General features: G+C 37.8%; 1 protein-coding gene across 1 annotated transcript; it reads left to right on the top strand.

The window, feature by feature from the left end:
- Positions 1-54,822: 54,822 nt before the first annotated feature.
- Positions 54,823-275,914, top strand: MYT1L (myelin transcription factor 1 like). The gene is made up of 21 exons (XM_059842822.1): positions 54,823-54,926; positions 146,700-146,754; positions 146,937-146,970; positions 147,273-147,335; positions 172,149-172,519; positions 194,049-195,020; positions 199,572-199,706; positions 202,227-202,317; positions 204,525-204,632; positions 207,820-208,031; positions 213,941-214,188; positions 216,473-216,709; positions 218,394-218,515; positions 219,439-219,507; positions 242,261-242,323; positions 247,017-247,100; positions 248,402-248,623; positions 265,017-265,108; positions 268,096-268,199; positions 272,647-272,790; positions 273,112-275,914. The coding sequence occupies exons 2-21, from the start codon at positions 146,700-146,702 to the stop codon at positions 273,250-273,252; spliced, it is 3,567 nt and encodes a 1,188-aa protein (XP_059698805.1). The 5' UTR covers positions 54,823-54,926; the 3' UTR covers positions 273,253-275,914.
- Positions 275,915-288,358: the final 12,444 nt, after the last annotated feature.

Genomic DNA, 288,358 nt, shown 5'->3' with positions numbered 1-288,358 from the left:
TTGAAAATAAACTATTAAAAGGAAGAGGAGGCAAGGGATACATGCTTAATCTGGTATAATTTAGTGTTTGTTCCAGATTCTTACATGGCTTTGAAAAAAGGCTATGGTTGTAGGTAGCCCATTTTCTTGATAAAACATTCAAAGCAGTTTAGTAATTAATGCAGAGGATGTGTTACTACTATGGAAAAAACATAATCACCTGGGTCATATAGTGACCATAGAGCAAAATGCACTTGACATTAGTCAAATGCATTTAAGTGAACAGCTGAAGGAAGTCTTTAGGTAATCATTCCAGAGTATGTTCTCTGGCTCGTGTATATACACACATTTATACTGTGATTTATGGTAAAGAGGATGGTGGACTAATGTGTAGAACAGGGAGCCTGAATGGTTTTGTTCATGTTCTTGGATCAGACCTGGATATCAGCATTATGTCCCACAGCCTCAGTTACTGGAGCTCTGTAATATCATGCCTCAGGACTTGGGGCAATTAGCCAGCCCTTTGTATGGACAGCTCTCTCAGGCACATGGAGTGATTCTTGGGGTTTTCCAGTGCAGGGCCAGAACCTGGACTTTGAGAATCCTTGTTTGTTGGCCACCCTTCCAACTCGGGATATTCTATGATTTGAGCTGTGTTTGTGTTTTTTTTTGTAATTCGTTAACACAAATGTTTTCTGAAAACCTCAGACTTCCATGGTTGGGCGCAGTTAAACGCAAGATGCTGAACAGGACAGAGCATTGTTTTATAGCAAAACACAACTTTTTCTTTCTGAGAGGCCAGGCCATTGTGTCTTGCTCACAATCTCAAGATCAAGCTCACAGCCAAGTAAGTGATCAGTGAGGAATTTTCCCAATGTCATTAAGAGAGTCTTTTGTGGCAGAGACTTGGAGGATTTCTCTGGAATATGAGAATTGTTGCATTTGCTGAATCATCTTGGTGTGTTCTAGCTGCTCATTTTCTTGCCATTTCTGAAGGCTTTTCTTATTTGTGGCAAAATGGTAACCCTTGCATTTTCCTTTGCCACAAAGCAGATCAAAAGGTGATTATACCATTTCTGTCTGAGGCCACTGAGGCCACAGTGATAAGCTTGAGCATAGACTACATGATACAATAGTTGTTTAGGGTTATAATGTTATTGAAACCTTTTGGCAGTTTGGCTGCTAATAGTGAAAATTCTTTTGCTTGACCCAGTATTTTTGTTTTGGTTCATTGGGAGTACTGGAAATACCAGTAATTAGCTTTATTTCACAAAAACATTGAACTTCACATTCATGCAATCAATAAAGGCAGAAATGCCCCTGTAAATTGTGAAGAAGTTGCTTCTGATGAACACAAAATTTGTTACTTATATTTCACAGTATTGTTATAAACAGGATTGTCATAAAAAGAAGAAATAATGTTGAATTTACCAAAGATTATCAGTATTGATAAAAAACAAGAATTGGCTGAGTGTAAACATTTACATACATTTTTTACTCTGGCAGCAGACCATTGGAGCCATCGCCTCGTGCTAGGAGTTCACAGTGATGAGCCAAGTTCTAAGGGAACTGGGAGGCAGGAAATTCCTGGTGTGTTTGTTGAGTGCACCGAGGGAAAAGTATTTGACCTTTTGATATGGATGATAGGGCAGACAGTGGCCTCTAGAGGAAGTTTTTGGGTACAGACTTGCTGGTCCTGAGAGGCCAGAGACTCCTGTGCTATTTCATACCTTCTTACAAGTGATCTGGTTAGATTTGTCAGAGCAGCTGAGGATGATGAGAATGTTTAGAGACTGGCAGACAGACAGGAGAGGACATGACTGCACGGGAGCAGTGGTTGTTTGGGAAGAGCAGTGATCCTGTACTACTTGGTAGCCTGCAAAGAGAGCAGTAACTAATCATGACTTGGGGGCTGGGGTGGTCCAAAGCAGCAATGAACTAACCCACACGGTGTCAGATAACAAATATGCCACTAAATTAAGTTAATTTTCAAGACATGCACTCAAAGTTTAACCTGACAGCTGATGTCTTCACAAGCATCCACATGTGTAGCATATCTGCTGGGTATGGAAATTGGATTTGTCAAGTAGGTAAAAGCAGAAAAAAATCTTTACATATTGTTTAAAAAATAAATTCACTTGTATTTAATGTGGTTTTCTTTGTTAATTTGGAATTCAGTCTTTAAAGTGTGTTAATTTCTGCTTTTCTGTTTACCTTTATTTGACATTTGAAACATTTAAAGATGTAGGTATCAATGAAAAAAATCTAATGTCATGGTATAGCATTTTAGCATGTCCTTAATCTGAAAAATATTAATATTCCCATTGAACAGAGAGAGGATGATGTTAATGATCTTCAAGCTGAGTATTTTGGTCTTTGAAAGATTTAAGACTCACTGTCCTTACCTTAATAGTTTTAGACTGGCTGTCCAATAAATTCCATCATGTGCTTCAAGTAAGAAATCTTAAAAAAAGTGGAAGAACTATTTTGTTAGGATTTTTTTTTGGTAGTCACGGTAATTTTATGGGATACTTGTAATATAGTGATTATGAAATTTTCAAGCAGAAGTTTAATTTTCAAGCTGTTGGTACCCATTTAATGCAAAAAAGTTTATCCCTGTCTTAATTATCCCTCTATGATTTAGTATGTGATTTCTTTTCTCCTACATCTCTGTTCTGTTAATCCAGGGCAATGCTATTTGCTTCTGTTTCTCCAAGGGCTGTGTGATGCATTCTGAGGTGATAGAGAGGGCTTGTTTATGAGTTACACATGCACTTTGCTCTACGTGCTTGTGACCCAACATTACTTTAACAATAAAGCTGACTGGCTATGAAAAAAAAGAGCAAGATTGGAACTGATGCAGCTAAATTGCATGCAAATATCACTTCAAACTGAAAACATTTACAATTCATATGTTGAGAATTAGTGAAGCCCTGTATTCTGGCTCTAGTGTTTGCAGCAATTGCAGACCCAGCGGGGTGAACAGTCTGCATGATCTGTCTCTGCTGCCTTCTGTCCCCTGCTGCTTTCCTTGTTTTAACAATGTCTGACCTTCCTGCACTATTGTCATTTCACCCTTTTCAAAATGTAAGTGTACCAGAACCTTATCAATAGTAGGAAGAATTAGAGAGAAGGCTGTGTGGTTATATCTAACATGGATGCTGCAGGGAACCCTTATGAAGTTTAAACAGTACAGTATTGCTTACTCCATGGGACAGACGTCTCCAACTGGGATTAATGTCCTAATTTTGCAACATAACTAGGCTTCTCTTACCAAAATCGAAAGAGTGCCAGAGTGTCAATTTCCTATGTGTTCCCCCACTCACCTTTAATTTACCCTGTAAGCACGCACATCCCTGCCCATATGCCTTCTCACATGTGATCTATTTGTATTCAGTGTAATCCCATTACTATGGTTCCCATGCATCTGGCAGTCTTTAATGTATTTATCTGCATGACACTCTTTCCAGACAGACATGTATTTTTATCCTATATTGCAGAGAGGAACCTATGTGCCTTTTTCCAAAGTTGTACAGGAAGACTGTGACAGAGTTGGCATAGGTATTGGACCTGGCACTTGCTTATCCCTCTTTCTTTTAGCAGCAATGTTGTAATCTGGCAGAAGGCTTGAGTACCTTTAGTTGCTCTGTTAGGAATTCTGAATCCCTGTATCTGTTTGCAGCAGCCATTTTACTGGCACTTGCAACAATGTCACACACTCAATAGGAAAATTTCTGTGAGCTTTTGTGAAATGTTAAACAGTTTTGTGGTTTCATTCCAAATGATCTGAAAGAAAAAAAGTAAAACTAAAATAAGTGTCAGTGAAAGAATGAGTTTTTCAGGTGGAGATATGATTGTGCCTTTGAGAAAACGTCATGATAAAGGATTCGATGACATTGGGTAAACCAGGCAAGAGGGTAGGAGTGCAAGGGAGATTTAAACAAGATAAGTAAGATAATGAGGACAGCTGGGATATCTATGCATAGCAAACAATTTGCTTGGCAAATTTGTTCTTATTCCTTCTTCGTGAGTTGTGTATGAACAGATTTTTCTTGTTTTTTTAGTTGTTCAAAACTGTTTGACAAATGTATCTTTTGAACAGATTTAACATACGCATTGCTGGTGGACTTTCTTTGTACCACGTTCTCATTACTGTTGTCAGATGGCTGGTGGCCACAGGCACATAGTGTTGGTTCTGTTCCTTCACTAGTCAGGGTACTGAGCTGCTGCTGTGTGACCTGGGTGACCACTCTCAGCTGCTTATTCCTTGCAGTGTGCATTTCAAGAACAATCCATGGATAAAATTATTTTTAAGAATCTCTGTGATAAGATTTAGGAATACTGAACACTGTCGTTAAGGTCAAGGTCAGTTTACATGGCAGAAAAAAAAAGGGCTATTTTTCCACACAGAGTATATTTGCAGTGAATAACTTAGCTAACTGTAGACCCTGTAAATCCACTTTGGCAGATGGTTAAGTCTATGTCGTGACCCTCTTTTCTGCCCCAGGGATTGTTTCCTGAGTATGGCCTCATCTGGGTTGGCATTTTAATCTGAAAATATTTGCAAGGATGTTACAAAGCTTTCTTGATGAATTTAAAAATTTTCAGTGAATAAGAAATTAAATTATTACTGGAAAATTAACAAACACCTCACTTGTTTTAATTTTTCATAGGTCTCCCCACCTGCTTAGCAATGAGTACTACAGTAGTAAGCACTATTTATGTAGAGAACCTTACAGGTTTATGGAGAACCTATTAGTTTTATGTGATTATCTGTCTGTCACAGCAAACATTGTTTCTGTTATTTAAGAAATACAAATAATGTGGTAGAAGCTCTACTGAAGTACTGCAAGCTTTGGCGATTCTAGCTTGTATTTTTTTTTTTTTGCTAAAAGAATGTATTTTGCAAAGAAGGCCAGCATACAGTGTTTAATCTTTTTTGCCCTTAGCTCACAGATGCTACTGTAGGAGTATTGCAGAGGCTGACGTAGTTTTTAGCAGTTATGTTGGTGTAACTTTGTCTCTGTATAAAAGACACAGTGAGGAAGATCTGTTAGGCAACAAATAAGGAGAAAAATTAAATACTGTGTAGACTTCAACAGCTTTCATGTTACCAAGGTCTTTGGTTCCAGAAAGGGAAAATTTGTTTAAGACCGTTATGTTACTCAGCTGGCTTTTACTGTGATGGAGGCAGAGACTCTGTGAGGTCTCAGCAGCTGTGTCAAGTGGTGCAGAGTGAGAGCAAGGCTGCAAAGTGCAGTCAGTGTTGAGTATCTCTCTTTGGCCTGTAAAGGACAATCAACATCTTCAGTAATGTTTGTTGTGTTGGTGGGAGGCTGCAGGGGTGGCCTCTGTGGAAGGTGTTCAGGGTCTGCTGTGCCAGTTTCAGGTGGCTTCACGATGTACCCACTGCAGGACACAGCTGAGCCCATCAGCCAAGATAGTGCATCTCTGTGATAACATAAGAAAGGAAAAAAGCACTGCATAGGCAGAGAGGAGTGAGGGGAAAAAAGTGTGAGAAATCTTGCAAACACCAAGGGCAGAGAAAGGGGAGGAGGGAGAGGAAGCACTTATAGGCACCAGGGTTTAAGATACTCTCTGCAGCCCATGGAGGAGATGATGGTGAAGCAGGTATTCTCCTGCAGCCAGTGGAGAGGACTGTGGTGCAGCAGATATCCATACTGCAGCCTGTGGAGGATCACATGCCAGAGCTGGTGGATACTTCCAGAGGGATCTGTGGTCTGTGGAGAGCGCATGGAGGAGAAGGTTTGTGGTGAAGGCCTGCTGTCTATGGAAGGACCCACACTAGAAGAGGGGAGAGGTGGGAGGAAGAGTGGCAGAGAGGAGCTGTTATGGACTGATCCCACCCCTGCTTCCTGATTCCCTTGGGGCAGGTAAGACAGGAGGTGGAGTAGGAGGTGAAGAAGTGAAGTTGAGCCTGGAAAGAATGTGCAGGTGAAGGAAAGGTATTTTAGTTTTTGTCTTTGTTTCTCACCATTCAACTCTATCTTTAATTCCTAATAAATGAAATTAATTTTCCCCATATTAAGTCTGTTTTGCCCTTAATGGCAATTGTTAAGTGATCTCAGTGTGTTCTTGCCTCAACCCATGGGCCTTTTCATCTTGTTTCTCCATTGTTTTGAGGAGAGGGAGTGCAAGAACCATTGGGTGGTTGTCATCAACCTACAATCATGTTACGAAAGGTTGCAGTTTTGCAACCTTCTATGTATCAGAAAGAGTGGATCAGTTATTTGTGATGAAGAGCAGTGTTAACAGTACATAAACACTAACAAACTAAAAGAACTGGTATTGTAGGATGGTTATAATGTTGTTGCAGACATTTGGAAATAAAGGTTGAGTTTTCAGAGTTTGCATTCTGAAATGTCCCACTATAAGTTCTGTGCTTGAACTTACATGATAATGTTGCCCTTTGAGAGAATGAGAGGAAGAAACAGGCTTTACTAGAGGAACTTTGTAACAGCAAAAGAAAAGGAAACATAGCCCATAAAACAGGATTAAACTTGCAAATTAGTTCTGTTTGTGGGTTAGTTTTGTCCCTATTCAATTTGACATTATTGAAATGTAGTTCTTAGAGGTTCAGCGAGGTTAAGAATTAACAAATTTGGATAACTGAAGTAAATTAGAGATTTAACCTGCTTTATTGTGCAGATCTGTTTACAGAACAACTGATGAAATAAACATTCACAAACATCTTAGACTTTTCTGAGTTAGGTTTGATTGATAGATAGACAGACAGATAGGCTTTGCTTGGAGAAGTTGTGGAGCTTGTGGATGCTCCATTCCTGGAAGTGTTCAAGGCCAGGTTGGAGGGAGCCCTAAGCAACCTGATCTAGTGAGTGGCATCCTTGCCCTTGGCAGGGGGGCTGGAACTAGATGATCTTTAAGGTCCCTCCCAATCATTCTGTGACAGTCACACAGACACATATGTATATAAAAATACTTTGAAAAGTTTGTCTTGTGCAGTTTCTTGCATAATTTTGCTGACCAAGAGGCTGAACTGTTTTATTCACAGGGAAAACTTCTGTTTGATTCCATGATAATAAGAATAATGTCATGCTACAGGTACTGCTTAAAGAATATATGTGATTGGCACATGTTTATATGTTTTCTGTAGTTTTTTATGACCACAGGGGTTTTTATGTGCATTTTATAAAGATGTGTATTTCATAGACAACTTTTTAAAATTTTCTGGTTTTTTTTATTTAAAGGCAGATATCTTGGTTAAAAAAAAAATCACATTTTATAAGTTGAAGCCAAACTTTTTTCTGTATAACACTGGGAGTTATCATTTGACAGTTATTTCATGTATTCTGTGAAAAGCATGGATGATGTTAGTGTAGTGTCTAGTGAAGGGTTCCAAATCACAAATCCACTACCTTGATTGGTGCTAATTGGCCCCTCTCTTGTTGGAGGGATCAGTAGAAAGGCCAAGGACTGACTAAGCATGAAGAACGAACTAGCCTCTTGCTCCTGGGGCAGAATCCTCCAGAACACACATGAGGCAGCCATGCTCAACAGAATGTGGACTAATGATTGAGTTGAAAATGCTGCCAATCTTTTACTTTTTGGAAGAAGTACAGTTATTTATGAAAAAAAAAGGTTATAAAAGATAACTGAAAACCTACTGTGATTATTAGATTAACCAAATAATATTTTAATCTTTAAAATATATTAGGAAATAGCCTCAGGATCTAGTTGCCAAGAAAGAACAGGAGAATGGAATAAAACTGTAGGATTAATCTGAGAGAGTAAAACATGTAGCATAAATAGCCACATGGATGAAGGACTTGTTTTTTAAAAGAGGAGGACTTTTGTACATGATGACTGCCTATGCAGTTGTACACACATACCAAAAACAACATGTGAAAACAAGTCAAAGTGTATTTTCTACATCTAAACTTTTTTTCCCTATTAGTTTTGCCTTTCTTTCTGTAAAAGGAATATATATATATATTTTTATATATATCAGGTTGTGTTGTGGCATCAGTGTATGATGCAATATAGCAGGGGTTACACCCAATATGATAAATACTGAGAGGATAACAGAAATCAGCTAGCAATATATGTGGGAATGTCATTGCTGTGATTTCTCATACTGAACCTATCCTCTAAGATGTCTGTGAGACCTTCCCGTGTTTATTATGTTTCAGTGTTTTTGAGCTCTAAAATGTCAACAATTTGGATTTAGTCTTTCAGTGATGTTCTGTTCAATGGCCATACTTACTGGCTTTGAGTGGTCTTCACTGCTGTTTTAGAAGATCCTTGTAAAATCAGCTAACTGCATACATTGCAAAGTGGGAGAAAATACATTTGTTCAGACAACAGCTGCCTTTAAAGAGTGTTCAACTGAATATTTGTGGGCTGCAGCTTTGTGGGCACCTTTCCTGTGCATTTGATGGACTGCATAACAACCCCCTTCATAAGGTCTGTGCTGGCTTCCATTCCTGTAGTTGACTTAGTCTCATTAGAAATGTTTATTTCTTGTGTTTGATTAATAAATCTCCTTCCAGAGCACTGACTGTGTGAGTGGTAGCAGTAAAATGCTCTTACAAATCAGAGGGAAAGTCTGCCTAGATCCTTGAAACTTAGATCTCTCTCTCAGTTGCCCATTCACTCTTCTTCACCCAAGAGAAAGTCAGGAAGGATAAAAGGGTTTTGTGGTGTTACTCAGAAGTTAATGAACTGAACTAGCAAAGCCATTCTAAATTCACAGCCCTGTCTCACTCAAAGTGCCCTGCCTTTTGGTATCTCACATTGAATATCAGAGAAACTGCTAACTTGATTGCATCAGTTCTCAGGGAACAGATCATCTGCCAGACATTGTCTCAGAGCACTTGGTTTCTCACATGTTTGAAACTTTGTTCCATGGGCCCCCTTAGTGACATGCTGAACTGGAAGAAGAAAAATTGGTTGTTCTGGTTCTGACATCCCTCACTGGACCCTGCAGAGACCCGTGCTTGCACAGCAGCTGGTACTTGTCAGTGCCTTTGCTTTGCTGAATACTCTGCAATATAGACAGACACATGCAGCAGGGGAAGAGCTGTTTAAGCTAAAGGCTAGTGCTAGCACAAGAGGTGATTGGGAGTGATAAGAGGATTTCAGACTAGGAGATCTGTAGGTCTCTGGACCAGCTTCCCAGAAGGAGTTTTATGGGATACTTGTGGGTTAATTTGTATCTATAACCTGTCTTCACAATAGGAAGGGCCTCTGATCCCTATCTATCATTAAAAGTAGCCATATAATAGGAATGTTGTCTCCCTTGGCCAGGTTTCTGCATTGAGCTATAAGACAATATATATCTTCTGGTTACTTCTATCTGATTAAAAGCTTCATTATTAATTCAGCTGCCTTCTTGAACACTGTCTAGGTTTTCAGACTGCTGTGGCAAGACTGCTGTCTTGTTCCAGGAGACAAGACTGTGTCACCGCATCCTGTGTCACCTTCATTGGCTAATTCACCTGATCTCTCCCAAATCCAGCTCTTCCTCTGTTCCTTCCCAGACTGCCTCTGCTTGTGTTTTCTATTCTCTGACCTTCTCCCTCCATTTTTTTTCCTGACAGGTTACTCGAGTTGTTTTTACTCTGGGGAATTGTCCCTCTCCTTTTATAATGGCAAATAGGGACAGGTCACAGGTGCTGTCTTTTTTGCACATAATTATTTCCTCTGCTTCTGTTACACATCTAATCTCTATGCTAAACCATCCCATTTATCACTGCAGCAAATGATGAACTTTAAAAGTTGTTCATTTAACTTCATCACTGGAGCCATCTGATCTCTCAAGTGAGTGCTCTATTGCTTTTCTTTTCAGCTTTTTTTTCCTTCGTTCTTGCTACTATATTTTAAAAAATCTCTTACCTTTTTTGAGCCTTATAGCATTATTAAATGTGCTTGTCTCTAAAGGATTTCCCTTTTTTTACCTTGTTGGAAGGAGCCTGCATGATGTGCATGTGCACAAGAATTATGTACTGTAAGAATGATGTTAGAGAGCTATTATCTTTTATTCTTTATCTTTCTTCTGTGTGGAGATGAAAGAAACAGAAGTTGGTATATGCAGACATATATCTACACTTGATTAAATGAATTTTGAGGAAAACTAATAATCTCATTCATATTTGGACCCACATAAATACTGATCACAGTTTAAGAAAAAAGTCTAAAAATGGGAATTGCATAAGCAGCCTAATTTTCATTCTTCAAGTGAGGAAGTAGTCTGATTAGGGACATGGTTACAGGAAGAAATAAAAGCTGTTTTTTGTGTATATCAGGGGATCTGGAAAGAGTGTGAAGATTATGTAGTAGTTAAGCAGCAAGGAAGATGTAGTTTGGAGGTTTGAAGAAGTGCACAAATGCAGTCGCTGTCAGCATCTCTTCATAAGTCCTGATGGAGTGCTTTACTTGACACTTACATTGAGTCAGTTCCTGAGTGAGCAGCCTTAGGCCCATTACAGAGCTGTGCACTGTGTAACCACACTGGCTTCACTTCACTTGTTCTTGATTTCTGCTATTGCTTAGAACAAACAAGAAACCTGTTGTCACACAGATGTGCACAGAGAAATGGCAAGGAATATATTTGAAATGTGTATATAAAAAGCTTTTTCACTTGTCTACTTAATTGTGTGTTTGGTATATGAGTGATACCACTGTGAGTTGCCTCCTGACTCAGTGTCCTTACAAACTGCACTTCAAGCAGGTGCTATCCTGAAAGGCAGACCCCAAAGTCTGCACACTCTCAGGCCTGTATGCAGAGATTTCTGTTTGCCATTTCCTATTTGCCCTACCAGAAGACAATTGCTCCCTGAAGGACACTGGAACAACATCTGGCCTGTTTAGTTTAATAGGTTTTGTTCACATCTGCAGTGGTCTATTCTGAAGTGACCATAAATGTAGTAATGAGGGAGAAAGGCCTGTGGCATAGACAGCACTCATGTGTTCTGTTATCCCAATGCCAACATTCAGATCACATAACATTGTTTTGAAAACAATATTGGAGTTCTTAGTATACCATGCACAATTATTTTTGTGGGTTATTTATTTTGCAGTGTATCTAACTCCTCATAAAAGCCAAATGTCATTCATGTAAAATGGTCATCAGTCACCTTTCCATGTTGCTTGGATCAGCAATCCTGCTGACTTCTGAACTGAAAAAGAAATGTGATAAGGACAGAGTGGTAGAGTGCTGGTCCTCAGATAAAAACAGAGTAATCGATTAATGCCTAAATGAGAAATAGAGATAGGATGATAAAAACCAAGTTTAGGGAAGGAATGATTTACCAGAGAGTAATTAAAACAGGGGAAAAAAAGAGCTGGTGTGTTGCAGTAATTAACACCTTTTACTGCCCATTGCTTCATCTAACAAATTCCTTCTGTCCCTCGTATTAGGCCTTTATTTTCTATAACACCTGCCTTCTTGCCACCTGCATTTGAAAGAAAAGAAGTTATAGTTTTCCATTTAATGCAATATAGAAAAAAAGGCTCTCTGGACTTACAAGCTCATGTGTTTGCTTGGGCACTGTTAGGTCTGCTGGTGCATACCCCTGAAGTCAGCCTGGAGAATAATAAATTTAGTTACATTCTTAACTCCTTTCATTCAAATGAAAGGGGAATTAACATGGCTAGAACTGATATAAGATGCATTACAGTTATGGGACTGAAAGCAATAACAATTTTTTTTCTTGGAAATTAATTTCCTAAACAGACCTGTAAAGTTACATAAACAAATCTTTACTAAAATATATCCACAAAGATTCCTTTTCACACTGCAATATATTTAACCCACCTAATGTACAGGAAAGATACCGGGTGTGCTAAACAAAAATAAAATACACAAAAGAAATGCAAAATGTTGGTTTGAAAGATTTGTTATGGTATTTAAAGGTGTGAGATTAACTAGAATCAGAATGTTGCTTATATGCATTTGATATGCATTTGACTGAGTGCAACTCAGTCTTTGTCTTTAATCTTCCAGGATTTAGGTTCATAACTCCTTTGTACAGCTTTAAAAAGATGCCCTGTGTGCCACTCTGCAATTTTAGTTCGGCGAGCTGCTCCCTTTGCTTCAGTGTAATCTCTCTGAAGAACAGCACCTTTTATCTGGAACAACAGAGTCTGCAAACTGGCTGTGAGACAGAGGCTGGAAATCACACCATCGTGTGAGCAGGGTTCATGTGTTAATATGCTGATCCACTGTGTCAGACACCAGCTTAGAACTGAATCTTGCCAAAAAGCACAGGTGAAGTATGCTTGGTGAGCTGAGTGCTGCCCTGGGTGAATAGAAATTCAGAGCTCAAAACCAGTTAATGCCAGCTGGGAGGAATAAGCAGGAGCAAATTTAGGTTGTAGGAAGGAAACACAGGAGCAAAGAATCATTACTTTTGCTTTTAAAGAGTGCTGTGAGAACGTCACGTAGGCAAGGAATTACGTAAGAGACTTTGCTTTCATCTACCCACACAAAATTTTGCCTGTGGGTGCACATGAGGATTTAAATCTCTGTGCAGTGTTCAGAACTCTTTACCTCTCAAAATTAAATGCAATGGAAGTTTTGAGCCAGGTCTTTGTACTGCCATAATTTCCTGATCTGAGAAACAGGACACAGACTCAAGTCAGAAACTTGTCTTTTTACTCTTTAGTCCCTAGTTTCATTTAAAACCAATATTTAAATGTGCTTGTGAAAGAGCAAGAGTAGTAGAGGGACAAAGAGCTTGGAGTGCCTACCTGAATCCTTTGGAATTTCAGATCATTCAGACACATAATGAGTAATTTGTTAGTTGCTAACTAGATTTCATCTGTATTTTGATTGTGTCGAGGCTACTTTACAGATTGATTTACACACAGCTTACATCAGTAGGAGGCTGATCTGTGTAAGGTCCAGGTACCTTTATATATACATATATACTACAATTTCCTTGTGCAGGCTGTTCCAATGGTTGATAATCCTTTCAGGGAACAAAATTTTCCTGATACTCAGTCAAACCCCCCTCTTGGCACATTTCCTCTCGTCCAGTTGCATGTTACCTGGGAGAAGAGGCTGCCCCCACACAACTGAATTTGAAGTCATTATAGAGAGCAATAAAGTCTCTCTTAGGCCTCCTTTTCTCCAGACTAAACAACCCCTGCTCCCTCAGCCACTGCTCACAGGACTTGTGTTCCAGATGCTTCACCAGCACCGTGGCCCTTGTCTGGACTCGCTCCTCAGTGACTTTCTTGCAGTGAGGGGCCAAAGCTGTGTGTGCCTTGTGGTGTCCCTCTAAGAAAATCCAGGCATATATGTCAACACATCATAGCAATGGTAACAGTAAGACTTGGATTTTCACCTTCTACCTTAGCTGCCCAAACTTGCTCTTTAAGGCTGCATCCTTGGCCATATCATCTCCTGTGAGGCCAGCAAGCTAGAGGAATAAAAATACATGACCAGCTTGATCCTGAAAAAGAGACACTTGCTTGGATTTCTGCATGTTGCCCTGACAGGTGCAAAGGCACACCAAAAACCTCTGCATGTTCTGGGGCCAGACAGTGCCTGAGAAGAGTGAAGAGAACAACCTTCCACTGCAGTGCCTGCATCTGTACCATCTCCTGCCACTGCCATTTGATTGCCAGGCCTGTCTCCAAGAGCTTTATTCTGGAGTAAGGATCTGCTGCAAATCACTACACCAACCTGTGCAGTTTGGTACTAAACACTTGGTATGTTGTTATCTAGGCATGGCTGTGGGTGGCACTGGGTGGACAGAGCTGCCTGACTATCTCATTCCTCTCTTCTGAAGCCAGGTCTTCCAAAGAGCTCCTCCCATTGCATACCTGGAGTAGCACTGAGCCTGGGGGCTTTTGTTAATTTTTTGATTATACATTGTGAGAAAACTATGTGTTTGTATTAATGTGTATGTAAGTATATTTTCTTCAGAATGCTGTACCTTTTTTAGGTCTGGGAAACCCACACAAATAGCAGATTTTATAGGGAACTTTACCACTTATTTTCTTTCCCCTTAAAGGCACTCCAGCCCTGGCTTTGAAAGTTTATGTAGGCTGGGAGACAAAAACTGTGGCTAGATTAGGAATCACTGAGGGTCACATAACTGGAAAGATACTTCCCAAAGGCTTAGATCCCATACTTGAATGAGTTCAGTATATAGATATTGAATGTTCAGGCAGATAAATGAATTAAAGCTTTTTTTTACTGCCTATAACATGCCACTTTTTTCTATGGTCATTTCTCAGTTGTTAACTATATTGCATGTACCTTGATTGAATTATAAAATGGTAATATGAGTTTTGCAGTTTAATGCCATTAATTTATATTTTTGAATATTCATTTATGGAAAAATTGCTACTAATCTTGCAGTAGGATTGCTTAACTTTGAACAATTCTGAAACCTCTAATGAGGTTAAACTTAAAGAACTTAGAATTCTGGTAAGGGTAACCTTTCAGGAAGTTTCACAATGACTGAAACTGCAGGGATGGAGTATAAACCTGGAGAAGTTGTTTTAAGGGAGGTGCTGGAATAATAATATTCCTGATGAGTTTTTGATGGTGGTCTGGTGATAGCTTTATAATAGATATTTTAAAGTAATATGTAATTTTGTTTTAATAGAGCATTTTTATGTCTATAGGTATTGGTATATTGTAACTGCTTATCACAGCCACAGTGTACATGCCAGGAACAATCCCATTTTTTTTTAAGTACTGTAAAGTATTGCAGAACTGAACAATAAAGTCATGTAACTCTGACCTGTGTTTCCTATTCAGAAGCATGCAATGATGTATGGAATGCCTGTCATAGAGGAGCTCGTTATTGTGTATGTGCACAATGCACACATCTCTCAACTTGGAAGAAATAAACCCTGCATATTAGTAATCCAAACACTTTTTTCAAACCCCTGGACCTGTTCATAATTCACAGATTGCAACTGTTTCATGTTCTTGTGAAATAAACAATGCACCCTCTTAAGGGCACAGACAATAAAGAGCTTCTGCCAACTCATGATTTTACATAGGTTTAAGCTAACTCAAAGAACTGAATATAAAATGTAGTATTTGTATAGGTTTGTGACAATGGAGGAATTATTGAAAGTGGATAGATTATAGACTCTTTTATCTGTTTGGGGTTTTTTCAAATTGCTGTCCAGTATTGGAATAAATGGGATTGGGGTGATTCAGAGTGGGTTATCAATATAAGTTGCAATTATTATCAACTTAATATAGAATTCCACGGCTTTTAGAGATCAAAATAGAAGAGTTTTTTTGTGCTAAAGAATAACTTAACAGTAAAGACTTTGTTCAGTGAGTTATTTCTTACTACATTGGCCAACTGATTGTTTGCCTTCAAAAATTTTGTTGTTTGATGTTAGCAAAATTTCTTGGCCAGTAGCGCTTATTCAAGTAAGATATACCATTTATTCATTGGAATATCTGACTGCCTGCTGGCATTTTTTTCCTGTGTTTTGTGCTCTGAGCTGTTTATAAAATCAAACAAAGAAAGATGAAATACATCCTGTATTAGGGGAGTCCCTTGTACATGCATAATTTGCATGGCATGGATCTCTTAACAGATGCAGCAGAGTATAGGTGTCCTAATTGCAATCACTCAAGTTTATTAATTCAATATATATTTTGCAGGTTGACTTGTATACATGGTAAGAAACATGTACTTGTACACTCCATTCATTACAAGTTGTGGTAGACACGCCTGAAAGGAGAATAAACACATAAGCAAAAATCAGGTTTTGAAATAGCAATGAAAAAGAATATTCTTTTACTATTTTATCAGTATTATTGCTTAATAAAATGTATGATGTTACAATATTGAGAAAGTCCTTGCAAAGTGAATGGTCACATCAGCTTCTGAATTGTCTGCTGAAGCACAGTGCTGCCAAAATAATCCATTTTCCTAGACTCAAGTATAAGTTCAATTTCACTCAGAACCAAGGCATACCATGCAAAATGTGCTAAACCAGGATGCAAAGTTAAAAGGACATTGTGTTGCTCAGCTGTGAGCTGAGTTCAAAAATGCACAACAAGAAATTATTTCAGTTTGAAGAGACTTCTGTGAAAAAATGTGGAACCTGCAGTGTCAGTCACTGGTTTCTTTGTCAAGCAACAGTAATCTCAGTGTGTCATGCCAGGGGAAGAGAAAAGGATGTGTATCATATCCAGGCAAAATATGGAGCACAGGTTGTTGAGTTTTTCAGTGCTTTTGTAACACTCATGAAATGCCTGAGTTCACAAGAAAACACTATTGCAGTCATATATTCTGTCTCTATGGGATACCACAGTGATCTTGTGTGATTCAGGCTGAGGAAGGATGTTCCTGCATATAATTCCATGGACTATAGACAGAAGAAGCCAAATGAAATCAGTACCATGACCCACAATTGTGCAAACTGCCAGGTACTACTGCTCTTATCTTCTGTGCTGAAGAATCCAACTGCCATTTTCAGTGCTCCATTTTGATGAATTGGTAGAAGTGCCTCTAAAGGCCCATTTTCCCTGTATTGAGGCAAATATATAATTTACTGAGAACACAAGGTGAACAATATCCTCTCACTCCCAGAAAATTCAAAAGCTTTCATGGGCTGTACCTACTAGAATGTGTAAGTTTTCATTATACCCATTCATGACTGATAATGAATTGAAGTGCTTCTTAGATTGTATCTGGAAGGATTTGATCACAAGAACATAAACTGAGATTATGTGCCCCAGGAGTGGGTTAAGTATTACACTAAGTGTAGCTAGCGATGCCAAAACGTACAGCTGTTTGTGAAGAGTGGTATATAATCAGAAAAGCAAATCTGTTCCATCAGCTAAGTTTTCATGTAAAGATATTTAGTAGAAGCTTTAGAACTGGGATTAGCTGTTCACCTCAATTAATAGATTAACCCTATGTATGTCTGTATATTTGTGAGTAAACAGCATTTGGGCATTTTTTCTTTCTCCTCTTCCCTCTGGTTTTCTGTCTTCCCACCACTTTCCTATCTGGCTTACTTTTGAATTGGAAGCCTTTTGCTTCTGTCTTCTTTAAAGACCTCCCTCCTCTCTCCCAAGTAGGTGTATAATTTAGAAGTTGCTCCTTCTCTGCACCTGATCTCATAGGACCCGCAGTAACACCAGAAAAAGGGAATGGTGGAAACAGTTTTGGCATTGTATTTTAGTAAATGTATTGTGCCAGGGAAGGAGGAGAAAATCCATTCCAACATGCCTGTTTGGAGGTGAGAAGTGGGAGGAGGATGAAGAAGAGGGAATTTTTTGTGCTCTGACTTGAGAAGATTGTTGTGAACACACTACAGGGACAGAAAAAAAAAAGGGAAGGAAAAACATCTGTAATCCTAGATTTTACTCTTTTAAGCCTTACAAAGTTGCAGAGGAAGTGTGGATCCTTTTTTAAATTCCAGGAGGAGCTCTGGTACTATGATCCTTTTCCTTAACTTACCTAATTTGGAGCAGGAGTGTCAAACTTATTCTTCTAGAAGAGCTAGGGGTTCCACCCATGCGACTTCACTACTTGCCTTATGTGTGTTTAGGTGTTATGCAGTACAAAAAGTAAAATAAAAGGTTGAGCCTGGGAAAAAATATTGCATGTTCTAGCTGCACCACAGTGCTGTTGCTGTGTTGCATTTAAATTTGAAGTACAGGTAATTGACTTTGTGGATTGACAGTGTGGTGTTGTATAAGGACTGGGTTTAAAGGTGTAGATAACAAAATGTTGATTACAGTTTCAGCTTTCTAACATCCTTGGGCCAAATTCTGCCCTAATTTAACCATCTCTTAACCCTTCTAATTCTCCTGGTATTGCCCAGATTGAAAATGAGAGCAGAGTGTCTGTTCCAGTTACACTTCCTGCCCTACTTAGCAAATATCAACCATGTATTTAGTGATACTGTGTGTCTTACACGCATACACATATCAACAATTTCAGTGAATGCTGACATTCTAACAGGAATGACATGAACCATTTGGTTAGCTTGCGCATAAACACATCTGCTTTGTTTACATCTTTTTTTTTTTTTTGGTGTATTGACTGAATGAGTAAGGAAATTGTTAAGGGAAAGCCAGACAGGGAGACCCAAGCTGAATTTAAAAGAATCCAGTTGGATAGACTGAGCTTTTGTTGGCTATTCATGATTTATTTATTTATTATGAAGGAAAGTTAGTCTATACCTCTTATATGACTTGTAGGCAACTGAGTTCAGTTCTGTCTGTGGACTGTACTGGAACATTGATGATCCAGTAAGAAAGACTGAATTGCCTAAATCCCCTATGTCTACCACTCAGACTGATTCTCTGTAGCACAAAGTTAATTCTAAAGAGCAAATGTGATATCTGCATGGATCCTCTGTTTCCATAGTCTTGTGAGCATCTATGTGTCTCAGCAGTTCACTAGCTGCTTCATCCTGTATTACAGGGGGCTGTTCTGCTCTCCCTCCCTGTCTGCCAGCTCAGGAGGCCAGTTGTTCTGAGGACCACCTGTTTTATTGAAAAATGAGGTAAAGAAGGTGTTAAGTACCTCGGCCTTTTCCTCATCTTTGGTGACTATATTCCGTCCTGTATTCAATAAAGAGTGGAGATTTTCCTTCCCCTTGTTTTGCTGTTAATGTATTTATAAAAATATTTTTATTATCTTGTACGGAAGTGGTCAGATTAAGTGCTAATTGACCTTTTGCCTCTCTAATTTTCTTTCTTCATGACCCAGCAACATCCTTAAACACTTCCTGAATGACCTGCCCCTTTTTCCAAGGATGATATACCCTCCTTTTTTGCCTGCAAAAGGCAGTTCTTGCTCTGCACTTGGCCTATATGGATTACTTCTGAACTGGGTTTCTCCAATAATTTTTTGGTACTGACCTGGCATGGCATGTATTGCTGGCTACAGAATAAAACAATATTCTATGTGAGTTAGCCTAACAGTTAATTGTGTTTACCTCCTTTAAAATAGAACCTTGGTTTAGTGTGTGAAATAAGGTAAATTCTGTTTGTGCATTTATTTCCTGGGTTTAAATATTGTCCAAACAATATTTATTGTGTTTGGACCAGCATTTTTGCCTCAATTCTGCAACATACTGAAAGTGAAACTTATTCAAGCTGCTTAATTATAATATCATACCAGATATCGTTACTTTTCATAATCATAACAGTGTTTAGTAATGAATTAAGGCCTTAGTTCAGGAAAAAAATCAGTAGCTGAGTAGCTCTCCGAAGTGCTTAGCAGGAGAAAGTATGTCCAAATGGGTAGAAAAAAATGCAGTTCAGTGCAGAGTAGTATTGAAACACCAATGCTCATTCATATAGAATGATAAATTAGCCTTTTAGTATGTAGATTGCTAAAAAATGAATGGAGCAATAGGAATAGTAACTGCTTAAAAAAAAGAAACAACAACCCAAACTCTTTCCAGATTAAAGTGTCAAAGGCAAGAAGATGCTGGAGAAAAGGAAAGGTGTGTGGACACATAGACACACACTTGGACTCTATAGAGAGAAAAGGAATTTTGTCTTTTTTATAAGAAAGAGTCTGTTCCTGTGCTCTTTTCTAAACTCAAGTAATCTTTTATTAGTTAAGTCCATATCACACTTTCCAATCTGTGTAAAAAGAAGTCTTCAATACACAAATGCCAGAGTGCACAATTTATCTTTCATCTCACCTGTGAAATGCCAGCCACCATATACTAATTGAATTAAATGTCCTCAGAGGAGATCAACCAAAATGTTGGCAAGCTTACAGCTAGACTGGAAGCTCCAGACAGAGACAAAACTGGGGTAGATCTATATTGCAATCACCATACAAATCATGATGAGATACTGTAGTGAAACATAGAGATGCTTTATCTTTAAACCATAGCTAGGCTAGTTCAGATGTAGAAAAGGAGTTGGGTGTGGGCTGCATGCCATGTTCTTCTTCAGTATTGTGAACATACTTTGGATGACAGGAAACATCACAGCCTCAAAAATTATTTTTATTTATTTATTACTGCTTCCTTAGGAAAAAAACCTTGTGCAAGAAATCATAAGAAATTGCCAGTACAATACAGTTAATTAGAAAGAACTCAGGTCCTGAGAATCACATGGCAATCACTAACAGATATTAATAAAGGGGAGGGGGTTGGTGTGCATACAAATTCATCACACTTTGCCTTTTTAGCTAAGCTGCATTGTCATTACGTAAGGAAATACAGAGGATATATTAAATATCTTAGATAAATTTTTCAATTAAAGGCAAAAAGTGAAGCATTCAGTGATGTTCCTCCTTTTGCATGTGCACATATGCATCCTGCAGATGTTTAGAAAAGAGCTTGGCTTTTGTTTCCCTGGCAGCATTAGCTCAAATGTATCAGTATCAGTTAAAACGAATCTGTTATGTTGAAGCTTAGAGTCTCTAAGGAAACTGAACCCTTGGGTTATGCTATTTCTTCCCCAAGCAGGATCCCTACGTCCTTAGAGTTATCTGTGCTGCAGATGTCTCTTCTCTTTGGTACTTGTGTTAACGAGCCACTCTGGACTTCATTTCCCCATTATTCAGTCTCTGTTTTGAAGTGGGGGTCTGCCAGAACAGCAGCTCGTCCAGACTATTTGCTAAGTCTTCCTTCATTTGACTTCTGCTTCTTTCACCTCCATCAGAATGGAGGCACCCTGTGGAATCCTCTTTCATGGTTTTTCTTTCTCAGATTTGAATTTTAAAGTGTCTCTTTTTAACTGTGTTATACTGCTTCTTCCTTGTACTTATTGCAATATTTTCCTCTAAGAAATGGGAATAAGAGGGTTCAGTTGAACATCAAAACTTTCTATGACCACTGCAGCTTCAGTTAATAGTCACCTGTCTCTTTGCTTTTGTCCCCTAGCCTTTTCTGCATCACATTAACATGCATCACTGTACTTTGAAAGTCTTTCATAAAACACACTCTTCTTCTCTGTCATCTCAGGTTTATTAGTGAGCTGATTCTTTCCTGAAAGCTCTCTGTAAGTCGTGACTGTATGGAAGCATATAGGAAGCATATAGGCATTTTCTTCTGTGCTTCTCCTGAATTTTGAAAGCACTACCCTAATATTATCTTAGTTTTCTCTATTATTCCCCTCCAAATCCTTCTTTAAACATCTCTTTTGTTGTGGTGCCTGCAGAATCTTCCATTTCATCCTTCTGAGCTAGACAGATGCTGTTCACTTTTTATTTTCTTTGCTAGAGTGCTTCAAAATCAGTCCTAAGTTATTTCTGGAGAGCTTCTGATTCTTGTTTGGAAACTTGACATGTTTTATAATTAAGTGTTTTATGCACTGAGGTGAAAATCGGCCCCACACAGAGAGCAGGCTAAATGTGCATCATTTAGATGCCAGAAATGCATTAAACGAGAGTGAATGACCAATGCTACAACAAATGTTAAATTCTCACATTTTAAATGCATGTAGGTCTAACAGGCTGCTTTGGCTACTGACCCAAGGGATTTTGACTATGGACAGCTCATTTCAGTACTGTAGATGGATTTTAGAAAATTCTAAAAATCCAAAGTAAAGTAACTAAAAATTTTAGTTACCTTAAAAGTATCAGCTTCTTTGAATACAGAGGTAGTCATACTTAGAAGATTCACATTTTTTTAAAGAATCTCCCCATATAATGGATTTGCATCTGATTAATGTGCAGAGACCAAAGTTTCATTCCACGCTGAAGCAGTAGAAACATTGCTGGATGCAGTGAACAAGACCTGGATCACATTCCTGGAGTTTCATACACCCCTGCTGTTGTAAGTCGTAGAAACATAGAGGGGTTAGGGTTGAAAGGGACCTTAAAGATCATCTAGTTCCACCCTCCCTTTCGTGAGCAGAGGCACCTTGCAGTAGACCAGGTTCCTCAGTGTCCCATCCAGCCCAGCCTTGAACACTTCCAGGGATGGAGCATCCACACCTTCTCTGGGCAACCTGTTCCAGTGCCTCAACACCCTCTAAGCAGATAATTTCTTCTATATATCTATCCTGAATTTTCCCCCTTTCAGTTTGTACCTGTTGCTCCTGTTGCTCCTTGTCCTATCACTGCAGTTCCTGGTGAAGAGTCCCTCTCTGGTTTCCCTGTAGGCCTCTTCAGGTACTGGAAGGTTCCTGTGGGGTGTCCACTCAACCTTCTCTTTTCCAGGCTGAGCAGCCCCAACTTTCTCCATCTGTCCTCACAGAGGAGGTACTCCAGTTCTGTTACCAACTTTGTGCACCTGCTCTGAATTGTCTCCATCAGTTTCCTGTCTTTATTATTTTGGGAGCAACAGAACTGCATGCAGCACTCCAGATGGGTTCTCATAAGAACAGAGTAGGGCAAAAGAATCACCTCCCTTGACCTGCTGATAATGCTGCATTTGATGTGGCCCAACATATGAAGACAGACTAATGCAATTTTGTATTTCACACCAAACTTCTACTTTTTTGTTTGTTTCTTTGTTTTTGAATCTCTTAAAAGCTGGGATAATAATTTGAATTAAAGCATGCCACAGGAGGCCTGCTTGGATGTGTTCTGCTGCTGTTTACTGTGTGAATATGCATGTCACTGCAGGGCAGTCTGCTTCCCCATTCAGCACTGAGTCCCACCAGGCTACCAGTAATGCTGTGCTACTTGCCTGCTATCTCCAAATCATGATTCACAGTAGGAAGGTGAGAATGGTACAAATTATTCTCTGTCTGTTGATCCAAAGGGCTCTATTAAATGAAGCTCCATCAAGGTGTAGAATCTTCCCATTTATTTTTCAGAAATTACACTGTGGATTTTTTTCCGACTATTGTTTAAAAATTAGCAGAGTCAGTAATGATAGATGTGGGCTACCTTAATGACAAATTTTCATGCTTGCAGGATTTGATTGTATTTTTAAAATAACACAGTAACTTTGTGGCATTTTGCTGTAGATTTTGAACACTACCATAGTCCATAGGAATGTTAGTTTTGTGGCCTTAAACCTGGGAGATTTGGGATTTATTTGAATACTAGGCATTTTATGCTATCTTGCAACTTAAAATTTCTGTTGTGGTATTTGTTTCTGTGTTTTGAAACGGTGTTTATTTAGTTCATAACTAAAAGTAGCAATTAAATGTGAAAAAATAGATTAATACAGAAAATAGATGGACCCTGCTGGTCACAAGCTATGCAGAAGACAGAAATAGAGAAGCATGTTGCTGCTGAGATGAGCTCAGTTGGTGAGAGCATGGTGCTAATAACCCCAAGATCGTGGGTTTCATCCCCTTATGGCCATTCACTTAAGAGTTGGACTTGATGATCCTTGTGGGTCCCTTCCAACTCAGAATATTCTGTGATTCTCATTCTAATGGAAAAGCAGTGCTTGTGATATTTCATGTTCCCAAAGAAGTGGCAAGGGCAGCTTCGTGCTTTCCTATTGCCTTGCTGAGAGAATTGGAAAATCAACTATTCTTATGTGGTAACAAATGTATAAGCCCATGCAAAAATTGCACCAATTGCACTATAAATCGAGTTTTAAAAAAGCATTTCTATACTCTAATGAAGTAGGAGAGCCGTCTTTAACTGCAAAACTCAGGCATATGGAAGCCTGGCAGTTTGTTTTGAGCCCCCTCTAGAAAAGAATGATTTTGAATGTGAAAAGACATAAAAATTCACTGGTATATTAGCATACCAAGGGTGCATCTGTGAGTAAGATGTTATATTCTATTTACCTGTTACTTTCTTTCCTTGATGTAGGTTTTCTGGATATAAGCAGGCACAATTTTATATATGTCTCATTTATTCAGTCACCATGCAGACTCTAAAATGGATCCTAGCCAAGTTGGCAAGGTACAAAGCAGTGAGTGCCTGTATTTTCAAAACTAGAACTGAGACCCAAGGTTGTAAAGAAACCGCAAACATACACCCAAACAGAAACAGAAAAAAGAGAGACATTTTGTGTACCCTTGGCACAATTCAGATTTGTGGCAGTTTGAAGGTGAAGTTGAAAGCAGACACAAAGAAACGTTAATACTTTTAATTGGCCATTTAAGTTTTCAATGAATCATCAAAGTTGTAAGAGACCATCAAGGTCATCCAGCCAAACTGTCAGCCCAGCACCACAATAATCCTTCGTCAACCATTTCCCCAAGTGCCACATCCAGACACCATTTGAGCACTTCCAGAGATGGTGACTCCACCACTTCCTTGGGCAACTTACTCCAATTTTTAACCCCACTTTCACTGAAATTTTTTTTCTAATGTCTAATCTGAACCTCCCCTGGCTCAATTTAAGGTAATTTTCTCTCATCCTGTCACTTGAGACATGAAAGGAGAGACCAACTCACACGTCAATACAGCCTCCTTTCAGGTAGTTGTAGAGACCAGTGAGGTCTCCCTTGAGCCTCCTTTTCTCCAGGGTAAACAATACCCCCTTCCTCAGACTCTTCTCATAAGATTTTGCTCCAGATGCTTCACTGTCTTCATTCTCTGTAGATTTGTGAGGGAAGACAAAGCACTTTACTGTTTTCCTGAAATTGCTCTAAAGAGAGAGAAAAAAAAGTACAGTGTATTGTTCACAGACCAGTTATGAGAATTATTAAAGAAGGATTTTTAGAGGACAATTCTAAATATATACACTGGTGAAAATGTTCTGCCACTGGCTTTGATTTCCAACTGAATGTTGGCATGTTCAATGTGACTTGATTTCTGTACTGAACTAGCCATAGCTTGAGTGAGTTTTTTGGGCAATGCACTGTTACACCTTTACCTTTATTATGTGAATTGTCTCAAAGTGACTTTTTTAGAAAGAACTATATTTTCTAACTCTTACTCAAGCTTTCATTTAATGCTAATCATCTAAAGTCTTAGACCTCATAATATAGCCCCATACTGGTATCTCTCTCCAGTCTCTGTAGGGAAGACTTTTAGATGACTCTTCCTGTGGAGTTCACCAGAGACCCAGCTTAGTGACATGCATGGTCTGAGGACATAAATGAGTCAAGCTTAGTGTGGAGAGCTATCTTGTTTTAGGTCAGATCAGTGAGGAAATATTCAAGACCTTCCTTGCTTCTGAAGTATAGATACCAGTCTGTGTTATCCTTAAAGTTCTTTAGCCTGAATATCTGCCTTTTAGAGATCCATTGCTTTATTAAGGGACATGAATAAAGGCTGCAAAGTCTACATGAGAAGTGGCAGAGAAAGAAAATAAATCCTGGGAATTAAATTGTGTTAAGTGTCTCTGAAAATAGGAAAAGTCTAGATCAGATTTAATCCAAATGTATATTAGATCAGCTTGAGATAGGGTTTAATCTCTTGTTGTAGATTTACTGAGTAGGAAATTAAACAGCTGCTGGATGCTGCAGACAGGTGTTTGCAGAAAGTTTGCTTTTGCACACTTATCACATACCAATTAACACTCACATGTGGTTGCACTCTCCAGCCTCTCTATGCTTCCTTGATCCCCACATAATTCAGTTATGCAAGGAAGACATGCTCTGCTCTGCCTTTTTAGAGGCATAGGATTGAAAGAAGCCAAAGAAGGTGACTGTGTGTAAGAAGACATTCCACCAGCTAATTAAAATGCAAACAGAGTGGCCCTAGATAAAGAAAAATGTTTATTTGTAGAGTAGGGATGATACTGCAATTTGAATGACTTCTGCTACTATTTCTTTATGATAGATTCTCACCTAGTAAAGAAAATATGTAGGAAAACTTGAGAAGTGGTTTACCTTTGGCCAAAGGCAGAGGTAGTCTTTGTGGAAGAACAAAACAGCCAGTTATGCACAGAAGTATTTTCTGATGTAAGCCAAAACAGACTGGCTGCTCTTTTTAATTTCAGTCAACTAAAGTGAAATTAGGCTTCCTGTTGTTTTTGTTTGTCTTCTTTGAGCAGAGTCCAGGACTGGAGATTAAATCCCTGCAACAAATACTGGCAAACTCCAGGGTCAAGCTCCTGTCTTTTCCATTTATTAAGAATGAGTGTTTGTAAGATCTTGCAATCATATTGTTTAAGGATTAGATTTAATCTTTAAATTATTTTTAATTAATTGATCCTGAATATATTTACTTGCCACCAGGTTAATTAGTAAATATAGAAGAACATAGGAATATGTTCCTACATCTACCAAAGCTCAGTATTAGTATGTCCTGAATTTCTCTGGAATTCACATTTAGTGTTTCTCTTTTTTTGTCATTTCCTTTGCCCTATTATCTGATTCTGTGTGCAATTATTTGAAAGTCTGTGTCTTCACATTTCTGGCAGGAAGGTGTTGGTATGTGCACTTGCACTCCCAGTGCTTCTGTTTTAATTGCAGTCCCTGCTCCCCTGCAGCGCGCTCTTGCCGACAGCAGGATCAGCTGGTGATGCTGGGCAGTGCTCTTATGGCAGGACTCCTCACTGTGTTACTCCTGTGCTGACTGCCAAACAGGCAGAATTTTTAGAGCTATGTTAATTCCTTCCCAAGCTCTACAAAGGCATTTTGTATGTGTGGGGTTGTATCTCTGGCAAAGCTCAGCAGTGAAGGAGGGAACCCAGCAGTTTCATTGTGAAGGTGGCTTTGCATACAGATATTGTGCTGGTGTGCTACCAGACAGTGCTGTGAGCACCTACCCTGTGTCTTCCATGCAGAGCAGCTCATACTATTTCACAACAAGCATCAGGTAAAACTGAAGATAAAAAACGTTTTCAAAGATATCATTTACAGGAGTTGACTTGGGGAGATAAATGGGAAGAAATTACAAACAGCAGCAGCAGAAATAAAAGTGCAACTTCTAACTGCAAGAGAAGTTTTCATCCTTAGAGGGCTAGAGGACATCCCTATTCAAGAATATTACATGAATTGCTTTAGGAAAAAGGGGTTTACAGATGTCAGGGGCTCTTGCTGCTGCTGATGTGGCATCACATTTTCTATGAAGTATAGATGGAAATAAAGGTTTCTATTTGTGACTTTAATATGGGCTCTTGCATACAAAAAGAACAAGGCTGTAATCATCAGGCATCAGAAAACATCAAAACCACCAATTTGTGAACTTCCTTACCTAGGAAATAAGTCAGTTTCCCCTATATATATCACTAGTACATAAATTCTTATGTTCCTTTTCTTGAGCGTCTTGGCTGTTACTGGCTACAATAAAAAAACTTCTAAGTTTGGGGGCATGCCAGATAGGATTTTCCTATCTTGCTTATAGCACCACTTAAGGATGTAAAATGTATCTTCTTCTTTTGCCTTCTGCCTTACCTATATGCAGGGAAAACATTTTTTGTGCATGAGGACAGAAAGGCATTGAAAAATGAGTGTGCACACACATGCATGTGGTTTCATAAAGATTCTAATCAATCATTGCTGCTGCTTTTCCTGTGCTCCTCTGTGGTAATAAGAGCCACCACATACCTTTCCTCATGCTGCTCAGTGCATTCAGACATTCAAATGCATCATTCTTTTGTAAAATATGAGTAAGTAAAAGGGCATCTCAGGTAATAGCACTGAAGTGTAGATAGGAATTCTTCCCCTCCAGTGTGGATTTGTTACTGGATGCCAAACTGTTGCTTTGGTGACAGTGAAATTTGTTCCACCAGTTGAAATTTGTTTCATCATGCAGGTTCAGAGCCTGCTTTTTAGTTCGCTTTCTCTGTGCAAGTTGGTCTCCTAATCATGCAGATCACAGATAATTGTTCCCACCACCTCTCTCTTTTGAATAGGGGCTTTTTTTAAGTTAGAGACCACATGTGAAAATAGGGATACAGAAAAATAAAATAATTGATTAAATAAGTAAATTGCTGATATTTTATATAGTGTAAAAGCATAAAGGAAAGATAGTATATTTTTAAAAAATTATGTTAAGATCCATAAGAAACTCATCAGTTTCAGAAGAAATTGCTCAGAACCTCCAACAAGCAGAAAAGAATGGAAATACTATGAGAATAAATACATTTGCTAACTTTCTTGATGACACTTACAAGTGTCATCACTTCTGTGAAAGTTCCTGTGTTTGCAGAGCCATAAAAGAATATTTTGTTGTTAGTTGGACAAGTGCAAGAAAAAAAATGGTGATGTGAGGGGATGAAAGGGGAAGCTGGTGAGTTTTTCTTTTCTATGTCCAATACCACCTGAGCCTACAAGGTCTTCTGCTTTCCCAGTTTCCTAAATACCAATATGTGTGTCATGGTAAATAAAAATGGAAGATGGATTAACATAAATTTGCCCCTTGCAATGGTTAAAATGGCAAAGAAGAAAACCCAGAGAGCAGTGGTCAATCTAAAAGATAAGTGCTTCAGCTCATTCTCCATCATTCTGAAAGGGATGGATATTTAAAGAATGTTAAACAGTCTGTAGCACAGTCTGTCTACACAGTCTGTAGCACGGTGTAGCTTTGCAGAGATTATTCTGATTTCTGCAAAATTTTCCTGTGGTTCCCTTTTTGAACTACATCTGTATGCAGTTGGCAATGTAGAGTTACATATAAAATATCAGTTAATATGTACAAGTTTCTAGACTTGATAAAGGAAATAGCAGGTTCTTTAGGTACAACCATAGCTGGGAGTGGTGCAGTCTGATTTCATGCAGAATACTTGGGGCTGTATCAAGTATTTCTGTCACAGATTTTGAATGTGCAAGACATAGTTCAACTCTGATATCAGTTTGGACTTCAGTGAAATGGTGCCCACTTCTGCCAGGTCAGAATTTGATTTTACAGATATTAAAAAAGCAGGAATTTTCTTAAGAAATTAGGCTACTGCAGTAGTGTATGGTGAATTTAGAGCCAACGGAAATGTTGCTGAGGTTTCTTTATGATGTAGGTTTTTAGCAGCATTGGCAGAGACAGAAAGCACCAAATTGTTTGCTTAATAGTAAGCCCTTGAGTATGCTGTTAGCATCAAATACAAACAACTTTTAGTCATTAGTGACCTGCTCAGCTGCTTGGTGACTTAAAGGAGATCTATTAGCAATCCACTGAAATAACATCTTCACTTACAGTGAATCTTCAGCTGTGATCCATTTAAAAAAATCACTGCTGTGTGACTGTCAAACTCATATTCCTGCTTATGTGGTGGTCTGTGATGTCTGTGTCTCAGCTTGCAAAATGAGGCACGGGTAAGCTGCCACCAGCTATTGAGAGCTCATTTCCTCAGGCTGCCCTGCCTGCTCACACATCAATGCCTGCCGTGAGACAGACCTGTTCAAATCTTACCAACTTTGCTATTGTCTCACCCTCTAGTGGCTTGTCTGGGAAACAAGATGCAAATCATGGTTAAATTTGAGCACTGGTACTTAAATTCTAGCGTGTTGTTCCCTCTATTTTCAACTGACTACTATGTGTGGATGTACTTGCAAACTACGCTGTAGTGACTAATTTCAGTCTGCCTAAAATTAAGATGCTGCCCACTAGGCTAAAAATCTTGATTACAGGGAATGTCAGGTAGAATAGGATTTTCCATTGTTTTCACCATTTGTATAAGCTGATAATGTGTCTATGGCAGTTTGAAAAGGGTGGTGTTTTGATATTAGTAATATCTAACATAAAATCTCTTTTAGGATGTGTCTGAGACCTGTGTTGTTGAAATGAGGCCATGGATTTCATTCTCAGAGAAGCATACACGCTATGAGGTTAAATGACACAGAATCAGTGTGAAGCAATTCACTTGTTTGTTACTTGCATAGCTACTTTATTTTCTTTGAGCTCTGTCTCTTCATGTTGACAGAAGGACTGTCTTCTTAAAATCTTCTGAGGTCCTATTTGTTTATTCATAAGATCTGTATGGAAATCTGAACAGTGATACCTGAACAAAAGAATTAATGAAAGCATGCATGTGGACAGGGTATTGACTCCTCACTGCTGCAGACTCTCTTGGCATTCAAAATTTTATGACAGAGGATTTTTTTTACCTAAAATGAATGGAGATAAAACATTTAATTCTACCTGATGGCAGGTGAAAATCAAGGTATTAATGAAGTTACAGAGATTTGGAAGTATGGATCTGGTTTATGCTGATGGGTTTTTTTTGCCAGAAACAGAGATAACTGTTCTGTTATATGACAACTTCGCTGAAAATGTGTTGCTCATGGAGCAAGCAAAATTTTCAGTAGTACGGTATAGTAGTTAATTTATGATATATTATTTGTTTTAGCTTTGTTCCACTACTTCTCTTGCATTATCTATTGAGGTAGTGCTTTTTCAGGGTATGAGGAGCTGGTGAACTGAAAAACTTTCATGAGTTAAATCTCATTGTTCTGCACACAAGAAAGATTTCAAATTGTTTAGATTCATACAGTAAATCCTTCACTATAAACAGAGTGCTTTCAGATTTCAGACTGTTGAAATTACTGCAGAGCTGTTTCTCTCAAACTACTGCAACCGATGTTCTTTATGTTACCATTGCCACTTATGGTCACTCCAGGATATATTTGTTATTGATTGCTCCTTGCCTTCAACAGTACCAGCATTTAGGAGAATATACACATAGATCTCCAAGTCCAGAGACAAAATATGGCAAGATTTTAAAGCTGGAAACTCTTTCCAGAGAAAAAATTTCATCATTAGTATTTCTAGATTCTATAATCTTTCTTAAACTCTCCATCTCCTTGCAGATAATGCTGAGGTAGTTTTTGCTTTGATCAGAATATACAAACAGGTGTTTCAACTTGTTGCAAGAACTGTTTGTGCAGGTCAGGGGTTTGTTCTACATATGCTGAGAATCTCTCCAAGAAAGCAAAGAAGAAACACTCATTAAAATCAGCAACTACCTTTAGCAATGTAAAACACAGGCAAGAGTTGCTGTGTGAAGGAGGGATGTTTGCATTTGGCCTTCAGCATTTCTGTATCTTGCTGTGTCAAAGGTCTGAGCCCAAGGAAGTCTAAGGTGTATGAATTTTCCAGTATGGAATTATTTGCTATTTTTGTTTATTTTAAATAGAGGTCACTCTTCTGAAAGGATTTGGGTAGAGCTAGCACAAATTATTATAGGGTAACTGCTGCTGTCATGAGCTTAAGACTATAAGTGCCTTAAAAGTGAGATATGTATCTGTGGAGTTTTGTTTGTTTATTTCCTAATAATAAGTGTGTGGTAGCCAGAGCTTCCCTGAGTGATTCAGGTGCTTTCCAAGACTCTGATGATCTAAGGTGTCTATTTGCATCACAAATTCATATGCAGTACAAATAGAGTAATTATTCTGTCTCTAAAGAACTTGATTAATCTTCCTGTCTGCACACGGCAGAACTGTTCCAGCTCAGCTTTACACCAGGATCTATTTATTTATTTATTTATTTATTTATTTATTTATTTATTTATTTATTTATAAGTTGGGCATAGGAAAGCCCTCGTTATGGAGAATGTACAAGTCACTGGAAGCGGTGGGCCATAAATTTTGGATGGAAGTTTTGTTATTCACAGGTAGAATTCCTTGGAAATTATGTCTTGTTAAGGCTTTTGGGTATGGAGGTGTGAAAGGATGTTGACTGACAGATCTCATTTCCTCCAGCCAGTATGACTAGATCAAACAGGTAAGAGGAAAAGCAAAAAGAAGAAAAACCCAAAGCCAAGGACCAAGTTGTTGGTAAGGGGAACTTGCTTTGGGACTGCAGTGACAGAGCTGGTCAAGAGGTGACACGTGAATTTGCTAAGAGGGGGGAGCAAGAGAGCTTGGGAAGAAGGGAAAAAGCAGCTACAGAAAAGAAGGAATAAAACATTTTATAGCTAGCTTTGGAGAAGGGTTATTGTAGGTTGGAGAGAGAGGTCAAAAGGATTTCATTTGATGATGTAGTAGATTTGATAGATTTATTTGAGGTTTTTTCCAATGTTTTTTGACACTGCTGAAAAAAAAATCACATACTTGTAGAATTTCTCAAGTATTTTCTGATTGGCTTTTTAACAGTGATTTCAATACTGTACTTTCAAATTTTGACGCTGTGATGAGAAGTTCTATTACATGATAAAGCTATGGAATCTGTTGCATTTTTTTTTTTCACCTATGTAAAATTTTATAGTTGTAACTTGCTGCTCACTAACCTTGAAGTGTTATAGTCTCATCACTGAGGTGATGCCTGGTTTTCTTTCATGACAGAAAAGAAATAATAACACAAAGATAAGGACAGATTTTCAGACTTCATGACTGTGAGCTTCACATGTTTATTGATCTGCTCTTCTGAAAATTTAGCAATGTATGCCAAATCAAACCTTAAGGCATTCTAATTTGGAATCTTACTCTCCTTGATTTTCCAAGAAGGGAAAAGAAAATTTGAGGATTGCTTGAAGGTGATTATAACCATCTCTTTAAACTTTGTTCTTATTTGGAAAATGGGAAATGCCACATCTTTGGGTAACATTCTTGTATTAGATTTTGTCACTGTTAATCTCAAGATTTTTCAAAATAGCTCTTACATTAATGAGACTGATTCAGCATCCAGGGAAATGAGTGGTTAGTGAAAATGCTGATATATGATGACAAAAGTTCTTCATGGATTCTGCTTAGACTTTCAGGGGAAGCTGTGGCTTCCCCTGAGTTTGTGTATTTGTTTTGGGTATGGGTTTTTTTGTTTTGTTTTTTTTTTTCAATATAAGTTGAATTTTTGAAAGAAGCTCAACAGTTTCTTAGTTCAGCATGTAACCTGTATGTACTTGCTTGCAAAGCTGGATTGGGATACTACCAATGTAGTAGACCCAATAGTTAGGCCTTAATTTCAGCCACATAGAAAGTCTAGTTTTGAGTGCTTAATACCAAAAAATGAAGCAAACACATACATGACATGAAGTCATGGATTGGTATCACTTATTCTACTGGCCCAAGCTTGATTACAATAATTTGAATAGCTACCTTTGTCCAGAGCAGACTTTATCCTGAGTCAGATTATTATCACCTAAATTTGATCAGATTACATGCAATTCTTTGCAGCTGTCCAAAAGTCAGAAAAACAAAAAGTTTCATGAAGCTGAGACAAAGTACTACATAAGTTAACTAAACAGAAATGCAATTGCAAGTTCATATCTTATCTGGAAGTATTTTATTGCCAAGAGATGCCGTATTAAGTCATAAAATTCCATTTTCTGGGCTAAACAGGGGTGGTTTATAAAATCCACCTGAAAATTACCCTTGATATTTAGCATGTATTAAGAGTTGTAAAGCTTCAGCTCTTGTATAAAAGATGAAAGAAGAGATTTTTACTCTCTTCCACTAAAGGCACATATTTTACAGTTAAATCTTCTATAATAAACAATATAGAATATTAATACCATGAATGGTTGGTTTTGTTTGAGTTTTTTTTAACTATTTTTTCAATGCCAAGTAGGGGTAGCAGTCCTTTTGGGTGTGGGACAATGGAGAAAAAACCAGTAAGTTTACAGATTGCTGAACTTCATATGTTTTTGAAAATCCCCAACACTTTAACTATGCTTAAAATTTTCAGTCCCACAAGTTTCAGCTTTGGCACATGAAAATTTTCAGTTGTAACAGGCAGTGCAATACTGAACTGATTTTGGCAGGCACTAAGCAATTGTTGACATAAGTATATTGGAGAAACCTAAGCAGGTGGGCCATTCTATAAAATGACTCCCAAATCTTACTAAAATAAACAGTCTCTGTGAAGATCTGTCCCACATTTTTCTGAACAGTTAATACTTAGTCCAAATAAGGAAGCAGGTCAATCCCTGTTATTTCATGTCCCACACCATATGTAGAGGCATGTATTTTGTAGTGCCTTTCAGTATCCCCATCAGGCTGTGAGAAAAGGCAAAGCTCATGAGGGCCCCAGGAGCAGCAGCCCCCTGCCTTCCTTTGGCTTGGACTCATGGCAGAAGAGCTAGAGCAGTGTCTGAAAATGCTGCAGTAGGTGTTGAATCAAGGTTTTGGCAGCTTGTACAAGGTGAAACCTGCAATTACCAGTTTGTATTCTGTCTTGCAAGGGAAATCTGTGTATTTACATACACAACAGGATTTATTCTGGTGCAGGTGTAGTTTATTATTATCTCCATGTGACTGAAGTTCAGTGAGCCCAACATTTGCTTTGGAGTTATTAGAAGGGAGGCACTTTGTGATCTCTGAATAGCCATCAGATTTAGTTAAACTGATTACAGTTTTGTTGGGTCTGTCCTGGGGCCATCTTCAGTGCTGCTGAGTAGGAGAATCTGGTAAAGATCTCATTTTGAGCATGTTCTAGAATTACTAATGTATCCTATAATATTTTATTTGTCTAAACACTTAAAAAAAATAACAAAACTTGGTTTTTTAGGGGTAATTAAATCCACATTAAAGAAAAAATGGATTTGATTTTCTGAGTTGTGTTACATCTTTTGGCATTAAAAAAATTAAAGGAAACTTCACAGTAAAAAATACTGTAGCGCTGCTAAAATCTGAAACTTAGGAGCAGACATATTCAAGGAAGAGAGTCACTGCTTCATTGTGATGAAATACATTATAGTAGAAGATCCTTAGGGACAAGTAAAGAAGTCCCTAAGAAGTCTTTCAGGAAAGAAGTAGGGAGCCTAGAAACAACAATACACATTTTTCTTTAAAATGAAATTAAAGGTAATAGATGCTGCCTCCTACATAGGGATGCATGGTTTTTGGAGGCTAGATGAATTCCTAAGAGCTGGGCTTGTCAATAATGCCCCTTGAACTTATTTCACCAGCATTTGTTCTCTTCTGCTTTTGCCCCAGTCCCTTTTCCTACTGTGCTGGCTAGCTTGCAGCCTTTCTCTTCTTTGCTCTCATCCCCTCCTTCCAGCCTCCTGGAATGCCAGCTCTCTGTCTGGGATTTGGCTTTGCTGTAGACCTGTGCTAGTGACTATAGTAATCAGGATGGGAAGGAAGAGTAAAGTCAGCCTTCTTGGGAGACTAACACATTAACATGCAGATTGAAAGGTACCTGCAGTTCTGCCTTGTGTCATTTATAGGGCTGCTTTCAGATCCTGCGTGATTTCCCAGGGTCACGGCTCAGTTGGTACCAGCTCCGGGTGTGTTACCCAAGTGCTGGCAGAGGTTATCTCGTGCCAGCATCTCAAGTAATGCACTTCATGACTCTCTCTTCAGGCAGCATCACCTCGTGCTTTAAGAAAGCACAAACACACAGGGCTCCTGAGAGATTTACAGAGGAACTTTTTCTCAGGCACATAATGATATGCAAATATCTCAGGATCAAAGGTAAGTCAAAGAAAAATGGCACTGAGTAGAATAAATCAACTCAGCTAGCAGCCTAACTACGTGATAGACCCACGGGCAGCTCCAGAGTTGTCAGCTTCCCTGCCTGTGGACCCCACTAAGGGGCCAGATGCTGCTGTTGGATGACTGCAGCAGCTTGGCATCTGGGCTCTGTGATGGCCTGTCTGTCAGGTTGGAGTAGGAACTTCCACTGTGCTGCTGGGGTTGGACACAAATGAAAATAGATTTTCTGAGTTGATGGCAATTAAAAATTGCCATTGTGTCTGGTTTAAAGTCAGATTCTACCTGCCAGTTATTAAAGAGCAAATCCACCTAAAAAAAGAAGCCTGCAGTTTTGCTTAATTTAAAGGCACACATTTAAATTGCATGGACTTGTTGTTTATTTCTAGATTTTTGAGCAAAAGTGGGAAGCATGTCTATATACCTGTATTCCCATATTAAAACTGGCTGGCCTGAAACTGAGTACATACTTTAAAAAGAAAACAAATAGTATTTTATTTTCTTTTGTTGGGCTTGGAGGTAAAAAACAAAGGGTAGATTTTTTTTAAATTGTTTTTTTTCATTTTTATTAGCACAATACCTCATTGGTTTAAATCAATTAAAACCTAACCAAGCCAGTGTCTGTCTCATCTGAGAAGAGCTCTTGCCATCCATGTTCTGGTGTAGCTTCCACATAAATTGCAGTATCCACAGCCCAGGTAGAGATGGTGGGGTTTTACCCTCTGTGGGTGTAGCCAGCTGCAGGTGCAGGTAAATTCTGCATGGGGTGGGCTTTGCTTAGGGCTGAGCACATTCCCTTGTTAGCAGCCAGTGGCACTGCTTTGACTGAAGGCATGTGCCACAGCTAAGTTCAACCCTGAGTAGGGGACTGCCATACAACCAGTAAAAGGCTTACTGCTTAACCATGAAATTTGCACATGAACACACCATTTGATGAGAAAATGTGTAATTTGGGTAAGAAAATTTGCTACCTGCAACTGCAAATTACTATGTTGAGTTGTTTCCTCAAACATAAGGGTCTTAATTTTCAATTTGATCATCTAATTTATTTTTCTTTTTACCAAGGCTGGCTTCATAATTTTTTTCCTGTGAAAATGAGCAAGGACTGTTTTGCTTGACTTGTGAGTGGTCAGAGAAGCACTTAACAACATTTCAAAATGCATTCAGAAGCTACCTGAGGTGAAGAAAATCCGGATGCTTATAAAAGCCTTGAAAGTGGGATGGCTGTTTGCTGTAATCCTCCTAACACAGCAGCCCTATGCCCCAGTGAGTTATTCTAAAACCTGTGTTAGAAAGGAGATGTAATGGGCAAAAGAGGAATGTAACAGGCTTTCTAGAATGTTTATGACTACTCCACAAAAGCCACTTTATATTTTCAAACACGTTAGTTTTTACAGATTTACTATTAACAACTGAAAACTTAAACCTACCTCAGTTTAAAAACAAAACTGGTCTGGAACACAATATTTTTGTGGAAATTCCAGCTCTGCTTTGATGTCTCCATCCAGTTTGCAGTCTGGGGTAAGGTTTTTCTCTTGTATTAGTATCTGCTGTAGTTTCTGAGTCACCTTTCATGATACCTTTTCATTGACTCTAAAAGAAGCTGAATCAGGAGAATGAGTTGACCCTTTTGTAGTTTCTGAAGAAACTATTCCATTGGTAAGTATATATTATGGTAGATTTAATCAGTTTTTGTAATGCAGGTAGTAAAGTAACATTGCACTCAGACAGGAGACCTTTTGAATTCTAATAGTAATAATAATAATCAGGTAATTGAAATCCAGTATTTTTCAGTACTACTGTGTTTTGTTTCTGTTAAGTCAGAAGTAAAAAAAAGTTTAATAAGAGTGCTATAAATTAAGTTACTTCACTCCCTGACTCTTGATTTTGTTGTTTAGATGGTTCAAGAAGTTCCAGTTACTTGTATTCCTCAAAATAACATAGAACCATAGAAACATTTTAGTTGGAAAGACCTCTCCCAACAAAGAAATATATTGAGGCAGTTTTGTATCACAACTATATTGCCTGTGCATTACTATGAAATCCTGATATTAAGGGAAAATTATTGGTTTGAATCTAGATATTAAAAAACCCAAGCGTGAAGTCTTCATTGAAGTGGGCAAACAAAGTCTTGGTCACAGGGTGCTCAAGCATGTCTCAGCTTTGTGCATCCAAAATGTTAGAAGAAAGAATGGGGAAGAGCAGCACCGGTACAGTTTGCCCTTAGAAGCTGTAGGTGTTTGTCCTTGAAAGTTTTCCAGACTCAGCTGACAAAAGTCCCTGAGCAACCTGGATTCAGTGTTGACCCTCAGAAGGGAGGTCTCTTTAAGCCTGAATAACTGTGATTTTCTGATCTTGTAAAAAGTGAGCTTGTGAAAAGAAGGAAATATTAAAGGAAATGTTGGTATCAGAGAATTTCATAAAGATATCTCTTCATGAAATTGCCTGTCTCTGCTTAGGAAAAAAAGGAAAGAAAGAGATTCCCTGTACCCTGCAGGGAGTCACAGTGGTCTTGAGATTGTTCCCAGAGGTTTCACATCATAAAGTTCCTGCTATTCTATAGGGTGTGGTATTAGAACATTGGAGATTACTCTGACATGTCATCCCAGCAGGTAATCCTGTCCTAGGCTGGTAGTGTGATGAATGATGTCTTATCACAGTAGGCAAAGAAGTACTAAGTTATTACCTCTGATTTAGCCAGAGAAACTGAACTGATGAAATTGCTAAACTGGGGCTTTGGAAGGAGTCAACGACCAAACTCATATTTTTTTTATTCAGCTTGATTTGTGACTGTGTAAACTCTTGACATAGGCCAGAAATGTTTGTTGCTTTGGTAGTGTTCCTGACTTACACATCCACTGCTGTCGTTCTAGAAAGCTGTCAACTGGTTCTGCTTTTCTTGTTTTGTATTTCTTCTCTACTGGTATCTTGAGAAGACTTCTTGAACTGATATCCACTGTCCATAAGGAAGCATATATCTCATTTTTGCATAGATGCCACTTAATACCACTGAAATGACTTACAAGTAGAACTACTCTTGCAATTTCTACGTTTTATGATAGAAATTGCTGTTTATGTGGAACGAGACAAAGAGAAAAGGATTTCTCAAATCAGAATACCTTCGAATTGGTCAGAGGCTAATCTGCCTCATCTGTCAAGCTAGTCCATAGAAATTCATAGTTCAGTACTTTATGTCATTGCTCTTTATCATGTACTAGACTCCTCTACCAGTGTTCTTAGCAAGAACACATGTTGTGGTGTACAGTGGCACCTCATGTAGCAAGAGCTGTCAGAGTGCCTCCATGGAATATTCTGGTCAGTATATCTCATAAGAGACTTTCTCATTCATTTGTCAATTCTGCTAGCAAGCAGAATTCACAATTGGATGAAGAACAGCAAAGTTAAATTTGCCATGGTAAAGACAGAGAGAGAATTCCACTGTGCAGACAGAGGTACTCATAATTCCTGTGTACTGAAGATACCTGATTCCTATCCCTAAAAAAATCTAGTTGTATTCAATTTTCACAAAATTTTATTCTTTAAGTAATGAAAGTGTGTTTCTCTGCTGATTGGAAAATGTTCATCCTTCTGACACTTCTTTTTGGATAGAGATTAGACCAGTTATGTCTGTCATCCTCATGGATTACCAAAATTATCTGTCTTTGGAGAATATGCTGTGTGTAATTGAAAGACTACACTGTACACAGAGAGTAGCACCCTTCTGGTGAGGCCAGCTGTGAGGACCCTTCCTGTCCCATTTCCTTTACTCTCTGAAAGCCCACTTGTGGTGCCAGTTCCTGACTTTACTGCTGTGCAATTTCAGCTGTATGTCATCCTTCCTATCAGTCACATTCTGTCAAAACTGCCATTGGTTTGGAACAGTGCAACTTGACAAAGCCAGGGATCAAACAGGAAAGATCAAGGAAGAAGAAGCTTTCAGAGACAAGAAGTGCAGAAATTCCTAAGTCCATTGGATTTATCCCAAGTTTGACTTTTCTAAAAATAGATTGTGGGTTTTTTCATTATTGAGGAAATAATGCTGTAATCATAACAGTGTCAAAAACAATTATCTTTTTATTAATTTTTCCATCCAGATCTTTTTGTACCTTGTAGAGAATGAAGAATAAAAGGTTGAACAATGGATGGATGCTGTTGTATTAGGTAGCTTTCCAATGAAAATTTTTTACAATGAGCAGCATGTCACTTTCTATATAAGCAAAAAAGGTGCAAATGTGTGTGTTCCTAAAATAAATAAATGGCAAAATAGTTTATTTTTCCAGAAGTAAAAAGGGGAAAATGCATGAGTATAGCTGGAATTAATATGAAATTATATGCCTTAGATTAGCATAACAGTGTTTCTGCCTCCAATAGTGTAAATGGGAAGTCTCAGAAAGACATTTTCATCAGAAACAAAGCCTGAAACTTACTCATGTTTTTTACTTGATAGTGTAGAAAAACATGAACCTCGATGTTGCACTTTACATGAACTTACACTTTTTTTTTTTTTTTTGGTGCAGCTCTATTTATTCAGATCTCTGAGTCAAGAGAATGAATTAACAAAGGGGAAAGATATATGCTATGTCAGTAAATGATAGTAAGCTATGAAGTAACAAATTTGGAAAGCTGGGAAATTGGGCAATACAGATTTCAGGCAATGTGAGGGAAAATGGTTACTTTATGTCCCTACATAGCTTTGGATAAGTATTCAGTTTGCATTATTTTCCACTATTAAAAGTCACAAATAATGATCATTGAGAGTTTTTCAGCCTTTGCAGGTTTTCAAATTCTTGTTGTCTAGCTATAAAAGTATGAAATCAAAGGTATCATGAGGTGAGAGAAAATTCTGCAAGAAAAAGAGCTTATGTAGTTACAGTCACATCTGCTATATTCTCTGGGACATTTCTTAGTCCCATTGAACCTGTCAAAGTTTATCTGGTAGCACCTGCTCATAAGGGATATCAGCATTGCTTGCTTATCTTGCTCTGGAGTTAGTGTTTATTATTATCAGTTTTGAAATAAGTGCATATATTAGATTACCATGCTCTGATACTCAGATCAGAGATATAGATCTAACATGCTCTCTTATTTTAAGGTGTACTGGGTTCTTCTGAATTTGTACCATTTAAGATTGGGAGTAGAGGAAAAGGCGTGGATATGTTTTGCTATGCATATCAGGCTTTTTATAAAGAGAAATCCAAGTCTTTTATGTACTGAGGTAAATGGTTAAACTTTTATCAGCTACAGCAAAATAAGAAATTGGTCAAGAAAAGAATGGGAAAAAATAACTTTGGCCAATCTAAAACTTACAGGCAAACCTCTATATGAGAGACACCTTCCTGGTCCATGCAGTAATTCCATACTGAAATGGTGACCTTTGGAATTAGAACTGCTTCTGAGCTCTGTCATGTAACGATCCAATTTGGCCATAGCATACTTATAAAAATTTATGAAAGAAATTTGACTGAAAGAGTCTGGTGGATAATTTAGAAATTGCAGTATCTCAGACACCTCAGACACTTTGCTGAATTTATACCTCAGCATTTCTCTGAAGTGGTAGCATTGCCCCATCTTTGTGATGCCATTCATTAAGTGCTGGCATCAGGATCTTCTCCAGAGGATGGAATTTTGTTGTCCCTTTGTCTAACAACTAGAGAGTATGGAATAATCAAGGCAGTCCAAAGTGTTGAGTAGCCTTTGTTGTCCACCATAAAAAATCATAACAGGATCTTGTCTTTTAAAAGGTAAGTCATCTCAGGAATTCAATACCATCTGTGTGTGCATACACACAACTGAGGCACTTGGTCACAGGCTGTGTGTAATCACCACAAGCTTATAGAATTAAATCTGCATTAAGCCCTTCAAACAATTTAAAGTAACAAATTATAGATTTGTCCATTTTCTCCTTTCTTCCTGAGTCTGTCTTTCTGAACTCCAGATATATCAAAGATTCTTGAAAACTTTGAGAAACAATTAAAAGTGTTAATCTTTTGTTTCTTGGGTTTTTTTCTTGTGACTTTCTGTGTTAATTTAACAACCAAGTTTTTCTTTATTCAGGTACATTAGATGGTAAAACTCAAGTTTAGAACTGTTAGTAGCTCTCACAAGTTTGTGCAAACATTTGCTCATGAGAAGTGTTGGTTTGCAATCCCTCAGTGTTCAGTATGATTCTCTGCCTACCAAGTGGAAACTGGAGCAGTCCTAATGGTAGGAATACACAGTTGCAATAAATGTAAACAACACATACATCAAAATTATTTTTAGAACAGCAACTCTCCTTTACAATGCAATTTTTTTTTCCTGCTATAGTGGCAATTTTAATGTGGGCAAGCAAGCAGTATTCCATTGGATTTTTTGTAGGTGGTATCCTAAAATTACACAGAGGTTTCCCTTTTCCTTCCGTCCCCAAGTATGCCTGTTTACTTCTAAGTTTAAAAATAAATTGGTTCATATGAAAGGTACTGAACTTTTGTTAAAAGAAGTTTGGGGTTGTTTGTTTTGTCTTTGTTAGCTGGAAAACTACTTCTGCTTGCATACCTTCAAAGGCATTTAATTAATTATTTTACCAGGTAGTAGTTAGGTAATGCTGTTTGAGAGAATGTTTTGTGTGTTGGATGTTAGAGATAACCAGTATTGTACTGGCAGAGTGACAGAAGGTTGTGGTTTGGGGTCTTGCACTTGTTCTGTCACTCCAGCAAGGTTCTTAGGCAATTGCTTAACTGCAAACATGTGAAGAACTCTACAAATTGCATGGACTACAAATACATTTATAAATTAACTTTAGGGAAGCAGTTGTCTTATGTAATTCTTTCACCATATGTACAGAGTAGAAGTCTGTTGCTTCTGAAGAAAAAGCTGTTCTGGTTTGTTGAGGATAAAGAGGGAAAAAATAGGAGCTCTGAAATGAGGAGGTATACCTGTACAGAAAAGCAAGGCATGTGATAGTAAACATGTAAAATGTCAGTTATGTCATTATATTAATATTTTATGTTGCTCCTTTATTTTCTTACTGTCCTCTCCTTTTAGTCTCCCAAAACAAGACTATTTCTAAAATCACTACAATTCAGTGTATGGATATATTCTATTGTGCTCTTTGTAGGACCTTAAGTTCATTTGTAATAAACAAAGTAGGTTTCTAAATCATTTGGCTACATGTGAAAATTTTAGTTCACTTTCTTAAAGGGTTTTTTTAGAAAAATACTGACTTATTCCTGTAAATAATTGATATTATTAACAGAATTGTTTGCTTTGAAAGGATGTTCAGACATGGGTTCCACAGAATGGTCTGTCACCAGTATCTGTTTTACTTCTTGTTTTATTCTTAGAACTTTTTCAGTTCTGTGGTAGGATATCTGGGTGCCTGAGTATACCAAGCATATGACACATGGAAGTACCTTTTCTCTGCCCTTAAGAAACCAAGGATTTGAGATACTGCAATCCAACCACATCCAGAACATCAAATTATGCCAGTAAAGTTCTGATAAGCCATTGGTACCAGTTCCATTTTTCTTAGTCTTTAGAAACCTTGGTGTTTTCCACATACTTACCAATGCTTCCTCTACCAATTGCCTAAATACTTTTCACTTTTATATTTCAAATATAATGCATCAACCTTCTGATCTGGATACACAGCATGGGGTTCTTTAAAAATTTGGGTGGATGACATTTTTCAGTAATCTTTCTACTTAGGTACATTTTATTGTCTTTCATCCTGTTGTCTGACATATTCAGTCCTTGATAATTGGCTGTTCTCTGTGTTGAGGTTCACTCAACAGCATATAGGCCTAAAAGTTTCCTTTTTTTACTTTTGTTTTTGACACTGCAGAAGTATAGCATTGTTCTACGAATTATTTGTAAGTAAGACAAGGCTAGTATGCATATTTGTGGTACAATAATATATCTTATGGTTTAGAACCTGAAATTGATCTGAAGAGGCAAAGACGTCTTTCTAAATGAAATGGATGGTGCTTGATAGAAATTAATCAGGGGCACTTTTAAAGTTCCTTGGAAGGAAGAAATTATATAACTACAAATAATAAAACTAATGCTGAAGAAAATTGAAGCTAATAAAGGTTTTATAAGTTTTCTACGCTATTCCTGTATCTAGAGCATTTTAATGGCAGAATGGGAATTATTTATTTAGTACTTTGTCTTTCAATGGAGATGGAAAAAGAATGTTAAAAAATACTTACCTTTCAAAATGTGTAAATAGATACAGATACCATAAAATTACCTAAACTCTATTGAAACTACCTGAATATGTCTCAGATACATGGATTGGAAGCCTGACTACTTTTTTCCTTCTTAAAACCAAAAATCATCATCCATTTTTAATCTGGTGAGGTTTTGTTGTTGTTGTTGTTGTTTTTGTTTTGTTTTATGTTGTTTTGTTGCTGCTTTTTGTTGTTTTGGTTTTTTTTATCATTTCCAGATTTATCAAAAGTTTTTCAGCAGGTAAATTGTTCTGTTATTTCCTAACTTTTGAATATTTAATTTTGTATGTTTTGTATATAATATCTATATATCTAATGGAAACAAATCCGGCTTATAACCAATGAAAGTGAATGACAAAAGATACGTGTCTGCTGCTGTCATGTCCCTTCATTTCTCTTTTGTGTTAACATTTATTTTCTCATGTCATTCATTTCAAATTCTTTAGCATCTTGCTGCATCATGAGCCATTGATATTTTCAGGATACGGTGTGTTGCAAGAGGAAGAATGTATGTTGTATATCTGCTGGATTGGGCAATGAGTAAAGAAAGAGATATGGATGGCCACTGTCTCAGATAAAATGCTTAAAATTGATGGTAAAATGTTCACTGACCTAAGTGGTTTTCTGTCTGTTATACATGTGCATATTCATTTTAGATATCAAAAAGGAAGACACAGTTACATAAGATGTGCAGAAGCTAAGTCAAAGTATGGGTTTAAAAAATCAAAAGGCAAAACAAGGTGTAACACTTTTGATAACAGTAAAATTTTATCAACAGCCAGTTCCAAATCCAGGCCTCCTCCTAACAGTTTGGTCAGTATTTGTCATGCTTGAAAGTCTTATATAGGAAATGGTAAAAGAGGGGACATTTGGCTCTTAGTTACAATCTGGTACTGATAATTCAATTGAATCAACATATATAAATCCTGTTGCTAAGTAAATGATGAGTTCTCATCTGCTGTTCAATATGGAGACAACTAATCTAATGTGAACAGATAATTGTTGGGCAAGGGCTTGTGAATATGTGTACAGTTCTCTTAAAATTCCTATGTTCAAGGTAAAGACAAGCAATTAGATATAAGGGGACAATGAGAGCACTCACAGAAGAAGTAGAAATACAAATGTTTGAAAAACAGAAAGCATGACCTAAAGAGTGGCTTTTTGCAGTGTCTTTTGTGGATTATACAATGCTCTCAACTAAAGAGGGTGAATTTTGAATTATTGGACCACCCAGATTTGCTATTGTGATAGAAAATATGTTTACAGAAGGACTTTAGGTGTACTGTTCACTGATTCCTATACTATCTAAAGATGTATTTTTATATGTCCTTGTTTTTCCCTGCCCATCACATAATCAGTTAGTCCATGTTTCTTTTCTTGTGGGGCTAAGCTGGCTTCCTCATTTTTGCGGTTCATCAATACAAAACTGATTTGAAGCTGAGCTGTATAATAATAAGCCTTTCAGCAGCCAGGCTTGACACTTGCCTTGTAATTAAGGCCTTGATGGTTGTGTTGATGGCAAATGAAAGAAAATGGCTTTGTTCTCAATTCCAGAGGCTTGATTGCTGGTTCTCGTTCTCACCTGAATTCGACCCATTCTGCATTGTGCACATGATTGCTGGAGTGTGAGTAATTGCAGTGCTGGCAGATGACATTTTCATGAAGCACACTCTGCACTGCTCCAGAGGGAATTTACAGAATTTATAGCTGGAGAAGCTCATCAAACATGGATTTAGGAAATGCCTATGTGAAAAGTGGGAGCCCACAACTAAATATCAGAGCTTTTCTTTTGACATTTGCTTTTACATAAAGGACTGTCTGCAACCTGTCTTACCTTATGGTAGCAGCCTATTCATGACTAGATTTTGTGATTAAGGAAGTTACTGAAGTTTGTTAATGCGATTTTTTGCATGCTTTCTTGCAATTTTTTGTTTGCTTGGAAAAGTAGATAGAAAATGGTTTCCTCATTTCCATTCTTATTTTTAAATTTCCTTAACCTTTCAACTATTTAAAAATTTTCAGATGTCTCCTGATATTTATTGACAGCAATGTGTGTTTGGTTTTTATTTAAATCCTCTTATTTTTGCAACCTTTTTGCATTACAACATATTTTGTTTATTTTAAACGAAAATGAATGTACATTTTAAACAGCTTTTTAAATAAAAAGGCTTCCACAATGGAAATATAGTCTGTCGTTTATAAATCAGTTCTTTAGAAAGAAATATACTCTGTCATTTGTAAATCAGTTCTTTAGGAAGAAAACATTAATGACTTTTGTATTGACAAGTTCACAGATTTCAATGAAGGGTGTTTTATGTGTTGTAAATAAGAAGTGCATACTGAAATTTTGCATTATAGGTAACATATGCCATGATATGCATAATCTTTTCTTCCCTCTGCCTTAGTACTCTTGCATTTTCCTCTCCATCTGACATGTGCCTGTCTCATATTCACCATGTTTGTTTCTGAGCCCCTGGTGCTTTTCCTTTCTCTTGTAACACAATCAGGACAAATACCTGTAGGTTGTGCTGTACTTGTACTTTCCCCTGGACCTGAACCAACACAAACAGTTTTGGAATCCTGTTGACATATTTCCATCACAGCTGCTTGGGCTGTCACTGACTTTGCACGTGAAGATGCAGGGCTGCTGTGACTCAGATGTACTGTTGTGCTGCTGTCTGCCTGGCAAGCCAGACTACCTGCACTTAGGTTTTCATATTTCTTGAGGCTTCATCATGGCAAGTCAAGAGTCTTTCCTCCTTACAACTGGTATTATTGAAAGTCCTGAGCAATTGAAGGTTTCAGGTTTTTTAATTAGATTTATTGATTATCTGCTAGGAAAAGTTGGGTGAGAACTCCTTTGAGTTTCTGCTATAAATGTTTGACCCAGAGTAGAGTTGATTATTTAAAATGCACAGAAGAAAATCTGAGGTCTAAGCTCAGATGTTAAACTGCCAGTCGTTTTAGGGCCTAACTTACCCTCACCTCAGAACCTGAACTCTATATCAACACTAATGAATGGCAACTAGAGGGTAATCAACCTAAATTGCTGACAGTTGTTTTAATGAATCCTGTACTCCTCAAGTAGTTGGGTAGCACAAGGGCAGACTTTCTAAGTGGCTTACCTAAATTCATGGCTGTTATTCTGCTGTCATTTAAACAGGAACAATATGAAACCTGTTGTAAATACATCTTGGTTTTTGTCGTATATAAGAGATTTCCTAATATACTTCGAGTGCCAGTGTTAAATACTGCTCCTAATCTTAAATGTTCTTTAGGGAATCACTTAAATCATTCAGGTTCAGAACCTCAGAAGTTCTTGGACATGAGAATTTGGGTTTCAGAGAGTCACTTTGAAGCCATGAAAATAACCTAGGTTTAAGGCTCAAGAATTGGAGACAGAAGTCTGTAGTTCATCATCATTACTGGAGAGCTGAGGTGCAGCCAGATACCAGAGGCCTGGCTGGATCTTCACTTGCAGCAATGTTAGGGACCCATCCATGTCCCTTATGGCAGCCTCCTGAGGTGCATTTCTGCTCTCAGTTTGCTCTTCTTGCATCAGTCCCGCTCTTCTATTGTGATTTGAGTGGCAACTCAGCCCCAAGAGGGCAATCTGCTATTTGATTTCAGCATTTGTAACAAAACAACCCAAACCTGCTTTGGACTTTGTAGAAAAAGGGCAGGTTTTCAACCTCTATGTTCTTAGTCAGGACCCGGATGTAGAAAATGATTTGCATAGTGGGAATGAGACCTGGATCAAAGAAGAACATGGTGAGAAAACCCTGGAGATTCCTGACTATTTTTCAAATCTGTTGCAAAACAATGGGCTCTGAAGAAAGAACTGAAAGCAATAGCCAGTGGACTAGAACAGTGAAATAGGGCAGTGATCAGTTTTTTAACCTTGCTGAGAGAAGAGAAAAAGCGGCCTGATACCATTAACTTAATTATGGTGATGGTCTGGGGTATACTGGGGACAGTGATCAAATATTACATTATACAGACTGTTTTTGGAAAATACTGGCATCTAACATAGCAACTGTACAGTTAAGAATCACCTTAATGGTTTAATGTAGAAGTTAAAATAGTGCAAGTCATGGAAAATGTTCATCTGGTAGTCCTGTGGCCTTCTTGCCACAGTGTCTGAACTTCAAAAGCTTCAGTTTATATTAACAAATCTTACTCTTACCACATTTTAATTTTTACTTTTTACACATTTCATTATGTTTCTCAAGAAGAATTTAAGATCTGATTTAATTTTTTCTGACATCCATTTATGCTTTTCTGCCATATTTTCCTCTGACTTCTCCCATTTGCCTCAGTGACCTATCCCTAAGACATCTTGTTCTCTTTCCCTCATCTCTCCTGGCTTGTCTCTGCTTGGCTCTGTGTCTTTTGCTTGGCAATACAGATGTAGTCTACAGCATCTCCTAATTTCTCATGTCTCTTACATTCCCTTCAATCCTTCACACCTAGGGGAGAGAGGGTCCCCATCTCACCCTTTATTTTCAGATTTATTGTGAGATGACCTTTTGGAATGTCACAGGGAGCTGACTGTGGCTCACCCATGGCTCAACCTATTGCATGAGAACATTGACTATTTTAAAATATTTTTCTCTCTCACTGTCTCTTTCTATAAACATTAAACAATTTTACTGTAAAGGAAAGAGTTTCTTACCTGATCTGCATCTTCTGTGCCCATTGCAAAAGCTATTGTTTTCTCTGGCACCACGCAGTATATTGCATCATCTGCTCCTGTTTTATGATTTTCCATCCAGCTCAATCATCAACAATTGCTTGTTTCCACTGAGAAGCCTGAAGTTCTTGGAAAATACAATGAGTGTGAGGAGTTCTGTAATTCAGGGGAGATGATAAAAGGGCAGGAGTTTCCTCCTACCATATAAATATTAGGGTTCCTGTGGTTTTTTGTTACATTTTCTTTCAAGCTAACACCTTTATTTGTTACGCCCTTAAAATATTTTTGCATCTAAATAGAATTTAGGCTTGTCTTATGTTACAATATCTTTTAATCCATAAATTACTCATTCAAAACCTGGTCTACTGGCTATGATCAGTGCTACAAAAATGCTCAAGCATTTTTGATTTCTCTTTTGATACAAATTTATCAGTACAGGGGTAAAGCAAGCTGGAATGTATTAGATAATGAATTCTAAATGTATCTCAGTAATGATACAGTTTTTGTATCTTGGGGGACAAGTTGTACACCTGTTGATGTGTCTGCTGCATCTGCAGATTACTCTTCCATTCATGAATGCTTTGCATTCACTCTACTAATGTGCTAGTAGAACTCTTTGTTATGCAGTTCCCACTGCAGCTGATACATCTGCCCACCTTAGTTTTCTGCTTTTCACTCTATTGGAGGTCAGTTGTAGGAACTTGCCCCACAAATATTCCATGACCCATTTCATGTCTCCTATAGCAGCATCAGAGAACACTAAGGCTTTATCCTCTTAGTGCATGTGTTCATAAGCATATTTTGATTTCCTGTCTATTTGCTGTTGGAGGTTCTGTGTTGTGTTTATGTTCTGTAGCTGTTGCCTTGTCTGTCTCCAGTGGGATAGCCCGCCTTTGCATCTGAGGCACTGCTTTAATTAGTGACACCAGTTGCTGTTCTCTTACCTGACAGTACTAGTGAATTTCAGGGGGAAAGAAGGGAAGGTTTCTGAGCTAAGGTCAGCTGAGAGATAGTCTGAAACCATAAATTGCTTTAACATCTGAGAGTAATATCCATGGTGAGATTTGACTATAAATGCATTTTGGGATTAATTTAGTGCTCTAATCTGTTCGCAAATGATTTGCAAAGAAATTCAATCAGTAGGAGCATATTCATTTTTCTCCAGTATTTTCCAATTGTTTTGCAGACAATTGTCAGCCTTACAGGAGAGTTATCCTTCCTGTTTACACTTAAGAACAATTATTCTTAGTGTGTGAACAGTCATGTATAGTTTTAGTCTTGGATTAGTTAGTATTTGTAACAAAAAAGTAATTGAAGTGCAATGAATAACTAGCAGTAAATACTATTTTTCCTTTGAGATGTATCAGTCTGTAAGTATAATGCTAAATATGTCCAGCAAATCTTTGTGAGTACCGTACTTTACAAAGCAACAGTAAGTTTATTCACAGCAGTGCTTTCTGTGATGTAAATCATTGCAACTGAGTATACATAATGGTAATTTTCAAGTCCAGAATGGCGTTTTAGCATTAGCTTGTATGATGTGCTACAAAAATGCTGAGAAGAACATTTCTTATATATCTGCTACAAAAGTCAGGATAGGACTATAGGACAGATTTTCTTTTGCATTTAATTCAATTACACATAGTTTATCTGTTGCTTCTGAGAATTGTAATGTTAAGTATCTTCATATTAATGACTATTAAAAAGAGGAGTCAGTTGAGATACATCAATTTGAACTGGCCAAAGGACATAAGAACTTGTGGCTTCCAAGTGACAGCTGTTGGGGTGACAGAGTATGACAGTGAAAGAATCTCCCCACACAGGTTTCTTTTCTGTCCTGACAATGGTAAAGCAGATTTCAGCAGAGTGATGTATGAAAATACCACTGCTCAATCAGGCTTGCTTGATATGGCCAAATAGGAGTAAGGCTTCTGTGTGTACCCTTCCTCCTTGCCCATGTGTAAGTAGATGGATGCTGGAAGACAAAGATAGGTAGCTGTGTACTGATCAGTCTCTCTAATACATCTACATCTTTGCTCATTAGACTTAAAAGATGTGTCAGATTTTTTTTAAACATGTTTCAGGTACAACATAGGACTTTTTAAGTCACCATCAAACTGAGACACTGGAAATGGATCCAATGTGCAAATACAGTTTTCTGGATCAGTCTCTGTATCTTTCATTTTGGTGTACTGAAAAGGCTAATTCTCTGCTTCTTTATGTTACAATATTGCACTTTCACTTTATTGTTCAAAAGATAATCTTGCTGCTAAGTGATTTCAGTTAAGGATTAAAGGAAAGAGAATAAAAATTGAACTTGTGTCAACAGATGGCAGAAATAGGCCTTAGCCCACAGAAGAATCAGTAGATGCTTGGTGCTTTCACCTGTAGTCATTAGGTAGATCTGGCACTGGTGCACGATAGACTGTGCAAACAGCCCTGCCCAGAATCTGCCACACAATGCTTTGCTGCATTTGCTGCTGATAGAACTCTTCTCCAATAGTGGTCTGTGTAGGAGGGTAAAACTAGATCTGCTAATAACTCTTGCTGTACATAATTCATAGTTTGCAGTGTGTAGATCTGTAATCTTTAAGTTAATATTATTCGTTTTACACTTCCATTTCCCTGGTTGTGGGGAATTTTTCCTTAAGATGCCATCACTGCCTCTGGTTTGCTTCAGAAAACAGAAGGAAAGATCTGGAAAGGCAAATCAGTTCTTTACCCTACACTTAATTTAATCATTGGCAAGTTGTTCTGATTACTTGCCCCCTGATTTTTTATGCTCTGGCTCTCTGGGTAACAGTTTTGAGAAGGTGAAATCTGCACACCCAAAGACTGACCTTGGAAGTACCCCCAAATCAACAGCTTTTAATGTAATCTAATGTTACTTGCTTTGTGTGATTTTAAGTGTGATTTTAAGGTGCAGCTCTGTGTGCCATCCTCCTACTTAAAGACAATTTTCCAATTCCTCATTGTCCTGGAAGTGAACACACAGTTCACTGCAAGAGGCAGCAACACTGCAAACACTTGGTGTTTTCACCATCCTCATTACCTTCTGCAGTCAGGAGAGCCTCCTGCTTTTTCACTCAGCTCCACTGCTACACCGTTTCACACTTCCTCCAGTGGGCCTCAGTCAGGGCATAACTGTTTATCTGCCATGTGAGGGATGCACACAGCTTTTCCAAAAGGTCCCCTCACTGCCAGTTGTATATTTTCCTCATTAGTTTTAAATCCTTGTTTGGCAGCAACTGATCCTTTGAACCGTTAATCCTACCCAAGCTACACTTCACATTAGAAACCTGGCATCCAGTATTAACAGGGATGCTCATTGACTCTCTGCTTTCAGTGATGCTATTCAGAAAGTTTCCAAGAGCACCAGATGTCAACTTTGGATATCTTCTTCCTCAAAGAAGGACATTCATGCTCCTGTAGTTTTATACTCGATCATTTTTCCTTAATAATCCTTTTTTTATTTATAGATAGAGTTTTATAAGTTTAGGAAACATTTATTTCAAAGCAGGTTGGCACTAAGACTGTCTATTGGTAGATCTACACAAAAGTTAATGTAAAATCTCACAAGGCCTTATACTTTGTTGTTGGAAGTGTGTTGTTGATGGAAGAAAGTAATACACCAAACATAATGATAGGGAAAGCATTTTTCACCTTAATTTCTTTGTTTTCACAGATTATTTAGAACTTCATATTCTGACTGAAAAAAATACTTTGTTTGCTATTCACCTAATGTTTTTCATCTATCTTTTTATATTTATATTTCTTGACTTTCGACTTAATGTTGTTCTAGAGGTTGGATTATGGTTTTATTTCCAATGAAAAGTGAGACAAATGTCTGTCTGATGTCAGCAGTAGTGGGACTACGCCTATGTATTTTTATTTATACTTTACTCTGAATAATCAGAAGCATGACTTTATTGCCTTTAAATTTATGTAAAACTGTTAATTGCCCAAATCTGTTGACAATCACAAATAACCCCATAAATCCCAATATGAGATAAAATATTTAAGGAATTTTTTAAAAACCCTATCAAAGTATTTGAAGTAGTTGTAATTATTTCATCTTGCCTTAAAAAAAAAAAAAACAAACCAACACTAAAGCAAATTATTGCCAGAAATAACTCAAGTGACCACCAGTGTTGAAATACACTAGAGGAAGTATACAACCTCTTAAAAGGCAGGCAGTATTTGCATGAAAGCTGAACACTTTCTTTTGATTTTACTTTAGTGGTTCAGGTTTTTTCCCATACCTTCAGCAATAATAACAACTGGGGGCTCTTTGTGACCTTTGTGGGAATTGCTAGTTCTCAGCATCAGTCAGAATGTAACCTTTTAGTGAGAATTTTCTTTTCAGCTACTAAAATATCCACTGCTTATAAGGATAAAGTATCCATTCCAGCTGCTTTTGCCATTCACTTGTGAAGAGCATCGCTTAGGGCATCTCAGAGCCCATGACATTTAAGCTGTATTTTAGATGTGCTTTGTTTGGGTGTTAAACAGTGAGGAGAATCTGTACTTCTGTATCTTACAAGTATCCTATTTCTACTTCTGCAAGGGTAACTGAATGGTTATTTTGGGTTCCTGAAACAAAGCAGTATTATCATTAGTAGAATAGGAATAGATAACTATGGGGGCTTTATTTTTCAGTATTCTCACTGGCAAGCAAGTCACCTATGGCTGTGTGTGCATTTGCCAAGCATTTGGTATTGAGGCAGGCTCTGAATAGTATTCCCCATGTGGAGATTTCTACATGCAAAATGGTAATCCCTAAAAACACAACTGCTTTTGGATATCAGATCTTTGGCTTTAAAGTGGAGGGTCAAGAGCCCATAGTGGAAACCAGTTTGTCAGAGCCCAAGGCCTTGTCCTTCAACAAAGAGATTTCAGATCTGTCAGTTCTCATTGTTTCCAATAATTGGAAGTTGTAGGTAGACCTAAAAATGACAACACTGGGAGAAGACTGTGAGAAGACCTCACCCCTTATTTTGGTCTTTGGACATGTCTCAAACTGAGCAGGGTGTTATGGCACGGCGAGCACACACGGCCGCCGCTGTCCGTGGTGCTGCTGGGCACTCCATGGAGCCTTTTGCAGTTTTGCTACGGCCTTTGTTCTGTAGATAATGATTTCTTGCCTGAATTTGTGTTTATGGTTGAAGTTACGCAGCGTGTTGCAGAGGTTTTCTCCTTAACCCACCTATGCTTATGTAAGTAAAGTTTTGTTCTAAGATCAAAGGCACAGTAAGGTCACCATGAGGATGCATGCAGAAGTGTTTATAACATACTTCTTTTTAATCAGTACATTTTTTGAATGAATGGTTTATGTATATTTCCTAAGATACCTCTGAATGCCACCTTAAAATAAAAAAAAAAAAAAAACAAACAACAACAACTAACTAGAAATCAGGAATTTTGAACTCTCAAGAAAAGTTATTTGGTTGATGCATAATTTTATTCTATCCAGTTGAATTATGCATTTGAGAAATTAAAATTGAAACTCAGTCTTTAAATTATAAAAGAATTTAATGAGAGAAATAATGATTATTTTGTTTAAAGGCTCTTTTCTTGGGTATGATTTCAGAAATTTTCATATAGATTCACACATTATTTTGAAAATTAAAAGACTCTCTCTTTGTTTTTTATAAAACTGTAAAGAAAAAAAATAATAGTAATTGCATGTTAATATTCAGTGCATTTACATGCAAAGTTTATTTAATAGAAAAGAGTACTGTCTTCTAATGTCATAGAGTATTTCTTTGCCTGAAAAGTAGCAAATAAGGAGTTGAGTACAGTGTCTTTTAGAGGATTTATGGTAATGCTGCTGAATTTAGCTGAGCATAAACAGCATGGTGAGCCCCTCAGGGTCTCTTCATTTTCCTGACACACTCCACTGCTGCCCCATTAACACTTCGTCTGTTATTGCCATCTACTCTGTTTAATGAGTATCTTTGAATTCGAAGTTCTTCACAAGAAACAATAGCTAAAATAACTGATACACCTACTGTAGCTTTCAGTAGTGGATCTTATTCCCTTTGTAATATTTTTTAAAATAAAAAGTACATGTATATTCTTCACCAGTATAGTTGCATCATGACATTTTCTTTAATCACAATAGACACTAATCACAAGCACTAAATAATGACTACAGATATGATGCTGGATCTGTCTGTAGAAGGTAAATGCATGCTGAATAGCTGATAAAGGAGGCTTTTCCTTACTTTAAAATTCCTCTGGTTAATACTTACTCTTTAATGTAAGAAGGAATAATTCTGCTGGAGACTGTGCTATCAAAGCAAAATATTTCTTCTGAGAAGTCATAAGACAGAATGACTAGGTGCTGTTTTCTGGTATCTGTATTATTCCAGCTAACTGGTGTGAAAGGTCAGTATATGTCTCATTAGATTGGATTCCTAAAACAGTTTACCACATTCCTCACTACACATGAATGAACCATCTTAAATTATTAAACAATAAGCCATATTTTCAGATGAGGACTCAACCTGAATTAAAGCTAGAATAATGTTGCACTGGGATGCACCATAAGATTTAAGAACAATTCTGATTTTGCATTGACTATTAACTGATCACAAAAGCGCTCTTAATTGCTGTAGGTATTCTGTAGATCTGGGAAGACTTTGGAGGGCCAAAAAAAATCTGAATAATTGAATAAACTTCTGTTCTAGAAGACTGAGGCAATCAGTTGGGTATTGAAACATGTTTTTGTATTAAATGCATTCCTTGAAAGCATATTTTTGAAATCTGAAATAACATGTGAGAGATTTTCTGTGTTCTGGTAAGCTTGCTGTCCTTCATTAAATTTTTTATTTGTTTGTTTGTTTTTATTTTTAGAAAATGAGTCTGGAAGAAAATTGGTGAATTCAATCCAGAGGATCTACAAGCACTCTGACAGGCTCAGAGAGCAGAGTCTGTACCAAAGAGCAATTACCCCACCAAACGATTTCAGGTACAATTGACCTAAATATAGCACTCTCTTGAGATTATTGACAAGAGTTCATTTCCTGTAGTGCTTTTCCCATTTGCCACCCTTGGTAACCACTGTGATCTTATCTGCCTGGTGCTGCATGACTTCTGGGATGCAGTTAAGAATTCTGCTGTGCATTATCTTTAAACAGACAATTCATGCTAAAAGAGTCATTTGCAGTTAAATTAGATGATGCATATATTATTCTTGCTGCTGAAGTTACAAAGAACAGGAATGTGTGCCTGCATCCTTTTGGACCTGAATGCACTAGAATTCTTTTTACTGTGAAATCAAAAAGGTAGTACTCATTAATTTTAAATAAATAGTAATAAAATGAAATTAAACAGTAACAGTAGAGTCAGATGTGCAGGGTGGATAGGTTGGAAAACTTGCTATTTCTTTCACTGTATATATATTTATTCATAAAGTGTGATTTTCCCTATTGTCATCCTACTATCTCCAGGCAATCACAGTAGTTCTTATATGCTGGCATGAAAAACAAGTGTTTAAATTGAGTGTGTAAGTGTACAAAATGTGGATGTAGTGAATTCAGAGGCTAGTAATGATAAAATCCATTTTAGTTGTGAGGAATGCCTTTTTTTTAAGCATAGCTTGCAAACTTGTTTAAAATGCTGGATATAGTTTCATTCCATATATGTGGAATATAGAGAAAAAAATGGTATTCCCTTGATGTTCATCATAGGGGTTTTTTCTTGAGTCATTTTTCTTCTGCTGAATTTTTATTTGGAAAATCTATACATTGTCCAGAAATTCAGAAGTCTGGTATCAGATTCCTTGCTGAGCAGCTGTTGGAGGGCCATTTGTCACAGACCTTTATGAGTTAATATCACAGGACACAATTGTGTTGTGATTTTCCTGCATATCCCCTATGTTTTCTCAAAAGAACACCAGAATACTTTTACTTTATTAGTAGAGTATACTCCACTAATAATCATATGTCCCACTCTTCAAAGGAAACTCAGGGAGTTCAGTTGAAAGCTGAATAATTTATAAGATAGAGACATATATACATTATATTGGTCCACTGACTTGGTTCCTTTGATGATGATGGACAGCAGTTATAAATGTAGTTGAACTCAGAAATTCTATACTAAAATAAGATGAAGCATGAATCAGTTAATTGCATTAGACTGTAGTTAATTTATTACAGGAAAAATTTGGATTAGATATAGAAGAACATTTACCTGTGATTTATGTTTTAACAATGTACTTTAAGGGGTTGATGAAACACAGTATGTCACAGTGGAAAGGAGTAGTAATTTGAAATGGAAGTGTAAGAAGAAAGCAGCGAAAGAATAGGTAAAAGTGGGATGAGAATGTGCAGGGCATGACTAAATGGATTCTCAGCTCAGGTTGAGCTCATGGAACTTCTTGTGCTGTAGTGTGGGATCATGAGGAATCTGTGTAGTGCTTTCTGGTGGACTGCTAAAGAAAATAGTTTTGAAGTTTGAGTTGTGAGAGAATGTACATGAGGAATTTAAATGGATTCGTGAAAGGATCTTTCTATTGTAGAGTCTTCTACAGAACAAGACAGTTAAGGAACATGGACTTAGGGGTGAAAATCAGTCCTGCCCCAACACAAAGAGGGAGAGAAAACTCATAAGAAGATACCAGCAGCACCAGAGCCTAAATTGAAATATTTATCTTCTTACATTTGGTATTTTGCAAACAGGATTTTTCATATTGACTCTTGCAATGCTGTAAGAGCTTACCTTAAAACTTGCTGATGTGATTTTTCACATTTTCATTTTTCCATTTTCTTTTAGATAAAATGTATCTAAAGCTTGATTTTTTTTTTAATCTGCAGAGATTATCAGATGCACACATTTTGTTAATCATGACATTCCAGAGACCTGACATAGCTGACATACAACTGTTGTGCATACTATAGATCATGAAATCAGTTTGAAATTTAGAAACTAATGCTAGAAAAGCCCATGCAAATTGACTTTTCTGTGTGACTGGTCTTTATGAGGATTGCTCACTTCAGCTGATTACAGATAGAAACATCATTCTGGGCCTTCTATTAAGCTTCCTCTTTTAATAAATTATGGACCCAATGAAAGGTGCAGCATCTTAAGCATTGTTATTATAGTTATTTTATATCTTGAAAGGATATTGTGGTCATTTACAGGATTCAGACCCATAGAGGAAAGGATCACAGATTAGGGATTTTATACTTGCTTCTATATTGTTTGCCCTGCCATGGCAGTGAAAAGGAAGGCATAGTAAGGCAACCCTAATTAGGCAATGTAGGGATCTCTGGTATGCAACATTTTTCTTAGCCAGCTGTATAATATTTCTGCTTGTTCTGTGGTGCCTCAGGGAATGAGAAAAGTCTGGCCCAATAATTAGAGATTTAGCTGAAGTTGGGAAAGATGAGTTCAGGTTTTGCCTATGCCACAAATTTTCTACAAGGCATTTAGCTAAGTATTGACCAAAATTCAGCACAACCTAAGGATCAGGACCATATTCCCTCAGGAACATACTCCCTCTGCTTTTGAAGCAGAATCATGTGTTCTTCTTGTTTATGGCATCTTAGTTACCCCCTGAAATAACTGGGTAGTCAGAAATCCTCACTCCCCTCATTAGCTGAAGTGAATTCTGGATACTTCTCTGCAAACTTGCCTTGTGTGAGGGTGTTGATGGAATGGCAGGAATGCACAAAGCAAAGTAATGCCTGATGTTAGTTCAGGTAGAGAATTACAAAGCTACTGTCATGGTGACGAGTTCATCTTAGTTCTTGGCAGTGTAAGTCTTCCTAGTACAACCTTCTGAAAAAGCTAAGTTCATCAATCAAAGTGTCATATGTTGCTAAATTTGCAGTTTATAAATTGTCACTATAAATGTAAGTAGTAGGAATCATCACATAAAATTGTGCTTCTTTTTCTTTCTGTCTTTCCAGACTTAAATGGTTTCAAAAATGAGGCAGTAGCATGTTTAAATTGCAGTTTCTAGGCAGCATCTCTGCTCCTGTGAGCAGGCATGGCTGTTTTATTGCATGGCCCAGCCCATTGATTGGTCATGGGCTGCTGCTGATGTTAGCATACCAAAGAGGACATGTGACATTAAAGGTAAAAATGCTCGGGCATGGGCATATCACCAGTAAGAATTAGGAAAAAAATATTCTTGTGCTTTATTGGATACATAGCTCAGCATGACAGAACATCTAATCCCTAAATCATCCTGCAAATTGGTTGGGTTATAAAATCAAATTAAACCCACTATGAAAGATCATGGTCTCTCTTTACTGCACTAGCAGCTATGTGTATATATTCCAATCCCAGACTAAGGGGAATACACCTCATAAGTAAAGATGTTTTTGAGAGAAATCTGATTATGACAGAGCTGACTGTTTTTGTAGCAAACATTTAGAAACTATTGGAGTAATTTGATTAGAAGAGATAAAAAATAATTTTGCTAGATCATTGCGTCTTCTTAATGTTGAATCCCTTCTTTTCTCCTACTTGAACGTTTTGTGTGAAAGGGTTATCATGTGGCATTATTTTGATTAGTTTGTAGTTACTGGAACTAACTTTGCTTTGTTATGTGATCTTAAATGATTCTTTTCTCCTTGTCAATACTGGGTACTGACTTTTGGTGGGCAAAAGAAATCTTAGCACCCTTAGGCAGATTTTGCCTTCTTTCACTGCAGGTGAATGACCATGTATTGCTCTAATTGAAGTATTCATTCTCAAGCCAAGGAAGACAGAGGACTAATTTGAAAGCCAAGTGAAGTTCAGAAAAAGACTTCATTGATCAAGTAGAATTTGGGTCACAGTTTAGTTAGGTCGGAACTATGCTTCTTATACAGAAGAAATAAAGCTTTTATTAACGAGCCTGCATATAATAAACGACTTTCACATGCTGAGACAGAATAGACACAGAAGTGCATTTTTACAGCACTTCATTCACCTTCAGTGCACTGAAGAATGTTAAGGAAAGGAATATGATAAAAACTATAAAGATTCTTATCCAGTAAGTAGCTAAAGCGAAGAGAAGGTGCATGTTTCATAGCCAATCAAAGCTAGAAAGAAACTGTTTTTAAAAAGTGTGGCAGGAAGACAAAGCTATGAGCAGATTCTTATAAGTTCAGCAGTCCTTTCTATGCAAAAATTCAAATACAATTTTTTATTCCATATTAATTTTATTGCAAACAACATTTAAAGAAAGCAGTGCACTCTAAAAGTTTCCTCTCTTGTGAATATTGTTTGGAAAAGTGTAGAGGGAGTAGATGCTGTCATTTCATATTCACCTTGCACATTTCATGAGGGAGTTGCTCCCCTGTGGTTTGGGTGAGACCAATCTGTGCTGCTCAGCAGCTCTCAGTAGTATTGTCCCCACATGACCTTGTGGATGGATTTCTATTTCAAAATCATACAGAAGTTAAATATTGCTGAAAATAGCATTCACTCCTGTTTTGCTCCTTTCATAGAGTCTGGGGTGAAATTTATCTGTCCTAATGTAATGTCTTTTCCATCTAAATTATCTTTGGCTAGGCTGCCTTTGTAGTCAATGGAGAGAAATAGACACTTTTAGGACATGATTCATCTCCTCGGAAGGTAGACATCTAAGTAGGTCACATGAATCAGATTCTACAATAGCACATTCCTTACTGGAGAGAATAAAGGAAACCTAGGGGTCAGCATGGATGTTGATGCATATATTGCAAAAATATCTAAAGTTAAGTGAAATGAACTTTATGTCTATAGGAACTAAGTCAGAGTTCAGAGTCAGAGGAAAAAATCCTACTCTTCAGGAAGCACCCTTTTCTTCAGAGCTTGTGGTTTCACTGTGCTGGGTGCATGTTCATAGTCATACCCACGAGGTGATAAATTAAAAAATAAATTACACTCCTTCCTTCTCCTAACTTAATGATGATTGAGTAGACTGAATTTTGTGAATAAGTAATTTGTATATATTTATCATCAGTGATTCACTAGTTCTACAGCGGCACAATTTTTTTACTAGTCTCTGCTAATAATCTGTATGTATGTGGTTTCACAGTGGTTTTGGTTACTTCTTGTGAACCATTTCAGCACCAGATACTTTTTTCTCAATCAGAAACCTCTTCAAGGAGAAAGAGAAGGTATGGATTTAATTTAGGGTAGTAGACTAATTTAAATTAGTCTTTCATAATAATCGTTACTGTTAGGGCCAGAGTTTCACTAAATGCCCCAGCAGATGAGGTGGTTAGTGCAAATGTACCTGAAAGTCTCAACAATGAATATTTTCAAGTGCTAATAAATGAGTTTTGCAGAAAGGATCTTCATTTTGGTCTGTGTTTGCTTGTATCAACCATAATCAATAAAATGGAACATAAAAGAATGAACAACATTATTTATTATATATTTAAAATGCAAAATCAGCAAATGAAGACTTACCTAAACACCAATGAAGCTTTTTCACATGCTGCTCTTCTCCTGTTGTTTTCAAAACTCCAGATCCAAGCAAACCTGCAAGACTGTTGTCAGATGCATGCCCAGGAGTAGCACAAGGATGACAGGCTGGAGTAAGCAGATTGCTACTGAGGCTAGCAGGTGCCAAAACATGCTGTTTCATGACCCAGTGTAAAGATGCCAAAAATAATCTCAAATGTACTTCAGTAAATAAAAGCAAAAACCCCTCAGGCTTCAGAAATAAAGTCCGTAGAACTGTCTGAGATTAAGCAAGAAACTTACAGTTAGAAGACCAGTGTTCTAATTTTTGCCTTGCAACAGATTAGCTGTGTTAGGTTACGGTAGTCAGGCACTTTGGCCAAAATCTGTGTTTTGCTACTTAAATAGATGGCATGGTTTTCAAAAGAAAGTGGGAGCAGAATTACAAAGTATTCCACAGATAAAAACATGAACTTAAGTTGCATCACATGCAAATGTTGACTGAATATCTGCCTCATTTCCCATATCTTCCAGAGTCATAGCATTTAGCTATCCTCATTTATGGTAATTTCAAATGCATAAACAAAAATAAAAATTGCTTTGTAAGTTCAAATGTTCTAAAACCACTTTTTCCTCAAGTGCAAGTGTTGTAAAATTACTTTATGCAAAATCACTATATCACTGACCAGGTTGCTCAGAGAAGGTGTGGATGCCTGGAGATGTTCAAGGCCAAGTTGGATGAGGCTCTGATTAACCTGGTCTAGTGGGTGGGAACCCTGCCTATGGGAGAGGTTTTGGAATGAAATGATCTTTAAGGTCCCTTCCAAGCCAAGTCTTCCTGTGATTCTGTGACCTTACTGTTAAAGGTAAAAGTAGACTCATAGCTGTGGAACATGTTTGTTTGATCAACCTGATAAGTATTTGCTTTAGATCAAGTAAGATCCAAATGTCCATGTTAAACAATTGCAATACCAGCACTGTGCTAAGTGAACTCAAACTTGCAGAATGCACTGTGAAATTGTGAGAAACATGGAAATAGTTGGTACTCTGTGTTTGGTATGTAGAGAAGATCAATGAAATAAAATATATATCTGATATTGATATGGAGTTCGGGGTGAAAATGATCTAAAAAAGCAGCTGAGAAATTTTCTATACATTTTAAATATTGTATTTAATTTTTAAATCCTTCTGGTGCTGTAGACCTTGCCATATCTGCTGCTGATCATATATTGTGTGGGGTATCTAGAAGTTTCTAAAAGATAAGGGGTAGTAATTATCAGTGAATCAGAGTATTCTGGTTTGATAGCAACCCACAGGGATCATTGAAGTCCAGTTCCTGGCCCTGCACAGGACCATCCCAAGAGTCACACCATATGCCTGAGAGCTTTGTCCATATTCTTGAGCTCTGTCAGGCTTGGTGCTGTGATCACTTATCTGGGGAGCCTGTTAAAATGCCTGTTCCTGTGTTCCAGAACCTTTTGTGGGTATCCAACCTGAATTTCCCCTGGTACAGCTCTAAACCATTCTCTCAGATCCTGTCACTGGTCACCAGAGAGAAGAGATTGGTTCCTGCCACTCTTCTTCCCCTCTTGAGGCTGCAGTGAGGTCTACAGCTCAGACAGAGGAATTGTGATTGCTATAGTTTGACAGTTATGACAGGAATGATGATTGCTGTAGTTTGTAGTGAAGTGCCCATGTGCTTAAATTTTCAGGGTGAAAAACTATTTTGATGGTAACAAGCACTTTATCTTAAAATTTGTTTATGAATGCAGAGCAAAGGAATCTAAAATTTAAGAGGTAAGGTATATTAGATAGTTATTATTATGGTCTGAAATACCCAATGAGCTGGCTCTGTGTTCTTTATATAAGAGATTAGAGAAAGAAAATCTTCTATGCTGTCTGCCTGTTCATCAGCAAGACACATAACTTAGCCCTGGTAACCCAGGCAGTGCACACAGAAACAAAACCAGGAAGCATCTTTTAAAACTGGGGTCCTACCTTAAATAAGTAGCCATATATTACAAATGTGATGGGTTATATCTTTTAGTGCAAGAGAAAGTAAAGAATGAACTTGTACTACAAAATAATGATCTCTGGTTAAATATGCTGGTTTAAGAGACACAGTCATTCTTAAAGGACAGAATATTTCAAATGAAAGCCACTTAATTGATCAGACAGATATACAGATACATAAATATCTACCCATATGTACACAAAGAGCCTGTGGTTTTCACAAACAGAAAGTCACATCCATATGAAAAAACGGAGGCAAAGGTTTGATTTGGCTTACACTTGTATGTGCTTGAGCAGGACTGATAAAAAGAGCCATGTGTTGGCTCTACCTCTCTTGAAGTTCATGGAGTTTAAATGTACTCTTTACTCGTGAGACTAATTAATAAATTTTATCTTGAATTCATGTACTTTAAGGAACAATGGTCAGCTGCAGGAACTACTGTGCTGTAGCTTATTACATTGAAAATGCTCTCTAACCTGCTTATTTTGCAATTTATTATGCTAAAGGAAGTTTTTGCCTGAAATCCAATCTTTCTGTAGAAAATAGGAATAATTTATAATAAAACAGTCATTCCTATATTCCAGTTTTTTAAACTCATTCCAGCATTGCATTCCAAAAGGAAATTCTGATTTGAAGTGGATGAATATAATACAAAAAACTAATATATGTCCTTTATTCAAATCTCAGTTATTTAATGGATCTTCAGTTATTTCATATTGTGTGTGGAAGATCTACATTAAAGAGCCCAAACACTAAAGCTAATACATGCCAGAATTAACTTCGTTAAGGCAAGTTAATTTAATCTCCCCCATGCATATGCATTGTGAAGACTTCTTTAATTACATGATCACATATTGTTTTTTCTTACAAAATCTTTTCCTCTTTCAGTTCACAGAATATATGATAGTCACTTAATGAGCAGTTGTTCCATATTTTGTTTTCATGACATTGTTCCGTCTATGGTCCCACACCTTGTTTACTATAGACTATTTAAGCCTTGCTCTGGAGACATAGTTATTAATTATTATTAATTTGCATTTTAGGGTTTTTCTAGTATCACAATAGTGCCAAAGTGATGAGCAGACACTAAATTAGCATTACTGCAGGCCTCTGAGATTGGTAGACAGTATGATTCCAATTTTATGGCTGGGGAACCACGGCCCAGAATACTGTGTTCAAAAACTGCCACTAATCTACAGAACCATCCTGAGCTGCTGAGGTCCAAAAGCCTTGACTCATTACTGTCACATGAAAGTTTTCCAACTTAGGTCTTCTTGTCTACAGCTATGTATGTCTCTGAACATTCATCTCTTCTGCAAATTCAAATGCCTCCTCTCAGTGAATCACATGGAAAATGAAGAATATACTTTCAGTGACCACTTGTGAAAAAGCTGATTTGAATTACTATAATGGAAGCTTTATGTCAAGGAAAGACAGAATTCTGCTTTCTAGACATCCAATTCCTCTAACTATTCTTGTTCTTGTTGTTATGTGGTCCCATTTTTTAGTGCATTTCTTCAAAATTCTTTACCAAGCGAACCATCTACAGTTGAGATTCATCCTTGCAGCAAGGCCATCTTGTGCACTGTATGAGGCAGGTGTGTTCTGGTAACAATACATATGAGTCATGCCATTACTCTCCATCCTCATTCACAAGATGAGGGAAAATTTGGTTATATAGGCAATCTGGAACTTCTGGCAGCTTTTTTTCTGGATTTGATCTTGTTAAAAAAGTTTTTTGAAAATGTGTCTGTGTGAGAGAGACGGAAATAGAGACAGAGGGAAAGATAATGAGTACACACTATTTAAAAATAATAGAAACTTCTGAGAATGTCTCAACCCCTGTCTGAATTGTAAGATGCTTGGAACCTTAAAATCACCCCCAAAATGTTGTACCATTCTTCTATTAAACAAGTTGCATGGTTTAATATTCTGCAAAAACTACTGCTGAAGGAGTAAGATGCAAAATAGCTTTTTTCACTACCATCCGACTGGACAGATATTTTCTGATGGCACAGAAATCATGAGAAACTGAAATTTGGTTTCCAGAAGACCCAAAAAGAGATTTCAGTCCCTGATTCTCTGCTCAGTTCTCAATGACCTTTCCTACCCCTGTGGACTGTCTGTCAAAACTCTGAGTATAACCCAGTTCTGGGTTCTAAGGACAGCAGTTCTCTTTCTCACTGCCCCACTGGATTCTTGTCCCAGGGTTTGGGTTTTTTTACTATAAGCCTAGTCTAAGTACTTGTTCTTTACCTCCTGTCTTCAGTACCTTTCTACAGTCAGTTGTCTGTTTTTCTTCATCCCTCATTCCTCCAGGGCTGGATCTCGGGGCTTGTGTACATCTTTCTCATTCCCACTGGCTCTCCAGCCAGAACTCCATTGTCAAGCTGTGTTTTCAGTTTCTGTGCCTCCAACCATCTATCATTTGTTTCTTTGCACTCCTGTTCCAAATACTGCTATGAAAAGTTGGCTCTTCCCTTATTTTTCCTGTCTGCTGCTTCATTGTCCTTTGGGCAGTAGGGAACTGATAGAACTCTTTTGATATTTGTAAATAACATTGTTAATTTGAGAGCAGAGCCTCTGCTCATTCCAGGACAATGTTGCATAAGCTTAATTACTTTGCTGAAAATTTGGACTTAAATCTTAATTTAGGCGACAGAAGCAATGTACCCATGACTGATACTCAAGACCTGATCCTAGTCCAGGCAAACTTTTCTAGTCCTGCTGGATACATATCATATATTTAGGCATTTCTGCTTTTTTTTCTTCCATTGCTCGTCATACTTTATCTGATCATCAGTCTTGAATCCAGATAGCTTCTGCTAGGTGAAACCAGGCTTTTGGGATGTTGCATGGGTGCAGCCCCATAATTCAGCACTGAAATTAACCCGCCAGTTATCTGAGTCACAGATGCCCCTCTTTACACATCCCAGTAACAAGTGGGCAGGTTAATCTCTTCAGCAGAATGTTAATGTAATGTAATAATTTGGACAGAGCCTATGCAAAAAAATGCTGCAATATCAATTTATGGCAATTGTATAGTGCCAGATACTATCTAGTTTACTTACTGCACATTCATGTAAGATTTGAAGGTAGAAAGGATCCCTGGTTTATCTAGTGTAATCTTGCTTAACATAGGCTGCATACTTTTGAATCACTCTATAGCTGAAGAAGGCCTACTCATTATTTGAACTTAAATTTAAGTGCATTTGCACTTAAATTATTGAACTTAAATTATTTGAACTTAAATTTAAGTTTTATTTGAACTTGAATTTAGGTGCATTTGCCTCTCCTTCATAAGCTGTAAAGCTTTGTTTAACTTTTGAAATATCTTTAGAATTTCTAACCAGCTTTGAGAGGGACTGAGCTAATATCTTCATGTGAAAAGTGGTATCCCATGTAAAAGGAAACAAGGTTGCACTCGAAAAAACTCACTTGGCATTGTTTAATTATTGTACCTAATTTCCATGCTTTCAAAATGCCCAATATTTTGGAAGCTTCAGAATACTGCCCTCTGCTTCTTTCAGTTTCTGGCTCTTTTACTCCATTGCACTTTGCTTTGTCATTTTGATCCCATATTCTTTTCCTGGCAAGAAACTTGGAAGAGCTCATTATCAATAGAAGATTGGGGAAAAATAGATGCCAAAACAGCCTAAACTTCATAACGTAGTCAGTGGGAAATTTAAATGAGGGCAAGGATATTGGATTTGGGGCAAGACAATAATGATGGTAAGATTTGTTAGAATAATTATGGGAGATTTGTTCTCAGTTCCCTGCCTTGCTCACATTGGTCTGTTCTTGTCTCTCTGTGATACAGTTCCTTAGCAATAAAATGGGAATAGCACTGTCTCACAGATATTAAAATAGTTGTTTCACAGATAGCATAGAAAGAATGAAAAAATTAATTATACTCAACCTATTGTAGTATTATGGCTTGTGTGAGTACTGTGATACTGATGGTATGTCTCATATGAGAACTGTTGTTGATGGGTTGGGAAGTTTTAAACCTAAGACAACTGAATTTTCCCAAACCTTTGTTTGCACAGTTCTCTTCACTGTTTTATTATCTTTCCCTCCCCTTAAGTAATGTTCATGCTTTCATGGTTTGTATTGCCTTTCTCACAGCTCCCCACTACTGCTCATATTTCAACATTGCTCCTGTTCCTCCAGAATCCCCTCTGTCTTGCCCTTGTACTTTAAATTTGTGCATTATGCACGGTAGCTTCTCTCTTTGAACAGTCTGCCCCAAGTCAGTGTAAAGGGTCTTCTGGGTTGCCTGAAGGTGGTGAGGCATTGAGAGTGCATGCACCAATGACAAGATGAATGAAGTAACAGTCAAATCTGGTGCAAATATATGACTGGTCTATGGGGAAGAAAAAAAATATACATCTGTTTTCACAGCAGGAGTCTCTTAGTTGTGTGAAGTAATTCTTTGATCTGAATGGCATGTTCTTAACTCAAGAGGAATTATTTGTTGAGTTAGGAAGAGCTTAGTTGTTACAGAGAGAAACAGCTTGGCACTGACCATGCCTGTACTCATTATGCTTTAAGATGTCCTGTTTGTCTTCATAGTTGGGGTAACCCAAGGCAAATGCGAGCTCTGTTGATGCTACTGTGTCTTCACTGCTTTGTTGCTCAAGGTGGATGTATTTAGGGACATATTCCATAGCCATCATTGCTGAGATGTTTAAAATTATTGCCAAGTTAATTCTGCTACAAGAAGACTTGTCTGTCTTCTGGGAAGGAATTGTTCAAACAGCAGAATTGAACCTCTGTGGAAGTGAGCTGAGTCTCTTTTCTTGCTGAAAGACCTGCATAAAAAAGCATGGCCAGATTCCAGATCACACAAAGGATAATAATGTAGGTTTATGTGCTGTCAAAATTCACCAATTTTCCTATGAAGGGTTAAAATTAAAAATGTGTAAAGCCCAGATCAATTACAGCCTTGACAGCCACCACCACCTCAGTCAGCTTTAAGCACCTTGAGCAGTTCCCAGTTCACACTGATCTTAAGTATTGACTAACAGGGCATGATAAATAGCTCAGCATTTTGTAGAGGTAACTTAGAACAATTTTGTAGAGCTAAGGGCTATGGACCTATCCATGCTAGGTCACCCTGGACAACAAGGAAAAGCAGCATTAATCCCTTCTTTCTCCAGAAAGTTGAACTTTTGTAGATCCCAGCTGCTATGAGCTGGCAGTCAAGAAAACGAGTCTTCAGAAAAATAGCAACCAAGACTGTTTTCTCTAAACAAAGTAGACTGGAGACAAGCAAAATCAGTCTACTTCATATACGGTAGAGGAAAATGGGACAAAGTGTCATGCTGGCTCTATTTCTTGCCAAATCATGGCTTAAAATGTAGCTGTGGACCAGGAATTTGATCAATGTAGAAAAGTAATGAATTTTCTAGGAGCTAGTAAATGCTGTCCTCCAACTAGCTTAGTACAAGTCTGTGTGTTAAAGGCAGAATTTCACACATGGCATAATATTAAATAGAAATATTCCTTTATGGAATCTTTTTTATCCTGACAAACCTGTTTGAGTTCATACTTTTACATTTTTAATAAAAAACAGGTCAAATTTCTGCTCCTTTGGTCTGAATCTGGAAAGTGATTTTTTAAAATTAGGAATGATGAGCCTGATTCGACAATCTCACTTATGTGAGTAGTCCCTCAGTGACTACTCTGTTTATCAGTGCAAAGGATATCTAAGATCAAAAGCTCTTTCCTTTAATTTCCTGAGAAGTAAAACACAGAAATCTGTTTCCAGTTCTCAAAGAAGCTTTAGGATGCTTGGGGTCCATCATAACTGAGTTTACACCCCATAATGATGTGCAACATTATAATCTGTTTTGTTTCTGTGATGCATAATAAGTAATTGAGCACAAACCAAGCTAAAATTGGGGAAAGTAAAATGAAATACATATTGATACAAGCAGAGTATTATCCTCAGTCATAAGGCTTGTGTTCAACTGAAAGTATTTTTCTTGCATTACCTGCCTTTCTCCTTTCCCTTAGCTGGCTGCCAAGGTAAGTGGTTGAGTCACCATCCCTGGAGGTACTTAAAAGACGTGTAGATGAGGGATTTAGGGACATGGATTAGTGGGGGACTTGGCAATACTGGGCTAAGGTTTGGCTTGAAGATTTTCAAGGCCTTTTTAAACCTAAATGATTCTATGTACTTAAGTAAACCTTTGAAAAGCAAATATTCTTTATTTAGCATGGTTTGGTGAGAAGTTCCTTGTTCAGCTAGAGTCATGTGCTGATTCTTGAGTTGTTAAAGGCAAGAGATCTTAACAGCAGAAAATTAGCCTTTTGCTACCTAAATAAGCAGCTTTGTGTTGATACAGAATATGGAAGACAGCATTTTACTACACCCATGCTTGCCAATTTGATTAAGATCGTGTGCCACTTAATTTTCATGGTGTTGTTATTGCTTAGAGACCTTTTTATTTTACAAGATACCTCTAAGAAATATATATTTTTGAATATTCAGTGGTAAAACTTGCTGCAAACTTGCAGTAAAACTCTACCAATGGTTCCTAGAGATTAGAAATGGTAGTTTTATTTATTTTTTGATGTTTAATTTGAAAGAACGTGAATCTTCAGTTTACCAAAAGAGCATTTCTCCTACATTTAATAATTAGTAGGGAGTATACTCATTGTATGACCAAGGAACAGTAATTCAGTGATAGCTGGGAGCATCTGGAAAAGATTAGAGCAACCCCTAAATTGCTCTTAACTGTATGAATGCTGCTGTAGAAGATTTTACAGGTAATGCATGAAAAATTCTTTCAGTTGAACACAAGCCTTCTGACTTAGGATAATGCTCTACTTGTATCAATATTTATTTCATTTTACGTTGAAGTTCTGATCCTTACTCTCTTCTTCTGCATAGTCCAGGAATCTGGTCTCTGGATTATACTTTTAGCTATTTGACATCAAAACTTCAGAACATGTATTTTGGTTGGCAGCACACATATGTAAGGTATAATTTACAGTGAAAGTGTCTTTAGTAATGCAGGTCTTCTCCTGCATCTGTTCTTTCCTTGAAGAAGCGCAGTGTTACATAACCTGGAAAATTGAACTTTTTGTTACAGCACACTCCTGGCACTGCTGTCATGCTTCCTTTCTTATAAACTTCCAAAATCCTCATGGAGTCTGGGATTTTGATCTACTCACATGGCACATTGTACATTTCTCTTGTGTCAAAGAGTGAACCTAATCTTGATGAAAAATTCATCTAGATACCATATTGTTAGCCTATTTAGTCTTTTCCAGAGAGGCAGAAGACACTGAAATGTGGGTGTGGTTGTTAGTTTAAGAATTTTTCATATTAATAAAAAAAAATTCTGTCATACTTGGAAGAGCTGACATTTCCAGAAATATATTGCTTTCAGCTATGATAAAAGGATTCCAACCTGTTTGTACTTCTCTCACTAATTCTTGACCACTGAAGCGAGAATAGGGAGAATTTTGTAGGAAATATATCCATGAAATTGTTATTTAGGTCTAGTTTTTCCATCAGTTTCCTTTCATTTCCAGTTTGGATCAACATATCTTGGTATCTTGAAGTCAGATTTCAAAGGTGATTGACATTCATTAAGACACATATAGTACTCACTGGGATTTTATAAAGGGCCAGACTGCTATGCTGGTTGTTTAGGCAATCTCACCTCCATTGCTGAGGCTTATCTGTAAACACTCCTGGAAGTAACACTAGGTACTTACTGCACTTTAGGATGTGGAAGTACCTTCTAAGGGCCCCTACTGTACATCAAGCTACATTAAAATCCTGATGATTTCTTCACACACAAAGTGTGACATAATTACTCCATCTCTTCAGTCTATCTACCCCTCTTCTGTCCTTCTTACACAGAATCACTCAGGTTGGAACAGCTCTCTGAAGGTCATCTAATCCACCGTCTTTCTCAAAGCAGAGCCAGTTTCAGATGTAGATCAGATTGCTTGGAGCTTTGTACTGCTTTCAATATCTTCAAGGATGGAGGTTCCAGGTTCCACAGACTCCATCTTTATGTGTACCATGTTCAACCCTTATTGTGTTTTTGATTTTTTTTAAATATTGTTTTTGTACAGCCAACTAGATATGATACTGTTCTACTGGTATTTTGATGCAGATGTAAATGCTTCTCATCTAGTCTTCTATAACTTCTTTTTCTCCACTTTTTTTTACCTATTTCCTTACCTCTCTTACACTTGCTGTCATTTTCTCCTGGTTTTCTCTTGACCATGTCTCTCTAGCTCCTTCCATTCATAATTTAAGAGGATATTAGTCTTTATTAACATTCCCAATCCTTAGAAAGCCATCCTGATTCTATTTACCTCTCTGTCACTTCCTGTTGCTCCATGATCACTGTTGCTCTTTGTGCATTCACATTGTTGTGTTCAAAGTAGGTGATTTCCAGTGCTATTGTAAACTACTTCAGATTGGCTTCTGACCTTCTTGTTAGCTGAAACCACTACCTAATGATTCTCTCTCAGCCAGTTCTTCCTTCTCTCACACTTTCAGTTTTGATCTCTTTAAATCTCATCATGGTTTGTATCTTTGGCTCCATTCTTGTCTTGTTTTCTCCCTAATCCTTTCATTCATCCTTTGAAGTTCCTGATCTGACTTCTGCCAAAGTCCTAAGGATTTTTAGTTTTGATCCATCTCTCCTCTCCTTTTACACATCGCCTCTACAGTCTTATCCACCAATAAATGCAGTTGACATGTCTGTGCTGCTAACCCAGATTTATATCTGTACTCCAGATATTATAACAACAGCTCAAGACAGGTGTTCTAAAAAAGGGCTTCCCTCTTAGTCCCTCATTACTGCTTGTTTTCTTAGTCCCCATCTTTTCTGTCAGGCCACTAATATAGATGTTGCTATTCAGGCCTCTTCAAATCCTCCTATCAAGGTTCTCTGTAAATGTCGCAGAGTCCTTGCTTTGTAACACGTCTAAGCTATGGTTCTTAATCTCATAGCAGTAGATTTGTTGAAGTTCTGTTAGGGAATATCTGCACCATATATTACAAAATACATTCTAATCCATGGCACAATGTCTCATGCAGTTTTCAGGTAGAAATCTTTGTCAATATAATGATAAAAATAATTTAAATAGGCAAATAATACATACGAGTGGGTAGATTGTGTGTTGTGTGCATGTGTTAGAATATGGGGCAGTTTATTTAGGAGAATGGGGTAACAGGTGGAAAATCTGTGGTAGGCAAACTCATCTCAGGAAGTCTGCTTCATAAGTCTTAAATTTCACTGTTGGGTTTTATTCTCTAACTTCACCCTTGTCTTTCTGCCGCACTCAGCATGTACAAATGTGTCTTAGTGCTATATTGTTTTTCCATCATTTCTGTTATCTCTGAATTTAGCTTGGTGTTACTGTACATAGTTGCACAACAGAGGGAAAATAAGGATGGATCCCTTGCTTTTTTTTTTTTTTTTAATTTTATTTTGAAATATACTAATCAATGCTTTAAAGTTGGGTTTATATTGCCATATTAAATCCACACCAAAAATTTGTTGTCCTCATAAGGCAAACAAGATCCTGAAAATTTTTGTACTGTTCTCCTGGTGTGTTTGCTCATAATCATGAGATTAAATTAGCTGCTGAGGCTGAAAACTAAGCTTACCAAAATCAACATTTATGCCAGTAATATAGTAGAAAATGCAAAATTATTTCAAGCTAAGAAGTCCACATAGGTGCTGAAACATACAAATTTTATTGTTTCATGGTCCAAGCATATGTGTATCGATCCCTGGGACAGGCAGCTGGCTGTTAGAAAGACAAGAGGGAGGAAGGGTAAAGATCAGGGCCATGAATTCAGTCTCCAAACTGTTTTTATTTAAAAAGCTTTTAATTTTAAAAAGCTTCTGAGAACTGAGATGAGAACACAGTGAGACAAAAGAGTTAAATTACTCTAACATAATTTTGAAGTCTTTAATAATAAAAAAAAAATGCCCCAAATCATATAGGTAATGAGAAGGACAGTATGAATGGAATGATAAAACTTTTACAGAGCAAACCAAGAATGTTAAATAAATGGACATTTATTTTGTTTTAAGTTTTAAAAGCCCACAAATGACTTTCTTCTTTTTCATCAGAGATGTTTTATGGGACTGTCTCTTTCAGCTGTACTGTATCTGACCTTCAGTAGCCTTTTTTCTTTAAAAATATTCTCTATGTCTTCCTCTGATTTGAGTGTTGTTCCCTCATCTGGCATTGAGGTTTTTATCTGTTTTAGAGTAATGGTGATCAGATGTGGTTATGCTCATGTGCAGATTGTCTAGTGTGGTACTGCAAAGCAGCAGAGCCAAATTTCTGTTGTACTTGTAATAGAGCCAGAAGTTAAGCTTTCTGTTAGTAAGGACTACTTTCAAGGCCCTAAATAGTCTCAGGAAAATATTTCAAAGCTGTAGTAGAATTTTTATATATCTATATCTATGTCTGTATATATCTGGTTGTAAGCAGTTGCCCTGTCTGTAGGAATATACTTTCAAAATCACTTGCTGATATGTTTATTCTGAGGGTAGTCTATTGGAGCTGGAGAGCTTAAAGAGTGGGATGCTGAAAGCCTTCCTTCAGTGTAGCATGGCTGTGACAGAGAACTGCAATTAGGAATAAATGCAATCCAAAGAGTTGATTTGTTCTTCTGTCCTTTAATAAGTATAATCAGTTTTTGAAGAGGCAGTCATATCTTTTCCTGTGCTCCTAGCTCATACTGATAGCAGTCAAGCTCCACAGGTGCTACTGCAATGTGAATTGCTGTTCTGTAATAAATGTAAATGCCCTTAAGCTTATGGTATTTATTGCTTGCAGAGAAGGTAGATGCCATTCCTAGGGCTTTTTTTTCCTCTCTTTGTCGAAGTCTAAGGAGTCATCCTGAAAAATAGGCAGAGTTGTGATTTGGCTGCTAGTTCACAGGGTGCTGGTCCAAATCGCTCTATTCATTTCACATGGGCCACTGAACAGCTCTCAGACCTCACCACCTTCTGTTATTTTAACTGGGTTGGATTTGAACTAGTAACATAAAGGTGGACAGCCCAGTGGACCATTATCAATCCCTCGTCACACAGACCTCTTTTACCTGTCGTCTTAAATTTGTGCTTCATCAACGACTGTGATTCTAGCACAAAGCATCCAGAACTTCTCATATGGACTACAGAGACATTGTAAAGCACCTAGGGGCACAGAGAGTTTATCTTAATTATTCAGGCTGACTTTAATGCATCACATAAACTAGATTTTTTATACATTTAGTGCTTACAAGTCCCCTTAGTTTCCCCCTTATTCCCCTACCTCTCTTTCTTTGCTTTATAATAATATTTTTGTGCTGTTGTGAAATTTTATGAGAGCCACTGTAGATTTTTTGATTTTAGTTTGTTTCACTATTTTTTTTCCTTACAGAGTAATGATGTGAAAAACAATGGGAAGAAAAATGAAACTATATCCACTGTGATTCATTTATTCACATTATCTCTGCTTGTGTGTGTGTGTCCACATCCTTGTAATCTCTTCTTGGGATAAAATTCTGGGCTGTATTACAAACTCCATACAGCAAGCACTGAAAGAATTTACTTTTGTGTTACTTTTAAGTAACAGTGTAGTACCATGTACTCAGCATGTAATAATCACTCTAATTTTGTGTAACCACAATGATACCATAATACACTAACTATCATAAAACCAAAATGACATCTTCTGAAATCTGCATGTTATTTAATACAAAGTATGGAACACCCGTTGGTTATTTATGTCTTTCAAAACCCCATAAATAGTTACTATTTAAAATCTCTGCAACAAAAAAAAAAAAAAAAGAAAAAAAAGCAAACAAAAACCCCCCAAACAAGCAAAAACCAAAAAACCCAAAAACAAAACTGAAAAAAACCCCAAACCAACCAAACAAGAAACCATTATCCATTAAAAAAAAAAAAATCAAAATTATAGGTATTATTACTAAACTATAAGGAGGTTCCTAACTTACAGATCAATATCTATTCCTTTTTCTTAGTGGGGAAGGTGTATTCTTTCCACATTTATAAGTACGTTTAAGTTTTTAATTCAATTAAAGTATAATTTGTAGCTCTAAAGCATAAAAAGCCGTGTAAAACCCTGGAAGCTGTGAAAATTTTCTCCACACCCAGTTAGCTCATGCAGCAAAGAATTAGCTGGATTGGGAAGGCAATTAGGAGCACAACTTTTATGCAGCACTAAGCTGTAGGCACTGGGTTAGCTGACCAGGAGTTATACAGACTACACAATTGAATTCTTTCTCTACTGACACACATATGCAAGGAAATCTATCTGCTGTTCCCACCTTACTATTTAGAAATCACATGTAATGGTGCAGAAACCAGTATCTTTTCAGAAGGGAGCTATTTCTGTAGGTCTCCATAAGGATAAGAAAATGGTCCCGGAGGTCAGATGGTTTTGAGTCATTAGACTGTGGTGATCATTAGCAAATATCCACCCTCAGAGCAGTATTCATATATTGAAATTTAGGCTCAGGTATGTCACTGACAAGACTGGGTTTTCTTTTAATATCACGATTCTGGATTTTTTTAATCTACATAATGAGGGAGTCACTTCTACATAATACTTAGATGGTGAATCCATTTTGCATGCTGAGAGCATGTATCAGCCTGCATGGGGAGGCTTGCTGTGCTTAATGTCAAGACTGAGTGGATGTCAGCCAGGTCTGCCCCATTACTCGTGGGGCTTTGTTAGCACAACCTCTTTCCTGAGCTAATTAATCTCTGACCAAACCCTCTTTGTGTTTGGCCAAGTTAGAGCATCAGAAGAAGAGCTGGGGTCCTGGGTGCCCATAGGTAAGCTCAGAACGAGGGCTGCGTGGGCAAACAAATAATTTTCAGTAAAAGAGATAGGCAGTTTATTCCATAGATCCAAAACTGCATGAACTCCCACAGCTTCTGTTTCATTGACATGGATTTCTGTTTTCTGCCTCATTGTGCAGGGTCACACTGAGTGCCTCACTCCACAGATTTGTGTTCCCTTTACTCTGTGTGTTAGGAGATGTTCAGCTAGGGAGGCTCTCTAACTACTGCAGAGAGAGCAGGTTGTGTCCCTGGATGTTTATAATACCATTTTGAATTCTTCAGATAAGCTGTAGAATACGCATACAAAGTGTTATTATTTCAGGGTTATTCAGAGGAAATGTTCAGAGTGCAGGAAAATGAATTTGAGCTGCAATTCTGTCATTGCATTCTGTCTTGACACAATCAGGCAGCAGGATCCTGACCATAATAAGAATCTGTATTTGAATGAGGAGTTGAAAATCAGATTTTTAAGACATCTGAAAATGTGTTTTTCACTCCCCTGATCTGAATTTGGCAGCAGCATAATTCCTGGGGGCTGCCATTTCAGCGATAGTTCCAAGAGGAGACTTGGCCTAATGACCTGTATCAAAGCGAGAAGAACCACGCTGCAGCCAGACACACAGAAAGCTGCTGCTGCCAGGAGGCACTGAGAGCTGGGGATGCTTTCTAAAGCCACTCAGCTGGGGGATTTGCCATTAGCTCCGAGTTGTATTCTGAGCAGGAAGTTTGTGTTATTTGGATGCCAGAAGGAAAAAAGTACAAGAAAAGTTCTAGAACTTGTGGAGAGTTGTGAAAAGTCCGGTCCTGATTCATGTCTTTGGCTGCAGGTTTGATTTCCTTGATCTATCATTTGGTTTTCATATTTCATGTTAAAACCTGTTTGAGATAATTTTAAAAGGAATAATTGTCTGACACTTAGCCTTTTGGTTATTAAAAAAATGAAGGAACTTTCATTTCTAAAGTAGTTAGAACAATATTTACTATAGTTTTTAATATTTTAATATAATGTTTAATTTAATATGATGTAATATTTAATCTAGTGTTCAGCTATCTGGTTTTTTGCTCTCTAGGCTCTAAGGCGTTTTAGCCTTTCCTCTTACAGTGCTTTCCTGGATGACCAGTGACATATATTTCTCTTAGCTGTAAGTCATAGATGGGAAGGGCAAAGCCTTTTTATTTATTCTAGTCTTGAATGAGATCAGAGGTCAGAGAGGTCACTTTGGGAATTCCCTGAGTGTGGCACTCAGTATGAGTTATGCATCTCTGTTGTGCTAACCTGGGGTACATTCACTTTTCACTGAATGTGTTACACATAGTTCATAAAGTCTGATATGTCACCAGTTCTCTAATGGCATCACTTATTCTCAGGCAAGGCATAGATGGCTATGGCTTTGTGATCATAGCAGAAAAGAGGAGGTATTTATACCACTGTACTTTTTGTTAAAATAAATAATTTATATTGTTAGACATGTGTTGAAATTTTATAGAACATTTGTCATACCTATGTTATGGTGTATTTATAATGCCCACAAACTTTTTTAGCTTTTTGGTTTCCTAAATATCATTGTTTTAGTTTAGTACATTGTTTAGTACAAATCTGCCATATAGCAGTTACATTTTTATTGCAAAGTACCAACGGGAATTGTCTCATGAAATTAAATCAGTTCAAACAGAAGTTTTTCAGTAGTTTTCTTCATACTTTGGTAGTATGTCAATTGTTAGTAGACAAACAAAAATTAATATTTTGAAATGTTTTTAAATGTTGCTTTCTCCATTTGAAGACAACCTCAGAAAGTAAGGATAGCTGGTTATACATGAAGAAACTGTTCCAAAGTGTATGGAAGATCATGTTTCCATTTTTCATCAATGGTTTGAGAGCAGCTTCCAATCTGCAGTGCTGTGATCTGACGCAGGTGTCTGGATCACACTGGGCTCTTCATGCGAAGGACCACTGCTAGGTTTTGACCCACTTCTCTCCCAGGAATTTCTGTAGGACAAAGTCACAGCCTTTCGTCTGTGATATGACACTCAAGATGTGGTCCTGCTTCATTGTCTCTTCACACAGATGACTGCTGTCTATTCCAAAAAATAAGTTAGGAATTAGATTTTTCTGTTGTGATCTAAAGGAAGCAATTCATCCACTAGGCCAAACAGCATGCCATTTAATATTGATCAGCTTATTCTTAGTAAGTGTGTTTCACTTTTCTTTCTTCTTGAGAGGCTACCTAGAACACCGTCTAGACAGTGTTAAAGGAATAAATTAGGTATTTATAAAAAGGCCTCCAAAGGATACACCTTGGGCAGTACAAGAGCCTGGCTAGGCTATACCCAAGATGGACCACTGGTGACACATTTTCACACTTTTACAAGTTTTGTTCCATTTACATATTGGGGTTGATTGTCCAATTACAGCTTCAGGTTATGAAGTCCCATCCTCCCAGTTTGCTGTCCTCAATTCACTGTTTACACTTTTTGGGCCTGAAGCTGCAATGGTGTCCTTGGTTCTCAGGCTAGAAAAGAATTGATTTGTCTAAACAGCGAAGAGAACTTGCTAACACTCTATATGAAGTTCAGTGTTATATACTACTACAGTACAGAATCTGAAAAATATGGAAGCTAAAACTTAAAGCATCATTTAAGATTCTGAAATTCATCCCCTTCATTTGTTGTGGCTAAAAGTTGCAGAAATTGGTTGGTTGTCAGTTTGCCTCTCATGCCTTCTCTGGTCTTGAATCACTCCATCATTTCCACAGTACGGATTTCAGATGAGCAGCTTCAGTGATGTACTGGCTGTAATGTATCAGAGGGTATTCCCAGGGTTCCTTCTCACCACATTGTTTGCCACTGGACCTAGACTACTTAATGCAAAGACTAATGGGTCTTCGTAACTGGACATGTAATCATATGGGAGCAGGTTGATAATGGTTCCAGAATCCAAGCACGTTAGTTGCCTTTTATTGCTTTGTGCCCAGGTTTCTCCTCTCTTCTGTTACACAGAGAATAATGGAAGAAAACCAATGAAGAGAGGGGGGAATCACCAGATGGGCTTGTTTGCAGTTTCATTGTTCAGGTTATTTGCAATTTAAAAAAATTTTAAGCTTGTGAAGGAAGGCTGTCTGCTGAGACTGCTAAGAAAGAGACTGAAGTACCTTTCTTTATGCTGGTGATTTAATATACTACCTTCAGGAGCTTAGGATACTAGAGTTATTGAATGCAAATTCCCTTACTCTGTGCATAAGCAGTGTGCTTAGAGTTTAATACTCTGATGAAGAAATTGTAAAGTTTTTTACTTTATGCCGTGATCAAAATACTGTTGGCGTACAGGAGGAATACAAATAGAAAAGAAGACTTAATGACTCATGTTGGAAGATAAAGATGGCATAGAATAAATAAAGCACTACATTTAACATTTGCCAGACATAGGGGTGGGCTTTTCTGGTTCCCCATGTCATTTATAAAACTTTGTTTTGACTTAGCAAAACAACCCAAACTTGCAGGAGTTATGAATGGCCAGATTAATGTGTAAACCACTCTAGCAACCACTCTTGGACATTGTCCTCTTACCAATTAATGTTTGGTAATAAAGCATCTGGAGGACTAAAATAAGCCTGTATTTTTTAAAATAAATCAAAATATTTCCTTCACACTTTCATCCCGCAATATTTTTGAATTATTTAAAAATAACATAGGGATAACTGTGGTAGTTGCTATCACTTGACATGACATTTTTCATTCTCACATTAGACCGTAGTCCATTTGGCCTGTTAACACCCCTTGGTCTCACTGCAGTAACCTACAGAGATTAAGTGGAAGAGTGCAAGCCATGTGTAGGATTTACATGCAGAATGGAAGGCAGGAAGTGTTGCCGTGGGTGGTCACCTCTGCCCTGATGCTGCTTGTGCCCAACAGCCTGCCCACGAGGCCTTTGTACTGTGGGGATGCTGGGACCCAGGTGGTGGCCCCGAAGCCCATGCCCTCCCTAAACTGGTCGTGGGGAGGGCTGAGAAGAGGCAGAGGCTGCCGGCAGTGGAAGCAGCTGCAAAGCAGCCAAAGCCAAAGTGACATTCATGTAGCTGCTGCTGAGCGTTCACTGCCTGGAGCTGAACAGCTCTTGAGCCCATTCCTTCTTTCCTTGCTGCACAGACTCTGTGTACCAGATTTGCTCCATGCCTGTGCTTCTTTTATCCTCCCTTGTCTGGTCCTCCTTTCATTTCTTTCAGTGTCCTATCTTGCTAGCCTTTTTCCCATTTAGGTCATCTGTCCATACCTAGCCACCCCTAAATGGACACAGATGGTAGTGGCACTTAGTCTGCCTGTGTGCTCATGCCCTCAGCTGCCTTTTCTCTGCTCTCCCTCTCCAGACTCTCAGCTTTCCTGGCAAGTGCCATCTGATGCTCTCCACTTGTGCAGTGCTTGCACAATAATGCCACTGTCTTGACTGCTCTGCTAGTCTATGCTAATTAATAAGACAGTTAAGGGTGTATTATTTTTAAAATTTCTATTAATTTAATGTGAAACCATTTCACTATTATGGAATATACCCTTTTCCTTGAAATGAGTGTGAAGATGCATTTTAATTTATTGCTGTTGTTCACTACTCTTAATAATGTACCACTCACAGTCTTCTTTTCAATCTCCCCTTTGAATGAATGCACCTGTTACACCCACAGTCCAGTAGGAATATTAGCAGCCTTCTCATAATATATTGCCCTTTCTGAGGCTGTACATTTTTTCACTGTAATTGTCTTTAGATAAAAATGGCAAAATTAGGCACAGTGTTCAAATAAGCAGTGTGCATCAATCAACATAGCATATTTGCAGTCTGTTTTTAATGTTATTCCAATAACCTGTTTGAATTTTTCTTTGCTTTACTGTGCAGAGGTCACAAGTTTCTCTGAGTATATGGCATTCACATGATTTCAATTTAAGCTAGGGCAGGATGAATACTTGAGCCAGTACTTCCTAAAATATGAAAAGAATTGGTAGAATACACTTGGGTATGGAGAAGGAGCACAAGAAACAGGAGAATTCTAAAAACCCACTAAATACTAAGCGAATTCTTGCCTTCAAGTGGGAATACACAAGCAGAATGGCTTTAGAAAGTAGGAAAATACTGTAAAATATTCATCTACAAAATAGGTAGAGACGCATCTTTATTTTTGAAGAAAGGGAATATTGGGACACATGCTGAAAAAAATTGACGGGATTAAAAGAAACCAGAAAAGACAGGTGTGTTTGGCCTACTAAGCTTTGTTGTTACTAGAATGTCTAATGTTGTGTTCACAGCTGGTGCATTCCCATTGTCACTATCATGCCTCTTCCAGGAAGGCTGGTCATCCCCGTGGCTTTAATGGATGCTGTGCCAGGGGTGACAGTGCTGCAGCCAGCACACAGCCTCTTGTCTTCTTTGCTCCTGAGACTGTAGCCTGACCTCCATAATGCTGCCACTATCAACATGGTTGTCACAACGGCCTTTAAAGTACATAACCAAGGAACTACCTGGAAGAGCAAAAAGGAATGGATCGCAGGAAAAATGTTAGACTGAATTTTTTCTAGGTCTGAAGCTTATATAAAATGTACTCACTACCTAGGTTTTCCCCTGTCATTTATTTATCATCATTATTAGAGGAAAGGTCTGTGTGAGGCAGAAGTAAATTTACATCTGTAAAATATTTCTTTATGCATGAAAAGCTTTCTTTATTCATGTGCCAAACCTTCCCTTTTCCCCTGAACTCCATCTCACAGAACCTGTAAGGCATTTTTCCAACATATGTGTCTTATTTTTCCTGAACTCCTTAATTTCTCAGACTTTTTTAGTGGCTTAATAGCTATTTATTTAGTTTTATACCTATGAAAAAAATTAATATTGTTGTGATTCTCATGTGATTTGCTTTCTCTTGGTTTCAATTGAATGCATTTGTCATTCTTCCTCTAACCTGTACATGGTGATATCTTCTGAGCTGGTTATTTTTTTCACTGAATATACAGCATATGCTTAAGACTTATAGTAATCCATGGCATTATATATGCTTAGAGCCAGTGGGATTCTCATCTCTAACAGAATTCATAGCAGTTGCAAGAACAACAGCAGCAATATAATAAATAAAGCTAGTAATGGTAGTCTTCTTTCTTTTTCATTTTCATGAAATACAGCCATGAAATGTGGTAAACTATCACAGAATTCTGTCTTTTGAGCTAAATGGCTTCTGGTTCCCTAGGGCAGGTCTTTGTATAGTTGCAGCACTGAGAACATGCCAAACACGTGTTGATTTTAGTTTTAATGGTGTGTTATTCTGTATTATTTATTCAGCATTAGCTTAATGTGACTTTCAGGAAGCAGTTCTTTGTTTACAACCTAAACATCAGAGCAAGGCTCATCCCTAATGAAAAGGGAGTGAGGGAGCCCCTTCTGGATGTACATAAGTCCATTGTGCCTGGTAGGATGCACCCATTAGTGCACAGGTTGCGGGTTGAGGCAATTTTGGAGCCACTCTTGATGTCAGGGTCACAGTGACTGAGAGAGGTTCTGAAGAGTGGAACAAAGCCAGTACCATTCCTGTCTTCAAGAAGGGCAAGAGGAAGATCCAGGGAACTGCAGTTCCTTTAATTTTAAATTTGTTTACTGGTTTGTCTGTTGTTTGCTGCTCTAGCATCTGAGCACAGAATAATAAGATTAATTACTTTTAGTTTATAAACACAGATTTTTCAAAGCAGTGAGTGTTATGTGGAACTGCTTATACTGAAAACAGTGTTTCTGTTGCCATTAGGAGGAGTGTCTGATCCTCTTATTTCTGCCAGTCAGGCTTGGAACCAGAGGTGAAGAACACAGATGGTATCACCTGCTCCATGTCTGGTTGGAATGACCTGACTGCCATGACACAGTGGCTCTGTGGCAGAGACAGCTGCAGAGTCTTCTGGCAAGGTTCAGCTGCCCTAACCTTCCTGTTCTGCCTCATTCTGCTCTAGTTCTGACATACCTAGAGGATGATAACCTACTGCTGCCATCAGTTGCTTCATATGCTTGTGTGGTGGTAATTAGTATAGTGGAACAAATTATTCCAGCTTGGCAGATAACCAGTCTTGACTATGTGAGGCCATATTATCAAATTCTAGGGATTTTTGTTTGCTCAGAAAACCAGAAAGTATTTAACTACAAAAAAAACCCCAAAACCCCAGATCCCAAAAAGAAACCCCAAAACTCTAAAAAAACAAAAAAAAAATTAGAAGAATGATCTTAGCACTGTTATTTTCCAGTCTTTGTGTCTTTGGATTTTTAAGCTTGGTGGAAACTTAGTTTTTCCATTCTGGTCATGTTGAAAATGCGTTTCTTAAGAAAGAAGCAAGAGAATCCAAAAATCTCCATTTTTAAGAACCTGTAACTGTATTTTTGCTTTTCATAGTCTTGTTCAACCTCAGCCTTATATTAGAGTGTAAGCATACCGCTGTTGTCTCTGTTACTTTTTTTTACAATTCCTCTTCAAGCAGTTAGTTTCATCTATGGTAATGTTTGATTTTGTGATAAATTATGATATACAGAGAAGGCCTTGAAATGGTAAAGCAAAGCCAACACAAAATCACAAATTGCTTGCCTCTTCCACCTGAAACCTCTTTACTTGTGCCAGAGAAGAAACAGACCTTTTTCAACTTCAAACCTTTATTCTTGAGATAAGAGAGTTTTACCTTGTTTAAATTACCATGTTCTTCCATCATTATGCTATCCAATTTTTTCAGAGTCTTCTGTGTTGGTCTTACTACTGACCAGAGTAAAACAGTAGCACAAAATTACAAAAGAAGATTAGTTCCAGAGTGTTTCTACTCCTGTTTGTTGAAGCAAAACATTTTAAAGAGTATTTGAGTGCTAGGGGTATTATAAATCTCAGGAGGTGGGAGAAATAGTTTCATGTGAATTGGTGGGTTTTGGATCTTAAGTCAGTATGTTTTTCTGTTTCCATCTTCCTGTCCCTCCGTCTCCTGATTTTTTTTTTTTTTAATTTATTTATCTGGTATTAATGGTTAAAAAGAAGCCAAGAGAGAATGCTACTCTTCAGTGGAGGACTGTCAAGTGTACTTGGGAAACAGAGAGGTGAAGAAATGGGTTAGATGGGTGGGAGCCTCTTCAGCCTTTAAGTATCTCCTATGTTGGGAGAAGCACCAGGGTCATGGGCAATATGGGCTAGTCCTGAGGGTCTGTACAGTGCTCTGTGAAGCTGTGCTGTGTTCATGTGGATTGGGGTGGTAAGAGCCAAAGCATGTCTAGAGAGGAAGTAATTACCCCCTGAGATTTCATCTATATAATATATATAATATATCTCAGCAAAGAGAAGCTGATAAGACAGCAGAATTTCTTCATGCTTGAGAGCTAAATAATTTAGTTGGTTCGTTCATCTAAGAAGCCTTAACTGTGTGCAGTTGTGTCAATGTGCCTGTGAGGGAGAGTGGTTGTTTAGGCTTGAGATTTTGTATGAGGAATAAAGGATGTAATTCCCACCTCTGTTATATTTATTTGGGCCACTGTAAACTTGCTGTGTCATGTTAGAAGCAGGGCTTCTGTGTCTGAAAAGGAGCCAGGTCATTCAAACAATGTACATGGAAAGCAGCAGAAACCATGAATCATAAAAACATACAAATGTACAAATCAGGAGGAGAGCATCACAGATACATACCAATAGCATTGAGAAGAAAATCTTCAGAAGTCTGCATGAGCAACATGTAACTTCTGCATGTAAACTGAGAGAGAGATCTTTTACAGAGAAGATGGGATATTTTTTAAGAAAAATAAATGACAATACATGGCACACTTACAGCAATAAAGCTAGGGAATAATTATCATTCTGCTATATCTCTCCACTTTTTATTTTGTCTAAATATTACAGAAAGGTTTTTTGTTGTTTTGTTGCTTTTTTAAAAAATATTGATTTTTACTTTTTCTTATTTTAAAATGTAATTTTGCTAACCAATGGAGCTACCCTATGGTTTTAGGGCCATAGGGGTATAATAGCATGGGGAATTGTGCCTTGTGTCAACAGAGGTTTTTTTCCCAGAGAGGAAAAATTAGAGATACTCAAAAGTTCAGGTTCACTGTAAGGCTGCCTCCTGTGCATCCTGGGGCTCTGAGCTGTTTGCTTTCTGATGTAAGTGTGAGAATTGGAGGTACTGCTCCCTCTTACATGATCTGAGCAGATTATATGACAGGCAACAGATAAATCAAGCAGGTTGTTGTGTGCACATTTGTCCATGAGCAGAAGGTAATACTGGGTTGTGCCATGCTGCTAATGACTGAACCTAGTCAATATGAATGAAATTGGTAGTAAAAAGGTTTAAAAAATAAGAGACAAAAAATCAGAATACAGCAGATGCTGTTATTAGTGGGCAAAAGTAAAATAGGTCTAACCCCGTTATTAGAATAAGATGATTGCCACATCTTGTGTATGCCTCCTCAGTCCCCAAAATACACACCCAACAGGTCCATACCTGTTGGTATGGTTCTCTGATTTCTGCATATTTGCTATGACTCTTTGACTTCCATAAAGTCAGTCATAGTGATGTCAGAAGCAAATTGGTTTCAATGTCTGTGTCTATACAAAGTAAATAAAAAGCACTTTGGCTCCCTGTCTGGCCCTGAGGGCAAGTGGCAGGGCATGGCTTACATCCATATGGCCTTATTTCCTACTTCACTGAAACATGTCAGCCTTGCCTGTATTGCATATTGGGAACCATCCCAGGCTTGCCTAGCCCTCCAAACTGTGTTGTCTGGAAGAGTGCTGGTTCCCCTGACTCAAATCTGTGCCAAGCTGTGTACCAGCAATTACATTCCGTGGACAGTTTCATGCCATAGTGCCCAGGCCCTGTTTAGTTCAGTGGTGATGGCTGCAATGGAAGCTGCTGGCACGATTGAACTGGTAAGAGCTGCAACTGTTAAATTGTAGGGGTACCACTTAGCTGCATCTTTACAGGACCAGCTGTAGAATGAAGACAATTGAGGGTAATCCTTTCAATATGAATGTTGTCACTCAAATTAGTACTAATGATAGTATTGTTCTGGAATAAATACTATACCTCAAACACTCTAATGTTCAACTGCACCATATCTGTATTCTCTATTAGAAAAGTACACATTCAATGGCAGTTTTACATCTTTAGTTTTCTCATTTCTTTACAACCTATGGCCAGTACTCTTTCACAGAATTGCAACTACTGTTTATTAGCCAGTTTTCTATGGATATATAAAGTAAGTTTATAACCATTTTCTCTAGATAAAAAACAATGGCTGCTTCTTTTAATTTTTCAGTCTTCCCTTGCTTCCAGGACAGACATATCTGGGCTTAAATTGCAAACATACATTAGAACTTTTCAACTGCTCTCATCCTTCTTCCAAAGCTATGAGACAGTTGGCAGCCCTAGCTAAGTAGAAGCTTTCCACTTCAGCAGTCCATTCAATGACATAAAGCTGTAATTACAAATGATTCAGTACATTTTTCATCAGGAAAAAAGACAAGAACTATGGAACCTTATGGTTCAGAATAAAATTTTCCAGCATGAATATTCAGTACCTTTACTTTGCCTCTGCAAATGAATACATTTTAGGGTTGCAAGGCGTGCTTATCTTCAGTCTACGCCACTGCAACAATCACATGTAGACGACTTGCAGGTACAAGATTAAATCAGAGTCTATGCGACACCTGTGTTGCTTTCAAACTTTATGCCAGAAAACAAAGGTATGTGCAAAGAAGAACTTGGAAAACATGAGTGTTTTTGTCCTGATTTTTCTTTTGGAAGATGGATGGAAATTACATTGGAATGTCCTGAGACAGGGGCAGTGAGAGGATGCAACCTGATTATTACATCTCCTTCTTTTTTTTAAACTCTTCAGCTAATTATGTAGCTAGCTAATTATTTATTCTGGTTCCACACTCAGTGAGGTGAGGATAAATTTATTTGTCTGCTGATGCCAGTGACATGCGTATTCGTGTGTCATGTGTCACAGTCACAGCCATGTCAAACTGAGGGCTTGTGTGCCACTGGTGATAAGAAGGAGGCTTTGTATAGCAGATAGAGCTTTTGCAAGCTACCTGGGAAATTGTACATGTAGTTTTAGACTTTGAGAAGAACAAAGACAGCGTCCTTTCAAAATTATTTGTGGGAATCTGTTGCCACTAATAGAAAGCCTATGGGAAAACTAAAAATCAGGAGACTGAAACCGTATAGATACAGAGTAAGAAAATCTGGTGTTAATATTCTTTTCATGACATGGCTTTTAAAAATTCAGCTTTGAATATGAAGTTGATATTAATTTGTCTGTAAAAGAGTCATCCTTGTAGGGTCTTAACTTGACCTGTATGGAACCAAATCTCTGTGACTGATTAGGAGGAAAATGAGATGAATTATTGGACCTAAATAATAATAAAAAAAAATCTTTAGGACCTTCTCTTCCCCCTGGATAGCTATTCTGAGCATGCTCAGTAGAAATTAATGACATTAGTGATTAATCACTGACAATCTGTTTAGAACAATGCTTTAAAACCTGCCACATTAGTTTCAGGCTTGCAATTCTTAAAATAGGTTTCTGAAGTAATATGTTCTCAGATCAAACCCCTGCCTTTTATAGGACAGAAGGAGCTTTCCTGAATATTGAAAGATGCAAGAAGGATTCTTAATCCATGATAAATTATTTCTTCTGATAGTGGAAACTGGTCCCTGAACACTTTTGCAACAGGAATATGAAATAGTGGATAATTTAGTTGAAACACATTTTTAATAATGACAACTATAGAGGTATTTCAATGAACTCTGTTTTAGTTCTAAATGTATTTCTGCTAGTGTTTGCTTACTGTTACCTGCAACATGAGTTTGTGCTGTTCTTTCTCTCCCTGAGGAGGTAAAGTTTAAATTAAAACAGTTACACTGTTTAGGCTTGATTCAAAAATCTGTTGGTCATTTGAATGACTCCTTAAAAAAATAAGGGATTTCTCCTGGAAACTGCATTCATTGCCTGAGGTGGGAGTAGAATCATATTTTATACTGAATATAGATAATTTAGCTTGATTTTTTTTTACCATACTTACGGCTTCCTAGCTTTACTGCAGTCTTCAGCCAGATTAAGTGTCTGTAAAAACTATCAGCTTTTTAATTGCACTACCAAAAGGTAGTAAAATATTAAAAGCAAAGGAAGAATATTCTTTGAGACATCAGATTATCTGTCAGTTTAGTTTTTTACAATTTCTCATTTTCAGGAGGCATGCAGAATGTTCATGTCCATTAAAATATAAATCAATTATTTCCCAAGGTTTGGTCCTTAACTTGTTCCAGTCCTGTGACATGATCTGATCTGGAGGGAGTGAAGGAAACAAACACTTTCACTACCCCTTGTTTCCAAGATGATGGAGGGATGAAGTATTCTTGTAGGAAGCACTCCCTTTTACATACACTGGTCTTTTTAATCTCATAAAAGATGTCTGCTTGTGTGACTATTCATCGAAATACTTTTGAAATACCTTCTTTATCATATTTGATGGCAGAAGATGAGTGGGAAAGAAAGAGGCCACAAAATCTTACTTTTAAATAAGAAATGTAAATGGAAATAATTGAATGAAGTGTTGCTTAACCCTGTTTTTTTAAATTTTTTTCCCCGTACATGTTTATTCTTTGCCTTCCTTTTTTTATAATTTATTATAACTTTTTTTTTTTTTTTTGTTATGATAGCCATTATGCTCTCCTGCTCTCCTAGTAGCAACTAACAGTAAGAACATACACTATAAGATTTCCTTGGATTTAGCCAGGAACACTACTGCATGAACAGCTGGAGAACTCAACAGCAAAGAGTTATGGTCATTCTAAAATTCTCTAGAATCCAACTTGAAGTGAGATGCAGAGAATTTATCCCCATGAAAAAAGCATTTTTCCCAGGCTCTTCATAAATGTTGGCCTATTTTTTTAAAGATCCTGATAGCTGCAACTGTCATCATCTTTGATTGATTTACAAAACTCCAACAATTGCAGCTGGTAGCTTTTGAACTCTTCACTTACTTATTAGATAGGAGCTAAGCCCTCTTGAAAATCTGGCATCAAGATTATAACAAGATTTTATGAAAAATAAATTCCAAGTTGCAATTGTGTAAGAATCTCTATAGTTTCTGACTTGAAGGGTTATTTGTTAGTGTTTGGGACTAACATCTGTATTAGAGAAGAGAAGAGAAAGCTGGGAATGGCCTTATATGAGAGAAATTTCTGCTGAATAAATCAAAACTAAGCTTTTCCAGTCACAAGAACAACATTTCCCCAGAGAGGCTTTTCTTTTAAACAGGACTTCACTACGCCCCCACACCAAAAGAAACATTTGAAATGTTTCCAAAAAAAGCAGGTGTATGCTAAAGGCTTCATACCATCAGCTTTTAGCATGTAAACTGTGTTCTCTCAATGAGACTAATCACATGATACTGAGCATAATAGTGATACTGGGACCCACTTGGGCTGGCAGAACTGAATAGAAATCAGACCAGTCACTTGGCTGGGACCTGTTCCAGTTTTATTTTGGATGAAAATCAACTTTCTCTGAACCATTCCCCTCCATTCTCTATCTGTCTCCTCCAATCCTCTTCCTTCTGGAAAAAAACCACATAGTAATAATTGAATTTTTTATTTAATTATGTTTGTAAGTATCCAAAAGAGATTGTTTGTCACCTACATTTTCTTCTATTTCGTTTGGACAACCTCAGTGGTGGTATTTTTAATAGAAACACTCTTCATCTCCATGCAGGACTGATCTCTGTCGTCTGCTTTTACAAATGAGACTAAGTTTGTAGACTTCAGGACTTCTGATGTTATCTTCCAGCTAAGATACTTTGCTCCATGTGAAGTCAAGGACACTATGCTGGTGGCTTAAGTCTAGGGGTTGACCATACTGTCCTAATCCCTAAAGGTCCTGTCTCATCTGCTGCTGTCAGCTTTATCCTTGCACAGAGATTGCTGCATCAGTGTGTTCTGGTATGCATGTAATTGGAAGCATTCAGCAATCTAACAGGATGAAAGCTCCAATATAAATGTAAATTATTATTATTATTCAGCATATTAACCCATTATTAAAATACAGGGGGTTGCAATTGCAAAATACAATGTGGCCGAGAGACTTATAAAACCCATTTCCAGTCCATATCATTCATTAATGGGATTTTTATATTTGGACTTAACAGATGACTTTAACAATGCCAGTGCATGTAGCAAATATGAAATATGGCATGAAAGTGACTTATGATATATAACGCCTAGTGATTTTGGAAGAGAGGTGTTCATGGAACTACCTTCCCACACCCCACCCCAAATCCTGCAGCTTTTACATTTTCTGCTGTCTTGAAAATAATTCAAGAATAATAGCTCATCAAAGGTGGAAAGGCTGAAAAACCAAATCTGCAGTAAGGTCTGCAGGAAGCAGAGGTGCAAACTTTATCTGTTTATGTGACCAGGTTGTGGGCAACAAGGAAGAAAAGAGTAAAACACACTATTCCTGTGACAGCCTGAAGATGTTCCTTATGGCCATTATGCTGGTAACAGAGCTTATGATATGGAAAATACTTTTCCATCCTTGTGCTTTCTGATTTTTCTCTGTAGCAATTTGCCATTAGTAGATCTTAAATAGTGAGTAAACAAATTCAGCTGTCAACAAATACAGGTTCTGTTCTGTTAGCCAGTGTCACCAGGAGATTTTGACCATTTTGACTTATCGGAGGAAAAGAAGCTTTGCTTTAAGAGCTGATAAAAACCCATTTAAATCAGGTTAGTCTTTGATGAAGAGTACTACTAAGCTCTTGTCCAGGCCTCAAGGGCACCACAGCTCTGGCAGCCCCTGCTGGACTCTCCTCAGGCCCCCCTCTGCCCCCGCAGTGAGCCCAGCACTGTGAAACCTGATCTACGGGCAGTCTAGTACCTTGCCCCTGTGGCAAGTGCTATGGGGCATGCTCTTGCGCAACACTAGACCTTATCTCAAAAGTCTTCCACAACTCCAGGCCCTGCAAGTCACTGCAGCCAACCTCCAGAGTGGGGGGTCATAGCCCTGCACCTGCAGCAACCTCTAAACCCAGAACCCTTCAGAAGTGACTGACAGGTGTATGGGGTCGTTTTAGTCTTTTAGACATTTTGTTTTTTAGGTTAGATGTCCCTAGCCTTTGCTGCCTGTATGTCTTAGCAGCTCTTGGTTCGTGGTGCTAACTGTAGGCTGGGTCGTCTCTGCAGTCCTGGCCTCCAGAACTCTGTCAGCATTGTGTCAAGGAATGGACTTTGACAGTTCAGGAATAACCTCTAATAAATTCTTAAATAAAGTTAGAAAGTAAAAATGGAAAACAGACGTCATCCAGAAGAACTGCTACAAGGGTGGTGGCTGTACAGACTGGCTTATAACAATAATTTGCTGATTGTGTGTTTAAGTCACCAGACAGGTCTGAGTCTACTGATGACAGATACTGAAAAGGAGCAAAACCTCAAGAATAACCTTTCTGTCTTGGGGTGCACTTCCATGCCTTAGTACATTGCTGTATTGGAGTTCCCATTCTAGGATTAGAAGATAATGGATCACGTTTGGAGTGGACAGCCTCACTGTTGTTGACATACTTCAACCTCTCACGGACATACAATAGCAATGGACACTTTGCACTGTTCTGTTCAGGATGTTTTGTACAATCCAGATGTGTAGGTAAGCATGAATGTTCTTTAGTGCATCATAGACAGATTATGCTTGACTGGGATTGATTCCCCACTCTTACCTGATAGCTGCTGTAGGAGGGATGAAGCCCTAACATACAGACTGCAGTAATTGCTAACTTCTCATTTCATAAAGGATGGGAGAGCTGTCTTCCTTGTGGCTGAGTTCACAAGAGGCCTAAAACCAGTCTTCTTTATCATCGAGTAAAGCAGTGCATCCCAAACTGCAGAAACAAACAGCAGAAAGACCCAAACTGGCCTGAAGCTGCCAACAAGCATGAGGCAAGGCATGACTTATTTGAGAATGAGCAAGTACTAGTAGAAATAATGTGACTGGCACAACACTCCAGTGAGAAAGTCTTGCTGAGCAACCATCCCAGCACAGTGATAAACCTTCCTCACCTCAGGTGATCTATTCAGATGATGCTGCACTCCTTTTATTTACCCAGGCGTAGGCAATGCTGTCCAGAGGATGTGCTGAGGTCAGTGTACAAGGGAGCACCAAAAGGCATGTTGTACTTGTTTTTGCTGGGATGGGATTAATTTTCTTCGTAGCAGCTCGTATGGAGCTATGTTTTGGATTTGTGACCACAACAGTGCTGTTAACACATTGGTGTTTTAGGTGTAGTTTAGCAGTGCTTGCACAGCATCACGGCACTTTGTGTTTTTCATGCTGCCTCACCAGCAAGTAAGACGGGAGTTCACAAGTATTTGGGAGGGGGCACAGCCACGGTGGCTCATCAAAGGGATATCCCACACCATGTGGTGTCATGCTCAGCAATGAGTGTTGGGAGGGAAGTTTGCCAGGGGTGCTTTTGATTTGGGAAGTGGCTGGTTATCAGTCACTGATGGTGAGCAGTTGGGTTTCTTTGCATCACCTGTTTTTCTTGAGTTTGTTTTTATTTGCTGAATTTTCATTTATTTATTGTACTGTCTTTATCTCAGCCTAAAAGTTCTCTAGCTTTTGTCCTTCCAATTCTCTCTGCCATCCCTGTGGGAGAAGTGAGCAAGTGGCTGCGTAGCATTTAGCTGCCTGCAAGGGTTAACCCACAGCAGATGCGCAGTCTAGTCTGTACAGCATTATGTATTTAAACATCAAGAGATAAATACAGAAGTTTCTAAAGCATGTTTCTGTATGTACTCTGTTTAAGAAGAAAATCTACTCTCTAAGCAGACAGCTAATGTTTGCACATGTCACTGCAAACACTGTGTACTTAAAATACTGGGAGCTAAGGGTTACTGTAGCCATGTATATTAATCCATAATTAATCCATGCTGCCAGACTGTTAATTTTTCATGGTTAGGAAGAGAATTTTTTGAGCAGTGTAACTTAATTTTTGTGAATATTTGAATTTTGCCTTCCTTTATACATTTTCCCTTTTCCTGTCATGGAAAGAAGAGATAATAGCTCCCATCTGGGAAGAAAAACTTTTGTGCAATAGTTGTATGTTTTTGACAGAGTAGAATGAGAATAGGTAGAAAAATAGAAATACAAGTATAATCTCTTATAACTTTGTTGTGTGTTCTCATTTGAATCCTTTAGGACCATCATTACTTGTATTCTTCAGAACAATTTGAAAGATTTCAGAATTTTAATTTCAGTTCATTACAAAAAAAACCCCCAAATGTTTCTTTTAGTATTTACCTACATACTCTGAAAATTCTATTAAGAACTCTGAAGTGCTCCTATATTAGAAGGGAACCAGAAATTTCCCAGATTTCTGCAATTAGTGACTTCTCTGAGTAAGAGCTGAAAGAAGTCTAGTAAAGTCATCCAGCATGTTCCCAAAGCTGCCAGGCTGGGAAAAGAAGGCTGAAGTTACGCTGCAGTTGATCTGGGGCTGCAGACAGCCTGATACAGTTTTGAATAGCTTTGAGGCTGTTTTAAATGATGTCTGAGACCAAGTTATGCTCTTATGTCAGAGAGACATGAATAACTTTCTGCTTTCTCAGCTGAATATTGAGGAATTTTATTAAAGGAAAGAGGAAAAAGTACAGCTTTATGAAAAGAAAGTAGAATTACTGCTTCACAAAAAATGGAGAGTGCATATTCAACTCTGATGTACAGTATAAACACATTGACATTGGTATCCTATTGTGCTATATGGACACAGAACTGAAAAATGCTACCTGCACCAATATGATGCTATCTGAAGAGACAAGACATGAGGAAAAACAGGGAAAAGTATCATCATTCCCTTGCTAATAACAGGTAAAGTGAGGAGTCCTGGGTTATTCTGAAAGTTTCCATACAGCCCGAGGTTGGCTCTAGGTTCCAGATCTGCCTTCTGCTCCCACCACCACACAGCTCTGACTCTGTGGGGGGACAATGAGGGAGGGCTCCAACTTCCCCTCCTGTCACTCTTCCTTGGCACCCCATGTGTGCCCTATCACTTAACAGGCAGAACAGTTTTGAACTGATATAAAATGTGGTCCAGAAAAGAGTAAGGTCTTCTATGTCCTACTTTATATTGTATGTACTTCTAGTGCACCCATTACTTTAATTTGGTGACCACTGTTGAGCAATAAAAGGAATTTATGCATTTGTTGTTGAATATAGTTAACTTTTCCTGGACCATGAAGTTTTTAAATGAAGATTGAGCTGTTAGGAGATGCAGTATGTATTTTCATGTCTAAAATCAAACTATGGGTAGCAGAAACGAAAGTTTTATCTTTCAAAAGTGCTTATAAAGGTAACTCTCGACTATTAACCAGGTGTGACTGAAGCAGTGCTGACTGAATTTTGCAGAGCTTCTAGCAGTACCCAGTAAGCAGATTCTGTCATATTCAGCTCAGTTCAAATAGGCATAATTTACATTTCAGTAGTGTTAACTGTTTCAAAGATGATCAGTGTTCATTAGAAAAATGTGCCATGCTGTAGAGATCATGACAGTCTACTGTGAGAGACATGTCCCTGTAAGGTAGAAGGAGACAAGCTGAATCTAGTCTAAGAGCCTTGTCAGAAGTTGGAGTGACATGGAGGAGGAGCCTAATGGTCTTATGCAGGGTAATATGAATATCATTCAAGTATCTGTATAATTTTCTATGATTTCACTATTGTTGCTCCAAGATATATGAACTCTTAGACTTTTCTGTGTCCCTGAGTGCACCAAATGTGTTGAGGCAGTCGTGTTCTCTCTGCCCTCATTTTGTATAAACCTATTTTGCATTAAATTAATACATTAATCTACTGCAGATCACAATTACTGAAGAAACAGCATGTTAATCACAAGCTAGGCAAGGGCTGCAGAGAATGGTTGCCTGTTTGGCACTGCCTGTTCTCAGCGTGCCAGCCCTCTGTTCCAGTTAAGCCTAACAGCCCAATGTCATCCATGCATCTTAGTGATCAGGGGACACTTCCAAACCCACCTGAGCCATCTTGTGGCATTTTGAATAAAAATTGGTCTTAGAGATGAAGCTGAGATGTTATACTGCTCTCCAAACCATAGAATCACAGAATCACAGAACAAGCTGGGTTGGAAGAGACTCACAAGGATCATCAAGTCCAACTCCCTGTCCCCACACAGCACTGTCCACAAGAATCACACCATGTGACTGAGAGCATTGTCCAAATACTTCTTGAGCCCTGTCAGGCTTGGTGCTGTGACCACTTCTCTGGGGAGCCTGTTCTAATGCCCAGCCACCCTCTGGGTGAAGAACAATTTTCTAATATCCAACCTAAACCCTCCCCTGACACAACTTCAGGCCTTTCCCTCAGGTCCTGTCAGTGGTGACCACAGAGAAGAGATCAGGGTCTGTCCCTCCTCTTCCCCTCAGTTGTAACTGCATTGAGGTCATCCCTCAGTCTCCTCCAAGCTGAACAGACCAAGTGACCTCAGCTGCTCCTCACACAGCTTCCCCTCAAGGCCCTTCACCCTCCTTTGGATACTCCCTAATAGTTTATATCCTTCTTACATTGTGGTGTCCAAAACTGCACACAATATTCAAGGTGAGTCTGTCCCAGTGCAGAGCAGAGCAGGACAGTCCCCTCCCTTACTTGGCTGGTGATGCTGGGCTGATGTACCTCAGGACAGGGCTGACCCTTCTGGCTGCCAGCGCACGGCTGACTCATGTTCAGTTTGTCAACAGGACCCCGAGGTTCCTTTCCATGCCACTGCTTCCTAGAATCTCAGTCCAAAGTCTGTACAACCAGGGTTGCATTCTGCCAGTGCAGTATCAAGCACCTTCCCTTGTTGAAATCATACATTTGGTGATCGCCCAGTCCTCCATGTTGAGGTCTCTCTTTAGAGCCTTCCTGCCCTCAAGGGAGTCAACAGCTTCTCCCAGTTTTGTATCAGCTGTGAATTTGCTTAGTGCCCAATCCAGTCTCACATCCAAGTGTTCATGAAGATGTTGAAGAGCACAGGGCTGAAGATGGAGCCCTGTAGATTACCACTAGTGACGGGTCACTGGTCTGATGTCACCCCAGCTGCTTGACCCATGAGGCAGTTATTCACCATCACATGATGAATGCTGGTTATTTTATTCAGATGGATACTATGAGAGTATTGACAGCTTTACTGAAATCCCAAAAGAATACATCAGTTGGCTTCTCTTGATCAAATATGTTGATTATCTTGTATAAAAGATAAATTTTATTTTTTATTACAAGATAACATTGGTTATCTTGTATAAAAGGAAATCAGGTTTGATAAGCAGAACTTTCCTCTCATGAAGCTGTGACCAGTGACTGCATTGTCTTTCAGGTGTTTTTCAATACCTCCCAGAATAATCAGCCTCATAATTTTACCAGGCACTGAAATGAGACTGACAGATCTGTGTTTTTCAGGACCTTCATTCTTTCCGTTCTTGAAAACTGGGACAACATTTTCTAGCTTAAAGTCATCTGGGACCTCTCTGGATTCCCAAGACCACTCAAAAAAATCATCAAGAGAGGTTTTACTATGACATCAGCTAGCCCTTTGGAATTCTTGGATGAATATTATCAGTTCTCATAGATTTGTAAGGATCCAGCTAGAACAACAGATCCCACACCATTTCAGGGTCAGCTGGGAGTTATTATTCTCATAGTCATGGTCTTACAGCTGAGACCCCCGTGGTCTGTCATCTGTTTTGAAGAGAGAGGTAAAGAATGTTTTTAACATCTCTGCCTTGTTCCTGTCCCTGTTTGTGAGGTGACCATCCACATCCTGAACTGAACGGATGTTATTTTTACACTGCTTATTGCCATCAATGTATTTGAAAAAAATTCTTTCATTGTCCCCCACAGTTATGTCACCTTGAATGACAGCTGAGCTTTGGCTGCATGGATTTTCTCCCTACAGTGGCAAGCAGCAGCTCTGTGTTTTTCCCATGTTGCCTAATCTTGCTTCCATTGGCCATATACCTTCCTTTTTTGCTTTACTTCCAAGAGAAGAATCCCGTTCAGCCAAGCCAGTGTTCTGCCTCATCCGCTTCACTTACGACATTTGGGAACTGCCTGCTCCTGTGCCCTTCGGAAATGATGTTTAAAAAGTAACCAGGACGGATGGAACCCAGCACCTGCAAAAGCACTTTCCCAGGGGACTTTAGTCACTAGTTCCTTGAGCAGCCAGAAGTCTGCTCTCCTCTTGTCCAGAACTGATTCCTTCTGTCAGCAGAGATTTTAAACTCAATTGCTTCATGGTTGCTGTGGCCAAGATGGCTGCCAGTCGCCACTTTGCTCATGACGTCCTCTCTGTTGACAAGAAGCAGATCAAGGAGGGCATCTTTCCCAGTTGTTTCCTTAGGGCCTGTTCCACAAAGTTGTCATCGAAAATTTTTAGGAATCTTCTGGCCCGCGTTGTACCAGCTGTGTGACGCTCCCGGTTAATTTCTGGCAAGTTGAAGTCCCCCATAAGGACAAGAGCAGTTGACTTGGATGCATCCCTTAGTTCCTCAAAGAATAGTTTGTTGGTATCATCTTCCTGGCCGGGAAGTCAGTCTATAGTGGACTCCCACATCCACATGATTTGTTTGCCCCTTGATTCGCACCCAAAGGCTCTCAACTGTGCCATTGCTGACTTTGAGTTCCATACATTCTAACCCTTCCATCACATTCAGTGCCACCCCTCTGCTTCTTCCACCTTGCCTGTTGCTCCTGAAGAGCCTGGAACTGTCCAACAGGGCACTCCAGTCACAGGACTCATCCGAACAGTTTTTACTTATGCCAGTGATGTAAAATAACTGGGCTCAAGGCCAAAGCCTTGAGTTTCTCTAGTTTGTGCCTCATGCTGTGTGCATAAGCATAGAAACATTTCAGGTGTAGCATTTTATGGTGTTTTATGATACCTTTTTAAAATTTAATTTGGAGAACTTTCTCCTCAGTTTTTAAGTTTTTTGGGGCTTATTTGGTTTTGTTGTTTTTGTTGGGTGGTTTTTTTGGGTTTTTTTTCAGAACTCAGACCAGATCAGGGTTAAAATTATTGTGGGTTGGGCCTTATTTCTGGCCTTGGAAGCTTATATGAAATGGGTGACAGGGCCCTAGGAGACCACATTTAATTTCTGTATTTGATTTCCTGTATGAAATCAGGAAATTGTGTTGTCTTTAACAATGATTAAGGTAAGCTGAAGCTGAATTTCTTTCTCAGATCAATAGGGTATTCTTCAAGGAGTTATCATGATTGCTGACATAATTTTGGGAGGACTTCCTGATGTTGCCTGTGGAAATTTTCTGAGCAAACCGGGATTCATTCTCTAGTGCTGTCACTCAGTACCTGGTACTCAAAACTCATGTGTCCAGGATAAAGGCTGGAAAACCGTTTTATTGCTGTTTCTGAAAAGAACAGGTTTTATGTTGATGCAAGGTGACGAAAAAGCTTCTGAATTTGGATCTGAACATCTTTTTTCCAAGTTGAAGGCAGAAAGTAGTAGAAACAAAAGGAGAATGGTACATTTGTGTGTTGGCTCTGTACCAACAGTAATTTCAGCCATGGTAAGTGATTTGAACCAAAGAAATCTTGTCACTAGCAAAAATACCCAGGTTCAAGTTCGAAGGCAAGGGAATAGAACCAATTCCTTGCTATGCTTAGAAGTTAACCTCTGCTGTTATATTAAGAGGCTGCATCTTATCAGCAAAGTCTTCCTTCATAGTTCTGACTTGTACACTACTGGCAAGATGGTCCAGCTGTATGCCAAGGTATTTATCTCCAAGATGATTTTATTGTGTCTGCAACGTGTTCACATTTGCTTGGATATGAGATGAAACCCTGCATTTGTGACACAAGAACTCAATATAATGTCACATCAAGTCAGGATGATCTATTGCATCGTAAATGCATCATTTTCTATATTCTGTGGGTTAATAGAACATACTCTGACTGAAGATTTTTTTAGAATCATAGAATCATCAAATATATGTCAGCGGTATTTAGGGTGATGAGCTTTGAATGTTCTGTATTATAGATATCTTCATTTGTTCAGTGAATTCTAGCAGTCTTCAAAAACTGAGAGGTGAAATGTTTGGTGTAGTAGGCTGTTGAATGCTTGGCTTCATATGCCAGCAGTAGCTTATAGAAGATTCTCTTTAACATTTCTAAAACTACTACTACTTTATTTTACTTAGAGGAACCATTTGTATGGAATATCAGTGGTTATAATGGGCAATGCTTTTGTCAATACAAGACTGAGGATTGAAAGCAGTGGTAATATAATTTAGAGGTTATATGGTTCAAGGTTAGGTAAGAAAACATGGATTTATATGGTCTTTGCTTTATCTGTTCTGTGAGTAGAGACTAGTGGATTGATTACTTGCTACTTTACCTTGTTCACCCATTAAAAGGCTAAAAATCTGAGCCACATTTCTTTCAGTGTTCTAATTGCACAGATGCAGGTGTCCAGACCATTGTCTCCCATGCACAAATATAAATGCTTTAAGGGTACCTCTAGTTGCAACAAGACAAAGAAAAGCTGAGTTCTAGTGGCATCTCAAGTTCGATTAGAAAGCAAAAGCTTCTGCATATAATTGTTTCTATTAAGATCACTACATTTTTCTCATTTAGGGCACCAAGAACTACATAGGGATTAAAGCAAGCCTTTTAAATAGTTTCTAAACTGCTTGTTCAGTTCCTTGAATTGACTTCTAACACTATTAGTTTATGAAGAAATGGGGTTTAGTTTTTTGGATTGTTTTGGTTCTCAATGAACATTTAAAACTTGGATAAGATTTCTGTAGTAAATTATATTATATGCCATGTAAACAAAGTTGTAAAGAGTCATCCATTACATGTAGCTCTGGTGGTAGCAACATAAAGCTAATACCAGTAAATGAGAGAATGGGAAATCAGTTGGCTTCTCTTTCCAGCGTGCAATCAGAGCAAGCGCCTCTATGATGGGCAATTACCTTAACTGCCTGCCTAAAGCAGCAGCGAGTTGCATGATCAGTCCAATGCACAAGATTATACCCTCCCCACTACTTAATGAAGAAATTCAGTCTGCACTGATCACTATCATATAATTCCAGAGCACTGCTTTTAAATTTGTTAAGAAGCAAAAAAAGTACTAAGATAACCCAGTTGGAAAGCAATGGGAAAATAACATTTCAGTTACCACAGAACTGCCTTGGCTAGAAGGGACCTTCAGAAGATCATCTGGTTCAGCCTTTTGTGGGAAGGGGAGCCTCAATCAGACTGTGTAGTGCCCTGCTGAATTGCATCTTGAAAGCAAGTATCAAGAACTCAAATGTCGAATTCCTACTGCCCATAGCACAGAGTGATATGGTGATATGGCTCAGAACTAGACTGTAAAAGCTTTCTTTTTCTGCTGAAAAATGCTAGCTATGTTCATTTATTTCCGTTAATTTTATTTAACAGAGTTGACTTTGCTCTAGTTGAAACACGTATTAAAAAATAAAATGTCATACTCAAAGCAATTTATAATACAAGATATCTCCTTCTGGTTGTGGTATTTCTAGCAAAATGAAATCATGAGCATTCCTAATCCTTTGTTTCAGTCTGTGCTGTTTAGTAATCTGTGAGGGAAGAGAGCCAAATAAACAGCTGGCATGTTTTAGCGGTTACTACCGGCTTCTCTCTTGGCTGTCTCTGTCGAATATGAGGGATTGCCTGGTGAATTTAAAGGCAGGGCTGAGTGCCACACTTCTCATCTTACACTTTGGTTCCGCTGTTATGCTGAGCAGTTCTGGCACAAAGGAGCTCTACAAGGAGTGTGGCTGCTCCTTGGTAGGAGCGAGTGAACCCTTTCCAAGGCCAAATGCACACAGTGACACCAACTCCACCATCCTTCACAGTTCTGCTTCCAGTGTAGGGCCTCTGCCTCTGGCCATAGTCACTGAAGTAAATACATGTTAACATAAGAAAATTAACATCCCTCTTTATCTCAAAAGGGCAAAGGTATTGTGTGCGTTTTGTGGGATGATGAAATGAATGTAAAAGGAATATTGGTCATGAACAACAGGTGGTGGGTTTGCAATATGAGATACTGCAGTGAAGAAGTTTGTTTCACTTCTGAGAACGACTTTTCCAACAAGGAAAAATTTAGACTTAGTTAATATTCATGAATTATTTTGCATTGTAAGTGCAGTCAACAGAGCATTTGCACTGTGTAGCAATATGCAGACTCTTATTGATTATTTTAATTCTGTCTTCCATAATTTCTATTTTAATGTTATCACATTCAGTCTGTAGAAATTGAGAAGATAAATATTACTTTATTGCCTCACTGTGGTTTTTAAAAAACCTCACCAATTTTGGATTAATGAGCACCAATCAATTGCACACAATTAATTTTCATAATCCTATTCCTATCTGAGAGTATTTTATCTCCCTTTATTCCTTTTATTTTGTCACTATTTCAACTTGCTGCATTTTCATTTCATTTCACAAGTAGCTAGTATTGAGTTACACATTGATGTGGAATCAACATTATAATTTGAGAAGGGAAGTGCTACTCTGAATTTGTAATAATTTATATTTATTAATGAATACAAATTTACAGGAATTGCTTAATTGAATTCAGTAAAAAGTCATTTTGTCCAGTGGGCACTTACAGGTTTGTATCATAGTTATCTTGAGGAGGTTCCATGTCTCAGTCTGGCATATAGGTGGTGCTGTAAAATCTGCACATTGAGCTACGAGATTTAACAAAGCCTGAGTGTTACCTGTGGAGTGGTCAGCCCTGTTTGGCTGTGTGTCTGTTTCCATTTTTTATGTCAAACTTTTTTGCATAGCATTTAATATTCTAGAATTTGCATTTATTTTTAAATCTTGGTTGTAATACAATGCAAAATGCTGTGATTCCTGATCTCAATTTTGTTTTCCTGGTCTTTATGTCATTAATGATCACTTTAGATAACTGCGTGTTTTTCTGTAACTTGTTCAAAGATCAACTTAATGATCAATGAATGAAGTCTTATGTCCAGTGTAAATTTTCAATATAAAATTTATATTGAAAAATGTAAAATTTATGTAAATTTTCAGCTCAGGCCTCCTGTTCTCACTAATTTAAGTTACACTCTTAAGTATGGGTGTTTCTCTGTTTCTTTGCCAGATTCTGATTCTGGTCCATACTCTTACATATATCTTGTCTTCAGTTTGTGCTGGGTGAATCCTGTACTTGTTAGTACATTAAGTGAATTGTAGTTACATTTCAGAATATCGCCGAGCAATGCATGCATATAGCTGCATACTATACCTTTCTATGTAAAGATTTTAAAGGCACAGGTGAGAATTTTTTAATTTGATACTTTAGTTATCTAAACTATCTAAACCCTGTCTTAATTCTAAGTGTTAGATTCTTATCACAAGTCTGTATACACAAACTTAATGTACAAAGATACAGCTTCAATTAGATATGCAGTGTGAAAATACTGGCTTCTGCAGCCAGTGCTCAGAGTCTGCCTTATTTCAGAGCTGCCTGCTCTTTGTACCCCAATCCACGACTGTTCTAAAGTCTTTTGCCTGTAAATTTTCTTTAACCCATTCCTCAACTCCTAATGAACTCTCATAAGTGTGGTAAGTCATCTGCCTTTTCTATTGATGACAATAACTTAATTAAAATGTACATATACAGTATCTTTCTGAATGCTGGGATACAGGCCATTCAATACTAGAACTGTATATTCCTTTTCACTGACTGATTCCTTTTTACTTATTCTGGTGTCACTCTTCATTTCATTAATTTTTCATTTTCTGCCTCCAGGAAACTTCTCTCTGATTCTGGCATGTTTCCCTCTTTCTCCCTAGTGAACATACTTGAGACAAAGAAATCTTTTTGCTTTGCAGCACTCTGTGCCTCATCTGTCAGCTACTCGCCTCCATCCATCACACCAAGAGACAACAGTCTCCCTCAAAATCTCCTGATCCTTATCTATTTGTAAAACCTCCTGTTTGTCCTTAAATCTTTGACTAGAATAGTTTTTAAAAATTCCTTTTTACTGTGATGCTTTTTGTTTTTGTTGTTTCAACAGATGTCTCAATTATAGCAATAGTGGTATTTGACTACTGTTTGTAAGCACAATCTTGTGAAGAAAAAGAAAACATATAGTTAACAGCTGCAGAATGCTTCAGGACTGTATCCTCCTGTGGATTTTACACGAAACATTCATTGACTTTCCTGAAGCAGCAGAAGGTTTGCCTTTTACTAAACAAAGAAGCCGAAGTATACATAATGCACTGATCACTGTAATAGCAGGGACAAAAGCTCAGTGCCTCTGGATTGCCTCAGCTACACTAAAGGTCATGATTTAAACAGTTTCCACTGGTTTGCATCAGGTGAGCTTGTTGTTCACCACAATGTGTTATGTGACCAGTGAGACCAAAAATGTTATGTTAGGTGACCAGAGAGTTGAATGAAGCTCATATTCACAACTGTGGATGTTAGCTACTAAAGATAATAAAAGGAAGAGATGGTCTGAATGCATCCTGGCTGTGAACTGTGGGCAGTTATGTTAAATTGTCTGCCCCCACAAAAATGTTCAATACTCTCTTACACATGAATAATTTTAGATTTCAGATGAAGAGATAATTACACCAACAGATTTCAGGCTTGTTTGAAATCTTCTTTAATATCAGCCAGCTCAGTTTTGCCAGTATGGTCTGAGGTACCATACCAAGAAGTCCTTGGATGTGAGGGACAGGGCAGGTGCTCATGTACTTTGCATAATGGATGAACAATTTAGGATTAATATGTAAATTTTCAGCATGAAACTAAAAAGCCTTTCTTTTCAGTAGGCTCTCATGAGTTCCATGAATGTGGTAACCTTCTTAGATAAAGGTTACCATTCTCTTCTGTCTAAACAATCCCTGAACTGAGCACCCCTAGAGGAGACAAACTTTAAGTAATATTAACTTAGTTACGTTTGACAGTATGTGGACCAAGAGGTCAGGGCCTGCCATCAGCTAGGGTAGACAAATACAGGTAGGAAGGCAGTCCTTACAGTGAAGAACTAGGACTGTGCAGGTACTGAACAGCAGGTGAAAAGCACACGGATGGTGAAGTGCAAGCAAACTGGAAGACATTCAATGTCCTGCTTTGCAAGCAGTGATCACACAGCAACGCCTGCTAAGTAACCTTTGTCAGGGGTTTGCCCAGGCACCACCACGAGTGAAAGACTCACGTAGCAATCAGAGGTGTTCAGTTAGAGAGCTTTGCATATGTCAACAGGAAAGAATAATGTACAAAAGGCAACACAGAGGAAATGTCAGAAGGTGTTAGAAAACCAAGTAGTTGGATAGTAGAGGTTAGCATTTTTACTTCAGAAATTTTTTTCCAGTCAAGAATAACGTATATATGGCACTGGCTGCAAGTTTCTTGTTGTCTTCTGAATCTACATGTTATCTTCTGAGTTTTATATGTCTGAATACTTATTATCACTGTTACATAATATTGTTTTGATTAACTGATACATCATCAGCTTAGACTTGAATTTTTGCAATTCTAATCTGAGATATTTGCTCAAATCTCAAACTTACATTTGTAGATAACCCAGTCTTTTGTTTAAGAATATATTGAGTTATATTGGAATATATCTCTAACAGGTGCTATTTTATGTTCTAATAAATAAAAAGAGCAATTAGGATTAGCCTTCATCCTCAAACCATCCTGACAATTTCTAAACCTAAAATCATATTTAAAACATATCTACTGGCTCCAAAATGATAATTTTCCTGAAGACTTTCTATCTTCACATGTAGAATTAGGGAATCACAGGTTATGGCTGGAAGGGGCTTCTGGAGGTATAGTCCCCTGTACCTTCTCAAAGCAGGGCAAGTTAGAACAGATTTCTCAGGGTAATGTCCGAGGTATCTTGAAGTTACCTTCAGCTGGACTTTGAATGTCTCTACAGATGGAGAGTACACAACTCTATGGCCAACCTCTTCCAGTGTTTGGTCACAGTAAACAAAGCCTCAACAATTCTAATGTTTAATTTTTCTTATATTCTGCCCATTGTTTGTTCCTATTGCCTCTTCTCCTGTGATTGGATATCATTGAAAAGAGTGGGGCTTCCTCTTCATTTCATGTCCCAGTCAGGCACTACATTAATACACACTGGTAAGATCCACCCAAATCCTCTGTTTTCCAGGATAAACAGTCCCAGCTCTCATCCATTCCCTGTATAAAAGATCCTTCAGTCCCTTCATCATCTTTGCAGACTTTTGCAGGACTTACTTTAGCATGTCCACGTCTCTCTTGTACTGAAGAGCCCAGAACTGGATACAGCAGTCCGGTAGTGGCCTCACCAATGTTGTGCTCAGGAGAAGGTTTTCCTCCAATAATCTCCTTGCAGTGTTGTTGGCCTTTTTTGCCACAAGTGTACATTGCTGCTGACTTACGGTCAACTTTTCCACTAGGAGCCTTGGGTTCTTCTCTGTAAAACTGCTGTCTAGATAACCAGCTCTCTGACTTTTCTAATGTCTGGGTGCAGGAATTTCTCAGCACTGAGTCATAAATGACACAGAGTCATATCAGAAGGCAAAAAACCCTTGCTTGTATTGTCCTCTCTTCTTTTGTATCTTAGTTTGATACAGGTCGACCTGATTGCTTATTTAATCAATATATTTCATATGATTGACTAATTAACAGGACACCCATTTGTAAACAACCTTATGAGAAAAACAGCAAAACAGATTGTTAGAAAAACAAAAAAACACCTGCAGATTGTTTGAATATTTTACTATCATTGTTTATCTCCAGCTCCCTAAAGCTTCTGGGAGAACTTATGTAGCTTTCTCTGTCTCTGACGAGGCTGTCACATCCACAGGAATTTACATTTACCAGGTAATCAGGTCCTACTTGGTCTCTTGCTAGCCTCCTTTCTATGAAGTCTCTTTGAAGTCACTTTGCCTTCCTGAGATTCCTCTTTCACATACAAGTTTAGGATTTTACATTGTGTACTTTTTTAAGACTTTGTCATGTGTGAATCAGATTCAGTGATGAGCTAACCAAAATTCTAGGGGTATTGAGTTATAGATTTGGTTTCTTACCTTGAATTATTTTTGTTTTGGATTGTATTAATAAGCAATGGTAATTGTTTTCTGAATCATAGTCCCAGCCAAAGATTTTGCAGTCCTTGTCTGTATCTGTCTTTGTGGAAGACTAAGAACATAATAGAGTTGTACATGCATGCTCCTCTTAGAGCATTTTTCAAGAATTCCTCACTGTCTGATTATTTGTCTTTTCCTCTTACATTTTCTGACTTTATTACTAATTTTCCACAAAATATTGGATACCAACTCCTTGGTACCCTGCTTTACCTTTCAATGGACTTAATTTAAAAGCCCCTCAAGATTCCCAACACAACACTTGCCATAACATATGTGCCACTGTGTTGTTATATGACACTTGATATTTTCATGCATGGTATTCTTCTTCAAAAATCCCATGGTCTTGGCCAAAACTTCATGTCAGTCCTTTACAGTGATGTGGTATTTCAGTGTCAAGTCTGTGACTGCAGCAGCTGGTAACCTGGAGCATGTGATGCCTGGAGGACATGTGGTCCTTCTGTGGTTGGAGAACTGTCAGTACCACAACTCTGTCAAACTCATGCAAAAAAACTTCCCGTATGCAATACTGTGTTTGTTTGGCCCAGTAGGGCTGGCAGTTGGGAAGCAACTAATTTGGGATTAGGAAAACAGTAAAAATACAAGGTCAGGAAGGGCAACTTTTGGCTGGGATAGGGAAGCATTCAGTATTCCATGAAGTCTCCCAGAGGCTGACATTTAGCATGTAGGTGGCAAAATGCCATGCTGGGGGAGACTTTGACTGGATAACCACACACTTCACTGGAAGATTGAAAGGCAGAGAGTTCTCTTGCTGTGTGCAGAAACAGAGAGCTTCTAGTACAGGTACCATAACACCTGCTTGGCTCGGGACACCATCCAGGAGCAGTCGGGCACCCCCCTCCAGTGTCAGATAAACTGCAGCCCTGGGCCTGCAGTAAGACACTGCTGCTGGTCCTGGGTTTCCATCACCCACTTCCAGTGCCATCTGCCTAGACACCAGACAACTTGCTCCTCCCAGCCTGAGACCACCATCACTTACTAGGCACCCACTAGATCCCAGCTGGATTTTCAGCTAACTTTTTCTCCGGCTGCCTTGGATGACACAAACTTCTTGGTATTTGTTCCAAGAGTCTACTCCAGCAATATTGTGAAAGACTAAAATGTCAGACAATGAGAAGCAGCACAATTGGACAATGAGAAAGAGCAGAACATTAGTCTGCTCTTTTTAAATATTTTTGGGTTTTTTTTCAGTTTCAGGAACTGGGGACAAGGCTATATCAGGAAGAAAAATAAACAAAATACAGTTTTTAGGTGTTGATTACACAAGAAAAAAATGGGAAAAAGATGGGATATACTCCACAAACAAGCCTTTCCCCAATCTCACATTGCTGCATTTGCCCAATAGCCCTTGAATAAGAAATTATTGTATAATTTTATGTTTTAAGATATTACTACTTGTTAACATTATCTCTGTTTGTATCTGGCAGTGATTAATGTTTGTTTTCTTACAAATATCTTAAAACAAAACCAGCAGGGCTATTTTTTGGACATAATGACGTTTTAGTTTTAAATTTATCTTTTCCTTCTCTCAGCCCAGAAGACGGATGCCATCACTGTATACCCTCATTCTGGGTCAAGCTCTCAGCTTCTGAAATGTAAAAGAGCATCCTCAGATGACACTGAAAGAGTGATTGGACTGAGAATGTATTTGTAAGATAAAGCAGAGGCATCTGGCATCAGAGCTGGGGAGCATGTGGAGGGAGGAGAAATGCTGGAGTGTGGCTGGGTGACATCTTCCAGTGAGGCACTCAGAGTTGGCGGGTGCTTGGGGCAACTGTCTCTTGCTCCATGCTAGGTGGTGAGCACAGCAGTGGTGCCTACTCACTGCTTTCACAGGTTTGGAGCCATACTTTTAGCATGATTACTGGAGGAAGGCCAAACAGAAACAGATGGGTAGGGAAAGATGTGTGTGAATATAGATGGTGGAGCTGGCATAAGCCTTCGTGCAGAGGAGCCCAGGGTACAGTTATGCTGTGTTTCAGAAAACTTACTTTTTTAGCAGTTGCATGGGCTGAGAATCTGTCCATTTCCACTGTAAGGTGTGTCCTAACCCTTGCAGACAGATAGGAAAGAGAGAGTGCAGGACTGAAGAACAGCTTAATGTATGAAGGCAATTCAGCATGGGTTGGATGATCTTGTCTTGCCTTTTGTGGTACAGCCTGGAAAAGTTTATTAAGCTTGGATGACAGTTAGTGGAGAAAAGTGGGATATAATTGTTGGGAGAAGAGGAGAGATTTAGAAGGAATGGTAAGAGGTTTTCCTTTCAGCTTTTAAGTAATAGGTAAGTTAGGAGTTGTGGTACCAGGTGTGGTTGTAGAGGAATGACCTCCCCTTACATGTACATGTACATGTACATGTACATGTACTTACATTTTGGAGGATTTGCATTAGTTTTGTTTCTGAGACTATGTCCATTGAAGTTGTACTCAAACTTGTCGATAAATAGGTGAGGGCCTTCCAAAGACTACAGTGAGGCAGAGGGTAAATGTACACACAGAGTGTAAATTGGATGGGTTCTGGTGTTCACCAAATCGTGGAATCAAATAGGTTGGAACAGACCTCTGAGACTGAGTCCAACTTGTCTCTGAACATCACCATGCCAACTAGACCATACCACTAGGTGCCACATTCAGTCTTATCTTAAATAAATCCAGTGACAGTGACTCCACCACCTCTTTGGGCTGCCCATTCCATTATCTAATCACCCTTGCTATGAAAAATTTCTTCCTAGTCTCTAACCTAAACTTCCCCTGGTGCAGTTAAAGGCTGTGTCCTCATGTCCTGCTGCTGGTTGCCTGGGAGAAGAGATCAACCTCCACCTGTCTACAAGCTCCTTTTAGGTAGTTGTACAAAGTACTAAGGTCATCCCTGAGCCTTCTTTTCTCCAAGCTAAACAATACTAGCTCCCTCAGCTGCTCGTCATACCTGTGTTCCAGACCCTTCTCTGGATTTGCTCAGAACTCTCTCTGGATTTGCTCAGAACTGGACACAGGTCTTGAGGCGTGGCCTCACCAGCGCCGAGTACAGGGGAACAGTCACTGCCCTGGTCCTGCTGGCCACACTATTGATGATACATGCCAGGATGCTGCTGGCCTTCTTGGTCACCTGGGCACACTTCTGGCTCATGTTCAGCTGCTGTTGACCAGCAGCCCAGGTCCTTTTGCCACTTTCCAGGCGCTCTGACCCCAGCCTGCAGCAATGCAAGGAGTTGATGTGATCCAACTGCAGGACCTGGCGCGGTTTTGTTGAACCTCATGCCTTTGGTCTCAGCCCATCAATCCAGGCTGTCCAGATCACTCACCAGAGCTTTACTACCTTCCAGTGGGTCAGTGCTCCAATCCAACTTTGCTTCTGTGAATTTTCTAAAGGTAAACTCAATCTCCTCATCCCGATCATCAGTAAAGATATTAAACAGGACAGGGCCCAACGCTGATCCCTGGGGGACACCACCAGTGACTGGCCACCAACTGGATGTTGCGCCATTCACCACCACCCTCTGGGCCCGGCCATCTGTCCAGTTCTGAACCCAGCAAAGGGTGCAGCTGTCCAAGCCATGGGAAGCCAGCTTCTCCAGGAGTGTGGTATTGTGAGACTGGTGTTGAACCTGTCTTGTGGGCACAGCTGGCAGGCCTTGGCCTGTCACCACCACTGGGTTTCAGCCGCCCTGTACATTGGCTCCACAGGCCATCTTCTGGAGGTTAAGGTAGCCTTAATCTCTGCTGGAACAGGGTCTAGGTGTGTGTGGTCTAGAGCTATGTGTGTCATCTCTTTACTGATTTGATGCAGAGACAGGAAGTTGGTCTGTCATATCCAGTTAAGGGCTAACTTAAAGGATGTTGTGAACTTTTAATGCAGGTTGTGAATGACCAGTGCTGTGTAGGGACAGGGACCCCAGCTTTGCTGGTGGCAAGTCTGTGCCTGCCTAGGCTTCAGTGAGGCCTCTGCCTCTTCTTCCCTTCACAACATAAATATCCAATTGCCACACAGAAAAAGTCACAGGCAGCTGAAGGAGAGGAGCAGATGTGTCGCTTTATGTAGGGTTCAGGACTTTGGATGTGCAAAACTCAAGGGAGACATGCACCAAATGATTCAAAGGCCTTTCTGAAGGAGACAAGAGAGCTTAGAGGACAGATACCACTGCTGGTGTTACCTCATTTCTAGTCCTCAGATGCTCTACAAAAACCTGAAACATAGACACATATGAAATATTCCCATCTGGGAAGCTGTCTTCATGCTGATTTAGCCAAGGAGGTCTCCTAGATGGATATATGAGTCAGAAACAAGAAAAACTCTTGTAATTGGGGTATGGCAAAGTTATAAAAAACTTTGTACTGTGAAAGAACCCATAACTTTTAGATCATATAGATCCTAGCTCAAACTTGTAAAAGCACTTGTACCATGAGAAAGAAATCTTCATCAAAACACTAGTACAGAAGGTAACTATCTAGTCTGCCTCCACACAAGCATTCCCAATTGTTTGAAGTGAAAAGGGAAGCCCAAAAGTTGTTAAGCAGTGGATGCATTCTTCTCTTGTGCTGAGATGAGATGTCCAGGCATCTCTTTTACCACATAAGTTTTGCACATCAATCAAGATGTTTGAGAAATACACACTACTTTTTTTCTTAGAAGCTTGAAAAGTTTTTATGGTAAAAGACTAATACTTTTTCCACACTAGGACTTGAGAATTGAGATCTGCTTTTCTGTAAAATATATTGATAAATGCTATAAAACATTGTAGATAACCTACATTTTAAAACTGACCTTTGATATTATAATATTGAAGGGTTTTGTAATTGAGAAAAATAAAAAAATACCCCTGGCCTGAACCGGGGATTGGTTATGCATGTGTGTACTATATTTCACCATGAAAGTCCAATTACGTACTTCCATGTGATCCAAGATAAGATGAGGGGAAGTCTGTATTGTTGCCCAAAGTAAGATTTCTTTTTCAATTTAGCTTTTTAGTTCTATACCAATACATATGTTTATTTCTGTAGTCAGTGAGAACAAAGGAATGTGTTTTCCCAGTACCACCAAAACAATGTAGTAAGGGCAGTAGCACCTTCTGTTCTGTCGCTTGTGTCTGTTGCATACTGCTGCTTAAAACATTATGGAAGGAAACTCATGCTTCCAGAGCAACAGGCAATGTCAGCATCTTCCTGTCACAAGGAAAACATAAAAATACTTTCATCATTAGGTCTTGTATTAGTGTGCTATTAAAAGTACACTCAAGGTATTTTCATTCTTTGTCAGTAAATGTTAATTGAAAAGACCTTCTAAAGTAACTTAATGTCACTTACTTCACATATTTTCTCCTTAATTCCATGTATTTCCTTCTATCTTGGTGCTGGTCAGCAGGGAAAGTCTGTGTAATTCATGTATTTATAACTGAAAGCTATATAATAGACCATGTTAAATGAACTAATCCACAGAGTAAAACTGCCCTAACTTATGTCTTAGGGACACATCTTTCAGAACTACGTACAGACAGACACACTGGGCTGTTTGTTTTTTTTTTTTTTTTTAGTGCTCTTTTTATTTAGTGCAACTTATTATTGGCATATTGGCAATATTTAATAACGTATGAACCATTTATATAAATGTTACAAATAGCAAAAATGCAAGCTATGGTTTTATTGTTTGTAATATTAAAGGAAGTGACCCACATTCAATGAGTATAGACCCCAAATAATCTATTTTTCTGAGCCAAAAAAACAACTCACATGTCCCTCAAAAAAAAAAAAAAAAAAGCATCAGACACAGAAAGGCAGAGTAAGAGTACTGCTATTTAACAGTGTGATGGTCACAGGTTTCTTCCCTGCAGAAGATGATTAGGCTTTCAGAATGTATCAAATTAGGCTCTGGAGTCATGCCAGTACTGCAGAGTCCTTAAGAGAGTTCAAAGATGTAGCCTAACAGTCTTTACATTTGCTTTGCTGTGTCTCCTCTCTAGATCTTGCTCTGGGGTTGTTAACTGTTTAATTACCAAGTGAAAATTGAGATCTAACCCACAGAATTAATTTATAAAGCATATATCTATCTGATATGGGTTATCTGATTTTACTTAGTAGTGTTCTATCCTTGAATTTTGTGTTCTATCCTTGAATGTCACAGTGGCAAGCATAGTAGATATAAATATCTAATCATAGAAAAGCATTTATACACGCTGATTTTTTATTTTCTGAAAGACATACTTGCAAGTTCTCTTTCAAAAATAGTTTAAGAACTTCTGGTTTTAGAATTCACCACTGTCCTTGAACTTGAGAATTGCTAGTCCCCTTAAGACACAAGCAGGTTGGTTAAGGACGGGAAGGTCAATAGAGTGAGAAAAATAGTAAATTATTTTATTCTATCTTACTTGAATGCTTGCTGTCTACATATTGTTTATTTATAAGAGATATTGAGTATCTATGAGCAAAGTTTTATGTCTGTTAAAGTTAGTGCAGTGTACTAAAATGTCCTTGAAGCACATAAATTAAGGACAAGTAGATATTATGAGGTTATTATGAGCAACTGATTTAAAAAAAAAAAAAAAGGCACAGATCACCCCAGTATATACTTTATACCTCACCTAGGCCTAGAGCACTTGCTTTTGAAATACTTATTGTCAATATTAGTAATTTGGAAACTTGTGGCTCATTGGACTACATTTTAGAACTCAGTTTTATAGAGACTTGTGATGTTTCACATTTAAAAGATCAGGTTAGAATGATTAATCTTAGGTATGCGCATCTCCTGTTAAATTATGCAAGTCTTGACCTATAATAGGGTTTGAGATGACAAGGGGATTGAGAAGGTTGAGTTTCCTTGCAAGGATATATATTCATACAGAGCTGAATCCAAATACTCAGGAGCCAAAGTGTTGAGCTCCAGTGCTGGAACAGCTTGATGTGTCTAACTTCCACTGAAATCTATAGGACTAATAGGTGCTGAATAAGGGCTGTTGTCTTGTAATTGGTACAAGACTTGAAAACAGAAATATAAATCTTTGCAGATCAATTCTCTTCACTGTGTTTTAATTCTTATTACTGGCTTTTTTCAAGTTTTGGCAAATGTACACATGCTTAATTTACTACCATAAGTGTTTCCCCTTAGCAGTCCCATTAAAGTTGATTTGTAGGTAATTGGAGATTGGAGGCTTAGAGTGTGCTTCATCTGTGTAAAACAGTCACAAGATTGAGTCCACCATACTGTTGTTCAGCTTATCATGATAATTGCCATTTCTTGTTCTTGTCACAATACATGTCACAAGTAATGGATTAAATTTATGACCTTTTTTTGTTGCTGTCCTATTCTTTGTTACTGAACCAGAGTGCATTACCAGATTACTCTCTTGGGGAAACCCCCAAACAGAGAATCCAGCCATTAAAAAGTGAATGGAATTCCATTTTTTGTCACAAAGTTTTCTAAGAAGAAAACCTGGCATATGGTTAATCCCCAATTATGGAATAAAATAATTTAATATTGCCTCAAAATAATTATGATTACTGGAAATATAATCAACCTTGTTCATTTATTGGTAACACATATTCTAGTATTGCTGTATAATGTGTTAAGGTAAATAGATGCATTTTAAAAATATTTATTTGTAAACAGAAAACAATTATATTTTTGAGTGCATCTGGTACATGTTTGAGATAAAATTTAAAATCTGTATAAATTATACCTGGAAGGAAATTAGGCTGATTTTAAATTTAGTTTTACTTTTAATGTCAGTCATATTTTTCAGAAATGTTGTTTAATGTTAGTCAACTTTACTGTCACCAGGGATTAAATTAAAGACATAAAAATTACAAAAGTTAGAGTGAGTATTTAGAATTTGAAATATAAATAGGTAAGACTGCAATCCACCACCCTTTTAAACATCAGAAGAAATGTTCCTTCTGACTTGGGTGAGAACTGGATCATGAGAGAGAAGAGGCATAAGCTGTAGCAAACTAATTTTTATGGAGGAGTCATGAAGAGTGAGGCAGCTTCCATGCTGCAAAGGGAATTCCAACAGTAGTCTAGTAAATAATAATGAGTGGTTAATCAGGCAAGGGCAGGAGAAATGGGAAGACTTAGAACAAAAAGTGTCGTTTAAAGGAAGCAAATATGTACTGATAAGAAGAAGGAAAAAGGAGTTAAAGCTCTTTGGGAGAAAATACTGGAATACCTAATGCAAAAAGAGAGGGGTGAAAAGGATGTTAACACATGCTGTGCAGTGTAAAGAATACTGGGAAGGGAGATGGCTAGTAGAGATAAAGCAAGGGACTGTGGAAAGTGGAAAACCAGAAATTATGATTTCATTCCCTGCTGGTAGCAGCAGCTCAGGAACCTTGGAACAGATGAGTGAAATCACAAGCTCTGGCAATGGGTACAAAAGTCACCTCATGAAAGGAGGGAGAGGAAATCTGGGACACATTGAAAAGTGGAGGTAGGTAGGAAATTACAAAGAAGATTTCATACAGTAAAAATCACTGTTGCTGTTATGTTTTTAAGTATGTGAAATTTTAAGGGGGTTTTTTTTGACAAATTGGCAAAACTTCTGTGCTCATTTGGGATCTCTAGTAACTCAGCTTTTTAAAAAGCCGGAGAGAACATGGACCAGAAGCATTCTGTAGGCTAAATTCCTGCATTCAACCTTACTTTTAACTCCACTACCTCTTCAAGGCATTATACATGACATCCCTATGAACTTATGAACCAAAAAGCTAACTAATCCTGACAGAAATGCCAGAATTTATCCTTGGTGTGTCTACCAGAGACAAATTTCCTCTATATTATGAAGTCAGGCATTCAGTGTGAAATTCAGCTTTTCCTGACATTATTAGCTCTGCTGTTCTGCTAGAACTGGTTGATACTGCAGGCACCACAGGTTGTATTCCGAATTTATTTCTATGACCATTAAGTCTGTGTGAAAAGTTGTGGACAAGGATTAAATCTAAACTGTTCAGTGCATTATTTCAAGTTTCATAACTAAAGAAATGTTGAAAAAGGACAGAAAAGACTTGGTAATCTTATTTGAGCAGCTGAGAGATAGGACCGCTCCCACCTGCATCCCACAGTAGAAATTAATATTGAATGAAGTAATAAGAGCTGTCCTGGGCATTGCTAATAGCCCCTGTTCAAAGCAGAGCATTGCCTCTGAAGGGCATCACCTTTTTGTACTGCATAAATGCACATGAGTGATGTATGTCCACAGGAGGTGGAAGGAGAATAAGAAAATACTGAATTTGGCTTCAACTTCTGGATGACTAAAGAGGGTAAAAAAAAGTCCCAACAATTTATTTTCTTGAAAGGATCTCAGTCAAGTGGCCAACTTATGCACAGCTTAGACTGCCTGCTATCAGAATGCTAGGGCCTGAAGACAGTCTATTAACTGCGGGCTGTTTAAACTTCTCTTTTAGTATTTAAAATATAATACATTTTTTCTAATTTCAAAGGCCACATGTTGTATGGCTAAAAGAAGGTCCAAAGTCAAGAACTGCTGAGTCATCTGCCTCTTCTCTTACCAGGTTTTCTCATCATGAGGTTCAGACATCTGTTCAAGTACAAATCTGTGGAATGTCACAGTCAGATTGCACTATACAGAATAGGCAGGTTGTTATGAGGTTTATACTGTCTAACAGAGTTTACTGTTACCTGATATTAACATCATATGCCTGTCTTGATCTTGATAACAGTGGTCAGAATGACTCAAACTGAGTAGAAGGTGGCAGATGAATAAAGCTGATGGAAAAGTAAGAACTGCGTTTTTCTGAAATTCTCTCTGCATAAGAATCACTTTCATCAAAGCAAATATGTAAAAGAAATTTCTGTCAAATGGATTATCAGTGTTACATTACTTTCCCCTTAAAAGAGAATATTTAAACCTGGAGGTATTTTTGGAGGCTCTACAGGACTGTGTTGTGTCCAAGTGCACCACCAGTGTCTGTCGCGGTGAGGGAGGCTTGGGACAGCTCAATATGAGAATCAGCAAGCTTCGTTTATTGATTAGAGCATCTGACATTTATGCGCAACAAGTAATAAGCTCATGCATATTCTGTAAGCTAAGCAGTCTGTTGGTTATACTATAAATACCAATTCCCCTCTTATTCCCTCATTCCTTACGACTTACATCTCCCTTTTCTCACGTCTCTCTCTCAGCTACATCATCTTGTTATCATCCTACAGCTATACTCAAGGCCACGGTGGCCTTGCAGGTGCAGGGACTCACATTATCTGAGTCCGGTACTTTTCCAATTCTCAGCTATCTAGAGCATGTCTATGTGCCCTTTGTCATGTAACCATCATCTCTCCACAAGTGTCTCCCAGAGAAGTCAAGAGTTCAGGAATTTTCATGTTACATTTTTCTCCAAGGAACAGTGTCCTTGTGTGGACAACATCTTCCATTGTGCCTTGCAGTTGTGATACTCCTGTGATGCCCCAAAGGTGTTGATCTAGATGACAGAATAATATGGATGGATTTTGGCTTACTGATCCCAAACCAAAAGCAAATAATGTTGATATCCAGAACACTGGTAAATGTTATGAAGATCATAGTGCATTACTTTTGAGGTTCTTCTGTGTCATACTGTGAAATACTGAGTCAAGTCATACTTCTGGTTGATGTAGGAGGATAAACTCCTGGAATGCTTAAGGTAATGCTGTGGAATGCTGTATGTATCACTGATATGTGGGGAGAAGAGGAAAAAGTTTCCTAAAATCTGAATTCAGACAGGTAAAAGAAAACTTAATATAGAAGTAGTCTCGTAGTTCTTTCTGAATGGATTTGGGGAGACAAGTACAAAGTCAAGATCTCAAAGTCCAGTCCAGAAGATGTTGATTAAAGAAGGCCTAAATGAGCACTAGAGGTTTTTCAAAAATTAAAAAATCTTATAAAAATATTGTTTTGTCTGAATTAAAGTATAACAACTTTTAGCTTGTCATTTTAATAAGGCTTCAGCTTAGTCTAGCTTTGAGGAAAAAGTGATGGTTGAAGAGCACATGCAAAAAACACCTCTCAATACCAGGGAATTAAAAAAAGAATGAGGGAAGAATGCAGAGGAGACTTCTGATACATCTGAAAGTATCATAGTAGAATCTTTGTAAAAAAAAAAAAGCTATAGCTGCATGAATACAGAAGAGAATAAAATAGCAGTTGTAAACTTCTATGAAACAGATTTAATTCAAACCAGAAAAAAAAAGGAAGAATAATCCACACCACTTGTCTCTGTGAAACAGAGCTATAAGAAGTGAGAGCCTTGTGTACAAAAGGTTATATTGGTTCCAAAAAAAACCAGTAGTTCTTAATTAAGACGTTCTCACAATCATACCTGTATTGGTGTAAATCCATAGTTGTAGTTATGCCAATATAGTAAAGAGAATCTTCCTTAATAAAGAAATTGAGTACATGGTATTGAAATATATCAGTTTAATATCTGTTATGTATTTAAGAATAATATTTACAGTCAGAACAGTCAAAGACAACAAAAAGAGCAAAGAAATATCTTAGTCATTTAAAATAATTGTAAATTATCAATTCTCAACCTATATTTGACATTACCCAAGGGTCACAAGTCTCCTTCTGGCAACTTTGGAAGCAAATTCTGGAATTTGCTTTTAATTTTATTTTAATGTGATTTTTCTTTTTCAACAGTGACTATATAAGTTGCTGTGCTTCATGCTAACTGTATACAGAGGTAATTTTTGTACTTCAGCTATGTATACAAAAATACACAGTTGGAAGAATCTGATCAGGTATGTATTAGCTTCATAGACTGTGTTAAGTTATAAAAATGAATGAGAAATTATTAATTAAATGGACGTTAATGTATGCAGTGATAGACGTTTACATATAACTTAAATGCACCTAAAAAGTAACAAATGTAAATGGGATTTTCACTTCTGACACAAGGAGGAATCCAAGCACTGAAGCATATAGTACTATAATCAATATTTTCTCATGCACATGAAATTTCCTTTTCCTCACAGAAGAGGTAGTACTTTCAATGCAAACATATGAAGGGAAAAATATAATTGAATACAGTAAGATTGAATCTATTTAACATGTCTAACTGATGAGATCCTTGAAAGACTAAAAAATGCCACTATGAGACTAGTCAGAGCAGAGAATTTTTATCAAGTATCCTGGCAGTAGCAAAGATTGTATTTGCAGTCGGTGTTAGTAGCAAAAATACCTATGCTGATGACCTAGATGTACTTTATAATAACAAATCAATGAGTTTGCATAGTAGAGGATGTCTGAAATGTTGACTGGAAAAAAGTACTGCAAATTCTAAGAAATAAGAATCTTACTATTTCCTCTTGATTTAGAAATTTTTCCAGAAGTTTGGAAGCAGATAAGTAGTCTCTTTTCCTTGAGGACAATAGACCAAGCCTAAATCTTGTTTTGCTAGCTGCTCTGTTATTTTATATTTATGTTTTCCTGGAATATAGAGCTCAATTGTACTGTGCATGGTTTGTTACTAAAACCTCTGGAAAGACTTGTTTGCTTCTGAGATGATGAAACATTTACAGTGAACATGTATCTCAATGGGATCCATTCCTATTTGGGACATTCTTACAAGTGTCCAGTAAGGACACTATCTGTAGCATAAGGCATAGGGAGCCTCCTATTTTGCATCCCTCTGTTCAGAGTATCCAATAATCAGTGCTTATAGTAATTATGTGATCTTACCTGATCCTGGACCTGTCAATAACAAGACCCATGCAAACCCTTCCTTGGTGGGTAGGGTGGAGAAAGCACGCTCCCAGCTGTGCTTTGGATTGGACACTTAACAGCTCTGCTGGGTGCTTGCAAAGAGCATGGAGGGAACAGCTGCTGTCCTTGGTTCCTAGTCAGAAACTCCAGACTGTAATTACACACCTCAGCAAGATAGATGAACTTGGCATCAAGAACTCCTGTTTGCCTTTTTTTTAAGGCTAAGTAGTCTGGATGAAACTGATGCAATTGTTCCCTCAGTCTGTTTTATCTGACCTCTTTCCACACTGGGGCTGATGGGAGAGCAGCAGTACAGCTGTGACACGGGTCACTTATTATAACATTCACTGGGCCATGATCATACTGTCAGGCCATCTCAAACATATCTTCATGAGTAGTACTTTTTACTTCCAGTAAGGCAAATTCTGTTTTGTGAAAGAATGAAAATGTTTGGCTTTTATTATAGTGAAGATGGATGCAAACTTGAAATATCAAAAGCTAAGCAAAACAAGGTATCCATTCATCCATCACTTCCCATGGACAAGCAGGTGTTCAGCCATCCCAGGAAAGCAGGACTCCATCAAGTGTAACAGATACTTGGGAAGACAAACACTGTAACTCTGAATGTTCCTCCTTCTTCTATCTTTCACCCAGCTTTTATTGCTGAGAGTAATGGCATGGATCATTTGGGATCAATTGGGATCAGCTTTCCAGGCTGATCTACCACTGATTCTACCTCTTTGCTTTTCTACATTAAAATATGTTTTTAGCTGATCTTTTCAAACAAGAGAAGTCTAACATGATGAAAATCTAAAATACTTGTTGGTGGTCTTTTATACCTGTCTCAGATGACAAGTACACGAAGACAGGCAATGCATTTGAAAAGTGATAATCTTAATTGAGATCAATTTTCTTAAAATCTCTCTTTGGCAAGCCATATATATTGCTGGGAGATGGCAATTGGACTTTCCTCATCTGACCCCATTTTTCCATACTGAAAAAACATTAAAGACACTTCCTTCACTTGCAGTGCTATTTAAATTGTTAAAATGTGGCTTGCTTATGTACAGACTTACTCTTACTTGTAGGGGGATGCAATATAAGAAATTAAAGTTAGTATAGAAAGCAATCTTACCCCTAAGGAGTTGCAGCTGAGCCAATTATTACAGATTACCAACAGGCCTGACTTTAACAGCCCACAGCTTTAACCAATGAGAAGAAGAGTGCTATAAAAGAGTGGATTGGTTAGTTGAGGGGAATGGGACTTAGCTGGCTACTGTGAGAAGAAGGAAGAGTTAGTGCTTAGAGGAGCTGCCTATGAGAAACATCAAGGAGCTACAAAACTCTAGCAATATGGAACCTTTGCAATATAATGCCAACACTTACTGATAAAAAATTTAAGTCTGGGACTAACCAGACTATTTAAGAAGCTAAATTATCTGTGCTGATGCTAATAGGTCCACTAGTCAAATTAGGTATATTATTTTTATTGTGTTTTCTGCTTATCAAGTCTTCAGCTGGCTGAATAAAGTGAGTGCTATTTAATACTGCATCTCTGCACTAACTTTGTCAACAGAGCTTCTAGATCATTGAATGAGTAGCAATGGAAAATGCAGTCCAGGTGAAGTCAAGGGGCAATGACAAATATTCAGCACTGTTAAGTCAGAACACTTACTAAAATATATAATTACTGGGTTTAGGGCACACAAATGCAGCTGTTTTACTTTTAAAATGTTGTTGCTGTCCCACAGCCACCCTGGCCCCTTTATGAATCTATGAGACTGTTTACTGTAGGAAATGACTTTGCTTTCTCTACATATACCTTCAACTCCTTATTGTCTTTTAGTTTTCTACCCAGGAAACTGTCATCTCGAGCATATAGGATCAAGGCCAGTAGTTGTCATGGCAGGTCTTTAGGAGTTCATTTAAGACAGTTAATAGTAAATAGCAAAGATGGCCTCTGCAAGGAAGGGTATGTGCTAGGACCTTACATGCCAAATTCAGCAGCTGGGACTTGGAAGATTTGCCCATCAAATTACTGTTACATTTCATGGGCACTAAAGTATGAGCATCAGTAGAAAACTTTCTGCTAGAGCCTGGGCACTCCTGATTTCCAGCTGGGCACAGTTCAATCAGGTACATTATTCACCTCAGGTGGCTTGGGTGCTCACAATAAAAATAATTTGCTTTGATGTGATTTGCTTCAGTGGTACTAAGTAGAAACTTTTTCCAGAGGGTAAGACACCTGAAAATGAGCGTGGTAAACATTTTAAAGTATTTTAAGAATGTGCAGGGTCATGTGGATTCACTCAAAGCTAAGTGTCTGTCATCTACAGAGAAAAACAAAGAAAGAGATCATCAAAAAGTATCTAGGAAAGTGTCCTACAGGATTTCCTTTTTGCATGTGAAGTAGTGTTTGAGTGGGTAGTAGGCAAGATGCAGGCTTTTTAGCATCAACATAGTAACACACATTTTATCTTTCCATGCTTTGATGACCAATGAAGAATCTTGTTATAAAGCTTGTCTGATGGCTCTAGATACTTTTTCAGGACATATGTTTTACAGAACTTCTGAGTGTATTAATCTGTTTTATACTAAAAGCTGTAAGTTAGATGTTTAATTTATGAGGCATATGAGCTGAGGCATATAAAGATTATGTCAATAACAACCCAAGAACTCATCTGGAAAAATAAGACCAGAACTTGCACTGCCTGAATCCCTGTGTTCTATTCACTATGTTGCACTGCTCTGCATTCTCCAGCAGAAGTACTGTGCCAATTCTGACTCCTCTGTTCTTCATTGGCCCTTTCCCATGATAAACCAGAGCACACTCGAACTAGTGTGTGCTAGTTTGAGTGTGCTCTTTCCAGTGAAGTTGTGTGTATCTTTCCAGTGAGGTTGGATGATTTTGTGATGATTGGAAATACACTTCCTTGTTATATTTTGTGAAAAAAATACTTCATTTATGTTCATCATGCCTCTGAAATTATATGGCCAGATACTGTAACTCATTATATTTATGAATAATAACCAAGAATTACAGAGTTGCAATCAGTTCAGAAGTTTCCTTCTTATAATTTGTAGAGTGGAGATTATTGTATTCAGAGAGTTTGAGGACTGATCAAAATGTTATTAGAGGCAATACAAAACCCTAGATCTTAAGCTTGAACCTTCACTGTGACTTTTACATGGATGCATTTTTGTTTTGATTTGCGTTCATTCAAATTCTGTAAAATGAAGTCATTGAAAAAAGGAGGGGAAGGGTGGAGAAAAGGACAGAAATTAGAGGTTATATGTCTTAGGTGGCTGGCATGTCATGCTGTTTAAAGTAGGATGCAGTTTTAAATTTGTCCTCTTTCTTGTTTCTGTTTAACTCTTCATTTCCAGTACTTAATATTTTAAATTGGTTTCATAAGGAAATAAAACCCATGAAATCTCACTTTCACTGCCTTCCACAGCGATAACTTTTGAGACTTCTGATCAATTAAACAGTAGAATAAAAGCCTTCAACTTAGAAGAAGCTGGTCATGCAAATTGTTCCTGAAAACTCATTAGTCAGGAAGGGAAGAGAAACAGTCACTTAAAGCCATGTAAGACTCAGATCTTGGACAAAATGGCACACATGCTCACTGGCTCACCAGTGTGCCAGAAAGGTAATAGGTGTGAAAAGTTAGGCTGAACCAACTTAGTTCCTGCTGTAATACAGAACGACTTCAGGAAACTGTATCAGAGCTGAATTTTGCTCAGACTTTTTAGAATGGAGTCAGGAGCTCTTTGAAGTAGTTGCAGTCATAATAAGTATGGTTGAGGCTTGATAGTAGCAAAGACTTCTTCATGAGTAGCCAAACTGAGCTAACAGGTTATGTCTCAAGAGCAGTGAACCTACCTGCAGGCAAGGGGGAGTGGGCAGTGAGACAGGAATGTTTCAGGACAGCTGTTTCAGGAATGGCACATCAGGGAGCTCCAGAGACATACAAATCACTTTCTATACAAAGGTAACAGAGAAACAGAACTTGAAGCTAATGTAATGGGACCAGAAGGTGAAGTATCAGAATACTGGAATTTTACTTGAAATACCTTCTAGTAGCTAACAGTGAAATCACTACCAAGTCTGTTTAGATACTACCTCTAGAAACTGGGAATTAAGCTAGGCAGATGTAAGTCTGAACAGCCATATTCTTGGATATTCTGGTTCCACATTATGTGATGGGTTTTTAATAATTTAACTTAATCTCCTTTGAAGCTATTAGGTTAAACTATAAGAAAAAAACAAAACCCCTTCAAGATGCAGAATACCTGTTCTTGGTAATTTTCTTAATTAGTGTCGATCAACACCAGTGGTCAGCTAAGCACCACACCAAATGCTTACTCAGTTTCCCCCTGCTACCCTCAGCTGGATGGGAAAAGAGCGGGGAAAGATCAAAAGCAAGAAAACTTGGGATCAAGAAAAAAATAAGAATTGTTTAATAAGTAAAGGAGATGTGAAAGAGAGAAGGGAAACAAAAGTGATGCAAAGACAATCAGTCACAACCTCCCACAGGTAGCCTTATGTCCACCCTGTTCCTAAACAAAAGATGTGTAAGTTCCTAAGCCATCTCTTTTCCCTGCTGTTGCAGAGCATGATGTGATATATGTTGTGGAACATGTCTCTGGTTAGTTGGGTCATCTGCCTCCTAACCTATTGCAGCAAATTGAGAAACCAAGGAAGCCTTGATGCTGTGCAGACACTGGTCAGCAAAAGCTGGAATGTTTGTTTGTTACCAGTATCGTTTTGGTCAAAAAATCTAAAACCCATGTGAGCCACTATGATGAAAATGAATTCTGGCCAATCTGTACCCAGTACACTTATGTAGGAAATTTGTAATACCAAGTAAGGTGTGCTCTTTTATTCTGACCTTTCTCAATAAACATTATTTCAAAATATACCTTATTTCCATTCTTAAAGATAATAAAAAAAAATCTTCATTTTAAGGATTCTATTAAGGCTTTGGTGGATACAGAGACCTCAGGATGCCTGTGGGAGGAAGGCTGGGATCTGTCTGACGGTTTAAATGCATATTTTAAGATGACTTACATTTTGTTCTATCAGGAAGTAGTGCTCTTTCCTTCTCTTCCTACTGTTTTCCTACCAATAGATCCATGCATGGGTGCTGCTCATTTCTCAATTCTGACGCTGTCACTTTTCTTTCTAACCAGCCTTCTGTGCTGGTGACTGCTGCTATAGCACTTTTACTTTGGCTGGGCAGGCAAAGTGAATCCCAGTGAAGCAATTCATCAGTTATGAAACTCCCACCAGAAATTTTAATATCAGCACCTGTGATCGATGAAGAGAGTGTTCCAATCAATGTATGGAGCATTTTAACACGTAATTTTCACAGTGTTAAACTGAACTTGTCACTTAAATCCCCAACTTAGTATGTGTATGTGGGGAGCCTAGCTGCCTTAAAGAAAAGCTAATGTATAATGCATATTTTATTCAGCATTACCATTCTTTCTCCCTATCTCTGAGTTTCTTTCCTTTGTCACTGCCCTGTCCTACACATATGTAATATAGTGCCCTAATTTGGTCACATATCTTCCTATTTCGTATATACCCGTGCACATTTATGTACATGTCAGTGTAATACATGCCTAAGCCATCTGGTATCTTTCCTTGCAAATGTTCACACAGAAAATTGACTGTGAGTAAGGTTCTGAACCTGCCTGTCCAAATGGTCCATATTTGTTTGATTTTTCTAGCAAATGCATAGATCCTATTAGTGAGACTGATCCAACATATTTCCATGTGTCAGCTGTACCTGCTGCAAGTGTCATTCTGTTCAGTGATAACAGGACTTGCATCCTAAAATAGAGAGAAAACAAGAACATCAGGTCCTTTTGAGGATCTGAATTGCTTTTTCTACCATCTGCTGACCAATGCTTTGAAAGAAAGAAAGTCTGTGTCTGGATTGACACCTTCCTTCTTTCTAAGCCAATAAAGGATCGGCCTGTTAAAGAGCCCAGACATGCCATGTTTGCAAGAGAAGCTTATTAGAACATAAAATGTCACTGGTATCATATGTTTGCAACTCATTGCAGTATACAGGAGCAGATACAGGTATTCTTTTAGTGTAATTGTTGCATTTAATTATTCTTTGAAATGGCTTAATTTACTGTGCAATAAAACTATTTTATTTTTATTTTACTATGATACAGAAATTGCAGAACAAGTTACCGAATGGGAGAAAAAGATGTGAAGAGAAGTGGTGCTTGACTTCCTTGTTTTATTGTTACTTCTACTTTAGAAAGATCTTTTAGATATTTCTATATGAATATTTTTTTCATTAGTAGGTAAATAGCCAAAGCTGGAAATTGTAGGAGTTAGAAGATACAATGCAGGACCCAGTTTAATTATCATTATGAGGTGTAGAAATGATTGCATTGCTGCAAGGAGTGTTTGGGGTGAAGTAGTTCCTTTCTCTGAAGCATCTGATGTTTGCTAAACAGTAGTACAATTTTAGATGGATCAGTTATCTATTCTAGCAGTGTTTACAGAATAAGGAAAATAAAAATTTTCCCTGATATTCAAATTTGGATGTTCTGCATTTCATATATGTAGCTATACATTGACACCTCATCCATTGCTTTTTCATGCACAATTCATTTAATCTGAAGTCAACCATTATTAAATTCCATTTTATATTATCCAATAGGGCATCGTCAATCACCCAGGGAAAGGTAAGGTTATGTGTTAGTCCAATAACTCTTTCACAACACATTAATTTTAATTGTAAGCATTTCATTAAAGCAATATTTACTTGGTGCTAATTCCCTTGTATGACAGTACCACTAACACAATGATCTCTTTTTGTAACTGCGTGGAAATTCTGCTCTATTCTAACCTTAAATACATTCAGCTGTATTGAATTACTGTGGAATTCTGCCTAGAGCCTGTTGTCATTGCATCCCTAACCTCACAGACAAAGGTCTGCTGCTGAATCAGCTCACCTTTGTGGTTTCATAGTCCCAGTGTGCACTTGATACTGGGACAGACTATGGCTGTTTTTCACTTCTGTTGGCTTATGAAACATTCTATTGCTTCAACTGGAGCACAGCCACAGCACTATTGCTGTGTAAAATTTTGCTGTTCCTGTTACACAGTCCAATTTTGGAGGCAGTCACACACAGTCACCATTGAAAAATCTTCCTTCAGGGCCTTTGTGGGTCTCTTTTATTGTTTAGGCAGGTTGGAGCTCAGGAAGAAATCATTTCACTGATCTCAGACTGACCATGTTAAGAGGTGAGCTAAGCAGCTATCTCTGCCTGTGCAATCTACTGTACCATACTTGTTGTTTTCTTTGCCATTTGTGACACAAAATACCTGATGTTAGCTGAGACAATATGTATCTACTGATCAGCAAGGACAGCTGTAGCAAAATTAGTGGAAGGGATTTGTCTTTATACATATTATTGCTGGGCTATTTGAATTTGCTTCTTTTTCTTCCCATGTACCTTGGATGTCATCTGCACAGAATTTGCAGTTTCCCTATAACTGTATTAAACAGGAGAAGGAAATAGTCCTGTGCGTGTGCCCAGACACACTAGACCTATGTGGTGTGCCAGTGTGCATCTCATGACCCAGAAAAATCATAACTGTGTTAGCACAACTGAGCAAAGGCTAATTATCCTTTCCTTTGATTACTCTAAGTAGTCTGACTGCCCTAAAGTGCCTGTGGTTATTGTACCACCTTTGGTGCCAAAGCTGTCCTATCTGGTGCTGTCTGGGAGGAGGGAGTAGGGCAGGTTCTTGGAGCAGTTTTTTGCACAGTGTAGGCATATGCTTGAAATCTTCACATACATTTTATTCTCTTCCACTAGCGGCAAAGACATCCCTTAAAATGTTCTAACAATTTTCCCTTGTATTCTTACCTTCTCAGCCATATCTACCCCCCATAATCTGTCTTTCTCCTATGCTTAGTTCTGCCTTTCATGTCTGCCTGAGAGGCCTTTCATCACACTTCTGCTTCTATCTTTTCCTTGCCAAGTACGTGAGCTGGTCCTTACAGCTGCTGGTACTAGACCCCTTCTTCAGTTGCATCATTGGCTGTGCCTGGCTCTGCTTGTGTGCCCCTGGAGAAGGTGGCTACTAAGCATTTTTACATTTCATGCCATTTATTTCCTGTTTCCTGCCATAAATCCATCAGCTTTGTCTTTTCATCTGGTTTACGTTTTATTTCTTTTGCTAAAGACGCAAGAGGAAAGGTGATAAGCACTGAGGGCATGAGGGGTAGAGTCACAGCACTGACCTCCCACCTGTCCTCTTCTGTGGGAGAGGTGAAAATGAAGAGAGAAAGTAGTTTGGGCTGATTGTCAGCAGAAGCAGGTGACACTGGCTGCATTGCAAGGGAGCCAGAGAGCAGGGCAAAAAGCCAGAGTCTAAATGCTATTGTTTAGGCAGGCCTGGGTTCCAGTCAAACCTTCATGCATAAAAACCCCCATCAAATTTGCATAGAAGAATGTGTATATATTTTTATGCTGTAAGAGTCTCATACTCCATAATTCCCCTCATCATGCATTAAAACCCTTGAACTTCTTCCATTCTCTCTGTCCCCTGATCTTTTCTCACCTTCCTCTTGCACCTGAAGGCATTTTGTCTGCAGTTTCACTGGCCTGTGTGCTCTATGGGTGCTTCTAGTCTGTTCAGAAATTCAGGAAATGAGCTCAGAATTACTATGTGGCCATCCCTTGTCCAGTCTGCAGAAAAAAAAAAATTGTGATTTTTCAGAAAGTCATAGTAAAGCAACACTTAAAAATAACATGTCTTGGAATGTGCAGGTCACTGTTCATTGAGCATTGACTAACAAAAAGTGATTTTTTTCATGTAGATTTTACAAAGAAATATACTAAAAATGTTGAAGACAATAATTAATACTTCAGCTACTAGTGTCTAAATAATCTGACACGATTACTTTTGTAGGTTCCATTTGTTGTTCTTTATCATCATTTATTGTAGCATAGAAAGGTTATAGGCATGTGATTGGTGAAGACAGATATAAAACTTATTAATAATCTTATTTTATAAAATAGGAAAACCAGCATGTTTAGCTTTTCATCAAAGCATAGCTTGAATATTTAAGGGAATTTTCAGAAGTATATTTCCAAGAAAGCTGGAGAGGCAATGAAAATGTGCCTGCCTTCTGCATGGCTCATTGCTTTTTCACAGGGAAATTCCACATCACCCTTAGCCTGTGAGTGCACAGATGTATCTTACACTGAATAAATTTTGTGTGCTAGTGAACTAAGGACAAATGGCCATGGCAAAAGACCAGAATAGGCACAGCAGTGATATCACCTGCTTCCACCATGAAACAGGGCATCACCCCTTCCTCTCCTTTCAGTCCCTTCTCTGCTCTGAAATGAGTTAGTCTTACGTTACATGCTTTAACTCCAGAGAAAGTTAATAATCTTCATTTCTCTCATGTCTTTGTCTTTCTTGTAGGCCCCCTTTAGGTGCCTTGAAGCCTTTTTTTCTCCAGGCAAAACCACCCCAACTCTGTCAGCTTGGAGAGAGATATTCCAGCTCTCCATTCATTTCAAGATAGAATTAGACTATGTTTAGCCTTTAATCCAGATAATTAAGGGTCCTGGAGAACATTAGTTTTGGGAAATTGTTGTGGATAAAGGAGCACCAGAATGTGGCAAAGCAGCTAGTAGTAATTCTGGTGAACCTTAGGTGGGAATTGTAGATGCTCTTTATAGCAGCATGTGGCTGCAGGTATGTAACTATTTCCTAGGGCATCTACATGTATGAGGGCTGAGAGACTCCCTCAGTTTCATTTTGTTGTTTCTCAATGGCAACTTCAAGGTAAACCACTTCTAATTCAGGAACTTTATATTTATGTCAGCCTAACTGTGTGGAAAGAAATGTTCTCCCTCTCTAAAATATACTTGTGGCCCTCAGACAAGATGTGGCATAGCTTTTCAGCACTGAAGCAATTTAAGGAGTATTTGTGCATAGCTGTTTCTGGCTACTTATTTCTGCCCCTGAGCTCCAGTTTGTCATCCCCTTAGTTATGGTAATACAGCTAAGTGGCGCTTATCTGAAAACCAAATCCTCCAAAAGGGGAATAGTTTCAGTGACTGGGTTTACAGCCTAGCAACACAAATTGCTATTTTTCAAAATGCCTTACAGGCATAGAAATGAGAGGTTAGATCAGGAAATGGGGTTCTTAAGCCTGTTTTGTTGCTAATTATTGAGGAAAAGATCCTGGCCTTTCTGTCCCACTCTTCTCTAGTTTCAGAGGTGCTGAGTCCTGATCATGTGCAGTTATCACATGTCCCAAAGGTAAACATAGGTTTGGCTGAGCCATCAGTAAATCATTAATCCATTCTCAAGTGAGATGTTAGTAAGGCACCACTATGGGTCAGAAAATGCTCAAAGCTCAGTATGATCTTCTTGACACATTGAATAATGTGTTTCATATGAATGTGCAAATTGGTAACCACATTTCATACAGGCACAAGTAGGATAACTTGCTACCTGTTGTTGATTCATGCTTGAGAATGGCTTAGCAGTAACTGAATCACTTTGAGAAGATAATATGTTTAACTTGTTGTTCAAGTTCTTAGGAAATACTGTTGACAATGGTTACTTGGAATTGTTTTGTTTTCTTATGACCTGTAGGAAGGAAATCTACACCTGGGTGAATGACAGTGCAAATGCAGTGATACTGATGCACACTTCTGCTTTGTTCCCCAGAGGAGGCTACACCTCCAAAAGTTTGGTGAGCCAGCCTACAGCTCAGACTATGCTTTGTTCATCTTTTGATAGAGTAGTTAGAGACTTTTCTAGGCCCTGTGATCAATCACTATTGACATTCAATACTTCTGTGTTGTATTCTTCCTCACAGAGAATGTAATGGACAAGGTTTGTCCTTTCTGGCAACTCTTTAATCACCATCTTTTTTTCTTTCTCTTCTCTCAGTCTGAAAGATTTTGTTTGCTTCTTAATAGACTATATCACTTGGAAAGGATCTATTAATAATTTGCTGTTTCCTGCCATGTGGCTGCCAAACATAAGAAGCAAGAGATACCACTCTCTGAAGTCTCTCTGCTGGGCTTAGCATTTGTTCTGTATTCTCCAAGACTTCCCATTGAAAAGTAGTCCAAACACTTTTCAAACACCTCAAATGTTCTGTCTATTTGATCAGAAAAAAACAGTATGCCAAGTCCAGCAGTAAGCCTGACACAATTGCAATGAAATCAACAAATATAGTAGCAGAGACTTGTTGCCAGGTAAGAGAGACTTACCCAAACTGGCTAAAGTTTTTTGATCTTTTTTCCCCTCAACTTAGGAAGTGTAAGGATTATGCTGGTTCTGTTTTCAACAGTTCATTTAAAATACAAAAAGTTTTTGGTTTTGTGTGTCCATACTGACAATTACATGAATCTTAGATATAATAGCAAATAAGGAATAACCACATGACCCTGTAATTTTCATGTGAAAAGGCAAAAGAACTGGCAGGAACCCTTAACATCCAAATAGAGGCACGTTGTTGCTACACTGGGAGTTCTCTGTTAATGGTCTCTCATTGTGGAACCAAGGCTTGCTGAGCAGTCGACAGATCTTTGGATATTAGTATTAATAGAATTTTAAAAACACACTTTTTTTTCTTTGTTTTTAATTGACCATCTGTGTAGTGAAGTCAATAGTAGAAAAATCAGGCTCTGCTTTAAATAGTTATGACATGTTCAATTATTAGTTTCAGAACATTATGCAGCACCTGTATTTGTATGCTGAGCAGCTTCAAAATTGTATGAAACTTTATTCTTGCAGAGTTTTTTTTACTAACTACTGCAGTAGTTTACATGTGTTCTTTTGAGGTGCAGTTGTGGCTGTTTTTTTTGGCTCCAGTGTTATGTGTAGTATTGTATTCTGTGTATTTTTGTGCTTGTGATGACTGCCTCATGTATCAGCTGTTCAGACATCCAGCACCATGGTGTGAGTTGGATAGCCTAGTTATTTTTCCCTTGTGTTGGGATTCCCACTCATTTCCATGGAAACCTGAAAAGCTGGAGGAATAAAGCACAGAAGCAATTGCTGTGTTACAGCATGTGCAGCTTGTGCCTGTGAGTGCCAGTGTAGTTGTAGGTCTGGCTGGGCTTCTTCCAGTCTAACACCTGTGAAAGGATTTAGCTTTTAGATTTATTTCTTGTTCAAACGTGGTTTTATTTTCCTCATGAAGCAATGTGTTACAAACACACATTCTTACATACATCTTTTTTAATACTGATAGAGTGGGCACCCATGCTCATAAGTGCATACTTCAATATTATATACATGTTCACACATTGATACATATACATACACAGACACACATGCACACACATCTCAGACAAAAACACATTCAGAAACAGAGGTATTAAAGTCTGTAAGGAATGCATAACTTATCCATAGAGTTATTCTAATGGCTGTCACTTTGAAGGCTTTTCTTAATCAAAAACTAACAAAAGCTTGAATAGATTGACAATGGAAGATACATGAATATGAGTAAATACTCTTTTCAGTGAAATAACCTAAAATATTTGTATCTCCTTCACAAAAAGTCAGAGATTTAACCATTTCATTTTGCTCCTGAGCAGCTGGTTCAAAGCAAATTCTGTGAGTGAGTGCAAAGACAACCAGAAGAGGTAACGAAATGGAAGATGAAAAAGAATTTAGAAAATAAATGGACATGAAATCACAGATCAAAAAACAATCTTAATCAGGGCAACCATCTTGAGTGTTTCTTTCTCTGTGTTTTATCTGTGTTACTTTTCAAATCTCACTAAAACCACTAGGTAAAATATGAAATTGGTTCTTTGGCTTTCTGCAACCTATACTGCCAGTTTTTACTCCTTCCCTTTATGTTGTAGCAGGAATATCTGACTGCACTTTGAAATTGTCTGTACTATGGCACGCTGCTATTTTTTTCAGCCACAGAGACACAGAAACTGGAATACTATGATTTAATGTGAAAATTTAATTTGGAGATACCAACTGTGATTAAAAGACAGTTCCCCCTTCAGATTGGTTATGCTCCAATTCACAACAGGGTTTGATGCATGAAATCAAAGAAGAAGAAAGAACAACAGAGATAGCAGTAGTCTCTGAAACTGCTGTTATAAAAACTATCTGTAGATGTCCTCAGTGATTTCCAATAATAAAGTGCAGATAAAACTTCTAAAAATATGGTTTAAATACAAAGATCTTAGTCTACATCTAAATTCCTGTACCTTTAATTTCCTACTGCCTGGTTTTCAGCTCTAGGAGCAACCTCAGCATTAGCAAACACAAGGTTCTAGGACTTTAGATGGAGTTTAAGATTTGTGACTACATACTGTAGGTAGTCAGCTAATTCCATAACCATACTATTGTAGATCAGCTTTGGAGAACTTTGAAAGAGGGCAATGGAGATTTTATAGGAAGGCCCTCCATCTGTGTCTTAAGCATGAAAAAAAACCTCTCAGAAAAATTGTAGTTAATAATATTAGATGATTTTCTGAAAGATGCTGTTTGTTGCATCAGTTGCACATAAACGTAATCTTCCATTTAAAAACATAATCTTTGGAGGTGTTTTGGTTGCAAAGAGAAGCTTGAGTGCTTTAACATAAAGTGCTGATAGCCAGAAAGCAAAACAGAGGAATAGAAACTTATGTATTTAAAATCTCATAGTGCTACAAGCGGTCATTGGAGGAAGCAGAAACGTGCTTTCTGAAGGTTGGGAGTGGAAGTGCTGGGTGTGGAAATTCATGTAATGTTCTAGAGATATTCACTGTAGATTTCAATCCTTTAGGCACTGGAAGGTGCTTTACAGTCTCCCTAGGGCTGCCTGTTCTCCATGCTGAGCAGCCCCAGCCCTCTCAGCCCATCTTCATGGGAGAGGTTCTCCAGGCCTCCGATCATCTTCGTGGTCTTCCTCTGGATTTCCTTCAACTGATCTGTGTACTTGTTTTGGGGATGCCAGAGCTGGACGTGCTAAAACTCTAATCTAGAGTTTTTCTTCTTTTTTTGGCTTTCTTCTCTGTTTTCATGAAAACAGTTGGATGTTTTCAAGTAAAGTACATGGTGGGAATGCATTCCCTACCTTTACTCCTTGGTGCTAGGGAGTTGTTAGGCTAAATATTCCTGCTGGGCTTTGAGAACATGAGTGTACGTGCACATGTAATTAGTTGTGTTGCTTGTAGTGTTATAGTGCATATGGACTGCAATCACAATCCAGAACTTTATTTTGCCAAGTGCTGTACAAACATATGCCCTGCCCAGAAGACTTACAGTATAAACAGATAAATATGTTTCAGTTTTTACATCAGTGGGACATGACATGAGCTCAAGGATCTTCATATTTCTTTATAGGCCAGTGTGGTCTAATATACAGAGCAAGCATGCGTGACTTTCAGCACACTGATGTGGTCTATGTTTTTATTTTATTGGGTAGAGACATATTTTCACTCTTTTATTTGTACTTTGCTTTACCACATCCACGTTTAACTCTTTCATTTTAACTCTTTCATTTGTACTTTGCTTTACCACATCCACGTTTGCATGCAAGTTTAGTTCTAGTTCTCTGTCTATATAATACTGGTATGTGATACCTGCATCATGTATCAACTCTTTAAGATGCACAGTTCAGAGGAATAATCTTGCATTATAACTTTATAATATGTGGTATTAATTATTTTGATAAATCTTTCAACAATTTTGGTTTTTTTTTTTTTTTTATTCTGAGATCATCTCTAGGCATGCCAGCCATTGGTCTTAAAGTTTTGAAAACTTTATAAAAATCTCAATAATTAGAAGCACTGAGTCTTTTTGCTGTTACAAATTTTATAAAGACAGATTCCCATCCTGTTCCTGGCACTTTTCCTTTCCCATAGGTGGTAAGAATGGGCAGAACTTTGGACATCCTGTTTCAATGTCTTTGGGAGCCAGAATGCTTTTTCTGCATAAATGGCTTTCTTTGCATTTGCCAAGAAACATTCTCTCACCCAGACAGAATAATAACTATATTAAAAGTATATTGTCTCCTCTGAAATGCTGCCTCAGATCTTACTTTTCATGTTAAGGGTTTGATGTGAAATTTGGGAAGTAAAGAAGCTGGAGAAGCAGGAAAGCACCTGCCCTTTACAACATTGTCTTTGTCCTGCATCAGATCAACTCTCTCAGAGTGTATGTAAAATAATGCACATACCTACTTCCATAAATCTTCTTAGGTTTATCTCTGTTACTCAAGGATGAAAGGGACCTCTTTTTATGCAGAATTCACTTCAGTCCTTTCACCTAGTTGTCAAAACAAAACCTAATGATGCAGTTTTCCATCTTTACAACATGAATCAAGGAGATAAAATCTTTGCACCATTGGTCCTGTGTGGCTGGTGGTATAATAGGAGAGTATGTCACAAAATTGACATTAAAGATGCAGAGATGTAATTTTGAAAGTCCTAGTTTTCACTCTTTTATCCTCATAGCATACAAACAGGAACAGAGTTAATCAGATTCTTCCTCACTGTTATTTGAGTAACTGTATTAAGTCAGAAGGCAAAGTTTTAACTGAGGGCAGAATACTGATTGTTCTACCAATTTGGTCTTGTTTGACCACTTTGAATTATTTAACAACAGTTCTTTCTAGATCTTGAAACCAGTACAGACAGCATAAGAATCTGAAGCAGGAAATCTCTTTTGTACCTTGTTAAGAATAAAAACGCTTTCAATTTGCTTTAAAAAAATCCATATTTATAATAATAGAATTTAGAGCTGCTTTGATGTCAGAGTGAAAACAAGAAATGAAATAAATTTCAAAAACATAATAAATGTATATTAATACATTAAAATAAAATCACTTCCTGGCTGTCCTTTCATTCCAGGAGTTAAAGAGGCACTCTTTATGCCAGCTTAATTGCATTCTAAAACTCATGCAATCATCCAAATTGCAAACTGTGCTGGTATTAACAGGCCTGCTTAAATGTAGCACTTTTTCAGGCCTTGTATGGGCCACTAGGTCACGGTGCAATAGTTATCCCTACACTTGTCATCTCTGTCCTAGCAAGATATCTGGGGTTTACTGTATGCTATTCTACAAAATCCTGTCCATTTGGGATGTGTTTCTTCTTTCCTTTTTTTTCTTTTTTTTTTTTTTTTATTTTACTCCAGAAATTGCTATTAACAAGTTTTGAGCAGAAAATTACCAATTAATATTCATTATTCTTGTGGTCTCTTCTTTATGTTTTGAGTGTTGTGTTGTATAGTTTTAGTGTTAAAACTATACAACAATTCAAGTTATTGAACAACTGAAGTAGGTACTCTTGTTTTATGCAAAAACTGCAGTAATCTGTGATCCTGTGTAATTTATGCTAATTATGTTAGAAGGGCCATGATTGATATTTTGCTTGCCTGTCTTACTAATTTATCAGTTAATTGTTGCACTTCTAATAGCTGTAAGCTATTTATAACATACCCTTTGAAAAGCATATTGGCCTGTACACTAATACAACAAACACTTCTGATACCGTGTAGTTCTGAAATAATATTCTCACCATTGCTGTGATTAGACAAAACCTAAAACCAGAAAGGAGGTGTCATTGTTGTGGAGTAGTGAATGGGGAAGAAGGGATGCTAATCTCTTCACTTAATAGTGGTAGCAATTAGCTAGCTTTAGCAGACTAAGATTTTTTTTTTAACTATCCTGTTTTCAGTGTGCAGACTGTTAGTTTACTAAACTGCAAGGCCTACATAGTTTTGTTTTGGAATTAAAAAGATGATATAATTAATAAATGTGTCCTTTTCCATATCTGAAATACTTGTCTTTTGCATGGTACATATCCACTACAGTTAGATTATATTTAATAGTATTCAATCAAAACCTTAAATATGAGTTCCATCCTTTTAGTAATGCTTATTTCATGTAGTGCTTTGGTCCTTTTTGCTCAAAAATGGTTATAGGTGTCTTCAATAATTGTTAGTCTGAGTCAGTGCCAGTGAAAATACTAGTGGGTTCTACACTGGAATCAACACTCGATCAACAAACCTTAGCATGCGTATTAGTTGTGATATATTTTGAGTTTGGGATACTAGAAATGAGATTTAAAAATCTGGTATCCTGGTTTTTTAAGAACACAAATTGCATATGTGTATGTTGTGACATACTTATACTCACTAATATCAGTTTGTGGATGTGGTGACTGGCTTATATAAAAGCTTGTTGTGGGCATTTTATATAATAAAGTATCTGTGTATGCTTCTTAGTATGACAGTACTAAATTTGTTTAAATGGCTTGTTCTATTTTCTCCTTGTATTCTGAGAAATATGTATTTTTATATATTCCTTATTTAAAGGGTGAATAAGTCAAAGATAAACCAACAGTCTGCTCAGTTACAGACTTAGATAATGTAGGTAAGTTTGGAGGGGTGAAACCTAATCCAGTTTGAAAACAAGTCACAAGATGCACATGCCAGCCTGGTAATTTTAATTCAGAAACCCCTCCTTGCAGGAGGGCAGGGTGAGCCTATGGCGGATTTGGAAGTGAAATTTGCCACACAAAGCATGAAAGTTGAAGCCTTTCCCTTCTTTTTTTCCATAATGATGTTTCAGTTTACAGCTTTTACGAGCTGTACCTCTTACAACTCTGCTTCTGGCTGAACTGTGGGAGGAAGTCAGTGACTTTATCTTTCTGCAGAGCTGTGTGCTTTTTTCCAAGTGGTTTGCCTGGCATAGCTCTGGGAGGTTGCTCCCCATCAGAGGGCCTTTAGGCCTGACCTAAATGTGGGTGATTCAAAGCAACAAAGAGGTTGAAACACAGCATGATCGTGATTACAGTCATTAGGACATTCAAAGATAAAGCTGAAACTCTAAAGAGTTATGTCCACTTTGACCTGAATTTCAGTGAATGTACTTTGGCTTTTTGTTGTCTGGTGTTATTTCTGCATATGGTGATAGGTAGTACACTGCAAACTCCTCAGTATTGGTGCAGGCCCCATACTTGGCTTGTTCTTTATTCTCCTGGGATTTTAATGATAATGCAAAGATGTTTAGTGCGAGTACATTGAATGGGAGTTACAGAAAAGACTCCTACAGCCCTTCCTTGGTAGGTACCTTTCAGCTAATAAAATTGGTACTTCAATAAACAGAATGCAAAAATATTAGACAAACAGAAATATGGAAACCTTCATTAGGTTGCTGTGCCCAAAAGACCATTGTATATACTTTCAAGATGCATAGTAAGTAAAGGTGTTTCTTGGTTTTGGTGCTTGTCCAGAACACAGGCTTCCTTGAAATTAGGCTTTGCTGTTAAATCACAGGAGTTAAATGTAAACCTGTCTTTTGGAGCACATTATACCTCAGGACTTGCATATGAGCAGTGTGTGCAAGAAGGAGTTACACACGTGTGCCAGGGTGGAAGCAGACTGTTTTATAAAGATTGTACACCTGCCTTGCGTGCCTTCCCTAACCTAGGGGGTTTTAAGCCTTGCAGTGGAAGTGTAGAACATTTTGTGTTACTTGTGACCCCCATGTCTGTAAAATCCAACTCTTTGTATTTCAATAAGTCTTATTGGCTTCCTGATTTCTAAAAGTTAAATGTTTCAATACTTTTTAAAATTTTTTTTTAAAGCATTCTTCTTACCAATTTTCTTCCGTAATACCATGAAAAATCTAGGTCTGCCGTAAGCTAAATTATTTTTTCTCTCTTTGTTCCTGTACAAAATATAACAAATTGCCATGTTTCAAATTTAGAATTTAAAAAAAAAAACTTTTCTTATGCCTTATATCTGTCATTTTCAAATGTGTTTGGGAACAGGATTTCAGAGTAAAACAAATCTTGCCAGATTCAACAACTTGAAGGAAGCAAGGCTGCAGCTGATCCCTGTCCCTGAGTTCCACCAGGAGCAAGGCTGAGGATTTATTTACAGCAAGCCCACAAAGCACTATGTGTGCACTACGTGTGCACACACATAAATACATGCCTGCATAGCTGCTTACACAGATTCTAAACAGACAGAGAACTCATGTGAACACAAACATCAGGCACGCAACCACACACCCATCCAGACAGAAGGAGCAAGCCACACTTTTTACATAATTCTAAGTGGAACAAAGACTTTTGGATTAAAAATACTATAATGTCTTGATTTTTATGTATGTAACCCCATGCTAGAATTTCTAGAATAAATTCAGTGAATTTGGTGCAAATTTCATTCACAATCACCAACAATACAGAAAATAATCTTCAAGAAATTTCATTTTATGAAGGTACTAAAGGTTTAAGTTGCATATCACCCCCACTTGAAAGTAGCATCTTCTTACAGAGATACGCTGCTTCTATTCATGACAAGGAAATTACAGTTCTTTTAAGAACAAATTATTTCTCTCTATTTTTTGTTTGATTCTTACTATAAATTTAACATTCAGCTTTAATCTGTGCTGCTTCTGAGTGCTTTGCTGACTGCACTGAAGAAATATGTAGGCCTTGTTTTCCTTGTTATATTTAATCTCTTATTAGGAGGCCTTCGAGTTAGTGACTGCTTTCTTTCAATGTCTGCATCTAATGCAAGTAAATGTGAATTCTTGTCTAAGCCTATCTGTATAACCAAAATATGAGTTGTAGCAGGAACTTGAAAACCTTTAAGACAGTTCTTTTTTCTTCTCATGTGAAAAATACATAAGCCCCTAGTTAGAAATGCTTATAAATAGGGGGGAAAAAACGAATATGACATAAAGGTCCTGAGACTTCAGTATTGGAAGGTCCTGTCAGGATGTGCTGACATTCACCACTCTGACCCTTCACAGATCAAATGGCCTGGCACAGGACCACCGTCAGTGACTGGTTAAAGGATGGTGCAATTTGAGTTGCATATCCAAAGTATCTTTATGGAGCCAGACTGATGAGTAGATATCTTTGTTCCTAAGAAAGAAGTGCTAAAGATCCAGTGCCTCTTCTTACCTTTTTTTTCCAAACTGTTTTCTCATTCCTCATATCTAAGATAAAAGGAAGCAATAAGAGAAAGATGCTCAAATGACCTCTGTGCACTTTGGGTCTTTTCCACTCTAATCTGAGGCCAGTGAGAAATACTTGAAAGGATTCTCTGCTTCCCGTCAGGTTACTTCATTGAATCCCAAATGTATTTTCCCATTTAAAAAAAAAAAAAAAGATAGATAGATAGATAGATAGATAGATAGATAGATAGATAGATATGGTGATATATGAGAAACTTGTGAGTTTAACCAGAATTCTGCTTATTCTGGCTTGTATTTACAGATTTGTCTGCAGGATGCCCTGTTTATCTGAAAATGGAGGGATTGGATTCCCTCTGTGCATTACAGCAGGAGTATGACTTACTGAAAGTTTCAGAAGAAGTCCTGAGGATGTATTCTCCTATTGTTCTGCAGGAAGGACTCTCCTTGATAGTAATAAAAGCTTTGAGTTCATCACAAGTGGAAGAGAGCAAAGGATTAATTTATATTCTAGTCATTAATTTGCCCATGTGCCTATTTGTTCACTTTGTATAATATACCCTCAACTTGTAACTTTTAACTTTGCAGAGTTCCCCCTGGAACTCTGCTCTGGTTGTATGCTGGTATTTTCCTAAGGGGAAGATTCAAATACAGTAATACTTTTATAAAGTTTGCCTTTTCCTAAAAGGGTGCTCTAAAATATTTGAACTAAAATTCAGACGTCCATCTAAACGCACCTGGGTTTGTGAGGAATAGAGTCTGAAAGGAGAGGAAAGTGGCTTTCCATTCTGCCTAACTTTTCCTTAAACACTCCAGTACCTTCTTAGAGTAACTTTCTATCCTGCAGTTTTGTGTCTCTTTTGTCTTGAAGATCTTAAAATAAGAAACAAGTACCTTAAATGTATTTGGGAGAGTCAGACAGGTTTCTGTCAAAATCAAGATCTTGAATTTTACTGTACTCTGTTAATAACAGTAATAGACGATATTTAATCAAGATGATTGAAATATTAAGAACTGATTTTAAAGAACTGACTATGCAAATAACATCATAATGAGACACAAGAATACTCTGTCAAAAGCCTTATTAAAATTGTGCTGAATGCCATCAACCGCTCTCCCTTCACCCACAAGTACACACATTTTATCTTAGAATGCAACTAATTTACAAAAATATGATTAGTGAGGCATAAATTAAGGTTCAGATACTGTTATTGATTCAGGTTTGGTCTGCTCAGGGGAGAGGAAGACCTGCTGAAGCAGGTAGTGTTATACAACAGAGTTATTTGGGGCCCGCTGAAATAATTGATAAATGTCCCATTTACAAGGTAGGTTAAACAGTGTCTCACAAAACATACCCAGTTTATAAAAACACATTCAAATTACTAGGTGTCATAATTGAGAAATTAATTTCTTTTGGAATACAAAGACATCCTTGAAAAAAGGTTATGTTGCAATTTGGATTTGCCTGTTATTTTCTGAGGAGAGCAATAGAAGGTCAGTTTGCAGTTCTTTTAGGAAGACTGCACAAAGTACTTATATAGTACAGGATACACTGCTTACATAAACTATTCATCATTTCCAGGTCATATTTCTTTGATTATAGATGTAGGAACATTTTAAATGTGGGAAATACACTTGACATATTTTGTTTTGTTCCTTGAGACACTAGGTTAAAATAAATAATTCTTAAAATCCTTTAATTTGACTTTCACACAGAAGAAATATAATTTTCTTTTAGTTATAATAAGATATACTGAGAAAACTTTTGCTATTAAAAAAAAGAAATCTTACCAGCAGAAATTTTCATCTTGCATCATAAGGGATGAAAATGTGCCTTTACTGAGTAACTTAAGTAACATGGAAATAAATTTTAAACTTGAATATTTTAATGTAATAAACTCATTACATTTTCAGGAAGTCATAATATTTTTCTCCAAACATTTTACTTTTATCACATTATGAGTATGTGTAATATTACTGATGAGAGAAAAGCAAGTTTTCTAACAATTTAAGCAACATTCTTAATTGACCATAATAATTATGCAGTAGTTCTAGTATTTCAGTCATTTCCATATTTTTTTTGAGGTCAAAGATGATCATCTACGGAATCGCAAAATCACAGAATGAGTCAAGTTGGAAGGGACCACAGTGGGGCATCTGGTCCAACCTCCCTGCTTAACCAGGTCACTCTAGAGCACATGGCACAGGACTGTGTCCAGATGGTTCTTGAATATCTTCAGTGAGGGACATCCACAGCCTCCCTGGGCAATCTGTTCCAGCTCTCAGTCACCCACATACTAAAGTTCTTCTGCATGTTCAGGTGGAGCTTCCTATGCATCAGTGTCTGCCCATTGCCTCTTTTCCTATTGCTGAGCACCTCTGACCAGAGCCTGGAAACATCCTCTGACACCCTCCCTTCAGATACTGGCAGACATTGATGAGGTCCCCTCTCAGCTGTCTCTTCTTGAGGAAGAACAGGCCCAGCTCCCTCAGCCTTCCTGTCTAAGAGAGATGCTCCAGTCCCTTAATCATTTTTGTTGCCTTCATCTGGACACTCTCCAGGAGCTCCATGTCCATCTCATCCTGAGGAGCCCAGAACTTTCTACAGTACAGACTATGAATGCTTTGCCTCAGTAAATGGTGGAAATTTTTTGAGAGTGTTTGAGAATCCAGTTTTTGGATTTGAAGAAATACAAGTAAGGAAAAAATTAGGAAAGATGAATTTTGGAAGTCCAGATCTAAGGCCCTTAGCTCTTTTGTGGCTTTCTAGACTTCTGTTACATCATGGCTAGAAAGAAACTATAATAATTCTCTAAGAAAGTGATGGCTGACTTGGAAATTTAGGAACTTGGGACTGAACCTTGCAGTCACCATGCCACTAGCAAGAAATACAGATACCTTCAGAATTTTGACTGGAAGAATCATTTTCAGGAGTACCTGCCCTCAAGGGAAGAAAATCCTGAACTACTTCCCCTCAAGGGAGCAAAAATCACAATTTGTCATTTGTCCTGGAAAGGAGTCCAAATCTCTTGATCATTTCCAGCTGGCAGCCCTTAGAAAGTCCATATGGTAGATGTGTGACTGTATCTAGAGACAGGGAGAGCGGTGCTGGTTGCACAGCTTTTAGGAGCTCAGGTAGCTCTATGGTGAGACTCACAGCCTTAAATCCTTTAAAAACCTGAAGGCTCCAATGGGTTATCCAGCAAGCAAACAGATAAGGTTCTGTTGAAAACTTGCTCTCTGTTTTCAGAAGTTACTGACCATATCTGAATAATTCAGTGGTTTTCTGGAAGATTAATGCAGCCTTAAAGGTTGAGCAGCTGAAGATCACATTCTGCTCTTCAGCTGCAGCAGTGCAGAAGTTGGCTGTGCTCATCTGGTTGTCCAGATCCACTTCACTGTTACTGACTGGCAGATTGTGGTCTTCTGTCTGTTGAGAATGGCCCACAAGTGTTGTTCATACATACAGGAGCCTGGAACCATGTTCTTCAGATGGATCAAATCTGCCAAATGATGCAGGCCAGCATATGTAAATGGCCTGTCTCCAACACAGTTTACCATTCCGTTAATTTCTCTATTATTTGCATATAATATATAATTTTTGCATATAATATATAATTTTCCAGAGTACTGGTGAAGATACTGAATATTGGAGGGGTAAATGTATGCCTGTAGGATTATATTAGAAAGATTAGAAAGGCTCTTGTTAAATACTTTTTTTTTTTTATTTTTACAATTAGGTTTGCATAAAAATTACTTTAATACAAAATAATTTTTCTGGAAAAATATTTTAATACAGATTTTTGGTTTTTTCTGGAGAAATATTTGCTAACTGTGATAAATGTGTTGATTTTAGGAAACACTTACTGTCTGAATGCTCAGTAAGAGAAAGCAAAATGTTTCAAAGGCGTCTAAGGATATGATCCTAGCATAGCTATCTTTACTGACAACTTTTAGAGTATCCTCAAAGAGCAGTATCAAGTGTTTTTGATTATAGATTTTCCATGACCAAGTGTTAATTGGTGCTAATTATGTCTTCATCTTGTATCCCATATTGCTTCTGTATGACATTACTAAGGGTCAGCATCAGGAATATTAACTTAGTGAGCCGCACCATCCCCTCAGCAATTAGTAAAGGTTAATTTTAAAAGTTACAAATAAAATTTTTTCAGGATATTTTTTTTCAGTTCTCCCTCATTCCCCAAGTAACAACAATGTATTGAAGACCTATTAGCCTGTGTTTATTTTGGGGGGTAAATGTTGTCTGAGACTTTGATTTTAAAATGAAAAATAGTGACAAATATCTCTTTAAAAAAAATAATTGTTGATTACTATTACTACATTTTCAAATAATAATAATCATCAAATATCTTTTATTAATGAATTCTTCTCTTATGACTATGTACCTTTTCTATTTTTAACATTTAATGAAATACTTACACCTGCTCCTAACTGTAGTCATTTTATGTTATAAGACTGTCTTCTCAGTTTGTCTCATTATTATTTCCAGCTTTCAAATACTGACAATTTAAAAGCACCTCATGTTTGTGTGCGTGTAGTAGTTATTGGTATAAGATTCTGTAAAGTGAGATGTAACAAGTATTATTGCCTGCATGCAGGTGACCACACAGACTTTTTTTTTGGTTTTACTCAAAAAATTTTTATTTAATATAGCATCTTGTGATTTATTTGTGAGAGCACTATAACCATTCATGTCTTGTTTCTCTAAATCTTCAGTAACATGAATGCATATAATGGTGGTACAGAGTTCCCAGATCTACCTTTCCCGGCCCATTGTCCTAAGTAAGGCATAATTTGGTTCCTTTAAATTCTAATTTACAGATTTAATTTCTACCTAGACCTCTTTTATCTTTTCTTTCTGGGAAGTGAGAATTGCAGAATCACAGAATGGCCTGGGTTGAAGGGGACCTTAAAGATCATCTAGTTCCATCCCCTGTGATTTTACAGGGAATATTCCACTAGACCGGGTTGCTCAGAGCTCCATCCAACCTGGCCTTGAACACTGATGGGGATGGGCATACACCACTTCTCTGGGCAGCCTCTTCCTCCCAGTGTCTCACTACCTTCATGGAATATCTTCCTAATACTCATTTTAAACCTACTCTGAGGCTGAAACCATTCTCCCTTAGCCTGTCACTACATACCCTTTGTAAAATGTCCCTCTCCATCTTTCTTGTTGGCTCCATTCAGGTACTGGAAGGCCACAGTTAGGTTACCCTGAAGCCTTCTTCTCTCCAGGCTTAGCAAACCAAATTCTTACAGCTTTTTTTTGGAGGAGAGGTACTCCGCTCTAATCAGTTTAGACCTTTCCATTTTCATTTCTAGAGCTTCTCTTTGAAGAAAGGTTAAAATTTTCTTCTCTTCCTGTTCCTGATGCCTTTCTCTTTGCTTTGATGTGCAATATTAGATGCCAGGCTAAGAGTAACCCTAGCCAGCCTGTCCTCCATATCCACAAGTTCTTTTCTGGAACAGAGGCTAAGTAAGAGCTGAGCTACAGAACTGTAATTTAGAGGTCATGAATAAAGTAGAACTACTAAGGTGGACTCCTTGTGAGACCAAAGTCCACCTTTCCTTTTCCTGCATGTGAAAGTGATGAGGAAGTCCATGTTTGTGTGAGATTGATGGTCTCGGTACCAGAGTTCTGTTCCTGGCCGTGCAAGTGCCAGGGGTGCCACTGAGGACTGCAATAGTAGGCTGCCAGATGACTGTACTTTTGCAGAACCAATGCAAATCTTGCTAGAATTTCAGGAAGTTGCTTACTCCCAGCATCCAATATGTAATTCATGGAGAAATGAAGGCTGAAATTTTGACATGACTGACAAAGATCTGTAAGCAAGCATATAAATATCGAGGTAAAGCCAAATTCAATTGACTAAATGTAGGCATCTATCAACATTTGATGTGTCCTAGAGCATCCAAGACTCACACTGGGATATATGAGAGGGCATCTAGGTCACAGACAATAGCAAGTCAATTTGTGCTGTTCTGGAGAAGCAGCAAACTTGGTAGGATGCACAACAAAATTTAAAATTGCATTGTGTGCCAGCAGCTTTTCTAATGTTTTTATTTCTTTGACCTGCTTCTGGTTATAGATTGTGTGGATCTTACAGGGGCTTTTTCAGCTTCGTAATTTCTTCTGTGATTGTCATTATAGTTAAAAGTGTACTATACTATCCTCAGTGTTTTTGAAGTGCTTACTTTGGTTTAGAAAGACAGAAAAATCTGTTTTGTAGTTTGTCCCTTATAAATGTACACAGACTATCATAATAACTGGGGCAGCATTTTGAGGTTAAGATCATAATAGTTCTTTCAGCATGTTTTTCAGTATTGGCAAATGAGGCTAGATAATGTTTTTCAAACATTTTAAAAACAGACTAGTTTGAAGATCAAGTAACTTCACTTCTGGTCTCCTGTCAAGTCCTTACACATTCAAGACTTAAGAGAATAATGCAGTGCACTGTTTTCTTATTAGGAAAAGAATATCATAATCTAGTAAGGAATTTTTATATTCCAGATATGCTGTTATGTGCTTATGTATGGCAGCTTTAAAAGCTTCAAATGCCTCTCAAGTCATTGGAGCTAAGAAACTGGCTAGGATGTGAACTCAAGGTGTAGGATAGATACTGCGGGTGGGTAAAGTTAAGATTCAGTTTAGGTGCCTATAGGAGATATCTACAGGCATGCCAAGTGTCTCATGCAATAGCTGATGGAGAGCTAGATGGCAGAGACAGAGGTGCCTAGAGACTGATTTTGTCCAGCCTGAAGTACCTTCATGTAGCTGATCAGGGAAGTTGGTCCTCAGACTCTGGTGGCTGCAATAACCTGGGGGTAAATTCAGTTGTCTAAGAATAGGCAGTTAGTGCCATTTCTGATGCCAGACGATAGCTGAAACTTCTGCACAGGGTTGGTAGATACAACAAAGGATTGGTCTGTACCTTTCCATACTTTTCTAGACTGGCAGTTGAGGGTTTGATGGAATATTTTGTGGGGTCTCAGATAGCATTATTGGTTGATAAGATGGAAGCTTATGCTCCAAATGTATCTGCACTCAGCTAAATATTAAATTAATATGAAAATGAAATTCTTAATTTTAAAATTAAACCCACTCAAAGTTATGCAGAAGACTGACCTGAAGCCCCCTAAAAGTGGCTGGTGCTCTATTAGCTTTCATAATATCAGTCTATTTTAAATTATCCCTTTAGTGTAGAACATAGCACACTACCAGGAATCAGATTATGACTGCCGAGAAACAGAACTACATCAGTGGCACAGAATCTTGTGAGAGTGACACTTTCTTTTTACCAAATCCCTGTCACCTAGAAATTTTGTTGAGGTGATTCTTTCCTCCTGCTGTTCCATGTTGAGGGAGCTCTTCAAAAACATTCCTTGATTTCTTCTTTCCTAGTTACTTCCCAAATTGTGTAAAGGTACTGACCAAAGAAAGGTGATTAAAGGGTTAGCTGCACGTCACTTGGACCCTTTTCCATGTTTTTGCATGAGATATATGACATTCTTACCAGATATCAATCCAAGGATATTGCTATAAAGGGGGTGATTGATTTTTTTCCCCTGGGGGAACTAGAACTCCATGGTCTATTTCTGTGCTTCCTGACCTTTACAGTATCATCACTATGTATGAAGCACTGTAGATCCATCTTGCTATCTTGCTCTTCTACAGCCAAAGGAGCTGGTGAAAAATGTACTGCATATATTTTCCCTGACTCAGTCTCTCAACATAGTTCAGTGCAATTTGCTTCTGTTGAACAAAATCCTGAACTCTAGCTAGCCTATTTAGTTTGCCTTTTAAAATCTGGTGACAATTGTGCACCAAAGAAACTATGTGGCCCTACATTAATTACTATAGGTCAGTGATGGTGATACTTTAAAAAATCTAATCTGCAGCCTTGCCCCTGTCTGGTAAACATGTAAGAAAGATTTCTATGTATTTATTATTGCACAGAAAAATATGCTAGATTGGCAGGCTGTTTGTGAAATGAAGATAAAGATCTCATCATGTAGCAAATGAGCCCATTCCTTAAACTTGAAAAACACAACTAAACTGTGAAGCATGCTGGAAAAGATTGCAATGCCATATTAAATAACGTGAAATATTTGAAGGTCTAATGGTGAATCTTCATCTCCTTTTCAGTCATTATTACTTCCTCTCTTTCCCACTGTAAACAGTTTGGTTAGAAAACAGCCTGTGGTGTGTGACCCCTTGACTTTAGTTTTAAATTGTATAGAAATCTATTCAATCCTTGTTTTGGAATATTTGGGAGTATAGTTTTAAATTGTATAGAAATCTATTCAATCCTTGTTTTGGAATATTTGGGAGTAATGAAGGGTTTATGTCAGAAATATCCCCTTGAAGAGAGGAAACAGCACTTAGTTGCACACGATTTGCTATGAAAGCAGGGCACAGAAACTGACTGTTTAAAGCAGAAATTACTGCATTTTCTGTTTTTCCATAATCACAAAGATCCTAAAATCCCCTGTAAGGAGAAGTTTCCCTTACAGGATGAAATGGAATTAAAATAGTGTCAATAAATCGTGTGAGAGACTGTATCAGTCTGTGCATTGATAGTCTGTGCATGCAGGATAAGAACATTGACTGCCTGCTAATCTATTCCCAGATGGAGGTGGATGCAGACGAGAAGCGCCATCGCACACGCTCCAAAGGTGTTCGAGGTACGTCTCTTGCTTCAGTAAATCGCTCAAGGCCCCTGCTCAGGGTGACCTTCATCCTCCAGAATCTCTTTGCACGATTCATTCTGACCCTTGCTTTTACACAACCTTTCTGGTAATTTTCTGTAGAAGAGGGGTACTTGTAATAGATGATAAATTTTTATATGTTTTCCATCTCTCTGCAGTTCCCGTGGAACCAGCCATACAAGAGCTGTTCAGGTTAGTGCTCTGAGTGTAAAATGTATCCCCATTAGCAATTTAGAAAATTCATGCCTTTTAATGGGTATAATGCACTTTCAAGTTCATTGGTGGTTTGCTCATGCCCTGCTGCACTGATGAAATTAATTCCCTCAAGACTTGCTAATAAAAAGCATCCCCTGTTTTTTTTTTTCCCCTTCAGTTATTTGATTTCTCTTTCTGTCTTGGTTGCCCTCCATCTCTGTAATACCTAGTCTGCCTGCTTTTAGTATAATCTTTCTGCAGCACACCAACACCTATATAATTAATTCTCTCTTTTGCAGCTGTCCCACGCCTGGCTGTGATGGCAGTGGTCATGTTAGTGGCAAATATGCAAGACACAGAAGGTAATATCTGTAATTTTTCATAATTTAGTGAAGAGATTTGGTAAACAAGTTATCTGGCATGACCTTGATAAACCAAACAATGATAAAAATTACCAGTTACATATTCTAGAAGCCATTTAGAGTCAGGGTTATTTTTTCTTTCTGAATGTCACAAAATTTACCTCACATTTTTGCTGAGGAGACTTGCTCTCATTGTCAGTCTTCTCTCAATTTTTGCATCTAGTTCTCTTGCTTATATATTGCAAATTAAGATTTGGCCCCACTTACCTGTTGGCACTCCTGTTTATATTATTTACTGTGTTTCACAACTGAAATAAAAAGAGTTTCTGAGCATTTTAAGTTCAATGATCAGGTTAAATTCAAAGCAAAACTTAAGGCAAATCAACGATAACAAGACTTCAGGGTTCAAATGTTACACTGTATTATAAGTACCTTTACTTCAGTTTCTGGACTATGAAATGTGGAGACATTTCATAGTCTAGAAACATAGATTTAAAAAAAATCCCCATAGATTAAAAAAAAAGTCCAGCTGTTTATGGTTAATAGAATACAAGGTAGCATATGTTACACATACTGCATGTGCTTCAAATTAATTTAGACCTCAATCTTTACATTTCTGTGTCTGCAAGGTCAATGTTCAATAGTGTTGTACATCTGTCTAAACACCATTCCTTTCCTGAATCATTTGTCCATGAATTTTTTTGTGCAATATTTTTAAAATTTAACAGCTCTAGAATACATGTACTTTTCTCTCATTGCTGTGCATTTCATTTGACATATTTTATACAGCAGCACGTTGTAGGAGATAAAATGGCTGATGTTTAGGCCATCTCTTTTCTGAATTGAGGGAAGTGTTCAAAACCGTGTTAAAGCACTTGTGGTGTTTATAAGAGTAGACACTTCACACCAAATCTGATTACTGCATGAAATAGGCGTATGGGGTCTAGGAATTAAATTGAAATTATACATTTGGGGTTAAGGCATTTATTTGAAATACAAAAAGATACTGAACAGTGCCACTCAGTCCACTCATGTTCCTTTTTTCTTATCACTGAATGAAGCTTACAGACACGTCCAGAAAACACTTTCAAAATTAGACCAAGAAGAGTGATATTAGAATTACTTTGAATTACATTTAAACTGTATAAACCATAAAATAATTATTCACATTTATTTTCTTAATCTTTTCTTCACTCATAAGAGCAGTAACATTTTTGTTGCTATTTGAAGGCTTTGGTTAGATTGGAACACCGATTTAGGAAAAGTGTCCAAAATAATTATTTTTAAATTCAGTCTCATTTCAAAACATGGTTTTCTTTTGTCTGTTTTCTTTATGGAAACACAAGCCTCACAAGTAATTAAAGGATGACACTAAATCCTTCTTTTCCCTCAGAAATTCCATGACCTGTCAACAGTTAAGTGATATGATTATAATGGCCTTTCTAGTTACAAGATTATAGGTACATACATTTCTCTACACTTGATGGAATTACTGTGCAGATATGAAAAATATACAGAAAGAAACTCTTTAGCTTGAAAAATTCTGATTTTTCTTCTGAATTGCTCTAACTTTGTGTTAGAGTTAGTGTCTGTGTTTGTGTAAGATCACCCTTTTGGGGAAAGAGGAAGCAATAAATGTGGGGTTTGAAAAGATTACATGCAGTTTTGAGATGTTAATTCCATATTTTGCTTTCTTGACATGATTCTGGTATGTCAGTACACGAACAGACTGAATCTCAGAGCTGTTAATTAAATGAAATTTTGGGCAGATGCGATAAGAATAAAAATTGGAAATACATCAAAAATTCCTTTTTTTTCTACAAAAGAATTTGTTGGGCTTTTATGTTTTCTTGTCACCATGATTGCCAATCCACTGATCAAAATATATTTAACCAATATATGTCCTATTTAATGTAAAAACACAGAGTTCTTTGTTGAGGTTTACAATGTACATTTATCTAAAATTTCTGTTTTCTAGAAGAGAAGCGCTATTTATTCACAACCAACACCTACTAAATTTACCTTTTTGAAAGAATTTGAAGGAATTTTCCTTTTTTTCTATTTGGGTGTAAGGGTGGGAAAGACCCTCAAACATTTCTTCCAAGGAAATCAGACCATCTTAAAAATTTGATGTGTTCAGGGAATTGCATACCTCAGCTGATGCCTAACAAATCCGTTTAGACCTACAGAGCATTTTAATGAGGTTAAGACCTTTTCATTCACAATATCAGACCAGCTCATTATTAAGAATGAAATGCATTTGCTTCCACTAGATGTAGTAAAAGCTTTCCAGAATTCTGTTTCTTCTAAAATGTCTTGAAGTTTCTGGAATTCCAGGTGGTTTGTTTGGTGGGGTTTTTTTTTGGGGGGGAGAGTTGCTTTGGGGGTTTTTTTGTTTGTTTGTTTTTGTTATTATTGTAATTTTATCTTTGTGACAGTGAAAACTCATCCTCTGGTAGTACATTAAGCTTGAACTGAAATAAACGGATCCTTTTACATTTTCAGATAGATTCAGGGGATGAAATGTTGTTCTGCTGATAAAATATTAGATAGAAGTTAAAGGAGGGTTTTATCGCAGGTTTTTTGCCTTGGTTATATTTTTAATTAGGAAAGAGCTTCAATGCAGGTTTACTAAGGGAAGAAGTAGACTTTCTATGCCAGTGATGCTTTGAGGTGTATGAAAACATGGGTCTGAAACTAGGTAGGCAAACAGTGGTAAGAGCTTGTTGTGTCATTTCCATCTCCTTGATGTTTTTCTTTGTGTCAAATCTTAGTTAGAAGACAAGCAAAACCTTGTATGACGTAGTTGGTAGCCTCCTCCTGGTCTTAAGTTCAGTGCCTGATGTTGGCTTGTTGGCTGGACATGATAATAGACAGCTTAGATGAACAAGTTTCTCTAAAGGGCACTTTAGGGCAGAATGCTAGGATCTCTAAAATCAGTGGGGTGAAAGCACCTCTGTTCAGTGGCTGTGTGGAAAGGTCAGAAGAATTAACATCCCAGTATGGGCGCTGGGGAGTGCCCAAAGTTGGATAGTGTGCCTGCCTTACTAGAGCAGACTCTTTTTTTTTGTATTTTACCTGGAAACCTGAAGCTAACATGGACCCTCTAGTGCTGTCTGTGACACACAACATGAGCCAATGCCTCAAGGTTAGAGTTTACACAGATAGGACTTCAGTACCTTTTGTTTATGTTTCAAAGCACCTGAGGCCAACTGAACTGAAAAACTAAAAGAAAACAAAGGTTGTGAAAGACCAGAATGCAAGATAGAAATAAATTAAAAAAAGGCATAAACATGTTCAGATAGTGGTGGAGACAAGAGAAGAATTCAAATCTTAGGAGTGAAAACCAGAGCATCTCCTGGGCCACGCCTCTGATGCAGGTTGTTTTAGTTCCTTGGTAACTGTTCAGGCCCATTGTGCATAGCAGCAAACAATGAACACTGCTCTTATACCTTCAGTACTGTGAATTGATTTTGAACAATAAGCTTGGTTCAGATCCTTGCATACTTTCAGCTGTGAATAATCCATCTATATATAGAGCAGGAGGGTCCCACAGTTCCCACAACTGTTTCCAGGATGCCTTTTGACTGAGCATCCGAAGAAGAGCATAGATTCAAGTGTTCTTCCACTGCAATTAGAAGAAACTTTGCCAGTTTAATTAATCATCTTCAGAGGCAACAGGAATCACATTCTATGTATACAAATACAAAGTAAAAGTGATTCCAGTTCCTGGTCTGTTCTGCAGGTGCAAATCCCATTGTTACTCTGGAGTAATTGAGTGCAAACTGGCCCGTGTTATTTACTGAGTAGATGTGAATGATGGTTTCAGAAGTACTGCACTTTACTTTGTTGTTATCCATTTAGTGTCTTTATAAAACAATGTCATGTTCCAAATAGGTGCCAGTGATTTGCCATATAAGTAGATATGTTGACACATCATAAAAATTCTAACTAGATTCCATTAAAAATTCTGATTGCATACAGTGGCTTATTTAAAAGGTTCTTAACAAAATACTTTTTTTTTTTTTTCCCTCAAGTAAAAAAAGCAATTAGATTCTGTAATGGATTCATCACTTACTAACTGCCACGTTTCTAACATACCAATCTAACAAATAATATTCTACACATAACATATATTCTAACATAATAGTCTAACAAATATGATACATAAAAAAAGTAATCTTAAGGTGGTAGCATGGCACTATGTATATTCATTTAGGATTCTTTTAGAGCATACAAGAGTGTATATTTGAAAACAGATACAGCCATTGTATAGAAGTTAAAGCAAACCAATTGTGGTCTGAAAAAGTTTGCTTAAAATTTCAGTGAAGACTGTTAAGACCAAATGATAAACCTTCATATTTAAAATGGTAATACTAATATAGCTTTTACTATATCATTAATTTCTATTTGATTGCTGAAAATAATAATTCAGATGAAACAAACTAACTTAAACATTTCATCTGCCAGGGAATTTTTCATGCCTTTTCTTCAGGTCATATTTTATTGTTAAGGATTTCATTAATTACTGACACAATGTCTTGGAAAAAAAAAAGGCTAGTCTCAAAACCAAAGAAGAACCATAAAATGATGTGCATATCTGTAATATGTAAATTGTACCTAACTTTATAGAATACATTGCATTTTAATTTTCTACCAAATTTCATAATACTACCAGTTCTTTATTGCTTTATTAGGCTGTCTCTGGCTTATTGCATTATACCAATAGAATTATTTGGACTATCTTCTCATTTTTAGGCATGAGATTTTTCACTTCATATAACAATTTGAATTTATAAATACCTTAGAGTTTAGCATTGCTGTTTTGATTAGGAAAAATCCAAACAAGTGCCACTGCATTGCCTTGACATTATATACTGTATTTAGTCTACATATTCTAACAGAGCGAGTGAAATAATTCAGGCCCCCAAACTTCAAAATTAAAAGACTCAAATATCTCTCTGTTATTAGAAAATTATTGAATTTCTCTGCCTTGTTGTGCCATATTTCTTATTCAAATTTTTTCATTTCATATACCTTTTCACCCACCAGTTTGATTGCCATGGCTGCAGCCGTGGGTGAATAATTGCCTGTCTTCACAGGAGCATGTTCTGGAGCTAAAGTCGAGTGCTTGCTTCCTGATGTATGCCTCATTTGGATTCTGCCGACAGCCTAGGGGCTGTATTATTCATGCCTTGACAGATAGCACTCACTAAAAGCATTGGAACAGGGCCAGGTACTGGCAGGGAGATAGTGGAGCATTGCAACTTGCAACCGAGAGGAGCATCTATAATACAAAAAAGAGAAATCCTCATACCTTCCTTTTGCTGGTCTCACTTTGATGGAGAATTCATTTGCATCAAAATAAAATACCCTAAAAATAAATACATTTTTTCTAAACCACGCTTCAAAGTTTAACACAATTTTCCACATTTAATTGCAAAGCTGATTTTAATTAGTAAGGCCCTGCATGTGAAAAATGAAGATTCACTTGGGTGAGTGTAACACATTGCAGTGTCTGCTGAATGCTCTAATTAATGTATGGCTGCTGTACAACGGGGTGCACTGTGGGATATTTATGAAAAATTCTGTGCACGCAGCAAGTCTATCTGTATTTTAGCTCTTGAATCACAAGAATAAATAACTTTTCCCCCTTTATTCTTTATGAGACATCATTGTGCATGCCATCACCCTATCCATAAACTTTATGGCATGCCTGTCCTTTTTACTATTTGTCAAAGATACTATAAATCAGAAGCTAGGACATACATATTTTAACATTAATTTGATAGCAGAGCATGGTTGCACGCTGTGCAGAACCAGAGGTCCACTGATGTTTTTGTGCTAAAGCCTAACCACAGAACAGTGAGGTCCTTACTGTTGCTTGCTTTCATGATACTGTGAAAAATCCCACAGGATGCTGGAAGTATAGAGAAATGTGTATTCCTTTATCTTTCAGCTGATAGTCAACCTTTATTATGGTGTTTTTAATGATAAAATGATTCGTTGGATATTTACCTGAGGAAATATTCTGACACTGTCTGTGAAATTTAATTCCATTTTCTTTAACAGCAATATTTGCTAAAGAGCTTGGTAAGTCGTGGTAAATATGAAGAATATTATAAATATATTTTATATGAAGTAATTCACCATTCAGGATTTGTAAAAAATGGTAATAGATGAATTTTCAATGCTTTGCTAAATCCAGCTAAAGAGATATAAGTAAGCAAGTTAATAAATAAGTGCAAGAGCATAGGGATTTTCAAACAGTGCACTGCAAACGATAAATGTGCTGACAGAGAATCCATAATGTATTAGAGGTCTGTATTGGCTGCTGTCTGGATTCAGCAATAAATCCTTTGTCTGATTGTTGATTAATGATTAGAAAGGTACAAAGCTGGGTCTAAGCCATCGAGCAGCTATCAATTGCAACTAGCAATTGGTGTGAGGCTCTGCATGCTAGTGGCTGTTGTGTAGAGGTGACTACACAAAGGAACCACAGCTCAATTAGTCCTACCACCATCTGGATTGGGAGTATCTGTTGCAGTGGCAACAAGTAGCAGAGCCTGCAATACTAGGACTACCAGCCTTATAAAGGCAGGGGAAAGAGAGTAAATCAGCAGCTGGAGCATGGGGAGTGTTGACCTAACTGTGCAGCAGCAGCAGCAAACAGCAGATTTAGGGTGTGCTTTCTGCAGTGGGTGCCCTGGCTTGTGTGTTGCTGAGATTATATTCTCCTTTTCTTTTGAATGGAAGGTGCTGAGCATGTTTCTCATGCCACAGTCCACTTGCAGCCATGGGGTTTTCTGTGGGCCTGGAGATGTCCCTGTCAGCCGCAAAATAAATGAAGACCATGCAGAAAGTAACAGAAAGAAAATTAAAAAACAAAACAAAAGAACAAAATATCCAGTAGTACTGGGGATATAATTTCCCCAGCAAGATCGTGGAAGGAGCTATACACATTTTCCCTTTGCCTATGGGAAATTTATTTGGTTGGCCTGGTAGGTTTGCTGAGTACATTGTGTTCTCTTAGGAGAGAAATAAATTGTTTGAGGTTGAATAACTCGCGCTTTTCATTGTGGAAAAGAGTATCTACAGAGTTGATTTGCACATGGTAGACAAGACATTTCATCTCACTATGCCTCTGTTTCCCCATTTGTTAGCAGCAAGCAAATTTTAGGTATCATGAGGTGTAAAGACAGAAGCATGTATGGGGGATTATTACAAATCCAGTAAAAAGAAAAAAGTCTGGCTCTGATGTTTATCTGATATTTAAATAAAGATCTGTTGAATGGTCATTGATGTCAGAGAAAGTCTAACTTTACAATTCAGTGCTTTTTTGATCAAAACATTTTTCTGGATCCTAGGGCAAAATTAACTTATTTTCTTGATAGGACAATTTTATATTTATAATCTAGTCTAGTTTCCTGATGTCATAATTTGTCAACTATTTTTAAGTATTTCTTTAAAAATACTGATTCTGAGGTTTGAAAAGCTGGATTTAAGAAAATCTTTTTATTAATATGTATTTCAGTGAAAATGCATTGACAGTTTTTAACCTTAAGACTAAGCCAGAAAAGCCACACGCCAGGTCATGCACTGGCTTTAGAGTACTATGGATCTGCCTACATACTCCTTCCAGCAGTTCTGAGCACCTGTCATAGCTACTGAGTGTTGAAAAATGGCCTGTGCATTGGAGCATCCTAAGTCAGAGCTTTAGAGACAAGAGAATTTACTGGTGAATACTGGCAGCTGGATGGACAGGGAACCCCATCCTATTCCTTGCTCCAGTGTCCACGTAAACACAAATAACACATGGGTTGGAAAATGTTCTGTCTGTAGGTGGCACCCATGCTATCAGAACAGGGTTGCCCTGCTCTTTTTTTCTCCATTTCTGTGAAAATTATCTGAACTCTGTTAGAATCATCATAAAGGAGGTAGGATAAATCATATATGTAATAAATAAATAAAATTATAGCCATCTTTTCTTTCAAATTTTCGTATTTTATGAGATCAAGCATCTCAGATATTACCTGAGATAGCAAAAGAAAATGAGGAACATGGGAAATCAACTCAAATATGAAGGAGGCCTAAAAATACACCATGATGTGTCTTTAAAGACTTCTGCTGAGGTTTTTCAATAAGTTGAGACAGCCCCTTCAAAGACATCACTTCTTATTAGTGGTTGATATGAAGTACTGCTTCTAGTGGTGTCAGCTCAGGACGGGGAAAGGAGAGCTAGTCCTGAGCGTCTTTGATGTCAATAATAAATCTAAATAAATACATCCACAGAATTAAAAGTTCCCAGGGGACAGATAGCTCCTGAAGACATTCTCAGCACTCTACAGCCTAGGACACTGTAAACAGTGATAATTTTAACCAGGTGACTGGATCTTCAAAGTTGGTTTTCTGGCTATTCACTTGAATCACCTTCCCTAGAAAATCCTAAAGCTTACTGGTGGCATGCAAAGGGATTGCAGAACCTGATGACCTTTTGTTATTTGCATGAACTAGTAGTGTCATGCTGTAAGTATCCATAGAAGAGTGTAGGAGGGGTTTAATGCCTAAGAGAAAATATTCCTGGGATTGAAGTTAGGGCTGTGTCTCAAATCCATGAATTATGATCAAATTGGAAATACTATAAAATATACTGAGATAGGACAGAATATGATTGGCTTTAAATGCCAATAACAGTAATTAAAAAAAAAGGTTTTTTACCATCAGTTTCCTGTGACTGGGGCAGATTTCTCTACCATCACATTTTTTTTATTTAGAGTAGTGAGTAGTCCACTGAATTGGATGCACAAGTAGTGAATGAATACTTTCTATTCAGCTGATTCTTGTGGAAGAAATTCACCAAAGATGTACACCTGCTGCTGTTTTTCATCCTCCTTATGTCTCCAGGAGAAAATCTTACTTGCATTTGATGAATGGGGAATGGGTGTTCAGAAAAAATGCTTGAGCTAAAAGCTGGCATGCATTCAGCTTTTGCCTTCAGTCCAAAGAGTGAACTCTCATCAATGCTCTCTTGTTTTGTGTCCAGCTCTGAAGTCACAGTGGAACTGTGCTTTAAACATTAGTCTTGTCCAAATCAAGAGTCACAGAATTGTTAAGGTTGGACAAAGACCTTTGAGATCATGGAGTGCAGCCATTAACTCAGCAATGCCCAGTCCATCACTAAACCATGTCCCCAGGTGCCACATCCAAACATCTTTTAAATACCCATCTCCCTAGTGACTCAAACACTTCCCTGGGCATCCTGTTCCAATGCTTGAGAATCCTTTCACTGAAGAATTTTTTCCCAGTACCCAAACTTAAACTCCCCTGGCACGATTTAAAGCTGTTCCCTCTCATCACTTGTTACTTAGAAGAGACCAACCCCCACCTGTCTGTAACCTGCTTTCAGGTAGTTTTGCCTTCAGCCTCCTTCTCTCCAGCCTCTACAACCCCAGTTCCCTCAGCAGATCCTCATCAGACCTGTGAAAACATTTATTTGGGCATCTTGATGCCATACTGAGTACGTAGCATAGTTTATCTTTAATCTCTCTTCTGCTTATTTCAGTATAGCAAGTGCTTTTAAAAGCCCCCCCAGTTGGTGATCTGTACAAAAATGCCACTGTCCCACAGTTTTCTTCTTTTTCAATAGATTTAAGACTCTGTCTGGATTTAGTTGGAGGTGTTTTCTCCCATCTTCTGGGAGATTCCATGCTGTACTGTAAAGAAGTTAAGATGTCAGGATGCTTGCATTCTTTTTTCTTCATCTTTATTCAAAAGGAGAGAGAGGGATATAGTTTTGTAACTTCGAGCAATCAATTGGAGACAGAGGGACTCCATTTCCAGTCCCAGCATTAGCACTTCATACAGAAAACAGTCATTTTAGAGACAAATTGAATGAACCAGTGAATTGAACATCACTGGTAGTAAAGTACTGGTAGTAAAGAAGATGTCAGTGTTTTGTTTTGCATGAAGTATTGGAGAAGTGTGTACTCTTAAACCCAGAGTATTATGGATTCTCATGAGAAAGCAGTCTTCTGAGAAGGGTAAAACAGAGCTTCAGTTACCCCTGGCAAAAGAGGATATTAAACACAAATTGCTCTCACATTTTTGTGTGTTCTAGATTAGATAATGGCTAAGGCTGGGATTGTGATTTCTCCCCTGACCATCTCCAAGTCAAAAGACTGAGTTAATCTCTGTTTCTGTGAAGGAAAAAAAAAAAAAAAAAAAACCAAAAGAAGGCCTAAAGTTATGATTTTCAGGAGTGGAAATCCCCCTCTACAGAAAATACCTTCTACCAGCCTGGATTACAGTGTCTCAACTTTGCTGTGTGTTAAGTGCCTACATGTCCCTAGGTATTAAGAAGAGGAGCGAACATACCTCACTTGGATGTCAGAATTTCACTGTGCAGCTATGCATAGAAACAGAGCTGTAATGCTTTTGCTCCCTTGATAAAGCAGGAGTTCGTGACTCTGTTACCACACAAGAAATTTGCATCCCTGACAGAAGTTGAGTCACGCCTCTAAACTCTACTCCAGTGCCTCTTGCTTTAGACCATCTATTTAGTATTTGAAAGGACAGAAAGAAAAATGTACTAGAGTTACTTACATTTAATGTAGACCTTGCTTGGGCATGGTTTCTTCTAGTATGATGAATGAGGATTAATGGTTTGTTGGTTCTTAGCAACCATATGTACCACTTCAGGAGAAGGGGACAGCAAACTGTCATCTCACACAAGAGGATATGTCATGTCATGCATCATGACATATGTGATTGATTTTCTCTGACACAAGTCTTCTAGAAGTTTGCATGACAGTAGGTACCCTGCAAAACCCCCTGGTTCTGAAATTTATTTCTCGTAAAATTCCCTGTATATCCCATACTTTTCAAAGGGAAGTAGAAGGTACAAAGCCCCAGTGAGATGGGTGGTTAAGTGCAGCCAGTTTACCAGGGTAACTGTATTTTATGCTTGTAAAGCTTTTTCAGCAGTTAATTTTAGTACATTTCACAAATGTAACTCAGTAGGCTCAGACTGTTTTGCAGTGTTAAGTACTTGATTTCAAATGACACCAGAGTTCATATCGCTTATAATGTTGCAATATGTTCACAACACCATGTTGACTCACAAGACAGGTTGTAGCAACTTTCTACCAGCACACATTTATAGGGCACAGGGCTTGGGAGAGAAAGGAAAAAAAATAATAGATTGTTCTTCTGTCTACAAATGTAGGAATGATTGGGACAGAATGTAATGGCATGACTTTATTTTGATTGGGGATTTGGAATTAACATTTCTAGTTCTTAAAACAAAGACACTTAGCTCCTCTTTTTAATTCTGTGTGACATAAGGAATTACCAGCTTTACAGTTCTTCTGTCCCTTCCCCAATGGTGAATTTGTTTCAGTGCTTCTGACAAGGCAATTGTACTACTTCCAGAGTTGCAGTACTGTCTCTGCAGCATCTAGGTGTTGCTTGGAAATACTGACATTCTCAGAACTGACATGGCCTAGCTTTGCTTGGCTTGTGAGACCTGAAGAGATCTCAGAAAAGGAGAGAGTGAGAAACTGAGTCAGAGTTATAAAACAAATACCATTTTAGAAGGAATGCAAATAAATTCTGACTGCCGTGTTAACTTCAAACCTTGGGAGTCAAGCTTGCGGCTTCCAGTTATGTTATTAAAAGGATGTAGGAGGAAGGACTGAAGAGTTAAAATGGCATTGACTAAAAGTAGAACAACTTATTTAAAATATCAGCATTTAATCAGAACTATAAAACAGACAAAACACTTAGCTTTTTCTGTCTACTGTAAATTAAAGCAGTCCATCAGATTTAGAAATTGATCTAGTAGAGAGGTTGGTAGTACAGCAACAGAACTGTCATGGTTAGTTTAGATTTGTTAGAAGCAATTTTTTTTTTTTTTTTTTAGGTATACTATGGGTTAAACTCATCTCTTTTGTAAGCAGGAATTTCATTCCTCTTACACCAGGGCACTTTATAATGTTGCTCTAGAAGTCTATAAAAAACCACAAACTCAGAAATACAGAAGTTTATTGGCTGGTATGAGAAATAGTGATCATGAGATTATACCAACCTTTTTTAAACAAAAAGGAAATTTAGAATCACCTGGTGAAGAGTCAGGAACAATTTACCTACTGACTACATTGCCATATAACTTTGCATGATATCAGATAATTTGAAGTGACATCATACCTATGGTGCTTTTCATCCCTACCTTCAAAACCTTCCAGGTATTTTTAACACAAAGTGTCTTTTTGCACCTGGCCCACCTTCTGTTTAGTACATTTACCAGTCAATTAGAGATGAGACAACAGTTTTCCCCCATTAAATTTCTACATCTGGGATTTTCACAAGAAGCATTTCGTAATATAAATCAGAAAATCATCACAATGTTTTAGAGCACAACTAGAAGTAGACCTTTGGTGCTGAAATTGAAGACAAGGATCTAAAAAATTACGAAGTCTGTAGTTGACCAAACTTTTAATAGAAAACCAATTTGTGTATTTCCTGAAGTGCTGCCAGTTTAGCTAAGCTGTGGTGCTCAGCACTTTCTACCTGCCAGAATGTTTGAGATTTGCAGGCTGCAGGTTCCATCATCCTCTGATCCAGAAGACCCAGCAGGTATTCTCTCCTCACACTAGCGTGCAGGCACCTCATTTCTGTAGACAGCATAGCAGTCACACCCCTTTCACTGAACAAATTCATGGTAGTTATGTATCCTGGACCAGCAGTGTTGCTTAGGAAGCAACATACTGCTTTGGTTTTACCAGTAGCCTGACTGTGTCCAGGCACCATGTTAATTCTCAACCCAGAACCATACCAAAATGATGAAGGTGAAAACTGGCAAGGATCCTTCTGTCCTGGCTATCGAAGTCAGGCCTTTGAGCAGAAGGAAGTGTGAGGTTTTTTACAGAGAACAAAGAGAAGTTAGTCTGATGGTTAAAGGAATGCTCTAGAGGAACCAGATTTGGAGCCATAAGAGGTTGTTTGGGTAAAACTAACCAACCAAAAAAAAAAAAAAACAAAACCAACAACCAACCAAAAAAAAAAAAACCCACAACCCAACAACAGCAACAAAAAATCCAAAAAAACCCAACCCCCCCCCAAAAAACAACAACAACAACAAAAAAAACCAACCAAAAACCCAAAGAAAGAAAAACTCACCCACCTCAAAAAAAAACCAAAAAACAAAACAAAAAAAAAAACCCATGAAAAAAGATAGGGTGTTTGATTTGCTTGGCAGTTTTTTCAACCTTGTTAAAATTACTGCCTTGTTGTTAAAAAGAAACAAGATGACAGTAGCACACCACCTGTATACCTGTATTAAGGTTAGAAGGCAGTAAAGTAGCCATAGATACTACAGGCATGACTTTTCTACCTGAATCAGGAAATGTCTTTTTTGGATTATGAGTCATATTTTCAAGATTATGCCTAAGTCAGAGTTGCAAGTACATGCAGACATCAAGAACAGAGAAGTTATTTTAGAAGCATTCTTTTCATAATACTTCATACTTCTTAGTGTGTATATAGCACATGATTGCTCTCGTGACTCCCAGTGTTATATACCTCCATGTTATCAGGGGGAATTTATTATCTAAGGAACTGATGACCTGTGATGTTGCCACAACTATTATCATGATAGATCCCCATATATAAAGAGAACACTTTTAACAATAACTAACTCATTGCTAACCAAATTTCAGTGATGTGCTAAGGATCGAATACCTCAAACTGTTAAAAAAAAATTAAAGTAACTTTTGAAGTGGAACACACTTTCTAAAAAGTTGGCTTTCATCTTTTAAAACTAAAGAATTTTTTCCCCCTCTTGCCATCTTCCTGTTTCACATTCCTACTTCCAGTCATTTCTCAATTTTACTCTTTGGTCCTTGGACAAGAACATAATTCTGGACCTTTTGCTATTCAGTCTTGCTACCTTTCCTGCCTTTGCATCCTTAAAACTGAGCAGCTGAAATTCAGAGAGGGACAACTGCCACATTTCTGTTAAAAATCTAGCCATAGGAGGTATACTGGCAGCAGATTTTCAATGGAAAATGCCATTTCCTCCCACAGCCCAGCTGCCACATTTAAACCATTCTGTGTGGGGCTTCCACTCTCTTGGGAGGCTATTTTCATTTGCCTTCAGAGATTCTTCTACAGTCTAATGGAACTCACTGTCACCTATAAAAAGCAACATTATATGCCATAGTATTTTTTTTAATTGTGATATGACTCAAGTTGAAGCCTTCTTTTTCTGCACTAGAATGTGATGGAATTCAGTTCGACTTTTTTGTTTGGGTTTCTTTTTCACCTGTACAGACATCCTTCCTTTCATCAGATATATCAAAAAATGCCAGATTAAAGCAAAGCCATTTAGACATCTGGTTTTTAAAGTTATGTGATTAACCTAGGAGTTAAGCTTTCATTTTTAGACTAGAGTATTTCTAATTCTCCTAATAATGAAAAATTAAAGCTGAAAAACAACAGCTGAACATGAGATGTAGATTTGTTCTTTGAGTCTGCCAACAGCTTGAACCAATTTCTTTATGATAGGTGAGCTTATCACTTAGTGGAAATACTACCTGCAAGACTCCCTAATACTACAGCGAAGCAACTCCTGTGTGCTGCAGAAGGATACTAGATTATTATCACAAACAAATATATGCCTTTCAGGGTGTAAGTCATGGCAGGGGGGAAGAGGTTCTCAATTCTTTAACAAGCAGAATTTATAATATTTCACACTTGAATGACTCCTAACCAACCGTGCAAGACACAGAGCAGTAGCATGTGGCTTAAGCTGGAGGTGAGACTGGTACATAAGCACTGCAGTGTTTGCAGCTTGTATCACTTTGCTTTTGTCATTTTTTGCTGTAATTTCAGATGTCTGCTGATGACAGTTTTGTGTTAGAAGGCTGCTCCACACCATTATTCCTTTCCACTGGTTATATTCTGTAGCTGTTAGCTTTTTTGATCAAGTAAGATTCTTATTGCTATAGTTACAGGAAAATTGTTGTATCCTATTTCTTAATTCTGAGCCATATGTCTTTCTTAGTTAAAATTAAGTTGGGAGCCAGTGCTATTGTGTGTCTATACAGAAATGATGAGAAGATTATTTATGATAGGAATCAGTAGCTGATAGTATCATTATAGTAGCCCTGTATTATAGATGTGATAAAACAACAGCATACTCTATTACTCAATACTTAAGTACATGCTAGAATGATAGTTTGACCTATTGTGTTGTTGTTAAATATGATCCATCAAGTCTATGTCTAAGGGTGTTGATTCTACTCATAGGTATCTAGCCATGTTTAAAATGTTTGACAGTATAGCTACCTGAACCACCTTTGATTTCCAGCAGTTTATTTTCCTTGGTTTTTGAATGCTTGAACATAGCATGCTGAATTGCTTAAAGGAAATCACATTTAAAATATTGGAATAGAAAGATTTCATATCATGTTCAAGGCTCAAACATTGTGACTGTGCAAAAATATTTTGTAACTGATAGATGCACTCTTGTGAGTGCTCATATTCTGAGCCTTTTAAATTGTTCATGATTGATTGTGAACTTTTTAATTTTATGATATTATAATGAAAAATAAATAAACTGGAATTTGCCCTTCCCTCTGCCTGTGAACAAAGTTGTCATTATCACTGAGGCTGAAAACACAAGATACACACAAATCTGGACACCTTGACTGCTCTAGATGATGCTTTTATTCAACTCGTAGCCAACATAATTTTCATCTCTGTAGAAAAATAGAAGCTTTTCTTTCCCAAAGGTTTTCTTCAAATTTATAGATTTTCTTACATAAATGTGGACTTCAGGGTTTTGATTTAGTGCAGAAGTCAGTGTTCTTTGAGTTAGTGCAGAAATGGTCACTGACTCTGCATGTTCCCTTTTTTATGTGCCTGGGTTGCATCTAAATCCACATCAAAGTGTGCAGAATCAATAACCACTTAGCAAAACTTGATTATATGCATTTCATCTAATGAATCGATGAGTCATTAAACCTGTGGTCTTCGCACTATCCTGCACTCATTGATCAGCCCCAGCATTCAAGGATCTGGCAACATGACATTATCAATTGTGTCTTCTTGCTCTTGAACATACAGTTAAGTTGGGTATTTGCCATCCTAAGATTAGAGGGAAACTCCAGATTTGTCTGACATTGGAACATACAGGTAGTCTTGAAAAGATTGTGAAGCTATAGGGGGGAGAATTATTCAAGTTAAGTGATGCAGCAGCTGCAGAAAGGAAAGAAACAGGTTTTTGGTTTCTCATTATGAAGGTATTATGGTATGTGGTTTTACATTCAATTAGGTATTGTCTTTATTGAATCTGGACAGACAATTAAAAGGAAAAAGAAGAGAGAAAAAAATTCTTGGACTTGTCTCCCTTTTAACAGATTCCTAAGTGGTAGAAATACAATCACCACCTCCCTTTATTGTCACTACACAAAGTGTCTAAGAAAGATAAGATAAATAGCCTCCCAGGAGACTTCTATTTCTCTGCCCTGAGTTATGAAGGTATCTTAGCATGACATGTATAGACTTAGGTTTTGGAAGCCATGAGGTAGGTGAGAGAGGAACCCCATCAATGACATCATAAGTCATGGGGCAATCCGATATTATATTGATTTAGTTGTATAAATACTTCAATAACTTCAACAACCAACAACTGCAGGCCATCATGTACTTATGCTGCCACATAAGTTTTTAGCCTCATGATGTAGCCTACATGTATTTTTTGTGTCTTGCTTGAAATGAGCTCTCCATGGCTGAGTTTTCCTCTGTATTTGTACAGCACGTAGAAATACATTGCTGTGCCCCACTTTCCTTCACTGAACAGCTGTTGTGTTCAACCCATTAAATAAACTTGTTTGAATGGATTGATTATTGCAAAACTTAAAGTTTCCTCTTAGTTGTCATGTCCCAAGAGCAGAAGTTTTGGTGATGGGTGAAATGATCTCACCAGCCAGAGAGCTGGTTAGTTTGTCAGTGGTCCTCCCGTGGTGCAGTAATACCAGCTTGGAGTCTTTGGGAACTGTGGTGGGGAGACACTTCACCCAGAGATGTATAGGGACCAATGGAATAAAAGATTCCTGCTTTGAGTAAATTTACTGTGACTATATTAACTACTTCAAAGCTATTCTACTTAATTTCTTTAAAAATACATATTTCAATATCTGAATTTCTAAAAGAAAAAATACTTGAGTCTTGAGCTCCGTCATTTACTTCTGGCACATCATTCTTTCTCATATTATTTTTACTCTGACTCTTTTGGCAATGATGGTTTGTAGGAACCAGTTCTTTAATGTTAATTTAGTTAAATATTTCTATACGCAGGTGGATCTGTGGTATGTTCATGGTTATTCATATGTTTAAAATGCACTGAGGTGCAAAAGAGTAGACTTGGCTTTTAAAACTCTATGAAGAAAGTATAATGTCTTCCTCTGCCTTTTGAGATCCAGCATGCTTCTGGTCACTTCTGTAATTTTTATCACTGTTTCATAATGTGAAAGAGTAAATATTTGCAACTCCAGAAGGAAAAGCACTTTGAACGTTCTGCATTTCACTCATTCCTGTCACTGTAGCTTGTGCCTGATAAAGTAAAATAATAGTTTTCACTGAACTGAATTACTATTGTATACAGACCTAAACTGAAAAGTCAGCAAAGTTCTATTTGTTACAAATAAATGAAGTAAAGATGGTGTCTTTTGATACTGCACATATAAAAGCACTTCCTGCTTATAAGTATCTGATTTATTTAATCAGAGACAGAAATTCATGAGAAAGCCTGAAATACAGGAAACCTGTAGAGATGATTTTACTGTATTTTAAAATATGTTTGTTAATTTAAATTATAATTTAAATTAATAAATGCATATTAATTTGGTCACACTTTAAAAAAAATATTTAGGCATATGAAACCAGATTTTCCAAAGCACTGGCTCTGGATTAATGCCCTAATCCCAACTGAGAAGATGGAGGTTTGGGCAGTCATTCTGTAAGTGGCCTTAGATGCCACGGTGCTTGGCAGTGCAGTGGTTGCAAGAAGCATGCCTGATTCTGGAACAGTATTCAAGGCTCTGGCTCAGTTGCCAGCAGGCTCCTGGAAAGCAGATTTGAGTAAGCCTGTCGTCTAGATTGGGATTCATAGCACAGATGATGCTAGCACAGGGAATTTTAATTCATCTGGTGGGAAGCACCAAAACCAGTGTGTCCCAGCTCCATCTTCTAGGCTGCATTAAGCCATCTCTAAAATAAAAGCCCCAAAACTCCATGTCTTGCTTGAACTTTGACTTGTTGCTTTTCCCATTTTCTCTTCTATTTTCTCTTCTCTTCTATAGCTGTTGCAACCTGGGAAGGTTTGACTCAACACCTCCCATATTCAAAAAGAGCATGCAGGCATTATGTGGGGCTTTTGTAGGGTAGAAGTAATTTGTATTTTCCCACATGAAGTTTGACTTTACCACCCTGCAATTAGCACTGTCCACTGCTGCTCACTCGTGTAGCATGTTGGTGTACTTTAAGCAGTATTCAAGTATGGATGGAAAATCATCTTCCGTTGAAGGATTTTATTCTTGCAATTAAGTAGGCAAATTAATCTGGAATTAATCTCTTTTTCTGAATTTATTATCATTCTTTCATTCCTATCAATTCATTGATCCAACTTCACCAGGAGAGCTACTAGCTCTTCTTTGTAATAGTGCATAGTCTGCTGGGAAGGGCTTCCTACTGGAGCGTAGGAAGCTGTAGGGTTTGCTGGAATCTAAATATTTATTTTCAGTCAACTTCCATCAATTGATGATATCGGCCCTTTCAAGCTATTAGTCACTGCCTTGAGAGTGATTTAAAACATTGCAGTGTTATGCAAATTAATTAGATTTGCTCATTCTTAAAAGGTTGGATTTGTTAGAGGACTTACCTGATAAACGCCTGTTTTCTCAATACCCTAAAATTCTTCATCTAGAGGTTTGGACTTGGATGTTATCTAGCCCAAACCAAAAATAATGCTTAACAATATCCAGTGGGACAAGTATAGAGGCCTTGGGAACCTTCTGCCTGAAGCCTTAAGCAGAAGTTTGCTTCCAAGCATATTCTTCCTAATTTGCAATCCTAAAAACTATACATGATAAAATTCCACCTCACAACCACTTCAGATACTGAAGTACTTAATTTAGTCTTTCTGATAACCTCATTAGGTATTTGTATAGCAAATTTTTAGCTTCTGTTTCCTACCAAATGTTTTGGTTTCTGTTAAATGGAATTCTTGCATTAAAAAAAAGAATAAGAACACTGTTTCTAGGGACACTTCTTAGTTTAAAAAAAGGTTTCATAAGATTTTTCAAAGTACTACTAAGAAAGAAAATTATAACAATACTCCCAGAAATGATATTATTCAGATTTAGAGCGTAACATTGGCATTATCTTATTTTTCTTCACTTGGACCTTATAGCATGAATCATCTGAAATAATAGATTCAATAGAAAAGAGATGCAACTAAAAAAAGAAAGCTGGTAAACATAGCACATAGGAATTACTTTATCCAGACTGGGTGTTTAAAGTTTACTGAACTCTTAATAGTCATATAACCTCCCTTTCTCATTTTCCTCTGAGAGGAGAACCTCCTCCAGATAAAGGTGTCATGTTCTAACTTTGGTGTGTGAGTTGTCATATTGTGGAGGGAAAACTATTGGTCAATAATCTGATTTATAAAACCCTGTACATTTATTTGGACCTATACTATGTCCATCTAAATATATATGTTAATTGTTATAGATTAGAAAAAAATAACCATTCTAATTATACTGAAAATTATATTATATTAATAATAAAATATGTTAAAAATCAATATATTCAAGTCTGGACAAGAAATACCTACTATTTCCGGAACTATACTCCTGTTGAATTTATCAGTGAGCAGCCTTATAAAGTTTTTAATGGAGAAAAATTGCATGAAAGTTTAAAAAATACCATAAGTAATCTTCTAACTAAGGAGTATAAAGTTATATATTATTTCTTCCATTCCTTCAATTATTAATGTCTATATGTCCTCTTGGAGCTTATCACTATGAAATTCAACAACATTCTTTCCACAAGAATTATTCATGACAGATTCCAAAAACCAGAGATGACTGAGACACACAGCAAAGCAGTGCAGAATATTTGAAAGTGTGTCTCAGTAAGCCCAGATATATACCCTGCTGAAAGCCAAGACAGCTGAAGCGTGAGAAGAAAGTAAGACAGACACAGCTGACCAGGGAAATACAGGGAGCAATGAAAGAATGGAGAAAGGCAGACATGACACATAAATCAATGGGGTCAATGCTCTGAGCAGGGATAAACAAGTCTAAAAATAACCAAATAAGGGGATGATCACAGAAGCCAAAATTGAAAATGCAGAGAAAATTGCAGAAGCTGTAAGGACAAGCAATAACAGCTTTCACAAATATAGGAGGAACAAGAGGTCAGTGGGAGAGGCTGTCATCTCCATAAGGGGGGAAGTCACTGGCAGAGGCTGCTGGGAAGCCAGCACAGCCTTCCCCTTGGTGTGCTCACTGGGAGACCACAGGGAACACGCCAGAAACAGAGAGAAGTGTCCTCAAGGCAGAATCTGAAAAATTAATGAAACAAAGGATGAGAGCGGAGCAGGTTAAGAAAAAAGAAGAAGAAAATAGGGCAGCTATTAACAGCAGGTTTCAGGTCTGGTGGCCTGTTTCCCAAGTTTCTGAAACACATGGTCAGGGTTTTTAAACTCTTTCAGTCTATGAAGTCTGAAGTACAGGAGGTATATGTAAGCTGTGTGAGTTGAAAGGCAGAAGGCAACCAGTGCAAGCCAGCATTGCAAAGGTTTTATATGAAAAATCATTGCAATGGTAGCTTTGTCAAGTGTAAATCCAAGTACAGACCAAAGCAGATTCTGGAATGTCTGTTACAAATTAATTAGGGGAATTTACAAAAGCTGAGTTGAAGTTAACTAGTGATAGGAAAAGGAGTCATGAATAAAACTGGAAGAGAAGAAATTTAGGCTGGATAGGAGGAAGAAATTTTTTGCTGTGAGTAGGGAGGTTGTGGATCCCCCATCCCTGAAAATGTTCAAGGCTGCCTCAGACAAGGCCTTGAGCAATCTGGTCTAGTGGGAGGTGTCCCTCTCCATGTCAGAGCAGTTCGAAGCAATGGTCTTTAAGGTCCCTTCCACCTTCAACCATTCTGTGATTCTTTGAACTAGCATAAACCATTTCCTTAGAAAAACATATTTCCAAGCCTTAATGCTGGGTCCAGCCACTACAATATACAAATGCTTGTTTATTGTAGTTGCTATGTGTCCTCAGTTTTAATTCTATAAGCAAAGACACTGACCATAGATTTATAAGGATATAAACTAAAGTCAAAGTTCACAACTTTACTTGAATAGCTGAGTTCCAAATAGTTATTTAATGAGATTTATAAAAGCATCAAAGTCATCACACAGCTAACTGGAATTTATTTCCATTGCCAGTTATGCACTTACTAGGGGGTCCTGAATCCCAAGTAATGCCATAGATTCTCACAAACTTTATAATATATTGTGTAGAATACCATAAAGATGTGACAAAATCTTAAAGATGACAAAAAAATGTCAGCGATGATTTCTTTCTACCTTTGACCAGTAATTTGTATCTAAAAAGTCGTGCAGTTCTTCATAGTTGTCAAATACAAAAACTAAACAACAGTTCAAACCAAAATAGATGTATTTGTATCCCCCTGTCCTTTGCCTCACTTCTTACACTTCTGTGAATTCCAAAAGAGATTGTTTTGGGGCATTAAAAATATTTGGTATTCTTAAATGAAAAAAGATTGGGTCAAGATAAAATTAATGTTCTGGCTTTAGTGTGGCAAAATGGCCATAGTTGGATGGTACTTTGAGCAACCTGATCTAGTGAAAGGTGTCCCTGCCCATGGCAGGGGAGTTGGAAGTAGATGGTCTTTAAGGTCCCATCTAAACCAAGCCATTCCATGATTCTATGAAAAATTATAGTTTGTAAGAGTGCCAGTGGGCAAAAATGTTCAGAGTTACACATCTGTGGGTGCCCTTTGAGTTCGGAGCTGCCCAAAGTGTCATCAGTGCAAAGTTCTAAGAAGATAAGAGGAAGAAATCAAATCCTGGAGATTTCTGGGGGTAAGCCTACTCACATATTTGGAAATAAAGACCAAGATTTTGAGAACATATAATTTAACAAATAATGGCATTGAAGAAGCTATGGTTAGGGTAACATGCATCCGAAAGAGAAGGAATGGAAACCAAGAAAGCAAGACACATCCGTTCAGTAAATGTTAAGGTGTATGCTTAAATCATATTGAACTGATGTGCAAGTTTCTAAAACCTGCCTGTGCCCCAGGACATGATCAACTCTTGTTTTCCAGGATGCAACCTCTGTTAGACACCTAAGTGAAACAGATTCCTCCCTAATTATCCAGCCATTTTCTTCGGCACAACACACTTTCTGAAATTCTAGTTCTGAGGAAAAAATTATCTGCCTTCTCTCAGAGCTCCATGCAGAGAGTTTAAATAGGCAGCTGCTGAAACCCCATAGCACCAGGGAGAGCACCAAAATAAACCTGGAGTGGTCAGAACTACAAGAAACAGTGCTTCCCTTTCACCCCAGGTGTTATGCAGTGTCCAGACTGATGGAGATTGAATGCCTGATTGTGACTTGACTGTGATTATGTAGAGTGTTTTCCATGGAAACGTGTCCTACATTTCCCCTTGTTTCTGGGCAGCTGGGTCCTGACCAAGAGGAGGACTCAACAGAATGAGAAGCAGGACAGTCACTTGGCACTGAACTGTAGTGGTGATCTAGGACAAGGATTTCTTCTATATTTATAGGTTTTACTTTGAAATGTTGTTAGATAGAAGCAAATATAGTCCAAAGAGAAAACATCAGAAGCTTAGGGCTCTCTATTTTTTGAGGTTTAGGACTCTTAAAATTAGTGCAGATTTGGGTTTTTGTTGCCTGTTGCATCAGTTTCTTGCTTCCAGGTGCACTGGGTCTTATCTTCCATTAGAGGATGCTCTTCCAGCAAATATTCCTTCTGGATGGAACATGGCTCTGGTGTCTGGAGGTTGTGGATCTATTCCCCCTGTAGCCTGCACCACTAGGCCTCAACTTTGATGCAGGTGTCTGGAATCCATATTCTGCTAGGATTACTACCCTAATCCCAAGTGAGGTGCATTGGAATCTGACTAGATGGATGTACTGAAAATTTATGCAGTATTTCTAAATAGTGTTAATGGAGGCAGGTGTTTTTAGGCATGCTGGATTAGACTTCAAAGACACCTATTGTCCCCACATAGAGAAAGGTGTCTATGTTGCACAGAGATCTCCTGTAGTAGGTTTTTCATGAATTCCCTTTTTTGTGACTGTCTATGTTCCTTCGATATGTGTGTGCCAGGCAGACTGTGAACAAATGATTTGAAATTTAGGTAAGAAAATATCAAAGTTAGGCACTTAAATAAAGTGATTGGGTGCTTAAATAGAATTATTTTCACCTAAGTAGCAGTTTAAGTAATTGGGATGCATAGCTGCTGGGATGCAAATAAATTAGACCAAGATCAAGACTATGAGGACACCACATAGTGTAGTACTAAATGTGGTAAAGCTCCAGATTTTTCAGTGGTCTGTCAACAGAATATGAAGCATTATTAGAGTGAAAGAAAATAAAGAGATCCTCAGAGTATTGGGATAAAGGGAGAAAGAATATAACATAAAAGGTTATTATCAGATATGCAGAAAAGGTTATAAAGAACAGTTGTAATATCTCAAAACTAGTTAATCACAGGAAGAAGATTAAAAACTGTTATAACTTGAGTAATGTTATAATCACAATGAAGATGTTCAAAGAGGAAGTTCTTTGAACAAAAAATAATGCATCTGTGCAGTTACTGAGCACAGAAAGTTATAGAGGTTACACAAGGGAGATCAGGTTCAACAAACCCAGATTGCATGACCTTTGAGAAACAGGTGGTTACTTTGGTAGAAGACTAGGACTCTGAAATACTGTTTCTGTTACAATGCATTAAAATGATCCATAAGGAAGTGGTACTCAATTTTGAAAACTCCTCCTTCGTTGACAAAGGATTTTGTTTGTTGATTGGATTTTTTTTAATATGAGAACAATTGTAACATTGGCCATGATAATTATTTGGGTTGGTTGTGTTGGGGAGCTTGCTTTCCCATTTGTCCAGCCTTGTAGCATATAATAAAGAAAAACAGTGGGGAATTTAAGAGTGATTAATTATTGTTTTATTATTAATATGTTATTATGTATAATAATGACAAACAACAACATTCAGAATATGATAATATTTTTATCATTTAAACATCATTGAATTGAAACATAATTACACACAATCAAAATACTGAACACTGCAAAATTTTGAAGCATTGCTTTATTCCTGAATTTTGTGCTGCTAGCTACAGGTACGACAAGATTGCTGGTTTTGTAACTATATTCTTCTGCCTTAAAAAGGAGATAAATAATTTAGAAGATAAAAATGAATGAGAAGGAGAAACACACATTTGTATCACTTCTGAAACTCTTATGCTGTTGCGTATGTGTGACGTTTTCAGGCAAATAATAGTCACTTGCATTTTCACAGGTTTTGTGTCCTCCCCCTTGGTCATCAGTGCCTAAACATAACTTTACTTTGAAAACATGCATTTTGTGAACAGCAACTAATCATGATGTAGAATTAGAATATGATTAAATGAAATCTGGGAGATAATGTTATTATTTTCATATTTTATTTTTGAACAGTGTTTATGGCTGTCCGTTGGCAAAAAAAAGAAAAACACAAGATAAGCAACCCCAAGAACCAGCGCCCAAAAGAAAACCCTTTGTGGTTAAAGCAGACAACTCTTCAGTAGATGAGTGCTATGAAACTGATGGAACAGAGGAGATGGATGAAAAGGAAGAGGAAGAAGAGGAAGAAGATGAAGAGGAGGAGGAATATTCTGATGATAATGAGGAGCAAGGTGATGAGGAGGAGGATGATGAGGAGATAGATCGAGAAGAAGAAGAGGAGATTGAGGAGGAAGAAGAGGAGGATGAAGAGGAAGGTGAAGATGTGGAGGATGAAGAGGAGGAGGAAGAAGAAGAGGAGGAAGAAGAGGAGGAGGAGGAAGAACGTGGTAATAATCAGAGTATTAGTAAAAAGTAAACAATGTGTGTTTTCTGGGTTAATCTTCTAGTGTGGTGTGTGAGGATTTAGCTGTTCAGTTCTCATTAAAGCTAATGGAAGTCATGCAGTTAAATCTCTCTGCTCCACACTGAAAATATACCCCACTGTGTTCTCTTAACATTTATTTTAATAAGTCTGTCTTCCAAATGTTTTTAATACACCAGCACTCACATTTCAAACAAGGAGGGTGGAGGTATGTTTGTGCTAAAAATGCTCGCATAAAATGTGATCCTAGTGTGGATTAATGCATGCAGTTACCAGGAGAATATTCACGAAGGTACAAGCAAAGCATCAGCTACAGCTGGGTGCCTGTACTGATCATTTGCAAGGGTATTTGCTAGATCTGTTTACAGAATGTCAACAATTGCCCACATAAATTCTGTCACAAGTTTGCAGATAATTTTTGTGAGCAAAAATGGACCTCTTCCCTTTGAAAATTTTGTCCTATACTTACCCCTACCCCAAGAAACTATTCAGAACTAACTATTATAATATACTTTGGTTCTTTTAGACTTCAATTCTATGTGTTTTAGTTGATTCTATTAAAAATATAATGAGGTGCAGTTTTACATAGATAACATCTCTCAAAGGTTTATAAATTTTTGTTATCATGCCATGGCATAAATGATATTTAGGCATACAGGTTACTGGTAGTAACCAAATTAATGCAGTAGCAATGAGATTAGCCTATTCAACTTCCTCCTTTTTTGGGATATTGGACTTTATAAAATACTTTCAAAATATGTAATCATTGTCCATTTACTCCTTATGCTGATGACAGACATCATAATGCACTGGGGTGAAATGAAGGAATCATGCAAAAATTAATGAGCTATCTAAAAAGTATTTTGTTCCCATTTCCAGGGAACACGTTTTTGGTTGGGTAGATTCACCTTTCTAACCAATAAAAATATAAGAAAAGCTTTCAGCACTCCTCAGTTGGATTCCTCTTAGGAACCAGGTATGAAAGTTGTGTGACTTTTGTTTCAGCATTCTGTAAGGTCAGATCTTAAATCTTAAAGACTTTGGAAGTGTTCTTTCTCTTTGGGTGAGGTGGTGGCCAGCTGGGTGGCTATCAGAGTTTTATCAGATACTGCATCTGTAGCATTTCCTCAATTGCCTGAATTTACTACAAAATTGGTAGAGGATAAATTGTCAGTCTTAAAAGTTGCATGAGTTTGATGCAACAAGGAAGTAATTTCCTTTTGCAGGGAACTCTGCTGTTCCAGAACCGGGAAGAGAAGCTGTGTTAGATCAGGCGGGTGTGCAACTGCTGTTGCTCTCTTGATGAGCAAGTGTGGGATGTCCAGCAGTTTCTTTAAAAATGGTGGTGACTAAGTTTGTTGGTGTATAGATTATGGTGCAACTGCTGCTGTGATTTCAACTTACATTAAAACCTTGAATCTACACTATCAAAAATGATGAAAGGGGAAAAAAAAGCTAAAGCAAAACTCAAGAGCTCCAGAAAACTGCTTCTGGCAAGCCAGCAGGCTTGATACTCAGTTTCTTTTTCTATGATAGTGAAACACAGTGGTTTACTTATTCCAACACAGTTACACATGCAGTTAGTGGTCCTAATCAATGTGAAGAGGCTGACATTGTTTTTGACTGCTTTCCTTCCATATATAGTAGGCTGTGGTTAAGAACTGCAAAAATTTACAAAGGTACCTCTATTAGCTGCTCTGCATATTACTTGAAATTAAAACTTTCATAGGTCAAGTTTTTCTTAGGAACTCATGCTATTCCAGTAATAAAACAAGAGTGTATTAATAAATAAATATATGTTCTATCTAAATGATTAGTCATTAAGAAAAATTCCTCTTCAAATCAGAGACGTGATTATAGAATTTTATTTGAAAAGTATTTCATGATCCTTTTGAGTATCAGCATAGTAGTCAATATGCAACAGTCCTAGTTAGAGCAGAGATGATTTACAGGGAAGAGTTTCTAGCAATTAATTAGGAAGGTAGTATGGAGTTCCTTATGTCTATGCCAAAGAGTAGAGAGCAATAACAGTTTGGTTGTGGTGAGGTCTCGAGGCTAATCAATAAATCGTATTTTAAAAAAAGTTTCTTTCCTATGGTTTCCAATAGGGATACAGATGTTTCACTTTATCCTGCTTGTAGCATAGTCTGCATTGATAGAATTTGGACTGCTGATTTTCCAGAAAAATAAGGTGAAAAATTAGGTATTCTTGAACTACATGGCCTGAATATGAGTCTTGCCTTTATGTATTGGCTGTATGGAAAATTAGATCTGTCATCTATGAATTTAGTAGTCTCAATCACTTGCTGCTCACTACAAGGCTCACTTACAATATTGTAGCAAACCACCTTATAAGTCACCTTAGCAGGAAGTCTTTAATGTGCCATAGTATTGCTGTCACTAGAAACAAAATTGAGAATTATCCACTGGTCACCAGTATGCCTACACAATTCTCATGAAAGTTTCTGTCACTAGTGGTCTAGATGATAGCAGTTCAGAAAATTTGCAGAAGTAGCTATGATCTAGGTGAACAAAACAGTTAAAATCATAAGTATTGGTGACATAAGAATTCCATCAGCAAGTATAGGATAGGACTATGAGGCAGAAATGGGGAGGAGGGGGAGGGGAGAGGGTCGGACTGTAAGAGTAAGGTATTTTACCATTTCTTAGGTCAAATTCAGTTTTCTAGCAGAAAAGGGTAAATCCTGGGAAACTCAGGTATGTCACTGTAGTGTCATTGCCCATTTCTTTTTTGCTTAAAAGAATGGGAATTTTGGATGCGGTTCTCAGCAGATATTGATAGTATACAGGTAATGTAGATGAACAATTCCTATTGGAAATACTTGGGCATTCACTGAAACCATCACAGTCTTTTTGCAAATCACATCTTTGTAGCCTTACCATTGGTAGTCTAAAAGACTTTGAAAATACACATCTATCCTAACAGTCTGATAAATCTCAAAATATCAGTTTAAGAATACAAGTAAAAAAACCAATCAAACTTTTTTTGATGAATCCTAAATTCTTTGCTTCTGTACACAATCCTTTGAAACAAAATTCATGTTTTAAACTCTCCATTAATAGCTAGCATATCCTCTAAATTTCTGTTAAATCTAAATCTCTTTGAAGAGCAGGTATTTATCCATCTATCTATGAAGAGACTTGATAAGCCCTTATGTTCAATACAACTGCTAAAGGAAAGATTAATCTTTCTGATTTCCCTTCTGTTCCAGAAAAAAAAAAAAAAGGAAATATAGAGATGACCTATGTTACTTGTGGTAACCTAACCTGTAAATTGAAATACAAATGGGAAGGAGTGAGAGTAAAGGCTTCTCTTGGATCATGCATTCTCTGTGATGGCAACTGACAGGAACTTTTGGATGAAAAACTGAAGTGTACATTCAATTTTCAAGACAAACCAAAGTACTTTCTTCTGAGATGAGCTTGCTTCAGGTAGTTGGATCCTGAAGACCATTTCACAATGCTTTTCTATTTAAAAAAAATCTCCCTTGGCGAAGGTCCCAGAATAGATGTTCCAGGGAGCCATTTAGTCCACATCACATGAAGACATTCAAAGTGCTTGTACTCTGGGTATTTTCTGACCAGGAACAGGAGGAATTAGGTTGATTCTAGACCTAAGGAAATGTGATACATTGTTCAAATCTGTTTCACAGATGATGCTACAGAAACTATTGCAGTTTCTTAACAGGTGAATTAGGAGTCTTTTAGATGGTCCCTTACACTTTCTATTGAACTCAAAGTAATTGGCATAACCAGTATACTAATATGTGAAGTTGCAACTAATTTTTCAAGTGAAAAACACTTCAGAAATAGCTGTAAACCACAGATAGCAGTGTGTATTCAAAGGAGACACAGTACAGGTTTTTCTAATAAGAAAACCTAGCACATGGACATAGAGATAGATGTTCTACCTGTTTTCATATTTCATAGAATAATACAGTTATTTAGGCTGGAAGAGACCTCTAAGGTCATTGAATCCAACAATATTTGTTTAAATTGTAGGATTGTTTAAAAAAACTCATAATGTTTTGCATTTTTCTTTTATTTGCATGAGCTCAACACCGACAGACCCTCAAAATGTGAAATCCTTCTACCAGCTCTATTCAGATTGTTATTGCCCTCCACTATCTTCCTGATCCCCTTAGCAGATTGAGTCTAAAGCACTTGTGTCCTCTAAGCAAAAAAAGATGCAAACACCAATCTAAAAGATGAAAGAAGCCCAAGTGCTGAGGAAAAGATGTTGCCACACAGCTTTCCAGCTGTGCCTGCTGCTGAAAACACTCCTGATAACGTAAACATCTTGATGAGATGAAGACAACCTATCTGTATTAGCAAGGTCATCTGTCAGCCTGCTGACCACTAATCATATTCATTTATTCAAACTGCTAGAAGGAAAGTGGTCATCTGTTTGGTGAACACAGTTGGTGTTCAGTCTTAATCAGAGCAGAGAGCTACCCTCACGTGTACCTCACAGACAAAACACCTAGGAGAAGTAAATTATAGCTTTAAATTAAGAGGCTAGAAAGCATAATTTTACTGACTAGGACAATGTGTATGGGGGAAAAGGGTCTTTTTCAAGGCCAAAGAAGACTGAAAAAATGCCTGATGTGTACATAAGACAAAGCAGATCTAAACGCTTTGCTAATGAATTTTACTGCTGTACTGTATCTTGATTAAAGAAGATACCCTGTGCTTAGGGTGTCTCACTAATAATAGCTGCTTGAAGAAAACAAAAAACTTAGAGTTGCTGCTAGAAGACATTTATTCTGGCTATTACATTCTTTTCCTCTGGATAAAAAGTTGAAGTTCCTTTTCTGGTCTAGTTACCAGTCTGGTCTTTTTAAATGCTCAAGCCAGGGAGTTGTTGAGTCAAGGCTCAGGATAAGAACTTTTATTGATACTGTGATCAGCTCAGTTGATTAGAGCATAATGCTTATAATACAAAAGCTGTGTGTTTGATCCCTTTATGGGCCATTTCCTTAAGAATTGCACTCGATGATCCTCGCAATTCCCTTCTAACTCAGAATATTCTGTAGATCTGTGATAACTGCTTTTTTCATTGAAGAAGCAAACATGGATGATAACGTGTTCTGCTGTTTAGGTGTTTATATTTCATACTTAGAGATTCAGACTCAGCATTTTGACTAAAAATTTTTGTTGGAAATAATGCAATTAAAACATTTGGTACTGGTAGTTCAGGCTTGGAAACCCCAAGGTTGTTGGAGTAGGATTGGAAAACAGCTAGCTGGTAAATATCCCCTAGATACTTCTAGTTCTTGTGGAAAAAGTTTGGGTCTTTTTGTTATTGTTATGTGTTTGTGGTTGGTTGATTGGTTGGTTGGTTGTTCAGTTGGTTGGTTTGTTGATTGCTTAGATATGACTCAAGTGCTAGTAAATTCTGTTTTTTACTGTGTTCCATGCTCAAGGTCTTTACTATACATAGACAATATAATTTAAAGTCATTAAACAGCATTATTCAAACATGATTTTTTTAATTCTCTGAAGTAAGATTGGGTCTGATACGGAGTTGTTTGCATCAAGACAAGTCAAGAATATGTTTTTGTCAGTAGAGTTCCATTTATGTGGGGTGCACATGCCATCCCTAAGTTTTCCTCCATTTGAAGAACTATTTTAGAAGACTTCCTTCAATTGGAATTAACTCAGAAGCTCAGTAAAACTTCTGGGCTGTGTCTAAAACCTTAGAGTTATATTAACTCTCCATCTTTAGCAATGTACTTCAGTATCATTCTCATGTAGAGGTTTACATATTTCACTGCTTTCCTACACATAAAAGGACTTAAATTATAATGTGAAATATCTGATCCTTCAAAAGCAAATGATTCAAATATAGCTTTCTGCAGTGTAAGGAGATCACTCACCTTTGATGAGACAGGTTATAGATCTCTGTCATACACAACCTCAGTCGGTGCAAGCAGAAATTCTGTAGAGGACATTGGCATACTTAAAGCATTCAGAGTCTGAACTGAAGGCCTTAGTAAAAGCACCAGGGAACAAATGCAGCACCACATCTGATTTCAGTGCTGAAATTTTGAATGCTTTATTCTGAACCTGTTTCACATGGCATGGGGGCTGCTTGTTTTAATACACTAACCCCTTCCTTCAGTGTTAGCTGAACATGTGATGTTGGGCCCTTGTACTGTCAAATTGTTTCAGGCCTTGTCTGTGACCAAAGCTTTCTCTAGTTTTGCCAGGGCAGTAGGTTTGTAAAGGAAGCATGTCTCTGCAGCACTCATTTGGATTCTCACAGGTTGCACTTCTCAGGGAAAGGCTGCCTTTTCTGCATTTCCATTGCATCCTCATGTCTGCAGAAAAATGCTGAGTAGATCCTTGATTTTTTCCTATTTCATTTGATGTCTGGCAAGATATTACAGTAAAATTAATTATTTCTGGAATAAGATGGATTGGAAAAATAAAAGTGCTGTAGTCTTAGAGCTGTAGCTCTGTTCTCACTTAGACTCTCTGTAAACTGTTCATTGCCAATGATCTGGTTTTGGCACAACTGTGCCAAGAAGCCAGTTGGTTATATGATGTAGTGCTTTAAAGAATCAACAATTAACTCAATTTATATAGGAGCTCTTTGCATCCATATTTGTAAATGACCTGACACTGTTGTAGAAGGTCTCACATTGGGAATATGTCACTTTTAGAAACATATTAAGGGGTTGTACAGAACTGAGCTCTTCATGATCTCTCTTTGAATTCCTTTGTCTTTCACAGTGCTACTTCAAAGAATCCATTGCCCACACTGTACTGCACCTTACACAGTGACCACAGATTCTGTGTGAATCCTTCTGGACACTACAGATGTAATGATTCTTTAAAATAACATTTGCTTCGTCAGTATTAGAGGCTTCTGTTTTTCCTCTTGTGTTTAGAGTGCAGCTCTACGAGCAATTTTGATGACACTATCAATTCACAATTCTCACTGGCTTACAGTGTTTGTCCTAAAAGAGTGAACACAAACAGTAGCTTTTCACCCTGAAAAGCAGAGAGCTTTATTTGGTAGCTGTGGGAGTTAATTTTGCCATATTAGAGCTTCTCCAGGAGATAATAATATGAAATAAAATTACAGACTGGATTGATAATTTCTTCTGATCCATGTCCATTCTCAAGAATCAAATTAGCAGTCCTAGAAAATGCCTCAAATCACAGATTTTTTTTAAACTGAAATATATAAACCTAAAAAAGAATTATTTTGAAGCAAAAACATTGATGTGTAATGAATGTGTATATGTAGTTTTGAAAACTTTTGTGTTATGGGAGAATTTCTTCCTTATTTTACAGGTCTCAAAACAATTGAATTTTTTTCATGTCACTGATATCACATATGACGTTGTGTTTTTTACCATAAGAAATACCTTCCTTTCTGCAAATTATTGTATTCAATTTTTTTTTTCCTTGAGAGTAGATTTTGGGAGCTAGAATTAGTAAGCTGGACAGCAAAGAAGGCCGAATCATTTAGCAGAATGCAAAAAACCCCAAACAAACAAACAAACAAAACCAAACTAATGATAGGAAAGAAACCACCTAAAGGAGGCTGGGTTTGGTTGTTGAAATCCTCAGAATTATGTGGTTACATTAAGGCTTCATGCAGAAAGTACTGAAAATTGTCACTAACATGAAGCATTTCAAGTATCCATACCACCATATGGAGAGTGTTTCATATATTATATGCTGTCTGCAGTAAATATTATTGCTATAGCAAAAATTTGTAGTGGCTCTGTCAGAGAAAGTTAACAGGATTGGCAACTCAAGACTTAGTTGAGGTTTATTAGGTGAACTCATCATGTGATAGTTCTGTCATCCCAAAAGCTTAATTTTTCAGCCTATACTATTAAATAGGAAGATTAAGTACTAGTATTGCTGTGACACTAAAGGAATGCCACAGAAGAACTGAACTAGCAAAAACAGACAAATCAAGCAGACATTTTCCTCCTTGTGCTCCACAGACATGGATTGATTACTGACAGAACAAGGGCAAGGTCTGTGTGTCATGAACACTTCCAGTCACCCAACACAGGGGTGTTTGCAAAGCTGCTCAGGCCCTTGTCAGACAAGGGTTCTGTCATTACAAAGCATATGTGGTGAGATTCCTTACTATTCATATGTACTTTAAGGCAAGCTGTGCAACTGCTTTTCTTCAGATTTCTATTGTATCAAATCTATTGTTTCACCAACTGGCTCCACTTATTATAGAAGTTCTGTGTAAACAAGATACATCTGCTAAGCAATTTCTTGGACACCCTGTAAAAAACTGGGCTGAAGATTTACAGAATATTGTCATTCTGTCATCTGCAATAATTAAAACATTGTTCAACTTTAAGGCTGGCATCCAGTGGAAAGTTAAAAATTGTTTCTTGTTCTATTGCAATGTGTTGAATAAAACTTTGCCCTCAGATCATTAAGAGAAAAATATATTTTAAAAGTAATAGTGGAAATACAGAATAGCAGATCATTATTAGGAATGATTGTTAGGAATAGGCTGAAGTTGGACTTATAAAAAGTATACTAAAGTTTATAATAGTGTTTGTTTATTATCTAGTGAGCACAGTCTATGAATGTCCTTCCCTGGAAATACAGGCAAAAAGGACAACTTCTAGATGAATAGAAACTGGAATCCTAGGACTGGGAGCCAAGGGTCCTGTTACAATTGTGGAGCAAGATAAATGTTTCACAATAGAATGGAATGAAAATTCTGCCCCTGTCTGTAATGCAGGTGCCTGAGCTAAGTGTAACAAGTGATGCAGGAGTTCAATGCCACATGTCCTTCTTTCCTAACACAGGAGGTTGGAGACTAGACCAGTGACTGCTCTGCATAGGGAATGCTCTTACACATGCTGATGGAGCTCTATCACACCCTAGAAAAAGCATTCAAGAAGTGCCATAGGCCAAAGGGGATCATTCTCCTGAGGAAGCAGGCCATGCTAAGCCCTGTCTTTGCTCCAGGGACCCTGTAACCATTTTATGGCTTGACTTCTTAATATTAGGCTACAAAACCAGTCCTGGGCACAGGGAAGAGACACTGCATTTCCCTCTCCAAGGCAAGAGTCCTTGTATAATGTCTACAATAAACACATTGTATTTTTGCATGACCAAATAGCATAAAAAAAGTATGGGTCTTACTCTACTCTTGTGTTTTTGGCTTCCTAATGGAGCTTGAATCCAGTCTAGCTTTTATTATGGTGACTAGCAAATGTTTTTGGGAAATATGGTATGGAAGCTATATAAACCATGAGAGCTTTTACTCTTCTGTTTCCTTAGTGAGTTACCCACTAAAAAGTGTGTTTAACCTGGGTGATGGGCAGGTGGGGGTGAGCAGGGGAAATGAAGAAGGAAACAGGCGGTTCTTTTCTTGGCTACAAATTAGGCTAACCAATCAAAGCAACTCTTCATGGGGAGCCTTTTTCTTTCAGGTGTGCATTAGAGCATAACTATTGGATTAGGTTGGTCTGGAAAGTTATGTATGAAAAGACCCAGTGTCTAGAATCTTTGGGTGCTTAAATAGCAGATAGGCAGAGATCTTTGTAAGGCTGGAGCTGTACACATCAAAGCAGAGCTTTGAACAATTATCAGTGTTAAGGTGTCTCCCAGGTTTAAGGCAAGGCACAGATGAGTATAGATGTAGTTGTATCACTAAGAAATAGAGGAATATGACTGTTCTTTTCTATACAACGTGCCACATGAGAAGCCTAATCTGAAAGTGTTTCAGAAATTACTGATGCTATTTGTAAGATTTTTTTTAAAGTGGTTTATGTTGAAATCCTGATTAAAGATATGGTATGAATTTAAGAAAAAAATTGATTCATCAGCTGGAGGGTCTTCAGACACAAAAGTGGAAGCAATAAGTTCCAAATTTAAAGGGGATGACAGGGCTTATGCAGGAAAGAAAAATGCAGAATGATGTGAAGAAACACTTAGGAGGTGAGCACGGCAATTCTGCAGAGAGCAAATGAAATGTGCTGCTAGGATTCCTTCATGGGCAGCAGGAAATGACAAATGTGAAAGCTGCAGTAAAGAATCTGTGTTCTGTAGAATCTTTAAATTAACAGTTAAAAGGCTTTGAGATGGAAGATCAGGGCTAAACAAAATACTCACACCCACGGGCAATGCAGCACAGTTTTTTTCTATTATATTTTCTCCTCCCTAGTTATATGTGAGCATTTTTCTATAGTTTATGATGTGAAGTAGCTTACTGTGTAGTTTTTCTTAATGATAGAATTCTTTATCATTGTCATTAGTAGAATCAGAACTAGACACATTCAGAGCACTTTTAGAACCCCATCCAATATGTGTGGTCTCTCTCAGACTTTTTAGAATACTGTAAACAAGGATTTTTAAACTATACTTTATGTCTGTATAAGATACAAACAGCAATGAGCCCAGATTACTAACTGTTTAAAAAATGCATAACTAAAATTAATAGCACTGTATTTGTTAAAGAAAGAGTTACTGTCCTCTGGCAAGTGAGCGTTTTGCTTGAAATCTGCAAATTGCACATCGAGAAGATAGGCAGTGTAAAAATAATGTACACAGTTTATCTGAGTTTTAGGAATGGATTTGATGCAGTTCCATTTAATAAATTCATTTTAAGTCATAAAACATAATACAGCACCAGATACAAAGGAACAGAGAGGAAAAGGTCATGTTGGATAGGTTAATTCCATTGGCTCAGATACTTTAGTGCACAGAAAGTTAAGTTAATGAGACTAGAAACTAAAACTAGTCATACATAAGGGAATAATGAGGGAGCAATATGTTAAAGTAAAAAAAAGAAACTACATAAATAATTTCAGGCAGAAGTAAAATGTATCTCACATACATTACTTTCACTACAGAACTACAGCAAAATAGCTTCTGGGCTGAAGGATCCTGAGACCAGACTCAGACTCAGGTTTTAGTTTTGTATGGTGTAAGATTGTCTCTGTATTTACATGCACGTATTTTGGAAAACTGGCTATTTGATTAATTTTTTTGTTGCTTGTTGTTTCTGCAAGGATAGTTATTCTCAGCACAGATTTCAGCCATGCTCTGAGGCTGTGCTGCTGTACTCAATTTAGGCACTGTGTGACTGGCAACAAAGCCACTGCTATCATAGCTAGTAGGTACATATTTAGTTGGAAATGTATAGAAATGTATGTAAATAGGTAGGTTGTTACATTTGTCCAGCAAATACTCTCCTTTTAAAAGATACAAGCTTTAATTTCAGGATAGATATTCCAGATCTGAATAGCAGTGTGAAATCACTCAAATTCTAAAATGGGAGCAGTGTGAGGTCTTTAGGTAGACAGGTACTTGGAAAAGCCTCTCTGGAAATATCTTTGCAGATGCCATAGTGACATAAGAGGTGATCTATATCAGGTACTATAGCATACATTTCTTGCATTTAACAGGTGTCTGGTATTCTCATTCTTACACACTTCCAGTCACATGGGCTATCTGTGCACATAGATGAGAAATAAACAGAAGGTGCTAAAGACTCTTTGCAGGTCACTAAGAGCCATTGAGTCACCATTTTTTCATTTTTGAGGTCCCCTGTATATGTGTACTTGGCTGACTGGAGTAGCTTGATTGGGCAGGGTTGACCCTGGTTAGATGCCAGGTGTTCACCAAAGCCACTCTTACCATTTCCCTCCTGAGCTGAGATAAAGTCAGGGAGAGATAACTCACCAGTTGCCATCCAAGGCAGAAGAGAGTCAACTTGGGGAAATTATTTGAATTTACCAATGAAAATCAGAGTAGGATGATGAGGAGCAAAATAAAGCCTCTTTTCCAGGGTCTACCTGCTCTTTCTAGTGGTGCAGGGAGAGAAGGTATGAGGGTTACAGGCAGTTCATAACAGATTGTTTCTCCTACTGCTTCCTTCTCGGGGAAAGGAGTCCTTCCCCTGTTCCAGTGTGGGGTCCCTCCCATGGGAGAGAGTCCTCCATGAATTTCAGTTTGAGTCTTTCTCATGGGCTTCAGTTCTTCAGACTGCTGAAGCATGGGTCCCTTTCTGCAGGGTGCAGCCCTTCAGGAGCAGACTCCTCCAGTGTGGATCCTCCGTCGGGTCACCAGTCCTGCCAGCAAACTTGCTCCACCATGGGCTCCTCTCTCCATAGGGCCACGGATCCTGACAGGAGCCTGTTTCATTGCAGTCTTCCAGAGGGTCACAGCCTTCTTCAAGCATCCACTTGCTCAGACAGGGGCTCCTCCACAGGCTGCAGGTGGATCTCTGCTCCACGGAGACCTCCACGGGCTGCAGGGGCACAGCTGCCTCACCATGATCTGTACCACAGGCTGCAGGGCAATCTCAGCTCCAGTGCCTGAAGTATCTCCTATCCCTCCTCTTCCTCTCATATATTCTCACTCAACTCTTCTCTGTATGCAGTTACTTTTGCCCAATAAATTTTCTTTTTCCTTCTTAAATATGTTATCACAGAGATCTTCCTACCATCATTGATGGGCTCAGTCTCTGCCAGCAGTGGAGATGGCTGGCATTGGCTTTCCTGAACATGGGGGAAGTTGCTGGAAGTTGTAGCCCACCCTGCTACCAAAACCTTGCCATGTCAACCCATGGTAAATGGTTTATATTTGCCTTACTCTTTCCTTCTGAAATGTGTTTTCCATTTATCCCAGCTTATGGGTTTTCCTGCCTTTGTCTCATCAGTCACATTAATCAATGACTGCATCTATGTGAGTGAATAAAACACTCCACAGTCCACTCAGTTGATGCTGACTTAAACTGTTGCATGAGTTGGGTGCATATACAGCTAATCTTTTGCCATCCAAAATACGTTCACCACATTCAAACTCCTCAGGAATGGTCCCTAACCAGCACCTCTTCACTTCATCTGGACACTATTGGAGAACTGCTAAGTCACTCAAGTCAAAATCATGCCAGAGCCTCACTAAGAGTACAGCAGCATGAATAATCACATTCCACTTCTCCGTTTACTGTTCTGTCCCTAATTAATAGGGACAGAAGAGAATATTAATAATAAGGGGCTATAACCAAGGAGGTAAAGAATTATTTGTATTTACTGTCTTCTTATACTATGGATTGTTACTCAGCCTTCCCTGTCATGAGAATGCAGGGAATGAGACAAATGCAGATTAAAAAGCTAGATGAAGGGATAAAAATAAAGGAACACCCTAACTAAAAACTTTACATTTCAGATGAAGTAAAGTCTGGCACTTGTGCATGTAGATGTCTTTGTCTTTCCAGATTCCTTGGCACTGAACTCATTGAGGGGATAAAAAGAGAAACATGAAGAAGAAATTTCAGTGATACCATATTTAGCAGTTCTGTCATCCTCTAGAATGGTAGTGATATGTGCCTCTGTCCTTTGGCCAGTCTGGTCAGCTTATCAAAGCACAAACAGGCTTTTTTTGGTAATCAAACACAACTATAAAAAAGTAATTAAACTTATAACAGAGACCAAACAATAATGTAAATCATACAGTCATGAGCATATATCCCATCCAAAGCATCCATAGTATCCCATCCACATCAGCCTTTCCTGATATATCTTTGTCTATCCACAACCAAAAGATAGTTCCCTTTGGGTAGCTCCCCATTCCTTCCACTCAGCAGTTCCTACTGTATCATACTAAAGATTCCATTGAAATTCAGCAAGGATCAACTTGAAAATTTTGAGTGAAAGCAGTACAGATAGGATTCACCCCATCAGTTTAATTGATAATGAATCAAGATAAATAGTCACTTCTGGGGGATAATTCAGCCAATCTACTAGAGATACCTAGGTTAGAATGAAAAATTGTATCCCGGGATGCATGTTTTTGTCCATTAGCTGTAAAGGGAATCTAGATGTGTAGTTTATATGGAGACATGTTCAGTATGGCCTGACACTGAGTCAGAGATCTGAGCTGAAAAAAAACAGTAAAAAGAGATTATGTATCCCTCTACTAAGGATTCCAACCTCTTGTCTCAGTGAGAAAGAAAGTATTGCTTTATGAACTGAAAATATGTTCTTCAGGCTGCATCTTTTGTAAAGCAATGAATATGGAGAGGGGTGTAGGCACAGGTCACTGTTTCTGGAGCAGTCTTAGGAATAGCCCCATGAGAAGCTGCGTACCAAGAGCTCTCTGAGTGGGTGTTCTGCCATCAGTGCATCTGGTCCTCTGCTCTCCTGCTGTCTTCCTGCTGTATCCCAGTATCTGGAGAATAGCTTTGGCTTCCTCATTGCCTGGTGCCCTGCTGAGCTGTGGAACCCTGAGAGAAGGCAAAGAAACTGCCAAACTCCATTGAATCATTATAAGGCTGTGAGATAAAATATCTTGCCTCTCTCATATTGACTTCCTGGGGAGGAAAAGTAAGATGAAATGAATGCCAGTCATCAGCTAAAGCCATCTCATTATCTGCCCAGACAGAAGTCAAGTTAAAACAATCAAGGGCTGCCTGAACCTGATTCACAAAGAAATATGGACCAGGTGGGAGTGACTGGCTAAATTTCCTGCCCTTGCAAACCAAGCATATCCACTTCTGTTCACAGATAATCTCAGCACATTTCTTCTCAAACCTAAACATATGCCTTCATGCCAAATATTGCAGATACCGCAAACCAAACAAGCAGGCTTCATACCAATCAAGGATCTTTCCTACTTAGAGGCATGCCTGTAGGTAACCAAAAATATTTTCTGCTGTCTCTGTGGTGGAGGAAAACAAGATAATTCCCAGAAAATTAATTGCCTTTTGGAAATAATACTTGGCTGTCAGGATGAAAAGACTTGAGACACAGAAATAAAAAGGAAAAGAAAATATTATTCCCTTTTTTCCAGCACTTACCCTTATTTTATGTGGAGTAATAGGTCCAGTTTTGGAGCATCATCACAAGATGCTCCGAAGACATAATTTTGTCCATCAGCACAAGAAAGTCATGAAGTATTGGAGTCCAGTGATGAACAACCAGGATGATTAAAGAGCTGGACCACATGATGTGCAGAAACACTGAAAAAAAACTAGTTTGTTCACTTTAGGAAGAAAAAGCTAAGGGGAGAACTTAGGCTTCAGCTAGTTGTACAGAGAGTGGACAGAAGATGTTAGTGTGTAGCATAAGAATAAGAGACAAGACAAGTTGTAACAAAAAATAAATCCATTTAGAAATAATAATGAATTTCTCATTATGACAGTGGTCAAACACTGGAATGGATTTCCCAGAGATGCTGTGGTATTTCTATCCTGGGAGACCCTTAAAGCTGAACTGACAGATAAGTGCTCTAAGTTGGCACTTTTTTTGAGCAGGTGTTGGACCACATAGCCCCTCAAGGTCCCTTCCAGCCTCAGCTACTGCGTGATTCCATGGCACCAGTGCACTGTCAATAGCATGTGACAATCTCTTAAGATCAAAGAAAGGCAAACAGTATCTTGTGGTGAAATGACAAAATCTTAAACATATTGGCTTGAATCAGAACCTAGATAACCTTTAAGAAGCTCTTGCAGTCTGGCGCTTGAAGCAAAATTACCTCAGTCATGATCTTGTCAGAAGATCTGTCAGATATCCTTAGATCATTTTCCAAAACTCTACTGATATAGATAGCTCATAGGGATTTGGATTGGGAAAACATGGATGAATAACAAATGACAGAAAATTTGTAAAAGTATGTTGCTTTGTTTTACCTGGTGCTGTCTTTATATTTATAGGAATAACCCAAGTAAGAACATCTATATTCTACCAATACTTAATGTGAACATTTGTAGATCAGGATGCTTGCTATTCATGCAGGTGTGACACAAGCAGAGGCATAATAATAGGTCATACGAAGGTCAAACAAAAAGGAGTGTTTCAGGGCATTGGTTATGTAAAACACCTCTGCCTTTAGACAAGAATGTACTGATTTGTACAGAAAACCAAATCTTCAAAATGCTTTTATACCAAAATAATTTATTAATATTCATTTTAAAATGTGTTTAAATAGCAAGAAGGTGAATTAAACAGTAATATCTTTATGTGTTAGTCTTTATGTGTTAGTAATCACTCCACAAAAGGAAAGAAATTCAGATCTGTGAGGATCATCTTTGGTCCTTAGGGAAAAGTAAAAAAGGAACAAGAGAAAAAGAAGGCAGTACGTAATTTTCAGCAAGCAAAACCAGATAAAAAGTACCTATAATAAGTGAAAAAGTCAAAACATAGCAGAAAAGAAAGGAGTTAAAAGATACATAAGGTGGCAAATTGTGCATATTTTAAGGTCTATATGGGCTTGATTCACTGTAGTCCTCACTATTAATTTATAATACTGGCTCCTACTGTAACATGCTGTGTTCTTCAGCTCACGACTTCCTTGCCACACTTAACGACTTCTACTCTCCATTTATTTTACTTTGAGCATTGGTTATTAATTGAATACTCTAATTCTAGGAGAGTCTAAACAATAAGTCCCAGTATTATTACAATATAACTATTGTAAATAGTTGTAGCAAGCTGAGAAGTGGAAAAATAAAAAATGGAATATAATGGAATTGCTAGAGAGAGAATCAATTAACTAAGTGAACAGTTAACTTTTTCTTTTGACTTCCACTAAGTATATAAGGTCCATAAAGGTACCAATTGTTATAATAACCATTATTATTGACTTCCACTAAGTATATAAGGTCCATAAAGGTACCAGTTGTTATAATAATTGTTATAATTGCTTGGGTCTTTACCTATAGCACTTCCAGCATAAAAGAGCTTTAGGAAATTTTGCAGAGGTGAAGAAAGGCTTCTTCATGCAACTTGAGTTCAGTGCATCCCTGAGACAGGCATATTCAAATACTTGGGTTCTAATCCAAATCCCATGTTGGTAGGAGTGTTTAGACTTTTAGGAGACCTTGCTTAGGTCTTTGGAGAGTTACACCTCTGTTTCTTCCTTGTGGAGTGGAGAAGTTGAAAGTTCACTGTTTTCTACCTCTTCAGTTTCCTTAATCACAAGATTCTACCCAAGATGGCAATGTACAAACAATCCCCCTCTCCATATTATGCTGGAACTTTCTAAGATTTGGAATTCATTTGTGCCAACACTGTCTTGCTAAATGTTTCTCATAGGCCAGCTATCAGAGACTGTAGTGCGGAGATGTGTGCCTGTACTCTGCATTACAGCTTAAAAAGAGAAGAATGGTGATGCAGTAGTATCATGTGCTGAGCACTTAGGAATTGACAAGCAGCAGTGGCAAGAGCAGTGAAGTGTTTTAAATCAGGAAATGCTGTCTGGATAATGAAACCATTCATCTGGGCAGGAAGCCTGTGTGACCACATGTAGGTTTAGCTTCTTAGCCGTCATGTTTGCCCATGCTTGGAAGAAAAGTGAGTGATTTGATACACAGACCACAGACCCGGAAAGTCTTGTTTCTGAAGTCTTTGTCCTTTGGTAGGAATGTAGTTGCTTTTTCTGAAGTATCATTGCCTCTCTCTGCAGAATCTCTCAGTCTAAATGCTGTGTATTTTCCTTTTCAAAAGGAAGGTGCTGTTTTGCATGACTCTCTACACTGAAACCAGCAAGCCATTTCTTCTGAAAAAAATACTGTTTAAAATTTGATGTGATAGGAACAGAAGGAGGAAACAGTCAAGGATATAGAGGCTATAATTCTTATTCTCCCGTGACTCCTGATATGACATAGAAAGAGTCACTGAAGTTCTCTGTGTCTCAATTTCCCATCTGTAAAAAGGGGTTAAAGTACCTACCTCACAGGGGTGTTGTGAGGCTTTTTAAAATAATGTTTGTAAAGTGCTTTGAGATCCTTGGATGAAAGGTGCAATAAGAAATGAAATTATTCACTTTTTTTAGCGCAATACAAGTGCACTTCTCTAGAAAAGGCTAAAGGCTTCCAGCTCTTAATAGCTGTTCTGCACTACTCCACTATAATTTCTTCCTGCCATTTGTTGCATATGCTGGGAGTTAAAAAGAACAAATTATACAATCTAGAATGTCTAAATTGTCATGATATTTTATGGAAGAGGGCTAGAATAATCTGATATTCTTTTTAAACTGCATTGCGTATTTGTCCATGCAGCCCTAGAGTTAACATAAAAAGGATATATTAAACTTTGTGCATTCTTCACTTAAACTGGCTAGCTTATGTCTTTGTGAGACAAACTCAATCTCTTCACAAAATAAAAACCTTCAGTTTGCATCACTGGTTCTAAAACTTATGCAAGTGGTAGAGTAATTCTTATACTCTCCAGGTTTTGCAGTCATTTAACAGACAGCCATTAGGCAGCACACTGTAAAGGTAGTTATTGAGTTACAGATCAAATCTAAGGAATCACAGAAATGTGAAATGAAAGCAAGATTAAACTTTACAGACCCGAATCAAAGAAAAGAGATATAGTTCACATACAGCTGCTAGCATAACATACTTCCTAGAAGACCCTTAACTAATACACAAACTGATTCAGTATTTAAAATTTGATAAACAGATGATACAGGTACCTCACCAGAAAGCTTAGAATTCAGCTGTTATTGAGGGGATGAGATGGCATACATAAATATCTTCCTCATTAAAATTAACTGCTGCATGGAGATAAGAGACATGAGTAAAATAGTTTTTAAAGAAAGGAGATGCAAAAAAGGCCAAAAATTAAAATATGAGAAATTAAACGTATTCAAATATTTTACTTTCCCACCTCTGTCATCTGGGATTAGTGCTTTACACTTTCTTCTCTTCAACTACCTTTTCCTTCTTCATTTTATGACTGAATGGATGGGAGACCAGAAAAGGATATAGCCAAACAAACAGAATAAAAAATATGGTAGTTATGACTTTCACCCACCTTACCTACTCAAAAGGAATTTAGATGTCTTCTGTCATACAGTACATGATTCATATTTTGACTTTTCACTTCTGGAGGCAAGGTATTACATATTCCTCTTGTTGGTGATCATTTACAAACACATCCCCCCTTTTAAGAAACAACCCCTGAAAATTTTCATATTTCAAAAGTTGGCCTATAATAGTCACTGCGTACCTGAGCAGTTCTCAGGATGACTAGAGAAATTTCTTTTTTTTTTCTACTTTGTATTTCAATATCATACAGCTAGATTTGGACTGATTTCACCAGTTTTTGTTGATACCTCATCCTCAACTTGAAGGCACTGCCAATTTTGGAGCTATAGCTTGTTGCTTCTTTAATTACTTTGATGTTCCTTTGCTGCATCTGATTGCCCATCAGTGTGGTTACAAGAAGCGCTCCACAAAAGCCTCAGTTTCTATGGAACAATCTCCTTGGCACCAGGTTTTATCCTTAATGTTTAAATTAATGTGGGATTTGTTTGTACATTTTACTTTGGAAAATTATTAGTGTATTTACTTTTCAAATAGCACAGACTGTCTGTGCTATCCACTAATCTTTCATTGCTTTCTTCTGTTCAGTTATTCAAGATGGACATTTTTCAAATAGGAAGTATAAGTGGCAATCCTTACTTGTACACTGAAAATCTGATACTCTGATACCCTTAATTTTTGTGGCACTGAAACATATATGTGAATTATGATAATCTTAAAAAACAGCAACCAAAATAAAGCCACCTTTTATGATAAACAGATAATCCACTACTGACTTGGAATATCTTGTGATGTAGAAATACCATATAATCTTCCTTATTAATTATCTTTCCTCTGTATTTAAGCAGATAATATGTAAGATATAATATTTTACTGTTAGAGCATTTTTTTCCGAGACATAGCCTAGTCATCAACCAGTTCTGCTGCTTAACTACAGCCTACTATCATCCCAGGATCCCTAACCACTGTGTAGAAGAAATACTATCTTGTGGCTGAAATATTAATTATTGTGCTGTTTAGCTTTGTATTTACAACTCTTGATTTATTATCGTGACTACTGACATTAAAAATATTTTTATCAAACACATTTCTTATTACCAAAATGTTAGTGCACAAGCCACCTAAAATAGCCACCACTACCTGAAATCTCCCACTTTGACTTGTTTAACCTAAAATATGAGCCACACTTCAGAAATTGCTATGTGTTTAGGTGTACTACTGTTGAAAATGCATCCAATCTGAAAAGATGCTATCAGAAGTTGATGGATTAGCTCTTGAGCAGCTGTTAATTATCCTAGCTCTACTGGTGTCTTACAGTTTGCACCAGCTGAAAAACTGGACTGGCATGTCACTGTAATGACGGATCTAGGAACTTTCTCGTCCAGTGCTGGAAAATGTTGAAATACAGCTTGGGTAGCCAATTACCAAAATATGAGTTATGCAGTGTTTATTACTCCATAATTATGAATGTATGTTTTTAGACTGGGTCTAGTAATGACGTAACTGAGTGAACATGAGATACCAGAAGATGCTCTCTGAATGATATTCATCTGATTGAGTATGGGTACCTTTAAGGTGGGCATCAAGTCTGAGTCCCTTTGTTGTCAATGAAGAGAAACAGGCACTTCTGGTAGTTATCAGTTTTATTCTCAAGAAGGTATCTTACCCAGATCAGGTGGGCTGTGTCCATAAAGTGTCTGCTTCTCTTACTGACTGAGGATGGAACCGTGGGTGTAGATGTAGGTGTAGGTGTCTGCCTTGCTCATGTCTAAAGTTAGGTGAGGTGAATCTCCTCCTCAGTGCCTCTCATTGGCTCCATCTTATTAAAACCTCCCTATGTTATTCAACAGTTACTAGAACAAAGCTGAATAAAATGTGGTAACTCTGCACCATTCTTTTACAGTACACAAAAAAATAAATAACAGCCCGATTACACATATATGACTATAAAATTTGGGCTAGAATATTTACTTAAAATTATGTTGTGCATATAATTCCTTCTATCCTCCTTTCATGCAACAACTCTTTTAAAATTCTTAACTTCTCCACAGTTGAACTGAGAGATTTTGATTTTACTGATGGATCCACTAAGTAAAATGCCATTTTAATCTTTTTGTATTGCTATTGGTCAACTAGTATTAATTGTGTGTATGGTGTTAAAAATGTGACTCTTCCTTCTTGGAGAATACTCTTTCTCTTTTGGTGAATGGCATTCATCAGTAAGAGAATAAATCCAGTAGTATTCACTCCTTTGCCATCTACCATATTTACAGGAAATACAGGAGTGAGAAAAGTTGGAAACATAGGCAATTATGTCATCTGAATAATGTGATTGTAATAAATCCCATAAAACTGTGAATATAGAAATGAAAGGAGAATCATAAGTATTTATGCCATAATATTCAGCAGTAGTAGTAATTAGCATTTTGATTGCCTTTTTCTTATCAGTTCTGTGAAAGAAATTCATGTGAATAGCAAATAAACAAAAATAGCCCTATGGACTATAGAGAATTCAGTTCAAATGGGTCAGCCATAGTGTTCTAAAATTGCTGTATGATTAACAATATTTGACATGCAGTTTGTTTTCTGTCCGTGCGATTGCAACAACAGTTCCAATTGTAGCCACTTTTTTCTTTTCTTTTCCTTTTTCTTTCTTTCTTTGTTTCTTTCTTTGTTTCTGTTTTTTATGCAGAAGACCATCAAATGAATTGTCACAATACTCGAATAATGCAAGACACAGAAAAAGACGATAACAATAATGATGAGTATGATAATTACGATGAACTGGTGGCCAAGTCATTGTTAAATCTTGGCAAAATTGCAGAGGATGCAGCATACAGAGCCAGGACAGAATCAGAAATGAACAGCAATACATCTAATAGTCTGGAAGATGATAGTGACAAAAATGAAAATATCGGTCGAAAAAGTGAGCTGAGTTTAGATTTAGACAGTGATGTTGTTAGGGAAACAGTGGACTCCCTTAAATTATTAGCACAAGGACATGGTGTAGTGCTTTCAGAAAATATTAATGACAGAAATTATGCAGACAATACTTCACAGCAAGACAATAGGAATATGAACTTTGTAATGCTAGGGAAGCCTGTGAACAATGGACTTACAGAAAAAATAGTGGAGGAGAGTGATGAAGAGGTATGTCTCAGCAGTTTGGAGTGCTTAAGGAACCAGTGTTTTGATCTGGCTAGGAAACTCAGTGAGACAAACCCACAGGAAAGAAATCAACAGCAAAACATGAACACTCGTCAGCATGTCAGGCAAGAAGATGACTTCCAAGGAAGAACACCAGACCGGAATTACTCTGATATGATGAACCTAATGAGGCTTGAAGAACAGTTGAGCCCCAGATCTAGGACTTTTTCTAGCTGTGCCAAGGAGGATGGTTGTCATGAAAGAGACGATGATACCACCTCTATTACTTCAGATAGGTCTGAAGAAGTGTTTGATATGACAAAAGGTAACTTAACCCTGCTTGAGAAAGCAATTGCTTTGGAAACAGAGAGAGCAAAAGCCATGAGAGAAAAAATGGCAGTGGAAGCTGGAAGGAGGGATAATATGAGATCATTTGAGGAACAGTCTCCAAGACACCTTTCTGGAGATGACAGGAAGCCTAAACCAAGTGACGGCCATGTCAAAAAGCCATATTATGGTAAAGGTAATATTTCTATATACCGTATGTTATGTCATGAGAAAGTGTGAGCTAACATGTTAAGTTTTTGCATAGATTTCTGAAATGAAGTTATTAATTCCACATAATGGGAACTTGATTAAAATTGTAGTATGACATGATTGTAAAATCGCATCATGCTATGATTATAAAATGAAAGAACTCATTTTGCAGTGTTAGAAATATGTGCAGTATATCATTGGCTAGATTAAAAAAAGCAACTTCTCAGGGAAACAAAACAAGAGATCATGTTGAAAGAGGCAAAGATTTTTCTCAAGGTTTTAATATATTTTATAGTAATAATTAAAAAAGAGAATTGTGTTGCAAACTATATTGAAGAGGGGGGGTTTATGTAGCAGATAGTCAATCAGCTATGAAGTGCATATATTACAGATTGGATTGGGTAGGTGGCATCGTGACTTATAAAATTATCATCAAATGACAGTTATTGATGAAGCCTCTCCTGTCTAAAATGTAGAATTGCCTGATAGAAATTGAACAGTATCAAAATGACCGATAACATAAGATAAGGGCAGTGACTGCACATTAATTATCTTAAGATACTAAGGTAATGGAAACCATTTGCTATGCAAGGCATGGTGTGGCCTGGGCTGAGATCAATAGCAATTTCTTTCTTATGTGCATTCCACTTCACTGGTTTCATTCCATTGTGGAAACAGTTAAGGTGCTGCCTTGACCATAATTCAATACAAGAGAAACAAAAAAAAACCCCAATAGAAACCGAAGCAAACAAAAAAAATCCCAACAGACTAAAGGTTTCCTTTAGAATGCCTTTTCATTTGCAGGATAATTATGGTGATGGTGTGTTTATGTATGACACCCCTCTTTAACGTGTTTACATCTGTACATGTAGGGCCATGTTGTATTTAGTGTTCAATACCTCCTGAGATTCACTGAACACCCCTGATTCCCATTGACTTTAGTGGAAGTTGAGGACATGGTATTTCTTGGGAGATGCTAAACAGGGACTAAGTTTATCTTATATTTGTTGCAAAAATATTTGGTTTGCTTTCTACAATTAAGATGGTGGGCATTTTTTTCTTTTTTTCTAAATCTCTGCCTGTGACATTGATGTAGGCAGACAACATCTTGATCCAAGAAAGTTTTGGTCATTTTTCACAAGTCTTGAACAAAAGTAATGATCAGTCTTTTAGAAAAACATGTAAATTACTGATGTCAAACACTGCTGCAATGTATTTTAGTGAAGTTTTGTTTGTTCTAACCACAAATATATGGTCCAGTGTATGCTGTAGTAACTTTGGGCATTTGGGGAAGACAATTTTATTTAGTTAGTGTATTACTGCATAGCCATGTGGATGTTGTACTAAATGTTGTTCACATATGACCTATTATGGATGCATTTCCCCATGAGTATGTGTCTCTAAAAACACAGAAAACATGGCAAACCAAAATTAATTTAGAACAGTTTTTAAATTCTGGTATTGTTCAGTCTTTCCAGTCTATATATAGCTGGGAAAACCTTTTTGCATATAGGCCTGCTACCTCCAAAAAGCCTATATTATTTCTGACAGTGAGAAATGTATGGATGTCCTATTTTAGTAAATTCTATAGCTTCTTTGAACCATCCTATTTCTTGGGAGCTGCAGGCTGAATTGGTAATAGGTCCAAGGCTCACCAGGGACTAAATACTGTGGGAGTTTGGACCATGAAATTTTGTGGAGTGTATCATTCTTGACCTTTTTTATATAAAAAGAAAAAAAATATTCCCTTATTTAAAACAAAACAAAACACACAAAAAAACCCCAACCAAAAAAAAACCCAACCCAAGAAAAACCAACAAAAACACCTCAAAAAAAAAAAAAAAAAGGAAAAAAAAATCCCAAAACCAAACCAAAACAACAAACCTGTGGGAAACATTCTGGTAGTTGTTGAGAGAAGAAGCTTGAAGGAAGACAGTTGCTTATATCATTTGTTCTCCAGTCACATGTTATCTTCCAAATACTGCTGGAAGAGATACCTTTGGAGATACATGATACAGTAGGTGGAAACTTTCTTGGGAAAACAGGTGTGCAGTGAGAACTGCCTCTTGGCTTCAGAGATCACTGAAACAACCATTAAGGGACCACTAACCATTTTCCCCCTGCCATTTAAAGCTTTCTAAACAGGTCTTCTGAAATTTATGCATTTTGAGACCTTTTAAAGTCCTTTGACACCCTTCACTCAGGAAATACTTCCATTGTGCCAAGGAGTGAGAAAAGGTTGCAAAGTTCAGTAAAACTGCAATATCTCTCCCAAATAGCAGAAGAAGATTTACAGAACAGTATCCAGTGTTTCGTATAAAGTTGTGAAAAGTTTACTCAAATGTCTTCCATTAAAAGCAATGGGAAATTGTGCAAGTGCAATTTTATGCAAGTTATGAAATCATTAAGAGTAGTATACAGCATCTTTTCTGACTCATTAGACCATAAAGGCTCTTAAGGCTCTGATATGTGCTATAACTTTATGATGTAGACTTGAATACAGAGCAGGATTTGCTTGATGCTGTAGGATGCAAGTGTCTAGATCCTCAGCTGCTCTAAATTACAATACCTTCACTGACTTTGGTGGAGGTCTAACAATGTCGAGTAGCTAAAGTTCCTCTAGTTTAAAGTCTCTAAAAAGCCATTATGGTCTATTAATCATCTACATTTTTTGCAGTCCTTGAATATTGTTATATTTACATAATTTATATTTCATTTACATTATCTATTCACTTATCTAATACTTTTACACATCCCAAAGTACTTGACGTGATGAGTTGCTTAGAGTTGTGTATGTATGTAGCTGTGGGCTTGCTGTTCTAGTGGTCTCAGCACAGGCCTATCTGGCAGGAATTTGAATCCCTCCTCTGACATTTGCTCCTTCTGTGGCCTTGGGTTTAACTTCTTGATCTCTTTCTTCAATTTCCTGATGTATGAGATTATGGTCTTTCCAGGAGTGTTGTGATAACTGTATAGCACGTTGGAGATAGATTTATATGTTTATTTGTTGTTAAAGAGCATGGAACAAAGAATTGTGTTCTACAGTCCACAAGGAAGTTAAGTAAAATAAAACTATCCTAATTAGGGGTTCTATTTGCAAAATACAAGGTTTAAGTATGATATTATATTTTAAGAATGGGTGTAAGACATGGAGAGTCATTACAAGGAGCTAAAGATTTTCTGTAAAATGAAGCTGTTTTGGAAGAACTTGAGAAGTAAAAGTATATATAAAACCTACCAGAAGGAAATCACAGAAAGATAAGTCCAAAACAGAATGTGAACTCAGGATTGTATTGATTCATGATGAAAAGAATGGGTGGTCCGTGAAGTTCCACAAGTATTGAAATTTCCCCCTATTGTACTGAGGGTTCTGTTTGTTGAAGCTGTGATGGAATTTAATGTAAAAAAGGCTTACTGGAAAACAACTAGCAAAATCTTATTTTACGGAGATGAAAGCATAAATACTGAAGCAGAGAAATTACAAGAGCAACATAAAATTATTTAATGAGGATAGTTTAGACTGGGTATTGAAAGGAATTATGGACTAAAAAAGATGTTGGTGATCTCGAGCCAAAACTGTAGCAATTTGAATATCCTGAATTATATCCCTTTAATACTGATATGAGTATCAGCAATAATGTCCAAAACCTGGCAACTGTGGTCAAGATGCTAAGATGTAATTTGTATCATGTGCTTGTCTGGAAGAATAGATGTTCTACAGATGTTCTGTTAAAAGAAATAAGCAGATGACATTATGTGAGAAATTTCTAGATAGCATTCCATTACATCATTGGCAGAAAACTTTATTTTGTGGAAAAAATGTCTGGTTAGACTTTTCTTTGATTTGTAGGCAGAAGATCCAACAAACTTCTAAAAGGTCATTAACCTTTCAAGCGTATGAATATTCAAATGTTACATATGCATGTTGGTAATGGCCCAGATTTACATGCAAGCGATACTTTCGGTAATTCTGCTTACAATGTTACTCCACCATAATTTATTGAAGATCAAGGAATATTTATGTAATTTTGCCACTTTGTAAGGAATTTAAAGAAAACGAGTCATTTCCTACTGTGCCTTGGAAAAGGGATTTTTGTGAAATCATTATGCTGGAGAGCTGGGTTTGCTACTTTCAGGACATTGAACTGCTATGACAGTACTTTTGCAGACCTTAACACATGAGGCAAATAAGAATATAAAGAAGGGAAACTCCAACTAAACAGTTTCCAAATGACCTTTCACCCTTGAGTTAATGCTTGCCAGCAGAACATTGATTGACAATGGTATGGCTTTGCTATAAAAAGGTCATTTTCCAGTCACTGTGAATGGATATTGCCGTGATCATGGGAGCCTGCAGTCTGAGAAGAAGATAACAGGATAAAAGTGACAGAACTGTGATAAGAAGTAGAAGGTTTTTTTTTTCCAGTTTTCATAATAACATTTACCAAAGAGTAAATTACATGATGAAATGAACCTTCTTACAGAAATGTGAAAAGACTCATTCACTTGACACATTTGTTGTAAATTATAGATCCCTCAAGAACAGAAAAGAAAGAGAGCAAATGTCCTACCCCTGGGTGTGATGGAACTGGCCATGTAACGGGGCTTTACCCCCATCACCGCAGTTTGTCAGGATGCCCACACAAAGATAGGGTCCCTCCAGAAAGTAAGTTCACATTCTTTCATGGAAACTGGGGATAAAACTACAAAAACTTTTTTAGCATGCTTTTTAAACCTTTTATTTAAAAAATTAATTTCATTTTTCAGTATGGTTTGTCTCAAGTTAGTCAACTGTTCTGTGTTATACTTTTTCCTTTATTCCATCATTTCCATTCTTTACTAACTTTACACTAAAAGAACAACTTTTAAAGCTGTATTCTTTGATTTTGAGAATCCTAGGTTATTTTTTAATAGACATATTTAGTCAACAGAGAAAAAGGTTTCCAGAAGATATGCACTGCTTTTGCTTCTGCGTGCTAATGTCACATCAACTGTCCTTATTGTCTTGTACTGGAATAATTATTCCTGAAAAACTTGCAAACCCTTTCCATTGTTATTGTTGTGTCTGAAACATAATTTATATTAAACTAGTGCATATTATAAAAAATAATAATTTGGCTGTTTACTTAGCTACAGAACTCAGGATTTTGAGCAAACAATCCCTCTCAGTCACATGGGTGGAACTTCCTGCCATGTCAGCAAATTCTCTGCATAGGAAGTTCACCCATATGAGCTCATGAACAGCCACCTAAAGGCAAAGGGCTTCATTTCTGGAAGTCACCTCCCTGGCTGGTGAAATCAGCATGGTTCTGTGGAAGCTAACTACTCTGTGCTGGTTTTCATCAGGAAGTGTCTAGCTAAGATCCAATTCTCTTTCACACCGGTTTTAAAATGGAGTTGTGGATTCCATTCCGTATGGACCTAAAATCCTCACTGTCCATTAGCACTTCTAGACTTAACCTCAGTGAATTTGCAACAGCCTTAAGGAAGTGTTGTAAAGACAGTCAGATCTAAAATGGTCCCCAGTTTCCAAAGGAAAGTAGATTCTGATGGACAGGAAAACAGAAGTAGATTAGCACTGCAAGAGTGGCAGACATACCAAGTCTCCTCTTTCCTGGTACGGTGGCTTCTTCCAGAAGTAAAGTAATGAGGAAGTGCTTTAGGAAACTTTGCTGTAGTTTGGTTGGTCTCTGAATACAGTAAAAAAAATAAAGTAATTTCTCTGCTTTCCAATACCCTGTAATTTTCTGAAACACAAATATTTATTCAGTTGCTCAAAGTTCTATAATTTTTTCAAATGGTAAATAAAAAGCTCTTTAGAAGACTTTGCAAATCAAAGAAGAATATAGCTTTAAACTGTTTGCATGCTCTTGTACCTACTAAAATGACAAAGGTGAGCTCATCTTTTTTTTTCCTGTGATGTTGGCCTTGTGAAGCATGTTTCAACAACAGCTTTAAATATTAGGAATTTCAGAGTGAAGCTTTTGCATCTATACACATTTTATCACACTGATGATGGGGTGATGATGATGGTTATGTTTTAATGAGTATACATGGTTTAATTCTCAAGTCTCTGAACAGCTTTTATTCAGTTCTTAACTCAGTCAACGTATCTACTGATTTTATTAGTTCTTTTTTTTTTTTTTTTTTTTGAGTGAGAACTAAATACAGGCTTCCAGACCACTTCTTGTGTGAGAAAATGAGAACTTCACAAGGGCTGGATAGCCTTTTTCCCATTGAGTGATGTACTGCTATCCAGCTCAGAGACATGGATTTAGATATGCCTCATGTCATAAAAAACTCTTCAGCATTCCCAAAAAGTTCTTGATAATGTGGCCCTTCATAGCATGAGCTTTATGATTTAGAGGGGTACTGCTCTGAGCGGCCTTGGAGTAAGTTTTCCATCCAGCTTGCAGTGGATGCAGATGTAAATCAGTTTACTTGCTTAAGCTTGTACCACTTCTTTTTTACATTTTTTTTCTGCCATCCCTCAATTTTTAAGTACTTAATTTTGGTTCTTAGTATATTAAAAAAAAAATCACATTTGTAGAGAACACAAGTGAAAAATAGAGGATCCATTCTGCTCACTATGTAGATATGAATGATATATCTATGTGGAAGCAAGCAGAACTGGCCCCTAGCTCAATCAGGCTGCCATATAGTTAGGGTTAAATTCTGTTCAGGGTTGTACTGAGGTGTGTTTCAAATACTTCAGTGTTCTACCAGTATAACTTGAGAGCCGATTTTCAGCTCATGAGTTTGATACTGTGTTTATAAAGCTATGTAATAAGAATACATACCTTTCCTGAAAGAGTTTTTCCAGTCTGTAATTTTGTTTTTGTATGGTTGCTAGCTCACCCTTTACTGTTGAGCTGATCTTTGCTCAGTGGTTTTGTATGAAGAAGATGTTGGGCGTCTTCTGCTTCACTGTTGCACCAGAGATGAATTTGTTTATAGGTTCTGTAACCTCCATAACTTTCACTGTTGCCCTGTGTTAATGAGCATAGGGTCACAATACTTAGTTTCTTCATCAGGCTTTATTGGCTATGTGTGTCACGTGTATTTTGAGGAATGCTGGTTGTTAATGAATCCTGCTTTGTTTTAAAATGGTTTCATATATACTGGGATTTGATTTTTTTTTTCTTGTTTTCATACTCTGCTGTTTTCTCTTACTCTCCTTGTCAAGTTCTTGCCATGCATGAAAATGTTCTTAAGTGTCCTACACCAGGCTGCACAGGCCGGGGCCACGTAAATAGCAACAGGAATTCCCACCGAAGGTAAGGATGCCGTCGCTGGACACCAATCTAGAGGGAACAGTGCCTCCCAACTGCAGCCCTTCTAGCAGTCCATTGGTGGGGGGGAGTGAGTGTGTGTCGTTGTTCTGTTCTGAGGATTGACAGATGGTGCTTCGTGTGCTTTATCCATTTTAAGGAGTAACATTTATTCATGTATTTTCTGAGGAGAACGAGTGTGCGTTTGCTGTAGTATGGATGAATCGATCCACAGAAGACATTTTAAGCATCCTTAGCTTTTTGAGTGGACTTTTTTTATTTTTGTTTTGATATTTGCTGAACAGCAGTTGTACAAAAGAAGTGGTATGACTCCTCATAGGTGTGTTGCAGGGAGAAAGATTTTTTCAACATCATCAGGACTAGGACAGAGTTCTTGTTCTCACACTTTACTCTCCTCAGAGATTTTTCTCTAGTGCATGGAAAAAACCTACTCTAATCCTAAATTATTGGGGTTTTTAATACCTGAGAAGCAGCATTTTAAATACACAGCATTAGCTTTCTTACTGACCACAGTCTTAATCCCTAAGTACTTATTCAGCTAAAACTGAATGAGAATCTCAGCTGTTTAAGAAACACTAAGAACATGTCTCATTACACTTAAAAATGAAAAGGCAGAAATAATAGAAGTAAGTATTCTAGTAAAAAAAAAAAAAAGATCAAGGAAAAAAGCAACTTTTCCATAGTTTCCTAAGATTAGTAATAGATTCTTAAGGAAGGGATGCTATTGCAAATTAAATTCATAGTTTTCCCACAGAACAATAATAAAATCTTGCCTATTCCTTTACAATTTTAAAAATCCAGAAAATTTAAGAGGATAAGAGGGTAAAAGGAGCTGTGCAGTGTTCCTGTTATTGGATTCCTTTTTACTGTTAATTGTAGGCTTGAGGAAGTACAGGCACTGGACATTCAGTCTTACCAAGCCCCTCATATCAGCTGCATTTCCCCCAGAAGACTCTTGTGGGTACCAGCCTGCCTGCAATAAGCTCTGGTACTCCTTCTCTGCAGTGATGCTGCCAGTAGATGCAGCAGAAACCTCTGAGAAGGCTCTATGGGAATTACTGCTGCTTGAAGCAGCGTTCACTTCTGGCTGAATATCCACTAGAATATTTGAGGTGTCTGAGGAAGAGCATGTCAGTGGAGCGCAGCTGCCCCCTGGCACGGCTCCAGAGCTGCACAGAGCTCCCTCACCCTCTGCAGAACTAGGGCAGTGAGGGCGGGCACGGGGGGAGCACTCTGCAGTCGGTGCTCACCTCTTTCTGCAGCCTTTGGGGCATTTTGCTCTACTTCACTTTTTTTCTTTTTTTTTTTTTCCATTTATTTCCTGTAAAGAAGGGAACATCTGGGAATGCACTGATTTGCCTTTTATTTTATTTCTATTCCTGTGGAGAGCACAGAGAGCTGCGGTCACATAAGCATGCAATAGACTATGACAAGGAAAGGAACCCCCTCCATTGTCAGGTCACAGGGTTTTACAGCTTCACTAAGAGCACCATCTGCTGGCATCAATATATTTATTTTTCTCAGTTCTAAATCTTCCATAAGAATCAGGCTTATTATTGCCACTTCAATAATAGTTCAGCATTAGCAAATTTAATTGAATTTCCAGTGCAGAGATGCTTTTCATTTTTCATCATCTACTATTAGAAAACATACTTTAGTGGCTGAAATTCATGAACAAATACTAGCAGTTGACATGTAGATTTAGCAACCCAAGGCAAAATTTTGCACTCATTTATATGCTTAGCAAAAAGATTGGAGTTAATGGAGCTGAATGAGGTGTGAAGCAGCACAAGATTTGGCCTATATGGTGTTGTCATTTAATTGTCTTCAGGAGCCATTTCATTGGCAACATTTGTAGATGCATAAAGGTCACGAGTCTGCTAGCAGAGCTGCACAGCAGAATCCAGTTTATATTCTCCTCTCCGACTGGTATATTCCCTGGCTGACATCCATGACTTATCTCCCCATGTACTGTGAGAGAAGAGCAGATGTAGGATTTACCATGCAACTGTGAAAGCAGAAGAAAAGAAGTCTATTCTAAAGAAAATAGACATGATCAAAACATTTTTGGAAATCCTTTTCCTTCAGATTCTTCCTGATGCTGGCTAAGGAGGAGAAGGAGTAATTGGATCAGTGCTATAATGTGAAACTATGCAGGACAAGACAATTAAATTTCCTTTCTGTAATTGCAGCCTCTCTGGATGTCCTATTGCTGCAGCAGAGAAACTGGCTAAAGCTCAAGAGAAGCATCAGAACTGTGATGTGTCAAAATCAAACCAGGCATCAGATCGGGTTTTAAGGTATTAGAAATCACTATAATACTTATTCTTATGCAGAATTCATCACACAGTCACCTAATCTGAGAATTTATATTTATATACATTGTATATACATATATATCTCCTTTAAAGAAGAGATAGAATTAGGGCTTCTGGATCCAATTCTCACAGTGTATTTTTCCCACTCAGTTTTCATGGGGGAGGGTTGGTAATTATTTTGGCAAATACATGTAAAGCTGAAAAGCTCATTTTTGTCTTAGGCATTGTTTGGTGTAAAGATGACTGCTGGAGTGCAAAGTCTAAGAACAGTGTGAAAAAAGTTGGTATCTTTTGGGAATAAACTAATATTTACCGGTAAGTCTTGGTTTTTTCAGCAGGCTTTTACTAGTAAATATCAGTTTAAATTAAACCAGAAGCCCTATCTGCATTACCAAACTGGTAGACTTTTGTCAGGACACTAGGAAAAGTACCAGGTATAGCTTAGATTCCAAAATAATATCAGGCCTAGCTCTTTGTCTTAGTTCCCCCCATTCTCTGACAGGAAGGACAGAGAGAAGAAAAAGAGAAGAATTGTCTAAATTTTCATATGGAAGGGACCTTTAACCAATTTTATATGATTATACTCCTTTTCTTCATCCATGTAGGATTGTACATTTATCTGAAGTTGCATCCAGCTTTGTGCTATTGTCTCCTCTTTTGAGATACTTGGGTGGAAAAAATATTATTTCCTAGGAGCTGAAGTGTGAAGGATGCATGTAAAGCAATCACACTTCTGCATGATTGACCCAGCCTTATGCTGATGATGCCCCAAAAGCTGCAGAATTTCTCCATGGATACTGCAATATCTGTGGGCTGGAATAGGTACATCCCTCCCAGCTGCCTCAAAGAGCGTGGAGGAAGTGCTGCAGTTTTAGTTCCCAGAATTTCCTACTTATCCCATAGTTCTCAGTCTTTATCTGTCTTCTAGATTTAAAAATTGATTGGGCTACTTAAAGTTTTTTACTGTACTATCAACACCGTTCTTCAAATATTCTCTTAAAGGTTCATCTAATCTTGATGGTCTTTTCAAAAACCAGCATTTCTGTGGAGCTGGGAACATAGAATTAGGGCTCACGTCTACAGAAGATTTTTCATCATTCCTGTTGACTATGGTCTCCTTCCACAGATCTGTTTTTGATGGGCTTTATCTTAACTGCCCCTGATTCGGTTTGCACAGCTTGGCATACAACATCCCATAGAGGTTTCTTAGAGAAGAGTTCTTCAAATCCCATTAGTAAAAAAACCTCCATTCTTTGAGGGAATAAAACAGTTTCTCACTTGATGGAAAAGGACAGATCAAAAATGCAGTGGCTTTTACCACTGCTCATTACAGAGAATCCACTGAAGTCAGTTGCCATAGAAGGAAACTGCTCAAAAGCAGCATCCAGTTTGCTGGCAAGCTCCCTAGGATTGTTCTGCAATCTTAACTTCACTTGTGAGCTGCCTTGTGTTTCAGGCTTTATAGGCAACTCAGATAATTCTTTCATCTTGTCTCTTGCTTCCTTTTTACCTTTAAGTCATTGAAGTATTTATGATGAACTTGGCAGCTATTTATAATATTTGTGTGCAGGCAATTGATGGGCAGACGCAGATGTTTTAAGAGTAAATCTTGAATATTTGTCTTCATCCCAGTTTCCATTCCACCTGCATTTGAAAGTTCTTACTTAAAAAGAAATCAAATTCATAGGACTTCTATTCCACTGAAATTTTGGATTTGCACTAAATGTTCAGGATCTGAACTGCAGGTTTTTGGTTAAATATAGATTATCTTGAAACAGGATCAAACTATTATTCATATCAGCTCATTGTAAAAATAAGCCCACTGTATTTTGTGAGGAAGAAGTGTCTAAAGGAATAAGCATACATAAATCAAAGGGAATAGTATGACTAATATGGTTTTTTGGGTGATCTTTACATAAATATCCTGAATAAATTTTATGATAATAAATTCATTCAGAAAAACAAGATATAATGTTTAAAACATGTTTCTTACTATTGAGCACATTTCACTTTGTTAGTCAACATGATGATACTTCTGATCTCAACTGAATTTATGTTCCTATGATTGTTCCTTCCGTTTCCTCTGGTTTTAAATGCAAAAAAAAAAAAAAAAGAAGAAAAAAGAAGAAAAACATATATGCTTCTTGATTCCACCAGAAGCATCTCAGGTGTGCTGTTCATGATCCTCACCTCCTACTATGTGCAGCAGGTAGACATGCAGCCTTGTGCAGCCTTTGCCTCCTACTACCCAGTCATGTAACACTTTCTTATATAGGTAGGGTTTGCAGGATCTGGCCTTGGTTTGCCTGCTTTGAGTGGATGACTTTGAGCTGATGTCCACATGCAGAAGATGGTGTGACGGTGGCATTCACTGCAGCGTTCTTTCACTGAGATTTCACAAGTTTCTCAAATGACTGAATTCCATCAAGCAGGGCTTCTTCTGACTGTTCTCCCTCATCCTAAATGAAAGAGATATTTAACTGAAACAGTTTTCTTTTGTATTCGTGCTCAGGACCTTCCTTGAGGTGTGCATCTGTGTATCAGGAATTGCAGCTCCTGCCAGAACCTTGCATTTAAGGGTGAGCAGGATCTGCAAGGCAGCAGCTCAGAGTTGACAGGGCTTCTGAGACTCTTCTCAAGATGAACATGGATTTGTATATTGAAGGATGAAACAGGAATAGTTGCTTTTGAAAGCACAGCGGAAAACAGCATACAACTCTTTTGGAAGAAATATGGAGGAAACTCCATAAATTAGGTGGAGCTTCCCAATCTACTTCTTCTTTTTGATATTTAAAGAATTTGTCCAAACTTCTTCTGTCAGTCTGCTTGCCCCTCTTCAATTCACCTCCCAAAAGAAAAAAAAATGTTTGCTTTGTGGTGCAATTACAAGGGGAAAGGGAAACCCTGAAGTATTTTAAAACAGAACTTTAAAATACTTTTAGCTGCAGGATACATTTAGTGACATTAGAATTAATTTTGTCTAGGCTTTGTTCAAGGAAATAAATACTGTTTGTCTGCTGAAAATAACCAAACTAAGGAAATGCAATAATATATTGCTGTCTCTTGAGTACAAGAAATAACTAAGATTTTCTAATCTGAACTATAAATTATGCACAAACATAGTAAACTGAACTGCATCTAACAAACTGTACATATCTTTAATTTCTAGGCCCATGTGCTTTGTTAAGCAATTGGAGATCCCTCAGTATGGCTACAGAAACAATGTCCCCACCACCACACCCCGCTCCAACTTGGCCAAGGAACTAGAGAAATACTCTAAGACTTCGTTTGAATATAACAGTTATGACAACCATGCCTATGGCAAGAGAGCCATAGCTCCCAAGGTGCAATCCAGAGATATATCCCCCAAAGGATATGATGGTAGGAGGTGCACACTCTTATACATGAGAGACAAGTTTGCAGTTAATCATGTTGTTGTATATGTAAACATCATACAAATAAGACATGTTTTCATGTTCATACAGTATTATGAGGAATGCTGTCATATGTAAGTTATTTTAAAGGCCTTTTAAAATAAATGTTTTTTATACGGTGCTTGCTTCAGGACTGTTGCACTGGCAAAAGACATCTCCAGCTATTAAGCTCCTGGGATGTATTGAGATGGCAATAAAAGCTAAGTAATAGAGATAATCCTTATGATACTGTCTGGGAGACCTGGCCTTAAGGGTCACATTAGGATTCTCACCTCCGTGCAGCAGTTCAGGTAACCCAGAAAGATAACATACTTGCTTTGTGGGGACGTGGAAGTAGAAAACCTAGGCCTCATTGTGCTTCAGAAATCACTGCTACCTACTTAAAGAGGCATTTTTGCTTATTTTTGTCCCCACAAATACCCTGGTTGAATCCTCTGGAAAAGCTGACATATTTAAAATGTTCAGGAGAATCCTGATACTAGCTTCAGTTCAGGAGAAGACAATGGATGGAATCAGTCAGGCGAGAAGTTTTATATTAGGGGAGAAAAATGAGCTACAGAATAAAGAAGGATTGTAGCTTTTGAAGACATCAGGAGTTTTTCAGAACAATACATTTATATATACATATATATTCTATGTATATATACATATATATATATATATATATATATATATATAAAATTAACCATACTTTTTTTTTGAGTGCTAGCAGTTGTTTTTTTTTTTTTTTGTTAAAGTATGTTATATTACTCAGTGACTACTATAAGAAATACCAGGCAGGTGTCAGATTTTTTGTTTAAGAAAACAGAAAGAAACATGCTATACAGAGCAATTTATGCTATTGCCTGAACACAGACTGACATTTTAAAGTAGTTAAGTGAACAAATAGAAAATTACTATGGCTCTTGCCTTCATATGTCTGATATTTTGGATATTTTCCTTTCTCATAGAATTAACAGACATATACTTGCACTATAGCACAAAGGAAGAGGGTTGTGAAGGGAAACCTATGTTTAGTAAAAGACCTTTTTTTTTCCTCATACCTTCGTCTTATTTGTCTTTATCAGAATAAGGGCTTGAACAGCAGAAGAAGTAAAGCACTAACTGTAACTATGGTTAGGAAGAATATAAGTATACATTAGTATAAGGTAAATTAGGTATTAAATATTGCATATGTATTCTGTCTACTCTTGCAGAAAGGAAAGCATCACAGTACTTCTGGGGCTCCTGTGAAAAAGCTTATTTTCAGATCAAATTACCGATGCATAAGCAACAGATACATATTTTTCTCATTTAAGGCCCCTTTTTCAATAAATAATGACAGATTTCACTTTTTTTCCCAAATCACCAGAATTTGAAGATGTGTGTAGCATTAAGCACAAGTTTACAGTGGCCTTAAATAATAAAAGGCTATGTTGAGGCAGGTCACTGTCTTTATGCACACCCATCTTCCTTTGATATAGGTAGGAATTTTTCCTGGCTATAGGACTGGGAGTAGGTTGTTTCACGGCTCAGTAGTGTGAGGCAGAGGGGACTGAGGGACACTGCATACCTGTGACTCATGCTGCTGTAGGAAGCCTAGGGGGCTCGCGCGCGCTGGGAGCGGCAGAAGCCCCTTAACGCTGGAGCGGGTTGGCTGCCAGCAAAGGCTGCTGTACGCCTTCATTCCACACTCCTGGCTCTGCTGGACCCTGTGCACACTACACCTGGTTCCAACACCAACAGGTGTGCTGTTTGGCCAGATGGACCTGCCATCATGGTCCCTGAGGTGGGGCCAGATTTGAGTTCGTCTTTTCTCTATTAGTGATTTTCATGAAACTTCTAGTATTCACAGCTCTGAAATTTCAGAAGTACTCCAATATATTTGGCTTAAATTGGCTCAGGAAAATCAGTTGAATTCTTAGAATGATGAGCTGAAGTCCTGGGCACACTGAAATTGTTAAAACATTTTGGCACTGACTTTCAATGGAACAAGGATTTTGCTGACAGTTATTGTAAATAACTGAATATGAAAGAGATTTCAGGAAGAGACTCTTCACTTAAAAGAGCCACTTCAAAAAACACCACAGTATTTTTAAATGGTTTTATATTTGTTTATAAAAAAAAATTAATGATTGCTACTAAAGATTTTATGGAGGTCCAGAGAGCACACCTATTATGCATGTCAGTAAAGCATGTTTATATAAAAGCAGATTCAGTTCCAAAAAGTAAAAAAAAATCCCAAAAGTACATCTAAGGTTCTGGGGGGAATGTGCAGGTAAACAGCGCTTTAGTTCTGACTATATGAGAGAAGTAGTCTTAAGGATATGAAAAATCAATAGCTTCACGTCTCAATTCTTTTTTAATTGTCAGCTACTGTGGTATTTTCATCATCAGAGAAAGGGATTATATCAGTAAGTGTAGAGTTGGGAGTGACAGGAACATAAATAGCACCTTTGAATTGTTTCCTTGGTATTTTTTTACAATATGGTTTACTAAAAAACAAACAGAAAATGTATACTTTGGATTGTTGGGTAGGGTGATCTAGCAATTCTTGAGAAATTTTTTTTATTTTTGGGCTTGTTTTTTCCTTTGTAGCCAGTTGCATTGTCTGTTGGGTGCTTTGCTTATGGTACACAGCAGTAAAGATAGGAAAAGCTGGACACAGCAGGCAGTGGTGATGGCAACACTTTCACTTGCATAGGTGATGGCAGAAATTGTTGTCATCCCACCAATAGGTCTGGGTCATACTATCAAAACACTGGAAAAATGTTATGAGTGCGATTCATCTGACCATATTCAGAGTTTTGTAATGTTAACACCAGCAGCTGAGTTTGGCACCCATTTCAGATTCAAGAAGGGTAGATGCTTCTCTCATTTAGTTCGTCTTTTCCTGAAGTGCTTGTCTAAAACTGGTCAGGTGAATCATGCCCTGAAAGTTCCTCTTTTCTTCCACTGCATGTATAGGAAGCCTATGATGACTAGGTCAGGTACCTGAAATTAGGTGAGATGAATCTTTTATTGTACAAGTCAGAAAAAGTATTGAAACCGTAATTAATTTACTAAAACATTCAGTATATTTAGACCATATTGGGTGTGAAGGTGCCTGGGCAGAACTGGATTCCAGTCCAAATACCTTCCTTTTTTCTTTTTCATGTTTGGGATATATCCCACTCACCCATTGTTAATTAGTAAGAGAAGCTTTTAGACTTTGAGAGGTTCTTTGTAATCAGCCCCCAGGCATAATCTGATGGAAGCCCAGTTAGGGTATGCAGCAGGTTAGACCTGTGTCTGTTTTTAATGGGGAAGGTGTTCTTCACATTTGGTTTCACTCTGGATTGCAAAGCATAGATGGACTGCAGAGCTTCGTAAACCTGGTGCCACAGGGGTGGGCATTGTATCAAGCAGAACTACCTGGTATTGAAACAATGCAGCTTTCCCTTCATTAGTGAACAGATTGATTTTATTCATTATAAATCGATGATCTTTGTTTCTCTGAAAAGCTAATGTGAAATGAACAGTCGGGGTTATGTGACTCATCTTCAAATGTACAGCTGCAGTAAAGTTAAATAACCATGGCCATTTCTCTCCAAGTAAGTTTTGCTTAAATTATTGGTAACCTGAAAGCTAATAATTGTGTAGCATGCTTGTAGCACTTTACATCTTCAAAGTGTTTTGCAAGTGAATCACAACACAACTAAATTTTAGAAGCAACTTTCTGTTTATAGAGAAAATGAATTCAAGGGATAATGTAGTTTGACCAAGGCCACAGAGGAGTCCGTATCAGAGCCTGCATGAGTTTCTGATGGTTAGTCCTATGTATAAAAGCTGCCTCTTTCCCTCCCTCTCTTTAGCACACATTCTCATATATATATATATATATATATATTTATAATTTCACATGTAATATGTCTCTTATGTCTGTCTAAATGTGACCTGCTGTAACAAGACTAACATCTTTTGAAAATGACAAAAGTCTTATTTGTTCCTATGATTTTTGAAAGATAGCTCTAATTTGGCAAGTTCAGTGGTACAGAGTGCATGCTGTGTTAACATATCACAGTAAAAACTGAATTATTCAATTACTTGCTTCCTTAAGGATAGGAAAATTCTTGTGTGTCTTGGATACTGTAACAAAGTAACAATGGATAAATGCTGAATTTTTAATGACCACCACTGACTACTATATTAATAATGAAACTCTTGAGGAACAGTTCACAAAATTATTATTAGTGGATAGCCTGCTAGTGTAGTGCTACTATGTGTTCAAAACAAAAAAAAAAATGTGATGAATGTTTAGCATTCACTTCACTTAAAAAAAAAATCACACCCTGTGCATTATGTGGCTTTCCTGAGAAAACTCCATCTGTTATGATTTAAGTAAAACACTATTTCCTTTGCAGTAAAAATAATGCCATGATTTTTTTTCAGTTCTTTAGAGAAAGGAAGATGACATAAGCTCTAGCAGAGACATTTTGCTTTCAGATTCTTCTTTTGAACCCTGTCTGCCTACCAAAGCAGCCCATGGTTCACAAATGGGCTGTGCTCATGGGAGCAGATTATTATATGTATGTCTGTTCAGACAAATACAAGTGAAGAGCCTGGCATTTAAATGGAGCCCATCACGCAAGAGCTCTGTCTAGGGCCTGACCTTTTTTGTATAGCTCTCTAATCAGCATGCTAGTTGGTTATTGTTACACTGGGCTATAAGGTATGATCTCTGCAGTATACATTTCCATCTTAAGGGGAAGTAGTTGCTGTAATATGCGTGGATGTATCCTCTGACCTTGACTTTTATTTTTTTTTCTGAAAATACATAAACTTCTACATTTTGGAGACAAGCTCACACTTTCTTGCATTTTTATAAATACTCTTAAAACAGCGCATCTGGGAAGAGGGTTGGGGAAATAAGTGGGCTAATAGGGCTGCTTGCCCTTACTGCTGTAATACCTTTGGCTGCAAGAAGCATTATTTAGAAGCAGCAGCAGTGCTGCCTTGTGTTTAGATAGGCTGGACATGGGCACTGTCAGTGCCTTGGCTCTTCTGTGACCACCTGTGACATGTCAGTCAGAGCACAGCTGGGCATCACTGCCCGCCCTGGGAGCAGGGAGGGGTGTCTCTGGTCCTTACCAGCTTTATGAAGAGTTGTAGGTGCTCAGGTTGTTTAAAGGGGGAGGGGAGGATTTTTCACTTGTCCCTGTGTTGCCATTTAAACAGCCATTGCTTCTGCCTTTGTGCAAGTCATGGTAAAACTAGCACATGACAACCACCTTTTTTCTCCTATCGTGCTCCTGTCTCTGGGATGGCCAGTGCCATATTTGCCTGTGGTGTAGGAGGAAATAAAGCTTTTAGGAAGCATGAGGTGTTTGAGGAATTATGGGTGGTACTGTGGCCCAGAGACCAAGCTCATCAGTCTTGAAGTGGGTTTGATCTCCAGTAACTCTGGGGAGTTCTAGGCCTTAAACTAGCAGTTCCTCATGTAAATAGGAAAAGGTCCCATAGTGTTACATTGCCTGTCATTAATAAAAATGAATGAGCTGAGCAGATTTGTACCTCCTGTCTGACTATATATGTGGGGTAAAAGCAGTGTTTCTGTGTTTTTATTGTTTTATAAATCCAGCCTGTTTGTCAGAACAATTCATGATCATGTCATGCAGATTTTTACAGGAGGTTATTTCATACGGTCTCACACATGTAGCATATAAAACTCACAAACAGAAATCAAGAAATACAGCCATCATTCTTATTGCGGGCTTTTTTTTTGGCATTGGTTACTGTTCCTCATTATAAATTTCACCTCCAGCAGTTTGTTTTCCTCTTCACTTATGCAGAATGCTTCTTCTTTTTGAGTCATCCTTGTCATATTTCTTCCCACAGCTAAACGCTACTGTAAGAATTCAAGTCCAACCAGCAGCACAACAAGCAGTTATGCCCCTAGCAGCAGCAGCAATATGAGTTGTGGTGGAGGCAGCAGTGCCAGCAGTACCTGCAGCAAGAGCAGCTTTGACTATACTCATGACATGGAGGCAGCACACATGGCTGCTACTGCTATTCTGAATCTCTCCACCCGCTGCAGGGAGATGCCTCAGAACCTCTCCACTAAGCCTCAGGATCTCTGTGCAAGGGTAAAAATCAGTAAATCTGTTTGTTGATGAAGATTTCTCTTAACTGTTCTTGCTCTGTGGCCCTGATTGAGAGAAAAGCTTTAGTACATCTGGCCTTTTTTTTCACTCAAAATTAACATAATCTGGTGGGTCTGCTTAAAGCAGCGAGGAAAAATACCAAGAGAAAGATACAAATTGCTCTCAAGTATTGCAGGAAATCATGATGCTTTATAAACTAATGATACCGATACCGTGTACTCCTTTTTTAAATTTGTCTCTTACTATAATTATAAAAGATGTTTGGATTACTCAAGTGGTACTGATTTCACTACTGTTTGGGTATTGTTTTTTTTTTTTGCAAAATGCAGTCTGGTTCATTCACTTGGCAAAATGATTAAGATTTAACTCTGCATTTTCATTTAAAAGTCACAAATGGGACCTAAGCTTGTAAGATTCAGTGCAGAGAAATCTGTGGTGCTGTATGTTATAATTTTTTGCCTGTCTGTGATACCAGAGTTCTTAATGCATAATATATTTGAAATGAACAAATCCTCCAGTACAGGTGACTTAAAATGTGCATAACAGTCTTGCAGAGTGACTGCTGTACTGTATGTTCATACAGCCTCAGAATATTATAAAATGGCCATCACAGATACAAATAAAAGCTTTGTCATTAATCTTTCTGTATTAAGAAAAAACAGTGCACTATAAACATTTGTTAAAGATTTAGGAGTTTTTATTTTTAACTTCAAAATTTTGGCTCTGATAGCTGTTCAAAAATGAGTATTTAACATGCACAAGCAAACAGTACAGTGTTGCCTACAGGAGACCACTAGATGGCTGAGCCGACAGATGCAGTGCAGAGGAAACATTTTTATTCTGCTTGTAGAGAGATTTTGAGCTGGCAGACATGTTCTGTTCTTCTCCTATAGACAAAGGTTTGCTTTTCCTTACTGTGCAAACCGCCTCATGTTATGATCATTCATAACAAACTAAACCTATAGCAGTAAATATTAGTAATATTCATGCTCCAAGCCAGAATGGACTTTGTTTTCAAGTGCTGCTTTTTATATTAATTGATTTAATACTGTTCAGGAGGGAAATCTCTTTCTCTCATGTAAAAAAATGCAGTTCTTCTCTATTCAGTATGATGGGAGAAGTTGGAATACAATGCTGAAAATCTTCTGTGTCTAAGCCAGAAAGGGCCTCTTTCCTAATGTGTCACTATATTGCAGCTGAAGGAATGAGTCTGAGGAGATAAACAAATACTTTCTAAATTAAATTAGCCAGATAGCAGCAATTAGATACAAGCTCTAACAAAAGGCAGTAATTCAGAAAGAGAGATTTGCATTTGCAGTGGTTTCCTGCAGCTCTGTTGTTACTCAAGAGGAAAGAAAGTCACTAGACATGCAAGGAGTCAGTTGGATTCACATTCATTTTGAAACCAAATTTTTCATGGAACACTTCATTTTTAGAAAGATGAGGGATTCTCTATGGGAATTTTTATGCCCATATGTTATCTGTCCTTAGTTTTTAAATTTTGTGTTCATTGTAAGATATCTTATTTCTCCCTATCTAATAGTCAACGCTTCTTTGTTTTTGCAAAAGAGCCCATACTCATCCCATTTTTCACAGTACCAGTTGTCACAGAAATTGGAACAAATTATTATCAGAATATATACATGAATTGTTAATATGTGTTCATCTGCAGGGAAGGAGCTGCGAAACTTAAGAGCATTTCCTCATTGACAAATGGTTTCCAAAAGGACTTCTTTTGGTACCCTACTTCCCTGTTTAATTTTCTGACATTATCTATTCAAGCACTGACTGCTAATGTAAAAGAAAAAGAGAAACAAAGATTATTTGATGTTAGCTGTTTTTTGTTTCTCTAATCACCCAGATGCATGCCAGGACTGAAGACAAGAATTATGCAGATGTTACCTCACAGGTTACTTCACCTGTCACAGAATAAATCAAGGACATAAAGACAATGGCAAGAAAGAAACCTTTAGAGCTTTCTCCTTTATATATCAGATTTTGCACCAATGTGCTGTGTGGCAAGAGGGGTGCTGAAGACTCTCCCCTTTCCCCCCAGACATCAAATTAGCCATTCAGGAAGAAATGTACTTTAACAGCATTAATGTTGTGTAACAGCATCATGCTATGTGTAGGAGGGGGCTCAATGCTTACAATCTATACAGGAATGGAAAAGCATTTTATCATTCTGCTAGGCAATCAGATTGAAGAAGAGGTAGCAGTTTGCAAGTATGAAGCTGCATTAACAATATTTTTCTTTTTTTGACAGAATCCTGATATGGAAGTCGATGAAAATGGGACGTTGGATCTGAGCATGAACAAGCAGAGGCAGCGAGATGGTTGCTGCACCATTTTGACCCCACTGGAGCCAATGTCCCCACAACGACAAGCTGTGATGAACAACCGCTGTTACCAACTGAATGAGGGTGACTGCTGGGACTTGCCAGTGGACTACACTAAAATGAAGCCAAGTAGGATAGATGAAGATGATTCCAAAGAAATTAATGTATGTCTTTTTCATCTATATAGTTCTTGTTGCAGTCTAATTTTGGTAATTCATTAATTTTCTGGAATTTGGAGGGAAATAGGAAGCAAAATTAGTATGTGACAAAACTGGTGGTTTTCTACATAAAGGGCTTTTTTGCTGGTATATCTTTAGGACTATATCATACTGGCACATTTCTGATCTGTGACTAAGTTCCATAAGACAACATTTGAACCATGAATGTGAATCATGTTTTCTAACAGCATCTCCTTGTTAACAAATATTTTCTGCAGTAAAGATGTTTTGCTATATCCAGATTATGTTACTCTGTATAAGCAAGTTGACATAACTGTGCAATACTGGGATAATCAGCTCTGAAGACAAGATATTCTCCTGAATTTGAAAACCATAAATGATGTGCTATTTGAAAGCATGTATTACTTAGAAATCATTTTAAACAAAGCAGCAGAGTATAGTATAAGCTTTCAACTATTTCAGCTAATTTTCTAGATTACTTATATGCTCTTGATAGCTCTGTGCAAGGGCCTGCATTAATGAAATACTTTTTCTCAAAAATACAAAGAAGGGATATAAGATATCAGTGCTAATTTTCTTCTTATAATACCAAGACAGCAGCAATAGCCTTTAAACAGAAGAGGCAAATAAAGAAAATATGTCAGTGAATTTTTATTGCTATTCAAAACAGAATAGACAGGACACTGAAGAGGTCTGCTGACAAGGTTCAGTGATACTGCTTTCTTCTGTCAGGTTTTAACCCTTATCCATTCTTCAGCCTAAAATCCTGCACTCAATTCAGTTTTGTTGTATGAGGTCTTCTAGTTGGTTTATAGCTAAAAATTAGGCTAATCATTTGTGTTTAGCACATCTCTTGCCAATTTTAATTAAACCATAAAACAATTCTCAGTATCTTTGAAATATACAACGAAGTGGCATTTTCACTAGGTAGCCTGAATGCATTCTAGCTTTGGTGGTACAGTTTTGCTATTAGTTTCACTGAAGTTGGCAGGAAATCTGTCACTATAAGGAAATGTGAGGTAAAGCAGCATGTTTTTCAAAGAACTCCCTACTTCTACTATGCTGTTTATAGCACCATCTGCAGGAATCCCTGAATCCCTGCATTCAGCCACTGCATTACTGAAATAGATAGGTTTGAATTTGTGAACAGCACTAAAGTTAATTACAAATTATATCATTCTGTCTTGCCAGACAGATCCATTGAGATTCATCCTAGACTGAGATTCTATGTTTAGATGTTAAGATTGCTTCTCTTTCATCTTTGAGGTGTTCTAAATCCTTAAAAATGCTATTTAAGTTAGCTTTTTGATGCATAGGATACTGCATTTAGTCATCTTTTTTGCCTTTCCTCTGTTGTGCAGTGGCTTTAGGGAGGAGACCTGAGTCTTTAGAGAAAAATAATTTGACAGCTACAGAAAAAGTCAGATTTTTTCCTTTTTATTTTTCTAATTGAATAAATTATATATTTCACATATTGTGAAGCCTTCATCAAAATATTCAAATATTACTCAAAAGATTAGTACGTGAAAGAATATAAAATAATTTCATTCATTTTCTCTGTCAGAATAGGATAAGAAGGAGAATACCATCTGATGACTCTGCTTTGCATTATTTTGTGTAAGTTGTGACCTTCTCTAGCTGAAATTAATATGTATATATTTACCTGTAGCCGGAAGATTTGGATCCTTTCCAAGAGGCACTTGAAGAAAGAAGGTATCCTGGTGAAGTTACAATCCCAAGTCCTAAACCCAAATACCCTCAATGCAAAGAGAGCAAAAAGGATTTAATAACGTAAGCATAATGTGAGGTGAAATTATTTATCTCCTTTTAACTTTTTCTCTCTTTGTCTTTTTTTAAACCAACGAATACATATACGCCTTGCAGTATGAGCATGCAACATTTGCAGCATATAAATGTTTCAAACTGCCAGTTAAGTAAAGTGATAAGCTAACGTGTATTTGCTTGTTCTTAATGATGCTATATTGTATGGAGACGCCATTTTCATTTAAACCTGTTCATTTTGCAGCTTTTCGATTAGGATGCTTAAAACCCCTTGCAGTCATTGCAGCTAAACTGGAAACAATGAAACTTTTAAAAGTTTTTTTTTAAACATACTTACTATTTTGGCTGTTTTTGTTTTTGTTTGGTGGCAGATGTCCAACACCAGGGTGTGATGGGAGTGGTCATGTGACTGGTAATTACGCCTCACATAGAAGGTGTGACTTCATTTTTTTCATGGTGGATTCTGTCTTTTCAATTTATTGTTTTCAGCTTACCTCAACAATGCTGTCAAAGTAAAACGTTGAACTATGTGTTAACCCTTTGAGTAATATATGTTGATCTTAAAAGCATGCTAATTTGTGTGTTGTATAAACGTCTTTTATTTTTAAATAGATTACTAAAATTTCCAAACTACTCCTTAAGCATTTAAGTAGTTAACCCAGGAATCTCCAATATTTTTGTTATATTTTTCTAGTTCATAGAGAAACAAACAAACAAACAAGAACATTTACAGTATGTAATTTTGGAAGTAATATTGATAACTAAATATATTCAGAGGGTTAACTATATTACGGAATTCAATATTACAGCACTTGCCCCATCGCTTTTCTGCATTACAAACTTTTACTTTTTAATTTTTATGTTGTGTTTGTTTGGGAGTGTTCAGTTAATGAGAAGATTAACATACTTGTATGTCCTGCCATGTCTTACAGTTTATCTGGCTGTCCCTTGGCTGACAAAAGCATTCGGAGTATGCTGGCCACAAGCTCACAAGAACTCAAGTAAGATATAAAGAACAAATATTTTCTTTATAAATATTTATTTGACCGCAAATTGTGTAAAGTTGTATCAGAAATTAGAAATGCTGTCTGGAGAGCTGCTGCAGAGGGGGCTTATCCTGTTTGGAACTTGTACTGAAGTCTCTAGAGATTCCCTACAGGGGTGCTCTGTACATGTCTGTTGGCCTAGTATGTCCTTTTGTGTGTCCATTAGGTGACAGGGATGGACAAAAGACAGAACTTCTGGAATTTCATCTTAGTGTTTGAATTCCTTTTCAATTTTTTTCTGATCTTTGCTAGTTAGAGCAGAAAATTCCCATACAATTAGACTGATGAAACACTTCTGATTATACAAGCAGTAAAGCATTGCAGTTTCTCAAACACAGTTGGAGGGATAACAATTTGGTTTTCCCAAACGCTTGCATAATTTTCCCCAGGTTCGTATCATTGCTACCAGCCTAATGCATTTTCTCATGTGACTATGTTTTTTTTAATGTTTACTTAGTTATCCCCTGCTCAAAATGGGTTCTTTCCCATTTTGTTTTAGTTCTTTGGAGTAACAATTTTGAACTATGAAATTTAGGGAATCATGAGATTTAGCTTTGCTCTGTCTTCCTGCACATATGCTCTACTGCAGCTCTCTGTGTGGAAGAACTATAGCATTTATTAGTGCTATGACAGGGCGGTGCTCCTGAGCTGGTAATTTGGTTAAGGTGGAAAAATTTTCACAAGAAATGAGGAAAATTCAGTAGGGAAAGTACGAATGGATACCACATGCTGCCATACTGCTTAGCAGTATTCTGGTTTTCCAATACATTTCTTGAATTCAGTACATGTGCTGATTAATAAAAACCCAAACAACTCTTGATGTAAACTGTGGGAAAAATAAGAAAGCAAGCATGAGAAAACTGCTGGAGTAAAATTGCTCTCTAGTTTTACTTAATTTAGTTGCTAGAGTTAAACAATACATGCAAAATTTACAGCTGATTTCCCACAAAGTAAAAAATAATGTTTTGAAACTATTAGTTTAGGTCATGCTGATATATGCTGCCAGAAGAATATGTGATATGCAAAAGGGGATGTAAATGAGATCAGGGAAAACATTTAAGTATAAGCAGAGAAAGACATGTACACCTCAGAGAAACTCACATTTGGACCTGGATTTTGGGTTGGGATGGGTCAGTGGTAGAAGTTTGAGGAAAAGTGAATGCATAAGCAAAAAACACTCAAGAGTCTTGAGGCAGCATGAATATTTTAAGCAAATCCTTTATGAGGTTTCTACTTATCTTAGGAAGCTGTTTCTGAATTACTTCATCTCCTCTGCTGTTCTCAAACATCTGCAGTCAAGGCTGCCTGGTAGAAATCGGGAAGAAAAAAATACAAAAATACCTAAACTTGAGATCCCACTTCTATATCATGCCACTCTCTCTACTTATTTCAAGTTTTTCCTAAGCAAAAAGCAAGATTAAGTTAAAGTAATATTTTTAGGTTTAAAATCTATTACTTATAATTCATTAGCATAAATTATTAATTTAGCAGTTATCATTATACCAGTTGAACACATAAAACTGTGTTAAGTTTCAAAATGAAAGAATTTTAAGCAGGCTTACTTAACTCAGTTCTCCTTTGTATTTGCACTATATGGCAATTCCTTGTTTTCTGATCATATATTTTTCCACAGGATAACAAAGTAAATCATTGCACAGGGCAGATAGTAATCATTGCATAAGCCAACTAATTAATTTCTTCTCTCTTCCTTTATTATCCCATGTGAGGCCCTGTCTGTCTTTCACTCCAGTTTTCGCAAAATGCTTTCTGAAGATATACCTATTAATTCACTCACACATTTGTCACTACCATCACATCTGAGTGTTTCTAAATAAATTTAGTTATTTAGTTATAAAAGAATTTTTTTTTCATCTGCAGTTATACTCTGAAGTAAATAGGGTTGGTATTATCCTAATTTTAAACCAGAAATTTAGGTATATCATTTTAATTGCTCACTTGGATACTTTTAGGGCTCAATTTGTCAATTCTTCACATTGTAGAGAACTGTATATGTTCAAACTCTTGAATTTGCTTGGAGTTATGGGAATTTAGCAGATCTGTGTAATGCAATTGACCATTTGTGAAAAGAGATGAACTCTGCAGAAAAAGCAGGAGAGTCGAGTTCCAGAGCAGCCATACTGTCCTTTCTCCTATCCCAAAACTCTGATTACTCCCAGTTTCCACTTGGTCCATTTACTCTGTCCTGTTTTCCTTCATCATTTTTTTCTGCATTTTTCTCTGTCTCAAGTTCCCTTGTCTGATCAGCCCATCTCCTGCCTTCTCCTGCCATTTATATTTTTATTGTCCTCTGTCTCTACATCCTGTGAGGCTGGTACAGAGACAGAAATAAAGCATCTTAGCATTTCCCACATATATTTGAAAGCAGGGAAGTAGGAGTCCTATGGATGGCAGCATCCTTTACACAGCTCTCATTTATGCTCTTGTTCTCTGCTTAAGATGGAAGAAGATGTGATCATGTAAATGTAACGTGCATGCACAAGGCAGCTAAACCAAAGCTACATAAGAGGATTTGATTTTGAAATTTTTGCACTGTGAAGAACTTCATTTACATTGTGTGTGAGGTCTGGGAGTATGATTTCCTTGTTTCTAAAATGAGGAAGCAGAAGCTGAAAAGAAGCAGAAATTCCATAATATGGGATACCACTGGCCATCTGTCAGGCCACCAGCCACCGTGGGACATTTTTGTGTCTGCTCTATTGCCTGGGCTGCTGTCTTAGCAGCAGTAGAAGCTTTAGTGATCTGCATGGACTGGCACCAGGAGGAGATGGGGAGCATTGCTGGGATGTTTCACACATATTTGCTGACAGCAAAATAGTGAGAATCAGGAACCTTGGCTCCTGCCCCAGGCTGTAGAGGGAAATGTATGCACATTTTTTACCTATTACCCAAGCTGAGATCCCTTCTGTCCTTTCCCTACCGATCTATACTGTTCTCATCTCTTCTTCATCTTTTATTCCTTGTTCAGGTTTTCAATGTAGTTTTTTCCATTTTTCCCATAATATCATTTATATAATATTTACAATCAAAATAATATAAGAATCCGACAAGGTTAGAGAAATATTTCGCTTAACAGTCATGCTTCTCCTTTTGGAAATTGTGGCTCCAAGATTCCATTGCTCCCATTTCCTGGCTCTCAGAATAATAATGTTGCAGCTTTCAATTAAATTGTTCCAGGGTCAGTCAGCATAATTATTCCTTACCAGTCATGCTTCTCATCTGTAAGGATTCTTACTCAGGTTTACCATGCAGATTGCACAATTTTTCATTTTTGCCCAAAGCTCAAATAGAAAAGTGAGAGCCTTTGGGCATAGTTTGTCAACAGACCAAAGCAGTTACAGCCTGGTCAGTGATCTCCAAAAAACAGAACAATATCTTCTGCTTTAGTTCTCAATTACTTATGCTGGGAAGAAAAAAAAAAAAAAAAAAAAGAAAAAAAAAAAAAAAAAGGGGTAGACAGCTTTAAAGCTGGAAAAATCAATATCTGGCAGGGAACCAAACTTTTCCAGGATTAAGATTTTGGTTGTAGTACTTGTGAAAAGCAACTAATTTTTAAAGGACCTAGGAACACTATATTGATGAGTAAAGTTAACTATGATGGGAAAGCAGTTAACAGCCCACCCAGTGACAGCTACCAATATTAAAGTATTCATAAATTAAATTCAGTGTGATCTTACCAAGGGGCCTTTTTTTATCAGTTTTCTTTATTTATTCCTTTTTATAGCAGGTTTTTCTAACAGTTTCTATTACTTCTAAACTGTAATACCATTGTGGAATTATAAATACTGTTAAAAACAACATTTTGAAGCACTTTAAATCTTACACAAAACAAGTAAAAGTAAAAAACCTAAGCAGTCCAAAGCTAGAATTAATTTTTGTTTTAAAAGAACACATTTTGTTCATCAGTAAATCAATCCCAGTTAAAACACAGCTGACCAACTGTGAGAATTTCTACTCGGTGTCCTGTCAATGTGGGAGCGTGAGAACCCACGTACCAGAGACTACCAGAAAGTGACAAACTTATTTCTCCTTAGTGCTACTTTGATGTAAAGATAATCACAGTTTTTGAAAGGTCATTGGTATACACACACACACACACACACACACACATATATGTATATACCCTATGTATATAGGTAACTAAGTGTTAGCTTGATCTGCTGTGGAACTAAATATCCCATCCTTAACATCTACCCTTGCTGTCTTGGGTCAGTTTTCTGCCAGAAAATCCCATTATTGCTTATTCTGAACAATCTGATCCTCAGGAAGATTGGCAGTTCAACTAGGTGCCTTCCAGTTTGGATACTCCCTGATACTGTTGTAGTATGCCCAGTCTTTCAGTCCCAAGGCATCTATGTGGATTTTCTTGTTTTCTGTGGGGGATGTCTTTTGGTATTTCCTATGGAGGGAGGAGTGCAGCCTCCTTTCCTGCACTTCTATGAAGCCTGAGAGCTTTTGTTTCCCACATCTCTTAACTCAAAATGCTGAGCTCAGTCTATTTTTGCATGTTCTCTGCAATCAAGTAAGAGTTAGAATTTCTGTTCCTCCATCTTTTTCCATGTCATTCTACTACAGTGATTCCATATTCTTTGTGATCTTCTACTCTTTCTCTTAACTTCCTTTCACTCATCTCGCTGTTCCCAGAGGTGTCACCCTGGCAGTGTTCCCATAGAAAAGTGAGCTTCTCTGAAGCTCCTGAAGCTCTCCCTGTTAGCTATGATTCTTCTTGAAAAACAACTCCATGCAGTACAGTGTTTTCATGATAGACAGGGGATCCTTACCTCATACTTCTAGGGAAACTCTTCTATATTAATATATTATCTATTATTTATTTCTATTGATGTGATTTTAGTGCAATTTGCTCAGCAAGAATTGGGAAGAAGAGGCATCCTCCCAGAAGTGGAGAAACTTCTGTTGTTTTTATTCTGATGAATAAAAAAAATAAAATATTACTGGAAAAGAGTAGTATTTTCTTCCTTGCTGTAGGCATCTGGTAAAAAATAGGCCTTTTCAAATATAAATTTAAAATGCAAAGACAAAAATTATTAGGTTATATTAGTAAAACACCACAGGAACATTTCCCTCTTTGGATAGGGAACCACATTATTCTTGGACATTGACCAGTGCCTGTACTATTTTAAACCTTGATAGCTCTCCCAATATACAGTCACTCTATGTACTCAAACCAGTTATTCCTGCAGAATTCTGTTTACCTGCTGGAGTGAATTCTCCACCTACATCCTGTGTTTTCCACTTGAGGTGTTTCTGATGTTCAGTTCCTGGATGTGCATTTGTTGTTTCATCCACAAAGAAGTATTATCCCTTGCCTTGCCTTCCCTTTCCCACCTTCCCCTTCCCTTTTCCCATTGAGATTACAGCTGTCCTCCTATAAGAATGCAGCAAGACTGAGACCTATTACATAGTTTTCACTCACTTTTATCTTAGAAAATTACTCTTTGCTGCAAGAGAAATAATCATTTCCATTCCTATTATCACCTTTTTACTCCTGTTGTTTATGTCTTTTTTTTTCTACATGGAAACTTAATAGAAGTTGTCATTACAGTTTTTCTTGAATACTAAGGTTGTTGAGCCCAATAAGTAATCTTGTGTTAAGTTGAAATACTCCTTTGGTGCTAAGTATGTATCCTTTGAATCTGCAGACACTTTCTGAAATCCCTTGATGCTTTAGCTAACTTTTGTATAGGAAATGTGATTGCAAGGACCAGATGTGATGTATTTGGAGAAATGCTAAAAGGGCTTGAGTGAGCCATTTGTAAATGATAGTGTTTTATTAATTTATCTGCAATGTTGTGGTAAAAGAAACTGAACAAACTGTAGTTTTTTATGTGTTCTTAAATTGCAACTTAGTGTGCTAGTCTAATTTAAATTATTAAAAACAAAACCAAGGAACATAGATCCCCAATTATTAGTTCACCTATAAGAAGTAATCTTTCCCATTTTGCTCAACAATCCTTGGGCCAAGTGAAATTAGGAATCTTATGTGGTTTCAGTGGGTTTTTTTTGCATTTTTGTTTCCTGTATTTATTGCAGATTTCCACTTGGATACCTTATCTTTGATGGCAGCATGCATGCCTGGCCAGAACAGAACACCTTGGGCTCTGTTCCTGCACTTCTCAATACTCAAATGGGCACTGTAGGTTATACCTAGCATTTCCAACCTCATGTTGTGTGGTGTTATGATAATGTCCTTTGTATAGAAACCCATCATCTGCAGCAACCTCATCTCTGTAGTCGCAATAAGTTTTACATATGGAAGTGGCTGGGCTTTTTCTCTGTTAGAATAACTCATTCAGACCCTGGTAAGGTTGAGTCATTCCATTTTTCTCACTTAAGTTTGTCAACTTTTGTCTCTGAAATGGAAAACACTTGAATTTTGTTTACATAAGACCCTTCATCATTGTTTTCATTACTCAGAGGTAGTCTTAAAAGCATGTACTCTCTAAAAAGCTCCTTAAAAGCCATCTGCATTTCAGTATCTCTGATGCTGTGAAATGTTCCATGCAGGCACAAAACTGTTTGCATGAAGCACCTTGCAGAATCAGGGCCTAAGTAAGTTGTCAATACAATGAAATGCTCTGAAATGAGAGGCTTCCCTTGCATAGTGGTATCTACAAGAGCCAAACAGTTCATGGCCTGTTTCTTTATGTACTTAATTATTCAAAACAAAAGATCACAGTAGCTTGTATTTTCTTACTGTTTGGATTTGAATCAGTATTTAAAACCATTTGCCACTCAGTTATTACCAAAGTAGTCTCAATTCAGATGAACAATCACTGAATTAGAGTAATTTGTTCAAAGCAACCTGTATGACTTAAAAAGTCTTTGTTTTTAGAAGGAATGTAAGTGGTGGGCATCCACATCCCTGCAACTCCTATATGCCTAACTTTGAAATTGGAATTCAGTGTCTGCAATACCAACTCAGGCAGTTTTGAAGATACATTCCTTAGTTCCTAGCTCTTCACTAATCACCAAATATTTCAGTGTGAATGTTTGTTTGATGGTTTATTTTAATTTTCGAAACTTTCTCTTGTCAGTCATTCTAGTGCCATACTGTGCAGTTTCTAAGCAACTATTCTGAGGAGCACTTAATTGTGATTAATTATAAATGAATTTGTTTAGCTGTGTTAATATGCCCAGTGAATCTCTCTAAGGCCTTCTTGTCTTGGAGTTTTTCCATTTGTACAGTTGCCTCTGTCTTCCTTGGGTTTGGTCATACTTCTTTGTCATTGAACTTGTCCTACATAATTAATCTCATTCAGCCTGGCATTTGCTTGTAATCAATTCAAGGGTCTTTTCTTGGCACAATTTGGTAATTGTGCAGACTCCCATTGTGGTGTTGATCATTTTTGCTTCAAGTCAACAGATCATAACCAATTGCTCATTCCATCCAGATCTGCAAAGATCTGCAACATGATGCTGTGGTATATCCCAAGTGCTGAGGCGATTCCCATGGGAAGTTGCATAAACTCTACAGTTGCTAAAAGGGGAGTTAAAAATGCAGTGCTTTGCACTTTCTGTGTTTGGTCAGACTTGCCAAAACCCTTTAATATATATCCCAAAATAAAAGTAATTTTGTCACTTGAAGTCCTAAACACGATTGTTCAGATCCTCAGTTGGTGTAAATTAGCATAGCTCTGCTGCCTTTGGAAGAGTTACGCTAAGATACAACAGTGATGATCTGGGCAGATGCCCTCAGCTACTCTCTTGGGTTAGCATTCATGTTTGATTGCCTTATTTAAAGTTTTTGAAGTTACAGAATTCCTTGCATTATTTGGTTTCTTAAAATGGCCAGTTGCTAACTGGATTATGTGGTGTTTGTATCTGCACAGTAACATCTGATTTTGCCATGCAGTTAAATTCATCCCTTTACTTTTATCTCAGTGCTATTGGGACTTTATGTGGCACACATTTTTTGCAGCACTGTAGTATCTATATCAATGTTTTATATCTCCAAAATATCCCATATCCCTCATAAACACCTCATCATAATCTTCTTTTACAATATTTTTGTATTCCCAGTAAGTGGAGTTTACATTTCCTCATCTGCATGTAAAAACTGCTCTTCTAGCCTGACACACACAGAATTTCCACTGCTTCAAAGTCTGTTGATTTCTCTCCTTCCACAGATAACAACACTGTGCTCTTTCAGCATGGCCTCAGTTGTGTGAAACAACCTTAATTTTTGAGGAATACTTTACCACTGGCCATCATTGATTATTTTTGTATGCTTGACTGTGCTTGCACTGTATTCAGCTTCAGCAGTACATGTTTTCTGTCATAAGGAGGCAGAGGACTAAAGTATAACTACATTACTATCATTAGGTATTATTTTTTGGACTGTGGAAAACAAAAGGAAAAAAGACAGGTCCTTCAAATAATGAATATGAATAAATTATATTTGAGATGTAGATTCCAGAGCTATAAGATTGACACAGTTTCATCCAAATAATGAACTGTAAAATAGACAGTTCATTTTACAGAGTGATATTGAAAATGTCAGTGATATTGAAAATGCCTTCTTCAGGCTTCAGAGTTAACTGTACACCGAGATGAACAGCACCTAGTTTCCAAATTTTCAGACTGCAAATTAATGGGAGTGTAATTATGAAAGCATTTGATCAGTTAAAAGAACTATAATTTATTCAGAAGAGATTACATACCCAAGTATTTTTCTTCTGTATTAAATAGGAAAATAATCAAAACATACAGATGCAGTTTATAAGAAAACCAAGTCATGGACTTTCTTTTCTTTTTTACACATAGAAATCTATTTTTTCTAGGCCAGTCTAGCACTTTTCTTTAATACATGGTGCATACCAAAAGTATTCTGAAGAAGAATTACAAAATCACAACTTATTGCTTTTACCAGTAAAACTATGAGCTTAGGGGTTTATTTGTTTCCTTGTAGAAACTCTTCATAGCTAAAAGAAATAAAACGACCCTTCTTTAAATGCAATCTATTGAATGCTGATTTCAGAGTTTAATAGGTAAAAAACATTTGGTTTTGACCCTATGATTGGAATCCCTATTTCAATAATGAATCAGACATGATGTCAGAAATAGGTAAAGAATTAAAAAAATCTTAATTGTCTCTTAAAAATATTTGTATTTTTTTTCTTTTAAATCCCAGAGTTATTCTTTAATGGGGAGTGAATTCCGTAACTGCTTGGCATTTCACAAATAAGTTTTAATTTAAAAGCTGTAAATGTTGGTTATGCTAGACACTGCAGAGATATGCTGGACACTACAGAGAAAAATGGTTTTGTTCCCAATGAATAAGAGTTGTAAAAAAAATTAGAGGAAAAAACTTCAGGGGAATCATAAAAAAATTATATGAAAATAACTGAATAATTTTTAAAAATGATAGCTCATGGGTTTCTCCTCAAGGCTTCTCCAGGAACCATTGTAGGTGGTGGTTTGTTTTCCTCTGATGCACTAATCAAGCAACATCTGTCAGGAAAGCGTAAGTATTTTCTATAAGTGTAGGTATCGTGAAGGAGGGACAAGGGCCTTGCTTTTGAATTACACCAATACAACTTTTGTGGCTTGAGTGTGAAGAATCTGAAAGAATGAAGTTATTAAGAATTTTTTTCTTTACTTTTTAAAATGAATTAAGGTTTATTCCTCAACATTCCCATTCACAGAAAAAGTCCTTTAGTGGTTCTAGTTTTTTACTGAGACCTAATCTGAAGTATTTTTAAGTGATAGAATCATAGAATCACAGAAAGGTTTGGGTTGGAATGGACTTTAAAAATCATCTAGTTCCAACCCCTCTGCCATGGGCAGGGGCACCTTCCACTAGACCAGGTTACTCCACACCATCCAGCCTGGCCTTAAATACCTCCAGGGATGAGGCATCCACAGCATCCCTGGGCAACTGTGCCAATAGAACACCTCCCACTATCTTTAGCAGGTTTCAGATCCAAGATTATGTTCTGCAACTTTGAAAAGCTTTCCCTAAGTAGCGTGGTTTTAATGGAGTGAGAACAATGTTAAAAGGCCAAATTCCACATAGAGTTTGCACTTCTTCCATTTGACAAAACTAGTTTCAGGTTGATACTGTCATAGATAGAGTCCTATCACCATTCATTTATAAAGAAAAGAGTATTTTTAAATTTTAATTATTCAAGTATTGGTAAGGAAGTTCTTAACTTTTTTTGGATTCTGTTTGATACAATAAACCTCTGTAAATTAAAAATTGTTGGTATTCAATGCAAAATTTTCTGCAAATTTTATATGTAAAACTATCCAGAATACTACATTTAATAATAATTTAACTGATTTTAATTTCATTTTTACAAATTTTTAGTTAACTCTACTGAAGCCAGAGTAAATGCTGCTGATTCACAAATTCTAATTAGTAAACACATCAGGACCACATATCTCAATTTTTTTGCAAAATTCTTGTAAATATTAATGTACCACAGACCAGATGTGTTCATATCTTCATATAAGGTCTTATATAATCAAGAACATTCTCAAAAATATTTTTATTTCATCTTAAAATTCAAAAGGAAGTGGGAATGTCTTAAAGGCTAAGAAAAACTTCTTTTTATCTGTTCATGTCAATGAAGATACTTCCATTCAAAGGTAAAGTAAATGAAATGAATAAGATACTTACCCAAGGGGTGATTTTTCTTAAAAACTTCTCTCACCATGAAAAGGGGGAATTGGCTGTTTTTAAAGACACTGCCAATGGATTACATTCTGTGCAAAAGATACAGTTGACAACTATAAGTACTGGGAAGTGGCAATCTATGAGAGACATTTCTGTAAGATGTAGTTTGCCAGATAACTTATTCCACAGTTTACCTTCCTGTGATCCTGTATTCATCTTGAAATTAGTGGTTTTTCTGTGTCTGAATGGGTGCTGAGTGAAATTATACCTATCTCTACTTCATGCAAGAAGGTTAATGAAGATGTTCTTCTGTGTCGTGTATAGCTGAGGATCCCAAACTTGGAGCTAATCAAAACAGAGAATTTGTGTTGCAGCTAGGTTCCTGCCCCGTGTAATATTCTTCCAGTTCCTTGGCAAGGGGCTTTTATTTAGCAGGAATGGTTACATGGATAGTGATTTCTTAAAAAATATTTTGGGAGAATTTGGCTAGAAGATGTAAACATACGTTCTGATAATTGGAAGGTATGGTTCTTCCTCCCCAGCCTGGAAAAAGAAAAGTATTAATCAAAGTTTAGACAAGGTCTGTATCAACACTAACCGAGTCAATTAGAAATCAGAGTAAGGAGCAGTAAATACATGCTTATTTGACTATAAGCACCTAAACCAGAAAGTGGTTTTGGAAAAGAAGTTTATTGCTTTGAAAAAAATCAGAGGGAAACCTTCTTGTAAAAGTCATGTAAGGCAAAGTTAGAGTCTCACTGAGAGCTGCTTTTCTACCTCTGCTAGCATGGGAGCCAGGAGCCCTGAGGTACAGCAGAGCCCTCTACGTGCAGCCACGGGGCCATTGTCCTGCACAGCCCTTTATCCCTGGCTGGAACCTCCAACCTCCCTGCACTGTGCAGCTGCTTGGGAAACTGCTCCTGCAGCTCTCAGACTGCAAATCTGATGCAACTCTTTTGTGAGATGTTTGCAGTATAAACCAAGCTTGCACTGCCTTGTCCTGTGGGAGTTGCAGAAGTGGGAATTGTACAGAAGCATGGACTTTCTGCCTTTGTTAACTCTGAGGAAAAAGTAAGGAGGGCCAAAGTAAGAAAAGACATGGGAGCATATCCCATATCAATAAAAAGCACAATTTATTCTCAAGTGCTCTACTTAATGATACCTTGGAACATTCAAATGGAGCTGGAATTATTACTTAAGTGCTGTTCATTACAGTCTCAGATTCCAACAGAAAAATGAGGATTTCAGCTTGAAACAGTTCTAACAGATCTCTAACAGGTCTTATCAGAGATCCTGCCCTCACTGAAGGGATTTCTCCTTTGTTCTCATAATGTGCAAACTGCCTCACCCACTCTGACAGGTTAGGGTGAAATGACACCAATTTCAGGTTACTGAATACTGTACTAAAAGCTCTGTTGTTTCTTTTACTGCTACCCAGACAGCTGCAGCATCCTTTCAGGGGGAGCAGGAAACTCTGAAGCAGTCAGATGGATGCCCAGAGTAGAAGCTGAGAGTGTTATCTCGAGTACACAGTCTCTCTCACTGATCAGGATATTTGTTGTGATCCACTTATCTACCTCACTGAGAATTTCTGAGCATTCAGTAACTCTGCAAGCTGGACTTCAAAATCATCACTTTCAGTTGTTGAGAAGAACACATACAAATAAAAAGAAATACACAAATATTTTGAATATGTAAAACTCTGTGATAAATTTGCTGATGGTTGAAACTTGAACTACGCAGAAGGGACTGGAATCAAGGAAAAATCACAGTGCATGATATTTCTGGAATAGAGCCTCTAGCTAGGGGCTGCATCTGAACTGCCAATAGGAGGCCAAACAGTATTCTCTGATATAGCTTTTAAGATGCATTACAGAATTATAAAATCATGTAGCCTGGGGTATCCAAATGTTAGCTAGTCTAAGCTCCTGCTCAGATCAAGTCCAGTTGGAATAGTTTGCTCAGGACCTGGTCCAGTCAAGTTATGAGTTTTGCCAAGGTTTGAGTTCCCACAACTATTCCAGTATTTGACCAGACTGATGCTTGGTTGCTTTTTTTTCCATTTATAATAAATTGGCTTTCCCATGCTGAATTTTATCCATTTATTGTCTGTCTTTCAGCTGTGCAGCTCTGAAAAAATGTCTGTTATGCTTTTACCACACCAACCTGTTAGATATTCATAGACAGCAGCAATATTCCCTTACACTTTTCATAAGAATGAGCAAGCTAACATCCTCAGTCTTGGATATCAAGTCCTTCAGGCCCAAAACCACCTGGCAATGTCTTGTAGCAGTGCAAGCCTGCACCTTAGTGTTTGTGGTTCTGAGAGTGCTGGGAAGAAAATGGTACCTTCCTAGGTGTTAGTTCATTACATCTGGTTTGTCTACTGGCAGAGTCTAGCTTGAGGCAGTAGGATGGAATACTTGCAGGGATGGCATAACTGTGGTAATGCCCAACTGTTCTCCTTGCAGACAGGTTCATAACTAGACCCTCACTAGGGATTTTTCCCTTCAGTATGAATTAAATATGCTTACTGTATGTCTGAGGGAAGTTAGCACTCATGCTCCACACTGAGTGCTAAGTCAGCCACATGAAAAATCAGAGCAAGTCCAAGAGGGTTTCAAGAGGCAGTATAAAGTCACACAGAAAATCAGTAACAAAACTGAATTTCCCTTAGCTGCACTGTTCATTAGCCTTCTTACTAGACTAGACTGTCTCTCACAGTCTGATATAATTCACACTCAGTATTTTCATAATTTTTCACTTAGGCTTCTGACAAATGTTTTTAGGCCTAGAGGGGAAAAGCTGCTTGTTTTCATGAAATGAAAACTGGAGTATTTTGCTCACTTGCTGTAGACGCTTCAGTCCAAAATAGAAAGTGGTATCTCTGCTTTATCTGTCTGGGAAAGTGAAACTCTTGAGTTTGCTCCCTTTATCCGAGTGTTAGCCTGTCCCTGTCACCAGATGATAGCTGTTTCCAGAGAGAAACACAGACATGCAGAAAATATGTAAAAGTCCATCTAGCGTAAGGAACTTCATGCTACAGTAGCACTCCTCAGTGTTACTAATGAGCACAGAGCAGTGGCTGTGTGTGGAGCAAAACAACTCTCAACCTTAAGATGCAATTAGTCACCTAAACATTTTACACCAAACTGTTATTTTTTCCTTTCTGAATGAGCACTGAAAATCATCTTTTTAATTGCTCTTTGGAAACAAGAGTGTAAGGAAAAAGTTGTTAATAGTGAAGAAAATCCCAGCCCATTACATTTTTAGTCACTTGGATTATTTTAATGGGCTTGGGGTTTTTTTGCAAACATCTTAGCCCTTGTGCTGCCCAGGATATATTTCCCAGAGAACTCACAGATGTTTACAATCCTATTGCTTTGTGGCTTTGCCATAATACTAGGCTGAGAGAACTCACATTAGAGGCAGGACTCTTGCTTCTTTCTTTATTATATAGGTCTAGAAGTATTTTGTAAGCTTGGTCTTTCATACTTATATTAGATACACAATTTTGAAGAAGGACTTATAAATTGGAATTTCTCCATGCTCTTTTTCTTTCCATCCTTCCCACTCAACCTTTTTTCCCCCCCATACATTTGATCCAGCTCTATCCTTTCCTGTGATCTTGCAGAATCCTTCTCTTTGTTGTTGGTGCATGCAAAAGTAGAACAAGGAACAGATAAATAGAATAGCCATTTAGGAATAAGGAATGGCTAATGTTGGCTTGTTCCCAATCTCCTACCAACAGCTTCAGCAGATTGTTAAGGCCACGGACTACATGAAATCTGGTAATCTTTTTTTCCTCTGCTTGTAGAAATCCTAATCTGTAGCTTGTCTTAGCATCCCTTGCTGTGATGCTGACCTTTTTGAGTATTCAAGATTCATAGATTTTGAAGTAATTCCAAACCTCCAGGAAACTCACAGGAAGTGACAGCTTCAAGGTCATACTGCAGTGCCCATCAGACCCTTTGTTAATTGCTAGGACAAGAGCAGAGCATGGGAGAAGCAGCAGCACAGAGATGAGAATTCAATAATTACTCTATTTATAATTTTAAGGTGTTCAAGATAACCAGCAGGTTACTTACTATAATGTATATTTCTCATCAAGCAAAAATTACCTAGTTTAAAGAGTCAATTTGCAAATTATTCAACATTCAGCCTAATTTTAATTTAATTTTGAGTTAAAACTCCGAATTTCATCATAAACAGAAAATTTAAAGCTGGTTATATGAGCTTTTGATGACACCTTTTAAAGTGAAGAATACCAAATATTATACCTGTGTTACTGCTTTCAAGTGCTTCCCTTGGACCCATTGTCACATGCAGGGAGCTATAGAAATCATGTCCCTGACTGTTCTGCAAACCTGGACCAATCCTGCTGTGCAGTGACGGAGTGGCAGATATTCTTGGAGGTTTAGTGGTTCCCATATTAATAGACCAACCAGGAATAGGACATTCTTCTTCAGAGACAAATGTGTCCACATAAATTTACTGAAAAAAGCCCATGTGGGTTTTTGATTAGGGTGGGTTTTTTTTTTGTCGTTTCTCTTTGTTTTTTTGTTTTTGTTTTTTTTTTGAGCACAAGTTTACAGCAATGCTATTAGGAGCCAAGAGAATCTGCGTGGCTTTGTTCCTGGTTGTAGGGTATGTTCTCTTAAGGCTGTCTTCTGCATTTTTCTGTGTGCCTCCATCATTTTATGTTATTCCTTCACATACAAATGAAGCTTTTTTCCAAAGGCTGAGCTGTTTGGAAATGAGCATTTGAATTTGCATATGTTGGAACTGATTCATCCCTGGTGCCAGGAAGTGCTCTCTGCTGCAGGGAGGGGATCTGCAGCTGCCCGGTGCTGCCTCCAAGGCAGGCGATGCTGGCAGGAGAGAAAGCGTGGGCAAGGTGCCCAGGGGGAGAACTGATTCACAGCTTCCCCCTGGCAGCTTCTGAGCACAGAGCACCCCCTGGGTAGTGCACAGAAGCTATTTCACATTAGGCACATACCCTGCCTTTGGCAACTGGCATGTTTAGGGGCTATGTGCTGATGCTAGATGTGAGAACAGCGGGCAGCATGTCGTGGCACTTGCTGCTGGGAAGCTGGGAAGTCCTGACTGGTAGCAAAAGAGGCAGCATGCAGAGGTGGTAATGGAAGGCAAAGGAATAGTTTTTCTAAAGCAATATCATTAATTTAAACTCATTGTCTGTATCTGTGCATTGGAGTGCACAGCAATATTTTATGTGCCAGCGTGATGCATTTTAGGCTGCTTATAGGAAAATGGATTTCAGTGTAATTAAAAAACATATCATGTTCTTTCTCACCCTCACATAGTTCAAAAAAATGCAGGACTGCAATACAGATAATAGCATCAGGTAAGGACAGAAAAAGTAGCATATGCAGAAAATCAGGGAATTAATTAAATTGTACCTGAGGAGAGGAGTATGCAGTCAGCATGCCCCAGTTCAGAACCATTCAGTTGCTGGGGGTTTCTAGAGGCAAAGAGAAAGAGACAGAACAATCTCTCTGCAGAGATAAAAGAGACTGAAGTTCCTCCATGAAGTCTCTGAGCCAAAATTATTTTAGTCTCATGCCTGGACTAGCTCCATAGGCCTGGCATTGTTCCTTCATGGATAGAAACACTGTACAGTGAAAGTGGCAACAAGTCTTTCCATTCTGCACTTCTTTCCAATCTCCAATCTGTACTTCTGCCAGTGTCTTTGAGAGGGCTCAGTAATGCCTCACCAGGAGGGATTCTTGTCTGGATCCCCCTGCTCTCCTGCCCACTCCCACTGGAACTGGCATTGGATCCAGTGCCAAAAAAAACCTGACAAGATAAAAAAAAGATAATTTTTTTTTTTTAATTCACCCATTTGCCCTTCCACACATTTTTTTGGTTTTGCTGGATCTTGTCATTTCCTGAAATCCTTTTCCTTTATATCTGCTGTGGGTTTGGCATTTAAATTTCCCTGTTACCTCCAGTGAGACCAGTCACATCAGTAGCATTCTGTTAAGTGAGAAATGCTAGCAGTACTTTACATGGGGAAAAGTGATATTTAGCACTTTTTCTAAAACTAAATTTCTGTGCTTAAATACTCCTTCTAGCTAGAACAAATAGAAGGAAATAATTAACATACGAATCTAAATTTAACTTATTTTTTTAATTACAATGCATCTTTATGAAACTTTGCTGTTTATAGAGGTCTGACTTTGCACAGTCATCATAGGTAGATTTGTGAGGATTGGAACAAAAGTTTAGCCTTGAACATGAAACCAGAGATGTAAAAATCTCCTGAAATAGTCACTATCTGCATGACTGTCCCATAGAGTTTATGTTGCCTCTTGAACCAATTCAAATGAGCTCAAATGAGCTCTGAATGCAATTTCCAGAAGTGCCTAGTGTTAGGCTGGTTCTGCTCCTTTTGAAGCAAGTGATAAAGCTCACAAGGACTTCAATAAAAATAAAAGAGGGCAAGATACTTAAAATGACTCATTGAGTCTTGACAGCCGATAAATTCTGTATTAAGGTTTCACACACAGCACTTTCTCCTCTGACACAAGGGTAAAATGTGTGCCCAGTCATTTCAGCAATGTGAGGGGACCACAAGCAATGGAGACAGCAAGAATGATAAAATCAGCTGGGAGAAAAGAGCAGGAGGACAACAAGGGTGATGAAAGAAAGGATAATGGGGAAAAAACAACAAAGAGGAAGGAGAAATGAAGAAAGAAACATCAACTTCAAGGTTATTAGAGATCATAAAAGGAAGAAGAATGAGGGAGGAACAGAGATTGAAGGCATCAGCCAAAGGGAACAGAGAAAAAAAGAGAAGGAAAAGGGAGAGAGAAAATGTTAAAGAGGCAAGAAGAGACAAGAAGAAAATTACTTGGAAAATTGGGGTAGAATGCAGCACAGAAGTGCTGGAGAGAAATATGGATGGAAAGCAAACTATGGAGCAAAAGCAAATGGAGATTCTTGCTTCACTGCAGGGAAAGGATAGGAGATCTAAAACAGGGTAAAAGGCACCAGGAAAGAAAAGGCAAGGAGAGAAGTAGAGTGAAGAAGTATGTAGGTATAGCATCTCTGTAAGGAAAATTAAGGAAAAATCAATACATACTAACAAAACTGTTTTTCATTGAAAATTCATAGGTAGATTGTGTAGGTAGAAGATTTTGGTCTAGACATCAAAAGAAAGTATGATCACTGGAGTTCAAAACTCAAATGCTATGGTAAAAAAAAATAAAAGACAACCTGATTAAAATGGAAAATATCTGTGTTCTTACTGGAATTAGAACACACAGCAACTTTTCTGTGTTGTCATAAGGAAAAAAATCACCAGTATTCCCACATCACATACTTCATTAGAACTTGACAATCTACCAAAATACCTGGGACTGAAAATAAGATTTTTACAATTTACATATCCAGATTACTTTCACAGAGCTGGCTAGGACAGTAATAGCTGGAGGCATTGCTCTGACTACTCAGAAGAGTAAGGACAAAATGAGTTGCTGCTATCTGTCCAATTCTTGCTAAAGAGCTGTGTTTATAACAATAGCCACAGCATCGACTCTTACTGACATTCCTGTGGCTAAAAGCCTGCACTGAGGACCACACAGCTCTTCTCATGATCTTTTCTCACCATGGAGTGCTCCCTGCAGGTTAGTGGTGACTTGAATAGGAAGGAACTGGAGAAAAGTTTGTTCTCTCTTTTGGCTTCTTAGCTAGTTGAAAAAAAGGACTTGTTTGTCAAGAGCTGCAAACCTGTATTTTCTGACAAGCCCTCAAATTCATAAAGGAATAGACACTCAATAAACCTACAGAAAATCCAGTTTTTAATTTGACAGAACTTTCTTTCATCCCTTCCCTTTCTTGCCCTCTCCTTTTTTCTCTTCTCTTATTCAGGGAACTGCAAACACAATTTCTTTACAATTTTACTTTCGTAACATTTTGTTTTGGGACTACCTCACTAGAAAAAAATAAAAAAAAAACACCAAACCACAGTAATTTCTTAGGAATCTATATGTAGTTCCAGAAGACATACAGCTTTTTAGTTGCAAACAGAGCAGTGAATAAGAATCTATACTTCTAGTATATTTTCCAGTTCTGTGTAAAGTAATTTAGACTCTTTATTGTCCAGTTTTCTTCTGCCAGATTCTTCCCTTTTCCATAGCACCATGGTGAGATTTTATCCAATAATGTTTTTAAAATACTCTCAGATCTTCAGGCAAAAATCAGAAATGCAAGTATTATTGTGTCTGTCTGCCAGCTTCCCAACCTATGAATTCCATTCCTGGTGATTCAGTGAAACAAAATAGAATCTCAAATAGATGAAAACCACCAGATAATAAAAAATTCTACATTCTGTTATGAAAAAAAATCCCACAGGAAACAATTATATTTTTCTAGCCTTTCTGAATCTTCAATAGAAAAATCACACCTCTACTATAGAGATTGACCGCATGGTCAAAATAAAACTATGGGAAAGATATAATTTTCTATTAATCCCAGCTCTTTTGCAGTGTGGAACATTATGGAGGACCATTCTGAATTTTTGCACAGTTTCCTGATTTATTCCCCTGTTCAATTCAATGTGATTTTTCTTTTGCTAGCTGCATCTGCTTTAAATAGTCAATTAGTGATTTATAGGATATTCTCTCTAATAGACTGTATTATTGATACATGTGTTCACAAGGAAGAGTGGATGTGCAACACAGTAGGCACTAAATGTTGTAAACTAAACAGTAAAGGTGACATCAGTCTTTGGTGCTGATCCATCAGCTTACTAATGATGGGTCATAAAAGGTATTTTGTAGGAACTCATTGCAATTGGCCAGTGTGAGAGAAATGGATGCTTTAATACTTTTCCATGGGAGCTGATACCCTCAGCACAAAAATTAAAATGTTGAAGTAATTTTTGATGTCTTTGTTTTATCTCTATGTTTTGGATCTAATTTATGTTTTAAAATAATTTGAAAAAGTCAACCAAAGTAATACACAGTAATGAGGAGGAAACTATTGCAGTTTTGTCTTTACACTTTGTGTAAAATCCTATTTACTGTCGTGCTAGTAAAGCTGTAAATCTTAGTATGTACACTACATGTAAGCTTATCCTGCTCCTGCAGTCCTAGATAAAAGCCTACAAATATAGGTTTAATTATGGGTCTTATTTGTAGTGCCCTATGTTGGTGAGAGCTGGGGTGTCTTGTGAGCTGAGGTTTCAACAAGACTTTTAACCACTGGCATTTAGAAAAACCCTCCCAGAGCTCATTTGGGCATTGCGTCCATTTCCTCCCCATTCCCAGGAACCTCCCTGAGTTCTTCAAGCTGCCAGAAGCTTGTTTTAATTGCTGCACACCTTCAGTCTTTCCACAGGGAAGAATCAGTAGCAGGGCTTAAGTGTATTCTTCTCAATTTACCTCTCACCCATTTTTCTCCTGCTATCGAATCTAAGCCAAATACTGAATCCAGCTGCCACAGCTGTTGCTGTTCTGCTGCCTGCCCTACTTCCTGCTTCTGCTTATTTTCCCAAAAATGCTTCTATGGAATGATCTGTGAAATGAATGAGACATCAAGGCACTGCTAATGGCATTCCCCTTCCCTGACAAGCCCTTTCTTTTACTGGATGCCCTGAAATTGTAGTCAAGTGCTAGTATTCTGTGTCCTGAACGTCACTCTTCACAGAGTCAGTTCCTTTTGTCACCTCCCTCGTTACAGTACTGAAGTATTTCCTGTGCTACAATAAGCTATTATGTAAATTCTACAAATGAGTTTCTGATCCTGCCAAATCAGATTTACTTTAAGTAAGCACGGAAAACTGCAGCTCTCTTTTGCCACATACTCTGATAGTCATTTTCGAAGAGTTTCACATCAGCTGCCTCTTACAAGCAGTGCATACATTTTTCTGGCATTGTTGTTTGTACATATGATTAAGTCATATATGTATAGGTAGTAAATGATAGCAAAGTAGTAAGGTATATGCAAGTCCTACATATGCTGAGACATTTGGAAAATACAGACTCCCAATTCCAATAGCACAAGAACTTGGGGTTGTCTCCTTACCTAATCTGTTTAGGATAGCAAGTAAATATTGTAATAGCTTCATAGTTGTAACAGACTGCTGCATGTCTGTATCCTATGTGTCACATTGTTAAGAGCATTTCCCATAGAATGGAAACAGGAGAAGTATAAATATTCCAGAGTTTTAAAGTGTTCTTACCAGCTGCACTAAACTCTCATTTCATCTGATACATGAAGGTAAATATAACCTTATGAGATTTTAAAACATAACTATATATAGAGAGAGTATTTAAATTATAAGATTTTTCATATTAGATGCCCTGACCACTTATTTTTAAAGAAATAACCAAAAGTTTATCCTAGCCCTGTGCAGCTACAACAACGAATAAAGGGTAAGAGCCATGCAGACTGAATTATGACTTCTTTATCAAGGATTGTAGTTTTACCTAATTGGTATCAGAAGGATCTATGCAGAAATTATGGACTTTATCTTTCTATAAGCAGAAAGATTGATGTGTGTTGTCAACCTGTGTGTTGGTCTTTAAGAGCCATGTTAATACACCTGTCATATAAGACCACAGGACCATATTTGGTCCTGTACAAAGACAAAGGAAGAGAGAAGAATTGTCAGTAAGCATGTTGTTCAGATTTCTTGTCCAAAGTGCACAGCCTTGGGATAGAGAAGAGAAACTTCAGTGTTGTAGGGAACCCCATAAGTTTTACCAGCTCACATCTGAGAACTGCTACCATATTTTGAGGCTTTCTATAGAATAACTGAACTGATCTGGATGAAGATTGTATGGAAACCTCATTGAATACATTCCAGTTTAATTTATGTCTTTCAATGTAGCAGTAACCATGTTTGAAGTTTGGCCCTGCTGAGCTCCTTCAGAAGTAGGTAATGCTTACTAGCTTAAATCAGCTGAAATTCAGCTTAATGGAACATGACAACTCCATAGCACTGACCTCTGAGTTGCCTAATTACTGATTTTAAAAAATGTTCAAGTGTCTGTAGAAACCTAGAGAAACAAAAGCTTACCTGTATGGACCAACTTTGAGGAAATCACATGTTAACTAAAGGGTGGAAGCCAAAGTCTGCATGAAGTCCTGATTCAAATAGTGGAAAAATTCAATGTTATGGAAATCTGATGTTTTAGAATGCAACATCTGAATTTGTGAGCAAGCTTTTTTGAATTTGAATGCTTTCTCCAAATATAGCTTTAAATAACATGGCTAAAATTCAAAACTCAGGCTCAAGAAAAGTGACTTTTTGGAATTCATGTAGCATTTGTCTGTTCAGTAAAATGCATATAAATTAATTCTTTGTCTTTTCTGTGATTTAGTATGGCAGTTCAAATACCAGATAATGATTTTACTTAGCATTATAATGTAGCTTTTTCTGTGATGATCGCAATCATCTTTGCAATGTAGAAAGATCCATCCATTTTATTTGATGGCTCTAATGTTGTTCCACTGTTAGAAATTCCACCGAGGGCTGTACCACTTCTGTCTGGTGCTGTAGCTTGGTGTTTGGCACTGTTTGGGTGGGTTGCCATCTCTGCAAGAGGCCAGCATTACTTCCCTGTCTTAGGCATTTCCTTTGCTTCATTGAGAGGTGAAGGGATCTCTTAATGGCACTGTGCAGTGGGATTAGAGCAATAGCTCCAGTGGAAAAGAAAATTACTCACGGCAATGTTAGCCACTACCTAAGCATACACCATGGGGATAGTGCATTTGCTGTCAACCCTACTCATTCCTGGTGCTGTAGGGATGTTGGACTGCTGGGAAATCTCCACTGATCTGCCAGTACTTGAGATATCCAGGAAGCACTGGAGTGGACAACTGAGGAGTAGCAAACAAAAACATGTTATGAATGAAAAACTATGTTTGTCCCTGGTGTAGGATTAAGCTCAGGTTTAGGTGGGTAGGGGTCCCAAAGGCTGGCACCTGAGGAAACAAGGATAAGCCAATTAATATTTTTAAATGGGCAGTTATAGCTTTCCTGTCAGTAACTGCTGGGTGTCTCTTCCTTTGTTATTCTAGGTGTCCCACTCCTGGGTGTGATGGCTCTGGGCATATAACTGGAAATTATGCTTCTCATCGAAGGTATGTAAAGACAAGGTTTTGTTATTTAAATCAAATAACTGCAGGGCGAGAAGGTGCCTCAACTGACCTAACTTCACTCTCTGAATACTGAAGCAGGATTGAGTGCTGCAGAGACATATGTTGGTCTAACTCATATTAGCCACTAATGAATAACATTTCTCAGCTTCAGGATGACTTGCTACCCAAATAGGTAGGAATATTTTTGCTAATATCTAGCAAAATCTTTATACAAAATAAATTCAGTTTATCTGTCTTCTCTAGTAGCCTGAGGAAGCAATTCAACATTCATGTTTCTGTTGCTTTACATTCAGAACAACTTAACTCTTCACAGTTTGGACTGAAATCCTACTCCTGCATCTTTTTCCCACAAACTGTATTTCCCAAATGTTCGTGTCAGTCTCTTCCAGACTCACTCCATATTCCTTGAAATGCAAAATTGGATCCTGTTCTTTACCGCCTCTCCCAGATGAAGCCTTATCAGCTTTTATCAGAGGGAAAAAGTACCTCTTTCATCTAATATGCACCAGTCTTGTTAGTACATTTCAGAAAAAAGTTTGGCTTGTTCTTAAATTGCAACACTTTGTATTACATCAAGCCAGAGGTATGGAAAAAGAAATTTATGGATGAAAGCTGCCTTAACTGTAACTTCACCAAGGGTCAAAAAATGCTTCTCATTTACTAATTAGGATATTGATCAATTATACTGTAGAGGCAATGGTGTAAATGCTTTGCAATTAGCAATTCCCCTGTGTTTAATTGAGAACTAAATCAGTAGAGGAGAGCTGTGCCATATTTTGTAAACATCTATCCACTGTTTAATCAAAGAATAATAGTGAATAATAGTGTAGGCTTGTGCTAGTAAAGACTCTTTACTCCCACATAGATGAGTACTGTTGAGGCTGGATATTTGCTTTCTTCACCAAGTCCCTGCAGTTTTACAATTGGCTGTAGCTAGTCAATACACAAGTTCCCAGTTTAAATGTTTTCCCACCAGAAGCAGCAAAGAGTTCAAAGTCAAAATAGAAATAAAATAAGAGATTGGGAGCATTCCATATTTAACGTGCTGCGAAAATGAAAGATCACAATATCAATTTCTGTAATGCAGTGTTAAACATCAAAAGTAAAAATAACATTATAAAGGAGAAGATATAAGTAATTAAAAGCACTTACATGATGCAGATTTGATCGCACTTTCAGAAGAATTGAAGGTCAAATTTAGAACTACATCTGACTGTATGTAAATTTATCAGCTACCATTCTACCAGCCTGTTATAACTCTATCCCAACTTCAGGGAAGCTATTTATGTGTTTGATCATCTATTTATCCAGAAGCAGGTGGGAGAGTGAAGATGCAGAAGAAAAGTGTTACTAAAAAGAAACCTAAAAGCTGTCAAGGTTGGTAGGGGAGAATCACTGAATGTTGATTCATTTTTTAAACCTTTTCCTTGTACGTTGTCTCCTGGCCACTAAAGGACTGGACCATGGGATGAATGGTGTTACCTGCTTTTGTCTGGAAATTCTTACATTCTTGTATTTTTGCAGATGACTGCTGGACCAAGTTTTCATTTGATTGTGCAGCATAATCAAGTACATATAAAGATATAAAGAGTTTTTCTACAAAACAAACATATCTGGAATTTGCTCAGTCCTTTGGGATTTAACACATGCAGCCTTTTGAAATGCCACCATGTCTATATTGGCCATGTAGCTCCTTAATTTCTCTTCCAAAAAGGCCTCTGGCAACCCCATGTCTTTGGCTGCCTGCAGGCACAGAAACACTGACATGTAGTCAGTGAAGTAACATTTTCTTTGCTTAAATCCACAGATGTCCTCAGGAGACCTGTCACATTTATACAGAGCCAACCTTACCCTGTTCAGATCACGATATCTGTCAAGGCCATTTCTGAGGTGGGAAGGCTGGCAAAATGAATGCTTTCAAAGGGCAGCAAACCAGTAGCCTAAATCTGGAGCTGTTAAGCATGGAAGACCCCACAGCATGTTGTCAGTTAGGCTTCCTAATTCCCAGACTGCAAATTAGCATTTAGCTCTGCCTGCATCTGAGTTAGCATTTTTGTTTGTATTTGACACCATCAGTTACAACCCTGTCAGTTTCAGAAGGAAAGGAATGACAGACTTCTCTCCTAAATGGCTGCTGATGTTATCACTGGTATTTAAAATGGCTGCTCAACAGCAAGCAATATGTGAGGCAGATTTAACTCTGCCGTAACTGCAGTTCCACAGAGCCCTTCAATTTCTGCAAGAAGTTATAGCACCGTGCACTGCTACTGAATTTCCCTATTTCTCTTTTGTCTTCATATATAATGAATTAAAGTCATAGAAAAATTAAGTAATATTCTTATCTTGTAATAGCTTTGGTTTTTACAGAATTAAAAAATTAAAGCAAAGGCTTGACATATGTTTTCTTGATGGATCCACGGTCAGAGGAAAAGTGAAATAATCACAGCCTCAGAAACTGTGTGTTGGAAATGTCTGTTTAGAGGACCTGAAAGGTCTTAGAATTTTCTAATAAATAGAAATAGATTAGAAAGTTTTGTTAGAGAGAGATGATGCACCAAAATACCAGTGAGTAGGTGATAATTAAATTGACTTAGTATGTAGAAAGCTTTAAATCATTAGTCAAGGCAGAAATTCTTTGTTCAGATTTTCTTACGAAAATATCATCTACAAGCATACCCATCTGTACACCTACTAAAAATAATACTGCTTTCTGAGGAATTCCTGTTAACTGTTTAGTTTTCAGATGCAAATTCTGATTATTCTCACCCAGTGAGTACAACTACTCTCAGAGATAAAGGAGGGGTATCTTTAACACCCATCCACTCCACTTTCTGCAGACCAGGTTGTGTGTCAGGCAGTGAACCAGCCTGTTCCTGAACAGTTCCCTTGCCCCAGAGCCAGCTTTCTCTTACTCTGAATCCCCCAGACTCTCTTCTTCCTACTTCTTTCTTACAGACAACATTATTATTTTTGAAGAAAACTGTTGTTAATTGGCACAGGCTTTCTCAGATTTAGTTTGTCCGCAAAGAACTGTGGTACTTTCATGTCCACTATGCAAGCTGGAACAAACAGCAGTTTGCTTTGAAAAGGAAAATGGTCAGTTACATTTAAAATGGAAAATGAAATGGGATGAGAGCACAGGTCCACGTATCAGAGTGCAGATGCCTATTCCATTAATGCTGACATGACCCCTGGCATGGCACTGACCCTGGGCAACTCAAGGTCTCACAGGCAATTCTAAGATATGATTTGGGACTCAGTGTGGTTCCAGATCATTCTTTACAAACAATGTGGGTGTAGCTGCCCTGCTTTACAGAGATAGAGAGCTTAGCTGTACAAATGTGAACTTTCTGGTCTTGGGTCAAAGCAACAGTTCTAGGTCCCTTCTGTTTAACACTATAGATGTAGCCGTGACATGTCACTGAAAGTTTCTAGATAATGTACTATGTCCAATGTCCTGTGCCAGCATTCCTCTCTTTCTTTAATTGACTTATTTATGTCTTTGCAGCATGTAAACTCTGGTTTTGTCTATTCTTCATTTTCTAACACAGAATTCTGTCTGTGATTGCATCACCTTTTTTTGTGCTTCTTCCCCTCAGTCCTCGCTGGTCTTGACAAGACAAAATAACTGAAAATTTTGTTACCATTCTTATTTTTGTTACCACTCTTGTCTTCTTTGCAAAAACAGGACCTACTACACAACACTCAAGTACCTTTCCTCATGCTGAAAACAAAAATTTAATCTTCTGTTTTATTTCTCTAGGAAAGTTTTTCTTTGGTGACACTTCTTTCTCTCTCGTGTCAACACTTGAAGGTGTTCTACCGGTGGATTTCTTTTTCAATGTGTATAGTTAAGGTGGAAATAACATTTAAATAGAGGACCAAGCATGATTGTTTTGATAGACATACTTGTATCCTCAGATAGCAGTAACCTAAAAAAATCTTTAAAAATCTCTTTATGTCATTGTCAAGTCTACTAAGTAGTTTCTATGATGAATTCTTCATATGCAAAGGGAAGATGAGCTTGTGTAGTTGAAAACAACATTCTCAGTCTTTAGTTAAATGTAACATGTAACTTTGTCTCTCCCAAGTCTTTTTGTCTGGGTGAATTCTGAGCACTTGAACCCCTTCTCTGTAAGGCATTGAAAGCTCTGAGCTCTGTCATGTTTTTATTCAATGTTTCTATAGAATTGTTATGTGATGTGTGGGAAAGTTTTATAATGTTACTAATGTGCTCCTGAGAGAAATCTTTAGTCCAACGAAGAGATACTCCTGGTTTTTCTATTCTTCCATTCCTTACAGACATAGGGGACATAATGTCTCTCAGCCCTGAAACACTGGCTTCTCTTCCTATTAAAGATGCCACTGCTGCTGCTGCTGAGTCAGCTGAAGGAGTTATTAGGCAGAGGGTTTAAGAGCTGCCTTCCCTGACTCCTGGGGGAGTTCCTGTGTGTGGTGTGCACTGCACTGGCAGTCCTGTCCTGTATCACAGACTCACACGCATGGATCCCCCCTTGTGTGGCTGCTGCAACTCTCCTTATTTATCCACCTGAGCTTTGACTGTGCAAACTAGACAGGATTGCCTATTTTGCCAGTTTCTTGGATAGAAAGCATATTCCTGTAAAGAGTACCCAAGAATGAGAAATTGCATTCTAAAATGTTTTCTTTTACACAGTCTTTCAGGCTGTCCACGAGCAAAGAAAAGTGGAATCAGGATAGCACAAAGTAAGGAAGACAAAGAAGACCAAGAGCCAATTAGGTGAGAACAAATATTGTCAAAGGGCCTTTGTTTTATAGGTCTTCTATATCTTCAGTGTTTTTTAAGGCATAAATGTTATTGTGTGATAGTTATCCAAGGGCACATTAATTTCTATGAGAAAATCTAGTTTCTGTGCTGATTGTTTCAGCAAAGGATACAGCATTAGCCAAGGATACAATCATCTGTAGTTTAGAAATAGTTTTAAATTCTTCATTTTCAAAAGAATAATCTGGAAATTAATAATCTGTTTGCATACTACAGGTGAACCATACATGCTAAATAAAGGTGGTTATAGGAATAGAGGATTGAGTGTTTATATGAGACTGCTGCAACCAATCTGTTCATGCAGTTTGCAAAAGAAACAAATGCCTACCTGTAGGTCTTGGTTTCTTCTTGCAAGGCACTCTGATTATCAGTGGCCACTGAACTTGGTGGATTTAGGACCGTTCAGGACCAGATCCTCAGCAGAAAATTTCAGGAATATTTTAGTTTGCAAACAGTGAAGTAATTGGCTTTTAGTTTAGACATCTGTTACGTAGCAACATATTGAAAAAAAAAACCCCATAATTTTCTTTAAATGTTTCACTTTGAAGATTCTAACTTTTTCCTTCTAACCTTGATTATTTGGTTTTTAGTATACAGAGTATACAGAGCAGTATATAGAGCAAATGTATGGGGAGATTCCCAACTAAGAAAAACCATCAGATGAATACAGAACTGCCTTCACTGGTCTCTGGGCTAGTTTTATATCATCACCCCTATTCAAAGAGTGGTTAAAGGAGCTCAGCATTTCTGATGAGGTGCTCTGATTACATCATAACTGTGTATACATGACACTTTCATGACTTCAGACAAGACTTCTTTGGGTTCCATACCTATAAATAAAATGTACCAAGGATTATACTAAGTAGTATTTTATGCTTATAAGGGTTTTATGAACAATTTTGCTGCTGGTCAGAGCTCAGTAGCAAATATTTCAATTCCCCTGTGATATTTACTGTGATAAACACCTGCAATTCAAATGCATGTCTCAGTCCTTTTGTTACAATTACATAATGTCAGCAGCTGTGACTGCATCTATTGGCTACCCTTCTTAGAATTTATCAGCGAAGGTTTTTTTCTCCAAATTGTAAAGTTGTGCTTGTAATTTTACCCACTACAGGGTATCTTGACTACTTTTGCAACCACAGTGCAGGATTATTCTTTCCTTTTCGTATCAGGTATATTTTGACTTTGTTGTAGAGGCTACCAGGTATATAATGGCAAGACAATAAAGTTTTTCTCATCTGTCTGCTATACAGATGTCCAGTTCCTGGCTGCGATGGCCAGGGTCATATAACTGGAAAATACGCGTCCCATCGCAGTGCATCAGGGTGTCCTCTTGCTGCCAAAAGGCAAAAGGATGGGTACCTAAATGGCTCACAGTTCTCTTGGAAGTCAGTGAAGACGGAAGGAATGTCATGTCCAACACCAGGATGTGATGGCTCAGGACATGTCAGTGGTAGTTTTCTTACTCATCGTAGGTAAGTAATTATGTTTTTCTCTTATGTTTATTATTTAAATCAGATTTAAAATACAGCTCTTTGTCATGGCATTTCTCTGTTCCTTTTGAGTTTCATTATTACATCAAAAAAAAATCTGCTTACGTGTAGTTGTCAGTAACTGGAAACCCAGACAGGCAACTTTTTGCATGCAGATAAAGACCTGCACTTGAATCCATAATATATAGAAAAGTTTAGGGGAAAAATCATGCATGAGAGTAACTGTAAATTCCTATTGCTTTATTGCATATTTCTGGACTTGGGGTAATTTTATATAATTAAAATTACCTTGGGGGTAGACATTGTGAGACATATCTGAGTCCACCTTATTTTCAGAGATGTCAAACACATTCTTGATTCTCAAACATCAGAGCATGGAACTGAAGAATATTAAGAAAGAGCTCCATAAAATAAAAGTACTTTTATTGATCTGGTAATGAACATGTTTGTTGAAAAAAATACATGTAGAATACAGAACATTATTTAAAACTAATTGAATGTAAATATTTGACAAAAGAAATACAAAGCTTGATTTTTCATATACTTGGCAAAAATACGAGAGCTTCAATGATAACATTTTTCATAGCTTGTAAAAGGAGGAGAAAGTGGCCAGTCTATTAGGGATAAAACCAGCTGCCATTTTAGATATTAGATTATGAAGAAACAAGGATTTTTTTGAGCTCTGGCTGGGAATCTAGGCCTGAAAATGACTATAATGTCAGAGCAAATTTCCTATTATATAATTGCTAATATAGAACTCTATTACTTCAAATATGTCAAGTTGATGTCCCTAATTTGTCAGCCTCTCCAGGCAGACCTCAGTTGAACTTCTGTACCCTTTAGTTAGCTAAACCAATTTGATCTTGTTTTGTAGTCAGTTCTAGATACAGAGGTGAAAAGTGTACCTGTAACTATTTCCTTTGAGTCTTTCTTTGACAATCCTTTGCAGCTTCACTCAGAAGCCTTATCCTTACTTCAGCCTCTCCAGACTTTGAGCACATAGTCCTATTTATTGTTTAGGCTCGGAGTTGTTTTTCTACTCAGTCTTTTGTGGTATCTACCATGAAGGAATTCTGGTCCTTGACCTGAGGTGTTACCTGAGTAGCCAAATGTATTACACAGACTGCAGCTCCCAGAGGTTTTAGGAAGCAGAACATACAAAACTGATCATTCATGCAGATACCACATGTGGCTTTAAGTTTCTGAATTTCAGTAAAATACCAGTATTAGTGTTTGTATTTCAGTTTGACTTTATTCATTATGGTGTAAGATTTATTTAACTTGGAGACATCTGTCATTAAATTTTTGAAATGATTTTACCTTTACTTAAAAGGTACAATATAATTACTGGGAGATTGCTTGCAAGAAGTATTCACATAGTAATTATGGTTTCAAGGAGAAAATTCTTGCAACAAGAATAACTAACTTCTAAAAGAAATGTACTGATACTAAGTTTAACAATTTAAAGGGAAAATTGTGGCTAGAGATTTTTTTTAAGGAATGCTTTAATGAAAAAAAAACCTAATACAGTAACCTAAATATAACATTTAGCTACTAAGCAACCACGTGTGTTTTTTAGTACCACTATCATAAGTAGAAACAGAGACTTGTAAATGGCTTACTTTATAAGATCAGTTTTTGGGCAAAAAGATCCATTGTTAGAGAAGAGTGCCACAAGATGAAAGGTTGCTTATAAAGACTGATGAAGTGGATTGATTCTACTTAATTGTCTTGATGTAACAAACAGCCAGTATTCTAAGTTGTGAGCAAATTGAACAACTTCTTGAAGCTTCCATATGCAGTGGTAATATTAATAACAAGCCATATTATTTTTAAAATATTACTAGTTCTTGTAGAATTCTTAAGGCACTTAAAAGTGGTTGGTTCATTTGCTCACACAAAGAAAAGCACATGGAGCCATTTTAGATACCTTTGGGTTACCTATATGGCCTCCAGCTGCTGCTCAGAAAGGTAGGTCAGTGTAATATTTATCAGCCTTAGAGATGAAATAGCATTTCATGTCTGTATATGGACAACTGACTCAAACTCTGAATGTAGGTCTGAACATCAGAACAGTTCACCTACCTTAAGAATCTGCTTGTACAAGATGTAGCATGCATCCACTTCCAGGATCAATGGGTCCTGGAGAGTTGTCCACTTCAGTGACACCGGCCTTAAATCAGTTGTACCATAAATGTCACTGAGTGTGTCTAAAGGGAGTGTTCTCCCCTGCCTACAAACAGATGCCTTTTGAAGTGTTCTTATGGCATGCAGTATAGCTGTACTGGGTTGGCCAAAATGACTGAAGACTTGTGATGCACTCCATTCTTTGATTATGAGAGCTGAGAGCTGAATGTGCCTGTCAGGGGATCTGCAGGGGCGTTGATCTTGTTAAAGGAACGGGCCCCAGAGCTCATGGCAGCTTTGACACATGGTCAAAACATGCAGGTGTTTAAACCCAGGTGTCATAATCTGGAGCTCAATCCCACCTAAATCATAGGCTCTCCATTTTCTTGCATGAGGATGAAATATTCCCTCACTTAAGCTGTATCCAGTCTAACAGACCATGGTCTCATCTTCTACTGCTAATAGCATTTTGCTATACAGCCATGGCTGTAAATCTCAAATTCTCCCCTTCTTAGGAGAAGCAATGCTATTCCAGTTACACAGTGAGACCAGATTTATGGACATTCTTTTGCAGGTAGAGCTGGTTTCAGCATGCATGGGAGGAAAGTAGGGCTGTGGCCTTTAACTGAGACAGTAAAAGCTTCTCAGGAAGGAGGAGTTAATATCTTTATTTTTGCCAGTACACCTTGCTGTAGTCCTGTTAGGATTTTTTTCCTGTCCAGTGGAAATATTTTACTATTGGCAGACTTCTCTAAGCATATAGATGCATTCATTGCATGTGTAGTTGTCCTTTATGTCTTCTCCAAGAATTTTATATTTTGCCATTTGTAGATAGCTGTTAATATGCTGTTATTTAAACAACTGTAATACTCTGGAAATGGCTTGTGAAAATGATGCCATCTGTTAAATATACATTAGGAAAGTTGTTTTTCAGGTAAAGATTTCTTAGAGGTCCTGTTGACATTGTACACATGAGATCATTGCACTGGTATCAGTGGGTACTGGAGATGATCCACAAGGGCTGGTAAATCAATAAAGACCTTCTCCGACTGGTATGTCTGGAATTTAAATGTATGCATATTCCTACATTCACACTTATGAAGCAGAATTAAATAGCCAATGAAAAAAGTCATAAATATCAGTGAATTTTGAATCCTACCCTATGATCAAAGGTTCCAACAAAGTTTCTGGTTTTTAACATTTCATTGCCTGTTCGCAGAAATGTCTGTGAGTATTTTATTTTGTGAAGGAGTTTGCATTAGAAAAGAATGGGAACAGAGAGTTATCAGGAGGGATTTGAAGCATAGGATTAAGTGGGCTATGCTTCAAAAAGGAGCCTCTGCTAGGAAGAGAGGCCAGTGTGAAATTAGGTGACCTATCAGCAGTATGAAAATGAATTGGAAGGCATGTAAGCATGGAATCAGTAGATAGATAAATTAAATAGGTTGTAATGAAATGTAAATTGCTTATTATAGTGTAGCTTTGCAGTTTAGTTCTTGAACAGACCCTTACATCCCCATATTTGATTTAAGAAGACTTTTATGGATGGCATCATTTCTAGTGCTGTGATCAGTGGGGACTTTCTCAGAATATACTTGGATTTAGCAACCCTGCTCCTTAGCACAGAGAGGGAATGTGCTTGTGCTGACTTCAGTGGAAATTACCTGCAGAAATTTTTCAGATCAAAAACTGTGTTCTTGCTCCCATCTTCAGCTCACTTCTGTTTACATCAGTGATCACCATTTCAAACACATTAATGTAGCTTTTAAGTTCCCTTTACTAAGGAGAACTGTGGTGATTTAACCCCAGTTGGGACCTCAGCCCCACAGAGTTGCTTCCTTCCTTCCAGCAGTATGGGGGAGAGAATCTGAAGTGTGAAAGTGAGAACAATTGTGGGTGGAGATTAAAAGTTAAAGAAAAAGCCACACTCACAAGCAAAACAAAACAGGGAATTAATTCCCTGCTTCCCATGGGCAGTCAGGTGTTCAGCCATCCCCAGGAGAGCAGGGCTCAAGTGGTGGTGTCTTGGGAAAACAAACACCATCACTCCAAATGTCCCCCCTTTTCTCCTCCTTCTTCTTCCCCCAGCTGTGTATATTGAGCATGACACCATATGTTGTGGGATATCCCTTGGGTCAGTTGGGATCAGCTGTCCCAGTTGTGTCCCCACCCAGCTCCCAACCTGTGCACCCCCAGCCCCATCAATGGTGAGGTGGGCTGAGAAGCAGAAAAGGCCTTGACTCTGTGTGAGTACTCCTCAGCAATAAGGAAAACATCCCTGAATTATCCATGCTGTTTCAAGCACAAATCAAAAGCACAGCCTCATACAAACTACTCTGAAGAAAATGAACTCTATTCCAGCCAAAGGCAGTACAAAAATATTTTAGTACAGCTGTAATATACAAGAGATGATCAAATTATTAGGGTTTTTTCCCATTACAAGCTAATGCTAAATTGAGATAAAAGCATAGAGAAGGGTGATTTTTCTTTTGTGAACCTGTATCCTTGCTGAGGACAGTAGGACTCCAAGATCCATAAAAACGTTTTTAGAGCAGGATTTGCATTTGAGCAGCAAGGGCATGCCACTGTATTTGCAAAATGTCTAGATGTGCTGGGGGGAAGCAACGGACATCATCTACTGCCTTTTCCCTTCTGAAGGAATGTATGTAGAAATTATCAAGTGGTTATGAGAGATTATTATATACAACACTTGTTACAGGCTATCCACTTTATCCCTAGGAAGGTTTGGTTAATGGTAAGGCTGTCAGAAAGCCCACAGGAAGTTCACTCAGTTCAGCTGTTACCACACATGCATGTCCTGAGGTGAAGGAGCACTGCCAGTGTTGTTTCCTTCAAAAATTCTATGTTGTTTGTAGCTCTAAGTTGCACAACTGCATTGCTAAGCAAGGGATCAGACAGATTATGAAAAGAGGAAAAGACCAAAAAAAAAAACAACCCAAAAAGAACATCAAGACAGGAGCTGCCCTCTGCAGCTGCTTTCTGGAAGCTGTCTGATACCTACATTCCCATGGATCCTCAGAGGACCTCTGCTCTGAGTTCTCAAACACTCAGAAGAGATGACAAATGTGAGGGAAGAAGGTTGGAGATGTAGATTTTTCATATGCAGATTCTTTTTCTCATTAAATATGCTTTGCTGGAAATAGATACTGCATAAAAATCCTCTGTGATCATCCTCAGCTTCTGAAGGGAAGATTTGCAAATACCACCTACAGTCAAACCTTCTGGTGCTCAGGACCATAGAACAGCATCTCACCCCAGTGTTTATCTGGGGTGGGTGCCCCCAAAGAGGCAGTAGCTCTGTAATGCAGATGCTTTTTAAAAAACAGGCTAGTGGCTGCAAATTTTCTCATAAGTTGTTGTAGAGCTTTCAGTATTTGCCTGAAGTCACATCCTGTCTTAACAGCAGCATTTCTCAGCTTCAGCATTTAAAAACATAAAAATACTTACTATTAAATATTATTATTAAAAATTTTATAATTATAAAAATTACTTATCATTAAGAGCAGTGGCTCTCCAGCCTGTCCACATCTTTTTGCATAGTGTGAACTTAAACCGAGCACGGTGTTCCAGATGTGGCCTGACAAGCACTGAGTGGGACAATGACTTCTGTGTCCCTGTGGAGATGCCCTTGTTGATGCAGCCCAGTGCCCTGCTGGCTCTCTGTGCCACAGCAGCACCACTCACACTGAGCTTGTCATCCCCAGGAGCCCCAGGTCCCTTTCCACAGAGCTGCTGCACAGACAGGTAGGTCCCAGCCTGTGCTGTGCTCCTGAATATTTTCCCAGGTGCGAGACATTACACTTGTTTTGGTTGAACTTCATAAGGCTCTTGTCGGCCCACCCTCCCAGCCTATCCAGGTCTTCCTGCAGCATGACTTCTGCTTCCAAAGAGTTCACTTCCCTACTCAGTTCGGTGTCATTGTCCAGCTTCATCAGGATACACTTCATCCTGTTGTCCAGATCACTTACAAAGATTGTAAACAGGGTTGGCTCCAGTGTGGATCCCTGGGAGACAGGTTGTGGTGGGTTGCCAGTTTGTAAAGGAGCTGTTTACCACCATCCTGTGTACAGCCTTGGGAGGTTGCTGTTTACCACCCACTACACAGACCGCTTGTCCAGACCATTACACTTCTCTGTATGAGGCAGCCATGGGAAACCATCACAAAAGCCTTGGAGAAATCCAGGTAGAGAAATCCAGGTCCACTTGTAACCCCCCTCCCCAAATCAACCAAGCAGGTGACTTTGTCACAAAAGTCAAATTTGCTTTTGCAAGTTTGTTAAGCACATCTGGCCCTTGGTGAATTCTGTGCTGGCTTTTCCCAATCATGTGATAGACCCCAGGAGGATTCATTCCATAACTTTCCCAGAGACTGAAATAAGGCTAAAGAGCCTGTAGATCCTCCTTTAAGCCCCTCTTGATGGTGGGGTTCCCACTATCTCTCTTCCAGTTTTCTGGGATATCCCCTGATTGCCACAATTTCTCAAAGAATATGAAGAGGATTATGAAGAGTGTCGCAACAACATCAGCCAGCACTCCTCACACCCTCAGGTGGACAATGTCAGGGCTCATTGATTTGTAGTGCCAAGCTCCTGTAACAGTTCAGCTGCAGCTCTTCCATCAGTGATGGTCAGTCTATGTTTGCATCAACCCAGAGTTTTGCTCCCAAGGTCTGGGGCCCAACAGTGTTGGTAAAGACAGATGTGGAGGAAGTGTCAAGAACTGCTGCCTTTTCTGCATTGCTGGTGACTAATTCACCTCTCCCATATAATAGGGTGCCAATATTTTCCTTCTCCTTGCTCCCTATGTACCTAAACAGCCATTTCTTGGAGTTTTTTACATTTCTATAGCCAGTTTCATTTTGAGCCGAGCTGTTGCTATTCCAGCTGCATCTCTGCATTCCCTAGCTACAGCCTTGTCATTCCCAGTAGTATTTGCCCACACTTCCATCTCTGGTTCACTTCTCTTTTGGTTTTGAGCAGACCCAGAAGCTCGGAGTTAAGCCAGTTGCAAGCATCCTTTAAAACACAAAGGATCCAAACTGCCAGCTGAATTTTCAAGGTGCCCTAAGCTTCCAAAATACCCTATTTGTAAGGAGTTTGTGTCCAGCAATATCTTTTGAAAGGTGTTCCTATGTTGTGCACTGAAAGTATGCGGAGAAAAATCTTTTTTTTTTCTCTTTATGAAACATAAATGTTGTCAAACTCCAGATTTGTAAGAAGCTTTGAATATGCAATGCATTGAAGTATTTGATTGCATCTATTTCTAGCCAGGTCTCTTGTCAGGTCAACTCTTGTCCATGCTTTTATTTGTTGCTACAGTGAGTTGACAGAGTGCCGCATTTGTGTCAAAATTAATTCACTCTTAGTTCTCACTTTTTTACTTTTTCTTTGGTAGGCTTTTTAAGTTGTTTAGGGTGTTTGTTCATTTGGTCTTAATCTGCCTGTCTCCTTCCTGTCATTGATTTATTTTGCTGTTTCCTATCTCTTAGTTTTTCCTACAAGCAATTCCTACATTGCAATTCAGCAGGAGAACATCATACATCATTAAGAGTATAGAAGAACTAACCAAATTCACTGCATTTAACAGCAGCTACAACTGACAATGATAAGCATCATCATGATGGCATCATTAAAAGATGACAGACGTGGAAGTGTGTTGATATTTCCAAGAAGACAAGGAAAGAAATGTGGCAATTAAATTTAATAATATTATACATAAAGAAAAAAAAAATTAAAGTCTGTGTGATGGGTGCTGCAGTGCAAAGGATTTTTTGCTTAGTAATTTTGTGTTGACCTTAAAGGAAAAGGGTCTTCCTAAACCACTTTTCGACATCTTCCTCTTCCCATCCTCATTCTCTCCTTCAGTGGTGTTCTGGCCCCCTTCCCTTCTCAGTCCCTGTGGCTCCTGTTGAATCTTCTTACTTCTGAGCTGCTCAGTCCCCTGCATTTGCAGTAGTTGGTGCACTGGCAGAACAGGACAGGCAGTCTCAGGTGTTGCTTCCAGCAAACATTCTTCTCCTGCAGGCCCTACAGCCCTGAGCAGGGCTGGTGGAAGGGAGGGCTCCCACTTGTACACACAAAGTACGTGGAGGGTCTGGTGCTAAACACTAACTCACATCCACTTAGCATGTTCTATGGACAGTCTGTCAGAGGCTTATAGCTCTGCCCAATCTACTTTTGTTTTCATGAAGACAGCAGAATGCATCTCTAAACTCAGAGCAACGCCCCATGAAACATCATTTCTTGCTCCAATTCATGGACAGTTAGAGTTATTCCTGGAATTATTTGGACTTTTTTGTTCTCCTCAGCAGGACAAAATAACATATATGGACAAAACAGTGGTATAAAAGTATATTCTGAGAAATATTTATATTTTTCCTATGACATTTGAGGGAAAAAAAATGAGCCTGGCCTGACAGTTACCGCTGAAGATTTCAGTCAGATCAGTTAAAATTTGGCGAAAGTTACAAGTGACTCAATGCAGAACCTGGTTGTTGAAAGAGTTAGGCCCTTTGCAAGTAGTTCTGCCAGCTCTTTTCATTACAAGCTGGAAGAAAGATGGAATAGCATTTTAATCAAATGTACCATTTGTTAAACTGGAAGGCTCTTGATAGTAAGATAATGTAAAAGGACTTAAGAGGTTTACTTACCATGGGAAAGTCACAGACAAAATAATATGAAATCTGTATTAGAAAAATCAGACTGCATAATATAAACTAGAAAAACCATTTTGCTCAGCAGACCTGACAAATTACAGCAGACAGCAATTGTACAGGTGTTTGCAATGTGACACCTTCTTGATTTCAGGCACTTAGCAGAAGCTGTCTGGTTATAAGTCTGCTTGTCCTCATTCCAGACATAGCTCATAAAAAAGCAGAGAACAGAGAATGGCTTTTTAGATTTCAGGAGGGATGAATTTTTCTTTTGAAATACATTTTTTTTCCTTGCTGTCTATACAAAGTGTTCAGAGAAATTGTGCTTCATTCTAAGTGCCAAAGTGAGCTGTACTTGATCACTAAATAGATCACATGAATTTTTCAGCCACCTAAGAGCACTAATCAGAGGTGTGTAGCTAAACATACACCTTACCTTTTTATACCCTGGGAAGTCTCAACCTTTCTTCCTATTCAACAGCCCAGTAAATCCACGGGTCTTCAGGTCATCTGTCCTGTTGTGGGCAGTCCCCTGACACGAGAGAGGCTGATAAGCTCTGCAGAACCCAGCCCCAGCTCCTAGGGCACTCAGTTGTGCCCCATTAAGTACATGGCTTAGTGCTGGGGCCACCTGTAAGTCATGTAATATGCTGCAGTGGGTACTCACTCTCCAAAGAATAAATGAGAGTTTTTTTAACAGTTGTTACACATTGGGCAGGAGCCAAACCTCTTCCCCCATCAGGGATGATACCGGTCAAAGCTCATTAACACATGTGAGAAGCCCACCCACAAAGCCTCTTTGCTGACTAAGCAGCCTTAGTTAACCAAATATGATGTAAATTTGCCAAGGGACTACTGTGCCCAACTGAAGGGCAACTTTGGCAGTGCTCTTACAGTTCCAGCATTTCAAGAGTCATTAATCCCTTTTCTGGTGTATATTTATGCCCCAGGGGGATTCCTTTCAAATTGAGTCTGCTCTCAAGGCTTTCTCTCTCAGCTTTGCCATGTTAACATTTCTGCATAATTCCTATTTTTGTTTTTCTTACCTGATGCCTGCTTTGTTCTTTTGTTATGAGGGATAGGCATAATTAAACTAAAAACTACCTTACCTTTTATATCTCCAGTAAAAAAACCCAAATACCTTCTTTTCTTCTGGGTGGCCATTCACTCTCTCTTGATGTCCATTTGGTGCCTCTTACTGACCAGATTTTAATCCTAATTCAACCCTCTCCTCACCAAAATAAGAACATAGTTCTTTCCAGTTTTTCTGAAACAATGATCGGATATTATTAAAATAATTTTGAAAAGTTTGCATTTTATTTTCATCATAATGGCTATACTTTTTTATGGCCATTTGGATAGTGGTTTGATTTTTCTTACTTCTGAAGCAAAGATTTATTTAAACAGAATAAAATCTCAGCTACTTTCTTCAGCACCTTTGGAAAAACAACTTGAATTAGGAGCTGTCACTTTCCACATTACATCAAGCTTTTAATATTTTTAACTTAGATTTCCCTCCTGAATCAAAATTGAACTTTTTCACAGCAAGCATTCAGGTGTGAGTTGTAAATGAACCCAAAGAAGTTGTAAATGCACCAAAAAAAACCCCCAGAAATCCCAAAACACCAACAAATCTGCAAAAAAACCCCAACCAACCAACCAACCAACCAACCCAACCCAACCCAACCCAACCCAACCAAACAAAAAGCTTTAGCCAAGAAACAAGACTTATAAAGGGCCACATTAATAAAAATTGTTCTTTTCCAATGAAGAATTCTGAAACTGAGCTGAAGAGGTGATTTTTTTCTGACACCCAACACCACACAAAGGCAGCTGGGACTGTGTGGGGAGAAGAGATTCCTCTGTGAGTCACAGCAATCACCATGAAAACTAAACTGCCTTGTTTGCAGAACCTCTCTCCTGGATTCCCTTTGCTTCACATCTCAGTAAGAACCTGGGGAAAAGCCTATCATCCTTGAATGTAAATAAAAATGAGTGCTGGTTTAGGGAGAGTTCCTTTTATCTCTGCTGGAGTTGTGCATAGACTATTTCATCCTTTAAGGTGCATAGTAGAATTTACTCATGGGAATAAGGAAGTCACTAAAGCTGATACCCTTCAACATAGAAAAAAAAGAGTGGTTCATGGATTTAATATTAAACTAAGGAATGGGCTACTTTGATCTCTGAGTTTGATCTCTTAACTTGAACTTCAAACATTAGCAAATAGTTGAGGAGCTTAGTCAAAGTAAGGTTTCAGCCATTAACAAAATAAAACAGTCATTCTCACTGTGATCTGTATTTCCCTGAATTTCAAAAGGATTTACATCTGGGGCTTGTTTTGAATATATCTCTAGTTGAAAGAGGTCCCTTGAAAGTGACTTGTTCCTTCCTCTCCTCTATAGACAATGCTATTTTTAATAAACAAGACAAGTGTTTCATTTTCTTTTTGAAAAATCATTGTGGTAGTGAACCTATAAACATCTTGAAGGGTTCATAAAATTTGTCCTCAGGATGCTTTTTGGGTACTACAGGTTGAGGCTGTGGTTTCTTTATACTCTCTTATTTCTTTCTTGGTAATTTCAACACTTGACATACCAAATATAAAAGTTGTGGTTTATTTGACCTTTATCTCCTCCTTTCCCATATACCTACTTCTCTGATTGGAAATTGTTTTCTTCACTTGAAAAGCCAAGTGCAAAGCTCCAGCTTCAAGAGGGACTAAACTGCATCTGTCTACTGAGGGAAAAAATGTATTTGACACACAGCTGGAACCCAGATAATTGCTCCACTTGATCAATGGTCCTTCACTCTGGTGGCCTCTGTTGTTTGCATCCCTGAAGACAGTGCAATTACATTCTTGAAACAGTTCAGGATTTTAGCCCATATTTATTTAATCTAAATTTCTTGATCATTTATTTAATTTCAATTTCTTGATAAATGTGCACTGAACACTCCCTAAAAACTCCTTTAAAACTTTTTCTCCCATTAATTTTCTTTTTTTTTTTTTTTGAACAAATTTCACCCTATTTCCAAATCCACTGAATATATGGCGAAGCGCTGGTTGCAGTAAGATAACCACAGTGCTAAACCAGAAATAAAATTCATTCTTCACCTTATATTCAACTCTAATAGATACGATCACCATACAATCTTTATAGTATTTTGTAAGTTATGGCAGAGGGTGGTTTTCAAGAATGATGTGCTAGACAATACTTTTCTTTCTCAAATTAGAGGTTAGGCCCAACAGTAGAAATTTATCAAGAGCCAAGACACATTGCATCCCAGCAAAATAAGGTGTTGGTGGTCATCAGGTCGTTGATACAGCAGAGACTCACAGCTCTTGGTGAACCAGAAACTCAGAGGGAGTTCAGGGTTAGTTGCTGGTGCTTCTCACAGCCCTACCAAAATGCTGTGGCTTCAAGCCCTGTGGCATCCAGAGTCTGACAGAGATAATTCCTGGTTTGGTACATTTATACCAAATATAAACCATTTATACTGGAATTTATTACAGCAGTACCCCAGCAATGTTGTTAGAAAGCCTAACTCATTTTTACCATGGAAAGAGTACTCAACTGTGTTTATATGTTCTTATGATTTCTCATGTGTATGAGAATAATGGCAGGAGCAAGTGAGATAACTGTGATTAATTTTACTAATTCTTTGCTGGAATGAATAAACTGCAGAATTGTGTAAAAATAAGTGTAAAGTTTGAAAACCCGTGACAAACATCAACTGTAAAGGCTTCAAACTTAATAATAGAATATCCTGAGTTGGAAGGGACCCACAAAGATATTCAAAGTCCAGATCCAAGAATCACACCAGGTTCCTGAGAGTATTGTCCAAACACTTCTTGAACTCTATCAGGCTGTCACCATTTCCCTGAGGAGCCTGTTCCATTGCCCAACCACCCTCTGGGGTAAAGAACCTTTTCCTAATATCCAACCTCAACCTCCCCTGATACAGGTTAATAGCATACTTAATGCAAGGATAAGTATTATCCTTAACAAAATTACTAGATATTTCTCATTGTCTTTTTTTTCATTTCTGAGATATTTAAAGCATGTATTGCATAACTCTTAAAGCACTGAAATAGCTTTCACTTGTGTTCTTTTGTTTGCCAGTCACAGGAAAAAAATAAAATCATATCTACTCTTGTGTCCTTCTGTCCTTCTGTCTCCTTCTACTCTTCAGTCTTCTAGAAATCTCAAGCAACTCTCAGTCTCACTGGGATCTCAATTCAAGCTTTTTGGTTAACTTTACACCTCTGTAGGGTTCAGCCTTTGTACAACAGCCCACTTTTGGTGCAACACTGCCTTCACCTTGTTTTTCATCTTATCTTCCCATATATCCTGAGTTCTTTTGGCTGTTCTCAATTCACAGAGCAGTTGCCTTCAGTAGAAGTAAACATGGTCAATAAGATAAGAGGTAGAATGTCCTTGCAGACTAGAAGCTTATTCTAAAAGTCCTAATTTACTTTTTAATTGCTTAAAACAGTTTTAGGTAACTTAATTAAGAACAGAGCAAAGTGGAAAAGGATGCACATTGCTATCTTTGACTAACTCATTTCTGAAGAATTTAGACAAGTTAAACAAACTGTAGTAGAAGTCAATACTCTTAATTTAGGTTACTAACTTGGTATCTGCTTCACTGAAACTGAAAGTGCCTGGCTCAGGAAAGTGAGCTCATCTGCTTACAATACAATATATAATTAATGAAGAGACAGATTTGCCAGAAAAGATCTGCAGAGGAAAGAAATGGCATGGTCTGGCTTTGGCATCTTCCTCTGCGGTGAGCAGGATACTTTTGGGAGTTTTGAATGCTTTCTTAAATTGCATAAAGCCACTGGAAAATTTAGGACCATCTGTTCATTCATGGCCTCTTCTAAGGACAAGTATGTAACAAGCTAAAGGTAGTCACAGAGGTGCATGATGCACAGGTTAAAGCAGTGCATGTAAGGATTGGGGAAGAAAAAAGAGGAAGCTTGTGGATTAGGCATGCAGATGTATTCCAAAAAACTATTTTGATCATAGCCCTCCTTTGTCTGTACATATTGTATTAGATCACCAGTGGGTTAGAACAAAACTTACCTGGCTACAGAAGCCTTCTGCATCTTCACTAGTATGCCCAAAAAGGAGGCAGCCCTTTGCCTTTCCCCTCACTAACTCGCGACTCATCTGGCTACCTCCAGAAGAAGGTAGATAATCCATGCAGAAGGACTCTCCAACAGTTCCAGCAGCAAGGATGGAGCACAGCACCCAGATCTTTGTGGTTCAGTTTAGGCAGAAGGCTGCAGTTCAGGCAGAAGGGTGCCTGAGCTGCAGCCAAGCTGCAGGTGCTCCATACCCTGACAATACATCTCTCTCCAGTGGTGATGGGCCATGGACAGTTGCTGCTTGGCAGCTAGAATGTGACCACCCTCTTTTGTGAAATAGGAAAGCTTAGTATTCACATATGGAACATTGCACCTGGGGCCTCGGGGTGAGAGTGCACACTGGAGCACCCTGGGCACACCAGTGGAGAGATAACCTTCCAGGCTAGCTGAGAAGATATCTACAGGTTTAGGCAGTCCTGAAATCTTGGTGTGTAGAACCATGGCCTGAGAATAAGATTGGGTCCCTGGCACCAAAATTTGGATTTAGACACACTGAATCACACAGTAGATTTCTAACACTTCGGAACAAATTTGATTTGTTTGATTATTTTTCTCTGCTCTCAGATGTGCTGTTCTAGGATCCAGGTTTCTTGTTGGTCTGTTTGAATGCTGTACCTATAGCTGTTTGAGGGCTGATTCTATTTTCAGGGGTTGTCATCAGTCAGGACTTTTAGAGAGGAAAAGGCTACAGAACAAGATGAGAGTAATCTAATGCAGTTGTTTTTATGCCCAGTGGTGCTAACTTCTTCTGAAAAAGAGTGAGGACAAAATATGAGAAAATTCATTAAATCAACTGAAAGGTTAAAAAAATGAAGTCAGTTAAATGATGCAGAAACTTTGCATATACCGTTATCCCATTTCTTTCTCTGTGCCAACATTTTTTTCCCAAAACACCAAATCCTCTCCTTCTTAATTGTCTTCAAGTCTCCCTTTGACACATCAAGAGGACATTTTACAGTCACGCACTGAGTCTATCGCAGACCTTGGAGTAGTAATTTGGCATCCTATCAACTAGGCTACAGCCAAAAGCTACTAGGTCATGTCATTTCCTGATACTACTAGTATTATTTTATTATACATCTTCTTAGTCACAAAGCTGTATAAAATGTTGAACACTGAGAAAATAATTTTTTAATATATTTACCTAAGAGCAATCCTTTTTTGTATGACTGCACTTGATAATAGTAGTCCAGGCTGTTCAGAGAAATGTTTTCAATAGTGAAACTATTCCTAAATTAGAGGACTTTATTTAGAAGGAAGTTGCATCTTTACTTAAAGGAATGCTTTTAATCAAAGACACCACTTTCCTCCATATTACAGAAGGGATTACTTGTGTATTAGATTTGAATCTGATATGCACAATTAAAAATTGTAAAAACAAATTTTTCCTTTGGATCTGGAGATGAAATATAAATGTGCCTGTATGCAATGAGAAGTATATAACATTACTCAGTTTGCATGGCTATGAAAACTGAAATGTTGAGGCAAGAGGAAATTGTTTAGCAAGCTTCCAAATTCCCTTCACTAAAGCTAAAGCTTCCTCAGAATAAGATTTTGGGTTTTTCCATCATTAAATTAGATTGAATATGTATTTTCTCTTATCTGTGAAAGTGCAACTACATAAAAGATGTGATTTTGAAAAATGGGGGTAGTTCGGTGTACCGTTACTTGTTAAATACTGAGCACTGTCTGATATGTATTTTAATTTTTACAATAAAGACTGCTAAGACTATGTTGGGTATCAAACTGTTTTGTACAATGTAATTAAAAAGCTTAATATTTTGGCAATGTGAGAGAGAAGAGATAACCGAATGTACATCCATAAATGTAACAAATGCACATTATAAGACATCTATATCCCCCATTAAAACAAGGTCATTTCTATTGGAATTACTTCCTTGGGCTCCAACAAAAAGCCAACACGTAAGTTACTGCCATTTTAAGAAAAAAATTAGAAAAGGGCAATTTAACTAGCTCAGTAGGTGATATTCACAAAGAAAAGCAGTTTATAAGACCTAGTCATTTGGATGTGAGAGGTAGCTCTGATCCTCTTCTCTCAGCATTCAGTTCCATGTTTGAACATTTGAATCAAAAAAGGGTGGAAGTTCAGACTGCGACACATAAACTCAAATTCAAATAACTGCTTTTAAAATAAAATGTTTTATTAAAAGTATTTTGTCTTAAGAAAATTGAACTGTATATCTGACTTCTATGTTAGCTGTCTATGCAAAAAAGATCTTGGAAGAATAAAAAAACAATGAAATCACTACTGGTAAGTCCTTTCTTTTTTCAGACTAGTGCACTCTTTCAGTGCTAGGCAGCGAAGATAAACCATGTCTCTGATACTGTTTTTGTTACAGGTTTGGATGACAGATTTCTTTTCAATGACCTGTCAAAATTAACAGGCTCCTTACTGTTCACAGTTTATCAGGATGCCCCAGAGCTACTTCAGCAATGAAGAAAGCAAAGCTGTCGGGAGAACAAATGTTAACAATAAAGCAGCGGGCCAGTAATGGTAAATTTTTAATCATTAAGTTCTTAAATACTAATTCTCTGTAAACTAAAGTTACTGTTACTCTGTTGCCTTTTTTCCTACATGTATAAATCCATTCTATATAAATTGTAAATTCACTGTCAGTAGGAGTGAAACCAGGTCTCATGTTCTGGAAACCTGAGCCAGGAGTAGAGCAGTCAGACTGAGTTATGTCTATATAAATCTAAAACTCTAAAATATTTCAAAGTAGAATATACCATTATAATTTGCTGGTTCACATTTCATTCATCAAAGGGTGATAGTTAGTCTTATATTGTTGCAGGATTCAGAAGAGAAAAAGGGTTTATTTCCAGAATGTCAATTCCTCCTGAGTTCCCTTGAATTCATTTGGACCTATGGCTCTATAGCCTCTGGCAGATGGAGATGGCTTTGTGCCATTTCAGCTCCAGTAAACTGCAATTCTTCCTGGGAACCTTAAGTTGCAGGGAAGATGATGAAGGTACCTTGGATGAAAGTCAGGATAATACCCTGGTACTTGAAGTGCAGTAAAAGCAAAATGTAGTTCAAATAAGTAACATGATAAAAACTTTTCTGGGACGTTCCCAAGTCCTGAATTTTCTTGGAAAACTGTGTAGTCACTTAGTCTGTGACAGTGCATGCCTTCTTAACTGTTGGTGTTAACTGCATTTAGAGCCACAGAGCATTAGAATGAAGTGCTGGAGGCACCTCAGCCCACACGGCCAGCACAGCTGGAGAAAGCAGTGGTTGTCTTTGTTCAAGAGTTTGTAACCAGGGAGTGAAAGATCTGGATGTTATTTTCTCTACAACCTGGGTAGTATTGAAAACTATAAGTATCTGCCATGCCCAGGAAGAATGCCTTAAGAAGTAATATGTGGATATTTTGGCTACTTGGACACATGGCCTGCCTGAGCAACCCAGTGGACTTCTATGATGGGGTGACTACATCAGTGGACAAGGGAAGAGAGCTACAGATGTCACTTACCTGGACTTCTGTAAAGCCACAGCCATGGTCTCCTACAAAATCTTTTTCTCTGAATTGGATACAGATGGATTTGATGGGTGCAGTGTTAGGTGAATAAGGAATTGGTTGGATTGTCACATCCAGAGGGTACTGGTCAATGCCCAGAGTCCCACTGAACCTCAGTGACAAGTGTTGTCCCTTTGGGGTCTGTACTGGGAGGAGTGTTATTTAATATCTGCATTAATGACATAGATAAAGGGATTGAGTGCACCCTCAGCAGATTTGCAGATGACACCAAGCTGTGGTGCAGTGACACTCCTGAAGGACAGGATGCCATCCAGAGGGACCTGGACAAGCTGGAGAAGGGGCCCATGGGAATCTCTTGAGGTTTAACAAGACCAAGGGCAAGGTGCTGCACCTGGGTCGGGGCAAGCCCCGGTATCAACACAGGCTGGGGATGAGCAGATCCAGAGCAGCCCTGCTGAGAAGGATTTGGGGGTGTGAGGGGGTGAGAGGCTGGACATGACCCAGCCATGTGCCCTCATAGCCTGGAGAGCCAAATGTGCCCTGGGCTGCATCAGAGGCAGCGTGGGGAGGGGATTCTGCCCCTCTGCTCTGCTCTGCTGAGACCCCACCTGCAGGGCTGCAGCCAGCCCTGGGGTACCAGCACAGGAAGGACATGGACCTGTTGGAGTGAGTCCAGAGGAGGCCACCAAGATGATCACAGGGCTGGAGCAGCTCTGTTATGAGGAAAGGCTAAGAGAATTTGGATTGTTCAGCCTGAAAAAGATAAGGCCTTGAGGTGACCCAGTTGCAGCCTTCCAGTACCTGAAGGGATCCTGCAACAAAGATGGAGAGGGACTTTTTACAAGGGCACATAGTGACAGGACAAAGGGGAAAGGGCTTCAGACTGCAAGAGAGTAGGTTTAGATTGGATATTAGGAAAATACTCCTTACTGTGAGAAAGGTGAGACACTGGAACAGGTTGTTCAGAGAAGCTGTGGATGCCTCCTCCCTGGAAGTGTTTCAGGCCAGGTAGGATGGGGCCCTGAAAAACCTGGTCTAGTCTTCCCTGGTCTGGGAAGATGTCCCAGCCAATGGCAGAGGGGTCAAAACTAGATAATCTTCAAGGTCCCTTCCAACCCAAGCCATTCTGCAATTCTGTGACATCTTTCCTATCAGGGTCAGGCACTGAGGGGAAAGGTATGAAAGATTCATACCAGCAGAAGAAGGAGAGTGGGAGCACCAGTTTCTCTGGCTTTAGGTTTTCACACTTTGACTTGAAAAAAGATAGATCTATCTGTCTCGTCCCAGGATTAGTTTATGCTTTGTTATATTAATTATAAAGATAAATAAAAACTGTTACCGTTTATTCCTGTCTGAATTCTTAGAAATGCAGTTAACTTTAAAGTTCTGTTGCTTTTAATATTTATTTCAAAAAATGTGATAAAGCACTTCCATTTTAAAATTACTCTATATATAGTTGTTTAATAACATCTTTCTGAACCCTTCTGAGCCATCATCCAACATGAAAAACAACTGCAGAATCACAATATATCCCAGTACATTGACAAAATTTCTCTTTGTTGAGAAAAAAAAAAAAATCTGAATTAATTACATGTTCTCTTGATAATGCTGTAATATGAAGAGATTACCATGTTAAGATTTTTTACTTTCCTTCAGAAGATCTCTAAGTGGACACACTCTCTAAATAAATTACATATGACAGTGGAGCAAAATTTGTTGCTGCGGGTACATTTCTTAAAATAAAGTTAACGGAATGTACATAAAGTTAAGGTCCTTCTGATCCTTCAGGTATTTTCAGCATTTTCTCTGGAGAATTACTACAATTTTAAAAGTAAAAGTAATTGAAAATACTTACTTTTAACTGCAGAATAAAAGTTTGAAGAATGCTTCCTTTTTTTGCTTGAAATAAGTTGATTTTAAATATGGAAATAATTAATTCACTGAACTCTGATTTAAACGTTAATTATTTTAATACCCCTTTTATTTTTATGTCACACAGGTATAGAAAATGATGAAGAAATTAAACAGTTAGATGAAGAAATCAAAGAACTAAATGAATCCAACTCCCAGATGGAAGCTGATATGATTAAACTCAGAACTCAGGTAACAGTTTTATGAAGCCCTAAATTCAAGCTGCTTTTTCTATGTGACTGATTAAAAAATATAGGACATTTATTGTTTCCTTATATATTAAGATATCTATGCATAATTTGCTATTTATAAAATCTGAAGACAGTATTCATTATGCAATATTCACATCAGTTACCAACAGTAAAAAAAAAAAAAAAAACAAAATGAACTCAGCAAAATACATTCTTTAAAATAATGGCAAAACATGACCTGTCATGGTCAGCTTGGTATTTCCCCTTGATAAAGCTATGCCTTTCTGGTAGTAGTTAGAATATTGTGTGACAACATGGTCGTTAACATAAGTTACAAGGTGAAGGAGCCCAGATGAACAACATGGCTTTTGTTATGTGTTACAGAGGAAATTTAGACAGAGAAGTGAGTATTTAGTGTATCATGTGATACACTAAATGCAGCCCTTGGCAGCAGTAGTGGTTCCAGAGATCCAGCTTAATTATTTTTTCATTGGGTATAAATTTGTTGGGGGGGCAAAAACGCAGAAAACCTAACTATTAGACTATTAACTAAAATCCCATTATTCAGCAGTCCTAAAACTGGATGGAAAAAGCAAAAGAAGAAAATCAATTGAATTCCCCTAGAACTTTTCAGTGTCCAGCATAAATTCTGGTGCTTGTCTCTTCACATGATTTGAGCACAGACACCAAGAGTGAAGTTCACCACAGTCACCATTTGTCAGTCTTTAATCCCATGATGATAGTCACTCAGTTGATCTCAATGGAAACAGAGTAAACCATTCCTTATTATTTCTTTGTCTGCTGCTTGTGGAGATGGGCACCATGTCCCTTTTCCTTCTCCTTTTGTATAGTCATAAATGCAAGGCAGGATCTGCTTCTTCAACTTGGGTTTTATTTGATTTCTAAACCTTAGCCAGATGGATACTGAAACCTCGCTTCTATTTTATGCCTGCATTCAGAGTTCCACTGTCATTATTCAGCTTTCATAGGATTTGATTCAATGTTTACACAGTTTCCTGATGTGACCAAGTATAACTGTAGGAAAATGAGGACAAAATCTTCAAGAACACAAAGCAAGAAGAATAATCAATGGCAGGAAAATTGCATATATTTACTCTTGAGAAATTTGGTCATAAATTTTGAATCTGGCAGCTTCCAATTGCCTTATGTTTTCTTCTGCTTAATACACTGTGGATGCTATTCACATACAGACTGATATGGCTGAGTTTTTAAAAAATGTGAAGCAGTTTGGCTGTTACAGGTACATTAGGTAAATGCTCCAGTTATCAGTAATTTACTGCACTTTTAATTTTATATTTGGCCAGATGGATTGAAAAATAAAGCCATGATAGCACTATCACAGGCATCAACATGTATTGAGTTTCAGAGATTTATCTAGGAATTTCATATCAAGCTTTGATCTGAAATGAGTACAAAAGCCATACTTTAGTGGTCTCAGTTCCAGCTTTCATACCTCAGACTAGTGCCATTGCATATTCTTAGAAGTCAGATTAGGCACTTGTGGGACCACTGAATGTTCTTGGTAGGAGAAAGCTCAGCTGAATTTACCAATAAGTTAAAAGGATATTTTTCACACTTCAGTGCAGCAGATTTAGAAAAAGGGTAGATTAAAATGATTGATGGAATTTTAAAAAGTAAAACTATAAGAGATCATAAAAACCATTATTTTATCTACCTGTCATCTTTACTTCCTAAGATCTTCCTCAGCTAAACCTGGCAGGTGCTTGTCTAACTGGTTCTTTACTTCCCATACTAGAAATTCCACAATCTCTGGGTAATCTGGTCTAATACTTATCTGTTCTTACCCAGCTAGCTACTAAGGCCTTGCAGAGAATCCCAACTGAGTTAAACTTCACAAAAAAATTTAGAGGCCTTAGTTTTGAATTCATAAACTCTCCTGAAGATAAGCAATTTACATTTACAACACACAGAGAGTTACATCATAGTCGTTATCAAGCTATTAAGAGGATCAGAATCAACAGTGCCCTTTATTTGCACCAGTGAAATTATATTGGACATAACAAAATGTTTGCTGGTAAACCTTTAGAAAATCATTGTGCAACTTAGACTTCAGTAAAATTTGACAGGTGGGGAATATGCAGTGGGAAAGTAGTGGAAGTTATGTGAACACCAGAAGTAGCAACAGTCTTGTTTGATACAGATTTGCAACCCATATGATTGTAAGTGCCAGTGAAAGTTTTTCATATGACATGAACAGGAAATGCTTCCATGTAGAGTTTTTCAATTTAATAAAGTGAGAAATCAATCTTTTTTCTTAGTTGGAGCCGTTATAAGACTCTCCTTTACTCAGCTGCCTTTTTTACTTAAGACTTTGAAGAAAGTATTTTTAATCTAAAAATCTTCTAGTAAATTCGTTCAAATTTAGCATGCAAAGATGAGAGGAGCAGAAACACATAAAAGGGAGAGGGGAAAAGCAAATCTGCAAATAATTGTGTGTTTCACACAAGAAACAGATTATCCTATTTTCAGAATACACACAAGTAAACATTTCTTAGTTTTAGGGTAAAATGTGGGGAGGGAAATTTCAGCCTTTAAGTGAACAAATACAATAATTACATTTAAAAGAGATGAACTTACAGATGAATACTAAGTGAAGTGGTAAGATATGCTGATCATCTGCCACTGTATTTGCAGATACTCAGCATCTCATGAAAAAAAGCAAAAAAGATGGTTCAAGTTGCAATGCTTAACTAGATAAAAAATCTGTAGAATGTCAGCTCCTGCTGAAGTTAGTGTGAGGTGGCTGCAGTATGCCATACTGAACTGAGCCTTCCTTAGCATAAGACTCCTCATTCTGGTCTGTAATATTAAAAAAAAAAAAAAATAGGATAGGTATTGGAGTATAACTTGACTAAGAAGCACCTATGAAAGATATTTTGCATTTGGATACAGCATTTCCCGGCAATATAAGCTGAAAGCAAAATAAGAGAGGAGGATCAGGTGTCCAGTTTCAAAAATGAAGAAAGTATTTTTCCTTACTAATATATTTTGTGGAAATTAGCTCAGAATCAATTAATTGTGACAAAAGCAAGTCCCTACAATACTGGCACCTTGTATTAACTGCAATAGGCACCTGTAGTCAAAGCAAGAGACACTCAGAGACTGTTTATGTAGACACATCTCTTTTCAAAGTTACTTCTATCAGCTAATGGGCTGTATTTCCATAAGCAGACTAAAAGTTTAAGTCCAAAATAAAATGTGATACCTCTAACTACCTGACAGTGCCACCAGTTTCCAAACATTTACTCACCAAAGGTCAAGTTGATGTGCGCTTAAGAACCTTTACCCTTCTGACTGTTACTACTGCACAAACCTCTGACCTTCCCGTCAGCATTTTAATTGTATCAATTCTTTCCACAGCTCACTCTCTAGGCCAGTATAGAAATGGATAAACCTCATTTTGAGAATTCAAAACCTTGTGTTCTTTGGCATTTTTTCCACTTCGCTGGCTTCTTTTTTCTTGTCAATGCATATTTTAACCTACACACACGGAGCACACTGTACACTCTGTAATAGATGTCAACAGTTATCACCCCATGTGGAAAGTACAGACAGGGCTACAGAGGAAAGTACAGACAGATGTGAGTGAGCTCTGCATGTGCTCTTGATGAGCTGGACATAGGCCAGTGCTCATCTGAAATCCTTATAACTCTATTAGCACAATGCTCTCCACAAGCTCTTTCTCTCAGCAATGCTTTTAGCTCAAGCAGGGCACCATGCAAGGTCAGAGCTAACGTGTCTGGTCACCTGGAAACACAGGCAGAGCACAGTCCCAGTTGTTTTCACTTTCACATGAAGCAATGCCACAGGCCTATGCACAAATATTCTTCAGTTTTACAACTCCCTGTATGTACTGGAAAACTTTCTGACTTTGTACATACATTGCAATAACATGCAGTTGTTCAGCTTTCAAAAGCAGTCCTGTGAGTTTGCACAGAATCATATTATGCTTACAAAGAGCTAAACATTGGCAGCAAGGAGCTGTGTGTGCTTAATTAACAAGACATATGTGTAGCTGAAAATATAAGAAAAGCGTGACTTACTGCAGAATGCCCCTAAGATTGGCTTCTAGGAGTTTGACTGCATGGGTGAACTTGCAGAACTAAGGTCCTTAATGCCTTTCAACTATACAAGAAAAGCTCTAAAGGAGTGGAATCAAATCCAAGTTCATTCACTCACTATTACCAGTACTGAAAAGACAAGCTGTTAAAGTTATACAACATGCAGTGGGAATAAGAAAGGCTTAGTGACGATAAGAACTGCAAACTCAAGCAAAATCTTTTTAAACATGAATGAATAGACCTTTTCTCCTTTCTCTGGTATTTCTGCTCTCTCTCCCTTCAAAGAGTGCTTGCTTTGTACCAGTTAGCCTTATATTACATTGTACACAAATTTGTCCATTTTAGATCACCACAATGGAGAGCAACCTGAAGACGATAGAAGAGGAAAACAAAGTAATTGAACAGCAAAATGAGTCTCTTCTTCATGAATTGGCCAATTTAAGCCAGTCTTTAATTCATAGTCTAGCTAATATCCAGCTGCCACATATGGTAAGTGATTGAGAGCACAAGTTAAGGAATTTGGCGATCTTCAGTTCACCTCATACAATAGATACCTTTTTTTTATGTTTATGTTTCATCAACCAGTTGGATATTTGTGGTAACAGCACTGAAACCATAGAGATACATTTAACTGCTAACAGACATGGAGGGCCTGTTCCAGTGTATCCTGTAAAATTAAGTAAGAACTAAATAGGCTTTTTAAATATTATAAAAATGGTGGCAGTATGCCTTGCTAATATGTTATGCTTAAATGAATATACGATTAAGAAAATAAAAGTTGTATATGAACTACTATTTAATATCTCGTAGGAACCAATCAATGAACAAAATTTTGATGCTTACGTGACCACTTTGACGGACATGTATACAAATCAAGATCGTTATCAGAGTCCAGAAAATAAAGCCCTACTGGAAAATATAAAGCAGGCTGTGAGAGGAATTCAGGTCTGAACAGCTGCTATAGTGATGAAAATCTTGCTTAAAAAAAGGATGCCTCTTGTTTTTTGCTGCTGTAATTTACCAGAAAGTGTTATATATTTATTTCTGTTTGAAACAGTGTTATGCTTACAAGACTTCATAATGATTTTATGTCTTGCTTTAAAGATAGTAACTGCAGAATAGTTTTTTGAATACATTCACATTTTGTACGTTTTCATATAAGCTGACATAGTGTGATATGCCATGTAATGTTTATAGCTGCTAATGTATGCACATTTTTGGGGTATATATATTTCTGAAGAGGTAAGCTGATCAAAATAAATAGAGTGTAAATTCTTTTTAATGCTTTAGTGATTAAATGTTTTAGTATTTTGAACTGAAATGGACAAAAAAAAAAACAGCTTTGAATGACAATGTTGCGGTCTGCAGCCACTTTTTAAACACTATCATTTTGCCTCATGTTGGAGGATTTTATGGGATTTAAGAAGTACATTTTGTGTGCATATTGTTTCATAGCAAGAATTGGTTGCAAAAATGCTTTATTTTTGAACAATGCTTGAAAATATTATGTGACTTTTGTTTTTGAAGGATGGTGTGTGGTGGGGGCAATAAAATGAGGTTTTTTGAATTCCAAGAAAATGGCATGGATTAGATGTAAGTTACAAAATGGGTAATTTATTGTAAGACAACATCAAGCCATGGAAACTTGACAGAAGATTCAAAGCAGCTTAAACAGCACTTTTTAATTAACTTCTAAGCATTACATGGTATGAATATGGGAACTTCCATTATGAACAGAACTATATCAGAGGTGGACAACGTGAAGATTTCAGCTTTTGTTTTCCAATAAACTTTGGAGCCAACATTCTGTTATTTCTACCGGACTGCTAGTGCCCCTCTGAACTATCTGTTATAGCAATGTAGTTCATCTTTCAGAAATTCTGTGGTTTCAATTCAAGATGAAGGACAATATTTAAAAGTTAATATTGCCTTTTCACATCTTTAATTTTGGGATAAATACAAATGATCTGTGTCTATTAGAGTTACTGAACTGCATTCATTGCTGCCTGTAGTAGGAATGCAGTTCAGTAAAGATTTTTCCTTTTGCTTCGCCAAACATTCAATCCCATTCTTAACATTTTAATATTTATGTTTTGCTTTCTGTTGGAGAACAATCATAACTGCAGCATTCACATATGCTTTGTATTTGTTCTACTATCACCTATTGCAAAAATGAATGCAATCAAATTTTTAATGTAATTAAATATACTTCAGCACTTTTTTTGCTTTAAACAGGATCATTTTAAGGTAAAACTTACTTGTACCTTCAAGATTTGATTGTTTTCTTCAAGATGACTGCACTATATGTATGCATAAGACCACTTTTTATTACTACATTTTTCTTTTTTAAGTAGTAAATTTGGTGATGTGTTGTGTTTTACAGATGTTGAATTTATTTAAATTTGATAGCATATCTTTTCCTTCCATGTCTTGATGTTATGCAGAAAGTACAAAAGTACTTTAAAATTTTGTTATGAAAAAGATGGGTTTTGTAAAAAATAAAATATTTTTAGCAGAACAGGACTTACAGGGTCATTGTCCCCACAATGTGCCAGTTGACTATTTGCACTTACCTTGCCCTATATATCCATACGGAGGTGTGCAATTTCTTGTGTCATTAGCCTTGTGACACTAAACCTGAACAAATTATAGTGGAAGCCATTATGGCCAATCCAGTAATATTGCTAAGGGAGACTACAGGGATCTCACAACAAATATTCTGATACAATACTCAACCTCGGTATATATATATATGTATAAATATATGTATATCCCAGCGGCACTTTATACTATTCACTGTACAAAAGCTTACAGTTTTCCACGAGGACTTTAATAACTAGCTGGGAAAAGATTATGTAATTACTTTGGGGCTCTGCAGTATCTTATCTGTACAGTGCCCTTTTTCTGTTGTGCTATTAGTTGTAGCTGCCATGCTCAGAATTGCCTTTTTGAGAGCTGAAGCAAGGTGCTTGTTGTTCACCTTCTGCCATATATATTGTACTTTTGCCCTAGCCTCCTTTTAGGGCTTTCATTGTTCATAATGGCATATGCATTTTTCCACTGCATTGTGTCTGCAGCTTCTTTGCCAATATAGTAATGCTTTCAGTAGAGTAATAGATAGTATCAGTTTTGGATTCTTATTGTTATCACCTATGTACAATGGAAAGGGATTTTAAGCACAAATCTGCTGCTCATCTAATGTTGGTACATAATATCAAATCAAAAGTTATCTGTGACTATTATATAGGGATCACAAAAGTGTCACATATTAGAATGCTGACCTTTCATATGAAATTATTGTGAGTCATCAGAGTTTATTTATTATAACCTATTGTTCATATTCATTTCTAAGTTAATTTAAGTAATCATTTATTAAGACAGAATTTTGTATAAACTATTTATTGTGCTCTCTGTGGAACTGAAGTTTGATTTATTTTTGTACTACACGGCATGGATTTGTTGACATTTTAATTTTGCTATAAATGTGTGGAATCACAAGTTGCTGTGATACTTCATTTTTAAATTGTGAACTTTGTACAAATTTTGTCATGCTGGATGTTAACACATCTTACTCTAAATAAATAAAAAAATGTGTTGCCACATTTGTAGCACAGTGGTTCTATGATCACTTTCAGCACTTTCACTTTATTTCATATATGACATTACTACCAAGAAATCCTCAGAGACCTTTTTTAACAAGAAGACTTGGCTGTTGATTCCTCAAATTCTGCCCACCGAGATGCCTCTTCAAATGATGCTCTTCCCACTCTCCATAAATGCGTACGCACAATACATTTATTCTAACATTTTGGGACTTCCTAGAAAGAAATTGAATAGTATTTTGGCCCAAATAGTGTGACTGAAGTATTGTGCTCAATTATATTTAAATAGATTAATAATGTATTTAATCATACATTTTACATGTATTTTAATCATATCATTTAATGATAATCAGATTCCTAGACTCAAAAATTGGGAATAAGCCAATGGAAAATGAACCTGAGTTGGAAAGCTTTTCCCTTTCTTCTGATCTGCATTAAGGCCTCAAGCTGCTTTTAGAACCAGTCAGCTGAAGAGTTGAATGACAACAGTCAGCCAGCACTTGTGGTCATCACTGCCTGTGGCAGAAACTGACACCATCAATACATCTGTCACATGCCATGTTCTGCACCACGATGTAACCCATGTTACCCCTGCAGTGACTTAATAACTAGATTTAGATTCCACTACCAGTGTTATAATGCAAACTAATTAAAAACATCTTCCTTGAAAACAAACAAGAGTAACTACACAGAGAATGGTAATTAATTGATTTATAAACATAATTATGACTTTACCATATGCTTGGGTTCCTGTATTGAGTGTATATTAAGTCCAGCATCATGCAGTGATATCAATAATTAATGTTGTATGTTGTCCCTGCGTGCCATTCCTCTTAATTGCATTCCTTAGAGATCATCCTAAATGACCAAGACAGGAGCACCAACACAAACTCTAGACTGTCTCTCTGCCCCTAGCAAAGTCTGATCAGCTGCTGGGGAATGGGAAACTTACAGGGGGTCCAGGACACTTGACCCTCTGTAAGTCAGAGGGTCAGCAGAGTGCAGAAAAGGAGAGTGCGGAACAGGAGGGCAGGAAAAGCCATGCAGTCAACTACAGAAATCACTGCAAGAAAGAGGAAGATAATCTGTGTGTATACACAAAGTGATACAAATGTTTTTGTAGGTAAGATGGAGAACATTTCAGAAAATCTGATCTTCTTAAGCATCACATGCAAAATTTTAATCTTAATCATTCCTGTGTGATCCATTTGCTTAACCTTATGACACTATGATCATGCACAGCTATTGAAGTTTTTTCATATTAGAATCTGATACCTCCAACTGTGAGACTTTTTATAGGGGAAAAAACCAAACCACAACAAACCAGCAATGCTTAAAAAAAAAAAAGCGAAACTGCAAGAGGTGAACAGAGGAAAAAAGTCAACATTTGGAGGATAGCTATGTTTCGAATCTCAGTACACCAGCAGGCTGGTATGATGCAGAAAACATAAAGGCATCATGTTCTCTATATTAGTAGTCAGATGAGCAGTGAAGTAGTTAATGCCACTCCCTTCTTCTGTCTCCTGCCAATATCAGTATCTCTTCTGACAAATCCTTTTGCCAAAGGATATAAGCCAACTCCTCTCGTCTAGTAGGACCATTTTTCAATTGTTTTGCTCAAGAGGCTATTCTCTGTGCTAGTGTACTTAATCCTTCTTGAACTTTTTTGACTTAGTTCTTCTTGAGCCTCATGTGCCCAGTATCCCAAACAATGTCTTCATAAATAACACTAGATCTCTCTGTTCCTATTGCCCCAAAATACTTTGCATGTTGCTACATCCTTGTACATTTTGCTTTTTCTTGATCATTCACTGAAAACTCTTAGGCCTGTGACCACCTGCTACATCTTTATCAAGTTTTGTAATAGATCAAAAAAAGTCTATTATCTCTAAGCAATCTCTAACCTTGCCTTTCTATTTAGTCCATCATATCATCAAGTTCTTTGTGTATAGTATATAAATTCTGTGCTCATCAATCTTCTCGTCTTTGGTAATTTCTTGTTTTGTTGTTTAAAATCAGTAATGGGATTATGTGCCTCAGTAGTACCAAAAAGACAAAAACTATGTCAGAAACTGTGTGCACAAATAACTTTGAGGTCTGTCTTGTCACTACTAAATATAGAGTTTTATTTCCTCATAAAGCAGTGGGGAAGATGTGGAATGGAGCATGTGCAATCAAGTATTCATTCAGCACTTTTTGTGGAGAAAAACAGATCTAAGTCTAGAGGAAGAGTTTTCATTACAGACACTTTTTTCAATGGATTGAAATTGATCTCTAAGCAGAACATTTAACCCAGCTGACAGTAGACTTGGATTTTCTTCACTACCTCTCATGAATGATAAGGAATAATTTGGGGGTACTCGAGATTCAGTGACTGTACATGGAAAATCACTCCTCTTGCAAATGCCTCCAAAAAGCATGATTAGCCCAACTGTCTGGGAAAGGTTCAAAACAGAAACAAAAAGAAGCTGCAGAATGAGTAAACATGGTCAGTAAGAAGCAAAAGAAACAGGACTATCAGACCACCAAAAATGCTGACATATAAAATGGAGCAAGTAGCAAAAAAAGATAGGAACACTCATGATGGGATAATGCACAGCCCTTTCAAGAAGGAAGAGAATGCAGGGTACAGTGGAGCTAGAGGATGCCACAGGCATACCAAGTGGGTGTTTTTCAGAAGTAATTAAGATTTTCTGATATTCACCCATTGACACTTGCACTTACTCCTTGTTTTTGCTTTTTGCCCTGGACTCTGCCCTGTCCAAAGGTTTTGATACTTTTGCTACATGATTCAGGCTGCCAGTGAGAGAAGCTTTAACCTTAAATTAGCTTTAGATAAATCTTGCTTTGGTGATCTGAAAATAAGAAACTCTTAAGACTGAAAAGTCAAACTGCTTCACTGAAAAAAGCAGATATTCTGTCTCCTACTGCACATCAAAAATTAGGGCTGCACACACTGTCATTGAGAATATGTCTGAGGAGCAACCAGCTGTGCTGTGGAGGTGACTGATGAAGTTTTTTTCTTCAGCTCTAAAACACTCTGTATGTCGGATGGCCTGGATTTGTGGGTACCTGTTACTATGCTCAAGCACCCACTTTCCATTTGGCACTTAAAGAAAGTGAATATCCTCCTGATGGACAGAACCTCAGGCCAGGTTACCTTCTTTGTCAGGTCTTGTCAGATCAAGCCTCACTTGAGGATTTCCCTTGCTTCTGGCTCCTCTGGTGATGCTTGTCCTGCTATTCCCTCGCCCATAGCTCTGGGGCTGATGGCACCGAGTGGTCCCAGAGGCAGCAATACCTGCAGCAATACCTGCAGCAGCTCTGGGGAGAGCAGCAGCTGCAGCAAAGGCTTCACTGGGGTGGCAGCACCTCTAACTGCTTCAAACTATGCTTTAGAGAACACTTCTGGTTTAGATCCTTTCCTGTGGTTATTTGTTATGAAAGTGAGGCATAAATTTATATCCAGCCATTACTTATAATAGGAACAATTGAAAAGGCAGTATGTTTTTTCTGGTTTTTTGTGGTGATTGTGAGATGGCTGTGGTTATTTTTAAATTGATTTGTTACTTCAGTTAATAGAAGTAAATGTGCCAAATTCAATGGTATCTGAACAGGATGCAGCTAGGAAATAATATGGCTTATAAAGAACAAGCTATTCACTGACCCTTCTAACATATGGAATTGCTTTTATCCAGTTCTTCACTGACCATGGCCTTTATAATGAGAGAATGGAAGTCATTACTGGATTTACACATTAAGGAGATGTTAACAAAATGAAAACAGATTTTCAGACAGAGATCATTTTCTGTATGGACCACCTTGTCCTTGCTTGAGACATTTTAAGATTATTCTCTACATGCATGAAACTGATTTTTATTTTTTTTTTTATAACATTAACATGAAAGACTAATGTGTGCACAAGTGCATATAATCCTTAATTGTGAAGTGTACCACTTCACAAAATCCGCAGTCATGCCTTGGAGCCCTGAGACCCTGCCCAGATGGATGCCCATGATGTGTGAGCCACATTCATATTTAAGCAGATCGCTGTTGACACCTCCACCAACATGTTCAGGCCTAGACAGCAGTAAGGTCTTGCTCAGATATCAGTAACATCTAACCTTTATTGCTAAAATAGATATTTCAGCTCTTCTGACTGCACATGACATGATACCTATTTACCTCTCATGTCTGTGTTCCCAGATACATATGTAGAGCTAATCTCTGATTAAAAATGCTGATACCCCAAAACTTTATGTTTCCTAAGAAAAAATGGAGAGCCCTTTAAACGCTATACCTCTTGGACCAAAAAAGAATTTTATCTTTATATCACTAACACTTTTGGAAAACTACAAAAAAGAAAAGTTCACAGTAAAATCTAGTTTTGCTGCTCCTCCCGGGAAAATGGCATGGCAACAGTAATAGCAGCTAATTTAACCAATTCAAGCCTATTCAGGAGAAACTTCTTTCTATCAGGTGCCAATTTCTATGATTCTCACCTGCTTAGTTATATGCTCCTTTACAAAAAAATTATCTTCTGAAATTCCCTTGTAGTTATTTCACTCTTTCTCATTTGCACCATCTGTAGTTATCAGAATAGATGTGAGGACAATTTCTGAAAATTACTTAAGCTGAATTTCTATCCGAGGAGTAAGGTCTGGAGCATACTGTCTGGAAGAATAATTCATTCCAGGAGAGAGAAAGGAATCATCGTTTTTAAGAAATTGCATTTACTGTAGGACAGCTGATACAAAAATACTTAAAACCAAGAGCAAAACGTGGTATGCCTAAAAACAGATATTGCAGTATCAGCAGAACTGCTAAGTTTTTGTAGTCATAACTTTTGGGACTGTATAATTAGAAGCCATTTTGAACTGACTGGTGTGAAAAGGGAATCTTTCAGGGTAGGTGGGTGAATAAGCAAGAAGAATAGCAATATTCATGGCAAAAGTTGCACCTCTTATTGGGTGTGCTGACTCCTAGCACTGCACAGGAGGTGATCTCATCTGTAGATAGGGATCATGAAAGCCATTCCATGGTGCATCTTGTCCACACATGATCAGCAGCTGTCTGAACAGACACGATCAACACCTTGGGAAGTCATTGTTCTCACATGCTTCCCTATGAAAATCCTGGATAAACCTTGATTTTACCTTGATTTTTTGAACTGCCATTTGAATTCTCTCACTATTTCCTAAGGAATCTGATGCACAGTTAAACATTCATGACAAAGGAACACATAGATAAAAGGCAAAAAAAAAAAAAAGGTAAATTTAGATAAAACATAGATAAAAGGTAAAATAAAAAAGGTCAAACAAAAAGGTAAAGTACATATGCCACCTTTAATGCTATATACTAGCATATAGCAGCATAGATACTCATAACGATACTCATCTGTTCAATTATCTGTTTTAAATGTTCCAAGTGTTCTTTCTCCAAATCTCATTGCAGTCAAGAAGAAATATGACTGTAAGGAGCAGGACTGCAAAATGTGGGTGTGGCAAGGTCCTGAGCTGGCTTTGAAAAGAATCTGCCTAGGAATTCTTTTCCAAAAGAAGACCAAAACTATTTCAAACACAGAAAAAGACTTTTAACAAAAGTAGGAGGTTTTGTTTTTTTTTTTTTTGAAGCAAGTAGAAGAAAAATAAAAAGATTTTTCAGGTGTTCTCATGAGTTCCTTGCAAGCATGTCCTTGCTTCCAAGCTAACCAACAACTTTCTGAGTCATTGGCTGAGTCCTGGCTTATGCCCCCTGGTCCTAGGAGGCTCCTCAAACCCTCTCTGAGAAGTAACTCCAGCTGTCTACTCCAAGTCTCTCAAACACTGACTGCTCCAGGCCCCTGCATTCACACAAAGGAGCAGCCCTTGTGCTTCTGTGCCACAGCGTTCACCTTTCTTTGTATTTGTCAATAACACAAATTTATAAGAGTCAAACAAAATGAACACCAGAACTCAAAAATAGAAATGGAATCAGGAGTCACTCAAGCACCTTCTAATGTTTTGGGTTTTAATCTAAGACCTAAAAACCTTGTGCATTGAAGAGTAGGGACAGGCAAAGCATGAAGAAGGATGAAAAAAAAAGTTTGAAATGGAAAAATAATGACTGTGTCCTTTGAATTCTGGTGCGTCTGAAAAAAGTTGCAAATAAATATTAAAGTATGTTGTTCATATTGGTCTTACAAATGATACAGGGGTTTTTTTTTAATTCAATTTAAAGGCTAGCATTTTGTACTAGGATGCCTGACAGCTGCCAGCTTCTATCTTAATAGATACTTGTTAACGAGGACAAGGTCTCTTGTGATCTGTTGCTCTGCAGAACAGAACATCTTAATTGCACTGGGGTTTTAAAATATTTTGGCTTTTTCATGAAACAACAATAACAAAAGAAGCAATTAAAAATCAAACAATCCTGTCTCTTTCAAACTTATCACTACCTAAGACGTGTTTTGGCTGTTCTGCTAGAAAAATGAGAATGAGAATAGAATGAGAATTGGCAATGAAAGAAAAACAAACAAATTCAGAAAAATTGGCAAAAAAATTATAAAATTTGATAATTTTTTAAGATTCTTCCACCTAGCTTTCAAATGATAAGGATAAATAATAGAGCTTTAACTCATATTTTGAAGATATTGCTACTTTCAGTCAGAATTGGATGGGAATAAATTATGCTTTCCCCAAGCCATGCAAAAAGAGAGAAAGGAACTGAAGCAGCCAAATGTCCATTTTGTGAATGAGATGGGACAAACAGATGAGTGGAGGCCAGTGGAACATGTACAGCAAGGATTGTGGAGAATAAGATTACTATCTGTGCAACTGAAGAGAATTGTACATTACATTGATTTGCATGCAAAAAGTGCCCATATTGCTGCAAGTTTTAGTAGTGGATTTTTTCTCCATTTGCTACTTTAGCACACTCTGTTTTCCTTACTCTTTTCTAAGTCCTGCATGTGGAATGGCTGTTTTGCCTTGGCAGGTCATTATAAATTAAAGGGCCAACAGGAAGGAGCATGGCTGCAAGCATGATATTTTGGTCGTGATACCTGAGTTACAAATCCAGACCCACCCCCCCAATTTCACTGCCATTGTAACAATGCCCTGGAGTAAAGAACATTGTTTTGTTTTGTTCTTTTTTTAGTACTTATTTGTCTGCATTCCCGTTCACAGGACTGTCTTACTCTCTAAAATTACTTAATTCTAACCAGAGACTGTAACAAACAACAGAACATCAAAGGTGACTAGAGAAGGAAGATCAAACAGCAATTAGTCAATCCAGGGAGCAATTAGAGGACACTGAAAGTGCCCTTAGGGAGGGAACAGGACTGAGCTGGCCCACCCTAGCTGAACAGTCATACTGGCTTTGATCAGCCTGGAAAGTATGGATGAATTAAGGGAGGTCTGTTGATAGCCTCAACCTCAGACAACCTAGCTGAACACACCCTCTTGCCTCTTGGTGTACCTTGGTATTTGACCTGAAAGTCTGAGAAACTACATCTTTCTATTTTTAAACACAAACATCTATATGGAAAAATATATATTCTTCTGAATGTCCTGTTAAGTACTACATTACTTCTGATTCTTCAAAAGACCTTTTTTAAACCATTGCTGCAATCAAACTATGGTAAATTGATTTTGCTCCAGACAAACTGTTGCATTTCACTGGAGACTAAGGTCATGATGAATAGATCAGACCAATTCTGTCCCAGACTGTGTCATGTTGGTGAAGTTGCTCATGACTCACCCTTTCAGCTTGTGAGGCATCTTGCCCAAGCTGGTCACCCAAGCTCAGCTATCATTAACAGTGAGGTGTCATTGCCAAAGGGCAAGTCAGGTGATGAAAAAAACAGATGATGCCTGGAGGGGATGTCTGAAGAGCTCTTGGCCAGCCTCCTGCTGATGTAAGGGCTATTGCCAGCAATGTCTCACAGCAGTCATGGCTTTGTCTAATCAAATCTTGAGAATCTCTCAGAAAGAGTATTCCCAGCATTACCATGTAACCCGTGCCTTTGCCAAACTGCCATCCTTGTACAAAATATTTTTACACAGTATCTAACCTAAACTTCTCAAACCACAATTTATTACCATTACTTCTATATCAATGCTATTATATCATCTGCCACTGCAAAAATTGGCTTTGTTATATCAATGTTGGTACTTTCTCTTCCAAGTGTCACAGGCTGTTGTTGGATCACAACCTTAAACCAAACTTCACCAGATGAAATAAGCCCAGTTCCCTCAGTCTATGCTCACCGGTCATGTACTCAAGGCCAACAGACATCTTGGTGTTCCTTCTTCTAGCTTTTTGTCATCCCCTTTGATCTGGTAAGGCAGAGCAGGATGTGTCCTTCCAGGTGGGACCTCACATGCACCAGCTGTGGTGGAAAGCATCTTCCTTTGATCTGCTGCCTCTGTTTCACCTGATTGTGCTCATTCATTTAAAATTAAGAACAGAAAACATCTACACTGCTCTGGAGAGTGGAACAGCATTTGTTCACCACTGCCTCCAGGATCCTTCCTGGGATTCCAAATGCCCATGGCTTGGGCCTGTCCCTCCTGCCAACTGCCCCTGGGCTGGAGTTGGGATCGGTCCCATAAGGGAGAACCAGCATCCAGCACAGCCCTGGGATGCGTGGGCAGGGCTGTGGGGATGGGCTGGAAATGGCAGTTTTGTTTAAAAGCAAGTCTGCTTGCCCTCACAGGGGCTCTGGCCTTCCCCACAGCAGCTCCCTCTGCCCAGGGACCAGCTCTGCTCTTCCCAGATTGTTCCAGCTCCTCCAGAGCCAGGCTCCTTGGCTCAATGTGCCCAGGGTCAGCCCAGTACCCAGTTGGGAAGTGGGCACAATCCCACAGCATTCGTCTGTCTTCAGTGAGGGCATTTGGTTTTATTTACAATTGTAAACATGTGGCTGGTGGCTCTGATCCTCTGAGGCCTCCAGGCACAGCTGCAGAACAAATCACAGCCTGGAATCTCTTCTGGTGAGGTATTTCCTCAGTGTAGCCAAGGGATTAAACTAATAACACCCAATTTCCCGCTATGCTGATATTAAGGAAAATTACTCTGTGGGAAACCAGGAGCTCGTTGGTTCAAGTACATTTTCCTTTGGGAAAGTCTCTTCAGGGGAGTTTTCTTATTTTTCTTTATCATCACAGGCAAACTCTTCCATCGGATGTTGGCTGGCCATGTTTCTCTGCATTTTAAGTGGCTTGCCAAAGCAGGACTTAATATTATTTATTTTATTCAGTATTTTTCTTAGCATATAATTTAAAAAGCCAGAAGGATAAAAACAGGTTATCGTCCTGTGCTATCTACTTTTCAAGCCTGGCTTCACTAGCCAGTGCAGGTTGGTAAGTGTTTTACTGCTACTGTGTTATCTGTGAGAGCTGTGTGGAATCAAACCAAAGGAATTAGGTCTAATAGATCCTTATTGCACAGCTGGTAAAAAACCAAGCTTATGGGGTTTTTTTCCTAAATATCATATAAGGGGTAGGCAAGGTCCATTTCCTGCATGTAACAAAGTGTCCCTTTGAAAGGGAGGACACATTAAAATGCATTGTCTGGAAGAACAGAAATATGTGGCAAATGTAAGTTGTACTGTTTGATTAAGGTACAATAAACATTGTTCCTTGGACACATTCACTAGCACCAGGTAGAATGGTTGAAGTGAAGGTTCAAAGATAACTTGGAAGACAAGATTTTCTTTTTTTTGTCAGTCACAGGAATTTATTATTATAAAGACACTAGCAACACTCATTCAGGTGTCTGCAAGTCACCAGGCAAATAAAGTTACCCACCACATTCCACAGCTGGGCACACTCTTGTTCAAACTTGGACAGAACATCTTTTATGAAAGAGCCAGTGAAGGAATAATTTCCTCCAGAAATTCATATTATATTCAGGAAACGAAAATGGCAGCTTTTAAAGATATCAACATTCCTATCCTAACTGAGAGGAAGAAGGATTTGTGAAAATGTGGAGACAATATCCTCAATGTTCTTTGCTGTGCCAGCAGATATCATAAACCCTCAAATGCCCATGGTCAGAGAAGTTACATTGCCTCTGACAGATATGGCTGTGAAGATGCACGAGGAGTTTCAAGAATGATGTATCTGAGTATAGCCTAAGCTTTCCTGGATATTTGAGAAATGCTTATGAATTTATGAATTTTAATAATTGCATTTATCGCAATTGCTGACATGCCGTTCAGCTACTCCATGATATTCAGTTTGCATATAGAATAGAAATAAAAGGTAAGATTATGTGATTTCAAAACCAGTTTGAGTTTTGTTTCTGCCTTTAAAAAATCAACAATCAAATATGTTTAATCTTTAGATCCCTGTGCTGGTATATTATCATGAAACCATTTTTAAATATAAGTTTCTATGGTGCTTTGTGCAAGGTTTTGTTAATATGGTCCTCTTAACTCTTACTGTTATTATTGACCAAAATGATCTAATTAATGATCTAGATCATGATTCAGTGTCTGCTAGAGACAATGCAAAGCATTGTCAGGTATCTGAAGATATGTTGTCTAGAATGCCTGATTTTATATCCAAAGATAGAATGTTAACATGGAGATATAAACTAAACTGAAGAGGATTTGAGTATATATTTCTCATCCAAAGACAGAATGTTAACATGGAGATATAAACTTAACTGAAGAGGATTTGAGTATATATTTCTTATGCCTAAATTTTTAGAAAAACAAAAGATAAATGTATTAACTATTTGATGTTTTAGAAAGTTTTTTTAGTACCTCACCAAAGCAAAATCTATGAAACTAAATTACTGGTATGGAATAAAACCAGCAAGTGGCAGTATTTGACAAAATTTGTGAGATGGATAGGAAACTTTTAAAAGCAAATGGAGATTTACACTACATCTAACTATAAGGTAATCACTTCTGCTAGCATTTAGAAAGAAACATATCTCATTTCCAGCATTTTTTTTCTTTTTCTTTTTTGTTAGGTCAACTCTTCAGCTAGAGAAATTGGAAACAGAAGACAAATTTCCCATGGATATTTATATGCAGGGTCAACAAAAATGACCCTGCACATTTTATAAAAATTCTTCTATAAAAACTGGCTAAGAATAGAAACATATATCAGAACCATTTGGAAGTTTTATTTATCAGAAACCTTCTCTGCCAGCAATTTAGACTAGCATGCAATGAATATTAAAAACATGAAATTATAGAACTGTTTAGGAAAAGATCACTGAGTCCAACTATAAACATAACACCTCATTGTTCTGGATTACAGGGCATAAAAAAAGGTCTAACTTAAATTACTTATGAGGCATCAATAACATATTCACCAAGAGCCTGGAAGTTGCAGGTAACAAATGGCAAGAATGCTGTAGCATATGCTACATCTAAATTGCCTAAGGACCATGAGAGTATCTATGCACTTTTATTCTCACTATCAGAATTACAGGTGTAATAGCACAGATACACCTGAGGCATAGCACAATAGTCTATCAAGATCCCAAATGTTAAAAACTTTTCAGAACAATTTTAATTTCCTATAGAAAACATAATTTTAACTATGTACTTTTTTCTGAAAAATAAATCATCATGAAGCACCAAAATAAACTGTCATCATACTTTCCTAAATGCTATGAATATCCTAATTTGGTGACATCTCTATATTGCTGTGTTTAATTATCTAACCTCAGATGTTCTGCTGCTTTCAGTACAGGCACTGCAGGATGACAGATTTACAGCTGCCAAGATGCTCTAATGTGAGTGGCATTTCTGCAACAAACACTTACTTGTGCCAGCGTTTGCACTTTGTGGGCCAAAAGTGTCAGAGGTTTTCCTGGACCAGGAAGCAAGTTTAATTTTCAGATTAAGACATGCTTATATCCCAACACTGATTACAAATGCAGAGGTGATACACATAGCAGCTGCTTGCTGAATAGACATTGAAGGGATGAACTTTTTAACCTGATTATTCTGTAAATTCACTTTACTTCAGACTGGTATCTTCTGCTGAAAAACATCTGAGTTTCTGAGCAACTTAGTATGTTGAAATAGAAGACTTAAGCCCAGCCCTGCAAGAGTATTTAGAAATGCACCCAATCTAGAAGTGTACCTAACTGGTAAGATTCTTCTAGGAGTCTCTGACCACCCTAGAAAATTAGTAATAATACTGATGGCAAGTCAGTAAGCCTTCCTTACCTCCAGACACAGATTGAGCCCCCAGGCTCTCAGTTAACCACTGGGGTGGTGAAGGGAGCAGTCCTGCTGCTTTAAAGAAGGAGACATAGTGACTCATGGAAAACATAGTCAAAGAGAATGAATTATCTCAGTGTATTTTAATTATGGGCCCATTCATGATTTCCAGCATCACAGCAGACCTCTGTGCTCTGATTTTCTTGATAAGGTATTTGATTTGATGTTAATAAAGAAAAAAAAAGTGTCCAAAAGTAATTCCCAGACTCATGGGCTAAACAAA

Source organism: Haemorhous mexicanus, chromosome 3 (genome assembly GCF_027477595.1).
Source record: "Haemorhous mexicanus isolate bHaeMex1 chromosome 3, bHaeMex1.pri, whole genome shotgun sequence".
Lineage (NCBI taxonomy): Eukaryota > Metazoa > Chordata > Aves > Passeriformes > Fringillidae > Haemorhous > Haemorhous mexicanus.
This window is presented reverse-complemented; position numbering and strand designations above follow the sequence as displayed.

What these genes read in the sequence shown, in the direction of transcription:
- MYT1L (XM_059842822.1), top strand. Translation starts at nt 146,700, where the DNA reads ATGGAGGTGGATGCAGACGAGAAGCGCCATCGCACACGCTCCAAAGGT. An exon ending in GAAGACCAAGAGCCAATTAG is followed by an intron (nt 247,101 to 248,401) that starts GTGAGAACAAAT and finishes TCTGCTATACAG; the next exon opens with ATGTCCAGTTCCTGGCTGCG. An exon ending in ATATCCAGCTGCCACATATG is followed by an intron (nt 272,791 to 273,111) that starts GTAAGTGATTGA and finishes AATATCTCGTAG; the next exon opens with GAACCAATCAATGAACAAAA.